This window comes from Dermacentor albipictus, chromosome 4, assembly GCF_038994185.2.
Source record: "Dermacentor albipictus isolate Rhodes 1998 colony chromosome 4, USDA_Dalb.pri_finalv2, whole genome shotgun sequence".
Taxonomy (NCBI): domain Eukaryota; kingdom Metazoa; phylum Arthropoda; class Arachnida; order Ixodida; family Ixodidae; genus Dermacentor; species Dermacentor albipictus.
This window is the reverse complement of record NC_091824.1, coordinates 24,907,990-25,167,500: the sequence shown is the minus strand read 5'-3', so window position 1 is coordinate 25,167,500 and position 259,511 is coordinate 24,907,990. Positions and strand designations below refer to the sequence as shown.

Below are 259,511 nucleotides of genomic sequence, written 5' to 3'. Positions count from 1 at the left end.
AGAATCTGTGGGCCGCATATATGTCTTGTTTTCTTATACATATGTTTTGTTAGATGTCAGAGCTTGTTGTACAAGCCTGTCATTGTCAAAGTGCTCTAGGTGTAGTACTTACTGAAAGCTCCTGGAGAAAAAAAATGCTTTGTTCTCATTTTCGTTTCAATTGGTGCCCAGTGCTGCACAAGTTCCTCCACGAGTTTTCATATAACTGTGCGCAGGTATGTAACCACAAATTGAAGAATTCGGAAACGACGCTCATACGTTGAATTTTTGCGCACACGTAACACACTATATATATATATATATATATATATATATATATATATATATATATATATATATATATATATATATATATATATATATATATCCTGGCTTTAGTGGGAAAATGACCAATCCTATAGTACGAAACCTGCATTCCATAGGGATGATTTTCCACTTTTAGTAGAAAATGTTGATTGCCTCGTGACTAACGTTACGTGAGGCGCCCAACAAAGTACGAAAGACAGGCTGATGCGCCGCATATACATTCAGCACAAACACATCTAACGTAGGAAAGCGTCCAGAATAACATAAACAAAGTGCATGCACTAAGCCAACTAAAAGAATTCTTTGACAGAAAGCCGCTCTTCTGGCTAGCCTATGCATATTTGTTCTTTGTAAGCCGCTGGAAGTCTCCTTGCTTAAACTACTTCAAAACCGCATTTCGAGAATGGCATAACGTATAGCACCGTTTAGAAAATGCGTGCTAGATGTTCCAGAATAGCTTTAGCGGAAATGAGAACCACGATAATTAGTATCATGGTACGGCTCAATTTGTGGGTCATCCGACCGTCAGCGATACCGCCCATTATGAAGTTTGACTGCCCAAGTAACTGTATGATGCAAATAGGGCTAGAAGTAGTTTCCTAGTCACCCGGGGCATTTCCTCTGCTAGCTGTAAAAACAAAATTCAAAGACATGTTTTTGACGAATATCTTTCCACTCTCTAATGCGAAATACTACGTGCCTCAAACCAGGCATTTTGAGGGTGGTCCATTGGTAGGCAGATTGGTTCCTTCCTCGGTACGCTTAGGGCCTCTTTAAGAAGGATGTTAGTTGTCTGATTTGAACCAGGTTCCCAAGTACAGTAGACCAATGCTCTGCTCATTAATCTGCATAGGCATGTGTGTAACGAAGTAACAATCGCTTTACCCTGCGCACAATCTAGGTGGACCACGATCCCGGTTTTCAGATTTCTTCATTCTTGTGAGCAAGCCCCTTCAGTCGATTGGCGCGTGCTTCCCGTCGTATTACAAGTACTACAGAAACGAGAGCCTGCCAGGTAACCCTATCTTTCAATGGGAATTAACGCTTGGAGACGGTGGGTGAGATTGCACAGCCTTCAGAATCAAGCAACAGAACATAGAAGCAGGTCGTAACTTTTCTTTGACAGGCCACATTGAATCAGTCGTCACGTCATCAGTGTCACCGTCGTGCTGTCGCCATTGGTATCACCTTGCTGCTGCCGTCACACACATGCTCGAACTTACACGCCCAATTTCTCATCTTAGAAAACGGCAGTTATAACATTTTAGCTCGATAGGATTCTTTGTGTGCTGCACACATTTTACGCATGCTATTCACCTATGTTTGTTCGTTCGTATGTTTGTAGCTGACCGTTTTCCCGCCTGCCTAGGTCAATCGTCAGATAGTGGTCGAATGGACAATGTAACCGGCTGCAATGCAGAAGTAACGTACTTCCAAGCCAACCATGGGACCAACTTGAGTGAGTGAGTATGTAGCGATTTGTACATATGTGCCGCTATTCATTCACGAGGACCAGGGTCACTGTCGACGCGTGACAGGGCAGGGACCACTGTTGGACAAAGCTCTGAGGCCGATATGGAGCACTGGATATGTGCCAGTAGGTATGGGTTGAAAGAACAGGGTTCGAAGCCTACCGAGGTGTCAGTCTGAACTGGCCATTGCGGCACGTTGCTGCTGTTCAGTACTCCAACCATGGCGAAACAGTAGAGCATCAGCCTCGTATGCGAAAGGCGCTAGGTTTGGATCTTGGTTGCACCGGAAACCCACCGGTTTTACTGCGTCAGCATCCTTAGGGTACTTCACGCACTTTGCAGGGGCTATCTGACTATCTATTTCTGTTTGTATCTATTGATGCATTTAACCGTTTTCCCGCCTGAATCACTGGGCAAGCTCTGGTCGAATGGCTAGCGCACTGGGCCGCTGCGCTGAGACAACAGGGTTCCAAACCAACAATCAGACCAACTTGGGTCATGCAGTATATGCCAATGTGTACATACGTGCCACTGCTGGAAGAACCTGTAGCGACGCGACTATCGTTTCCAAAGCAGCCAAAGAAGATGCGCTCGCGTGCAGGTAGTGCGAGAGTAGAACACGCTAGAGCACTCGACCTGGGCGGCCGCGGTATCGGCTGCTCGCAAGATCCCGCGGCACCATAGCTGGCCGGCCTAAATAAAACGTGGCCACGGCGGCTACCTCCTTGCGCCGCCTCCCGCAAACCTATTCCACTCCGACGCGGGTCACTGTAGACGCGTGAATGGGTCAGTACCTCTGTACGAAGAAACTCTTCGAGGCCAACTTGGAGTACTGAGTATGTTCCACTCGGTCTGTGCTGATCTCCAATGAGCCATTTCTATGTCAACACGGGTGATTTGGTGTGTGCCAGTGGGTCTGTGTTGCTCTTCAATGAACGCCGTTAACGCCCGCTGGGGTTGTGCTAGGTGGCCCCGAGTGTTGATAGCGAAAGTGGAATCTCGATGCAGTACACGCTTTAGGCCCAACTCGTTTAGATGTGGGCAATACATCGTGTTGCTATTTGATTCAATGCTAACGAATTTCTGACGACAGTCATCCTGAGATGGGTTCTGTAGCAGTTTTTTTATAATGTCCTTGCCATAAGCAAATATGCTGCTCCATCTAATAACCTGTTGCAGAATCATAGACAATGCTGGATAATCAGGTACCTGTGACGTGTTTTACAAAAGATTAAACCCATGGTGTGTGGTACCAGCCCAATTTTCTTTCTAATACATAAATTGGAGTCTACAATCAAGTCTGCTGCAGACTATGGTATCAGGAGGAAACAGAAGCAACGTCATAACCCTGACACACGAGAAGAGTTTAGAGGAGCCTCATTGTTTTATACGAAAACAACTGGTCACATGCCAATACAGTGATTTAAACTAAGGTGCCTCAGGACAAATGACTGATTACTTAACTGTAACGTCGTAGATTCTAGCATGGAAATCATGAAAAGCTTCCACCAATCCCGCTATTCCCTCGCAGTTGCTTGGGCCATGATACAATTCAAACGCTAATCGACATATCCCAACACTACAATGCGTGAAGATCTTTTTGTAAATCTTTGTCGTCTTCCAAAGCGACATTAACGGCTTTTTGTAGCAATGCTTTATTTAATTTCTTTAGGCGTACTTGGTGCAGAAAACTACCATACTCCGCACTAAGAAATTTATCTAGACAGCACTGCATGCTTTCTGGAGGGATCTCATGAGCATCTCATGAGGAAACTTTTGTCCGTTCTTGGATGGCGTGTGTAACACACTGGAGTGGTTTACCCAGAACAAACACTGTGTCACGTGGGAATTTCGGGGATGAAATTCAGTTGTGTTTCGCGTGGTTGAGTGGGGCATCACAAACAACAACAAATTTTTGAGGAGGAAGTGCTGGTTAAGTGGAAACACTGGTACCGAAAGCATGTCAGGGTAGGCCTGGCTAAGCTTTAACAGCGTTTCATAGAAATCGGGCATCTCTTCATAGCGAAAAACGCATTATGTCTATGCTGTTTGTGGCCATGGTTCCGTGAAGTTTTGTTCTGCGTGGGCATAAAACCAATGGGCCGATCCCTGAAATAGTCCAATACGAGTCCGACCCGCGGCGGAGGTGAAGAAGGTTTCAAGCGCTCCGCAAACTTCCTGAAACTTCCTGATAGGGGTCCATATAGAACCCCTTTCAGAGATTAAGCTTATAAGAACAGATACTACGCTTTGACCTTCGTTGACCATGTCCTCGTTCGCACCATCCTCTCTTTGTGGCGTTCCAAGCACTTGCATATCAATTTCCTTTCTTCCACCACACTCACCGGACTTATCTTGGTGGCTAGGAAGGACAATCGTCTCGTGGTCATGTGAACCCGACTGCTGGGGTAGCGACCATCATCCGATTCACCTTGGCTTATCTTCGGGCGGAACAGGCCGCCTCCGCCGACTATGTCGAGTGGTGGACTGGAATCCATACAGGGCGGTATCAGAAAGCAATGTATGCAACTTCATGGTGGACCCGTTCCATTGTCTTAAGGCGGCATTAGTCGACGCGACACGTACGTCGTGGGTTGATGAATCGCGAACCGCTCGTGATTTGCAACTTCTGCGTCTCTGGGCGTAGCACCGCCAAGCAGAACTTGCATCAGAACGTGACCCTGCATCAAATACCCTTCGCTTAGAGGCCCAACGCCTTACTGCAGTAGCTCGGCGCCATGAACACCGCTTAGAACGTGGCCGCTGGATGGACTGGTGCTCTTCTCTCGGACCTTCGTCATCCAATGCTTCCATTTGGCGCACCTTCCGAGTAATGGAACGTGGTCGGCGGCCTCCAGAGCCCGCAGCCTGCGCCCTGTTAGCATCGGGCCAGACACCAGCAGTATTCGCAGAAACTGTCGCCTACACCTTTTTTTCCGGCTTTGGACACAGCACCGCCTCCCTTCGTTGTTCAAAACTCCCTTCCCGCGGACGCAGGCACGTCGCCTACGCTCTCTGACATCGAGGGTATACAAGCTGCCTTCACTATGGCGGAATTTTTAGCGGCAATCCACCCGTCGAAGCCATGCAAGGCACCAGGACCGGATGGCATACCGTATGATCTTTATAAAAACACAGAAGGCAAGGTTCTCGAAGTGCTGTTTGGGGCCATAAACGAATCTTGGGCTACGGGAGTCTTTCCCGATTCTTGGCGGCATGCAGAAATGGTCCCTATTCCCAAACCAGGAAAACCCCAAGGTAATATCGCTCATATGCGCCCAATAGCACTAACCTCAACGTTAGGCAAGCTGATGGAGCGTATGCTCGCGACACGTATTACATGGTGGCTCGAGCGGTACTCATGGTATCATCCTGGCCAAATCGGGTTCCATGCTCATCATCTAGGATGGCCTTGCGTATCTATCTTCTATGGTTCTCATCGGAGGCCGCTCCCGAAGAATGCGCTCGATTCTGGCAATGGATATTAGTAAAGCATACGACCATGTGAGTCACGAAGCAATTGTCGGAATTCTCCATTGGCTTCAGTTCTCTAACCGTGTCTGCACATCCGTCGAAGCCTTCCTGTGCGCTCGCACCTTCTCCATTCGCCTGGCTGGCCAAGCAGCAGGGCAGTTCGTCGCACATCGGGGTGTCCCACAAGGATCTGTGCTCACACCAGTCCTTTTAAGTATTCCTCGCCTTCCACTAGCCTGGAAGCTAGCCACGATACATAACGCACAGTACATAATGTACGCAGATGACATCACTGTCTGGTCAGTTGATCCTGAAATCTGCCACCAAGAACAAGCGCTCCAAGATGCCCTAAGCATGATGCACAACTGGTGTGCTCAGATAGGCCTTGAGATTTCCAAGGACAAGACGACGTACATGTCAGTAGCGAACAAGTATGGGTGCCGTCTACTGGCACTACGGCCTCTTCAGTTAACTCTGGATTAGCAACCATAACACGAGGCTTCAACTCTCCGTGTACTCGGCCTTGAAATGGATTCCTCCGGATCTGCGGGACCATGGGTCAAGAATGCAAAGCAACAGGCCACAGAAACAATACAGTTGATACGTTGGATTGCGAAGAAATCTGGCGGAGTGAGCACCAACATGGCTCGCCTTCTTGTCCCTTCTGTATTGCAACCACGACTCGTCTACAGAGCCCAGTTTCATCATCTCACGAAGGCACAATGGACTCGCCTTGAGGCCATTAATAACGAAGCTATGCGGGCCATAATGGGTCTACCACGTCAACGTCTCACTCCATTGCTAACCCTGCAGGCTGAGTCCCAACTCATCACTATTGACGAACTCGTACACCAACGTCGATGCGCGCGCACCCTAAAGCCATCATATTTCGGCTCGGCTGCTTCACTGGCCTGGTACATGGGACACGAAATAGACAATCCAGCATCTACGACACCCGATGTAGCTCCGTGGAAAAAGGTACAATTAAGTGACAATAAGCCTTTTGGTCATCTGTGTAGCCCGGTTACTCGTCAGGCGAATGCCCATGTTTCCCGCCTTCATCGCGCCGATGACAATCAAGACGATGCAGCTCTTGTAGCACACACTGATGCCAGTGTTAATGGCACCATGATTCGCACAGCTCTCGTGTGTCCATGATACCAGAGGTAGGCCAAACGTGCTCGTATGTTGCCGATCCTGCGTCACCGGCCTACCTTGCCGAGCGTGCTGCCATACTAGACGGCTTGGCCACGTTGCTACCTACTGTTCAAGATGCTCGATACTCTCAACTCATCATTCGCACAGACTCGACTCAAGCCATCCACGACATTCGTAGGGTATCATATCTTTAATTTGACGTTCTAGTTTATGTTTATTAAGATGGTCGTTACGCAATCATCGAGGTGCAGATGTACGCTCCAGTTGAGAAGCGTAGCCCGAATATGAGTCAACAAAGAAGGGCATGAAAAGGAAAATAACTCCATTAAGCAAACAGCAGGCTGTGAATCTAGCTGTTGACATGAGGAAGCACGGAGACGAATAAAGGTGCTAGACGTTTAGGCAGACAACTTTTTCATCCGCTCACAAATAGTTCAGTAACGGGAAAGTAGGTACAATTTTTGATCAGTGTGCGCAGTGCATATATATTTTTCATATGACGTCACGGACGCAGCTCTCGCTGTGCTAGTACTCAAACATGGCGACCACGATGATGTCAGTGCATTGTATTATCAAACGTACGTTAATTGTCTTACTTATTGACGGTGACTGTTTTTTACCGGTTTATCACTGTTATCGCTTTGTCGTTAGACAAAATATGGGCACGTTGTGCTGTCATGCTGTCAGGTTTCTTGATTACACTCGTTCTCGACCTGCTGGTACCTAAAGATGGCGGCCATGATAACGTCTGTGCAATCTATCAATAGTGAAAGTGCTTTTCCTAGAATAGTTTTGAATATCAAAGCGCTGTGCTAGTTTTGGTTGCTGTAAACTGCCTCAAAAGAAATTGTTATGTGGTGATTAACGCAGTGCATCATTGGTGATATCCCTACAAAATACTTCACCGAGCAGTAATAGTAGCCTAAGAGGATTGGACATATTGTGCGTTAGCCCGCTGCTTTCTGTTATGCCAAACAGCAACGACACATACGGGAGTGGTATCAGAGGGCCGCCCGCTCCTCCGTTGAGTTCCCTCCCATACAATTGGTAGATGCCACGAAATGAGCGCGGACGTTCCCCCACCGCATTCAGCGCGCGTCTACGCAAGCGGCGAGGATAACGAATGGTGGAGTTGCAAGCCGGGAATTCCCAGCTGCCATCTTTTTTGCAGCCTGCGGAAGAAGCGTCTTCGCCATAGCGGAGTCCTGAGACATACGTGAGGTGCGACGCACCTAGAACGTGACAGAACATCACCGATGGCCGTCGGCGAGCGCTGTCACGTAGCCGAAATTGCTAGCAGCAAAGGGAGAGTGAAGGGAGGGGAACGTGTCTGTGTTCTTTCTGTTGCACTTACATCTACGCAAGCAAGGCAGATAAATGCGATGGACGCCCTTTATACTGCCGTACGTCATCAGAAACAAGAGTACTGTCGAGCTAACATGTGATAAAGTGGAAGCGTTTGTCACTTGAGCCACCGCAGAAAGTTTACGAAAGTGTGAGTTTTATGCAAACTGATCTGAGTACCTGATACCTTTATGTGGAACCTTCGCGGAAGAATGTAATGCGCAAGTCCGATATGACATGGGCTGCTTAGATGGTTGGTTTCAATAAATGTTCGCGTGCACCGGATCACATGAGCTAACGACGTTGGTTCAAAGTGCATAAGTTTGTTCGGTCTTACCTTTGCTCTTTGTCTGCTGAGTGACATCCCATTTTTTTACGATACGATACGAAGTGCAATAGGCGAAGGCCTATTGCCCTTCGCCCGTGCCTTGTGTGTGGCTTGGATACATAATTCATTGCGAGTGACGTGGCAGAACATGATAACAAAATATCAATTCGGACATCCCCAACGTTGCTTAATGCTCATCGCATTGACGCTGACATTCATGATGAAATTGGTTCTGCTGGAACTTCATTATCTAATTCGTGCTTCAGCAAACCTTAGAAAAATAGGCCGATCCCAAGTAGTGTGAGAATCCAAGTTATGCGAAGAATGTTCCGCGTTGTTGGCTATGGTATCGACCCTGCATAGGCACGGCTAGACCGGCTCTTTGACTCTTTCGTGGACTTGCCTAGCTGATCGGTCATTGCGGTTCTCTTCCTCTGCGCCAAGTAGTACCGCAGTATTACGCCATCCTTGAGCCGTTCAAGTAAACATCTGAGGAATGCAATGACCGAGTAGACACATTTCTCGACGGCGCTGCTGCCGTTCAAGAGTACTTTGTGAGCATCAGGAGTCGGTTTGTGGGCACGGTGTGGGAAACTTGCTTTTGAATAGGCTGTTCGTGTGGAGCAAACCGCCATCCGGTGTTCCACAGCCCACATATCCGGATCTTCCGTGCGCCATCTGCCTCGGCGCAGGTATTAGGCGAGGATCAGAGGTGACAGTCGGATTACGGAGCTCGAATGGCGACGATACCGCGACCACGCCAGTGACAGGAGCTGAAGTTGGTAGGCACCACTATCCCTGCAAGCGTGGGAAGGTAGATAGATAGACAGACTCAAGCAGAAACGTTGTTTCTAACGACCCTGACACTCAACGCAAGCCACCTGCGAAAAAGTACGGTTACCTGGTGCCGGAGATGCCGAGGAAGAAGCATAACAAAATAGTATACTGAAAACGAAAAAAGTAATTAGGAAGACACTTGTGTTCGCTTAGCCTAACCACAAAAATAGTAATCTCTTAAAGGATGCAATGCATGTCGCTCGCCTAAATTCATACCCTGCGTTAGAGAAAGACAGCGTTCTATTGAGTTATCGAAGCCAGGCTGAAACAGGTATTCGATTACGCCACATTATTAAGTTGTGACTATAGATCACCCAGCAGTCACCCAGCTAAATTCACGCAGATCCATCACTGTGCGTACAAATGTCATACGTAGCGCGTTGTACGTGTTAGCCGATGGGGTAGCTTGTCCTTCTAAGGCAAGCAAATCTGTCTGAAGCGACAGTGTACGACGAAAACGAAACGATGTACACGATAATGGTGGTTCGTCAATGACGGAGACGCCGAAAAATTAATGCATGACGCATGACGGCATTATGATGACTACAAAAGCATAACGACGACAGCGATGACACTAACTGAATCCGACGACAAAAGCGAAGCGATGATGTCATGATTGGCGACATCATGTACATAACGACGTAGGCGGCAATTTTTCTGCCATTTGTGGCTTGTTATTTCCATCCTCTACCCCAGCGCAAACGAAAGGAATCGCAGTGTCTCTTGATGAGGTGGTGAATGTCGTTCAAACATTGGGATGGCTTTGAAGACGTTTCACTGCTTGGCCCCGAGCGACTAGGATGCTTTCTTTGCGATTTCTGCGTTCCTCTGCAACAGAATTGCAAATGCGAGGAGATGTCCTTTTCTATATAAAGTTTTTTTGCTTGTACGTGATGGGGAATCGATCCATAGAGCAGCCGTGCTAGTTAAGCGGCTTTATCACCGCGAATGGGCATTCTCCCAGCATGGTGCCTGAATCGGCTTTCCTCGTCTCGTCTTCTTTGTTTGTACTGTTGCCACCTTTATAATAAATAACGCTTTGGTTGTAGCAAAGTACACCTTCTCCAATGGTGTCTCTACGCACGCATCGTCGTCTAATACTTCAACAACTGATCTCACAACTTAACTAATGGCTACATGTACAACAGCTGCTAAAGTAAGAAGGGCTTCGTAGTTAGCGAAGGAGGTTGCACGCATATACACTAAGCATGCGGGCAATTTACAGAGGCAGCACGTTGTGGCACAAACGAGGCACAAACATCGCTGTTGTGAAGACAAAGCTCGTTATTGCGAGACAAAGTGCCAATAGGAGTCGGAGGATCAACCTGCTTTTGAGAACATCAGCAACTAATTTAGAGAAAAGGAACTGTACTTTTGACAATCATACGAAAGTCACGTTGTCGGTGGCGTCTTCAAATAAGTAGAAGTGCAAAAGAGAAGTGGAAGACATCATCATATAAACATCATAAGAATCAAGATGCACAGATTTCCAGCCCTTCTGGTAAGAAAACGCTATGCCACTTGTGCGCAGGATTCATAATGACATATGTTCTACTAGGTTCCCCCCAAAAATTCCAGATGCAACACACATGTTGAGGCGAAGTTTTTGTGAAGCGATCAGTGAAATCCTGCAAACTGTTCAATGTCTATCCTTCGTCTTTGGTGCTAAAATAAGCTCATCCTTGCTCCCACTCACCCGTGATACGCAATTCGACAAAAGTTAAATCAATTTGTAGTTGATTTCTTTCGATATATTTTTATTTGTAAGCTCAAGGCCGTTGCTTAAGAGCCTGTGGCCACGATTTGGACACTTGGCAGCAGAGGCGGTGGGCAGAGCAGTGGCTAAGTGTCTACTTCCATTCACAGGTGTGGTGAAACAATTTGCTTTTCTTTGTTTTTCTTTCTTTTTTTACTCGCTTTCTTGCTGCCTCTGCTGCCATTTCCCATCTGCCATTTACCTTTTGCTGCTTTGATTTGCCGTTGTAAGTCAATCTCGAACTCTGGCCCTGATCAACTACGGTGATGGGAGGCGACGTCGCTGACCTCAAACGAGAGATGGCTGATCTGAAACGTGAATTTCGGAAAGACATAAGAGAGTTAAGGAACAGCTTGGAATATGTCAGCAAGGAATATGAAAGGCTTAACAAAGAGTATGAAAACACAAGGAAAGAAAATGCAGATCTGAAGGCCATGCAGGAGCCACTGAAACGTGAGCTTGCCGCTCTACAAAAGCAAGCCCATGAAACAACATTGCAAATAGTGGCTCAGGACCAGTACTCCAGAAATAGAAACATGGAAATCAAGGGAATCCCGTTGTCAAAGAATGAAAATCTTGTGGCAGTAGTTAGCAAGATTGGGGATACGATTGGCGTATCGCTAAACGAGCAGGACATTGAAGTGTGTCACCGTACTCCGAACCGAAAGCACAATGCAAGCCAAAATATCCTTGTAGGTTTGAGTCGCCGAGCGAAGCGTGATATAGGCATTGAGAAGGCGCGAAAAACGAGGTTCACCACACAAGACCTAGGATATAGCATGAGAGAACCCGTGTTCTTCAACGAACACTTGTGTCCCCAGTTAATGAAGCTGCTTGGGATAACGATTGCAAAAAAGAAAGCACTGAACTGGAAATTCGCTTGGACGAAGGGAGGGAAAGTGTTCGCTAGAAAAACAGAAAGGCCTCACGTGATTCGGATCACCTGTGAAAATGACTTGGACAAAAGGAGTAGACAGTTCCGTATAAGCCCACGTCAACACCGTCTGACGGCTTACAATGACTGACCCAAAAGATGTAGTATGCCCTTTTGAGCGCGATTATCTAGGTTTTCTACACTGTGATGCGCAATCCGCAGTAAACAAACATGATATCCTAACAGCGTTTCTTTCTTCATTCTACGTAGATTTTCATGTGATCATGATAACCGAAACTTGGTACGTTTCTGATATGGACCTGTTGAATTTATCTGGTCTTAACACGTTTTTTTTTAAATAGAAAGCACCGTCGAGGTGGAGGCATAACGCAATTTGTATCCACTAAACTCTCATGTCCAATTATTAGTTACTTTTCTAGCATTACCGAGGATTATGAAACACTAGCCGTGCAATGCGGAAAACATCTTTTTGCAGTTGCCTACCGCCCTCCTGATGAAAATATTGGGAAGTTTCTTGGTTTCCTAGAAAATCTGCTCGACTTTTCCTCTTCTAATAAGCTAGTCTTGGTAATAGGTGGTGACTGTAATATCAATATTCTACAACCCAGATCTCATTCCCGTGATTTACAACTGTTACTCGTCTCGTTTTACTGCATGAACGTCATATCAGAACCCACGCGCATTAGTTGCGTTTCTGAAACCCTTTTGGACTTGTTTATAACCAATTGCACAGACAGCAACATTGCGTCGGGCGTCATTGCCACATATGTGAGTCATCACTTGCCCATATTTATGTTTTGCAAACAAAATGAGTTACAAAGAAACGGAACAGATAATTCTGATACATTTATTATTCAAGATATTAACACAAGAACGCTGGATATGTTTCGTCATAAAACAGAAAACACGGATTGGACAGCAGTATTTCAATGCACAGATGCTGACGAGGCGTATGTAATTTTTATGGAAATTTTTAAAATAGCGTATGACAACTCGTTTAGACCTAGAATGATATATAAGCCTGAGAAAATCAGGAAGCCATGGCTTACACTTGAATGTATGGACTTAATACAATAAAGAATGCAATGTACTCAAAGCTAATGCACACACGGGAACCTATTGACCTTGCCTCATTCAAAAAATTTAGAAATTATGTAACAAACTGTTTGCGCAGTACAAAAAATTTGTATTACGAAAACTTGTTCTTACGATGTGCCGGCCGAGGGGAAGCTTTATGGCGCGAACTTAGCAAGCTCTTGAATCATAGTAGTCAGTTCAATGAACTACAGCTTACATCCAATCATAGGCTTATGAATGGCCGGGAGCTAGCTGACTAATTTAATACGTACTTTACTAATTTAGTGTCAGGCATCCACAACAATGCAGCTATGAGCTTTTTAAATGAACCTAACATTCACTCCACATTTTTTTCTCCGACTACACCCGAGGAAATTTATTCCATGTTCTCAAACCTAAAGAACAGTAAAGCTCGAGAAATTGATGGTCCTTAATTACATTCAATAAAGTATTTACTTGACTTTTTTGTGCACGTGCTTAACCACATATATAACATTTCTCTTTCTACAGGCATTTTTCCTGAAAATATGCAGCACGCGAAAGTAACAGTTTTATACAAGAGCGGGGACAAAAACGATTTTTAAGATTATCGACCTGTTTCTGTTCTCCCAGTTTTTTCTAAGGGTTTGGAAAAAGTAATTGCTAAAAGAATCACCTCGTTCTGCGAAAAACACTCTCTTATATCACCGCAACAGTTCGGCTTCCGCCAGTGCATGTCCACAGAACTCGCTTTGCTAACGCAGAAAGAAGTAATATTACAGGGTTTTGAAGAAAAAAATTAACGCTAGGCATCTTTGTGGACTTCTCCAAGGCTTTCGATAGAATAAGTCATCGAACCTTGTTTGCTAAATTAAAGTACTATGGGTTTCATGGCCTACCTCTTTCTGTTTTACAATCATACTTAGAGCATAGGAAACAAGCAGTAGCAATCACGAATCACCTTTCCTCTTTAGATGATATTGTTGCAGGGGTACCCCAGTGGAGCATATTAGGGTCGATCTTATTTAACCTATATATGAATGATATCGTAAAAATTAGTAACAATGCGCAGTTCGTTATTTTTGCCGATGACTCAAGCATATTCATCCAAGAATACGACGTTCAGGAGCTCTCTTGATTAGCAAACTCAATGCTTCAGAAAATGCACACCTGGAGTATAGCAAATTCCCTTGAAATTAATACAAAAAAAAACAGAAATAGTTTTATTCATACCTTGTCAAAAACAGTTAACCATTCGCTTGATCAGTTCCTAGGGAATGAAAAAATAGCTGCTGTGAGTGAGGTTAAAGCACTAGGTGTTATCTTCACCGAACACTTCAGCTGGGATGCTCATGTAAAGCGTGTATGTGCAAGTCTGTCACGAGCGTGCGGTGTGCTTTCTAAGCTTCGTCATGTGCTGACGGACAAGGTTAAATTATTGCTTTATAACGCTCTCTTTGCAACTCACATTAACGACTGCACTCTTATATGGGGAACTACTCCATGTAGGAACATTCAGGAAATGTGCACTCTACAGAAAAGCGCACTGCGTCATATAGCGAATGCAGTACACGATGCGCATACATAGGATCTGTTTCTAAAGTATGGCATACTTCCATTTCAACTATTGTATGACTTTACTCTACTATTAAAATACAAGAACAGCCTTAAGCAAAACGAAACCACCTTTCTTGCTTTATGCACCTTAACGAAACCATCCGACATACCCTATACGCTCAGAAATCGAATTACTTGGCTGACTTCCTTTTCAAGATCATTTCATAGAAGAAACAGGTTAAAATCGCGCATAGCTACCCTTTTAGGTGACCTGTAAAAAGACAATATCGACATAGATAACTTAACCCGCCAAAAATGGAAAACTTTTCTATTAAATCGCTGGTGCTCTTAAATACATATAGACTGTTCGTTGACTGTATGATTATACTACTTCGAATTGAAATATTTGTGTTGTACTTCTCTTCAATTTTCGTGTAGAGAGGTTTCTAATAATTTTACGTCATGTGTTTAGCGTTTTCTGTAGGCTGCTGTTCTGTGGGCTACTGTTCATTATATATTTTCAGTGACATACTACAACAGAGCAGTCACTACAGACTTTTGAGTATTTCATATGATGGGCTTTGTGTTTTTTCCCATACTTTTACATGACCATTTGAAATCTGTAAATAATTTTTTTTTCACTCAAGTGTATTTTCTGTCTCTTGTTTATGCCAAGTAATGGGGCAAGCACCCAGTCAAGCTGCAGCTTAGCAGCTTTTTGAGCTTGTCCTAGCATTCTTCCGTTTGCACAAAAGAAATGCTGAAATAAATTGACTTGACTTTGGTCAATGGACTTGCTACGAAGATGACGTAGCAGCCTTAAAACACACATAGGCTTCCGTTACACATGGCTGCTGTTCGTTTGTAGTGAGTAAAAAAAATCAGGGTTAACGGGATGCTTTCGAGCGCCAATCTTAGGGGCCCATTCAAGCGGCGTGCATTGGCATCGGCGACAGGACGGCTTGTTTCGTACTTTCTTGTGCTCGCGTCAACTCTCGCTCGCGCTTGTTTGGATTGTTTGATTGTTTTGATTGTCATGGTTAGCGATTATTCTCTAACAGAATGAATAACTGGCCGACTTGGTTTACTTGCATCTTAACTGTCCACTCTATTCGTTCTCGCCTTTGGGCGCTTTTGCAGTTTCAAGATTATTTTGTAATCTGATTTTAGGCGCGACGCGAATTGTGCTGGACTTTCTGGAAGCCACACGGTGCCAGGAATTACGCTGGAACCTTCCACGAGTCATGTATAAAAGCCGACGTGCTCGACCCGCAAATAAGGTTTTCGACGATTGTCGACTCGCTACATAACTCTCTCAAATTTGTTACCTCAATATACCGCGTATAGAAAGCTGGCGCAAAGCTGCGCTCATATTTCGCATAAGGAGTATCGGAATCGTCGGTGAACTTTATTTTCTTTGCTCTGCCTCCAGTGCATTCATGTCAGTCTGCCCCGTTTTACAGCGGGTGATATGAAGGCACCCGCTACCATACGGACGATAACAATCGTGTGGCTGCTGATGTTCAGTGGTATTTATTTTATTTTCTTGCACAACTCTGCTAAAGGGTGAATCCACTGTTGTTGTTGTCGTCGTCGTCGTCGTCGTCGTTCTTGTTGTTGTTGTTGTTGTTGTTGTTGTTGTTGTTGTCCTGAGTGGCCGTGGCACATACCCACAGTGGGGGATGGGCCATGAATTGGGTGATTAAATCAGGTGCATAAGAATAATAATAACAAGGGGGTTTAGTATCTGCAGTAACTTCTTTTCCTATGCTTTTTAAAGAACGTTCGCTGTGACCGAGCAAGTATTTGTGGTCACTTCCCCTATAGTTGCAATGACTTGCTGCATCTTCAAGTCATAATAAAGCAAGGAGCAAGAACAGTAAGCAGGCGGTACTTCATTTCTAAGATAAATTGATTGACAATAGAAGCACGGCCGCGTAATACAACCAAGAATTATCAACTGAGGATTACGAAGCGATTTTAACACAAATCTTAGGCATGCATCTTGTAAACTGTGCGTCTCGTATATAGCTAATGACGTGTTCTTTTTTTTTATTTCCTTTACGTTGTTAGCTTGCACAAGGAAGAAGACAAAGTCGACGCGCAAAGTGCGTGTCAGGCTTTGGATCGTCCAGTTTCAAGTCGCGCTTCTGTTCAGAGAAAGTGTGCTTTGACAGCGGGCTGCTCTCAACAACAACGTAAGGAGACTGTCGTTGTACGACGACAATGACCAGCTCTACCGTGAGCACGTACGATCGGCGCATAGCTCGAGCACGGTCGGCGATGCGTAGCGCGGAACCTGGTGCACCATCCTTGGCTGTCCCATGTGCCACGCTGCTGGCCGCTCAAGGTGCATTCTTGACGGTGTCAACGGTGCTGCTTTTCGGTATTGGAATTCTTCTCCAGAAGAACGCCAGGGACTTGGATGACCCCTGTTCGAGCGATGGATGCCGCAGGGCTCTCGCGGAGCTCGAAGCCGCGGCGGGGCGGTATGTTACCACGTCCTCTTTCTCTTATAACATCTGCGACTTCGAAAAAAAAATATGGAAATGCAAACCGGTACATGGCCCATACGCCGCCTTATGTGTTCGTGCATTGGTTTCTCAGTTTAATCTCGCGAGCACCAAACTTTTCACAATAGAGAGAGAGAGACAGAGAAGGAAGGAAGGAAGGAAGTGAAGGGAGGTTAACCAGATTGAGTCCAGTTTGCTACCCTACACGTGGGGAGGGGGATGGGGAAGTGAAAGAGACAGAGAGAGAGAAACATGAGTCTATATCGCACTTTCACATGCACTAAGGTGCAGGATGTCTACAGTCGGGCACTCAAATCTGTTGCCTTCAGGTAGCGAAGAAGCACTCGAATAGCTTTCCGGGCTAATGGACTGTGAGGCCAAGCTCCCAAGATCTTTGCTTCTGCGAATGGCCTATCGTCCAGTCCATTCAAGGCACCCTAGAGAGTCTGAGGTTAGCTGTCAAAGCGAAAACAGTGGCACAGACGATGACTAAGATGACTAATGGTCTCTTGTACTTGCGCTAAGCGCACATCAGAGAGTCCGCCATTAGAATACGATAGCTGTAGGGGTTAGTGAATGCTATTGCTACCCACAGCAGACATACCAGTGTTGCCTGTCGGCTCTTGGTCATTGCGCGTGTCCTAAAGAAACATTAGCGTTAAAAAATGAAGGTGATACTTATTAACGCTACGTGGCAACAAACATTTAGTAGACGGGAGTAAGCATACTGTTTCAAAATACCTTATATAATGCGAGCTGAATAATGAGTAGGATAAACACTTCTTCGTGAGATAACAATTCTTCGGAAAAGTAGCGACATGCTGGCACGAGAACTTTGGAGGCTTTCTGTATTAAATAAACTGGAGGCAACCGCGATACTGATACGTCTGTTTATCGCTTCCGAAATGATTTCCGACTATTTAATGGATTGATGTGACCTTCGGCGGCCGCATTTCAATGGGGGCGAAATGCAAAAACACCCATGTACTTAGATTTAGGTGGACGTTAACCCCAGGTGGTCGAAATTTCCGGAGTCCTCCACTACGGCGTTCCTCCTGATCAGCAAGTGGCTTCGGCACGTAAAACCCCACAATTTATTTTTATTTGCTGTGACCTTGTAGCATGGCTGCTGCACGAATGCCCAGGTGTTGTTTCCCTGTGACTTCAATCTACAAATAAACAGATTAAATTTGCTGCTCGCTTTGTTCTTGGCTACTCTCTCTGAATAGTGACGGCTTGGTGAGGAATAGTTCTTTCATCTACAAAACCAGACTCAAACAGCACGACTGATGCACAGACACGCAGAGACAAATACCACAGAACAACCGCTTGTCCTGGGACAATACCACAGAACAAGCGATTCTTCTGTTATACTTGTGTCTTTCTGTGTCCTTGTATCAGTTACGCCCTTTGAGTTATGTTCTGTGTAGCCACTGTACTAAGTCTCGGTTTCCACGTCGCACTAACATGTATCCCCTAGATCTCCTAGACGAACCAAGCCGCCCACCAACCTATCCTACTTTAAAAAGAAGCCTACATGATCTTCGATGGTTCTGTTAAAGGGAGGAAAAATTCACCGACGAGTACGATCCTCTCTAGTGGAAAATTTGAGCGCAGCTCTATACGTGTTTTCATTTTGCAATATATTGGCTGGCACGGACAATCTGTGAGGCGGAGCAATGTGAGGCGTGATTGCCTCACTAATCTGGGGATTGATCGGGGCATGGCATGGGTGACCTGTGAACGCGATTGAAAGTAGCCACTGCAGACAGACCTCCCCTCATGCAGCGCTTTGTTGCCATATATGGTATCGGCGATGTTTTGGTCAACAGACGATGCGTGCTCTACTGGCGCCACCCCGTAGCCATCGTCGTGGCATAGCCCATGTTGCGCATCACTATGCATTTCTGCTCACGCTTCCGTCATAGCCTTCTCCTTCACTTTTGCCCTCATAGCTCCCGTGGTGTCCTGTCCTCTTATTTGTCCATGTTCCATTACGCTACAATGGCTTCAATGCATTTCCGCCTCACTATTCCACTGCACTCTCCACTGCCGCTATGTTCCCCGTGCTCTCCGCTATCGCCGTCTTTCACCCGCCACTGCGCTCCACGTTCGCACTTTCATCCTTTGCTGTGTTCGTTCGCTCGGTCACGAGGGACACCGGCGCTTGCCGCAGGAACGGGCACATAAGAGCTGAGCTGTAAAAGGTATGCATATTCAACGCACATCTTGGAATCTACGTGAAGATTTCGTGATGCACCTAACCTAGTGTTCTAAATTTGCCTATTCCATCAATGCATCTTCTGCCTAAAAGACACTGGTACCTACCCGTGCTACGCAATCACACACACAACGTTAATCTCAAAGAAACTTTTTGCCCTTGCCATGATATAAGAATGCGTGCAATTCTAGCCAAACCGCTCGATAATCTGGCTGCTGTGCTTCAGGGACCGATGTTCGATCCCACCATCGAGCGCGTAATTAATTTTCTTTCGATTGAAAACTACTTGGGTATGACGACAGCTTTCTCAGTTAAGAAACCTACAATTTCTTCTGAATGTCTTATCAGGAAGTGGTCTTCCAGATGAACTAAAAAGGAACGTGGCAGTACATTGCGTCCACTTTTTTGCATAATGTCCTATCTACAGTTCGTCTTGAAGACCCCTTCCTGATAGGACATTCAGAAGAAATTGTAGACTTGCTAACCGAAAGTAATCCAGGTAAATGCTCAGTGATCAGTGTTGATATGACAACAGCACTTAGCAGCATCTAGCTGCCGTGGTCATAAAGGTCTGGGAGGGTTCGAAAAGGACGCTTCGATTAAAAATATGCTATTAAGCACGGCTATCCTGACATCGGTCCTGCAATTTATCCCTGTGCTCTGCAATTTGTAGTGCGGATATCGACATGTGAGCTTGTTCATCTTTTTCTTGTGACCACCGTTCTCCGGCTAGCAAATGTTAAGCATTATCGCTCAGCACAAGACGCGCCTGCGTGATTTGGAACTCATACGAATGTTGTCGTTCATTCGATATGCTATGTATGTCCTCAGCAAACCTTGTATTATCAGATTTTATGCACGACACGAATTGTGTAGTAGTTTCTAGAAACCACGCGGGCACAAGCGATCTCACTGGAACATTCGACGAGTGATGTATAAAAGCCGGCTGCACTTGACTCACTGATCAGATTTCGACGATTGCCAACCGTGTTCGCTACGATCGCTGTACTTTGAGTGCAACTTGCTTTTGTGGGCACAAGTTCGCCTAATACAAAGTTAGTTTCGTTATTCACAGTTTTGCTGTTATGATATTCACCTTCAATGCAACGCCACTGCAATTTCCTGACAAATTTCGCTTTTAGAAATTCAGCTAGCTCGATAATGCACTTGCGCTAGGTGGAGGACCTATAAGAAAGATCATGTGTGCTGGGGTAAAGGCACCGCCCCCTAGCGGCACGGCTCCTTTAAAAAGACCTCAAACGGCGGCTGGCTTTGAGTTTCCGCGTAAAGGTTTTTGTTTTCTCGTATATACGAATATAAATCTGAAGCTGTCATACGTACAGCTTGTGTCTAAGTTTCTTTTCACATTTTCTGACACAATTACCTTTCAAAAGTTCATTTAGTTCAATAATGCATTAGCGCTCGGCGAATAGATGGATGGATCAGTGGAGTTTATTGTGGTCCTTTAGGGCCTGCGTTAGCGCGGCGGGCCGCACCCACGTCGTGACAGAGATGCGCAGGGTCTAAAAATGGCGATGCAAGCTGCACTTCCGTACACGTGCGTGCGCGCGTGACGTACGTGGCTTCGGGTGGTGGGGCTTGCATAATGTCGGCCACCGGTTCGCTATACATCCACTTTTACGGGGTGGTATTCAAGAAGAAGTAGAAGAAGAACTTTATTGAAAAGTCCGGCGAGTTTTTCGGCAATTTAGGTGATTATCCCCCCGTATGCGTTGACCACGATCTTTTGAGCTTGGGCGGCTTCCTCGACCCGTTACACGGCCCAGAGTTGGTCTTCGAGGGCAGAGCTCAGCGGCGTAATCTTCCAGTGCGTTTGGTTCAAGGCTACGTTCATGTCTGAACTCCCCCCCTCCCCCTCTTGTTAGCACTCCCATACCATGTGTTGCAGGGTCACTCTGGCCTCAGAAAACGTACACTGCTTTGACGAACAAAGCTCTGGAAATAGATATTGAAGATCACTGTGTTTGGAAACGTTCTTGTCTGCAGCTGTCACCGACCGACCACCTGTCTCTTGTTTATTTTCTGGTGTGGTGGACGAAATGTGTGCCTCGCCTGTCTGTGGTGTTGTGTGATTTTTCTGTAACTCCTCAGGTGATCCTTCCACTCTCACCCCTCGCCCGACGTCATGGGTGAGGCGGCTGTGGTGCTAGTGATGGTGGCAGCTCGGTCTGTAAGCCCTCCAATTGGCCCGCGCGCCGCCTCGCTGCTGGCAAGCGCGGTGGTGTGGGTCGGCGCCCATACGAAGCAGACATCTGTGGTTGAAGAAAAACTGGACAGATGCTGGTGCCTGGTGTCCACAAATTATACCTTTAGCCCAGCGCGCTCAATCAGGTGGAACCCTGATTCCACCAATTCATTTGCTCGCCCACCGTCAGCGGGCTGCGCGCGTCCTCATCGTCTTTTGTGACCGGACCATTGTGGCACGTAGTAGTGCCTTACAGGACCCTCCTTCTAGCGAGGAAGCCGTGAGCTGGACGAATGCCGAAGCGTGGATGGTGGTGGTAGCAAGCAGCACTGCTCTGGTCAGGAGGGAATGTGACAGCAGAAGCGACTTAAGCGCCAAAGTCTAAGTAGGCAGGCTGCAGAAGGTCGACGGAGACCATATCTTCCAGGCAACTGATGAGCAATAGGAAGTGTTGAGGAGGACGCTTGAGTACTTTTAGCGGACCATCATACGCGGGCTGTAAGGAAGGATGCACAGCATCGTAGCGCACAAAAACGTGCCTGCAGTTGTCAAGGCCAAGGGTTGACTTAAACATGCCGGGAAGAACGTCGTTGTTGGGGGGAGGGGGGCAGTATGCATAGCGCTGCGTAGACAGCAGTCGTAGTCGGAAACGTCAGCAGCTACAGCGGGCGAGTCGTTGAAGTATTTGCCAAGGACTCGCAGAGTTGTGCCAAACGTAAGCTCGGCGGCGCTGGTGGAAGAGTAACTGCGAAGAGGGGTGCGGATGCCAAGCATAACGAAAGGAAGGCGCTTGATCCATGGTGAATGAAAAGTTGAAGCCATGAGTGAAGCCTTCGGTTGGTGGTCAAAACGTTCGATGATCCCATTGGATACCGCGATCCGTAGCTGTATCGGCCAATAAACGGAAACAAAGGACGCGGGTTGGTTCCGCGAAGTGGTTACGCGGGAGACACCGACGCGTGGAAAACTAATTAAATTAAATTCTGCAGTTTTACGTGCCAAAACCCCTTTCTGATTATGAGAGACGCCGTAGTGGGGGATGCAGGAAATGTCGACCACCTGTGGTGCTTTAAGGCCGATCCACACGACGGACCAAGTCTGTGGGCCGATCGGTCACGTAATGCGACGTCATGACCCGCCGTGGTCCGGTCCGGCGCAGAGCACATCCACATGGCGGACCGCCATAGCAGTCGGCAGAGCAGACCAACCAGCTACACTCTCGGCCAGAGTGTTAGTGTTATCATTCGGGCTCCAGTCCCACAACGCCGGGAACTGTTCAACGAGGTATACAAAATAAGAAAACCTCCTCGTCACTCCAAGAGGACACGGTGTTTAACGATATATCTGCTGCACGCACGTGTAGGCGCAACGGCTGACGACTGGCTTGACTGGCTTGACTGGCTTTTGCTGAGCCGAAAACTCTGTTGCCGGACAACATTCGTTGACTACGCCAAAATCACTGCGCTTTGATGTTGAATGATGTTGAATTTTATTTCTCGTTCATTCAAACGAGGGTAGACTGAGACTAAAGGCATAAAGCCTGACAAAGGTCTCAGCCCCCGCGAACGACAGGTTTGACAGCAGGTCACACACATCTGCACAATTTTGCGCCTTACAACAGCGTTGGTTACTGTGAAACTTCATGGTAGCAATGTTCATGGTCATTCGATTCTTCAAATATATGGTACAATGTACGACAACGGCTAATTGCAAGTAAGTATTTGAGATTCTAATGGAATGCTAAAATTGTACAATTATACATGAAATAAACGTCAGCTAATTTATGCAGCAATATGGAGCAACAACATGGGCCAAAAAGAGAAAAAAAACATCATACTTGCGTGCCGAAGGTAATAAAACACTGGGAACAATACGTGGATGCAAGCATATTTTTGGTAATACAAAACCCAACAATACATATTAAATGAAATATGTGAATCCTGAAAGGAAAAAATATGTAATTCATGGCAGAAACATTTTTCATTTAATTACACGCATTCATTCAAATTTTAAAGTATATGTCTTCCCTATCTAACCAATCTCTTATTCTTTCTTTAAATGCCTGTAAAGAAGTGGTTAAGGATACAGATGCACTGAAACTGTTCATTACTTTTGTGGACTGATAGAGAAATGTTTTTTTTTTCCCGTAATTGGTCCTTGCTTTTGGTGTGTGTCGTGAGCTGTGTCGCAAGGAGTATCCGGAGAGTTTACATTCACTACATGGAGCGCTTGGATTTCTTTTTCGGATTTTCGGAAGAATTTGCATATAATAGATCCTGTCCGCACGCAGAATATCATATTTTTGGAATAGTGGAGCGGTTCTTAGATCTGAAAAACGGCCACAGTAATTTGCATATAAACGGATAACTGTTTTTTGTAAGGCAATCAATTTCGTGTAATTTGTTCTGGTGGTTGTACCCCAAACCAATATCCCGTAGCAAAGCTTTCAATAAATAAGTGCATTATAGAGTTGTTTTTTCAGCCATAGAGGGATCAGGTGTGCAGTTTTATAGATTACACCGATGTTTTTTGATAATTCATCACAAAGGGAATTTACATGTGTATTCCATGACAAATCTTCACTGAAATGTATTCCCAGAAACTTTTGTTGTTTGACCTGTTTAATGAGGTACTTGTTAAATTTTACTTATATTCTACTATCAATTCTTTTATTAGGAGCCCTAAATATAATGTAGGTTGTTTTAGTTGCGTTAAGCTGGAGTTTGTTGGTCGCCAACCAGTCAGATAACAGAATTGTATGTTCATTTACACACTGCTGTAAATCTGTTGTGTTATCAGCTGTAAAGAACACATTTGTATCATCTGCATACATTGCCAATGTTTGTGAACCTGATAAATTTGTAATGGCATTAACATAAATTAGAAATACTAATGGTCCTAACTTTGAACCTTGTGGGACACCTTGATGTAGGGTAAGCATGTCAGATGCAGTAGTTCCCAGATGCACGAACTGTTTTCTATTACATACACACGTTTTATCAAGTCATTTGCAACGGCTCGAACTCCGTAGCTTTCCAATTTTTCAGTTAGGATATAGTGGTCAATCGAATCAAACGCCTTTCTCAGGTCCAAAAACAGGCCAAGCGTTAACTTCTTCTGTTCGACGTTAGCAATAATTCGATCTTTAATATCCAGTAAGGCTTGCTCAGTTGACTCATTTTTTTGAAAACTGTATTGGCATTGCGCAATAACGTTGTGTTTCGCAAAAAAGTTTAATAATCTTGCACAGATAACACCTTCGAAAAGTTTTGAAAATACCGTGAGAACTGAAATTGGCCTGTAGTTCAACAATTGGTCTGCACTTCCCCCTTTCTAAATTGGTGTGACACGTGCTACCTTAAGCTCGTCTGGAAAAACGCCTGTGCTAAGAGACAAGTTTACAACATGAACGAGTGCTGGCCCTATTTCGTGTGACACATATTTATCCGGAATAGGACTGACACCGTCTACGCCAGCTGAAACATCATGCTTTAATGTCTTGATAAGATCACGTACTTCACTCACACATGTCAGTTTGAGAAAAAGTGAGTTTGATATACGTGGTGTGGAAAACCTGTGATCGTTTCCGATTGCAACGTGTGCAGGGTTCATACCAGCGTTAATAAAATGCGTATTCATGCAGCTAACCATTTCCGCACGTTCTATTTCCCGTCCGTTTAAGCATGTCATTTGCGGATGCGCGTTTGGATTTTTTCCTGTTATATCATTAACGGCATCCCATATTTTTCTCGGATTGCTTCGTATATTCGTGAAAAGGCGCTCATAGTTATCACACTTTGCTTTCTTTAAATCACCTTCTACTTCATTCCTAAATTTCTTGTACGTCGCGAATAGGTCAAGCTGCCGCGTGCGGATGAAGGTGTGAAACATAGCGTCTTTCTTTTTGATGCGTTCATACAAGTCTTTGTCGACCGAAGGTTTGCGCGCCTTTTTATGCTTCTTTCTGGAAGCAGCTGGCTGTAGTGGAAAAGCCAAATCATTGCACGCAAGCACATTTCATTGAGATTGAGCAAACGCTCTGTTCACATCTGTTTCAATATAGATTTCTTGCCAGTCAAAGCACTGGAGGAGACATCGGAATTGCCCTAGAGTATTTGATTTAATTATTCTACGGAATCGCGTTTTGCATTCATTTTTTTTGTTTGTGAGGGTCTTTAGGTATAAGACAAAACACAGGTTAATGGTCACTTACATCTGATATTAGTATTCCCGACTTGACATCACATTCCTTTAAGTTCGAAACGCATATGTCTAACAATGTAGCACTATTGATTGTTACCCTTGTTGGTGCAGTAATGTAATTACTACAGCCGTAACAAGAGAAGAATGTTTTGAGTTCGAGCGACCATGTGCTATCAGTGATCATGTTGACATTCACATCCCCCATAATTACACAAGTCTCACTAGTTGATCGGATCAAAAGCAGTAGCCTTTCCATAAAACTACAAAATGTGGCCTTGTCTCCAGTCGGGGGCCTATATACGACAATTACAATAGTATTATTTAGGTACATGGTCAAGCATTCCATATCATTAGTTATAACAGAAAATTCATCAATGACAACTAACTTCAACGGTTCTTTAACATAAACTGCTACCCCTCCACCGGCTTTATTTTCTCTTCTTGCATGATGCGAGCTATACCCTGAAAGCTGTGGAACAGGATCTATTGCAGTTAACCATGTTTACGTGAAAAGAACAACATCAAATTTTTCGGATTTTGATTCTATTAACTCAATAATTTCATCCAGCTTGTTTCTCATGCTTCTTGTATTAATATGTATACAGGATAACGTCTTGCATCCGGAAAATTCTTGTTCAGCTTTTGCATGTCATAATAAGCGTCTGTCACTTGGTGATCAGATGAATGAGTAGATGCCATATTAGTGTCATAGTTTATCATTAGGTCATTTTAGATAAGTCTTCAATAGTGGTGATGCGCAGAATGGGCGAGCCATCATCTTTCCGAGCGAGCACCACGCCATTGGCAGTCCAGACATATTTCCACTTTGTTTCCGTCCTTTTCTGTCGCGCAGACGCGAGAAGCTTTTGGTTTTGTTGCGTCAAATGGTCGTTGACGTACACTGAGTTGTCTGAGGTGAAGCCAAGCTCTTTACAAGTTAGCTGCTTTTTTCTTGCCTTCATGTGCACACGGTTTCTTTTCATTCTTTGCACGAAGCGCACAACAATGTTTTTGACGCCAGTCTTTGCAGTTGACACCCAGTGACACGTGTCAATATCACTTTCTGAAATGCTCTAGCCAACCGCTACTCCAATTCTTTCTATCACTGTCATGACGTCACTTCCACCGGGCACGCCTTTATTTCTAAATTATTGGCTCTTTGATACTGTTCTAGTTCATTTACTCTTTGTGGCAACCTTTCCTTCTCTGCCTTGTAATGAACATTATGTTTCACTAGCTCCTTGAACTCAGCCCTCAAATCAGCTATATCTTTCGTGAGGCCCTGCATTGCAACGCATGCAGTGGAACAAAAATTTGCGCTGTCTTTCAATTCTCTGAGTTCCGTTCTCATGTCCCGCTTGAAATTCTCTAGTTGTCGGCACAACTCTTTCACATGCATTTTACCAGACTAGCTCACACAACAAAGCAAGTATACGTCAATATCGACACACACTTTGTTCGGCAGCAGCACACAGGACAATCCAATAAACGCTCGACGCCTAAGCAGCTAGCTCACCTGCAAAAGCAGACGATGGCTATTAGCGCTGTATGGACGGTGCGCTGCTGCCGAACTGTAGCCTGTGCTAGCCATTCCGTCGCGTTTTATAGGGGCACGGTGACGCCCTTTTGTGGAAGGTGGCAGTGGTAGTCTCGACTGTCACGTGATGCCTCCGATTAGCCCTTGTGTCGCTCCTTCACTTCTTGCTGATATGTCGGATCAGATGCAGCATGCTTCCTGCAAAAGCAGACGATGGCTATTAGCGCTGTATGGACGCTGCGCTGCTGCCGAACTGTAGCCCGTGCTAGCCGTTCCGTCGCATGTGCTCCGCCGCCAAAACTAAAGCGGGCAAAGCCTCGGCGATTTATTGGACTGCGAAGGCCGCGGCCTTGAACGGGCCAACGGCTGTACGCACGAACTGGTGACCTCCTATCACGTGATGCTCGGACCATGGTCCAAAAGAGCAATTTGGTCCATCGTGTGGATCGGCCTTTACCATGCACCTAAATCTAAGTACACGGGTGTTTTCGCATTTCGCCCCCATCGAAATGCGGCCGCCGCGACCAGGACTCGATACTGCGACCTCGTGCTCAGCAACCTAACACCATAGCCAATGAGCAACCATGGCGAGTCAAGCATGGAGAAAAATCGGAGTAGTGATTTCACCGTAGAAGAGGTGCCAAATCTGCACCCTCGCTCGGAACAAAAGGGAAGACGGTCCGAGCTGAAGGGGAGCGTTCGTGGAGACGGGCGTGAAGACAAAAGGTAAGGGGTTCTTGAGGTCACGGCCACCGCTAATGTCCATGCGTTTCTCACATGTCCTTTGGGCCGTCTCGGTCACGGAAATTTGGCGACCTGCCAGTGCCCATCCGGTTTGAGTGTCAATGTTTGGCATCCGCGCGCGCCTTCTGAGAATGCCTTGGGAAAACGGCGGCATTTTTGCGACCAGTTAGCCGGCTATGACCGATGGATGCGTTTGTGTGTGACCGCCATCGGGTCACGATTATGGTGTTTGGATTTCAAGCGAACCGGCCCACAACTGCATGGGGGACAGAGTTTTCTTAGTACTGGCAGGGCAGCCCACTGTCCGGCAGACGTTCCGTCAATAAGCCGTGGTTTCGGGGGCAACATTCTCGGCGGCTTGCATGGCGGCCACTTGCAGAAGAAAAGGGGAGGACATCAAGGCGGACACTTGGGTCCTAACGTAGCGAAGAGAGAGAAGACACGTGTCTTTAAGCAAACCCATCCCCTGGCGTGTTGTAAAGTGCACCACTGTTTCCACCTATGCCTTGTGCGGCACGAATGTTGTGCTATTGGTTGCAATGGGGCTGGCTGGTTTGTGGCTCTTTTGTGATTTTGAGGGTTGAAAAAGTCAAGTTTTGGTCGTGTGGAAGGGAGCGGAGTGTCGAGCTTGGACTCCGACAGACACCTCTGCCTTCGAATAAAGCGCCTCTTTACCCGACAACGCCTCTTCCTTCGGGCTACCACTATGCACTCGAATCATCAAGGGACGCCGACTTCGGACTTTAAACACCTTCCCTCCTTAACCAGTGTTGAAGCTACCAGAGGATAAAGGAAAAATTAACTGGCGCAATCGACCCTAGGATTGGACAGCTCGCAGCGAGGAGAGTGTTTAAGTCTGGTGAAACTGACTAAAGGCTGACTGCAACTTAGACACCTGCTGGTACGTGGCATGCACTACTGGCATCCCGTATGAGCCTTCCATACAATATTTCCGAGACAGGAGCTGAGCGGAACGAGACCTGCTGCGCGTCAATGAACGAGGGCAAAGCCGAAGAATTTCGTTGAGTGGCTGGAGGGAGGGGGGGGGGGCCGTGGTGTTGTACATCAGGAGCAGGGCAGCAAGGAACGCCGACGCGACTGAGCGAGGCAACGCCAGGGGTGGTCAGGTGGAGCATTTGGAGCACCGAAAGACTCCGGCACGGCGACCGTCGGAGACAAAACTGATGCAGCTGACAATACCACCGGGTAACGCATTACTACAAGGTGAGACTCATTTTGTGCTCTCTCGAGATCCTTTTCAGTGAATGCACTTGCGTTCAGGCACACTCTCGGAGATGGTGGATTCATATAAAAACGTGATGGAAGGTGACGGTGTTAACGAATCGGATCGCACCCACGAATTGATGCTTGGGATAGAGTTGTTAAATCTCAAGCTAGAGCTAGAGAACATGAGGTCGTCGCGTGCCTCGACAGAGGAGCCGGAGAACCGGAAACAGCACACCGGAATGGTATGATACGCGAAAGAGTTGAAACCAACCCTTGCCCCCATGCCCACTAATGAGCCAATGGTTCCCGCCTGGTTCAAGAAGGTGGACGCTCTTTTTGTGGCATTGAGTGTACCTGAGGAAATGCAGGGCACGATTATATTGCCATTCTTAAATTATAAGATGCGAACATTTGTTGTTAATCAATCGGAGACTGGTGTATACGTTACTCAGACCTGAAATCTAGAGTTTAAAAGGCACTGCAGATGACCCCAAGTGAGTACGAGAGAATGTTTCTCGAAATCAAAAGCGAAACCGAGGAGACTTGGAGCCAAGTTGCGGCGCACCTGGATGCAATGTTCCTTCTCAGCAATTACTTCCGTCACAGCATGTGTACGCTTTCAATAACACAATAGTTCTCCGGGCACAGGTGTACAAATACCTTAGAGTTATCTTCACGCACAACATGCAGTGGTCCCAGAATATTGATCACATCACATCTATACCACTAAGAAAATTAGGTTACTTGAGACGAACATTATCTAAATCGCCAAACCACACCAAATTACTAATGCATAAAACGCTCATTCGTCCTGTATTAGAGTACGCTTCGTGCGTCTGGAACCCGTATAATGTGTGCGACATCAACGAAGTCGAATTGGTACAAAGGAAGCCTGTTCGCTTCATTTGTTATCGCTGCGATCATGATTTTTCGGCCTCATCGGCAGTGAATTCCTTGCACTTATCTCTTCTATGCACAAGGCGACATATAGATTTCATGAAGCTGTTACATTCAATTATTCACTCATGCTGTCGACTATCTGCTGATGATTACATCACATATGCCAGTGCTCTTCCAGCCAGACATTGCCACGCCCTCAACCTAAAGCCTTTTTATTTATTTATTTATAGTACCCTCAGAGTAAATATACATTATAGAGGGGAGAGGCTACATAAAGGAGGTAAAAATGATATTCAGGGAAGGCACAGTATCAACAAAAATATAAAATTATACTAGCTCACTAATTAACACAAAAAATAGTAGTCATAGTTCACCATAGAAATCTCATCATACACTTCAATATACAAGTTGGGAATAATAGGTAAATACATACATCGTTAATTTGCAAAAATAGTACTTTACAATGACTAGTCACATGATATATTGAAAGCAAGTTTTATGATTTACATGTAGGTAACTAAATCACTTCTAAATTGAACAGGATTACTTATACTAACAATATATGCTGGCAGACCGCTCCATTCGTAGCATGTTCCAGGTAAAAATGATTGCGAAGGTGTTAGTGTATTAGAGCAAGGAACATGTACCTTATGCGTATGACCTCTACGTGAGGAGATGAATGGTGCTGGATTAATCCATGCCGACCGAAGCGCAGCGTTCCAGTAGTAAATTTTATGAAATAAGCATAGGCGTGATTGTTTCCTGCGGGTTAATAGCGAAGGTAGGTTCAGAGTAGTCTTCATTTGTGTTACGCTTGGCGTACGATGGTAATTAGCTAGTATGAGCCGAGCGTAGCGATTCTGGACACTTTCAAGGCAGGTAATTGAGATGGCATGATGTGGGTCCCATACTGATGATGCATATTCCAACTCTGGACGGACATATGTCGTGTATAACAAATATTTGAGTGAGAATGGTGCGAGCGAGAAGTTTTTACGAAGATATCCAAGTGTGCGATTAGCCTTGCTCGTTATAAAGTCGATATGGTACTTCCAGGATAAGTTAGAGGTTATATGGACGCCCATATATTTGTAATTTCTTACGCTCTCTAAAGGAATGTTATCAAGTAAATAGGCAGGACAAGCGTCATTAGTACGGGATATTCGCATTGATTTAAATTCCTTGATGTTAAGCTGCATGTGCCATTCTATAGTCCAGTTATGCACTGTGTTTAAATCGTCCTGAAGAGATGAAATATTAGTGTCATTAGTAATTTTACGATATATTACGCAGTCATCTGCAAAAAGACAAATTTTAGACGAAATGTTATCACGAAGATCGCTAATGTAGGTTAAAAACAACAGCAGCCCAAGCGCAGACCCTTGTGGAACACCAGATCTAACTGGGGTTAGAGTTGAATTAACTTCATTAGCGCTTACAAATTGCATGCGCTGAGTTTAGATAGCAGTAATGTGTGGTGTACTTTGTCAAAAGCTTCAGCGAAATCAATAAAAATACAGTCCGTAAGATATCCTGCGTCCAAGTTGGAATGCAAGTCGTTAGTAAAGCAAAGAAGCTGGGTATATCACAGGAGAATTTTTTACGAAAACCATGTTGGCTAGATGTAAAGAAGTTGTTAGATTCAAGGCGATTGATTACCTGAGAATAAATTACGTGCTCTATTATCTTGCAGGGCACTGAAGTCAAACTAATGGGCCTATAATTAGAAGGGCTATGCGTATCACCAGATTTATGAATTGAAACGATCTTAGCCGTTCTCCAATCTAAAGGCAATGTGCCGTTGTGAAGCGACTGAGAAAAAAAGTAATTCTAAAATTATCGAGCAATACTCACTAGTACTGTGTAAAAATTTAATGTTAATTCCATCAACACCACATGACGATTTCAATTCTAATTTATTTATAATCGATTTAATACCGTTACTATTAAATGCTATGGGATCCATGTGGGGGTATCTTTTAGGCCGTATTTCGGGAGGAGGAGTAACCTGCGAAGACGGCGAAAAGACCTGTACGAATGTGTTCTTTAGCACGTCAGCGCATGCGTGGTCGGCGATTGCTTTCCCAGTTAGTGAAGTTCGAGTAACCTTTCTAGTGCTATCTCCTTTCATAGAGCTCCAGAATGCCTTACTGTTAGTTTGCAGTAGCTTCGTAAGGGTAACGTTGTAGTAGGAAAATTTCGCAGACCGTGAATTTGAAAAGTACGTGGCGGCAGCAGATTTTTATGAGAACCAGTGTTCAGGTTTTAGTGACTGGTTAGCGATAGTAATAGTCGTTTCTTTTTGTTACTAAATCTTCTAAGGTGTTTGTTATACCACGGTGCGTTACTATTTGAATATATACATCGGACTGGAATATAACGATTTATTAGATCAGGCACTTTTTCTTTAAAGAGGCGCCAATTTGTCTCGACAGAACGATCAAGATGGCAAAGTAGAAACGTGTCAAGAAAGGAAGAGAGTTCGTTGTTTATTGCCGAGAAGTTTGCCTTTTTATAACCTTTTATTTCCTTAAATCGTTTACGTTTCAGTGGTAGTGATATCGTGATTGTAAAATGTAATGTATCGTGGTCGCTAAGGCCAGGTAAATGGGTTATCGGGGATATAATATCAGCTGATGATGTCAGCACGAGATCAAGTAATGATGACCAGTGCCTGTTACACGTGTTCGAATAACGACCGTTTGTACTAAGGTAAAGTCAGAACAAATAACGATAAACTGATTAGCCTCACTAGATGATGGTTTAGAGAAGGGACGTGTGCTCGACCAATTTATGTTAGGAAAGTTAAAGTCACCCATAAGAATTATCTTTGCTCCGGGGAATCTTACTGTTGATTGATTTAGACAGTCATGCAGGTGATCACAAAACGAACTATTTGAGAGTGGCCGGTAGCAGATGCCTAAGATAATTTTTTTTAATTAATATGTAAACAACGCCAGATAGATTCAATTTCAGTGATTATCGGTACGTTAAAGCACTCAACGTGTTTACTAACAGCAAGTAATGCACCACCCCCTATTCTGTCAGTACGGCCCTTCCGATACACAACGTATCTTTTACGGCAATGAAACAATTCTCCTTTTGTTATTTTGTTAGTCAACCAAGTTTCAATTATCGCTATTATGTCAGCATCAGTGTCATCAACCAGAGAACACAATTCGTTCCTTTTATTAAATATACTGCGAATATTAGTTAATACAACAGAAATGACACGCTTCGATGAAGTGCAATCATCTCCCCTTGGGTTTCGCTATCGCGAGTTCTGTAAGACACGTCCTGAGCGCAGAATTCGAGGATCGGAATTTCTGTTTCCTGGTGTTATTTCGTAGACTACATCGTTATCTAGGTTTGTAGCCATAACATTTTTCTCCCACGAATAGTCTTTTGTAACGTAGCCTGTAGGGTACATTTAGTCCCTTGCCATATTCCGTTAATTTATGTCTTATATTTCACGTTGCCTCACAGATGTCTTCGCTCACAGTCAGGCTGCTTCCTTTTAGAAGAGAGCGCTTAGACACAGCTTGTTCTTTGGTTTTATAAGAGAAAACCTTAACTATTATTGGCCGTGATTTTGTTGACTGTAATGACCAATCCTATGCGCGCGCACTATGTGGTCGCCAGTTAAACTAAGTTTTAAAGTGTTATTTATAAAATCTAGGGCTTTTTCCTCTGACTGCATTGAATTTTCTGTCGGAGAATACGGTACTCCAAAAAATACCAGATTGTCCCGACGTGAGCGATCTTCCGCGTCATCAAGTCGCGAACGAAGTGTGTTCATATCAGTGACTACGCCCTCAATCTTGTCGCGCAATAAGCTAACATCCTGTTTCCATTCATCGAGGATGGCCGTCTGGCTTTCCACGTGCTGCAGTCTTTGATGGGTGTCAGATATAGCATCTGAAACAGTTTTTTGCTGTTGTTTCAGCTCATGAATTGTCTCCGACATAGAATATTGTACAGATTCCATTCTAATAGATCTTTCATTTAGGTCCCTCACGGTTTTAAGTACTTCAGCAAGGACATCGTCCTTGGATGGGCCAGGATTGCTTTCCGCGTCACCACACAGTAAAAGGAACAAGGAACAGAACGGGTCATTCAAGGCTTCTGGGCACAGAAGCACGACAATGAAGCAATTACTAGATTTAAAGCAAAGAAGTGGCAGTTTGGAAATGTAAGTGACCTGCAGGGTGAAAAAAGACAAGTGTGAGCCTGTCATCCTTTCGGTGCCCCCGTGCTCTCTGACTGCCCTGAGCGCGTTGCTTGGCTTTAAGCGTTCCGCTGCTGGCGCTGTCGATGCTGTCGTGGTTGCGCAGTGATGAGCCGAAGATACAAATGGGGTGTCGTTCCAAATGTAGATTTGATGGCGGCTTTGATCCGGGCGAAGTGTGGCGGGAACAGGCTCACCGAATTTGCCGGCCTCAAAACCATGAACGATAGGTCCGCCATGCGAATCCAGTCGAACAGCGCACCGGAAACCGGGGATGAAGGCAGCTAGTAACTGCAGGGTGAAAAAAGACAAGTGTGAGCCTGTCATCCTGTCGGTGCTTCCGTGCCCTCTGCACGGAGGGCAGAGGGCACATACTAACACGTTCTCACATGTTCAAGAACAGTTATTTCGCGAGAGTTGTCGACTGCAGGAACGAGTTATCCTGTTGGGTTCGTGAATTGACACTGATTGATTTTGTAGAAGCACTAGTGTGATAAGATTGCTCCCCCTTGTTTTTTTATCTATTATGTTTAACTGCCTTTGTTTCGGTTTCTTATGTTTGCTGTACTCCCCTGCTACAATAGCCCTGAATAGGACTGCAGTATTTGAAAATAAATAAATAAAATGAATTGTCGCGTGCTACCTCACAAGCAGAGAGGCGCTCTCGTTTGATAGTCTACCGAAATTGTTGATAGCTGATAAGCTAAAGCTGTTAATGCCATGTGATCTCCGCTCAGTGGTCTCCCAGCAAAAAGTAAAGGGCTGGTTGAAAGCCAACCGACATAGCAGAGTTAGCCGCAAATTTCCAAGATTGTCTGGACATTAGCTGGCAAGGGAATTACCCGCGGTGCTGCATCAGGAAATCATAATTATGGGCCACAAGCTAAGCAAGCTGCTAAGTCGAGCTTCAGCCCTAATTCTATAGTATGTTTTGGATATGGACAACGGGGTCACTTAAAAAGAAATTGTGACTCTTCACATGACACTACTGCGAAGAAAGCAGAAACTTCGGGCGTAACTCCCCTGAATTAGAGGTCAGTGGAGAGCCTTGCCATACCACCGCGCCAAAGGGCCTTTAGAAACAACCCACTGACAGGTGACCCGAGAATCGAGATTTTAGTGGAAGACAAACCCTGCGTCGCACGCATTGATTCAGGTGAAGATATCATGGCAATACGAGCGAATAACGTATCGGGTGAGATTTTGGGTCAGAGCAGCGGCAGAATAAAGCTGACTGGTGCTTTTGGACAGAGTGTCACCGCACACCTAATGTATGTGACCACTCTCCATGTTCCGGGCTCGTCGGGGAGCGCTACTCAGCGTGTGTCATTGCTTTGCGCAGTAATTGTTCAGATAACCACTAGCGTGGCAGTTTTGCTCACTCCGGAAGATTACGAATACCGTCGTCACTACCAGCAAGAGCTACTGAATGATCTGAAGGAATGTGATTGAGGCATTGGTACCGGAAGGAATTGGTACCGGAGCAGTATTCACCGATTAGAGAGCAAGAACAGGTGACTCTTTGCTCTACCCGTAACGCTAACGCCATGCAGCGAGCATTTGAGGAACCATCAGGCAATGAGTGTTGGATGACTAACACTGAGAGTGGGGGCAAGCGCCTCATAAGAAGGTGAAGGAGAGCGGGAAGCTGGCGCACAGGCATCGGAGTCACGAGCTACTAATCCCACGTCAATTAAGGAGCAGCAGCAATCAGAAAGTCGGGATGCTTTAGGGGCGTTTAATATAGGAGACAGTGAGCAACTTCTGCCTTTCACAGAAGGTTCTTTCGCGGAAGAGCAGAAAGAAGAGTCACTGGCCTATGTTTGGCACCAGGCGAAAGAGGGGTCGCAGAACATGGAAATCGGTGGTCCGTTGCTTAATCACAGGGAACAAATAGATGGCAATGGTCTCTCCAGTTAGCAGTACCAAAGTCGCGCCGGGGCAAAGTGCCAGAGTTAACGCACGACAGTCCTTGCGGTGGTCACTTCTCAGAAAAAAAAGCCAAAAAAGCGCACTAAAGGGGCCTTCTTTCGGCCTTCATTGGCGTCTGATGTGAAGCGCCATTGTTAGAGTTCTCATAGGTGTCAGCTTCATGCGCGTAAGCTGTAAACCGATAATGTGCCCATAGCTCCCCTGAACAGACCGCAGACACCATTTGAGGTAATTTACCTTGTCTACATAGGCCCCCTTGAGTCAGTTTCGTCACGGGGTCATAAATATGCTTTAAGTGTAGTAGGATCAGCTGTACGCGCTCCAGACAATAAGGTACGTGCTATCCAGCACCTGAGACCACCAAAGACGAAATGTGATCTGAGGAGTGTTCTCGGGCTTCTTAGACACTATCGAGACTATGTGCCTAACTATTCAAGACTCGTCTTACCACTGACAAGGCTGACAAACAAAACAGCTCCGAACACACTGCCGTGGAACTCGGGGGCACAGGTCAAACTGGGCGCAGGCACAAAAAGGCCCTCGCGTCAATTCCTGGATTGACAGCACTAGACCACGGCAAAGGTTTTTGTTTGGCCATGGATGCATCGGAAATGACAGTTGGCGCTTGCCTCTCCCAAAAAGTAGGTGAAATCTAGCGACCATTTCCATTTCTTAGTAAGAAGTTGAGCCCATCGCAACGAAAGTGGTCCACGATTGAGCGGGAGGTGCTTGCAATTGTGTGGGCGCTAGAGTATTCGGATACATGGCTATTCGGCATAAAGATGAAAATAATAACTTACCATAATCCGCTGACTTTCCTGACTCGCGCGGCTCGCTCCAGTGCTAGGTTGACGCGTTGTGCATTGTCGATCCAAAAGTACGACATAGAAATTCTTCACATCAAAGGTGCGCTAAACAAGGCTGCTGATGCACGTTAGCGTCTCGGATAATCATCGGGGGTGTGTTGTATATTTGTTTAGTCAATAGGATGTTACGTTTTACTCAGACGTGTAACTTACTTGATCTTTGGCCATTAATTTAGTTTGCCTATATCAAATAGCCGTGCAGGATTTCGTTTCGCATGTTCAGAGTCAAGTGTTAAGGGTCGTTTTAATGTAGCTCTGACAGATGTTGTTGTGTATAATGTCTAAATGTATTGTGTGGCATGTGAAATAGACGTTCATTTGCGTGTGCGATCCACTGAGCTTAGGATGTAGCTGACACTGTTCCCGTCGCTCCCGTTGAGTGTGCTCTGGGGGACCTTGGGACGCACACAGTGCGTATCGGCTGTTGCGACAATCATGGTGCGGAGTGGTGACTGTGGGAGACACTATGCAACAAGACAACTGGGACTCCATCCTGTTCGTGTGCCTTGTGTTAGAGGAGTCAAGCCCACGCAAACGTATTAATTGAAACCCACGTGAACTGATTGAAACAAACGCAAACTGTTTATTGCAGCGCGGCGTGTGTCATGTTTGTTTTTGTGTTAGTAGGATGGCGAGACTTTTGTTTATTGATGCGAGTGTGAAGTGTACTGCATTATTCGCATAGCCTGTAACACGCATGTGACGCCCCCTAGGGCATATTTTTCGTTGGCCCGCCAGGTTCGGTGGTCTGTCAGGCTCGGTAGGCAACATTGGTCACCGCATCAATACACCGGCGAGCACAGCTGCTCAGCGGTCAGCCATCGTTCGTCACTACCACACTACGGAGCGACTGTCTAACGGAGGGTGCCTTGAGCCCTCCTTCGTTCACGAACCCGGGCGGATCGTTACACTATCGACGAGGATGGTATGGAGGCTGGCACAGGCAGCACCAGGCGTTGCCACACCCGGCCTGTCAATACCGGTCCCCAGGCGGAGTACTGGACGGCGGAGGCCAAAGGACCGTTACTCGCCTGCGTAGAAGACACCGTCGACTTGGCTGGGATGGTGGCAGAGCGTTATGCTCTGAACTTGGACGTTTGTTTGTTTTAGTTAACAAACAAACTGGGGCTAAGGGGGTGTAGGAAGCATGTACGCCCCCTAGGGAATAAGCTTCGTTGGCCCGCTAGGCTCGGGGGTCTGTCAGGTTCGGTAGGCAACATTGGCCACCGCACCAATGAACACCGGCGTTCGCAGCTGCTTGGCAATCAGTCATTGCTCGTCACCACCACGCTGCGCAGTGTCTGTCTAACGGAGGGTGCCTCTAGCCCTCCCTGGTTCGCGAATCCGGACAGATCGTTGCACTGCCGACGAGGACCCATGGATCGTAACACGGCGCCGCGAGGGGCAAAACACCGCCCTCCGTTGATGCCGCCATGCCGCTGTGCGAAAGGCTCAAGCCGTTCGATGGAGATGAGTCCGCCTGGCCAATTTACGAGGACCAAGTCCACGTGTTCTTCCTGGCAAACGACACACCTGAGGCCAAACAGCGGCACATTTTCCTGGCCAGCTGCGGAACCCTCATAATCACTCCTCCTGCTCGACTTTCTCAAGCCAGCCACGCCACATGTTAAGACGCTGGGTGAGCTGCTCGCCATACTGCGCTCGCATTTCAACCCAGCACCCTCCCCACCATGGAGCGTTTCTGCTTCAACAACCGGAGCCACCTGGAAGGAAGGAGAGACCCTCGGGCAGTTCGTTGCTGCGCTACGAGGGTTAGTGAGTGCCTGCTTTTTCGGTGACCAACTGGACTCGCTGCTCCATGACCGTTTCGTCTGCAGCATCAAGAACCCCGCCATGCAGACGAGACCCCTGCAGCTTCCGCACCACTCGCTGGACGACGCCGTTAAGGCAGCGCTGGCAATGAAACCTGCCGCCAAGTACGCCGGCGAGACTGCCCTTGCAACTGGCTCACCATCGGCGGAAGCGGCGGACAACACGTTGGGGATGAAGGGCAGTACCCGCGGTAGCTGTGGTGGTGCCCATTCCCCCTCACAGTGCCAGTACTCTCAAGCACAATGCTTCGAGTTCGGGAAAACGGGGCACCTGGCATGGATACGCCGAAGGGGGAGGACGAACAGTAAGCAGCAGCAGCCTGGTTCAACGCATGTACCACATAAGCCCGCGGCCAGGGTTGTCGTCGCAAGGGTACGCGGTGAGGCCATGTGGCAGCAGGCCCAAGTTCTTCCGCGGCCAGGCTCCACTTCACGACCGAGGGCCCGCCGATTTTCGACATGTGGCACAAAGGCATTCCTCCGTCCTCTGTGCCGCCGTACATGCTGACCATCGAAATCTGCGGGCACCCCATTTCCATGGAGCTGGACACAGGGGCCACCATGTCAGTAATGGCCGGAAAACCCTTCAAGCGTACTTTCCTTGGCGTGTCCGTCGAGCCTTCGGGCGTGGTGCTGCGCAGCTGCTCCGAGCACCTTTCGCAGGTCCAGCGTCAGGCACAGGCCATCGTTCACTTTGGCGACAAGGAGGCAACCCTTCCCCTTTGCTTTACCAAGGGGTCGTCGCCGACGCTGCTGGGCCGAAACTGGATTCATGGACTGGGCGTTCGTCTGCCAGAGTACCAGGAAGCCAGCCTACATGCGGCGAAAGACGTCCCCAGCCTCCTAACCGAGTTCAAGTCCCTGTTCCAGCCACGGGTGGGCCCATTCGCCGGCACGATTTCTGGCATCTATGTACCTGAGGAAGACCGGGCACGTTTTCTCAAGCTTCGCCCACTGCCGTACGCCGTGAAGGGTGGGGTCACCCACGAGCTGCAATGGTAACAGCGAGATAGCATCCTGGCGGCCGTCAAGACGTCTGAATGGGCCGCTCCCATAGTACCATTCCTCAATAGGATAGACAGTTGGGCGAGTTGGTACGGTAACATGATTTTGGCTTCTAGCGCGAAGTGAAACACGGACACAGAAAGGAGCAGACAGGACGAGCGCTAACTCTCAACTAAATTTTTATTGAAACGAAGAACATATATAAAGGTGATTGCAAAAACCGTAGCATCAGAAACATGACAATGTAAAAGCATCAGTTAAACATGTCAGTGGGTGTGGAAGTCAAAGAACAAAAATTATTTCAGATTAGTACACGTATTGCGAAGGTACTGGAATTCGCAATCTAACAGAGACAACGAAGCATGACTGACGCAAGTGTCTCCTAATCTTTTTATGTGGAAAGCCTCGATAATTTTCCTCGTGGTTTGGCATCTGTGTCTAGAAAGAATTTTTGTGTCCTTAAAGAAAGGATTGCATCCACAATCGAAACAATGTGCGGCTAAATGTGATGCGTTAGGGTTGTTTAGTGAATGTTTGTGTTCTTTTAGTCTAATGTTAATGTATCTACCACTCTGTCCAATGTAAGCTTTCCCACATTCGAGTGGAATCTGATAAACTATGCCCGTGTTGCAAGGCACTAAAGGGGACACATGTTTAACTCCGCAATCATCTTTTCTTTTTTTGCCTTCCTGTTCAAGTCTCCTATTTATGAAAGGGCACATGTTAGCCAACTTTCGTGGGGCCGAGAAAACGGTACTGACGTCATACCTATTGGCCACATTCCTTAAGCCATGGGATAATCTATGTACATAGGGTACTACGGAAACTTTGTATCTTTTTTCTGATTTTCTTGTTTCTTACCAGGGCTTTTAACCCATTTTACAAGTTTTTCGCAGGTTAGTGATAATAGATGCACGGGATAGCTAGCCTTTCCAAGCCTTTCTATCCGTTGTGAAAAACTTTGTTGCATATTGTGCGGACATGATTTAGTAATGGCAGACCTAAGAGTTGAATAAGCTATCCCTTGTTTAACAAGTTTAGAATGGCAAGAAGAAAATTCTAGCAGTGGCTTCTTGGCCCTAGGCGAATAATGCCAACAGACATGCTCATCCTGGAAAGTTAAGCACAGATCTAGAAATTGTAAGTTGTTGCCCTGGATAATTTCTAGCGTGAAACCTAGGCCCCCACCACATTCCCTAAAAACCTTTAAAATATGCGTTGCTTACTTGGTATAGTTATCGCGAGAACAAAACACCAGATAGTCGTCTACGTATCTAAACACATGCACGGCCAATTCCTTAAGATTGTTTTGTAGTTTTCTATTAACGCGACTTAGGTAAATGTCACTTAAAACAGGCGCAACTTTAGAACAAATACAAACTCCCGATTTTCGTACATATATAGAACTACCCCATTTTACAACAGTATTCCCTATGTAAAACAACAACAGTTCTAAAAAAGATTCCACAGGCATCCCACAGTCCTGAGTAAACCGGAACTCATCATTGTTGAGCGTCTGTGCTTCTTTAACACTACACAGTAGTTCCGATTGCGGAAGCGAATAAAAAAGGTCTTTAACATCAACACTGATCGCTGAGCATTTACCTGGATTATTTTCTGTTAGAAAGGCCACAATTTCTTCCGAATGTCTTATCAGGAAGGGGTCGTTAAGACGAACTGAAGACAATACATTATGCAAAAAGGTTGAGACAGCGTACTGCCAAGTTCCTTTTTCCGAAGAAGGATAAGACTACACGGGACCAAGGAAAAGTGTTTGTGCTCGGCGGTCAACAACTCCCAGCTAACATCGAAAGCACACTGCGCAAGGGACGAAAGTTTGCCTGTGAACCTGAACTGTCACCTCCGGAAAAGGTCAGCTTGTCTAGATCCATTTCTCGTTGGGTCACTGAAGACTTTCGACCAAGGTGTGTGACTGGGTGCGTTGATGTGATCGCGAGGACTGTACCTCAGCCCTGTAAGTCAGACAACCTAACTGGTGTGTCGCGTTTTTTCGTCAAGCACGAGCTTAGGTTGGTTACTGCGGACAAAGAAGGTTTCTTTGTTGTTGTTCCTGAAGAATTGTACGCACAAAGAGCTAAAACCGCTATTGACAAAAACTGTGCTCCAAAAATTGCCAATTTAAAGAAAGCGAAAAAAACTGCAATTGATTTGCTTGAGAAATTTGGACTGGAGTGCCTCGCGTCGGGAGTTAAACGTTTCGAGGGTCTGCACCTCGAAATATTTTTATGCGAAGCATATTGCGAGAGCTCAACCCAGCTCCTCAGGCGCGGCGGTGTCGCCTGGAATACCACGTGACAACGTGACGTCACGACAGAGGAGAAGTGGCTTTGGCTCAACTCTTGCAAGATGGGCTGGGTGGGAATCGAACCAGGGCCTCCGGAGTGTGAGACGGAGACGCTACCACTGAGCCACGAGTACGATGCTTCAAAGCGGTACAAAAGCGCCTCTAGTGAATGCGGTGTTGCCTTAGAAACGAGCTGTTTCTAAGGCTCAGGCGTGCGTCGCTTGCTCAGGCGCACATTTCGTTGCCGCGCCGAACGCTGCGTTGCTCGACGCTCACCGCGTCCAATGCGGGGCGTCCAAGGCGAAGCAGAGTAACGCATGAGTTGTTTCTTCGTCTAGCCGAACCAAATATAGCCAAGCAACAGCAGTTCACCAAGCTAAACAGTGGTTCAACAACTAAAAAAAAGGCTAGTATGCTTCGCATCCTGGGCTTAACCTTACCTAAGCCACAGCCATTTTTTAGTGCTAAGACACATAAGCCGGAAGTTCCCTTTCGAGCCATTATTTCTGAAAAAGGAACTTGGCAGTACGCTGTCTCAACCTTTTTGCATAATGTATTGTCTTCAGTTCGTCTTAACGACCCCTTCCTGATAAGACACTCGGAAGAAATTGTGGCCTTTCTGACAGAAATTAATCCAGGTAAATGCTCAGCGATCAGTGTTGATGTTAAAGACCTTTTTTATTCGCTTCCGCAATCGGAACTACTGTGTAGTGTTAAAGAAGCACTGACGCTCAACAATGATGAGTTCCGGTTTACTCAGGACTGTGGGATGCCTGTGGAATCTTTTTTAGAACTGTTGTTGTTTTACATAGGGAATACTGTTGTAAAATGGGGTAGTTCTATATATGTACGAAAATCTGGAGTTTGTATTGGTTCTAAAGTTGCGCCTGTTTTGAGTGACATTTACCTAAGTCGCGTTCATAGAAAACTACAAAACAATCTTAAGGAATTGGCCGTGCATGTGTTTAGATACGCAGACGACTATCTGGTGTTTTGTTCTCGCGATAACTATACCAAGAAAGCAACGCATATTTTAAAGGCTTTTAGGGAATGTGGTGGGGGCCTAGGTTTCACGCTAGAAATTATCCAGGGCAACAACTTACAATTTCTAGATCTGTGCTTAACTTTCCAGGATGAGCATGTCTGTTGGCATTATTCGCCTAGGGCCAAGAAGCCACTGCTAGAATTTTCTTGTTGCCATTCTAAACTTGTTAAACAAGGGATAGCTTATTCAACTCTTAGGTCTGCCATTACTAAATCATGTCCGCACAATATGCAACAAAGTTTTTCACAATAGATAGAAAGGCTTGGAAAGGCTAGCTATCCCGTGCATCTATTATCACTAACCTGCGAAAAACTTGTAAAATGGGTTAAAAGCCCTGGTAAGAAACAAGAAAATCAGAAAAAAGATACAAAGTTCGCTGTAGTACCCTATGTACATAGATTATCCCATGGTTTAAGGAATGTGGCCAATAGGTATGACGTCAGTACCGTTTTCTCGGCCCCACGAAAGTTGGCTAACATGTGCCCTTTGATAAATAGGAGACTTGAACAGGAAGGCAAAAAAAGAAAAGATGATTGCGGAGTAAAACATGTGTCCCCTTTAGTGCCTTGCAACACGGGCATAGTTTATCAGATTCCACTCGAATGTGGGAAAGCTTACATTGGACAGAGTGGTAGATGCATTAACATTAGACTAAAAGAACACAAACATTCACTACACAACCCTAACGCATCACATTTAGCCGCACATTGTTTCGATTCTCGATGCAAACCTTTCTTTAAAGACAAAAAAAATTCTTTCTAGACACAGATGCCAAACCACGAGAGAAATTATCGAGGCTTTCCACATAAAAAGATTAGGAGACACTTGCGTCAGTCATGCTTCGTTGTCTCTGTTAGATTGCGAATTCCAGTACCTTCGCAATACGTGCACTAATCTGAAGTAATTTTTGTTCTTTGACTTCCACACCCACTGACATGTATAACTGATGCTTTTACATTGTCATGTTTCTGATGCTACGGTTTTTGCAATCACCTTTATATATGTTCTTCGTTTCAATAAAAATTTAGTTGAGAGTTAGCGCTCGTCCTGTCTGCTCCTTTCTGTGTCCGCGTTTCAATTCGCGCTAGAAGCCAAAATCATGTTACCATTCCTCAAGCGAGACGGCAATGTCAGGATCTGTGGGGATTTCAACCCCGTCACTACTGTCGAGAAGTACCCGCTTCCCCGGATTGTAGACCTCTGGCCAGCGTTGTCCGGGGGACAGAAGTGCACCAAGCTCGACCTCAGAGATGCTTACCAGCAGCTGGTTCTCCAGGATGCCTTCCTGAAGTATGTCATAATATCGATAACTTTGGGGCTCTTCCAGTACACGCGCTTACCGTTTGTAGCGGCCTCAGCCCAAGCAGTATTTCAGAGGGAGATGGACAACCTCTTCAGGGGCATGATGCACGTGGAGGTGTAATTGGATGAGATCCTGATTACTGGCAGCGACGATGGGGACCACCTTCAGACCCTGCACAACGTCGTGGCGCGACCGACGGACGCCAGTCTCAAGCTGGAAAAGTGCATTTCCTGGCCTCAGTGCTGAGTGCTTAGGGCATGTCATTTCCCAGGCTGGCCTATCCGCAGCTCCCCGAAAAGTTGATGCTGTGCTCAAGGCGCCTAAGCCCCAGAACAAGAAGGAGCTTCACAGCTACCATGGCCTCATCAACTTCTACAGGAGTTTTCTGCTGAACATGTCGGAGCATTTACAGCCGCTCCATCATTTGCTTCGAGATGATCAACAATGGTTCTGGAAGAAGGAGCTGGACCGCGCTTTCCAGCGCAACAAGGAGCTAATCACCAAAACTCCAGTGCTGGTAAACCTCGATCCTGCCAAGCCTGTCATCCTGATCGTAGATGCGTCGCCGTACGGCGTGGAAGCCATCCTGGCACACCAGCACAAGGATGGCCCTGTGTCGCTTCTCGTCGGCTACATGCTCCAGAGCAATGCTACAGCCAGCTGGACAAGGAAGGCCTGGCCCTCATGTTCGGTGTCGAACGCTTCCAGCAGTATCTGCGGGGCCGGTAGTTCGAGGCGGTCACGTACCACAAGCCGCTAAAAGAGAGCCACTACAAGGCAAATAAAAGAGGCGACAAACAGCATCCTTGTTTTACTGATGATTCCACTTTTATACCGGCGCCTAATTTCTTATTAATTACTAACTTTACAGTGCAATCTTTGTACACCATTCTTACTCCATCTGCTATCACTGCAACGGCTTTAACATGTTCTAAGAGCAAAAATGTGACATCATGGACGACTTTGTCAAAATCCTTTTCAATATCAATTTGTATCATCGCGACTCTGCCCTCTCTTTCATCGCAGCATTCCAGTGTGGCCCTTGCAGTATCTATATTCGAAGAGATCGATCTGCCTTTGATACCGCATGTCTGATGGGGGCCCACAAGTTCTTCTATAACGGTCTGCAGTCGTCGCACCAGTACTTTAGTGTAAACTTTATAGTCCGTATTTGTCAAGCTTATTGGTCTGTAGGCTTCAACCGCCAAAAATCGCACACGATCTTTTGCTTGAGGAATTAAAATAACGTGCGATGTCCGAAAAGAAGGAGGTGCTTCCTTATTCTCGTACATCTCCCTTACCACGCGATGTAACGCTACAGCTATTCCACTTTTAAAGCTCTTATAGAAAGCTCCTCCCAGACCATCAGGCCCCGGCGACTTGCCGGGACTAAGTTCCTCAATCGCATCCTCAACTTCTGAAAGGCTTATTGGTCTATCGAGCGCTTCACAGACCTCATCTGATAATGTTGGCATTAATGGCAAGAAGTCAGTTCTAAAGCTTTCGATATCACATGTCTTTTTCCCCATCAAACTTTCATAATAATACTCAAATGCCTGCTCAATCATTCCAACATCACTAGTGACTTCCCCTTGATAACTTATTTCTGTTACTTCTTTGGAAACCGCGTGTTTCTTGTCGTCACTTATTGCTCGCTTGGTAGGCATCTCCCCCATCCACAAACTCTCCGCCCTTGCCCTTAATACCACGCCCCTGTACTTTTCTTCATTCATGACTTCAAGTTCAGACTACACTTCCTTGATTTCTTTCGAAAATGAGCCAGGCGAAGAGCTTTTTGCGCTGAGCATGTATTTTAGCCTAAGGTGTAATTCCTCCTCACGCTCTTTTCCTTTGCGATCGACTACGCATGCTCTTTCAATCGCGGTGAACTTAACGTCCCTTTGAAGAGTTCCCATTCTGCAATGAAGAACGCTGACGTAGTTATGCTGAGCGAATTTTCGAGCTTTTCTTGAATTACCTTTTGAAAAACGTCGTCTTGCAAAAGCTTATCATTTAGCTTCCATAAGTCCCAGCTGAATTTCGATGGTTCTTTCTTTTTCCTATGGTTGCCATAACGAGGCAATGATCGCTAAAGCTAACATGTAACACTTGATAACTTGAAAATAGTGGTACAAAGGTTAACGGAGCATAAATTCTGTCTAGCCTGCCATGACACTGACTTCGATAGGGCGTATACATGGTATGGTTTTCACTTGACAACACATAATCAAGGTCTTCAACCTCTTGTTGCCTTACAATCGAGCTTAAAAGCAACGCACTTTTATCACAAACACTAGTCAACTTAGATTTATCTTCTGGAAAGCAAACACAATTAAAATCACCCAGTAATATGACATGTCTTTCACATTTCAAGTACTACTGAATATCACCAAAAAAGACTTCCCGCTCCCATGCTACGTTCGGAGCATAAACACATCCAACACCTCCAAGGCATCTCTGAAAAAGTAAAATCGCAGAGGACCATTCTACCATCATCGGATGACGTGACGGCTTCAACTACAGCATTACTGCTGCTCAAAAGAATAAGGCAGCCCCGAGACCTACCCGCCGCATGACATACACTTACGGTACATCTAGGGCGGAAAACGTTAACCATTTGCTCCGTGTATTCATTAGCTGCAATTTTTGTTTCTGAAATGGCGAATAAGTCAGTATTATTTTCAATAACAATATGGTAAACTTGGCATTGCCTTCTACGCCCGCTAAGTCCACGCACGCTCAACGTCGCGACACAAAGACCAGTCGTAAAATTAGCTGCCATTTACTGGGAGGAGAATCTAAACCAATTACCGCACATCGTCCGTCTCACATCTGCTACGATGACTCGATGGTCTAGGGAGGCGGACCATGGTTTTCTGGACTTCAAAGCCCAATGACGACCGCCGACGCACATGCTGTCAAGGACGCTGTCCACATCCTGTCCACAAACGCTAGTCCCCAGACCCCAACAACAATTTTTCTACTCCGGGAACACCTCCGTGTTACCGGAGACGTCTGGGTTGTAGAACGGCGTTTGGCTGGAACGCCGGGCTTGGGCTTGAACGCCGGTTGGCTTTCCGGGGTAGCTTTCGAAGGAGGCTCGTCATTCCCAGCTTCTTAATCCTTTTCCTCATCCGGCTCTTCGTGAAGCCTCTTAGCAGGTGCACTACTTGACGTTGGCATCACGGTGTCGTCAGTGTCGTGCTGTTCGTCGGTCGTCACTTCTGCTGATGTGCACGTTTCCTTGGCCTCTTACCTCGACCTCTATTGAGTTAGTTGGTTCCACCGTGTCATCTCATGGGTCTTTCCAGCCATCCGATGACTTGTCTTCATTAACAGTCATTGCCTTCTTCGGGGGCGTTAACACCGAGGGCTGGGTCTCTTTCCCTTCGCCTGCGGCTTCCACTGCATCGACCAGGTCCATCAAGTGATCTGTGTGGCATAGGTTCGGACGCGCTGGGTCTCGCCATGGCCGAAACGATGACAAAAGCCCACAGTGTGGTATGTGCCCGATGCCGCGGTATCGGAGGCAGAGGGGAGCTCTGCCAGGGAAATGCGCGAGCGCAACATCTTCCGCCACTCGCAGCTGGTGGGGCAAGTCTTCAGCGTGGACGCCTACCTTCAGCCTAATAGTGACAGTACGGGTGGTTGACCCTTTGCCAACGTATCCTTGTACCCGCCACCTGTCCCTGGTAATCTCAGTCACCTTTACAAAAGACGACAAGGCAGTGCGAACGTCGTCGTCAGGTACACCATGAAGGAGCCAGTAGAGCTTGATACGGACGCCTCTGTCACACGGGTCGACGACCACACAGTGGTGGTCCTTGATATCAAACGCGTCTGCAGCGATAATCCTCTTTTTCCCTTCTTCGTCCTTGATAGTCACCACCCACAGATGGTTCCTTTGATATGCACCCAGCGCAACCACTTCCGGCGTGAGAGACGGCCGTGTAAGAGCGTCTCGAAAATGTTCCACTCGGTAAGGCCTCGCCTTAGCGTCACCATGTAGAAAAAACGTATGCAGAACGGACGCACCTTTCGGCAGCGTTGGTAAAATCATTTGGTAGTCCTGACTTGGTTTTTCAGTTGACCTGATGACACGGCCCAAATGGGTCGCTGAAGCCGCTCGTGAAGGGCCCGACATTCCGCGTCCACTCACCTCGGTGGCTGAAGAGGAAGTGACTGCACCACGCCGCACATGTCTTTCAGAGTACATTTTGGCTATGTTAGCAGTAAAAATCGCTGTCTGCGTTGATGTTTCCATTTGTATTTTACAAGCCAAGATGCGCTTTCACTCCACCGCGTCAGCTGCCGCATCTCTAGAAGAGCAAAAAGTGTTGTTGCTATCGACTGGTACATAGTGGAGTGCGAGAACATCGAATATGCTGTACGATATCCATAGTGAATAAGAAATTCAGAAATAGACAACGGTGACCAGGGACGCTGTTAGGGTTGTTACTGCTAATTTTGAAAGTTGTCTCTCACTCATTAAACTTTTGAGCGCGCATATAATTCGTATGTTCAATGCAAAATAGCTACATAAAGACGTGGATCAGTCTTCATTCTGACAGCATACTGGCTTCTCACGGCAGTGCTGTACCATATTAATGAGCCCCGAGCCAGACAGCTTTTCACTCAACTTTGTGGAACAACCCAAAACTTCTTTTCTGCTTCGCGTAAGCTTGTGAAATATTTCTGGGAAATTAACTAATGTGTCAGTGTAACCACACATGTAAGTCCACAGGCCTGTGTGCCACATCTTACCAAATAAAACGGATACGCAGCCATTCCCGCAGATGGTATGATTTTGATCAGCAGCCGATTTTGAGAAGGCCGGCAGGGCGTTCCTGGTGCCGCGTCGTCACGGTATAATTATAACAATTAGCCACGTCGACTTTATTACCGGTGTCAGTGCCATCAGCCCTGCCGGCTCCAGAGAAGCGTGATTGAATGCGGCACAAGAAAAAACTGCAGTGTACAGCACCGATGCAAACTGACATACAATTTTAAAGTGCTGCGACGGAAAGCGCTTCTGCTGCGCCTTCAGAACTCTCGGCCGTCGCGACCGAATGTTTCTGTTGCGACGTCAGAATTGCTTTCGTAACGTCACAGTCGCTGTCACGATATAAAGCTGTTGTTCCGACTTCATAACTCTTGTCGCGACCGAGCGTTTCTGTTGCCACTTCAGAACTCTTGGTCCTCGAAAGAGAACGCTTTTGTTGCGACATCAGAACTTCTGTCGTAACGTCAGAATGTCTGCCAATTACAGAAACGTCAGGAACATCTGTCGTACAACAGAAATTTCTGTAGTTGCAACAGGAATCCCTGTTGTCTTTTTCAACTGGGCACTACAGAAGCTTGTCGCATCGCATGATTTCAGTGCACTTCTGTTGTCATCATTGGGTACATGTTGTCACGATAGGTTTCTGTCGTGCAACAGTTCTCTGTAGTACAACAGAAGTTGGTCGCATTACTTCAGGAACACTTCTGTTATGACGATTGGGGGCCTGTTGGAACTATAGGTTTCTGTCGTACAACAACATTTTTCTGTAGTACAACAGAAGTTGGTCGCATTACTTCAGGAACACTTCTGCTGTGACAATTGGGGGCCTGTTGCCACAATAGGCTTCTGTAGTATTTCCACAGCTCTCTGTAGCACTACTGAAGTTTGTCGTGTTACTTCAGGTACATTTCTGTTGCACAACAGGGTGCCTGTTGTGATGAGAATTTTTCTGCAGTACTACAAAGATCTGTTGTAGAGCTTCAGCTTTCTGTTGTAACAACAGACATACGACAGAGTGTGCTTCTGTAGTCGCAACAAGAAATGTCTGTTGCACATGAGAAAAGTCTGTCGCTTCATCAGGAATCTAGTTACTACAGAAAAATTCTGTTGTACAACAGAAATCTCTGTAGTACCGAAGGCAACCTCTGTTGTCATTTTCAACTGGGTCATGTCGACGGGAGGAAATCTATAGCGTCCGAGCATCTATTCTCGCATGCTGGTTGGGTGGCCATTCAAAGAGGGTGTCGATTTCACCAAACACCCCAGCCAGTTGACAATTGTGTGCTCTGTAGAAAAGAGCATGCGGCTTCAAATCATAATCCAGTAATCTCCTTATCCTCTGTGCATATTTCCGTTGGACTTCACCTTTCACTTCTGCCATTTTTCCTATTTATTGTTTAAATGTACTGTACAAGGATTCACTAGTGCTACGTATCTTATTTATTTCTTCATTAAGTGCCATCTTATAATCTATATTTTTTTATGATTTCAAAAGCCACTTGTGCCAACTGTGATTAGTCTTTAACAAGTTAGAGATTATACGTTCTCAAACCTTCATACAATCGTATTTCAAATTTCATTCCACCTATTATACGATGAAATAGGCTCTTACAAAAGTGTATAACGGCGTTTCAAGCTTTTTAAGGGTGCCCTGCAGGTATCATGATTAAGGGGAGATGGTGCACGGAAAGACGACTTTAATGTTTTTGGCGAATCTCTTAACTTACACTCACTGCAAACAATCCAATATTCGCACACGTATTTAAATGCGTTTCTGCTTCTTCCATATGAAATTCAAGCAAATAAGTTGAGTAGCATGGAATTTATAAAAAAACATCAACCAAACGCATTTGTTACTTTGGTGGAGGAACATTTAAAAAATAACAATTCCTTCTACAGTGACAAAAGTGCTCTGACATCTTCCTTACAATACGGGGTTTTTACTGAACAAAAAGGAATGCATTTCATAGATGCATCCCTGAAGTACAATTTCTTTAGATTTATCATTCTGACTACGTGGCTGTTGGGTGTAGGAAGTTACAAAAAAAGTATTTATTGAGAAATTGTGTTTTATGTAGTCTTTCTTTTTCTTCTTGACAGCAAACAAACATTATCCAAAGTTAAAAAAAAAACGGAGTTTTTGACGTTTCCAGTCCCCTACGGGTCTCGTGTTCACATAAAAGCAGACAAGTTGGACCGTACCTTGTATATACGTAGCAGATGGCGCAGCGATCTGGTGTATATTTCGGGCATATTTCGACATTCCGATTTTGTGTGAGCGGTGTTTACTGGATTAATAATGATTACAAAAGAAGGCGGCATGATAGTGATGTTCACGTGATTAGTGTCGATGACGATTGCACAATTCCAATCAATGTTGTGACTCGTGTTAAGGTGGTGTTCAGCTAGCGCGTTGGCGGTGGTGTGTCCCTTAGCTACGTCGATTTGGTGCTGCTTAATGCGTCGTCTGAAGTGGCCTGTTTCTCCGATGTACAATGCGTGGCACTCTTCACAAGGTACCTTATACATCACTCCACGGTGACATTCATGTTTCAATGGGCCTTTCACGCTTAGCAGTTGGCTTCTTCATTTGCACGATGGCACGTGTGCGGCTTGTATGTCATAATTCTTGAAAATTTTTCCTAGCGTTTCGCCTATGCCGAGAGCATAGGGAATGGGTGCAGTTTTTCATATCAAATCATATCATTCGTATCAAGTCTCAATTCAATTTATTTACTTCTTATAGAAGAAGGAGGAGCCAGAGCTAAAGGTCACGTAGTCTGACAGAGACTCCTGCTGCTGTTGGCGTTCGGTATTACAGGTACAATTCACCCAATGTAGGCACATCTTCCTACACAATTTCTTCATGCAGCTTGCATGACGAAAATTGTTCGCGGGAATTTTACAATAGTAAATTTCTAAAGCAACACAAACCAATGCATATCTCAAGATCCCTTTTTTACCAAGATTGTAGTACAGTGAGCACATTTATTTGCAGGAAATGACATGATTCATCAAAATGTTTTCATATAGTGTTTAAATTCCGGCGAATAAAAATGAATTTCCAGCTCAACAATATTTTATATTCGGGATATTTGAAAGTCGACGTCTTGACATCCATAATTTGTGCGGATGAATGGTGTTCATCAATGAACACTGAGCAATTATTGACTAAAATTTCAAAGCAACACGTTTATTCATTGCGAAAATATTCGTTATACAATTCAAAGGAGCGTTTACAGAAATATTGTTTTAAGTTTTCGCCATTCAACCATCATGCTATGCACCTGAGGTGTAGTATTCATGTTTCGGTATTTATGCTTTCCTACTACAGCTAACCCTTGGAGTGTTAGCCAGCGCCACCACTAAGAAACCTTGGCGGCGGATGTGGAACATCCTTTCTACCGCAGGCGTCAAGAGTTGGTGATCTTTTTGGGCTGAGACAACTGGTCAATGAAACCACGCATGCTACCTGAAGGCATCAATGTTGGCCGGATTCGAGGCCCTCGTTACGTAATAAACAAGAAGAAAGTGGGTTAATCAAGGGGCCCTATTTTTATTATTTATGTCATAAGCCAACAAGCAATGACAGCAAGGAAAGCACAGGGGAAATTGCTTGTCCTTCGTAACTGTAATAAAGAAATGAAAAGGTAATGGAAATGTAAGTGGACGAAAACACAACTACCGGCATATGCTACCTGATATGTTTGTTTATAGACCAGTTGCCTTCACCCAAAAAGATCACGTACTCGTGACGCCTGTGGTTGAAATGATGTTCCACATCCGCCGCCAAGGTTTCTTAGTGGTGGCGCTGGCTAACACTCCTAGAGTTCTAGTAGTAAACCATATGTACCCCGGAAAGCGGATTGGAAAACGGCGACACAATAGTTCAATGGATTTGAGTATTGCACACGTAATGCGAAGACGTGGGACCATTCCCGACCTGCGGCAAGTTGTTTTTTAATCCGCCTTCGTTTTATCATTTATTTAATTGAATTGGTAAGCACAACTGATTTCCCTGATGTTTTGCTTGGTGGCATGGTTCGCTGGTGTGTTTCATATGATTTATGAAAATCGGCCCCTTAGTAAACACGGTTTCTTCTCATAGAAAAATCGAGAAACGCCCATAATAGAGCCGATGTTTACACAGGCTGGAGGCCATAGTTTCCCTCGACTTTTCAGTATCGCTTTTTACATCCTGGCATGCCTACACGGCGGCCTGCGACTTTAGCGCAATCAACTAGCCAACAAGTCAAGATACGAAAGGGTGCATAGCCCGCATGCGGAGGAAAAGAATCGAGCGAAGGAAGCGTGCGTTACATAAGCTCAGCCGCAGGGTGCCACAAGCACGTTAGATGGACACGCAGATATATTGCAAGAGAGGTGTAAATAAATAAATAAATAAATAAATCACATCAACTATTTCTCAGTCTTACAAGGCGAACTAGAGCGGCGCTACTGGGCGGAAAGGAGAAGTAAAAAAGGCTGCTATACAAGCAGTGTCTGGCAACGAAGATTTATTCTGAAGCAACTCTATGGCATACATATGCACGCACTACTAATACAACATTCCCCGTAGCAACGTCATACACAGGGTGACTCAAAGTACCATCCCGATAGGCCAGATCTCTTTCTGAAAGCGATATGGCTGCCCTAATGCGCCCTAGATCTTTGCGCGCAATGTGAGCAGCTTTAGATTATCACCGACGATATCTACTCGCTTTAGTTAAGCAGCGCACTTGTCTTAGCAAAGGTGAGCATGCACCTGCATAGCCGGCAGTTCGCAGAGAAAGCGCATATTCATTTTGTTACGTCAATCCGCGCTCTCGTAAGCGTGCAATAAGGCACAGACTTATCCCGCCTCAAAGCAGTCGGCCACAAGGCAGTATGAAGGCACACTCGAGATTTCTTCAAAAGAAAGAAATATGGTTCTCAAGATATTGCTGGTTGGTGTATTGTTGGCGGTTCTTTCTTTATTTTCTTTCCATTGGGGGGGGGGGGGTGTTACTTGCACATTGAGGCCAATTTTTGCAGCCGTTTAAAGACGGGCATGTGGCCGTTGTGAGAATTTCTCAATATATGTTTTTTCTAGAGCACACATAATTTTTAAGAAATCACCTGTGGCAGATAGCATAACATCAGTCATTCAGCTGGATCACATAGAGGCCGGCCCTACTTGCACGAGAAATCTACATGTAACATGAATGAATCAGGAATAATTCACTATTACCTTTATAATTATTTGCTTTATGGCGCATATACCACATTACAAATTCCAGCCGCTCAGTTCGCAAGGGGTTACCAATTGGAACGAATTCTTAGATTGACACCATTTGCGAGATACTCGTTTCCAAGTGTGCAACAAAATGCAACGAGTGTGTGTTCCAGTTACCTTTGTGTTTCAATGTATTAATGGTGGTTTCTCAAAAATGTCAGTCTAACAATTGCGCATTTTACAGCAAGTGTCACGGCGCATATATCGGAACCCATGCGATCTTCCAATTCGATGCAAGCGGGCAAGCCTAGCAAACTCACCGGCTATATTTCTTACGTTTTAATACGTGCAGAAAAGTAAATAAAGAAGCTTTAATGAACGATCGGTATTTAAGAAAATATACGTTTTGAATTTTTTTGCGAGTAATGTGCGCCTCTACGAGTAACCCAGCTAAATCCCTGCAATTTCGTTATCTTCCACAGGTGATCTTTAAATAAATAATGAATGATCAAAATAAACTTTTAATAAATGCCCCTCATTGTAGCGATAGCCATATCAATGAATATCTTTGTCCTGAAGCAAATCTCGTGCAAGCCCTTTTTCCACTTCCCTGCTGCCGAGTGTACGTATTAATGCGAAACCATTGTATACGTCATGAAGCGGAAAATCCGGCGCCCATTCTTATCATCTGATGATTCGAAAATCCACGTGACCTAGTGATGACGTCACGTGCCCGGCGCTGGACGGGCTACGGCTCGCACTGCTAAATACCACGTTCAACTGCCACGGCGTCGCACGGACGCCGTGGCTCACACCCAAAAAAAATACGGCTTGGCGAACTCTTAAAATTGAATTAAGGGGGCTCAAGGTGCATTAAGGTGGATTAACGTTGGTACAAATTAAAGCAAGGAGGATTAAAGTGGAGTTTTAATTTCAGGTTACAACTTAGCTAAGTCCTAATGGTTTTGCATTTAAATCAGGTAAGGATACTTAAGCGACTGTCAATTTTGCATTAACGTTTGATAACAAGAGAAGGCCGTGGCGCTAAACAATGACGATTATGCGCTTGTGTCAACGCATTGCTGGGCATGTAAGCGCTGGGCCATATTTGGTAACGCGAGTGTACTGGTCCAGCAAAAAGACCAGAGTGCGGCGCTAGTAGTCAATGCCGCAAACCTTGTGCGTACTGTTGGGGGAGCTCATTATTCGGGCATCGATATCGCTTTCACAAAGACACCTGGCCTATCTGGTTAGCGCCTAGACAAGATGGTATTTTGTGTGATTGCATGACTATTTGCCTGGTACTGAGGAGGATCAATTCTTTCCTTCTTTTTTATGAATGAGCGGGTGTGTGAGCTTCAGCTTGGTGTAAGAATAAACATTAAATGAGAAGCAACCGTTGTCCATTGACATCGCCTGCTTTACTCTTCCGCCTTTTTGCAGTTTGAGATGCAGATATAAAAAACCGCAGTGTTTTCGGAGAATTGTCGGTGGCGTGATCTTTCTGCGTGGTGGCCCCATTATATTGAATAATTAAAAACGGGTATCGATATGTCTTCAGTCTAAAATACTGATTTAGCGCTCGTGATTATATTAGCACTTTCTTCTTTAACATTTGCGGCTCCGGGAGAAATGACCTTTTCTTACTCACTAAAACTTTAATTTCCTACGTAGCTGCTTCATTATTTGGAGGAACGTAGGATTCTATAATTGTGTTGCGAAAGTATTCCTAAACCTAAAATGTGTAGGCTAACATGCAGATTAGGATTAGGGTCCGCGAGCCCTTTCGTATCCCCGTAGAGTCGGAATAACTTATCTTTAAACTTCTGCCAGCAATCCAGGTGACATGAATGAAAGATACACAGGAAAGAACAGTGACATGTGCAATCACGTGGCAAGCAGCAAGAATGGCAACGAACAATGGTAAATACAGCACCGACGTGTTCTTAAGCGGAATTCATATTGGGGAACCCTCGATGAGGAAGTGGGCTTGACATCACCACCCAGCCGTCAGAGAGCTTCGCACTACTCCCCAACTCCCATGGACTGTGCGGGTATGATGTGGCGTTTGAGGCATATGCCAATGCCGGCAGTCATATGTAGCGGCGTAAACTTCGACCCTAAGCATACGCAAGGGCGTGGGTATGCTGTGGCGAGTGCGCTGAATTAGAGACGCTTCGCCGCTGCGTTTTTAGATGCTCATGCCATTTAAAATATCAAACCACACTGAAGTTTTGTTAACGCGAATTTTGAGGTGTCAGCTGTGGAGCAAACTCGGGCGTTTGCGATCTCCAGCTCAAGCACGAGGAATCGCTTGATAGTTTGAAGGTGCTGCTTCTTCCAATACATTTCAATGTAAAGGTTGTTCTACAGCGTTCCGGTTTAAGCTACTACGATCCTTTCTGATGCTCAAGCTCCATTCGCTTTATAAGCAAACAATGCGTTCACGTAAACACCACCTGGTAAGCACGACGCGACAGCAAACAGCTGCAACGCCGCCGACTCACAAAGGGAAAGGCGAGACGTAACCGCAACGCAGCAATACTTCCACGACACTGCGGGCGCAATCGGTTCCGTCCACAGCTCGTGATGCTGGTGAGCTTCTATTGCAGCGCCGCCTTTCAGGGTGCATGCACTCTTTGAACCAGTCCGCGCCGCCTTTCGGAAGCTCCGGCACCGTATTTGCTCTCTCTGGCACGGTCGTGTAGTGTTATTGCTCTCTGGCGGACGCTTTTCCTCGGCCTGTTTTCGGCTAGCTGTGTGTGTGTGTGCGTGTGCGTGTGCGTGTGCGTGTGTGTGTGTGTGTGTGTGTGTGTGTGTGTGTGTGTGTGTGTGTGTGTGTGTGCGCGTGCGTGCGCGCGTGTGTGTGTGCGTGTGTGCGTGTGTGCGTGTGATCCGTGATCGTCTATATGTGCGCATCTGTGTGCCTGCTTTCCTGTATGCTTGTACCTGCGTGTGTATTTGAGCGCGCGTTCATGCTCATGTGTGCGTCTTGGTGAGTGCATGTGTGCACGTATGTGTATGTGCGCACGTGTTTGCATCGTGGTGTGCGCGTCTCCATACGTGCGTTTTTGTGCATGTGTATGTAACTGCGCTTGTTTTGTGTGCGTGTGAGTGCGTGTTTTTCTTTACGTGCGTGTGTGTTTGCGTGCGCGTGCTCGTTTGTGTGTGCATCAGACTTCTTCGAACAGACTTTATTAAAATTGGTGCAGTGCTTGCCGAGCAAAAAATTTGGTTCACGTGTATATGAATAGGATCTGCTGAATGATTCTTCCTTGTGAATTTTCATTGTAAACTGTAGCGCTCACAAAGAACGAAGGAAACACGTAGCATACAAACAAGTACTGTGCCCTTCGTTTCTTTAGCAATACAGTTCTACGGCGAATAAATTGCTTACTAGCCCAACATTGCATTCTTTTTCCTCTTAAATACCCAATTTCACGTTTAAAGCATTTCATACTACAACATCTGGTGGTTTTTCAGAGAACCGAGCTTTGCGTCACATGACCTAACTTTCCTCTCTAAATCTCCTCTCCCGTGAGCTAAAGCTTACTCAAGAGGAAGCTCCTATCTAAATACGTGGTAAAGGACAAATCGTTTTTATTGGCAACCACTGCACCAAATGTGATCAGGTTTGTTGCATTTAAAAGAACGAGTTAAACCTAATAAATCTTAGTAGTGAAGGTATGATTTCAGTAGTCAATATATTAATAATATTGCTGAAAATCGCAAATGTTACGAAAACAAAACTATCGAGTTTAGATCTCTGTAACTCAACAGTGAAAAAACCATATCACAAATCCATAAACGCCATCTAATAGTGCAGTGCGCGTCACCCTAGTGTAGAGCGCGCGAATGGCCTCCGGCGGGGGGGCTCCGCAGCCTGCCAGTGACGTCTAACGGCGGTGGCTGGGCATGAGATTGCATGCATCGACGGTTGCATGCCCAGACACTTGTGAAGTGGCTGCCTTTGGAGCGACCCGGCGGCCGCCGTTCCCGCTCTCTACACAAGGGTGGCGTGCACTGTACACCTGAAGTGGGCAAAATTTATGTGCTTTTCAAGGCTCCCAAATAAACAACAAATATGTGAGTAGGAGTATTTCAATACCACTGTAAAGAAGGCAGCACATTCACACAGGATGTAAATTGACGTATCTAGCTTGTGCGCTTTGGATGCTATAAAGGATGCAGTTTACAGAACTGCGGTATCTGTTCTTGGTTCAAAGCTATGAATTCCTGAACTTCTTATGTAAACTAATTATTAAAAATACGTGGTAGTATTTCAGGCCTTAATTCAAGATTCCACTTGTAACAGTCACTAAACTAACTTTTTCTCTTAAATTTAAATATTTCATTAGAATCGGCCAATTTGTTATCTCATAAAAGTGTTTGCGCGTTTTACATGTGTTTGATAGGCGGCATCGGAGTTGGGCCCTAGATAAAGCTTCCTCGTACGGCTGTTCTATTTCTCCAGCCAGGGCATGCGCTCATGGTCTCCCTCTGCCTCTGGACAAGGACGCGTTTGGATGCAAAATATCGAGCTCTGCAGGAGCTGTTTCAGAGACCGTTCTGGACGTGGTAACAGTTCTGCCACCCCGCCAGCATGTCTTTTGCACTGGGATAAATTGTGAATGAATATTTGTTTTTACACTGTGGCGTTGCTGGGAGGCAATACTGGAAGACTTACGTGACCTCCTACTGGGTGTACCTAATGACGTAACAGGTATAGCGAGCTTCTAAATGACGCATGTGGGGCTGATCAGCGTACGAACGCCGGAGGTAAAGGAACTGATCGTAGAAGCGGGTGGCGTTGAAGTCGAAGGGAGGTTTTGCGCCGTCACTTATCCTGTACAGCAGGACATCATACTCAAAATACACTGGGTTCTAATTCACGTTACCGTCAAAGCATCGGAAATAACTTTCCACGATTGCGTCCGAGTGAAAGAAGAAACAAACGAGGATTGGACGGTGATAGCTTTGGAGCAAGGTGAGTCGACCATGCATGAAGTTCTGAGAGATCTTAACTAGAGGACGTTCCGAGAGGACGGGAGGTTGTCGTTCCGAGAGGACTTAACACTAGACATTCTGGCCTATTTTTCAAGGTCTTTGGTGCCTCAGTGCTCGTGGTTATTCCCAGGAGAGCTCCAAACAGCCTTCCTTGTCGGTGCAAAGGAGACGTTAGACACAACTGCAGAGTGCCAAGGTGGGTTCAGTGCCGGAAATTCAACCGCAAAGTACATGAATGCGCGTGTACAAGCGCTAATAACAGCAGGGAATCTGACGACGAGGCTCTCAAATTGACGGAAGAGAAGGTAACGCAGAAGCCGACAGCGCCCTTGGAAATGCAGGCTGAACAGGCGGCAAGCGACGCGAAGAAAGTGGCAGCGCCACCCGCGTCGACACCGGACCACACTACAGGAAGAAAGCAGATACACATCGGAATAACTGAAGAGGACACCGCTTGCACCGGAAGACGCGGATCGTGGGCGTGACGCGTTGAGCAGCAATATGTACGCGCAGCGAAAGACACTATATGAGACTCCCGCTGAGACGGCCGCTGTGAAGCCGCCCACACTTACCACGCTGCAGCTCGTGTTCAACAGTGTTCAACACCTCGAGCCGCAGTGGATGGTGGTTCTTTCGACTCGCACCAAAAAAAGGGAAGTACGCCCCAGCGCAAATGTCAGTGTCACTCATCCGATAAAGGCAGGCGACAGGGTTCCCGTTCAAGCTGTCATGCCGACAGGGATGTTCCCTTTCTGAAAGTCACAGATTGTTGAAGGGCTTACCGCTGTTTTACTCTTGCTATTCGAATAGATACGTCGCTAGCCCAGTTACGCGTGGGAAGGGTCAATGTTAGAGTTCTGACAGCGTGACGCAGGCTGCGCCAGCTCCGACGCGTAAATGTTAGTTGAAGATTCAGATCTCTTGGAGATTCAGGAAACAAGGGTAGGACTGAGTCATGCTGCAATCAGCACAATTGCCGGTTGCGCCATCTTTGGGTATAAGAGAAGGAACATAAGTTCTCGGAGTGGACGAATCGTGCTGTGCGATTCCGTATGTGGCAACATTCATCATCATCATCGTCTTCTTCGTCTTCTTTTTCTTCTTCATCATCATCATCATCTGCCTGTTTTATGTCCACTGCAAGACGAAGGCCTCTCCCTGCGCTCTCCAATTGCTCCTGTCCTGCGCCAACGGATTCCAACTAGCGCCCGCGAATTTCCTAATTTCATCGCTCCACATAGTGTTTTTGTCGTCCTCGATTGCGTTTTCCTTCTCTTGGTACCATCCTGTAACCCTAATGATCCAACGGTTATCTTTTGAATTCAGAATATTATAAGAGTATGCACAAACATAAATGAATGACCGCTTAAGATTCTTCTAAGAAATATCGGAGCACATGAAAACAGACAGTTGTTTAATACTGTCAGGACATGTCAATTGCGTTTGGATCTCGGGCGATCGCTCCCTTGAGCGATAGTCAGCTGATAGCAGCGTTGTGCTCCTGAGTGGAGCCATAGGTTGAGTCCTGTTGGAGAAGATAGCGCATTACGCTAATGGAAGTAATAATTGGCATTATGCCCATTTTCAAGGCAATAACCATGCAAGGTTAGGCAGTCTTTATATTTCGCAAGAAATTGCCACATTCTGGGATGTTTACATGGGGCTGAAGCTAGCATTTAGCGACTAATGTTGAGTGGCCTCGATGACAGGAAAAATCATGATGTTAAGACCTAGAATGAAGTAGAAAACGCGGAAATTTAACGTGACACTCTGAAAGAATTATTAATTGCTAAAACGTGTACGAACAGAAATTGCTAGAGTAAATATTAGCTGTGAAGGACGATGTCGTGAGTGATGGAAGAGGTTTAAATGAAGTAGTAAAAATGAACGCCATAGAGCGGGTAGTAGAAATACGCTCTGAAGAGCGTCAAGAAAAATATAAGTTTAAAATGTTGCAGGAACTGGCGGAGGCTGAAATTGCAATGCCAGGCACCTTCGTGGAAGAAGCAAGAGATACAAAGAAAAAAATCGAAGATACAGACATGGAAGAATACTGTGGCCCGCTTGTTAATAGACAAAAGGAAAATATTTTGGCAAACGCAATGCGAACAAAGCATGCTGTGGTAGTAAGGTATGCGAGGAGGAACGGAATAATTGAGATTGATTGCAAAGGGAAAGTATCTAGAGACGCAGAAGAAATCGATAATGCTTTTAACGAATATTACAGAGAGTTGTTCAAGTGTAGAATGCCCAGGAAACCTGGATATGACAGCCATTGCCGAGCTATTCTACCAAGATAAGAGGCCGAAGAAACAGAACGATAGCGGATATTACAGAAAAGGACATTAAGATGGGCAATAGAAGATCTTAGCCCTTGGAAATCGCCAAGACCTGATGGCTTAACCGAAGCCTTTTACAAAGCCTTACGCTCACAGAAGTCGTCGAGCACTACACTAGCCGTTTTGTCAGGCCGCAGCCCGGCCTGATCCGGAAAGTGCTACGCCTTGGCGAGCCCAAGCCCGGCCCAGTGATTTCAAACCTCTCCCGTACCCACCCCGGGCTGGAAAGACGCGGGCGTTGCCCGGCCCCGTTCGGTTCAACACATTAGCCCTTGAGCCTGTACAAAGCATGGTTGAGTTCTCGGTTATTGAGTTCTCCACACAGATTATTATTCGAATATTCCGTATGACATGGGCAGAAAGGGGGGGTGGGGATGGGCGGGGGAGCAGGCTTACAAATTGCACCCAGATTGGCACTACACCTGCTTAGTTTTTAGGAAGGAGTCCATAAAAAAGAAATTGAAGATTATTTGCAAGAGGCACATTTCATTGCGTCATGCTTTACGCTAAGTATGCTACTAAAAAAGTTCATCCTTTGTTCAACATGCTCATGGGTTACAGTGCGATATGAGCGACCATTTTACACTATCAGAATAGTTATCCAGTAATATACGTATAGCGAACGCATAGGTGAACACCCCCGTCCACATGCCAAGTCATTTCATTTCACTTCTGAATCTGTTGTAATCATTGCGATGTACAGTGATAAATCTAGAGTTACTGAAGTTGGAGGGAATGAAAATTTAAGTACGTGCGTCAATTGCTTTCAAGAATACCATTACACACGGCCACTACAGTTGTTCTTTCATTAAGTAAAATTTGGTGACACGCAAGGGTGATGTGTAATATTTCCGAGGGAAGTAACCCTATATTGCTTACGCATTAGAAAAGGCTGGTTGATTGACATAAGCGAGATAACGCGTAAAAATATACGTGTGCGAGTCCTTAGCCAAGTGTGATGGCCTGTACAAATGTGTCGCCCATTACACCGTGTGTGCCGCAAGCTGGGGCATACGCCGAATACGTGCTTCCGCATGAAGCGCCAGTCGGAGGAAGAAATTCGTTCGCCAAGTGAGCGAGTTCTGACTAGGACAGAAATAACTTCCGTTGCGATGAAAACCGGACGCGCAGCCCATCGAGTCGAGACTCGAGGCTGCAACGAGTCTCTCGTGGATTCTGTGCGCGCCGTCTGGAAGCGTCAGCCGAATAGGAGGCACGAAGTGGCGAGGACTGCGGGAAGGAGAGGGCAGAGGCGAGGAAGACATTTTGCCGCGGGCGATCGCAACGCCAGCGCAGGCGTAAGCACCGCACGAGAGATGGGCGTCCCTTGCCATCACTCCGACAGTCGTGTCATACTTGTAGTCGCGTCTTCTCCGCCTGTCTCGGCACTCTCGGGCGTTTATTTAGCAAACAGTCTCGACGGAGGCGAACACCAACTTGCCTTTCTAAGCCTTTTTCTAAGTCTTACGCCATTGCTCGTGAGCGGGCGAGAGCGAGTCAAATTTGCCATCGGAGCATGCTGTCACCGCTATCCATGCCTCTCAAAAATTTTGTCGTGCATTGTAATTAGCTCGCAACGTCTTGTTATGCAACAAGGCGCTAGAATTTTGAATAGTGAACGCATCCACTGTACAAACATTGTCTCAAGAGGAGCGTTGCGCTGCTCTCAAGAACAGTAAGTGTTTCTTACGGTTATATGATCTTCTGGCGCGCAAAGTGTGACTGACGGAGATGAGGACGAATGTCTGCATTATATTGGGCAAGGCTGACGCGCACAATAATTACGCAGCCTTAGGGCAATCCTTGGGCATAACCGCTACAAATGCGGCACCTTGAATGGGCCGCGCAATCATCGAGTGAAGAGCTAAAGAATTGGGGCTCCGGGACCCACATTTTTGTCGAACACATGGTGGCCGAAATGTATTGTGTCTCGGTTGATGTTTTTTAACGCGTTAGCATTTTTAGGATACTTCGCGCACTTTACGGGCAATATGTTTCCATGTATGTATATATGTATATGTGTTTATCGGCATTTAACTGTTTTCTCGCCTATATCGGTCGCAGGGTAGTCGATGTCCGAATGGGTACCGCATCAGGCTGTTGCGCTCTAGTAGCAGGGTTTAAAACCAGCCATAGGCACAAACTTAGGTCACTGAGTATGTGGCAATGTGTACATACGGGCCACTATTCAACCAACTTCTTCCACACCTTCAAGGATCACTGTAGAAGCGGGAATGGGTACGTGCCGCATTTCGATGAGCCTCTTTGTTGCCAACTTTGTTCACTCAGCATGTGCCTGTGGGGAATAGGTACATAGTCCGCGGAAAATTCGTGAAGTGCCCTAGGAGTGTGAACGCATTAAAAATGGTAATAGTGTCAGAGAGGACATTTTCATGGGGAATGTTTTCCATATTTGTTTTTATTGCGGTGTAATGGGCGCACTCAACCGTTCCGAGGGTAACGTCTCTTCGTAACCCAGGAGGCAGGTGACGCAGAGCAGGAACAGCTGGTTGCCCGAACGGCTCACACACTCGTGCCAAGCACTGGCGATCCGGCTGGCCCACTGGTTGCACAGCAGGCATGGCAGAGACGATGTGGCTGGCCTTGTTCTTGTGCTCTTCTTCTTCATTACAATTGCCCCCGGTGCAAAAGCGGAGCTATCCTGGCGACTTACGACGTGGAGACGAGCGGGTCATAGAATTGTTTCAGGCGGCGCACGTGAACAACATCCCGTCCACGGCGGCGCTTGTCGGATGTCGATGTAAGCGGCTCTGTGACATAGTTGACCGGTAAGGTGCGTTCGACGATGCGGTATGGTCCATCATACTGCGAGAGAAGTTTTGTCGAAAGTCCAGGCGTGGTAGATGGCACGGACAACAAGACAAGGGTGCCGGGGGCGAAGTTCGGATTCGTAGCGTGGCCATCACGATTGGCTTTTTGTCGTTGTTGGTCAGCGGAGGTGAACTTTCGGGCTAATTGACGGCATTCCTCGGCGTATCGGGCAACGGCTGAAACGGGAGCACATTCTGACGCGACTGGTGTATAAGGCAAAACCGTGTCGATGGTATGGGAAGGATCGCGACCGTAGGGAAGAAAGTATGGAGAAAATCCTGTGGTACTTTGTGTAGCCGTATTATATGCGTACCTGACAAATGGGAGGATGATATCCCAGTTTGTATGCTCCGACGAAACGTAAATGGCGAGCATATCACCAAGGGTGCGATTGAAACACTCTGTAAGTCCGTTAGTTTGAGAATGGTACGCCGTGGTGGTTCGGTGAACTATGCGGCATTGAGCAAGCGGAGTTTCAACCACCTGCGACAGAAACACACGGCCTCTATCACTCAGCAGCTCCCGAGGTGGGCCATGACGAAGAATGAAACGATGGAGCAGAAAGGATGCAACGTCACTGGCTGTCGCTGCAGGTGGAGCAGCGGTTTCGGCATAGCGTGTAAGATGATCAACTGCTACAGTAATCCATCGTTTCCCAGCGGGTGTTAGTGGTAGCGGCCCGTACAGGTCAATTCCCACACGGTAGAAGGCACGAGCAGGACACGGAAGCGGCTGTAATAAACCATGGGCCGAATGAGGCGGAGATTTGCGGCGTTGGCATTGCAGGCACGAGCGGACAAACTTTTGGACAAAAGTAAGCATTCCTCGCCAGTAGTAACGTTGCCGCAGGCGCTCATACGTCTTCAAAACGCCTGCGTGAGCACATTGTGGGTCAGTATGGAAAGGCGCGCACATGTCGGAACGCAAAGTCCTAGGGATAAACAGGAGCCACTTGCGACCATCGGGCTGGTAGTTGCGTCGATTTAAGAGGTTATCCCGGGCAGCAAAATGGACAGCCTGGCGACGCAGGGAGCGGGAGATGGGAGATACAGGCGAGTCAGAAAGGAGATTCAGAAGAGAGGCCACCCAAGGATCTTTGCGCTGTTCTGAGGCACCGGTGTCGGTGTCGACCGAGGATACCGCCTCAATGGTGGAGAGGGAGGCCGTGTCGGCTGGCAGCGGAGAGCGGGACAGAGCGTCGGCGTCAGTGTGCTTGCGACCTGAGTGGTAGATGACGTGTATATCGTATTCTTGAATGCGCAGAGCCCAGCGGGCAAGGCGTCCAGACGGCTCCTATAAAGAGGATAACCAACAGAGGGCGTGATGGTCAGTGACGACAGCGAAAAGCCTGCCGTATAAATAAGGGCGAAACATCACGAGTGCCCAAACGATGGCCAGGCATTCTTTTTCTGTGACGCTGTAATTGCGTTCCGCTTTGGTCAGCGCACGACTGGCGTAAGCAACGACGTACTCGGAGTAGCCAGACTTGCCCTGCGCAAGGACAGCGCCAAGGCCAATACCACTGGCATCGGTATGCACTTCAGTTGGGGCGGTGGGGTCGTAGTATCACAGTATAGGCGGAGACGTCAGGAGACGGCGTAAGGTCACGAACGCGGTGTCCCATGCAGAAGACCAGGAGGATAGGTCGTTGGCGCCACTTAAGAGTTGTGTCAGAGGTGATATTATCGAGGCAAAATTACGAACAAAGCGTCTGAAGTAAGAATAGAGGCCGAGGAAGGCGCGGAGTTCATTGAGTGTCTTCGGTTTCGGAAATTCTGCCACGGCGCGAAGTTTGGATGGGTCGGGCAAATGCCGTCTTGTGATACGACGTGACCCAGAATCATGAGCTTACGCACGGCAAACTGGCACTTTTTCAGGTTCAGTTGCAGGCCTGCGTTGGTCAAGGACGTCAACACTTGCCTAAGGCGAAGAAGATGCGTGCTGAAATCAGGGGCGAACACAACGATGTCGTCGAGATAGCACAAACACGCGCTCCATTTTAAACCGTGCAAGATATTGTCCAACATTCGTTCAAAGGTAGCAGGCGCATTGCATAGGCCAAATGGCATCACATTAAATTCGTATAAACCATCCGGCGTAATGAATGAAGTTTTAGGGCGACCAACTGCTGACATCGGGACCTGCCAGTAGCCCGAGCGTAAATACAACGAAGAATTGAGCGCCTTGCATACTGTCCAGATCGTCGTCAATGCGTGGTAGAGGGTAGACGTCTTTTCGCGTTATCTTATTAAGACGGCGATAATCGACGCAGAATCGAATAGAACCATCTTTTTTGTGACGAGAACCACCGGTGATACCCACGGGCTATTGGAAGGTCGAAAGATGTCGCGCTGAAGCATGTCGTCCACGTGCTCACTGATCACCTGACGTTCCTTGGCGGATACGCGGTACGGGCGCTGCCGCAATGGTGCGTTGGAGCCAGTGTCGATGTGGTGGCTGACGGTTAACGTGCCACCCAGAGTAGGCTGAGCGACATCAAAAAAAAGAACGGAACTGGGCAAGCACGTGAAGAAGCTCGGAGCGCTGCTCGGAAGTAAGGTCATCGGCAATGAAAGGTGTGAATAAGTCAGGTGATGGCGGAGCAGAAGAGGAAAGTTCACAGAAGTCAGTGAGCTCTGTATACGAAGCATCCGGCCCGTCGGTTATGAACATGTCATCAAGAGGCTGAACATGGCGAAGTGCTTCACCGCAAAGAGCCGTCACGGCTGTAGGAAGCGGATTACAGACAACGATGGCGCGGAGACCGGCTGAAATGTCAAGCGTGGCGAAAAGGAGGGGAACATCTTTGCGGGTTATGAAGAGTTCCGAAGGAGTGAAGAGGACAGTGCCTTCAGAGACAGCGCCACAGAAGACGGGAACAATGGCAGACGAGTACGGCGGTATGGCGATGTCTTCCCGAAGGACTAGCTTAGCGGGAAGAGATGTGGCGCCGACGAGGGGTACGTCACACAGAGGTGATAATTCGACTTCAGCATGTGCACAATTGATGACGGCGTTATTTCGCGAAAGTCCCACCCAAGTATCACGTTGTGAGAGCAGGACTGAAGAACCACAAACTCTACAATATAGAGAACGCCCTGATTAACAACTCTAGCTGTGCATGCTGCTGAAGGCTGCACTGGCTGGGCGCTTGCTGTGCGAAAAGAAAACCCAGAAAGTGGCGTCGTAACTTTTCGTAAGGCGCGAGAGAGGCGTTCGTTTAGGACAGACACGGCTGCTTCAGTATCAATTAGCGCAACGGTGGGGAGGCCGTCCACAGTGAGGTCGACAACGTTCGAAGGCAACAATGGAGGACTTGTACAGATCGATGGCGACGCAGTTCATGCCTCCGGAACTGCGGCGCTTAGTTTTCCTCTTGCGTGGATGAAGGGCACCGACGCATGGTGGATAACGAGCGGCGACGCGGGGAAGGCGAACGACGTGTAAGGACCGGGCGCTCGGCTGGTGGCCTGTTCGACTGCCGACTAAAATAATTGTCTTGAAAAGGTTGCACGTCGGCGTAGGGAGGCGACTGCACCGATCCATCAGAGTGCAACATGCGGCGGTGGTAGAGTCGTGCAACCTGGCCGGGAATACCGCAGGCATAACATATGGGCCTGTTGTCTTGTGTGCGCCAAGGATTAGCAAACGCAGGAGCAGGTCGATGAATGGGATGACGAACGGGTGGTAGAGGCCGTGGATGTAGCGCAACGAGTGGTTGACGAGGAGGCTGCGTGGCGACGGATGCGTAAGTAGGTGGCGCGGCGCCAGGGTACAGCTGATGCTGCATAGGTAGAGCCTCAGCAACTTGCTCTTCAATAACCCGCCGGAGCGTAGGGGCGAGCTGTGTAGGAGGCTGTGACGGCAGCGGCTGCTGTAGCTCAGCGAAGGACATTAGAGAGAGCTGACGTGCAATTTCCTCCCGCACGAAAGCTTGCATTAGTGTGAGCAGGGGGGAGCGATCAGGGAGGACGGTCATGGAAGAGAGGGCCTCGACAGCCTTTGAGGGGCGCCTGGTCAAATCGCGCTGCCTTCTCAACTCCTCGTAGCTTTGGCACAAGTTTATGAGCTCTGCTACGGTGCGCGGACTCTTGGCGATCAACATTTGAAAAATGTCATGGGCGATGCCCTTTAATATGTGCTTCAATTTCTCATTTTCGGGAATAGAAGCATCCACATGTTTGCACAGGTCGAGAACCTCTTCGATGTAACAGGTGAATGTTTCACCGGGTTGTTGCGCTCGCTCTCGCAACCGCTGCTCAGCGCGCAACTTGTGGATGGCGGGGCGACCGAAAACTTCAGCGAAACTGGCCTTGAACGCGGACCAGGACTGAAAGTCGGCTTCGTGATTTTTAAACCACAGGTGAGCCACTCCCACAAGGTGGAATATGACGGAATTTAACTTGGCGGTATCATCCCATGGATTGTGCAAGCTCACCCGTTCGTACGTAGCCAACCAGTCATTGACGTCCTGTTCATCCGTACCGCTGAAAACCGCTGCATGGCGTTGCGGGACAGCGCCAGAGCAGGCAACTCGGGGTGGCGGCGACGTCGGCTGGGGAGTCAGGCATGACGGGAGGCAGAGTCCGAGACCGGAGTTCCAGGGTGTAGATGTTCTTGAGTACCCCGCACCTTCCACCAATTGTAATGTGTGCACTGAACAGTTCCGAGGGTAACGTCTCTTCGTAACCGAGGAGGCAGGTGACGCCGAGCAGGAACAGCTGGTTGCCAGAGCGGCTCACACACTCGTGCCAAGCACTGGCGATCCGGCTGGCCCACTGGTTGCAAAGCAGGCATGGCAGAGACGATCTGGCTGGCCTTGTTCTTGTGGTCTTCTTCTTCATTACAATGGATAGGGCATCCACTTTGTAATTACAGTATGAAATCATTCTATACTGATAACGCGCTCTTTCGAAACAAGAAAGCGTTTTCGTTAATTACGTCAGTGTATGTTGTACGTCAGAAGCCGAAACGATGGTCAAGGTTCTCCTGTGTTAATGTCACGGCAATATAACACAATAGTTCCTTCAGTGTGACATCATTGGCTTCAATGCAACTATCGGTATTTATGCCGTTGCCCCTCAAAGTCTCTGAAACATTCAGAGTGCCGCCTTTGGCTCTCTTAGAATACAATGTCGCCATTCACGCCGTCGAAATGCATGGCGTCCTATCAACCGGATGCGTGAGCTTCGACGCGGCGTTGCCACCTCTCTCTCCTTCGCAGTTTTTTGTGCTTCATCATCATCATCATCATCATCAGCCTGGTTACGCCCACTGCAGGGCAAAGGCCTCTCCCATATTTCTCCAACAACCCCGGTCATGTACTAATTGTGGCCATGCCGTCCCTGCAAATTTCTTAATCTCATCCGCCCACCTAACTTTCTGCCGTCCCCTGCTACGCTTCCCTTCCCTTGGGATCCAGTCCGTAACCCTTAATGACCATCGATTATCTTCCCTCCTCATTACATGTCCTGCCCATGGCCATTTCTTTTTCTTGATTTCAACTAAGATGTCATTACCTCGCGTTTGTTCCCTCACCCAATCTGCTCTTTTCTTATCCCTTAACGTTACACCTATCATTCTTCTTTCCATAGCTCGTTGCGTCGTCCTCAATATGAGTAGAACCCTTTTCGTAAGCCTCCAGGTTTCTGCCCCGTAGGTGAGTACTGGTAAGACACAGCTATTATACACTTTTCGTTTGAGGGATAATGGCAACCTGCTGTTCATGATCTGAGAATGCCTGCCAAACGCACCCCAGCCCATTCTTATTCTTCTGATTATTTCTGTCTCATGATCCGGATCCGCAGTCACTACCTGCCCTAAGTGGATGTATTCCCTTACGACTTCCAGTGCCTCGCTGCCTATTGTAAACTGCTGTTATCTTCCGAGACTGTTAAACATTACTTTAGCTTTCTGCACATTAATTTTTAGACCCACTCTTCTGCTTTGCCTCTCCAGGTCAGTGAGCATGCATTGCAGTTGGTCCCCTGAGTTACTAAGCAAGGCAATATCATCAGCGAATCGCAAGTTACTAAGGTATTCTCCATTAACTTTTATCCCCATTTCTTCCCAATTCAGGTCTCTGAATACCTCCTGTAAACACGCTGTGAATAGCATTGGAGAGATCGTATCTCCCTGCCTGACGCCTTTCTTTATTGGGATTTTGTTTGTGTTTGTGTTTGTTTATTGGATATTGGTTTGTGCTTACCAATCGCGTACTCGTGGCAATAGGTGCTCTTTTGGCACTGGAAGTAGGTAATTTATTACTGCAGTTAAAATTGTGTTGCACCTTAGTGGATCTTTAATTTCTTGAGCTCGCAAAATAGAGGCTCGTTCATCGCGTTCTTTGTCACGGCTATTTAGAAATGCCCGTCGCCAGTGCAGCAGGCCTTAAGGCGTGAGGCAGGGCAGCGTTACTAGACTAGGTCTAGTAACGTTGAGGCTCCATTGAACGGTTACATTCCGAGCTGGTGGGGACTTGATGCCACGACTCAACAGACGAGAGCGTTTAGACAATTCGTTGCGAGGGCAAAATTGTGAGTTTGCGTCTGGCTGCTTAACGCTCGCTCACACATCGCTGTCCTTGAGAGGAAACCAGGGGCCAACTCCGATTTCCCTGTTGAAACGCATGTACAGGCAGAATTTGTTATATAAGACAGCAGCCGGGCCCTCCTAAATAAGATTTCTGACATTTAAGATAAAGCTAAATTCTAGCAACTGTATAAAGCAGAATTTTTCATTCAGGATCTCGGGTTTCATGTCTCGCAGCAATCGATAAGTTCAATATAGACGATGATAAGGTCATCGAACCTTATGCCGAAAGTATTGCCGTTCACGCGCTTGTCAACACGGGCGCCTCAGTGTCAGTGATGACCGACAAGATTCGCCGTACGTTCCGAAAAGTGGCGACGCCGTTTTCTGCCATTTTTGCTACGTACAGCAAGCGCAGAGCCAATTCACCCTTTTGAACATGCACCGCCCGTGCCGCCATACAAGACAGTTTATGCTACACTGAGTTTGTTGTTGTTCACCGCTGCTCTCGTGCCATCATTCTAGGATGGGACTTCCTCTCATGTCATCACGCACTAATTGATCGCGCCCGTGCCGAACTTGCGCTTACTTCATTTTGCGACACTCTTTCTGAAAATTTTCCTCCATCTTCTGCTCGATTGTTCGTCACCCCCGACACCGATATTCTTCCTTTCTTTTCCGCCCTTGTGTCCATTTCCTGTGCTGCGTTCTACAATTATGCCGTTCTCTTCACGCCGTCTAAACTTGCTCCCCGCCGACATCCTTTCTTTCTTCCCTTTGCCCTCCCCCCCATTCGTCAGGGATCCAGCGCACTTTACGTTCTGAATTCGTTTTGGTTTCCATCGCGAGTGCCTCGGTTCTGCCGACGAATTTGACCCAAGCTCTGTCTACGATGTGCCTGATCAGTCGACGTCTCTTCAGATTGACGCCATGGCTCTTCCTATCTTTGCGTCGGAGCCGACATGTGACAGGGCGTTTTCTCCCTCTATTGCTCCCAACCTCACTCCGAGTCAGCGCGCGCAGATCGTCAATCTCCTTAAACGATTTCGTACTTTGTTTGACCTCCAACAACAAAGTCAAGGACGTACCTCCACAGTCGTTCCCTCTTACCACGGTAACGTTTATTAAAGAGCTATATTCTCCGAAATTTGTGCGCTTTTAATTTATCAGTTAAACAGTAACCTTTACAAAGTTAACTTCTATTAAAGGTAAGTAGGCGTGCACTTAAACTAGGGGTTACAATAACCTTTAACACTTTAACCATTAGTGTAGGAATACAGTATCGAACGCCTTCGCCTAAATATAGAGATTACTTTCTACAGTATACTGGTTGAAACATTAAAATGTTTACACAGAGCAGCTTGCAGGAGGTACCAGATGGACACCGCGCTGCGCACGCTCCGTAGAGTCGGTGTCGCCTAGCAACGGGGACATGGCTCTGCATTCTTTCGGGCTTCCTTCTGGGGTATGTTCCATAAAAGCCCGTTACTCGGCGCATGCTCCGCCCAGGCAGTTGTCGCCTAGCAACAGAGGTGCGTCTCTCCCTTCCTTCGCGCTTCTTTCTGCTTGCGCCTGTTCTTTGTTACATCCTTCATACTGCGCCCGTATTAGGCAGCCTACAACCATGCGCGGAGAAATGTGAGCCCTCGCGGAAGACGCCACTTGGCCAGTCCTTTTCGGACGCTGCCTTTACACGCGCGTGTGCTTCGAAATAGTTCACGTGTCCACCTCGTGTGGTTTCCAGGGCAAAGGGCGCCCTTGTGTCTCTCTCACCCTGAGCAAAAAAGAAAACATTGCGTTTTGCAGGCAACTTAGACCTAACACCGCAACATCTGTTCGACCACAAGAATATGAAGACATAAAATGCCACCTACTCCCCAAAACAGCACCATAAGAGTGAGTGCGGGAGCCAAAGAAATTTCTTTGCTTTCGGATAGTACATTGTAAGTGACAGGCTCATATTCTTTTCGGTTACACTTGTGTAGCTGGTAAGCAACAAATGAGGCGAATCTTCGCTTTGCCAATGCCAAGTGTCCCGACGTCTGGCTCGCGATGTGGCGGTTTTTCTCCTCCTGCACATGCATTTTTGTTTACTCGGTGAATCGCGCATAAGGTAGCATGCGAAAATGAAAAAAAAAGTTAATTTGAGCTGACTGTTTTTCTTTTTAAATTTTTGCGTACTGAATGATACTTTGGAACCATCCACACAGTAAACGTAAATGCATACGCAGGAGAACAAAAATAGCAAAAGCTCGGCTGAAGGGTCTGAATGCTTGACGGTGTTCATGGGCAAAGCGAAAATTTCCTTTATTATTTGCTTCACAACTACACAATTGTACCCAAAAAGAGTATGCATCTGTCACTTACTATGCCATTCGTAAGTAAAGGTCTGTTCTCTCGCGCTCAACTTTGTTGTGCTTTTTGAGGGGTAGAGAGCATTTCTTGACTAGATATCCTTGCAGTCGAAAAAGAGATGTTACGGCTTGTGTAAATTCTAGGTTGCCAGCAAAACACAGTTTATGTTATTTATGTATTATTTTATTTTATTTTTTTATTTTGCTTAGACACAGACACAGGGACACCCTTTGCTGTGGAAACCACACGAAGTGGACAGGTGAACTATTTCGAAGCGCAAGCGCGTGAAGAGAGTGTCTAAAAAGGACTGTCCAAGTTGCGCCCTCCGGGAGGGCTCGAATTTCTCTGCGCACGGTTGTAGTCTGCTTAATCCGGCCGCGGAAAGAAGCGCGCAAGAAACAAGAGGGGCAAGGAGAGAGAAGCGCGAAAGAAAGAAACGACGCACCTCTGTTGTTTGGCGACAACTGGTTGGGCGTACCATGCGCGGATTTAGCCTCTCTAGTATAATACCCAGGAGGTGGTGCGTCCCCTTTGCTAGGCCGTACCCGGCTCGGCGGACCCTGTAAAGAGTGGGGCCCATATAAAGTTCCCTGCAGAAAAACTGCTCAGCTGAATGGAGTAACAAAAGCTTACTTTAATTTAAATCACTTAAATCATTGTAATTCAGCCAGCAAAGGGCTACTACTAGTATCCCATCGGATTTCTGACGAATTTAAACTCCCTGTCAGATAGTCTATTACTCAACATTTAAGCAAATATGTAATGGTAATGTTTCCAACAATACAGTTCAAAACACAATATGAAAGCCTGAGGAGGAGGCACAGTTAGCTTGTATAAACTGACAGTTCCACAGCTACTATAACGTTCTTTAGGATGCGTGGGCGTGGGCTATTTTGCGTGGGCTATTGACAGCTCAACAAGAGAATCCTGAAAGATGTCTATCCTCTTCTCCGTTTCAACGACGGACTGAAATGTTTACCAAGGCGCTGAGTGTTTTTTGCCCTTGGAAATAACCTCAGCAATTGGTGCTAAATGTGGCGAATATATTAACAAGTGTAAATATGTGAGAGTATCCCAATCTAACGACCACCTGCATCTGTACTACTTGAATAACGTTGCTTGCTGAGATACTTACGCTGTAACTTTTCTCACGCTCCTTTTCCTTTAAAATTACTGCATTATAATATCCTGTTACGGCCAAAATTAGAAAATGCTGGAGCAATATGGGACCGCTTTCCCGAAAACCTAATACATTCCCTTGAACAACTCCAAAACAACGCAACTTGTTTTATTCTTTGGAACTACGACTGTGCTGCGAGCACATCTTCAATGAAATCAAATCTGGGTCTCCAGCCACTCGGAACACGTCGATGGATTTCTCGCCTTTCATTTTTTCATAAGCTGTATCACCACCCTACTCTTCATCCGAAATTCATTTCGCGACCGTAGTACTTATCTCACCGTATTCATCAGTTAGAATTGGTGCGTGTAACACAGCATATTTTTTACATTCATTTTCAGCATTGAACTAAAACTAGGTTATTTGGTGACACTAAAACAGACAAGCGACTTGCGTCCTTTTTATTTCAAGATGCGGTGTAGTTAGCGTTAGTAGAAAACAGGTGTGTTGCCCTCTGTTCTCTTGAGAGTGTCGGTCATCATTTCTTTCAGCAATTATTCCAGCAGAAGCCGGGTTCTTTGATTCCAGTGCATGGATATGATTGCAGCGTTATCCCAATCGATGCGCCGACCATAGCTATTGCTGTGTTCGGCAAGGGTGTTTGATGATTTATTGTTCTTCGAAAGGCTCCTTGATTCTTCTTTTGAATATGCCGGTACGGCGACGTGTTTGTAGTGTCTGTCAGCACACCTACCGTGTACTACACCAGGCTGGGATAATGTTTGCTGTCAAACTGGTGTTTGCCATTGACAAGTCGGTTTCTGAATTTCTCGTGCGGCACGTGCGTAATTGGAAGATCACATTTTAAGACACCACTCAAGTCTTCGCTTATACATGGAACGTAGCGAGTGCCAGCGCGTTTTCAGAACGACTTCACTTGAGACACCATAGGACGTAAAATGCGGATTTGGAATCTGCTAGTGAACAGTTCAGGACACCGATTTATGAATATTTAAGCGTAGATAATGGTCAGTATTGCTGTAAACAGGCTGTTATCACATCTCTCAGTAAGGGAACCACACACGTCTGCTAGGAAAACGTTAAACGAAGAATGAACCGAATTATATTTCCTGTGAATTGTGCATGCTCAGCCAGCACTGTAGAAAATATGTAGTGAAATGTGCTAATGGATGAAGTTAATTACTTCACCACCCACTACTTACCTTTCTAGTGACTGTTTGCAGCCTTTGATAATTCAGATTTAGAGCAAGTTCTGCCTTTACTAAGAATCTACTTGATTTTACGTACCAGATAGTAAAACTACTACCGTGGCCGAAAGAGCTGTATAGTGGCGGTTTTATTGTAATGTTTAGGTAAACTTTAGTTCCTATTATTGAAATATTAGTTATGTGCTGTGTTTTGGCCCGGAGTACTAAAGAGTGTATTCTATAGGAATTTGGCTCGTGACTTTCTCTATCAAATACAGATGTGCTCATGTGTGCAACCTGTGCTGCTTAAGGTTAAGGCTATGTATGCTCACAAGGTCGTTGTCAGAAACATGTTGCGTATGGTAATGTGATTGCAGCGATTACATGGTGTCCCAGCTAACTTAAGTCATAATTGAAAGATATGCAAATGGCACGTAGCCGGTAAGAACCAAAGTAATGTTATTTGCCGTCCCTTGGAGATATTCAAACAATTTTTGTTCATTCCGCATGATTAGATAATTATCAATCAAAATCTTTTAATCAGATGAAAGCGTCGATGAGACAATTGTAGAGTGGCATGAAAAACTCTCGATAGAGCTTTATCATCCACAATACGCGCTACACAAAACTGCTTTTCCGAGCGTGAAAGAAGTCCTCGAATTCACGCAAAGTGGCTCGAGCAGCCGGTCGCGCGGCAATCCTGCGTTGGATTTGCGGGCTCCGAAATTTCAGTTCTTATTACGGTCGCCAATTGCGTGACTGGAGGTGCCACCAAGCTGTCCTACCTCCACATGCTATGCTTTAAATATCTTTGAAATGTCTTGCTTGCTTGAGTGTATGCCCCTGTTCTTTCCTTTTATTTGATTTGGCTTTTTGTGAGTAAGGAATACTCGAGAGCTTGCGTCTGTTGATGTGCTTCAGAATTGTGAAAATTTTGGTTCCAATTAAAGAGTGTACTTTTTTTTCTTACATTATCCCTATACGCAACCAACCGACATAGGGACCGATGTTTCCTTTGAACAGAAATTCCGTGTAAGTGATTTACGGTCATGAAAATTCTATTGTGTATATATATGAACAGTAACTCAGTGAAGTTACCATTAACTTAGTGCTCAGTGAAGTTAGTAGGACAAAAGAAGCATATACAGAGCGGAAAAGCGGGCACGTCCTGTGCTACCGGGGCTTAGCGGAGAGACGAGAACAATGAGTCGCATTCCTGATTGATGATTCCTGGTAACATACATGAATTCTATAGCATTAACGAGAGGGTGGCAGGTCTTGTCTTACCAGTGCTCACCTACGGGGCAGAAACCTGGAGGCTTACGAAAAGGGTTCGTCTCAAATTGAGGACGACGCAACGAGCAATGGAAAGAAGAATGATAGGTGTAACGTTAAAGGATAAGAAAATAGCAGATTAGCAGAACTAGCAGAAAATAGCAGAAATAGCAGAAAATATAGAAAATAGCAGAAATAGCAGAAATAGCAGAAAATAGCAGAACAAACGCGAGTAAATGACATCTTAGTTGAAATCAAGAAAAAGAAATGGGCATGGACAGGACATGTAATGAGGAGGGAAGATAACCGATGGTCATTAAGGGTTACGGACTGGATCCCAAGGGAAGGGAAGCGTAGCAGGGGGGCGGCAGAAAGTTAGGTGGGCGGATGAGATTAAGCATCATTTATATATGCATTCATTTTTTATTTAGTTCGTGTACCCTCCTGACCATGGACAATAAAGACGGCAGTTGCCACAACAAGTACAGAAAAAAATGTGCAGTGCAGCAAGATGGCTAGTAGTACAGAAATATATGGCTCTCAGGTTGACAATGTTAGCTGGTAGTTCGTGTAGTGCCGGTTAATAAAATGCAATACTGGGCATACAGTGCAGTAATTTGTAGTTAAAGAACATGGATGAAATGCTCCTCTTTATACAATGTTATCTAATGCTGCCATGAATTGCTGGCTGTCGATTTGGCTGGCGAGTGCATTCTGCAGATGTACGCGGAAGGAATGAATTAAACATGGCATTGGTTTGGCATGATGGAGTTCCGACATTGTTATTATGGTCTAGGCTGGATGAAATCATTACCGATCAATCATAACCGATCATAGGGAAATTGCGAGTCACTTCAATTATTATTTTCATAGTGTATTTTCTATCTCTGGCATTAGTTCGTCAAGAGACAAAACGTTTCACCCATCCGAAGCTAATTTTATTTCATACCCTGGCTTAGTTGCGATGCTAGTTAACTTAAAAACTAAATCTTCTTGCGGTCCTGACAATCTTCCGAACATTTTTTTGAAACGTTATGCTGAGACTATTGCAAGGTTCCTTCTTATTATATTTCATGCTTCGTTGCTTGCTGGAAAATTACCGGATGACTGGAGGGTAGCCAGAGTTGCACCCGTTTTCAAGAAGGGCGACTGTTCATTGTTAGAAAATTACCGCCCAATATCATTGACATCCTCATGTTGCAAACTAATTGAACATATTGTTGCCAATCAGATTAACGAATTTCTAGATAAATATTCAATACTGTCTAATTTTAAACACGGATTTAGAAAAGGCTATTCAACAGTTACACATCTTGTCACCGTAATTCATTCACTCGCCTCATGCCTCGATAAAAATGGTCAAATTGATGCCGTATTTCTTGATTTTAGCAAAGCCTTTGATACAGTTCCACATGACAAATTAATACTAAAACTTAGACATCTTGAGCTCCCTGAAATATTATACGCATGGATAACCAACTACCCAAAAAATCGCCGCCAGTTCATGGAAGTTAATAAGCAACAGTCTGGCTGTCTTGTGGTCACCTCGGGAGTTCCTCAAGGAAGTGTCCTAGGGCCACTGCACTTCTTACTCTATATAAATGATATTACTACTTCAATCCAACATGGGGAATGCGGCTTAACACTGAAAAGATGGTCTTTCTTCGCTTCACTCGTCAGAAAGCTCCACTAACCTTTAGTTACATGTTAGGATCGTTGCCCTTGCAAGAAGTAACGAAATATAATTATTTGGGCGTCACAATTACTAACAACTTATCATGCAATTTACACATTAATAATAGCTGTTCTTCAGCCTTGCGTAAATAATATTTTTTGCGACATAAGCTTAGAAATTCCCCACCTAACGTAAAACTGCTTGCTTGTTCTTCATTAATTAGACCTAAACTTGAATATGCAGGTGTTGTTTGGGACACGTTTACTAAACAAAATAATAAATGTCTCGAAAGGGTACAGGAAAAAGCCGTACGATTCATATATTCTAAATTCTCTCGCTATGATTCCCCCTCACAAATAATGCGTGATAATGGCATTGAAGTCCTTGAGGAGCGAAGGCAACACTTAGGAATTCGATTTCTTACCATGCTTATTAATGGAGACTTATCAATTAATCCTGCATCGTATCTGTTCAGCACAACGTCTAGGCTTACTCGACACCATCATCCGAATTAACTGACGCCTTATTTTGCACGGACGGATGTATTCAAGTATTCTTTTTTTCCCCGAACTATAACAGAATGGAATAACTCGTCGTTGCCTGTTTCAATTGATTGACTCATTGTATTACTGTTGTGTCTTACCACCTTACTTGATTGAATAATGCATTGTAATATTCTTGTGTTTAACCCCCCTTCTTGTACCTGTTTTAGGTCTGCAGTATGAAATAAATAAAAAATGTATTGAGCTGGGGAGATCAGTTCGCAGTGAATGGAGGGATGATGAAACATCTTGTGAAAAAGTGAAAGTCTAAGGCCCTTACGGCGAGAGGCCAGTGATGACATGAATGCAGCTTTTCACGCAGAAGACGGGGACAAAGAAGAGGCTAAGATACACGAGCGTAGTGTTGCGCGCAATAAGCTGCACTCATGTCCTACCAACATGCCCAAACAGTAAGCTAAGGTTTAATTTCATTGCTGAAATGCTGGCAGTTTTGTTATAATTAGAAGGAACAAAACTAGAAGATTTACTTTGTACCATTTGTAATGAGTGTATGAGGTTTTGCTGGAAAGCACACCTCAGGGCTGTGGCATACTGAAGTTTTGAGCCGACTTGTGACTTGTAAAGCATTAATTTTAGAGAAGATGATGCCTAAATGAAATTACGTCTTAGATATCTCAGCATGTGGTTAGCATTATTATTTACACAAAAAGCGTGCATGGAACAGGCTGCTAGTAATAGGGATACCGAGATATTTGCACGATGAAACAGGATTTAGAGGGAGATAATTAACGGAGTAAGACGGAAGCTCGTTATATATTCTGTACTAAAGCAGAACTTTACATTTTTTTATGTTTAATTCCACTGACCATGATTGGCACCAAGTGTAGATAGTGTTAAGGTCATATTGAAGAGAAGATATGCCAATGTCGCATATTATTTCCCTGAAGATCACGCAATCATCTGCGAATAACTGAATGCTAGAGGACACACAATAGGGTAGATCATTTACGTAAATTAAGAAGGGCCAAGTACTGACCCTTGAGGTACGCCGGACTGTACTCTGCTTGGCTGCGAGTTTGCAAGTCTTTAGCAGAGGCAAACTGAATTGTTAGAAATCAAGCTGTCAGGGCATGCAAGCTGTCTGGGATCAATGTTTATTCTGTAAAGCTTAAACTTTAGAAGATTATGGCATAATTTGTCAAACGCTTTCGGAAAAGAAATCTAAAAAATATATAGTCAGCCATCGAAGAGTAGTCATGGACGACGTTTAGCTTATGCGTAAATAATACTAGTTGCGTTTCACAATGAATTAGTTTCGAGAAAGTTTACAAAATTTGAAGCAAGTATATGTTTTAGCATCTAACATGGAATGGGAGTGAGCGAAATAGGGTGGCAATCATTTGGAAAATCTTTGTCACCTGACTAATGGAGTGGGATCTCCTTCGCGACCTTCCATTCAGCAGGCAATGAACGTTTGTCAAGCGACTGCTGGAATATGATTGCTAGAAAAAATGGAAGAGTAACTGCTGGTGCTATGAAAAATTTTCGCGTTAATTGGTGTCCTGGAGCTGAAGATGGTTTTAGAGTTGAAATAATTGATTCGACGCCTGCTGGTTTAGTTATGATGGGAGACATTGTTTGCTAATTATAGTCGTCCGTAGATGGAACAGTGATGCTGTGGTTGATGAAAACTTGCGCATAAATTCTTCATTAAGTACTGACGTACATTCTGTAGCTGGAATAATATTGCCAGAACTGTCAATCAAGGTTATGATGTCATCTGCCTTAGGGTTAATGAGATGTAGAATTTCTTGGTGTCGGTTTTAACCATTGATGACAAGTTATCGCCAAGAAAGTTATCCTTGGCTTGTATAAGTGTTGCTACATACTCATCGGCTGCCAGCTTGCATTTCGTCCGCGGGGTTAAGCTGGATGAACGTTTCGCTTATTTGCACAGATGTTTTTCTTTATATTTGACAGCCGTTTGATGCGTATGTTATACCATGGGGCGTTTTGGTTACTTGCGAGGGAGCGTAGAGGGATGTATTTTATCTATCTACACTTGGTGTCAATCATGGTCAGTGGAATTAAACATAAAAAATGTAAAGTTCTGCCTTTGTACAGAATTTATAACGAGCTTCCGTGTTACTCCATTATCTCCGTCTAAACCCTGTTTCATCGTGCAAATATCTTGGTATCCCTATTACTACCAGCCTGTTCCATGCACGCTTTTTGTGTAATTAATAATGCTAACCACATGCTGAGATACCTAAGACGTGATTTCACTTAGGCATCGTTTTCTCTAAATGTTCTGCAATTTTTGGGGTAACCATATTACACTTGGTCTGAACGCTGCGGCAGCCGAATTCATTTCAAAACATGTCTAGAAAAACGTAATTCAGCGTTGATGACTTCAAAATTTCCTTTTTCAATTCCTTTTTAAAGTTTTATTTTTTTACTTGCTTGTTGTGCGCAAGATATTTATGTAAAACAAGATTGCCAAATGCTCAAGACTGCTCAAGCCGGGTAAATACGTGATGTGAGAAAGGTCGGGCCGCGATGTTGATACAGGATCAGCTGTCTTGGCAATTGAATCCGTATATCGCGTGGGCTGAGTGAAGGTGTGAACGAACGAAGCGCATGTCTAACGGATTGGCTAATGACGCAAAAGGGGGCAAAGTTGCATGTTATATTCGGTAGATTAAAATCATCATACAAAATAAAGCTAATGTAGGATGACGAGATGTCACAATGTTAATGTTATCACGCACCTCATTTACGAAGTTAGAGGAATGTGGGGGGGGGGGTAACAAATACAAAAGATTATCTTCTGATGGGTTAGTTCAATGATAGCAAAAACCGTTTTGAGTTCAGTACTGATGTGAATGCACTAAGATGTCAAACCGCTAGGAATGGCAAAGAGCACGCAGCCACCCTGACGCATTGTTTGGGCACAACGATACAGCGAAAAACGGTGCGCAATTTGAAAAATTTAGTTATCTTGAACCTGAGAATGTAACCACGTTTCGGTAAGCACTAAAATGTCGGCATTGCAAATGTCTAAGGCAGATGTTAAGGAAACGTGCTTAATCGTGATGCGTCGAATATCAGCAAAGAACACTGTTACGACGCATGGTTCTCGTCCACTTCCTGTCACGTTTTCCTAACTGGGGACGTGTTCGGAACCTACATGCTGGCCGCTATCCCGTGCTTCATGCGGCATCTGCTCGCTGGTGGTGTCTGTTGCCGGGTCGTAGACGAAGTGTTTTCTATTCATTATTAGTTTGGTGTACCTTAACTGGTAAGGGTATGGTTGCGGCTGGCTTTTAGCGCACTCAATTAGTTTCTTTTCGAACAAGGCGGGTGGGGGGAGAAAAATGTTCGGAACTAGGAATATTATTTTCTTTCAGCTTTGCGCGCGCAGAAAGCACTTTGTCTTTCGTTTTCCTGCTGGTGAATTTAACAGCATTTGGGCGACACTTACTGGGCATGTAGTGACCAATGCAATGAGTGCGTTCGATTGCTGTGTCAGGCAGGCTGTCAGTTATGTCGGTTAGTGCTTCTGTTATGTGCGATTCGATACTCTTCTCATGATTCACGAGAATCACGGATGCCGGGAAAAATGATGTTGTTTCATCGCGATCTGTCCTCAAGTTCGTCAACGCGCAGTTGAAGAGTCAATCCGAGTTGTTTGGCTTGTACCAATGCCTAAATGCCAGTAATTTCATCATCAATATGGTTCAATAGATTTGCTTTTTTTCGTTCAAGGTTGTCTTATCTTTTCTGGATGCATTTTATTTTGGTCCTGATCTTCTCTCCACCCACTTTAATACCCTTAACGTCATTAACCGACTCTGACTGACCTTTAGCGGATTGTACAGATCAAGCCTGGAATTCTATGAACTGCCGAGAAAGAGCTTCCATCTGCTCACAAGGATTGGAGGGCTAATTCTGCCGCTCAAGTGAAGCCTCAGAACGTGAATTAAGTCGCGGATTACCTTCCACCTCCCCCGAGCGCAATAACAGCATCGTCATAGAAAAACAATCGCCGACCCTTTCAAAGAGCATTTTTTTACACGGGAGCAATAGCAAAAACGGGTCGTCATATTTCTTAGCCTAAAGCGGAAAGTTATTACACACCCGCGAAGTGGAAAGATGCGCTGCATGAGGGATGGTGCTCCAAATGCCGCTCCCGTACCAACTCAACGGGTGTGCGCTAGGGCAGCCGCTGAAGTTGCCACTGCGATGTAACGAACATTTGACGATGATTGTGCGCAGAAGGCCGGGCACAATAAATGTAGTGGCTCGATGTGGAGATCGCTGCCGCCCTACTGGTAGGTTCTGGACATGCTTAATAGCAGCAGTCGTGTCGAAGTGTCATGCGCCGACTACCCTGTGCACCGCAAGAGTGCGAAGATCGCCTGCGAAGTGGAAATATGGCGCTTCAAATGTTGCTCCTCTGCCAACTCCGTGATGTGACTCATTTAGCGTCTCATCACTCATTATCATCCTCATTGACTCATTGACTATTCATCTGTGTGACGCAGAGCGCCTAAGCCCTCAGTGGTCGATGTCATTTTAGTCGGTGAAGAAATGGCGTAACGGAAAGCACATATCGGGACCACCGAAACTCAATGAGAATCTGGCGTGTTTGGCAAGACATTTTGGCAAATCCGGAATCTTCCTTGCCTCAAGGCTCCTAGTCGGCTCTACGCATGGTTCTAGAGATCACTTTTTTCCTCGATCACCAAACCTTTCAACAAAACCTTCATTGGAACTGTTATCTACATTTGCTTTGCCGGTACCGCCAGTACAATATTTCATATGGTTTAGACGTACTCGTCCTGTGAAAGCGCAGCCGTTTAACTGCATCATTATGACACTGGGGTTCTAGCGTGAGTTAGCAGGTTCGAAAGTCACCCACATCAATGTTTTCCTTTTGATTTTATTAAGGCAAAAACCTTACATGTCTCACGAAGCGAGAAATCTGGCGCTTCCATCCGATGGCACGGAAACCCAGGTGGCCTAGTGATGACGTCACTATCGGGGCACTGGACCTGCTCTGGCCTCACACTGCGAAATGCTATAGTGAACAGCACAGCGTCTCGCCGTGGCCAAAACCCAAGAAACTGATCTCACCCAATGTGAGAATAATGTGGATTTCGAGAAATTAGGATTTGCACAAATTAGACCAAGGTGCGTAAGGTAGAGTGTTATTCAAGGAGATAAATAAGAGAAACAGTTCTGTGTTCACATTCAAATCACGTAAGGGCACTTAGGTCACTGCCGTTTTCTTTTTTTGTTTATGGAGCGCATCGCGTTACGCGCTACGGACGAACACGCAGACTGACGGACACATTTCCTGGCGAAGTCGTCTAAGAATGATTACTCATGAAGAGTTCGGATAGAGCGAGACAAACACAGGCGTGAAGTAAACAGCTGCCCTGACATGAAGCGAGAACAAGACATTTGTGAAGGTGAACGTAACATACTAAAGGCCTAGAAGGGACAGATTCACACACAAAGAAAGGAAAACCTCAGACTGAACGCCAGATGCGCGTCTGTCAGCTGCTCTTGTACTCCAGTAACACCACAGCATTCGCGCTCTGCCAGCACCGCCCCAATGCAAGCGGTGTGGAGAGCGGACATGGCTGGCTTTTGACCAATCTCGTGTCGCCTTTTTGCCTCTAGACTATGAGCAAAACAAGAAGAAAGTAATAGGAGGAGCCACCGTTTCGACAAGTGCAGTTGTCGTTTCCAAGCCTTCAAAAAGACGCGTCGACTTCTCGAAACTTTGGCTCCCACTTTTACCTTGTTCTCGTTTTGCTCGTCTTCTTGAAATTATGTATCCCGCCTTCCCCATGTTTTCCCTTTTTGCCTCCAGGCATTCCAATAGGAAGGCGACGGCTTTTTCGTTCTGCTTTTCATAAACGAAGTACAGAAAAAAGGTATATGGTTTCCTGCACTCTGAGTGAGAAACAAGGACTGCCTTTTCGTTCCCTTCATGCTGGCACATATAGATGTGGCCACTTGAAAAAAAGTAGCAAAAATAAATAAAAATGACATGTACAGGTGCTTTCGCGCCTTGCAAATGAAATTTCCCCTATGAGCTCTGAGAGGGTAGCGCGGAACCTTTTAGGGCAGTAAAGGACAAGGCCTACTCAAACGGCGCAAGAGAATACCTGTTGTTTCCAAATGTACAAGAACAGCTCTACATAGCCTCACAGAAAATAGGGCATAGGTAATGTGGAATATCGCGGGTGGCACCTAAACCTGGAAATTCATGGTATCCCTGCTAGTGAAAATGAAGATGTCATGGTGGAAGTCAATGAAATTGCAATAAAATTTAAAGTGCCGCCGGTAAATCGAAATGACATTACAAATCCACACAGACTACGTGCCAAAGCAGGTAAGACGCCTGGTGTAGTAGTGCGGTTTCAGACCCAAGAAGAGCGTGATAAATGACTCTCAAACAAGAAATTGCTGTACTACGGAACTGATAACTTTTACATCTGAAAAGAACATTACCAGACACTCCCGCAACCTACTCGCAATGCCAACATAATGAGCAGCTGTGTCTCGCTATGCGTTTTTAGGGCATGCTATTGGAAAAGTGCTGGTGAGGCGCTCAAACGGTGAAAGAGTGGTTGTTGTCCGAGGGAAGGAAGACCTTGCACGCCTCAGATGACCTAATTCCTCGGTACAATTGAAAACAACCATTCGAGACTGCAATTTTAAAAGTTGTTTTCAGTTTCATATTTTCCCATACTGTTCCAGAGTTCAATAGCAATTGTAAACTATCAACGTTTCACTTAAATATTTGGAGTTTAATAAATAAACTCGATGAGGTACAGATACTTCTATCTTACATAAATCATCCCTTTGACTTGATTTGTTTCATCGAGACATGGTTCTCTTCCAGCGAAGATTTCTTTATTTCTTTTCATTCGATGGTTACGACTATATCTGAGCATCCCAATCTGAAAAACGGGGCGGCGGTGTGTGTATCTGTATCCACTCTGACTTGACGTGTTGAATAACACCAGAACTTAAGGTAATGAATTACACTCGTTAATCTACAGCAATAGAGTGCTTAGATATACTATTTTCTGTTGTTTACAGGCCACCGTCAACTTCTTTCAAAGATTTATTGTCCTTCACAGAAGGATTCCTAGAGAAAGCTTCTCAGTTAAGCATTCAACTAATCATGGTAGGGGATTTCAATATCAATGTAACCTCATTTAACCCAGTGTATAAAGATTTCAAAGATGTTTTAGACTGGTAGATGCTTCGATGTAATCAGTGTCCCGACAAGAGTAACACATGCTACTGAAGCGACACTTGACTTTTGTATGACAAGTTTTGATTTTGATGATGTAAAAGTGCATGCTTTAACATCAGACATAAGTGACCATTTTCCAAGTTTTTATTTCCTGCCGGGACATGAAGACATCCAATGAAAAACACTAAGAAGGATTTTACTCCGAAGGTACTGTGGAAAAGTTTGCTAATCTGGTGTCATATACTAACTGGACTGTTAATCCTATAGTGTCTTCATATCTTCATATATGTCCGTATATAACCAGTGTTTTCCACTCAAGTCTCCAAAAAATGCAGAAAATTTTGGAAACCATCGACAATTATTGAACTATACGAAAGGATTAAATTTCGCAAACGTCTTTTCCAAGTGTTTCGAAGCACTAAAGATGAAAGCGATCTTCGTGAATATAAAACGATGCACAATAATCTGAACAAAGACATCAAAAGATTTAAAGCTGAATGCAATGTAAATAAATTTCTTAGGACTGACGGCAATTACATAGTCTTGTGGGAAACTCTAAGGAAACAGTAAAAAAACAATTACTAGAAAGATTCATGTTGAGAAACCTGTGCCTCTGGGTGGGAGATCTCAAACTTGTTCAGCAAACACTTTCCCACAGTGCGCTCCTCCTCAGATGCCCCGCTTGATATACCGTGTGAAAATTGTATCGCTGTAAACTGTCCCTCAACAGTCCTATCTCCAACACACCCATATGAAGTGCAGGGCGTAATAATCTTCATGACAGATAATTCCGCCTGAGGCCCTGACGAAGTTGAGCCAAAACCACTAAATGCGGTAAGTGGTATAGTTGCAGTACCTCAGCGCACATGCGCAACCTTATGACAGCAAGCAAGTTTCCGAATGAAATGAAACAAGCAAGATTTGGGTCCTTCAAAACGGAGGATCTTTTGACGACTATAGCCGATTTCTGTACGCTCTGTATTCGTAAAGATAGCAGAAAGGATTACTCACAAAGGAATAACAGGTTTTTTTAATGCTCGCACGATAATCACGAAGGATCAACACGGCTTTTGTAAAAATAAATTGGTTGAAACAGCCCTTCCTGGAATTGAAGAAGAAATTCTACAAAACAGAAAATAAACAGTTTACACTACGTAATTTTTTAGACTTTGGAAAGGCGTTCGACTGCATGCAAAATGAAGTCCTCTTATGTAAACTACCCTTTTACGGTATCTAAGGTACAGCACTTCATCTCATACAAAGCTATTTAACTTCCAAGTCATAGTTCAAAGTAATAAAGAAAGTCGAAATGGAGATGGAAAATATTAAGTTTGGAATACCCCAGGGATATAACCTCGAATCTGTACTATTTTTGCTATATATAAATGATATTGTAAATATTAAAGGGAGCAATAAGATGGTGCTTTACGGAAATGATACAAAGGTATTTTTCCCAGGAGTCAACACGCTTGAAGTAAGTGCAACAGCAAATAAACGGCTTAAAGATCTAAACGCGTGCTTTATATCAATTAAAATGCAACTAAATACACAAAAAACTAAGTATTTCTTGTTTAGGTTGAAAGGACGAATAAATGTACCAGCTTTACCTTCGGAATTTCAAGGAGTACCTATCCAACACAGACCTACGATCCTATTTGTAGGCGTCGTGTTCCAAGAAAATTTATCATGGTCTCCTCATGTGGACGCGTTAAGAACCGACGTAGCTGGAGCCGTTGATATGTTAAATAAAAGAACACTCCTGCAGTCTGAAGCCAAACGCAAAATCCACTATGCACTTCGGCATTCACATCTGATGTTCTGCTCCCTGGTTTGGTCGACAACTGAAACAACCCTTAATTATCTTTTATTGCTGCAAAATCAAGCTGTACGAGCAAATAGAAACGAACCCTACACTAAAAGCATTGCATCGAACTTTACCAGATTTAGCATCCTTTAGATAAAGCAATTGTTAAAGCAAAAACTATCTCTGGAAGCCCTACGCCAATATCGAGCAAATAGAATTAATTTTCAGGAAACCTGTCAAGTTAAGCAGTCGCCTTACGAACTGCGACAGTGATTAATAGTGAATAACAGATCACGAAAAAATTATGGCTTACAGAGACTATCGTCAGAAATAGCAGAACTCCTCACTAACTACCCTGACATATTAAATGTAATAAGTTCTAGAGTCTTTCCTACACAATTCAAGAACCAAGTCAAATCCCTATTTCTATTGATGAAAGTGTGAGATTTTAAGCCCAGAGCCAATTCTCGGTATTAGTCTTGTGTAATATATTCTTAATATATGGAACCTTGTTTTTGTATACGCCTTCCACCAATCTTCCAGTCGCCTCTTACTAATCTCTATTGCAAACATGTTACCTTCCCCCTGCTCTCGCTGAACCGAAGGCCTCAAGGAGGCCACAGGTACCTAAATCAACTGCTAAGCAGACATGTTCACATTCTTTTAAAATATGTTCCATCGCTTCCATAGCTTTACCGCAGCAAGCAAATTCTTCTTCCTTGTTGTACCTCGCTTAATAAGTGCGTGTTCTTTACAAGCAGCCGCCGTAGTAGAAGGTCCACCCACTCGCTACCTCCGATACGTTGCGCATGACGGAAGCCAGTGCGCTTGCTCCGCGCTTTCTTCCCTTTCGCGCACGAGATTGAGCTGTCATCGTCGGCTATCCCTCGCACGCTTTCACTCGCACATGCAGCATGCGGCACGCTGCGGCGATATTATTGCCCCTGGACTAATTTTCATAGGGAACATCACAGCCAGGACGGCATATTGCGTCTGAATCGTTCATGTAATTGATATCGCTATATAATTGGAATCGCCAGTGCTCACTTCACTGGTAAAAGCGTCTTAGCATGTAGGCGTGGTCGTGGTCCTTTCATGGCAGAGATGCCACTAGTGCCCTTACAGTGCTGCCGCTGCCAATGCACGATTTTGCTGTTTTTCTCTGTACGGGGGCATATTAGCGTCAGCAACAGAAATTGAGTTAAGGTTCCTGAAAAAGAAGACGGGTATTTAAAAGAACTATATTAGATGAACAATTTTCACACGCTCTGCATAACATTGAGGAGGTCGTTTAAGTTAACCGATAACCACACTCTCTACCGCCTTTTAGGGCCCTTTTTTCTATTTTTAAATTTTCAACTCTCCTTGAACCTACTAGGCCCTTGCGCAACAAAGCACCACCACCACATCAGCATTATGTTAACAGTTTTGTTTACACCAGTAAACGTTCCCTTCCGGTAGCATCCCTCATTTCCAGTATAATGCAAGGCACATTTCGGAAATGACTCCACCTAACATACATTACTGGCTTGCACAACGACTGGTCTTACTAAATTGTTTATTTTCGAATTACTGTGCAATAGATCTTGTCCCTTTCTTTAGTGAGATGGTCACGCGCCACTCTGATCCTATTCGTAATAAATTCTGGTGTTAGTAGTGCGTGCCTTTTAACGTTGTGTATGCGAGTGCGTGTCTGTAACCTTGTGTCATTGTTCGTGCTTGCACTAATTTAAAGTCTTACTATCTCTAAAGGGAATAGCGATTACTCTTTACTTTCTATTCTTGCCAATTATCCCCGTCAACTAAGTACATCATCGATGAAACAAATACGTAGTGCTACCTCTTAAAACTACTAAAGTATCAACGTTAGTTGATGTTACTTTTCTAGCAATAACAGTAGTACCTATCGTCTGCAATTTTAACTGCACTGCAATCGTTCCATTGTTGTCCCTTCAGCTTTGTCATCTAAATGTCGTCATCCCATTGTCATCACACTATTTTCGTCATGCCCTTCTCTTTAGCCTATTGTTCTCATACCATTTTTCATGCCACCATCGTCCTTGCATGGTCTTCATACAGTCGCATTGAAGTCCTACCGTCGCCGTGATTTCATCGCTGTCCTATCGCAGTCATTCTAACTTTGTCTTCTGACTCTCGTCATACCACCGTCATCACACCATCATCGTAAAACGATTGTCGTCATGCCAGTGTCGGGACGCTCACCATTACCTTCATCATCTTCGTTTTACCTACTTCTCTAAGGCCATCTTTTTATCATGCTGTCGTCGTCATACCGGCTTCGTCACTCCATCGGCGTCAATCGTTCATTCTTCCGTACTCATGCTTTCATCATCCAGTCGTACTTATGCCGCCATTAATAAGTCATGGTCGCCATTGCCTGGTCTTCAGCCAGCCGCTAGCATGCCTCTCTAGTCATGCTGTCGTGGACGTTCCATCGTTGTCGCTCCACCTTCCGCACGCGACTCTCGTCATGCCATCGTTGTCCCGCCATTGGCATAAGACACTCGCCTTCGTAACATTGTTCTCGTACCATTGTCATGCCAACGCGGTCATTGCGTCTTCGCCATACATTCGTCGTCATGCAGTCGCCGTGCGGCCTTCATGGTCGTTCTATCGTCTTCATTGTAACTTCGTCGAACGATTCTCGTCATGCTATTGTGGGCACGCCATCTTGCTCACAAAGTAATAATCATACGATTTCTGCCATGCTGTCATTTTAGCATCATTGCTACTTCATTAACGTGATCACATTGACCTCGAGTCATCGTCATCATACCAGCAGTGTTGATCGATTGTCAATACTTCATCATGCCTGGTGATTCGTCACCAGGCATTCGCTAACATACATCCTTGTCATACCGTCGTGGTGCGGCTGTTGCAGTCGGGCCATATTACCACTGCAGCTTCATCTTCTTGCTTTTGTCACCCCATCGCCGTTATACACTTGTCACCACCACATTGACCTCATGCCGTCGTTGCCACGCTGCCATCCTTACACTGCATTTATCCTTCCATCGGCCTCGTTCCATAGTCGTCACTGCATCGGCGTCATACAATCGTCTACCTCGCGAACTCAACTCGGCAGAACTCGTGAACCTGGTTTTAGAGAAGGCTTCCGTGGACACTGCTGAACTACGTCGGAAGGTTGCTGTGAAAGTGAACTTGCGTCTGGCGATCTTCGATGAATTAGTTCTTAAACCGATGCGTCGAAAGGACTCCGGATCACGGTCTTCGACAGAAGAGATGAGCCTCGTTTCTAAAGCTTTCAGCTACAACAAGAACAGATTGCGCAACAAAACCAACTGGTGACATCGCTTATATGCTCTCTAAATGCTGAGAAGCCGCTGACTAAATTTGCAGAGCCTGATGCGTTCGACGGCATGTCTTCAAGTACAGAAAGTTGGCTTGAAATCTATGAATATGTCGCTGGGAAGAACAAGTGGCACACTAATGGGAAGAAAATTACTAACATGCGTAGTTACTTAAGAGGTGTTGCACGGAAGTGGCATGATCATCACATTATTGAAGACGCTGGCATCTCTTGGAACCAGTGGAAGGAAAAATTGTTCACGACATTCCGAAGCAACCCAGTGCAAAGATGCGACGCCGCGCTCAATTTCAAATTCAAGCAGGGCTCCCTCGTCGAGTATTTCTTTGAAAAACGCTGCCTTTTAAAGCTGGCCGAGCCTATGCTTCCTCCTTCTGCCGTAGTATCACTGATAATGCACGGATTGCACGGGATAGTCCTAAAGCTAGTGCAAGTACGATCACCTAAAGCTATAGACGGGCTCCTGGAATGCCTTCACGACATACCATCTACTTCAGAAGAAAATATAACCGCTAGCTCAAGCAGTCGCATCAGACGGACCGGCGCGGATCGGTCCAGCCGTCATCCGCGAGAACCGAGCCGCCTTTCAGGCAGCACAGAGAACTTGTGTTGGCGTGTTCCCAGAGTTCGGGTGAATGACGTCGACGACCCTGTCTGCCTGCTTTCAGACGCTCAAGAGCCTCCGACCACAAAAAACTAATAAACAAGGGTGATCAGTCCGATCCGATGACCACAACTGAGACTGTTTATTTAACTTGCTTTAGCCTACTTCGCATTCCTATCAAAGTGGGAAACAGACATATGATGGCTTTGGTTGACAGCGATGCTTCTGTGTCTGTAATAAATGCCAAGCTGGTAGATGCGAGTCGCCTGCATAGTAAAAGAGTACTACAGGTGCAAGGTTACGATGGAAAAGTGACAATGCACAATCAGTGGGCCTCAGTAATCATCGAGTTCCAAGGTCGTTAAATAGGGAGTGAAGTACTGGTGATAGAGGGGGTAACGTACGACTTTCTGCTATCCAGACCACATATAAAGAAACTACAAATCAACGTATACGGGGAAGATGCGTTATTAGTGGAAGGACTAATCAAGGGGAGAGACAGATCAGCATAGAAAAGATAAGCTGCGCATTGTCAAATGCGCGGAGGATATTGCAATGACCTACCCTGAACTGGTATGCATAGAAAGCCATCCACAATGCGATGAAGTCACACAAGGTGCCTTTCGTACTAACTGACAAAACCGTCACCCGAAAATCACCTTATAACATGTCAAGAGAGCGCAAGATATGGTTGAAGAAAGAATTGCAGGAGGTGCTAGACACCGATATAATCCGGCCTTCGGTGTCACCCTTCGCCTCTCCCATAACTATTACGCCAAAGGAAGATGGAACTTTCAGACTGTGCAGAGGCTACAGGGTTCGTAATAGCCAGACAGAGCTTATACCATTACCCATGCCGAAGATAGACGCTATTATAGATGAGACAGGTGGTTGCCGAAGTTTTTCACACATTTACCTGTGCGAAGGTTTTTGGCAGGTCACGCTAACCGAATAAACAAAAATGTACACTGCTTTTATCACGCCCTTCGGTCTGTACGAGTATAACTGGCTTCATTTCGGCTGGAAAAACTCGCAAACATGGTTCCAGAAGATTATGAACGAAGTCCTGAAGCCTTTCCTAGGTTTCTTCTGTAACGTGTACATAGACGACATTATCGTCTTTACCAAAACAGGGGCTGAACATCAGGAACATCTATCTCAGGCATTAAATGCCTTGAGCTTGTCACAGCTCAAGTTTAATTTTAAGAAAAGTGCATTCTTTCAAAGAAAAGTTGTGGTTCTTGAAAGAGTCTTTGATGGACTGCCAAAAGCACGAAACAAGAGCCCTCGAGAGGATCTCCCAACTGGTAAAACCATATGACGTCCACTCATTGCGTGTGTATTGGGGATTAACAGGACATTTCAGACCTTTCATAAAAGAATTTGCCATAAAAACAAGATGCATCATGCGCCTAACACAGAAAGAAGTTTCATTTGAGTGGGATGAGGAATGTGAGAGAGTCTACCGTGATCTTGTGCACAGAATCCCTGCTGAACCTGTTCTACGCATACCAGATTTCACTTTACCCTTTGAACTGAATGGCGACGCCTCACACTATGGAACAGGTGCAGTCTTGTACCAGAAATGTCCAGAAGCATCCGGTCAAGAAAAGCGACATGTAGTAGGCTACTACAGCTACACCCTTATGCCACCTGAAGTCAGCTACACCACTACTGAAAAGGAAGCTCTTGCTGTCCTTAAAACAATTGAAGCTCTTGCTGTCCTTAAAACAATTCAGTACTTCCGTACGTACCTAGAAGGTGCGAAGTTTACTTTGTTCACCGATCACCAGGTACTCGCTCATCTCTTGAATGTGACCTAACCTAAGGGACCTATCGCCAGATGGGTGAACTACTTGCAGCAGTTCGATTCCACCATCTCCCACAGACCTAGACCCATTTTGACTGATGCAGATGCTTTATCTAGACTGATGATACAGGCCAACAAAGAACTATCGGAAGAAATCAATGAAATAAAATTGTGGGAAGACATTGAACAAGTTACTTTTATGGAAGGTCGCTATCAAGCGCCGCCAGCGCTGGTTTCCAGGGTGCTTTATTTGTACCACGATAGTCCAGAATCTGGAGGACACGACGGATTTTGACGCACCTACAACAAGCTAGTCAAGACATTTACCTGGCCTCACATGAAAGAAGACGTCAATCAATACGTTCGTTCATGCCACATTTGTCAAGTCAACCAAGTGAAATATAAGCAGCCAATGGACGCCATGATAATACCTTGGCACACGACCATGCCTTTTGAAGGCACACACATGTATTTTGCCGAGCTACATAAGAAACGAGAAGGAGTCCGAAAAACGCAAGCTTTTCTTCTGGCCATAGATGAATGCACTAGGATGATGGCGGCACGGGCAGGAAAAGAAGATGCGAATAGTGTCGTCGCCCTCCTCCAACAGGATATATTTAGGATAACCAGGACGATCGTATGTGACAACGGTCCAATGTTCAAAAGTGAAAAACTAGCAAGATTGGCTCAAGACCACAATATATCAATCAAATTCTGTGCGACATACCATCCCGCGGCGAATGGGCTTGCAGATCGTGCTATACGAGATGTGAAACAATACAACAGGATGTACGATAGTTTCCCTGGTGGGTGGAAATGCTCTTTAGAAGCAGCTGTAAGACATCACAATCGCTCCTACACCAGTGGCTTGGGATGCAGCCCGCAGTTCGATTCTTCAGGAGAAACCCCTATTCTTCAGGCGGACCGTGAACTGGGGCTGTTAGAAAATCTCAAGATCGTCAAGGAGAGGAAACAAAAATCGCAGGAGGAGAGGTACCATAAACAACCGAAAAAATTTGGACAAGAGGCATTGTTCAGATATCCAAGACATTCAAGTCACCGAACTCATTCTAGCTTGGAAAGGAGTAAGAGAATCCAGTGCAAAATTTTATGGTCCATACTCTGTGACAAAGCCACTCGGAAAGGAATATTGAAGGCTGTGTAGTACATTGGCGAACGGGGCTCAGTTTAATGTGCTTCGATTGGAAACGTTTTCAAGTATTACCCCAGGAGGGGAGAGGAAAGAAACCTGGAAGAGTGAAGCGTTATAAGTCTTCGAATAGAAGATGAACAAGTGCGGGAACCTGGAGACAGGAGACGATAAGAGTGAAGTGAGAATTAAAGGTAGACGAGATGGACGCCAGTTCCACAGCAATGCTTCACGTCTATTGTGTGCTTTAACTAGGAACGCTACATGTCAGTCACTTATATACAATGAATGCAGACCCTGAAAAAATTAATGCCAAGCATACCCATGGCATTGCGGATCATGGGAGCTGGCTAGTCTAAATTGCGTTTTTAGTGCGTAAGCATTCTTCGGCGAGTACCCCGCCCAGGCACGCGAAAAGTGTAATGCCCTGTATCTGCACAAACGTAAGACATTTATCGTTACCTAACTTAAGACCTAAGACCTAAGACATTTTCTCCTTATAATAGCGTAAAAAATGGCTGTGGCTTAGGTAAGGTTAAGCCCAGGATGCGAAGCATACTAGCCTTTATTTTAGTTGTTGAACCACTGTTTAGCCTGGTGAACTGCTGTTGCTTGGCTATATTTGGTTCGGCTCATGCATTACTGCTTCGCCTTCAAGAGTGGAACGCGACAGCGTTCCCGTCGACCCGCCAAGGGCTGTAAGACAATGGGCTACAGGGCAGCGACTACGCGCCCCGCATTGGACGCGGTGAGCGTCGAGCAAAGCAGCGTTCGGCGCGGCAACGAAATGTGCGCCTGAGCAAGAGAAGCACGCCTTAGAAACAGCTCGTTTCTAAGGCAACACCGCATTCACTAGAGGCGCTTTTGTACCGCTTTGAAGCATCGTACTCGTGGCTCAGTGGTAGCGTCTCCGTCCCACACTCCGGAGACCCTGGTTCGATTCCCACCCAGCCCGTCTTGCAAGAGTTGAGCCAAAGCCACTTCTCCTCTGTCGTGACGTCACGGTGTCACGTGGTTTCATGGCGACACCGCCGCGCCTGAGGAGCTGGGTTGAGCTCTCGTAATATGCTTCGCATAATAAAGATGATTGGTAGCTTTATAAGCAATAAGGAACAGTTTAAACCCCCATAAAAAAAATATGTGAATGGGGAATAACCACAGAGACACATAGGGCTCTTTAGAAAATGCACGGGGAAGCTTATAGTAGGGTTGGACCAACTGAAATATGTGAATGGCTCCGCTTGAAATTTGGAGTCGGGGCAACTGGAATTTCTGGATGGGCAAACTCGCAATTTAGAAGTGGGCCAATTTAAATTTAGGGATTAACCAAGTTGAAATCTCAGATAGGCCAACCTAAAATTTGGACGAGGTGTAACTTAAATTTAACGTAAAATTTGGAGTGGGTCAATTGAAGTTTAGGAGTGGGCGAAATTGCAGTTTCGGGAGGGCCAGCTTAAATTTGTGGGTAGGATAAACGAAATTTGGGGGTGTGCTTACGCATACTTAGAGAGCGAAAGTAGAGTTTCTGCATAATGTTTCAGCTCTTTAATTTGCTTTGAATTATGCATCCCGCACGCAAGAGTGAGTGACGATTATTATTTTGTTTTCTCACGGTTACAGGCAATGTGCAGGGGTTCCTCACATCATCGCACATGCTTGCTCGCACTGAAACAGTACAACCGTCCTATTCAGTTGGCAGACCACAGCACAGAAGCTACTTTCAAATTGAGAAGACAAACATGGATAAACGATGCACTCGCGACTAATTCATTATAAGAAAGCACGCTGAATATAAAACCTGCGGTGCACATGCGCACGCACGCAAAGAAAAAAGCCGAGAATAGAGGGATGTGCCACAAGCAATACTAGATCATATCCAGAAAGTAAAGCATCCTGTTATGTGGCAGAAAAAATTCTGGAGTATACTCCAGACATTTTTTATAAAACTAGCCTCACACCTTCTTTTACTTCAGTATGCCCCATTGATACGGCTTCAAGAAGAGACCAACCGCATCATAAACGTCACCTTCAGAGTTCTCCATGCGGTTACTATCCTTTTCCAAAACTTTCTACATCACATGGATGCGCGAGTAGCCTAAAATCATGCGCCTCCCTGCGGAAGACAAGGAGCAAGCGTGCCGTGCGCAGAGCGCGCAGCTCGCGCTCGAAGAGAATCGAGGAGGAAAGCGCCGCGGGAGGAGAGTCTCGCTACTCTCAAATTATCAAAGGGTTTTAGCGCCCACTGGTGCCATAATGGAAACAAAGCGCTGCATGGGCGGAGCTCTCGCTGCTGCGGCTGCTGTGAAACGCGTCCACGCGTAAACTACGCGCTGCATCTCGCAGTCTCCCGACTAGCGAGGCAGTCGCGCCCCACTTCGCTCTGTGTGCAATGTCCCGCGCGAGACTCCGAGCCAGCCAATATATCGCGAAATGAAAACAAGTATAAAGCTGCGCTCAAATTTCGTATTAGGGAGCATTGTAATCGTCGGTGATTTTTTTTCTTTTCTTTTTTTAGGTCCACCTAGCTTCCGCCCTCGTAACGAAACTAAGGTGCCATAATTGCTGGGAAGTGGCAGAAGTGTTTAAGTACGTTTGCTATTTAATTTATTGATTCCTCGTACTCGTGCGAGACGAGGCCGAAACTAAGGCAGGCAGCTTGAAAGAGGACCCTGCCCCCTTAACAGTTTGGCATAGGTACGCATTATGCGGCTTACATATCTCAATTGGCATGCAGCAGTTGATATACGATACAAATCAGTGTATATATAAAGAATGCAATGTGTAAGCAAATTCGACTGAATACTTAAGTATCACGCATCTCTCATTTTCAAGTGTAAAAGTACTCTCGTTTTACTTACTACACATTCAAGTAATAGTTTTCATTGCCATAAACAAAAATATACAGAAGAAAAGATCATTTATATCATATTTGCCACACTATTAGAAAATCTCGTGAGATGAGGATTTCGTCTTCTATTAAGACAGAAACAATATGACATAGGTATCTCCGTCATCAGTCAAAGCTTGCCCATTCGGTAATTGCAATTTATTTTCTAGTTACTTAAAAATGCCTGTACTGCGCTCAAATTCTGCAAGTTATCTGCTCTATATGAAAAAAGCTTTATGCCTTGAAATTTAGGTCTTGTCTGCAGTAATTTGTTACTGCAGACAAGACCATTGCATTACTGCAGACAATTTGTGCATTGCATTTTGCCTGAGGTTTGAATGTAGTGTAGTGTTAACGAAATCGGGATAGATTGCGGTTCTCCTTTTGTGTATGCAGAAGAGTGCCGTCGTATAATACTGTCACGGTTGAGCAATGAAGACGGCAACGATGAGGGCATGGCTGAACGTTCCCGCTTGAAGAACTTCAGTTTGGTCAAGTTAGTGCTTACTGCATATCATATTGACCGCAAATAAAGATGGAGACAGCGGGAGAGAACGCAAGACCGAACATATACCACCTGTGTCGTTTTTGTGTTCTCTTCCACTGTACCTGTCCTTATCTGCGGTCAATATGCTATGTTCCAGCCATGCTTCCGCCTACCTCGAGGCAGCTTTGGTATTAGCAGAGAGTAATGGCTGAATAGCGCGACTGTACGCAAATTCTGAAGAAACCCATGATAATTGGCCTAAATACTTCCTAGTCTCTTCTGTAAGACAATAATTTTTTTAAACTTTGTTTTCGTAGCCCAAACAGAACACCGTAGGAGAGCTTAGAATAAAAAAGCACGTAAAACTGTTGTTCCTTTAAGCAGACTGGGAACAATTGGGCTATTCTGTATATTATGGCAACGGACTTTGAAAGTTCAGTACAAAGATTATTCCCACGCATATTCCATGATACCTGCTTATTAAACCTTACACTTAAAAAGTTTCGGTTCACACGTTTAATGAGGCTCCATTGTAGGTAATGTAAGGCTCGAAGTTACGGATTTTTTTTTTCATCAGAAGATAACATAGGTTGTTATTTGTGTATTTAATTTTTTGTATTTAAATAATTTATTAATTATATTCAAGGATTAGCAGCCGTACTTAGTTAACCGCGTGTTGCTCTGGCTCTTTAAGGTTGTTTGAAGAAAAAAAAGGAATTTGCGTAATTGCATGCATCACTAATTCAAATGGATATGTTATCTGCACGATGTCATTCACATGTATGAGAGACAAAAGTGTGCGAACATTTGAGCCCCTTGTGGAATTGCTCTCAGCTTTACTAAGATACTGCAAGCAGCACTTTCCAGATTTAGAAGTCGCACGTGATTACAGAGATATGTTGGTTATTAGGTAAAATACAACGCATTCGATAACTTTCAGTTAAGTTAACAAGATTTTATGGTTGATGGAGTCAGATATGCTTTTTCAGTCTAACGAAAAATCGAATGTAAATGTCTCTTCTACAATGCCAAATTTTTTGTCTTTCCTGTGCAGTACACCTTCCTAAGTGCCTTCTTTTTTCTCGAAGTCTTGTTGCGATGTCAATATTACTTCTTGATGATAACAAAAATATACGAGTCTGTCTAAGAGTCCGTCCTCAAATTTATTTATTTATGTATTTACGAATTTATTTATTTATTTATTTATTTATTTATTTATTTATTTATTTATTTATACAAAAGTACCGTAAAGGCCCTCGCAACCGAGGCCTAAGGGGTGGAGGGCACAAATACAATGATAAAAAGAACACATGTGACGCTATACTAACAAGTTATAGAGTCATAACCCTATCTAACACTATACAAATTAATAACAGCTATACAACCTACAAACAAATGTATTGAAATAAAGAACGAGAATAACCACAGGAGTATAAGGAATCAAACAAAAAATCCAATGCATATATAGATAACAGCTTACACAAGGATTACTCTGTAGTACAGGCAGACAGTAGATTTAGAAATTTATAGTGGTCTGTTGTGGTAGCAACACGCGTGGACGCAAAGCGTTCCTGTTACTTATAGTGCGTCGAATGAATGAATGTGCGTAGTTAAATGAACGACATTACAAGCGCTTGGCTTTGAAGGGCTGGTCGCGTCTATCAAAAATAGCAGATGGCAAAAAAAAAGGAAGTTATGAAAAGTTGAGTGATGGTACAATTTGCGAAAAAGTGATAAGCGTGCAATTTTACGGCAGAGGAATAGTTCTTGATAGCCAGCACGTTTCTTCAATGCTGTGATGCTGGTATGACGTGAATTATCAGAGTACATGAAACGAACTGCGCAGTTCTGTGGGGATTCGGTGCAATTTATTAAATATGCTTGACGGGGGTCCCAAATTGCCGAAGCATATTCGATTTTAGGTCGGATTAGAGTGGTGTAAGCACATGATCGGAGGTGGGAAAGGGCATGCTTTAAGTTATGTTTTAAAAGACCTAATGACCGATTAACGGATGCAACAGTAAGGTTCATATAATGGTTTCATGTTAAGTCGGAATGGGTGTGAATGTTTTCTAAAATACATTTAGAACTTAAATTGGCCGGGGGTTTTAGAACTGTTTTTATCCGCCCCTCCTACAGACTCGTAGCAGGAGAGCCAGCCTTAAATATTCCAGAAAAATTGCGCTTCATAGAATTAAGGTAATGCAACCCAGCACATCACTTATTACTTTTGAACGGTGTTTCAATGTGACAGGTGCAATGTCATTGCTTCCAGTGGCTACACTATTTTTCAGCTTGGCAATAGGATTATAAAATTTGCTTTACACTGGTAACTCGCGAAACTCATATATTGTTATACTTATTCTGACCTGCAAGCTTGTTTACGAAATGTGATAATTCCCTGGCTGATTTTGGATTCGTGTGAAAAGACACCCACATAATGTAAGCAAGCTTCTCCGCGACCGCATGTTATAGCGTTTCTGAATTTTCTTTATAGCGCAGGCATGTTGGAATCCCGAGTACATATGTATGTATGACACAACGCATGATTGTTCTTTTTCCGTTTATAAAGCTACGTATCAACCCACGGCGACCTCGCTCTTTTTTCTCGTTCTTTTCCCGCATCAAGAAAATACGGTATTCGAGTGTTCCCGAAGTCATCTTTCGGTGGAGCCGCATTTCTTCGCATATTTCTGCCCTGTCATTGTTCATTTGTGCAGTGGTCGCACGCAGCAGCCGATAAAACCCCTTATGTGACTTCGTCGTTGAATAGCTTAGTCGCCCAGGTATTTAGCGAACTAGCACTATATTTGCACACATTGTGATTCGTGATAATACATCATTTGCACAAGAACTAAGAGGAGAATATTTCTTTTAGTATTATAGTTCTGCTTATTCGCGATTCCTGTGCATATTTATATCACCCATTATTTATCACTCAATTCGACCCGCTAACAAATTTTCCCTCGTTTCCACGCCCTCCCGCCTCACACCCTTCCCCTTTAGAAGAACCCCACCTATTTGTACTGTGGCGAGGAAAGCATTCGTCGCCTTGAAGAAGACAAGTCCACTTGTCGAAACGTTGGCTCATGCATTCACCTTGTTCACGTTTTGCTCACCATTATTACGCATGTATTATAATTCAAACAGGAATTCAGAACAAGAATGTTCAATGAACACAATATTTTTTCATGACCAGTAGAAGGTGTCTACATGAGAAAAACGGCATTTGCTATTCGTTTCCTTACTCATATGCTTTCTACGTCACCAAACAGGAAGCTGAGCTCTTGAAATGTGGTGTGTGTAAGTGATTGCTTACGTATACGTGAATAGCAGCACCAGCATCTTTTCTATTTATATGCACGTGTTCGCAGCGGCCCACGGTAAATTAAGGTAAATGATCAGTATTGATATTCCATGTTTCGGTGAATAGCAGCGCTTCGAACGCCATGCAAATTAAGCTATATATATATATATATATATATATATATATATATATATATATATATATATATGTATATGTATATATAGATATATATATATATATATATATATATATATATATATATATATATATATATATATATATATATATATATATATATATATATATATATATATATATATATATATATATGTGTGTGTGTGTGTGTGTGTGTGTGTGTGTGTGTGTGTTCAAGGTCAACCTGCTTGCTTAAATAAATGGGGACGTAATACCATTCAATCCGACACTGCTGCTGTACCTAATTCGTACAAAATAGGGTGAAAGGTACTAAATGTTAATAGATGCAAGGTTATGCGTTTCGCCTGAAAGACTAACACCTGGCCCTTTGTCACTTGTACAAGATTGCTTTAGTACCTGTAGCTTCTATGTATTTAGGTGTTCATATATCATGTAATGTAAATGGCAAAACGCACATTGAAAAGATTAATAACGATGCGAAACGCAATCTGGGATACTTACGTAGCCACTTTTCTGCATCGCTCTCCTCAGAAATACGTCTACTTTACAAAACCTTATTATAGTCAAATCTTGAGTACGCTGCTTCAGTGTACAATCCTAGGCATGAACTAATCACTGACCTAGAACTTGTTCGATACTATCCGGCTAGTTTAATTCTCTTTAACTGCAATCGCAGTTCGAGCATAACAATTCATGTAGGCCAGCCTTTCTCTCCGTCTTTAGGAGCTCGTTTAAGCTTTTGCTGCTTGCATTTATTTCAGTCAATATACTACCATACCGTTCCTCAGCGTGAACTATCTTCATCATCGCAATACGTCTCACATAGCAGTGATCATCGTTATAATGTAGGCATCTCATTCTGTAAAACTAAATTATTTTCTGGTTCTTTTCTACTGCGCACAGCAGTTGATTAGAACGAATTTCCCCCTGACATAGCATCTAATGGTGATAATCAACCCTTTCGCCATGAACAAGCCAGCATTTTGTTCTAACGTTCTTACTTTATACATTTTACTGTTATTATTACACACAGCATTTTTACCTGTTGTCTTTCGTTCCCGTTTTCTTCTTTTTTACTGATTCAGCTCAATATTGCCTTTGTCCTTGATGGTAAAATAAATTATAACAGAAAATAGCAGGAGAACCGATGATGAAAACGTGTCTCGACCCACTATTTTTTGTGCCAGTGCATGTATCTACGACATGCGTGTTACTTCCCGATTAACTAGCTGTGTGAATATTAGACAGTGCTTTGAAAGCCTAAATGCCCATAATCGGCGCGTTTTCATCTTTTCGTGCCAAAATCGTTCCATCCGAGGTCCAGGTAAGTTTCCATTTGGCTTATTTCCTTCTTTTGTTGCGTCACCTCACCAAGCAGCTTGTTCTTTCGCTTTGTTCGGTGCTCGATAACGTAGATTGCATTATCTGCCTCTTATCCTAGGAATTTGCGATTTAGTCGACCTTTTTTTCTTGTTTTAGCTAGCAACCCATCCCATTTTTTTTCTCCCGACGAACCAAAAAATGTTGTTTTTTCAGTCCGCCTCGAAGTTGCAATTCATTAGAACGTATCTGTCAGCTTTCACGACATTTTCACCAATAGTCTTTACAATTTTTTCAGCGCATCATTCCGAGGAGAGATTCGTCTAATCTTTTTAATTGTTCGGCCGCTGGTACTGCGTCAGTTCTACTTTCTGCGACAGTGTTTTCATCATCTGCTTTCAGAGAGCTGTTCGGCGTAGTTACTTATATTGTCAATTTCCTAAGCTCTGTCACCTACTTAATGATGTCTCGCATGCGGCAAAATATGTGCGCACTGTATATAACACTGTCTCTGGACTTTTTTTGCTTAGTTCGCATATCCCGGTTAAAACCGTCTAAATTTCTGGAGATTAGTTCGGTGACTATCGCGTCTGTTTCACTCTTGCTAATGAAGTCACATAGTCCAGTAGGAAAGAGGCCAGTTCAGTTCGATAGCAGCGCACAGTGCTAACGAGAGGTAAAAAAAATATATGAACCTTCACTTCAGCATACGCTAACGAGGATGAACGCGAATGCGTGCACGCTCACGATATATTAGCTAAATTACTTTACATTCTCATTCGAATGCGTTGTTACTTCCTATTGCTCGTTTTCTCTAACCAAAGGCCATAGGTTCCACTGCGTTAATTAACTAAACCATAAGTAACTGTGCTTCCAGTATCTATGCCTTTAGTAACATGAAAGGTCGGGGATTCTAGTGTCTTACCAATTACATCCTAGTTAATTGCACGTTCATTACCTAGCCCTAATTAATACCAAAGGTTGTGGGTTCGACTCCTACCAATGGCCGTGGGTTCGACCCTCAATGGTAGCATCACCAATTTTGGTGCCATTGAACTTTCGTGGCATTGTATTTTGGTCTCATTATTTGGCACCACCAAAGGTTGTGCGTTAGACGCCCACCAAAGGTCATGGGTTCTAGTCTCACCAATTTTTGTTGGTTTGACCATCAACGGTGGCACTATCAATTCTGGTGCCATTTAATTTTGGTGCCATAGCACCGGACGGTTATTTTTTCGGTCACACCCGACAACAGATTTTTCCACCCATGAGCCACTAAGAGGAAGCTTTAGCTCCGGTGCTCCTATCTAAATACATGTAAAAGGAGAATTCGTTTATCTCGGCAACTACTGCACCAAATTTGACGAGGTTTGTTGCATTTAAAAGAAAAACTTAAAATCTAGTGACTGTTGGTTTCTAATTTTCGATTTACGGCTTCAATTTTTTATTAAAGAATGGCAAAAATCGCAAATCTTCAGAAAACGAAACTATCAAGTTTACAACTCCGTAACTCAACAAGGAAAATTGATATCGCAATTCTGTGAATTGTGCCTAATAGCGCATCTAAAGCGGACAAATTTGACATCTTACACTTGAATCTAAAAAATTTTTAATAATATCTAATTACAACTTTGCAGAACCCTTGTAAACAACGTAACAAATTCACATAAGATGTAAAATGACATATGAAGTTTGTCCGCTTTGAATGACCTAACGGATGCCGTTCACAGAACCGTGATATCTGTTTTTGATGCTGAGGTATTAGTTTGTAAACTTCGTGCTTCTATTTTTTTCAGACTTCTGAATTTTTGAAAATCTTTTTAGCAAAATTCAAGCCCTAAATCAAAATTCCGCTTCCAACAGTCACTAGGATTTAACATTATCTTTCAAATGCAACAAATTTCATTAAAATCGGTCCAGGGGTGATCTCAGAAAAACGTTTTTGCGTTTTACATGTATTTGAATAGGCCGCGTCGGAGTTGGGCCCGAGCTAAAGCTTCCTCTTAAGGCTTTCGGCTTAATAAAGCATGGCCCCAAGCGAGTTAATCACATCTGAGTTGAAATCAATAAAAAGAAATGGGCATGGGCAGGACATGTAATTAGGAGGGACGATAACCGATGGTCATTAAGGGTTACGGACTGGATTCCAGGGGAAGGGAAGCGTAGCAGGGGGCGGCAGAAAGTTAGGTTGGCGGATGAGATTAAGAAGTTTGCAGGGACCACATGGCCACAATTAGTACATGACCGGGGTTGTTGGAGAAGTATGGGATAGGCATTTGCCCTGCAGTGGGCCTAACCAGGATGACGATGATGATGAGGAGGAGGAGGATGTTGAGGATGATGATGATGATGATGATGATCACTTCGCAGCAAACACAAATAACGAAGGATAAGTGACGTGCCTTCAATGCGCCGCTGCCGAGCAGAGGAAACTATATGGAATGCCATCACTTATGTATTTGAAAGGGTGATCCAGCGCCGAAGTTTGGTCTCGCGGGCCCTCACTGCTGATTCCTTCGAAGTGCATAGTTCGTCTGCATAACGGCCGAAGTAGCACTGGTTCCCAATCGCTTTTTAAACACTGATGATGGTGGATAAGTTACATGTTTTCCGTACACCGAGGCCGAGCTGCCTCTTACACCGTCTTTTAAAGTCATAAAATCAACATGTGTGCCACTTGCAGCCTGCCGTTTAGAAGCACACCACATTAGACGTTACAACTAAGATGGCGACCACAGTGAATGTCTAGAAAAATCCATTATGAACCGCCTAAAGGAATGCTCCACAGACCTCGATATCTTCGGAAGACAGGTTCACGTTTTGGTGCGTTTGCTCTAATTAATTTAACAAGCATAATAAATAGTCATTTGTGTAGTACGCTTACATGAATTAAAATATCTGACTATTTACATGGCGTATTTACACTGACGTGCAAGGCTCTCACCAAAATTGTGGACAAGTCGCACCCAGAACGACATTGTGCTCCTTGGCATCATCGCTGCAGCGATGGCTCCTTCCTTTCCACTTCAGCACGCTCGCAATATAGTGAGGAATGAATATTATTAGTTGCATAATGTACTGATTAAACTAAACTGCAAATCCAAGTACATAGCACCTCATTTATATTGTAGTAAGATTTTAATATCTGAACTTTGAGAGAAATTATGATTTTTGGGCGATGAAATGTATAGGCCACTCACCAGTGCAATTAGAAGTGGGTCCTCGTTAGGAGCATTAAAATGATTATGACAGCTAATTGAATGGAAATGAATGGGGCGCAGGAGACAGAACGGTAAAATTCAGACACACACGAACAGTACGAGCGCTCATGCTGTTCTAGGCGTCTGAACTTCACTGTCTCGTCTTCCGCGCACTATTCATTGCTATTCAAATCATGCAGCAACAATCCCAAAAAGCTACGACTGCTAATTGTCTCAAAAGTACTAGCATGCAAGTTTGGTGTTGCTGCCATCTCTCGTCAACTTTGTGATTTGAATGAATGAATGAAATGCTTATTTCCATATTATAATACACAAGTAACAAACGCTCGTCGGACCTGTAACAGAAGGCTACTTGAAGGTCCGATAAATAAATATAAAGGAAATCGTAGCACAACAAGGAATAAAGAAAGAGCAACACTAATTGTATATACAAGGTTCTTGGTTGTGAATTCACAAGTTAGCAAAAGGTAAGTGAAAAGAACAGAAACTAACATACATAAGAGTACGAAAGAACACTGTATGGGGCACAATTCAAATACACGAGAATAGTTATCTAAATCTAAATGCGACCCAATTTTCCACTAGTACGGAACTGGTTCATAAAACATAGATAGAGCAAAACCATAGCGATATGGCGTTTTAATACATGCTAAAAAAGCACAATCACGTCACACTAAATACATAAAATACGCAGCAAAGAGTTCATGAGTCACACTTGTTCTTCCTTTGTAAAGATCTATCAAGGAACACATGATTACTCTGTCTTTAACAAAGAAGGAAAATATTGTTTTAGGGCATTAGGAAAGCCCGATGAATTATTTATTTCCACTGGAAGTTCGTTCCAGCTTCTAATGCCTCTGAACTGTAGCATACACTCTCCGTATACATTGCTACATGTTGCGAGATTAAAATGACCTGCAGTTACATTTCTTGTACAACGAGATGACGAGTAAAATATGGATGAGCTGAATGGGTGGTTGAATCTAACAACCCTGTAAACAAACAATGAAATGCTCTGCTCAAGCAAGATGTCGATTGGTAACATTTGATATTGGTGGAAGAATGGGGCAGTGTGATCGTAATACTTAGAATAAGACAAAACTCTAATAGCGTGCTTTTGGAGCTTAATAACCGTATTTATTATGGTTTAATATGCCCATCCCCACGAGTTGATGCAATACCTCAAGTGATTCTCGTGAAAGCAAAATACATTAGTCGTAAAACTGAGCTTTCAAAGTGTTCGCGGGCTAGAGATAGGCCGTACCAACCAGATGCCGAACTAGGGCAGACGCTGTTTATATATTCTTCTCATTGCAGGTGTTTGTTGAAAATTGCCCAAGGTACTCGTAAGAACTTGTCTGTTCTAATGAAATATTACTTATCTGTACGTTTTAACCTGTAGTATCTACTGTGTTGAAGTGTCATTGAAAAACGATATATTTTGATATCTTTGCGTTCAGTGTTAATTTATTACCTGAGAAACGATCCGGAATTCTCTTTACCTCTAGAATTATCTGATGACCAAGTTCTGCAATATTATCCGCAGTTACTATAATGCATGTATCATCTGCGTACATTATATTTCTACAGAGCAAATTATTTGTTGCAGGTCATTTATATACAAGGAAAAAAGGGGGACCTAATACGGAGCCCTGTGGGACTCCACTAACGATATATTGTATTGAATAAGTTGTTCATTTTCACGACCTGAGATCGGTCTTTCATATAACTTGATCAGATTTCGAAAACTTTGCCTCGAAACCCACAATGCTTTAGTTTGTCCAACAATAGGCAGTGATTCACTGTATCGAATGCTTTGCTTAAATCTAACAAACACACCAAGGAAAACACGGAAATTACTTTTACTTGTTAATTGAAAAAAAAGAAATGATAAATTAATGGCACTGAAAGTGGATGAAAAAACACCTTGCCGCAGGTGGGGAACGATACCATGTCTTCGCATTACGCGTGCGGTGCTCTAACCAATTGAACTACCGGCGGCGCGGTTTCCCCTACCACTTTCTTGGGTATTTATGTGTTACTACAGGAACTAACCTTGGGAGTGTTAGCCAGTGCCACTACTCACAAACCTTGGCGGCGGATGCGGAACAGTCTACCTGAAGGCATCAATGTTGCTGGATTTGAGACCCTCGTTATGTAAGAACGAGACGACGGGATTAACCGAGGGGCCCGACTTTTATTAATAATATCCTGAGAAGTCAACAAGCAAAGTCATCAAGGAAAACACAGGAGAAAGAACGTCTACTTACTAATTGAAGTAAAGAAATGATAAATAACAAAAAAGGGAAGCTGTATGGTTTTTGAGGAAAAATGAGTGAACAGCTGTACGTAATAGTTTTCAACCCTATGCATTCGAATATCGCTTCGAAATTGAGCCAAAGAAAGCACAAACAGATTTTATTTCGACAAAAAGTGCAGCTGCAGACTCGGTGCAGCTCGCACGCCTAATTTCCACCTGTGATTGGTCGGGCACTTCGTGACGTCAAAAATGGTGTTTGTCCATACCGACCGCTGCCGCTACGCATGAAGAACGGTGCAAGGTGGTTTGCTGCTGTTGTTTTGCTTAGACGGCAACGGTCAATTTTGAGAGCTTGCGTTTCTCCAAGAAGTTCGGCGTTGCTCCCTACATGTACGAGCCGATTGCGAGGAGCCAGTCTCTGCAACAAGCAAAATATGTTGTGAGCAAACAGTGCTTTCGACGTGAACGAAAGTGAAGTGTTAGGATCTTCTCGTGTTAAACATGTCCTGTTGTGAGTATGTGTTTTGCAAAGCTGCATTCAGTGATCCAGTGAGTTCGTTTCTGGGCAAACAACTGTACAGTGTCGTCCACTGCTGTGTAGAGCGCATTAACGGCCGGCTTTGCTCTGCGAAACGACATCTGGCGATGGTTGTTGGTTGCGAAATAGCGTGCCCAGTAGCATGCGCGGCCTAATAGAAAGGGAAACTTGTGCGCGTTGCATTTCACCAGAGGAGATGCTCGTATGCGCCTTTGTTATCTCGAACAGCCCGCGAGCGCGCTTCAATTCTTAAAACAGGACCGATGCTCGTTATCAGCCCATGCGATTCATTCTATGTCATTTGCCGGGCCGCAAGCACCCTCAGACAGAGGGCAGATTAGAGTACACAAAGGCGATTTTCAACGTCGCCACTCGTCAAAAGAAATTCTGCATGTTTGTTAGGCCGCGCATGCTCCTGGGCACTTTATCTCGGACCCAGGAACTGCCGCCAGGTGTCGCCCTGCAGAGCAAAGCCGGCTGCTCGTGCGCTCTACGTAGCAGGGGACGGCACTGTACTGTTATCTTCCTGCATGCCTCTTCGTGCGACGTAAGCGGGGATGCGATCGTCGGCCCTAAAGCTGCCGGCAATCAACACAGATGTTTTACATGCGGGAAAAGGTTTCCGGCTCTTGTATCACGTGCAGTGACCATCAGCGTGCCATCCGCATGCTACTCGCAACCGGAGCCGTAAAGGCGGCGAATTCCGTCGGCTACGTGAGACGGCCGGTTTCCCTCTGTGTACGAGAGAAGGCAGAGCGCAGCGTCCTAGCGCACGCCACGTTTCAAAGACATGCAAACTTTACACTAGCACTGCGTTACATATGGTAGCTGCGTATAGGCTGTTTCACAACACACGTGCGAATAAAAAATCAACGGCGATGTGCGACGAAAGCTGCGTCAAGGCTGGTAGATAAACATGCACCTCCCGCTCAGTGTGCTAACATGAAGGAGCTAGCAGTAAATCAAAATCCAGGTTTTGGACAAGTTCGTTTATTCATAAGGTCGTCCAAGACCACCATCCGTCCGCCCGCACCCGTCCCGGCTTTGTGTGTTCCTTGCCCCGACATTCTCGCGCTGCGTTTAGAAAGCCTGCTAGCAGCAAATGGTACTCTCGCTCATTCACGCATTATTGATAAATCTGGTAGTAATCGTCGTCACGGAAGTGGTTAGAACACAGCACTGTTGTTCTTGAGCGCTTGAAATTCTTTCGATTCACAGCAGCCTCCCATTTAGCTGAAAGCTTCTTGTCTTGCGGGAAGTAATGTGTGTGAAGTGATTTTTAAAGAGAAGTGGAAGAGATAAGTGCAGTGCCGTAACTGTACATCACAAGAGCACACCTCAACAGCACTGCACGGCGAAAGGGGTATGGGGAGAAAAAGACGAAGGAGATAGAGACCGGAAGTAAAAAGGAACAAGGGAGCATCATCGCGGCCGCTGGGGTTCGTGCAAACGTAGGCTGCACAGAACACCGGCATGATCGGCCCACCACTTCAATTGATGCTGCGCACGTGAACTATCACTCTACGTAGACACAAACAAAGGAACGCAGGGTCGAGCGAAGCAGATAATGACGGCACGCACGCAGAAGCAAGCACGGTCAGGCACGGTCGCGGAGACTGCGAAGGAACGGAACACCAGTGCTGTCATAACTACGCCGCGGTTTCCGGTCTCCGCTCGCATCGTCAGCGTCAGCAGCATGCACGCGGCGCTCCAAGGGGGGGGGGGGGGGGGGGTGGAGGGATAGCGTAATTTCAACCGACGATTACGTCTCTCCTAAGAGAAAAATCCCCAAAATATTACCTGCATGTTTTATAAGGTTCTCGCATCCGTACATGAGCGTCTCATTGAATTCGACAGAGTCTTCAGCTTCCCTTTAGTGGCAATGAGTGTGGATGAAAAGCAACTTGCCGCAGGTGGGGAACGATCACGTCTTCGCATTACGGGTAATGCAAAGATGTGGGATCGTTCCCAGTACGTCGTGCTGTTGACACGGCTGCCAAACCACTCTGATGAATTGCCTGGAATCCGTGCTGATTATAAGGATGCGCAGAAGACCCTGGCGTGCAGGATGCGGCCTGATAGTGAACCACAGTTGACTGGAATACTCTTGCGCGCTGGTCTACTTGTGCGTCTCCGTCACCACTTGTAGCGACATCATGCTAGGAAACCCTGCAGCTATGAAAGCGCGGTAGTTTTAGCACGTCGGGCTGTTGACATGGCTGCCGAACCACTCTGATAAATCGCCTGAAACCTGTGCTGTTTATATGGGCATGCAGAAGGCCCTACCACGCCGGATGCGGCCTGATAGTGAAGCACAGTTGACTGCAATTCTCCTGCGCGCTGGTCTACTTGTCCATCTCCATCCCCACTTGTAGCCACGCCGTGCTAGGAAAGCCCGGAGCGACGCAAAAGCGGTAGTTTTAGCACGTCATTCTGTTGACAGGCCTGCCGATTCACCCGCATGTATATGATGTTTTGGTCCCTGGGTATTGATCATAGCTTGATCTCCTGCGTATGCCACGGTGGGGCACTTCGCATTGTGCTGTCGTACACGATAATTGTTTTATAGCGCATTACTGTTGACCCAGAGGGCAACTAGTGTTACACGAACTGTTTCGCTTGCCATGTTAAATTTAACAGTCTGAGCTCTAGCTCTTTGCCGGCGATTAGCCACCTATTCTTCCAGTACACATGTACAGTATACCACACATGTTTTACTTCTATTCTCGGCATATCTATTTTGTCACTATTTCGCTTACTATTCTGGCTTGAGTGGTAATGATAATTCTAGGAAAAGTGTATTAGTTGTATTTTAGATTTCTCCTTCCTGGCCTTGGCCGCGTCACGAGCCGGACTTTCGATGCTCAACAACAGGTCTACCTAGGAGCAATAATGTCTATGTTGGGACACGCCCAAAAAATACGATGGTTAGTTCAGCCTGCCTAATGAGCTTCCCATTTCTGTTTGCGTATAAATACGGATCCCGCTGTTTGAGTTTCACGTTTTCGTGCCAGAGCAGTCACAGTGACCTTCCCAAGCGCCCTATTCTAAATATAGCAATAAAAACCCAGAATTGTTCCAATGATTTTTCTTGTATCCATCATGAGCAGTATATGCGGCGTGTTGTGGCGAGTACAAATGACCAAATCATTTTTAGAGGCTATAGTTACCACTTCTAAAGCGCGTATATTTGTTTACAATATTTAATTCTTCTTGAAGAACTGACTTTGTAAACAACGATCACTTCCTAATTTTTCACTGTCCGTGAATGAATGCTTACATTTTAGTTGTATTATATTGTTACAGGACAAGCAGAATAAGATGGTTATCCACAGAAAGGTGATGTACTGTTTTTTGTAGTGCAAAGCTTGCATTCATTATCTTCTCTGTCTGCCACAGCTCTTCGTGTGTAAATAGTGCGTAGGTATTTATGCACAGAGCCCAGAGCAGCCAGGCTACCTACATTTGCAGTAGGGATCAACAGTGGACAGAGGCTCCTTATATAACAAGCGATGAAGTTAGAAGGGCCTCGCAAGACGTGTCCCGTGGAAAAGCGGCCTATGATGGTATAACAGTTCATTTATTGACAAATGAAGGAAACATTATGCTTCAAAAGCTTCCGGCTGTCATAGCCATGCCTCATTACTTAAGTATTTCATGGATAATTGAGCAGTCTACACTGCAGTTTCTCAGCTTAGAGATCAGTCTCGAAAAAACGACACGTGCTGGTGCTATAAAATGAGGAGCAAAAAGGGAATCCTTAGCTTTGATTTAAATTTTTCTAAGTTCCTTATAAAAAGTCGTTGCAATTTTATGCGTCACTATAGGCAGTGAAGGAATGCTGTCATCATCTCGTGCAGCATCACCTTGGCAAACAGTTAAAAGCTTAAAAGGCAGTGACAACCCTGTAAGCATGCTAGTATGAATTAGTGAAAAACTTCTGAATGAACAAAAAAGTCCGCGCTCCGTAAAATGAAAGAAAAAGTCGACCTTAGCAAAGCAGTAGTAATACCTTACTCGTACAGCACTCAATAAAAAAGTGGTGAAACACATGGTGTCACGCAAGGTTCAGGAATTATGGGAAGCAGCAAACGACAATCGGACGGAGAAGGCACAATGTAACGTATAACACACACACTCTAAGAACAGTTTACACCCTTTGGCTTGCCCCTTCTGCCACACAAAAATAATCGTCATCTGCCTTGATGCATTTCCTTTCTTTATCGCTGCGAGCCCGGAACTTTCCAGTAACGAACGGCACGCGCCTTATCAGCATAGAACAGTTTACACCCTTTGGAGTGCCTCTTCTGATAACGCGCGTACCGTTCGTCACTGGAAAGTTCCGGGCTTGCAGCGATAAAGAAAGGAAACGCATCAAGGCAGATGACGATTATTTTTGTGTGGCAGAAGGGGCAACCAAAGGGTGTAAACTGTTCTTAGAGTGCAGTCGAATTTGCGCAATGTGCTCAAAGGTTGTTGTATCGAGTCCACCTATCTTGCAGTAAACAATACATCGGTCATACAGCGCGCTGAATCAACGAACATCTGCGGGAACACCTTCATGCACGCCAACAATTTCAGAGAGCACGCCCTCTTGCTGCGCACTGCGAGCACCGGTTTTTTTAGAAACCGGGCTGCTTGCATCTTGTAATAGCAAGGACTCTTACCGACCCAACCTACCTGCAGAAACACCTGTCGCTTCCCGACTTCAGGTTTTGCTTTCATTATTGCCACGACTGTAGAGCACGCACTAGCATAGTCATAAAAGCTAGAAAAAAAGTGACGAAAAGAACGGAGAGAAAGCCCCTGTTAATAAGGTGCAAAGAGAAACTGAAATATAAGAAAGACGAAACAACACATTTTCCTATTTGTGAGAAAGCGTCCCACACATCTATGCGTGCTAGGTTACGAGTGAGCCCGGTGCCTGAACATTCGGTGAGCTCGGTTTCTGCAAAAAGTGTTCATCTGGAGAAAAGCGTGAACCTCGACTTTTGCTTCGATCCGGAGGGTGAAAATGAAACCTCTACAACAAAAATATAGTAAGTCTCGTTCACTCTGCAGAACGCTCTGTCGAGTTCGATGATAGTACGTTGACAAGGCGTCATGCCCTAAAGGTGTACGTCTCTATTGCTGAATTCCTTCTCTCTTTTTCTCTTCCCTCTCTTCTTGGCAACGCACGCCCTTGTCAACAGATCAATACCTAAGCTGACAGATTCGCAGCAGGTGATGCTGCCAAGGTTTGTTGTTCTATTGGTGACAATATTTTCATCACGGTGTGCTTTGTTTCCTGTTTGTTTGTTTTTTTCTTTTTGCCTCCGCGATAGCTTATCAAGTTACTCCACTCCATGACGTACTGAGGAATATTTGGCACTATTTCTCTGAAAACAGACGAAAGCTTTAGCATCCCTTTGATGTTAAAACACGAAAGAACGTATATCTGAAACATTCTACTTGAAGGTATCTGGTTCCGTGAACAGATGATTCCACGGCGACTAGAGGAGGAGGTTCATTGTATTTTTGGTTCGGCTGGTATTCTGAGGAAAATGCCCTAGAGCGCTTTTGCGAAACCCAGGCATAGTTTGATACTGTGCAGTGCACTTGCATAAAGAATTGAAGATGGGTTGTGCTTTCGACCCCGCTGAAATGATCTTGCAGCGGAATGTTGTGAATGAAACCCCTACAGACACGGGATGGAGGGAGACAACAAAGGGCGGTTCACAATTCACAATGTCTCACGAACTGGCCTATAACTTAACCCTGTAACCCTGCGAGATTATCAGCCCAATGTGTTTTTATTTAATAATAATAATAATAATAATAATAATAATAATAATAATAATAATAATAATAATAATAATAATAATAATAATAATAATCTTATACCCACTGCAGGACGAAGGCCTCTGCCTGCGATCACCAACTACCCCTGTCCTGCGCCAACTGATTCCAACTGATCGCGACCCTATAGCTGCAGCTTTCGGTGGCGATGAGGAGGCAAAGCCTCGAGTGGTCTTTGTTAGGCATTCATACATGGGAAATGTAGAGCCAGTCATAATAGAGAACACATGTGTAGGCGAGCGACTTCCGGGGAAACTGATTTGGGAATCGATGCCACTGCATGCCATGCTATGGTGCATGGAACCAGTCAAGGCGTTTCACGCTTTTTGTCCGTGCTCAAAACATCTGGTAGATGTTGAATAAAGCTGAATTGAATTCAATAGCGAAAGCCAAGAAACACGTTTGGGATACAATGGAAGAGAGGCGCCTAACTGCGATAATTGGCGGAGTGATTGACGTACTGCAAGGACGGGGGACAGGTATCGCGAAGGAAACAGCCAAAGAGGTTACCGAGCTGCGGAATGTTGCAAAGGAAGTGCAAATCGCAGTGTGCAAGGTCCTAGAGTTTGATAAGCAGGGGTATGGAATTGAAAGGGCAGTGCTTGCATCAAATAGGGAACTATGGATGCTATAGCTAAGGCATTGAATTTTACGGTCATCGGCATCAACCGAGAAATGCACCGAGCAGGCCGCGAAGGTACGGTGATCGGCCACGATGTTGTTGCTCTTGGACTTTATGCGGAACATCACGGCGAAGGCAACAATGATGACGCCGACGGCGATAGCTGAAATGCACCTGATATGGCCATATGATCGTTATTGCAATAATGAATGGGCGGCTAAAGTGCACAAATAGGTGACTGAAATTCGTAGACACAGAATGGAGGAAGACGTTCAAAGTTGGCGATCAAGTACAGGGTAATTGAAACTGCAGAGATCCAGGAGTCGTGCAAAAGAAAGTGAGAGAAATCGACAGTGAATTGGATGCAATGAATGGAAACCAAAAGGAGTTTGTAGATTTAAAAGAATGAGAAGAAAGAAATCACAAGGAAAAATTTGTACGATAACACAAAAGACCGTGCCTTGCTATGTTAAGTTTGGGCTGGTTGCCTAAGGCCGAAAAGATACTGCAGCAAATTTTCGCAACAAGATAAGGCACGAGTAATGTTTCGTTCGTTCTCCTGTCCTAGCTTCTCCGTTGGAGCGCGAAGTTTCTCGGACGATGATCGGCAGTTGTTGATCGAATGTAGACAGGAAGCGATGGAGATCGGATGTAGAAGAAATATATATAGCTAAACTTTTCTATATACATGGCAGGTAAAACAAATGCATTACAAGCTTGAACAATTGAGAAACAAAGTCTCAGTCTTCGACTGTCTCAATGACTTTTAGAGCCCAGACTCGTTTTAGCTTACATAGTACGGAGCCTCACTGATCTATCAGGAATTCTGATTTCAGCCGAGTCTAACGTACATGGTACGGACACTCACTGACCTATCAGCAATCCTGATTTCAGCCAAGTCTGAGGGACAGCATGTCGTCCCGATTTTTATAGCCCAAACAGACAAAGAAAAAGAGCGGTAGGGCCGTGAGCCCGTCCCACAGATACAGTTGTCAAGTAGTCAAAAGTTTGCTAAGCCACAACCCAAAGGGTGGGCTTACTCTTAAAAGTAAACATATTGGAAAACAAAGCTCTTTCCTTCTTCCGTAAAACTCCGTTGCCCTCTCACTTCTACGTAGTCAGTGACGGCCTCACCAAAACACACCAGGCCCGTACAATTTATTGCTAGGCCATCTAGAGACGCCATCGGGCGTCTCGGAAGCCGGGGCATTGACACCTCGTATTGCAGCTGCACTCAAGCTTTGTCCGCTTGGGAGATTTATGACCGTCCATGGCATCCAAACTTATTGTCTACAAGACGAAGTTCTCCAAGTGCGTGTTTACATAGACGACGCCGTCAGAATGTGCTCCACACATGCGCACTGTATCTCTACAGTGCACACGGTAAGCTGTCGTTCGACACCACGCGGGCTTTTCTCCGCACCCAGCAACACAGGCCGCCGATTGCCTCCGGGACGCGTTGAAGAATAGACTCCCGCTCCGTACATGCAGCACGTGGTCAATGTCGCTAGGCCCTTCTTAACCTCGGTGGCGCCTCCAATTAGCCAGGTACTCGGGAGCCGGCACCACAACACCGCGTACAGCAGTCTCATTCAAAGCTTGTCTGTGTGGACCTATAAGGCCGTCGGCGGAACGCCAACTCCGTGCGCACAATACCACCTTCCCCGAATCCGCAACTCGTCCCCCGGGCGCAAGCCGTGACTCGTGACCCAACGCCGCACGGTCCTTCTGACACCTCATAAACCAAAAACTGTTGCCCCGTAGACATGGAGGGAAATGAACCCCGTCTATATACACAAAGCACGTGGGCGACTCGCGACATTTAAGTACACCAAATAATCAAAGTGGCCTTACAGCATGTGTATGCTGCAGAAAAAAAAAAACGTGAGACAACTGAGCACAACCTAATTGAATGCGAAAGCATTTAGCCAGCGACACCCGTAGGCAATGTGCTTGGATTTAGTGTGCTTGGTTACAGAAGTGCTTGTATTTAAAGTGGACGGAAGCATCAACCGGTCAGCAGTCAAGCAAGAGACTTTTCGAGTATTGTTGAAGCGACAAGCAGGGAGGACATTGATGCGACCAGATCCGTTACATGAATACGTAGCGGTAAAAGGTAGATGGGGAAGCTTGAAGAAGACAAAAAAGATCAGACATGTCTACAGAAATGGTAGAGTAAAGTCATACCTGAGTATACCTGAGTAACTCCAATAGACTAAGGGACTATTTGTCACCGCACCGTTTCAAAGGGGATGCCAATAAATAATCCTAAATTACCATTTGCACGTAAGCCGCTTGCTTCGTCCTACAACGACTGCTTGTTATGCCGTTTGCGAGTGTGGATATTTGCAGTTTCGTTTATTTATTTTGTTGAAGGTTCTCATAGGCTCCGAGGATGAGCCCCGTGTGAGAGGTTTTAAGAAAGGGTAAACATATTGAAAAGGAGTGGATGTCAACTCGCTACATAAAATTTAGAAGCATGAAATAAAATGTTATGCAATAGCTGGCGGTGGAAGTCACGACTGTTGCTTATAAAAAGTTAGGCTGCAGAAATTAAACTACAGAAATGCACCAGCAATTCTACACGAAAAGAAGATTCAACCACGAGAATGATATTACCTAGTGCGAAATTTTAGCGAAGCTCTATAGACGCTTCATATTGCCATATATTGAGGCATCGCGTCGATCACAGGACCCACTGGCAGAGCCGCGACGTGTGGGGCTACATATGCACCATGCAGCCACACGTACAGTTGCCGCTTACCGAAAACTGCAGCTTATGCAACCGTAATATACACCGGGAAACGCTTGCGGCGAACGCTATGTGCGAAGGCCAGCTTTCTGGTTCTTTTTTCTTTGTCCCGCAAGGCCGCCGCTGCGGAGAGATGGATTGATGCTATGACTTAAAAACAAAGGTTATGGCGCTAAGCAGACGAACACGAAGCGAGACACAAATGGCATATTGGGGTGCCGTTTGTGTCTCACTTCCTCCTCGTCTACTTAGTGCCGTAACCTTTGTTCTTAAGTGATGAACCAACTAGCTCAGCAACAAGTTTTGTGAACCGATGCTAGGAGCCTCCCCTCTAGAACGCGGTGGTGGGTTGTGCCACCAAACTCTTGTTAGTATATTACCTAATGTCTGACGTAGTAGGGGATGCCAATAAATAATCCTAAATCACCATCTGGTGAACGAGGCTAGCCGCCTGGTTAGCTCAGATGGTAGAGCGGCTGCCCCGGAAAGGCGGTGGTCGCGGGTTCTAGTCCCGGACCAGGATGGATTTTTCTTCAACTATCAGGCTTTTTTTTTCGAGGAAGCTGTATGGGTTTCCTTTGTAGCAATTGCTACGAACGGGTGGATGTCTGATTTCCCTTTATTCATTACCTAACGTGCTACCTATGCTAGAAAAACGAAAATAAAAAAACGAAGAATTCCCATCACCAAGATTTTTAAACCGTTTTGAGAACTTTCCTTTTGCACAGCTGCGTTGTTTGTCGTTTCCCTACTTTTCGTCCACCCACCTTCCAATAACCTCTTACTGGTCTCTACCGCGGAAATGTTTACTTTCCCTCTGCTCTCGCTGAACCCAAGGGCTTCAAGAAGGCGAGAGGTGCCCAAATCGACCACTGGGCAGATATCTCCATAATCTAATGAAACATGCTCCATCGTTTCCCTAGCTTTAGAGCATCAACCACATGCTTCTCCCTTAGCATATCGCTTTATTAGTGCGTCCTCTAAGGCATCCTGATCTCGCTTCGAAAAGTAATGAGCTTCCTTTGAGTTATCACAAATTGCTTCTTTCTGATTTCGTTTTTTCCTCTCAAGTAGTTGCTCATGGCAGGATTCTTTTCCATTGCCGCCACCCATGACATTGTCTCAGGCTCTCTGACTCTCCGCTTGACGTTCTCTGTTGCCAGGTCGCTCATAAGACCGGGCGCATACTTGCTTGGAAGCTTGCTGGGTTTTTCTCTCCACTGTTAACCAATGTTTTTTCCTCTACAAATATCTGAACATTCTCCAAGCCGTTTACACTCTTCCATAATCCCCAGTCGCTCTTCAAAAATCAATTGTACTCTGACGAGTCTACCCGTGAGCGTTCAATACAAGGCTTCCCACTGACCTTTGGCTGCCATCGAGTCTTTATTGTACGCCTGATTTCAAGTAACAAACAGCCTATCTAAGCGTAAGTCCTGTTGCCATTGCACCTTTCTACATAAGCTGGAGCACCTCGTACCTATTGTATCAATGTAGCGGTCTGTGTTTTATTATGACCGTATTTCTTTTCCCCTTTGCTGTTATTGTGTGGTCTGTTCCCATATATCTATTGCCTTCGTTCATTCATATAACAAGGTATCTGCATACTTTAACCAGATTAACTTCCTGGCCCTGTAGTGATACTGTCTGTTCACTGCTTTGATTGAATACCTTACCACCTGATTTTTAATGCTAAGTATCAAACCTTAAGTCTCGCCTTCCAGTCCACATATATTAGACGCACGTTGCATATCACTTTGCTTGTTACCTAGCAACACAATGTCGTTCGCATAAAACAATCTGGGAAGCTGCGGCTCTACTACTGTACCCTCCTAATTGTATGAGAGATTAAACCAGATATTCCTTCCCTCTGGTGCTCTTTCCATCCCTACAATGTACGTACATAATAAACAGCAGCGGGCATAGAGGGCACGCCTGTCTCAGTCCCTTGAAGCGGATATCGGGTTGTTCCTCGCTCCTCATCCCTTTCCATTCAACGCAATACTATATTTTCTAGGTAAACCTCTCTCAAAAGCAGTATAGAGCCGTATATGCCTTCCCCTTCCAGAAAATCGAAAATATGTTGCGGCTTCAGTTGTCATACGCTCCTGTAACGTCTAAAAAAGCCACATATGACGGTCTGCTTTCTGCTGTTGATATCTCAATACAGTCATCGTCATCAGCCTGGTTACGCCCACTGCAGGGCAAAGGCCTCTCCCATACTTCTCCAACTACCCCGGACATGTACTAATTGTGGCCATGCTGTCCCTGCAAACCTGTTTATCTCATCCGCCCACCTAACTTTCTGCCGCCCCCTAATACGCTTCCCTTCCATTGGAATCCATTCGGTAACTCTTAATGACCATCGGTGATCTTGCCTCCTCTTTACGTGTCCTGCCCAAGCCCATTTCTTTTTCTTGACTTCAACTAAGATATCATCAACTCGCGTTAGTTCCCTCACGCAATCTGCTCTTTTCTTATCCCTTAATGTTACACCTATCATTCTTCTTTCCATAGCTCGTTGCGTCGTCCTCAATTTAAGTAGAACCCTTTTCGTAAGCCTCCAGGTTTCTGCCCCGTACGTGAGTACTGGTAAGACACAGCTGTTATAAACTTTTCTCTTGAGGGATAACGGCAATCTGCTGTTCATGATCTGAGAATGTCTGCCAAACGCACCCCAGCCCATTCTTATTCTTCTGATTATTTCAGTCTCATGATCCGGATCCGCAGTCACTACCTGTCCTAAGTAGATGTATTCCCTTACCACTTCCAGTGCCTCACTACCTATCGTAAACTGCTGTTTTCTTCCGAGACTGTTAAACTATACTTTAGTTTTCTGCAGATTAATTTTTAGACCCACCCTTCGGCTCCGCCGCCGTGGTCAGTTTCTTCGCAGCTGCTGGGGACTGAGGGCCGGGGTTTTATTGTTGTGTTCACATAGGAGGTTGTGGCCACGTACTGCACCAGGGTGGCCAATCCTGCTCTGGTGAGGGAGTGCGTTACCAGTTCTGGTGACACCGTGCTTGTTAATTTAAGTAAAACACGTTCGTGGGCTATGGTTGGTCTGAGTCCATGATAGCATGTGTAAGCGCGACTGAACGAGGACGTAGAAACAGACACGGAGACAGCGCTGTCTCTGTGTGTCTGTTCCTTTATACGTCCTCATTCAGTCGCGCTTACACATTATATCATTGTTAACTTAGTGCTAAAACTACTATTCTTAGTTCGTATAGTCATGTACTAATTTGCTATTGCAATCAGTGCTTCGCCTTGCGGGCCACACTGCAAGATTTTTCTGGTGCTTTCAGCATACCTTCCTTACTTTTTTGGTGCTAGTTTATTAATCAGCCTCAAAGGAATTGAAGCAGGGTGTGGGACCGGGCTAGCTGGTATTCTATGCTGAAGGGAATAGCGCAAGAGTGGACACGGGACACTAAAAAAGTGACAACGACAAGCGCAAACTTCCAACTGGTGTTTATTACAAAAAGAAATGTATAAATTCTCTCGCGCACTTGATCATAATAAGTTGCAACCGTACAAGACAACATGGTCATCACAAATAAACGAAAGCGCACCTTGGCTGGGCCTAGGCTTAAGGCGGCCTCCCGCATTACAGAACCCAGGAATGCAAATTCTTTAGCAGTCAATCGTAGGAATGGTTTTCTAACGCTGTTGCCTTCGGCGACAGCCGCTGCCTCAATGATTAGTCCAGTGTTTTCCTGCCCGTTGCTTGCTATTATAACGTTGGACAAACGGGAAGGCGCCTAAACGTGAGACTACAGGAACATAATAAAAAAGTTCAAAAAGTGAGAGAGAGCTTCCATGGGATCCATGGTTCAAAGTGCAAATCTAATCCATTCTTTGAATAAGCAGAAATATAATAAGTATAATATGGATAGAATTGAACATGCTCTCAGGAACGGAGGAAGCCTAAAAGCAGTGAAGAAGAAAGAAATAGGGCAGAATCAGATGAATGCGTTAAAAGACAAAGCCGGCAGTATCATTTCTAATATGGATGAGATAGTTCAAGTGGCTCAGGAGTTCTGTAGAGATTTATACAGTACCAGTGGCCTCCACGACGATAATAGAAGAGAATATAGTCTAGAGGAATTTGAAATCCCACAAGTAACGCCGGAAGAAGTAAAGAAAGCCTTGGGAGCTATGCAAAGGGGGAAGGCAGCTGGGGAGGATCAGGTAACAGCAGATTTATTGAGGGATGGTGGTCAGATTCTTCTAGAAAAACTGGCCACCCTGTATACGCAGTGCCTCATGACTTCGAGCATACCGGAATCTTGGAAGAACGCTAACATAATCCGAATCCATAAGAAAGTGGATGCCAAAGACTTGAAAAATTATAGACCAATCAGCTTACTGTCCGTTACATACAAAGTATTTACTAAGGTAATCGCAAGTAGAATCAGGAACACCTTACACTTCTGTCAACCAAAGGACCAGGCAACATTCCGCAAAGGCTACTCAACAATAGACCATATTCACACTATCAATCAGATGATAGAGAAGTGTGCGGAATATAACCAACCCTTATATATAGCTTTCATTGATTTCGAGAAAGCGTTTGGTTCAGTCGAAACCTCAGCAGTCATGGAGGCATTACGGAGTCAGGGTGTAGACTGCATTTGATCAGCATTGTAACCTGCATTCAGTATGTAAAAATGCTGAATGATATCTATAGTGCCTCCACAGCCACCGTAGTCCTCCATAATGAAAGCAACAAAATATCAATAAGGAAAGGAGTCAGGCAGGGAGATATATGTCTCCAATGCTATTCACAGTGTGTTTACAGGATGTATTGAGAAACTTGGATTGGGAAAAATTGGGGATTAGAGTTAATGGAGAATACCTTAGTAGCTTGCGATTCGCTGATGATATTGCCTTGCTTAGTAACTCAGGGGACCAACTGCAATGCATGCTCACTGACCTGGAGAGGCAGAGCAGAAGGGTGGGTCTAAAATTAAGAAAACTAAAGTAATGTTTAACAGTCTCGGAAGATAACAGCAGTGTACTATAGGTAGGGAGGCACTGGAAGTGGTAAGGGAATACATCTACCTAGGACATGTAGTGATCGCAGATCTGGATCATGAGACTGAAATAATCAGAAGAATAAGAATGAGCTAGGGTGCCTTTGGCAGGCATTCTCAGATCATGAACAGCAGGTTGCCGTTATCCCTCAAGAGAAAAGTGTATAACAGCTGCGTCTTGCCAGTACTCACGTACGGGGCAGAAACCTGGAACCTTACGAAAAGGGTTCGACTTAAATTGATGACGAAGCAAAAAGCTATGGAAAGAAGAATGAGGGGTGTAACGTGAAGGGATAAGAAAAGAGCAGATTGGGTGAGGAAACAGACGCGAGTTAATGACATCTTAGTTGAAATCAAGAAAACGAAATGGGCATGGGCAGGACATGTAATGAGGAGCGAAGATAACCGATGGTCAATAAGAGTTACGTACTGGATTGTAAGGGAAGGGAAGCGTTGCAGGGGGCGGCAGAGAGTTAGGTGGGCGGATGAGATTAAGGAGTTTGCAGGGACAACATGGCCACAATTAGTACGTGACCGGGGTAGTTGGAGAAGTATGGGAGAGGTCTTTGCCCTGCAGTGGGCGTAATCAGGCTGATGATGATGATGATGCCACTTAGAAGGTCACATGTAACCACACCTTGCTTGGCCCCTTTTCGAAGTTATTGCTCTACTCTTGTTACTATACTTGTCATATGTTCAGCGTTGAAATTAGGCCGGCGGTTCTTCACTCCTTGCTCTCTTTTCCTACTACATATCCCATTTTAAAAATGACGCCTTTGTGGTCTCTCCCTATGCTGCTATATCCTTCCCAGTTAATTACCATATCTCTCAACTTATCACAAATTTCTTCTGCAATCAGACAGTAACGAATGGTCGATTGCGCGTTCCATTTCCCACGTGGTCTGCCATCATACTTAATCCCTGTATTCTTGATAACGAGGTTATGTTGCTCGCAAACATCTGGCGTTGACTTCCCACTGTGGTCGGTATAGCCATCTAGATACTGCCTGGGGGAATTCAGGTCACCTAATAGAATAATTTCGGTGTCATTCCCGAAACTCCTAATATCAGCACTTGGGCATTCCACTAACTCTTGATTCTTCTCTCTGCAATTATTTCCTGTCCATAAATACTTTAGGCCCAGCGAAGTTTTCTTTCCACTCGTTCACGATAAACAAGGATGGTCTTGACATGTTGAATTTACTCTTTGCCAAGTGGTTCCTTGATGGATGAGCGTTCCGACTCCATTTCCCTTTCTTTCCGATTTAGTTCTATCGCACCCTTGCCATATATAATTCTTAACCACTGGCAACTCTTACGGGTCTCTAAGGTACATTAGTGTAACCGCATTAACTCCTATTGGTTCTCTATTTGCTTCTCAATATCTACCACTTTTCCTGTATTGTGCCGCCCTGCGTGCTTATGTATCCTATTGCACGGCGAACTCATTTTCTTGTTTCCTCATTCTTTTATTGTTGACTGTATGGTATGTTGAGCTTCTCTTAGGGAACCTTCTTCAGTGCTACCTACCCTGGCCCCCCAATAACACCAACTGCGGGACCAGCAAGTCATCAGCCCACTTGTTGTCCAAGTCTGGGATTGAAGTGGATCCCGTCTCACCGAAAATAATCACACCTTCTCCCTTCCCTGTTTACTTCTAGAACCTCCAAACCTTTCTCTCGACTCATTATCTATATAGCGTAGTTTGCAGCCACAACAGCTCCTTGTATGTTAATGTCAGGAAAAGGCACCTCTGGCCCAGTGCGCACCACATTCTGTACCTGAGGGGACGTCTCGCTTAAGTCGTCTACCTCCTTCGCCTGGCTCTGTTTCAATTTTGCTCCTTTTCTGTTTAGCAAGTCATTTAGCCCACCTGCAAGGTTGCGTACGTGGCCATTTTTCGCGAACTTTTTCTTTGCTTGCTCCATGTAGGCAACCATAGTCAGCCCTGGAAACGTGCCACTCCCACTCCTTCTGTCTGCTTTCAGCCTCTAAACAATTGCCTCTGACCACCTAGCCAAGTTTGAATCGGCGCCGATGATCACCCTTCACTCTCTCCTACTCCAGTTGCCTCTCTCTGCTTCCCTTTGTCGTCATTTTCCGCGTGATTCGGACTGGACAAGGGGCATTGACCCCTGCGTTCACGCTTTTTATTTGCGGCCCCTTCAAGGTAAGTGCAGCTCTTTCCAGCAGCCCCCACCCCATGTTGCACGCATTCCACGATCTTTGTTTACACTCCCTGTCCTGTCATGTCGGGAAACTGCTCTCCCTCGTAACGACCATTGTCGTTAATGATGGCGGCCCTGCTCAGCTTTATCGGCTACTTGAAGTATTTTTCCCCCGCCTTCAGTGCACCACTCTCCATATTTAGCTCATGTTTGAGCTCCTGGACCAACTTCACCAGCTTACCTAGAAAGCGGAAATCCTCCATTTTCTCGCATCACAGTGTTTGCCGATTGACTCTTCTTCCTCTCCATTATCAACCTTCCCCTCGTCTACCTTGAGGGTCCCTCCGCACCGCCCCTTTACCCTGTTGCATGGACGTGAGCGCCATCTGGTGGTGCTTCAATGTGGCTTTCTCCCGTTTGCTGCTCATGCTTCCTCTGCGCCCTCCTCCTCCGCTTTCCTCCTTGCGCTCTATTTGCTCTCACTGCATTTCATTCGCCGCCATATTCTGCGTTCGCTCTTTCATCGTTCGCTGTGCTCGTTCGCTCGATTACGCCGAGGAACGACACCGACGCGAAACGCATAAAAGGGCACCGAAGTGCTGCACTCTAAAATAGTATCAAGGCATACCTAATCTTGCCTGCGCAGATACCGCTCGAATAATGCATGAACATTTTGTAACGACATTGCTTACTTAATTTCTGAAACTCACAGGATGAAAAATCCAATCGATGCAGCAAAAGTATTTACAAAATGAGCGATAGATAATTATTTCAAGCTTATTTAATATGAGTAATAGAGACCAGGATTTCTAAGATTTAGTTATTTAATTATTAATTATTGTCAATCACATATTCTATAACCTGAGCAATTAAGCATATGTATGTGCTAAAATAAATTCAGAATTCAGGAGGTGTTAGAGTGCAGGCTGCTCATTGTATTGCGGTGACAACCGCTGTGTATAAGTCAAACTGCAATAACTCATGGAAGAGGAAGCCTTTATTTTAAACGAATACGTCATTAAAACTACTTAAATTACAAGATAACACGCAAAGAGCGCAAACTTCGAAGCGTACCGAGGTCCTGCGCAAGCAGTACAACTGGTAACAGCAGGATTATGAGCAAGGGTTGTTGGTGGCGGCGTTGCTGTCGCGTGGGCTTGTGAACGCCTCTCAAAGTGCCGCCGTTTCCACGCATGTCTACTTAAGGCAATGGATGGCTCTTGGCGCTGAATAACACGCTACCCCCTTCTAGCACACCGCATCAAGGGCCCGTGAACGACTTGCTTTTTGCTGTACTACGATGATCTGGCACTTCCGCGGAATCTTAAAACTTGTATGCCATAAGCCTTATTTCTTGATATGTGAGCAGCTTTTATGCTTTCACACTTTCGTGGGGAACAGCCTGCAATAGCTACTTGCCACACCGCAGCAACCATGCAAGGATGTCAACATTTCATCTTTTTGTTATGTTCTCTCTGAAACATCAGCAAACACAACAATCAGCGCCATGTTTTACACGGAATGTGCCTGGAAAATAGACAGAGTAGGCGCATGCGCACGGCATCTTCCAGCACGAGCGTCCCTCTTCGAGGCTATTCCGTTCACCTAGACGTAGCCCCCACTGCTTATCCGCTTTAAACGCAGTCACATGCAAAGCCACACGCGCTTTTCATCAAGTTCCGTGAAACTACCATCTGCTTCGCTTGGCCGTTGCGTTCAGTGAACTGCTTCTGCTTGTCGCATTGGATTTCGAAACCTGTATGTGTAGCATACAATGTAGTATTTGTCATACACTCCAAGATATGTTATAACCGCAGCATTTAGGACAGAGCGCAGTTGACCCTGCTGCGTCCGCGAGCGGCCGCAACGATAGATTATGTGATAACAAACACCTGGAATGTACATTTTTAGCTCTTGAACCAGTGACGCACATCCTTCATAGTGAAGTAATTGTGCACAATTTCGCCCTCCCTCATTGACGCACACACCCACACACTCATACACTCGAGAACAAATCTCCTGCCTCCCCCCCCCCCGCCGCTTTCACACAGCGCTGTGCATGAAGGGGGGTTATTGAGATAATGCGTTTGTGGGTGTGTGCGTTAATGATGGAGGGTGAATTTGCGCCGCCCAATCGCTCCACTATGACGATTTATCAATTATCCCGACCGCAAATTCGGCTGAACGCGTATCCTTATCGCGGACATAAGCGTTTTGTTCTTACACTTCTGCTTTCTAAAAAAATATAAACAATCTGCGCCCATTTCACCTTGAGCTACCAGTCCCTAAAAAGAAAATACATGATCTTCATATGAAAATTCTACGTGTCGCTAGCCTTTCTTTACCCGGAGAGAAGGCGGGCGACATCGGTATACCGATGTGCAAGAATGTAGCCGTACGGTGGAAAGCTGGACGAGTTTGAATTGATGCATTCTTTGTAACAAATAATGTTGTTAGACAGTGCTCGTCTAGTTCTCTTTCTTTTTGCGCTTCCGTGGTTTTCAGCGCTGATACGAAAAAAGAATCTAAGAGTGCATGGGGAACAGAGGCGAAGGCAATTGATCAGGGAAGCCAGTTTCTGCAGTAGGTTTTGTTTTCTAATGGCAATCGTACAGAGTAGAAGCATTAGGTCACGGTACAATTTCTGAATACATGTTATTGTATGGTTAAAATATATGGTTTTTTATATAGCGTACGCGATGTGTGTGTGTGTGTGTGTGTGTGTGTTTTTACGGTTAACCATTTCAGACAAGAATGTCTGCGGCAAACAACGGCATTGTCATTCTTGAAATGGCTAGCTACATGATGTGGAGAGAACTTACACGAAAAATCACAATATATCATCGACTAGTTATCAAAATTTATCACTCAACGTTTTAGCTAATTAACTGAAGGCGCGAATTTTAGGTTACGAATTGAAACCAGTAATATTTCGCAGTAAATTCACCAGCAACGAATTTGTAATTAAGCGCCAGTCTTGAGATCAGCGCCGTAGAAGCTGATGCTGCAATGTAGTCATGTTCTACTTGCTTAATAAGAAATGCTCTTTCGTACATTGCAGAAGAGAAATAACTGGATCAACAATACTTTTAGTTCAACAATTTGTAAATGCATATCTACATGTCTCTATCCTGAGAATTTAATATACGCGGATGTACGGTCCTTATGAGCTAAAAGGCCAAAATTTTACATTTGCAACATGTCTCCTGAAGCACGGTTTAAGAGGAAGCTTTAGCTCGGGCCCAACTCCGACGCGGCCTATTCAAATACATGTAAAACGCAAAAACGTTTTTCTGAGATAACCCCTGGACCGATTTTAATGAAATTCGTTGCACTTGAGTGAGAAAGCTAAATTCTAGTGACCGTTGGAAGCGGAATTTCGATTTAGGTCCTTAATTTTGTTAAAATAATTTTCAAGAATTCGGAAGTTCGAAAAAAATAGAAGAGCGAAGTTCACAAATTCATACCTCTGCATCAAAAAGAGATATCACAGTTCTGTAAACGGCATCCGTTAGACCACTGAAAGCGGACAAATTCGACATGTCATTTTATATCTTACGTGAATTTGTTACGTTGCTTAAAAAGGTTCTGCAAAAGTTGTATTTCCATACTACTAAATTTTTTGAGATTCGGGTATAGCATATCAATTTTGTCCGCTTTAGATTTACTGTTATATGCAATTCACAGAATTGTATTATCGTTTTTCGTTTCTGCGTTACCGAGTTGTAAACTTGATAGTTCCTTTTTTTGAAAATTCGCGATTTTGGCACATTTTTAATAAAGAAATAAAGACTTAAATCGAAAATTCGAAACCAACAGTCACTAGATCTTAAGTTTTTCTTTTATATGCAACAAACCTCGTCAAATTTGGTGCAGTGGTTGCCGAGAATAACGAATTCTCCTTTTACATGTATATAGATAGGCGCACCCGAGCTAAAGCTTCCTCTTAAGGGTTGATCAACAAATTTTGAGAATTATTTTCATATTAATTTTGATTTCTTCGGCATATCAGCCCTTTCTTTAGAATTGTGCTTTTGTTCTACAGCATATTATCAAAAGTGACAATAAAACAGTGTCCTATAAATTCATGTACGTAAGTTTTCGACAATTTTTATTATGTTGAATGCCCTTCAGCAAGCACTTGTTTCATATTTATAACCTATTACTTTTCAAGGATAATGAAGTTTTTATGAGTGGAAGATGCATAGTAAGTAAAATGCTCCTAGTCTGGAATACCAACACATGCTATAAAATTCCACTAAATAAGGAGTAATTAAAAACATTTTCATTATTAACTAAGCAGTAATTTATTGTCCATGTTCGCCCATCGGATTATTATACTGCACACCTAAAATTATTCCATCTATTATACGCACCCAACGAAGAAAATAGTTATCCTAGTTAGAAAGAAAGCCACAGGTGTAGTATGCCTGCATCAAAATTAGGCGTTTTCATGCATTGAATTGCCGATTGAAGATATTACTGCGGGGCCAAGCAAGCAAGATATTTATTTATTATTTATTTATTTACACATATTGCAGCAAAATTTGGCTATCGCAAGAGTGGGTTTGTGCTTTGCATGTAACAAAATATTCTTCACCACAAATAAACTTCAACGCCTTAGGAAACATGATAAATTCAAAATAAAAGATACAATCAGTGTAATAAGCACTGCATGAATTATGATAATTGCTACAAAATTTCCTCTAAAGGCAGTGACCTATTTTCACCTAGTAGTAAGTTCTATGCATAGGTTTCAATTGTACGAGGAAAGAAGCTATACTTAAATATGTTAGTACGCGGTTGAAATGGTGCAAGGTTTAGTTTGTGGCTATTCCTGGTAGGTTTCAATTTATCAGGAGACAGATAGTTGTTCCTTAATGAGCAGCGTGGGGTGCTAACGAGATTATGCGTGACTTAAGGCATTCACGATCACGCCGTTCGGATCGCGCCTCGGAAGTTGTAGAACTAGTGCAAAAAGCTGAGATGAGGGTGAGAAGTCCCAGTCATAACTGCGGTATATGAAACAGATTGCTTTCTTTAATTTATTCAAGAGTGTTAATGTCAGATACTTTATAAGGGTCCCAGATGGCGCAGCCATATTCTAGAATGAGTCGGATGAGCGATTTATATGATATCAATTTTGTTTCAAGCCGAGCTTTTCGCACGGTGCGACTTAGATAGCCATTTTATGTGTGTATTCAATATGCCTAGACCATGACATGTTAGGTGTGAAGATGAGGCCAAGGTACTTGTATTCAGGCACCAGTTCAAGGGAAGAGCCCCTAAACGAATAGTTAAACAAAGAAACAGAAATGTGTTCACTAAAAGATAATGTGACTGTTTTTACAAAGTTTATGTACATTTGCCATTTATCGCACCGCCTCCAAACCTGCGTAATGGAATCGTTAAGTGAAAGGTGCTCAACATCCGTGTTAATCACGTTATACAGCACGCAGTCATCGGCAAAAAGGCGTATTTCTGCAGACATATGAATGGGCAAATCATTGATATACAATAAGAACAAAAGTGGCCCCAGCACTGAATCCTGGGGCGCTGCGTACGTCACATTTACTACAGTCGAGTTTGAGGAATGAAACGAAGCCTACGGGGAACGGTTATGTAAAAAGTTAGTGATCCAGTCAACTAAGGAGGAATCATAACTATTACGCGAAGCTTATGGAGAAGTTTTGAGTGTGTAGCAGCGTCGTATTGTCTTGGAAAAATCTATGAAGATGGCATGTAATTGATTTCCAGTGTCGAGAGCGAGTAAAATGTCATGTTAGAAATCTACCAGCTGAGTTATTGTACTAAACCCGCGACGAAAACCATGCTAGCCTCACTCAAAATATTGGTATTTTCAAGAAACTCCATAATATGCATAATTATTATGTGTTCAAGAAGTTTACATGACTGAAACATTAATGAAATCAGACGATAGTTTAATAGTGACTGTTTGTTGCCTGATTTATACAAGGCAATAATTTTTGCCAATTTCCAGACTAAAAGGACTGTCAAACCAGATAAAGACGTTTGAAAAATTACAGCCAAATATTGATTACTTTAAGCACAATATCAAACAAGAAAAGCGTTGTTAATGCCATGAGGGCCACAGCATTTTCTAAGCGCAAAATTAGGTTCAGAACACCTTAGAGAGACACGATAATATCGCCAATTGAATAATGTGAGGCATGTATGAAGGTAGGTAAGTCGAATTTATCAGTTGTGAATACCGACTGAACATATTCGTTGAATGCTGTAGCCATAAGTAATGGGTCATTGGAAGGGACATTATAACAAATGTATTTGTGGTGGCTGAGCTGAGTAAGGTCGAAGCCCAAATTTTATATGGTGATTTCTTATTTGACCTTGTAATGTAACTCTGAAGTAGAAGCTCTTTGATGAATTAATTTTGAGGCGAAGTTCTGCCTTGGCTACGTTAAATTCGGCTATATTAAAGAGATCACCCTTTTGTTTTAAGCGCCTTAACCTACTTACGCCACGCTACAGGTGAAGTATCTGACGTAAAATCCCGGGAATATTAGGATTTTTCATTTTTGTTTTAATAGGGACGAAGCGTTGGATGCAGCTTGCCACAATATTTAAAAAAAAAAAGCCACCAAGAAGTTGTCATCAATGGATTCGCTGAGACATTCGAGGTCATCAAAAGAGTCGCATAAAAGATCAATAGATGCATCGTCGGCGTATGAAAAATCAGGGGAAGTGGAATAAACAAAACGATTGTTACCAACCTGAACGGAAAAAGATAAGAGAAGGGCTTTGTGGTCTGAAATATCATCTTTAACTTCATATTCGAAACAGTTATCTAAAAGGCAGGGACTAACAAAACTAAGTCTAAAACTTCAGCGCTTCTTGTGTTTGATTCAATAATTAGCTTTAAAGCAAAATATAATGAAAAATCTATCAGCGGTTTGCTTAATAATAATAATATTTGGGGTTTTACGTGCCAAAACCACTTTCTGATTATGAGGCACGCCGTAGTGGAGGACTCCGGAAATTTTGACCACCTGGGGTTCTTTAACGTGCACCTAAATCTAAGCACACGGGTGTTTTCGCATTTCGCCCCCATCGAAATGTGGCCGCCGTGGCCGGGATTCGATCCCGCGACCTCGTGCTCAGCAGCCCAACACCATAGCCACTGAGCAACCACGGCGGGTGTGGTTCGCTTATTTCCACATCATAGCCGGTGAGTAATAAAGATGGCCATAAAATACCGGGGGCGTTAAAATCACCAACACAGGTCAGTCTTGAAGAAGACAAGATAAGCTTGTGCATGAATGTCATCAAGGTGAGCAGCTGAGTTATGTTCGATGACGGCGGGCAGTAGATGACACCATGTGCTATAGAAATGCTTCCGAAAAAGACAGCAAACTGATTTGGTATCAGTTGGGCAGGGGACTATTGAAAATTTAGAGTCAGATCGCACGAATAATGCAACGCCACCTCCTTTTCCATGACGCCGATCAGCTCTAACAGCTGTAAAACCTGGAGGCCTTCTTTCCCAGTCGTAAATATCATCACGCACTCATGATTCTGTTACACCAGCAATATCTTGTGGATGGGCGGATATCAGCAAAAGAAAATTTGGAAACTTGTTACCTAACCTTCTAGCATTAACATTTAAGACGAGTGGGGGTTCTTGTGGTTGGTTACTGAGGCGTCAGGAGATGATAGTGGAGGCGTTGGAAAGAGCTTTTATTGGGCGAGAAAGAACTTTAGTGAAGGTGTTAATATCACTGTTCCTATCGTACCTAACTTCATCAATAACTGCGTGGTCAAAGCTTAAGTGAACGATGCAGCCATTATCCCGAAAGAGGTCTTATTTTCTTATCTTATTTTTTGATTAATCGTACGTGCATTGAAAAATCCTCACAAATACGGAAGTCACCCGCGTGGTTGCTCAGTGGCTATGGTGTTGGGCTGCTGAGCACGAGGTCGCGGGATCGAATCCCGGCCACAGCCCGCATACCGATGGGGGTGGAATGCGAAAAACACCCGTGTACTTGCGGTTAGGTGCACGTTGAAGAACCGCAGGTGGTCGAAATTTCCGGAGTCCTCCGCTATGGCCTGTTTCATAATCAAAAAATAGTTTTGGCACGTAAAACCCCATAATTTAAATACGGAAGTCAGAACCTTTGAGTTTGTGACAGTGGTTAAGGACGTTTATCTTTTCGCGATAGCCGAGCAGTTTACTAATAATGGGCCGTGGGCGATCGGCATGCCTTCGACCAATCCTGTGGCACCTTTCAATACTCTGGCAATCTATTTCAAGTTTTTCTTTGAATCACGCCGAAATTTTTTGACAGCAGAGGTTCATGGGTTTTATCAGGTGTCGCAGCGAAGCCATGCAGCAGCAAGTTGTTGCGGCGAGATCGATTTTACTAAATCATCATTACACAAGGCAAGTTGGTTGATTTCCATTCGTAGCTGGTGAACCTCGCTCTTCATGTTACCATTGCTCGCGGTAGAAGACAATATATGTAGTGCCGCTATGGGTGATATTTTCCATAAGAGCTCATTTCAGGCTTCATTTCTCATCTTTGCCTAACGTAATTTAATCACAGGATATTTTATTTAAGCCCACTTGGTTCTGGGCCGTATCGCTGCCGTAGTTTTGACATTTCAACCGATGCCGCTATCTTGCGGACTTGTAGGGGGGAGCCGTGCGACGACTTCTACGAATACGTGTGCGGCTCCTGGAACGGGTCTCGGGACGCAGTCACCGACGCAGTGCACAAGGCTTCACGGGCAGTGCTCGGCGAGCTCGTGCTCGCCCATCAGGGCAGAGAGGCTACTGCAGCCCACGGCGCCAGCCGGCATACCTCGGCGGCCGCCATTACCCATGACGCGCCTCAGTCAGCGTCGGCACTTAAGCTGCGCGCCTTCTACAGCTCCTGCCTCGCGGAGAACAGGCCTTCAAGCGTGGCCACCCGGGTGAACTTTACAACGGGCTATTTCAACGCTTCGTGGAACGTCCTGTTCACGGTCGCGGAGAACCAACAGTCCATGCTGGAGTTTATGGTTATGATGGCACTCCGGTGAGTGGACAAGCTTCCATCCCGTAAAACGAGCGAAACCATGTAAAGCTGAAATAAGAATGCCAAATATAACAAAAGTGATACAGTTGGAACTGAGTCAGTTGATTCTCGACAAATTTCTATCATAATCCCTCTGGAAAACAATCTATTTGAGTAAGCTGTGGTGTTTAGTAATATTTATGTGGTGACACATATGTTATGAGGAACAACCTCATAATCAACTTTAGCCTATCTTTTTTTACTGCAGGACGAAGCCCCTCCTTGCGATCATCAATTACCCCTATCTTGCCGAAGCAGATTCCAAGTTAAGCCTGAAAATTACGCAATTCTATGAAACCACTTAACTTCTGGTATCTTATATTTAGCTTCCCATCCAATGGCATCCATTTCGAATTGATAATAGAAGGCAAGTTATCTGCCCTAGGCATAACATGTCCTGTAAAGCTTAATTTTTTGTTCTTAATGTCAACTGGAATATCAGCTTACGGCAGGTCATCCACTTCAAATCGTCGCCAAATGACCTTGCTGCTGAATCCTCGCTCTCTAACCAACACCGCTGTCTCCCTGTCTTTCAAGATTACGCGTAACATCTTGCTTTCTGTTGCATATTGCGCGGTCTTTAACTTTAACTCTTCGTTAACCTCCAAGGTCCTGCTGCACATGTTTGTAGCCACAGAATACAATCATTATACTTTTTTTCCTACATGGAAATAAGCTGCCACTCATGATTCGGCAATGCCTGCCGTATGTGCCCCGACACATTCTTATTCTTCCTAATATTTGAACTACATGACCAGGTTTCCTTGTTGGTAAGTGGCCTGGGCAAACGCATTCTTCAGAGATATGCTTACTATCGTTCATGCGTTATTGTTTTCTTGTGAAGCTCAAGAATATTAGAGTCATATCTCAGCAGGATTACGGGCCAGCGAGCGAGCGGAAGCGGCAGCGGAGCGCCACACGAAACGAAGAGCTTTCGCTCGGCGATCCCTCGCCCGGTGGAGCGGAAAGAGCGGAGCGCTTTGCTGCGCCACCTGTCGAACAAAGTTGGAGTTACTGTCAAAAGATCAGTACGGTCGGTTCAGGTTCTCAATCGCGGTCATCCACTTCAAATTGTCGCGAAATGACCTTATTGCTGATACCTCTCGCTGGATCGAGGTCCTCTTCAGTGGAGAAACACCTGCGAGAAATTTTTAGCCTTCAGGCCAACCAGGCTCTAGTTTAAAGACGCTGACGACGACATATCGCTGTTCATGTGGATGGTCGCCACGTTTGTTTAGCAAAAATGCTGGTACGCTCCGTTGGCAAGAGGATACCATCGTGCGAGCAGCCCACTCCGTAAACACGCTGGCCACCCCAGCATGCTGCAGATGCGCAATGGCGTGTCCGCTCAACCGGTGGGGCCTGCAGGCCCGTAAACGCGCTGAGGGGCCGCCAATACCCGTCTTGCTCGCCGGCTCCTACTCCCATAACATATTGGCGCACGTTGATCGGCGCTTCGCCGACTCCAACAATCAAAACAATGTAAAATATTATTCACTTTCACGAGTGGCACTTTGGAGCGAGAAAGAAAACACCATTCCATGTAGGCAAAAACCTATACACACAATATACAATGTATTATAGAAAAAAGATTAATCGACCAGAACACTACCCGTCTAGGTATAGAACAGAAAAATCCCCAGCTTAACTGCAGAATGAACTCATAAATAATTGGCTCCCACATCCTCGCTTCCCTTGCTCCTGAAGTAGTAGGCTCCATGGAAGTATCCGACCGTTCAGTTGTTTCGCCTGTCTGATGTAGCCGAGCGCTTGGTGGTCGGTTTGGACGACCGGCTCTGAGGACAGCAAGCCAGATTAATACCTTGTCTCCAGGGCGAAAATGCCGCTCTTTTGCCCTGCGTTCGCAATTTACATGAATCCTGCCCTTGCCTTTTCCAATTCCTCTTGTGCATACGGCAAGTTTCTCCAGTCGGTTCTGAAGATCGAAGACACGCATATAGGTCGTCTTCGCTTCATCGCTAAGGTCGGCATTCGTCCACAGTTCCTTCAGGATCGCCAAAGGCCCTCCTCAAATGTCGGCCGTATAAGACTTCAAAAGGCGCAGAGCCCATACTGGCCTGGGGAGCTTCCCGGTAGGTGAAAAGGAGAGGCGCCAGCTGCCGTTCCCAATCTCTAGGTTTTCCTGCGAAGATGCGTTTCAACATCAACCTCAAAGTTTCGTTGAGCCTTTCCGCCACACCATTGACCATGGGGTGTTATGGGCTGGCGGGAAGAAGCCGGACGGAATGAAGCCGAGCCACTTTCCTCTTCAGGTCTAGCGTGAAATTTGTGCCCCGATCACTCAGCAACTCATTGGGAACGCAAAATTTGGAAAACACCTCGACAAAGGTTTCGGCCACGCGTACCGTCTCTATGATGGGTAGCACGACGGCGTCTCAATAGCTGGCTGCATAGTCCATAATGATCAGAATATACCTGTTCCCATGTTTTGTGGATGGTTGTACAGATAGGACTCGCTACGTTGATAGCCACCCATTTAAATAAGGTTTCAATTACGGACACCCTTCCAAGTGAAACGCGTGGCACTCTGCCCTTCGGAACCATGCAGTGGAAATTATTCCAAGTCCAGCTACGTGGCTGTCACGGTGCAGCATTGTATTAGTCGTCGAAGTACCCTTCAATGGGCGCCGAGACGTCGTGAGAGTAGGAACCGGCGAGCAAGACGGGTATTCCCGGCCACTCGGGCAAGCGGCCGGAAATATCGAAGGCTGGTTTAGAGATTTTTTTTTTTCTGTAACGTACGTGGCATTGGCGTATATGTATATTTTTGTGCGTGATAGTTAGGACATCCTGTAGGGATAGAAGTCGTTTTTTGAAAAACATAATACAAAATAAAGACAATGAAAATTCTACAGCGTGCTCGATTTAATAAAAAGCCTGACTAGCGAATGCAGGCCAGCTGTTTATTTGTCCCCGCTCTGTTTCAAAGATTTCACACACAGGAATCACACCCTATATAACTGCCTTCAAAACTATCAGTAAATAAAATGGATAAGGTAGCTGCACAAATGCTGCTTGCGCAGGCGCTTATGAGCTTAGGCGAACCAAAATACTGAAACAAGAGTCAGCAATTACATTAGTAGCGAAAATGTGGTAATCGCCTTTTGAAATTTGAGAATAACAGGATATGCTTAGATTGGAAACTTAATAGGCAATCATATTCACAGCCAACGTCATTGCTTTTTGCTTTCTGCATTTCTGACATGTTTGTGTTCAGAGGTAACCATCACCAAATTTAACCTTTAGTAATTTCAAACCCTAAGTGTTCCTTCAAAGCGGATATGGTTTGTGAATACAATGGCTACAAAATTGGAATATCTGCCGTAAGTTTATTCATCAAGAGCATAATTATGAAATCTGTTTTAAATAGACATATATGTATTTCCATTTCTCGTGCAGGAATGCTATGCTTTCGATAAAATATATCAAACATAGGATTGCGCTCTATGCTACAGGCTATTAGTTTAAAACTGCAAATTCTACAAAAGAAAGCGAGCTAATATTTATTTACACACGTGCCACATCTATACACTTAGAGGTCCTTACTGAGTGCTTCGCAACTGAGAATAATTTATGTCATTTCCAGGCTAAGGAACATGGGGTGTTGCGTACAAGTCTAGTCCGTCCTTGGAGTCAAAAATTGTTTTCCATTTGAATGGGCCCGCCTTATTACGCAGTCCAAAGAGAGACGCCAAGCGTGAGAATATTTGTGGTTCTGGCCGACGAGGTGGGTCAGGAAAATTTATTCCAGTTCCTTCTTAAGCTCTGGCTTTAAGCCGCTTTGCACGTGCCCCGGTATACGAGGTCGCGCGCCCTCATTAGCATCTCGATCTCCTTCGTTCCATCTATGGCAGCGCATACGCACCGTGCCACCTTGCGAAATGTGGCTGAATTGGGTTCAAAGTTATTGATTAATATTTCGAAGCGTAGACTTTGAATGACTATTATATTCTAGACTCCAGCCTCTAGTACCGGCATTCTTTTTATGAAAGGCGTATGCATATACACTAACCTTTGTGTTATCGGCGGTTATCAAAACTTATGCCCATTGACGTTATGTAGATAAAACGACGAAATTTGACGTAGGTACAAAGGTTTACGAGTTTAGAAAGACATGGACACAATAGGAACGAGCGAGAGAGCACAGGCGCTCACCGTCAGCTGAAAGGTCGCATTGATGTAGGGAACAAAACAAATGTCCACATGATTGTGGAATTCAAAACAACATGCATTTGTTGAGCAAGTTAAGATAAAAATAACACGGCAGCAGTGACTACTCATTTATTGACACGTTTGCACCCTCTCGACAGATTCCGCTTCAGGCAGCACAAGTTATTTTCATAGAACATAATCGAGGGTCTCAACGGAATGCTACGCCGGTTATTGATAGAGCACCCCTCATCCATAGGATCCCTTGCTTCATCATTGCGGTTGAATAGATTAAAACACGAAGGCGGACTAGTTGGTATGGATACATGAAAGAATGTGTAAGTGCGACTGAACAAGGACGTAGAAAGAAGAGACACACAGAGACAGCGCTTTAATTGGTTGGAATCCATGACAGAATATGTAAGCGCGACTGAACGAAGACGAAGACAGAAACAGACAGAGACAGCGCTGTCTCTGTGTGTCTGTTTAGTCAGTTTAGTCGCACTTGCACATTCTATCACGGGTAAGGATTGTGAGTACACATCTATACTTGTGAGAGTGCAATGAATGGTTAGGCGGCATTCCACCAGTCAACGGCCGCTGCTGTTTTTTTAAGCTCTGATTGAGGCAACAACTTGTTTGTTCTGCATAAAACAACCACATTTAAAATATTTTCATGAACTACTCCGGCATAAGGCATTTAAGCATCTTGTTGCTATGTACCGCATAAGGATCAGCCGCCGAACTCACAATGCTTTTTGTTCGTAGGTGTTCTTTGCCATTGGCTGGCCCCCTTCGCTTACATTAGGTGCTGCATCAAGATCGGCCTAAACGTTTTTCTTGTGAACAATTCTAGCACATTCTTTTAGCATGAGCCCGGTTCTTCTATTTCTGCTCAGCTCTTTCTTCGACCGCTTGGCAGTGCATATTCTTTTTCCTAAATAATTGCCAGAATTAAACACAATGTTTACTTCCCACAGTGAGTGTGAGGTTTACCTTAGACAGCTTGCTTACCACCTGCGCTTACTATTACCTTGCCCTGATTCCAAGTAGTGGTGAATTTCTCAATGCGTTCAAGGAGATTAGCTAGTACGACAAGAAGCGAACTTGCTTCTGATAAAGTTATCAGCTGTATACTGAAATTGGTGTTCACCTTAGGCAAGACGGCATACTTATTCCGTATTTTAGAACCTTAGAATATCTCGGGAAATTCACCATAGGCCTCCGTGATGACGAACACCGTCATTTCCAGCGCACATGTCCAGGGTTAAATCTGATATTGTCTATTCTTTCCTATCGTTCGGGCCCTCGCGCTGCTATTCTATTTTGTGGCATAATGCGTCCAGCAGATGGGGACGAATACGCTATGCAATTTTGTCGTAAGTTCTCTCTGGCATTTGCCGGACGCCCATCGCTAATAATTTGCCCAGCATCAGAATCGGTGGAACATTTCTGTTAAGAATAAGTCCGGCATAAGAAATTTTTCTGAATGTGCGTCCTGAATTCTAGAAGAAACCAGTGAGAAATCATTGTTGCACATGGTAGTCAAAAACTGTTAAACGTTAACAAATGCTAACAGAAACTCGTCTATTCAAGGCATTGTATATTCTTTTTTTTTTCAGAAGTTGTCACTTAGTCATATGTGCACGCTTTGAGACAGCATTAATGAAAGCCCTCCGATGTATCCACTATGAACCTCGCGCACTGAACGAACCCACGATTCGCGTTCCACGAAAATGCTCTGTGAGATGTGAGCCGGAACAGTGTGGTGAGACAATGTACCGCAAATGGCCACTACAGAAAAGCCCTAAAGTATATATTCTTCCATTTATTTATTTATTTATTTATTTATTTATTTATTTATTTATTTATTTAGGTACCCTAAAGGCCCTGAAGGGCATTACATAAGGGTAGGGGTGCCATACAAAATCATGGTGTGAAATATAGACACACATGCACAAACAACAAGAAAAAGAAAGATATGAGCTTGATAAAAGGAAAACACCGTGGTATAAAGGAAGTTTATCGACACTTGCAGGATGCTATTCATATTTAAATCACGTGCAAGGAGAGAAATATCACACAATTTCGAATGCGCATAAAAAACAGGAACACTGAAATGAACCTCGGAATTCGTTAGCACTGTAGTATAATGTAAATGTTGAGTGACACATTTAGATGTGCACGAGTAAACAAAAACAATTATATAATTATAGCAGACGCATACACACAAAAATGGCCGTTATTCATGGAGATGTTCCCGAAGTTCTCTTTGAAAACTAGCTGCATCAGTGCAAGCGACAATGTTTTCTGGTAACGCGTTCTATTCATTTATGGATTGCACTAGATATGAACATTAGAACTTCAGTGTAAGAACAAATATGGGTTGCACTTTGTTTTCTTGATCCCACCTGGATGAAATTTGGTGTGCCGGTTTAATGCGATTGGTTGGAAATGTTGACTCGCCGTAATATAAAAATGAAAGAATGTTGAACGCGAATAATTGCGTCGGGTGCTCAGAGCGGAAATGTTGCTGCTGCTTTTTAAGAATGATACGCTCGCATAGGGGGAATACCAGGAAAGTATGAATCTTACCGCTCTATTTAGTACTGACTCAATGTCGCTCTGCAATGTAACAGCACCTGGTTGCCAATTATCGATGCATATTCTAACAAAGACAGGATGAGAGATCTGTAAGCGTGAAGCCTCATTTCTGAGTTGGCAGGATATAAACCATGTTTGATTAATCCTAATTTCTTAAATGCCTTCTTGGCTATGTATTCTAGGTCTGTATGCCAAGTTATATCTGCAGTTAAATAGACGCCCCGGTGCTTGAAACTCTGCACTCGCTCTATACCTGTATTGTTTACTGTGTAAACGCTTAGAGGATAGTAGTAAGCGTAGAAAATGTAATAAGCTTTGTTTTTTCTGTGGTTATCTCCATATGCCAGACCTCACACCGCTGGCCGAGAGGAACTAGGTGCGTTTGTAAGCTAGTGACATCCTCAGCAGTTATTATCTCCCTGTAAATGATGCAGTCGGTATCAAAAATATCATTAGAGAACCTAAGTGATCAGTTATATCATTTATATAGATTAGAAAAAAGCAATGGTCCCAAAACTGACCCATGTGGCACCCCTGAGATGACACGTGTGGTTCTAGATGTATGTTCCTTAAGAACAATTCCTTGATATTGATTAGTAAAGAATTCGTTAATCCAAAGAGTTGTGTTAAACTCTAATTCTATATATAGGTTATAGACCTTCTTGATCAATCCGTTATGCACAATACGGTCAAAATGTTTTCTATAATCAATGAATATCGCGTCTCTGTATGTTTGCTCATGTATGTAGTCGTGAAGGTCAGTAACTAGTTCGAACAATTGCATTTGACAAGATTTTTTGTGCCTGATGCCACGCTGGCCGCCTGAAAGTAATTTATTTGAGGTTAAATGTGTCATAATGAGTGAGAAAAGAATGTGCACGAAAAGGTTTATGTAAACATAGGTCAGTGTTATTGGTCGGGGAATATTAAGACTTGTGCCATTGCCGGATTTGAATATGGAAATGACACGTTCCATTTTCCAGTCATCGGGAATGCTCCCGCACTCTAAGGACTGTTGAAAGATGAGTGACAGTAAAATGAGTGAAACGGGCACTGTCATTTTCCCAAGTTTGGTGGTAATAGTATTGGGAACAACGATACATACGTCGTGCACTACACGCTGGGAAGTTGTTGGCGCCGTAACTAAGCGACAGGTGTTCTGGGAAGCCATGTAGTAAACGAAGTTCTTATAAACTCAAATCAATTGTATATTATGCTAATAAGCAAAGGATAAATACTTTAAAAAAATTTCGACAGTTAGCCTATATGGCTAGTTATCGGTCCTATATAAGAAGCATGTTTAAGTAAGCGAGATTAATGAGGAGAGCTTTAATGAGTAAGTTATACGTCCGTGTTCTTAAAGATAACAATGCTGTAACTTTACAAGCGCATAGAAGATAGAAATTACAATAAAGACAATAAATCAAAATCACTACAGATACATAATCATAACATATACGTGCGAGACAGAATAGAGATTTCTAACCTTAAACACAATGCCAAACATACAATGGAAACTACAAAATGCGCTTACATATTGAACACTAATAGCCATTCCAGTGGAAAACATATTATTAACGTGCTAGAAATAGGACACGAATGACGTAGATTTAGGATTCAGGTTACTAGATTATTTGCTTCATAACGGCGTCAAAATATATGCCCTATATGGGAGTTTTTATGAGAAAAATAATCACTCAGTAAAATATGCCTTTATGAGAATTAAATATGCCTGATAATAAAATCATCCACATAATGTCCTTGACACGCCAACTCAGCGCGGCTGCCACGGGGACGAGTTGGAATTCACCTGGACAAGTTTATACGGCGGAAAATGTTGACACTTTAAAATCGGTATAAACCGAATATAATTGTACCACGCCCCTCATTATCACACATTAACAATTTCTTTCATTGAATATGGGGACCTACAGTTTCCGACATTTCAGATGTAGAGAGAAAGCTAGGCTTCGCCTTTAGTTTCAGAGAATTGTTGGTCGGGTTGGTGTCAGCGCAGCCAGTGAGGTTGGGACTTGGCAAGTGCGATCTTGCTCGCGGAGCTATCTTAGTTCGCCGCTTACGACTAGCTATTTTGTTATTATTGTCAGCCTAAAATTACGTTCACTGCAGGACGAAGGCCTCTTCCACCGGCCTTCAAGTACACTTGTCTTACGCTAAGGGAATCCATGTTATGCCTTCAAATTTTCATACTTCGCCACGCTACCCATTACCCTGCCGTCTTCGAGTGTCGTTCACCTCCTTTGGTATTTAGGCTGTAAATTTAATAGGCGACCGGTTATCTGCCCTGCGCATTGCATGGCCTGCTCAGACCATTTTTTGTCTTTTAATATGAACGAGAATATCGGGTCCACCTGGTTCCTTTCCAATCCACATCGCTGTTTCCTTGTATCTTAACGTTACGCCTGAAAGCTTTAGTTCAGTCGCTTGTTGCGCGGTCCTCAACTTCTACACCTCCTTTCTTAACATCGAAGTTTCTGGCGTATATGTTAACACCGGTAAAGTACAATGGCTGCGACCTTTTCAGTTGAAGGATAGCAAAATGTTTCTGGTCATGATTTGGCAATGTCTGCTTCATGCACTCTCGGCCATTTTTATTCTTCGATAAGCTTACATCCGGATCCCCTGTGAGCAATTGATCTAGATGATTGCACTTTCCCACATTTACCGAAGATCAACTGCCAATATCAAATTCTTGTTCCCTTGCCAGGCTAGTGAGCATTACCTCCGTCTTCCGCATATTGATTCACAACTTTGCTCTGTCACTCAACGATCCTCAGTCATGCCTTGAAATTCACCTGCAGTCATGCTGAACAAGAAACGTTGTCTGCACACCGTAGGTTGCCTTGATATTCGATGTTTATTCCTGCTCCTCATCTTTCCAAGTATAATAGCTTAAATACTCCTAATCATGCAGTGAATAGCATCGGAGGTATTGGGTCTCCTTGTCTGACCCTTTCCTTTATGAGTATTCTTGACTGTGCATAATTATTAGCATTTATAGATATTTACTATTATATTCAGACATGTTTTCTGTAATCCCTCATTAAGCAGGGCCCTCCAAGCTTCTTATCTCTATTGAATAAATACCTCTTCATAACCGCTGAAAGCCATACACAGAGGTTGGTCGCAGTCTGCCTATTTTTCAATTTTCTTACTCATAACTAGGATATGCTCTATTGTAAGATATTCCTTCCTGAAGCCACCCTGTTACCTTAGTTGATTGAAGGCAAGTACTGCCCTTATATATGTATATAGAAAGTGCCGTGGTGAATATTTTATGCAATACTGAAAGCAAGCTAAGAGGGCTGTAATTTTTCAGCTCTTCAATGCTGCCTTTTCTGTATGATATAACGATAGTATTGTTCGAGCTCGCTGGTACACTAGAAGCCCTGAAGTATTGCACACAAAATGTGGCAAGATTTTCAATTATGACATCCCCTCTCTCTCACCACCAACTCCACCGAAATCTCTGTCAGTACTAGAGTCGATGTCGTCGTTGCCAATTGCCTGGGTCACAGACTGTTTTTTCCCACTTTCGGCTTGCAGTCGCCCATGACCACATTATGTTGAGTTTGCCCCTTTCTAATTGCTATATTCTACTTCTTCATAAAACTGTTCTATTTAGACATCATCGTGACTGGATGTTGGAGAGTATCCTTGTCCAACATATTTATTTGTACCGTATGTCCTGTTTAGTTTAGTTACGACGACTGCTATAATTTTATTATTTCTGTAAGTTCATCAGTGTTAACGGCTATGTTCTTATTAATTAGAAATGGTACCCAATGTCCTCACTTATCTTGATGACCTGTGTAGCGAGCACCATTAGTCAAATCCGTATAAGCCTAACTCATTCTGCTAACTTTACTAAGGCTAATGATATCCCTACAAATGCCAGATAATTTCTTGGAGAGCTCAGTTAGTATAGCTTTACTCTAGAGGCTGCGCATGTCAAACGTTTCCAGGTTGAGTTTCCAGTGGCGCCCAGTTCGGCTTATGTTGGTATATAAGCGGACCTGTCATTCCATTTACATATTACTTTCAAATTTCATGTCTTCGCTTCAAGCGATTTATTTAAAAAATGCTTAGCGCAGTGTTGATATGGCGCAAAGTCCAAACTAAGCTCATTATGACCCATAATGTCCACATTTCAGGCGGAGACGAGCAGGGTAGCACTAGAATCGAAGTAGTAGTTCGGCTAAGTCTCCGTAGCCACGAATATCTAATGTATTCGGTTCTTGTGCATAAAAACAGGATAAATTGTGGCGGAATAAGGCGAGAACATTAAGCCAATATTGATTTAAATTTACGTGGCACGCTTCCCCCCCGCCCATCCTTTGCTGCCATCTTCTCACCGTCTGATGGCAATGCGCTCAATTGCTTCCGTTTGCACGGAAGTTTCTATGCTTGACGACAACAGAAAGGCACATCGCCTTTCTCAGCGAATGCTCATAAGAAACACAATAAACTGCGCCGGGAGCACAAATCATGGGTAAATAATGCCAAGGTCTTATCACATGTCTAGACAAATTATCAACTTGAAACATATCTGCTATAAGAAATATCGCTATAAGAATTAGGCCACTGAGCGATCCACCAAAGCAATCGCCGTGGTTGCTTAGTGGCTATGGTGTTGGGCTTGAGAGCAAGAGGTCGCGGGATCAAATCCCGGCCACGGCGGCCGCATTTCTATGGGGGCGAAATGCTACAACACCCGTGTACTTAGATTTAGCTGTGCGTTAAAGAACCCCAGGTGGTCGAAATTTCCGGAGTCCTCCACTACGGCGTGCCTCATAATCAGGAAGTGGTTTCAGCACGTAAAACCCCATAATCCACCAAAGCCTAGGAGATAGAACTAGAGGGAGAGAGAGCCTCGCTCTTATCTGACCGGTCGGCAGTGCGTGCTGCTTATGATAGAAAAGACTTTTTTTCAAGACTTCAATATGTGTCATACGTTCTATGTAGGGAAAGTTAATGTTTTCTGTAACCACTACTCGCCGTTAGTCGAGCAAGCATAGCCAAGGGGACGTTGCCGAGTAAGCATTCAACTTCAGCAACGAAGTGCACATGATATATATGGAAAGTGCCTTGGTGAATAACTGAGAGGGCTGTAATTTTTCAATTTTTCTATGCTTCCTTTTTTTTATAAATATAATGATAGTATTGTTCGAGCTTGCTGGTACACTAGAAGCTGTGAAGCATTGCACACAAAATGTGGCAAGATTTTCAATTATGACATCACCTCTCTGTCACCACCAACTCCACCAACTAGTACTAGAGTCGATGTCGTAGTGCACTTCTGATGAACACTAGCTTGAGCCCTACTATGGCATAGTGAGCTCTCCCAAAGGCCACCGTTCCTGCTCGGATGGGCAAACGTACTGCCGAGCTGAGCCTCTCTGAAAGACGCGCGTGACGCTAAAGATATCTCGGATTGCGGCATACGTGGCGCACCAGCGACACCATCTGCATATGCGGCAGAGGCGCGGCCGAATTGTGGCATTCTTTTTTCTACACAGCGATACCAACGTAAGGTACGCTGGTAATGTCATTGCTACGATGTAAGCATTATTGCTATATACGTGTCTTCGTTACATCTCTTCCTGCATGCGACCACATTTGACCGTCTTTAATGGCGTTTTACGCCACGAAAAAAAAAAACTTTTTTTGATCTGCCCTACCAATCCGCGCACTCGACCTGCGAAATAATCAATGCATATAAGAAGTTATGGTATTTGTAAAACAGCAAATATGCCATGTTAATTTTCGCTACCAACGAACTTGATTGTCCGAAGCTTCGAGTGTGCATTTGATTCATGTAGTGAGAAAACTAAGCACAGAAATACCAAATGGGGGTTGGCGTGCTTTTATCGCCCTCTAAATTCTTCTTTACTGCTCCGTGTTGGTGGTCCAATAATTGTGACTAGATAAATGGAAGGGCTCTATGACGGCGTCGATGATCGCGCCCAAACGTAACGTGTCACTGTGCTTGATCGTTTCACAGAAAATCCCACGCATTACGTTCGTGTCCAAGCATTCTACTGCCCATGCCGGACTCACGGTTTTCCTCGGCCGTGACATCTCACCAGCACAGTAGCCGTAATAGGGAAGCACCCTTGTATAATATTTCTTTGCAGGTTAACCAGGACAAAGTGTACACAACTATTTGGGGGGCTTGCACTATTGCTACGTCGCGTGCCACATGTGTAGCGTTGAGATGTGAAAGGCAGAAAATAAGAAAGAACTCACGCATCCCATTCTGCCTCTTTTAACAGAAACAAAGTCAGTGTCGGCTTGGAGCTGAGCATCGAAGAAGGGCGGCTCTCGCTCGGGCCGGGTCCAAGCCTGGACGACCAGTGGTACGGCGAAAGCGAGCGCGTAGCCACGCAGCTGGTGGACGCATCGAATTTGCCCACTTCCGTCCTTCCTTCGTCCACGGTGAAGGCGGCGCTGCTGCTGGACAAGGCAAGCCAGGCCGCAGCTGTGTCGAAGGAAGCGGCCGTCACCACCAGCCTGCGTCAAATTGTTCGCGAGGCACCCTTCGGCGTCACGCTCAATGACTGGTTGCACTACATTCACAAGTGAGTAAAGTCGAAAATTTTCCGAGCCTAACGAGCAGGCAGCTAGCTTTAGCAGAGCACATATGGTCCGACCCACTCATACGAGTCTATCTCGGTAATTAGAGCACAACCGCTCGAAGGAAACCGTATTCGCGGACAGCTGTCGCTCGCATTGATGGGACAGGTAGGGAGGCAAAGGATGCCCAAGTAAGAGCGCTCTTTAAGAAAGCGCGACATGCTCACTTACGTTTGTTTTAACTGGATGGAGGGGTGGATATCATAGCACCTTATTTACAGCAGCAAAATATAACTAAGGCCACCAGTGATAATTAATTATGACTTCTCCTCCGCCTTTACGCAAATGCAAAATCGCCAAGCGTAAAATTCACATTCATTCAGTATCTGCTCGAAAAAACAAAAACCCTGTCACACGCTGCTGGACTAGTTCGTGCAATAACAAAGCACGGAAGTTTCGCCGCTGCAGCATTTCCTTCATTTCAATAGAAAGCCCTCTGCTGGTAGAGTGTGGATGCGCGCAGCACTCAGGCACTCAGGAGGGCTATTTTTACTTTCACTCGCTACACGAGTGTAGCTAGTGTAGGTGGTCGCCATATGTTTTCTGCTTGGTCTAGAAAAGTACACCTCCACCCACACACAAATCCATTTTTTCATAGTGGTGGTGTAGGATGATTACTGCATTTTCTACACTGCGGTTTTGATGAATGTGGGCCGCAGACGACAGACAAACAGGCTGGCGTTGCAAAGGCGTGGCGCCATGTTGTCTGGCACTGTTGGCGCTGACATAGCGATAACAGTGAATATTCGCTGCAAAGATGGCAGCGAATTGCTGGCATGACCATGTATCACAGAGGAAGGTAAGCTAATCTTCCAAGAAGATAAGCTTATCTTATGTAGTGAACAGTACTCCAGAGCCCCTCGGTGAAAGAAAAAGAGACTAGACTAGCGCCATCAGACATATAGGCTTGACGGTTCTAGCCGTGACATCAACACAGTCACCTTATAAATAAATGACAATTCCTTATGGGCCTTCTGTTCCTACACTTGCTCACGGATGGAGCGCGCTGTTTCAGACTCCACGCTGTATAATATGCATTGAGTTGTCACCTTCGTGTAGTGTGCATTCGCGATGTATTTAGCTACAGTTTGTCTACATTTGTTGATGAAAGGAAACTCGTACACTAGTGTTCAGTTTCAGGCAAAAGTATATACGCAGCTAGTAAGTGAGAAGTTAGGCGAAGTGCGGAGCCAGGAACTTTTCGTCTGCTGACGCAGAAGACTACACGCAGTCTGTTCTGATCAGCTCAGCCCAGCGAGCGAAAAGCGGCCCACGTCGTCATAGCCTTAGCCCGGCACTACACTTGTCTACACGAGCCTGCACGAAGTGGAAGTAAAAAAAAAAATAGCCCTCCACTCCAAACTCATCGCTACCCTGCATTTAAACCTAAAATAAAAGAAAGTGGGGGCAAGCCCACTCCTACTTGAATCAATAAAATGTACAAAAGCGAATCAACAATGAACGAAACTGGGTGTAAAACTACCGAATGCGCTAAATTGGTAGAAAAAATCCAATTGGAAAAATAGCAGTTTGGCACGGTAACGCGTGGTGACCTAGAGATCTGATCAGCGAGCACAGACACACTCGCACAGAGCCTTTATTGAACAAAAAGTGCACGCCTAGTAGAAGGCACAGCGCTGCACTTGCTACGATACAGAGCTGACAGAACAGAGCGCGAGAGTGTGTCCACTTGGTGGGTTTCGGGTTTCGCAGCTAACTACAAGTCGCTCACATCTCGTTTAGGCGCCCACATGAAGTGATGTAAAATTAACGCAATTTTCTGCAGTGCCTCAGCCTGCAAAATGTGAGTGGAGCGTATTAACTGTTTTCAATATATGAAGCGCCAATAGTGACGGCACACTAGGAAGGAGCAAAGACAGGACAAGGCGCTTCCTGCCTTTGTTCCTTCCTAGTGTGCCGTAACTATTGGCATTTCATCTATTGAAAGCTATGCACCAACGAGCCGCACAAGGTGTTTTACTGCAAGTATTAACTGCGAAAAATAGGGAAAGACAACTGATATGAATTTGCTCGGTTAGCCAAGCAACACAACAAGCACGTGACAACGGCGGTGGTGTGCTAACTTGTCAAAGCTCTATAAGAGTGTGTGCACATCTTGATGACAAGAAGAAGTGCCTCGGAAGAAGAACGCCTATAGCTGTGGTCTCTTCATTTTCCTGTGCCTCGGACGTTTTTCGATATCAGACACTGTGCAAGGGCACAACGTCATCCTCCAGGATGGGGGATAGGAATCCCAACCAAGCGTTTGACCCTGGTCGTCCACCACTGGCTGCATCGAAGACAAGGGACCGCACTGGCCCTTCCACTGTCGCCCTTGAATCTTCCGACAGCTCAACGGTTGAAGAAACGGAATCGGACAACGATTTCACACTTGCCGTGGGTCGCCGTTTGAAGAGAAAACTCAGTAGGACATCAACAGACAGTGAATCGTTGCCCAGGCAGGACAGTGGTAAGCAATCATTCATTGTTGCTTACGTCCCTACCACAGCTACCGACGATCTGAATACCTTGAACAGGCAGAGCTTAACAGAGTACTTTGAGCGAATTGCGCCAGGCCAAGTCAGCGAGATCAGAATTAACGCACGGAGGAACATCCTATCGGTGGACGTGAACAACAAGTCAATTCTGGATACGCTAAAGGCTGCCACACTACTAGGAAACATCCCAGTGCGCTCCTTCTTTGCGTATGGAAAAGGAACCTCGACTGGCGTTATTTCTGACGTGGACAAAGAAATCGCAGACACTGACCTCCAGAGGCTTCTGAATTCCACCGCGCCAATGGCGCAGATTCACCGCTTCGGTCAATCCCGGTGTATTAAAATAGTCTTTGACTCTCAAACATTACCTGACTACGTAAAAGTAGGATACGTAAGACACCGTGTGCGCCCTTACGTGCCAAAACTGGTGCAGTGTCGGAAGTGTTTCAAAATAGGAGACGTCAGCGCAGCTTGCAAGGGCGGCGTAACATGCCAACGGTGTGGAGGGGCCCATCAAAATGATAGCTGCGATGCTACTGCCCTAAAATGTTTTAATTGCGCCGGTCCACATGAAGCGACATCAAAAAACTGCCAGAAAATCAAGGACGAAATGTCAGTGCTTCGAAAGATGGTGCGGGACAACTCCACTCACAGACAGGCTGCTACATCGATACGCCGCCGCAGACGTCGATCGCGACACAGACGACAGCAAGACAAGAGTACTTCCCATACAGATGGACCATCGGCCGCATGACAAACTCCTCGCTTGCCAAGTTTGCTTCTGCGATCAAGATGCGGGCGCGACGTACCTTCTTCGGCAGCAGCACGTGGCACAGATGCGCTGCATAAAACGACGCTTCCGCCGACCGACTCTGACATTGACTGGCCGTCGCTCCCACCCAAACAAACAGGCTTAAATGCGTCGGGTGATGTGTCTGCAACGGTGGTTGAGAATGATAAGACAGAAAATGAAAATGTACGAAGTATGCTGAAACACCTGATAACTACGGTGCGTTCACTTCTCTGCGGACTACAGACGCCGGTTGCTAAGACCGCGCTACATGTTCTAGATGCTTTGGAACCGCTCCTCGCGGCTCTACAATAAGGCATCATGGCGCTCTCTTTTGAAAACCAATTGCGAAGATCTGCAATAATGCAGTGGAACGCCAGAGGCCTACGAGGCCGCCTCGCAGATTTTCGGCAATGGATGTTCAAATACCAGTTTCCCGTGGCTGTAATATGTGAACCAAGCATGACGTCTTTACTACGCGTATCTGGATATGTGCCACTCTGGTCAAGGAATGATCACAATTTAAGCAAAGTGCTCATTTTTGTTCGTCGCAATTTAACGTGCCTTCGTAAAGACATTCCCGCACACGCTTCCAACGAGTACGTTTGCATAACGCTGAAGTACAAGCGGCGCACACTCTCAGTAATTGGCGGGTATATACCCCCAACATCGAGCATAGACTGTTCATATTTGCAGTCCATACTGAAAGCTTGTCCGGGTCCCCACATAGTCATCGGTGACTTCAATGCTCACCATCCCATGTGGGGCTCTGCTTCGACGAACGCCCGCGGTAGAGACTTGGCTGACTTCATGCTTAGTCAAGGCTTGATGGTGATCAATGATGGCTCGCCAACATACCTTCGAGGCTCTTACTACAGCAGTTGTCTTGACATTGCGTTCGTTTCAAAAAGCCTGCTGTCTGCTACACGATGGTGTACTGATCTCGACACCCATGGAAGTGACCATCTACCAACATATGTTCAGTTGAAATGGTTACATCCCCCAGCTCCGCACACTGTGCGTTCTATCGATTGGCCAACATTTCGAGAATCTGTGACCACCGCATGTCAAGCCATCCAAGCACCATCCAATATTGAAGATGTCATCGCGGCAACTTTACGTGACACAACAAAACACCTCAGTGCACCTTCACCTAGATCATCTATTGATGACCAGTACGAGCGACTTCGCGCGATACGGCGTCGAGCAGAACGGAAATACAGAAGGACCAAATGACCATTAGACGTCAGTGCGTCACGCCGGGCTCAGCGTCATGTCCTGCGCCACCTTGACAAGCTTGACAAACAACGCTGGAGATCATTCTGTGGCTCTCTGGATCCGAGAAAACCACTTTCTAGAATTTGGCAAATTGTACGAAGCCTTCGCTCGCCTCCACAACAGCTTCACCCGTTCAGCGCTGTGGCCATAGGGCAAGGCCGGAGTGACGTTGAGGTCGCCGATGACTTTTGCAAATCACTCGTGAGCTCCTCGAACGATATACCAACCCATTCAACACTGACTTTCCCGTCATCTAGTGATCACCGTCTGGACGCGCCTTTTACTATGCACGAGCTCGACGCTGCGATATCTTCTTCCCGCCGATCCACTTGTCCAGGACCAGACGGAATAACATACTCCGCGATTTGTCATCTTGGAGTAGAAGCTCGAGAAATTCTCCTGGCGCTCTACAACTCTACGTGGGACACAGCAACTGTGCCTAATCACTGGAAGTGCAGTCGTCTTGTGGCTTTGCTAAAACCTGGGAAATGCCCGCATGATCTTTCACATTATCGGCCAATAGCCTTGGCAAGCTGTGTCGGTAAAGTGATGGAGCGGATGGTACTGAGCAGACTGGAATGGCTACTCGAGAAAAGTGGTGGACTTCCTGATTTCATCAATGGATTCAGAAGAGGCCGATCATCCATTGACGGTGTGATCGACCTAGTATCTTCTGTTCAACAGGAAAAGAGACGCCGTCGTCTGGTATGCGCAATATTTCTGGACATCAAAAGTGCCTACGACAACGTCTTCCACCATTCGATTCTTCAGGCGCTTGAGGATATTGGTGTTGGTGGCCGGATGTATGCATGGTTGCAGAATTACCTCAGTGGCCGCACCATTTTCATGTCCACTTCGGATGGTGAGACTGATAGACATGATGTTCGCAGGGGTGTTCCGCAGGGTGGTGTCCTTAGCCCAGTATTGTTCAATATGATACTGGTGGGCCTTGCAGACGAGATACCTGAAACAGCGCGTATCAGTACGTACGCGGATGATATCTGTATTTGGTCATCTGGGGTCACACGTCCACAAGTGCGTGCAAGGCGTCAACGTGCGGTTACCATAACGGCGAAGTACTTGCGCCGTAGAGGCCTGCAACTCTCAGCAACTAAGTGTGCAGTCATGGCATTTACGCGCAAATCGATGTCAAATTATCCAATCGTTGTCGATGGAACGGCGGTCCCTTTAGTCACCCACCACAGATTTCTTGGCGTGATAATAGACCGCAGTCTTTCCTGGACCAAACATGTTACTGCGCTTAGAGCTAAACTGACCAACTTCATACACGTTCTTCGTGTAATATCAGGACTGAGATGGGGCCCCTCTGAGCGACGTTTGCTCCAAGTGTACCAGGCACTTTTTGTGGGCTACATACGCTACAGCATGCCTGTGTTATCTAACATGGGGTCATCTTGTATACGCACGCTGGAGAGCCTTCAGGCTCAAGCACTACGGATATGTCTTGGCGTGCCACGCTGCACGTCAACTAAGGGCACAATAGCGGAAGCACGGGCTTGTCCTATCGACATATACAGGTATTGTGAACCTGTGCGAACCTATCTTCGCCTGCTAACCAGACACTCACACCATCCACTGTCAACGCTTCCAAGCATCATCCTTGACTGTGCTTTTTCTAAAGCTATTGCATGTCACGCAAGCATTGTACCTGCAAGATTCCAGGCAACCGACATCCCCGCGACACTTCCATGGACATTGCCAAGACCACTAGTGAGGCTTCAGATACCCGGAATTAGGAAGAAATCTCACGTTTCCTCCATTGGCTTGAAGCAGCTCACCCTGTCCCATATATTTACTTTATATAGTGGGACTGTACAAGTATATACCGATGGTTCGGTCACACCATCTGCCACAACGGCCGCATTTGTCGTCCCACAACTTGGAATCACTCAACGATTTCGATTAGACCACAAATCGACATCTACGGCTGCGGAACTTGCGGGAATACGGGAGGCTGTCCGTTTTATGAGAACGCCGACACCCCATAAATGGACAATATTGTGCGATGCCAAATCAGCGCTACAGGCGCTAAAATACTTTTTAAACAAAGGACCATACTATCTGCTCGTGCTGCAAATCGTCGAACTTTATCACAGTGCCGAGTTAAGTGGCCACGTGATCACCTTTCAATGGGTGCCTAGCCATTGTGGTGTTTTTGGCAATGAACTTGCTGACAGCGAGGCAAGATCGGCCTCCTCTTCCTCTGCTGAAGTACGGATTGCCTACTCGCGACCTGACACCAACTCAATGATCAAGGCACTCATGCAGGACCTTACAAAGGCTTACAGAGCCCACTCTGATAACATACCCAGACGTCTACATATGATTGACCCAGAGGGTAAATTCTGTTTGCCCCCGAAGCCTACACGGAGCAAAACATCATTGCTACCCAGGATTCGGCTCGGCGTTGCTTTCACCCGTCGCTACGCACACCTCATCGGCCAATTGAACAGCCCTGATTGTGTGCACTGCCAGATGCCCGAAACACTGCAACACGTACTGTGCGACTGCCCGGCATATATGCTGGAGCGAAAGACGTTAGACAGTTTCCTAGCCAGCGTTGGCAGACAACTACTGTCGGAGGAAGCTATCGTCGGCCCATGGCCTGACACTGCAAGTTCAATGCGTGCAACAAAAGTATTGTTGAAGTTCCTGCAGGACACCAAGCTCGACGAGCGGCTCTAGCGAGGCAACTGTCTCATGTACATAAGCACTCACCACTTCTCTTATCATCATCATCCATCCCAATACTTTCACTCCCCCTCTCTCTTCCCCAGTACAGAGTAGCAGACTAGAGCGCACTACCTCAGGTCGACCTCTCTGTCTTTCCTATCAATAAATTCTATTCATTCATTGATGACATGAAGCAAGTTTGGTTGAAGAGACACGATATAGATGTGGCACAAGTGTCTCTGTACACCATTAGTTTAGGAAAGATGGCCAATACATTTATATCTCAAAATATTGGCCTTTTGACTTCAAATGAACATTGAAATCCCTAATTTCCCCTTCCCTATATTTTTATCATCGCAGATATTCGTAATATTTCAATATCGATCCAGTGCCATTTTTATTCTGTATTTTGTGAAAAATATACAGATATGATTTAACCGTATAAAAAGTAATTCCGTATGATGATTGTTGGTTACCAAATATTGCCCTTTCCAACTGTCCTATCTAAGGAGCAAAATGAAATCTAATATTGTCAATTAAATGTAGGCGCAATATAGATAGCGCAGAAAGTCAGAATTCTTGGCTATTAGGCGACAGGACAGTAATGCAATTAGCAGACATGCCATGGTGTGGTGCTCCCTATTAAATTTGACGATCGGGGGTTCTTTACATGCACCGCCCCCATTGAAACAGAGCCACCACTGTATTTGTTCAGATATAACCCGCAACTTAGAGCTTCGCAATGCACCGCCATGGCCACGGGGCCAGCGCGGTGGTTACAGCATTCACAAAATTTAAGGTACCGCGTATGAAAAATTGAAGCATAGCGAGCAAGAACACAAGCAACAACTTGGCTTCTGAAAAAATCTATCAAAAATCGCAGAAATATTATTGTACCCATGGTCACAAGCTGCGTGACCAGTGGCAGGAGCAGATTTCTATACGAGAACTTTAGCTTTATGATATCACTACCCTCTCCCCCACAAAGAAAGAAGAAAGCAAAAAAAACACGAGAAGCTGCTTGTGAGAGCTAAATGTTGTCTGTTTTTCATCGGGCATTGCACGCGCCCTTGTTGAGGCTTTTACGAAGGAGAACCGACGCCAGTGAACGTTTTCCTTTATAATGAATGTCTCTAGCAGCCTTTTTTAACTAAATCTTGCAAGCAAGTTGCTTACAATCTACGCTGACGACAAGTGGGAATGACGTCATGTCACTGTGCCAGTTGACATTGTTGCGGTTGGCTTTTCGGCGTTGCTTGAGCTAAAATAGGTTCTTTTTGAGTAAGGCTGTCTGCACCTACTTGCTCCCAAATCAACTCACGTGATCTATGACCTCCTAACTTTGTTCAGCAATTTCGTTCCTTGGCTCACGCACACTCCATAAATGATCGCTTAATCTGTCATCGCTTATGTGAAAAGGAAGTGTTGAAAATTAAATATCTTTGACCCAATAAAATATGGGATTGGGTGTCCACATGTGTCTTAGAAATAAATGGCATATATTGTGAACGTTTGAATAGAGAAGTTAGGAAATATTCTGGTGTGTTGTAAAAAATGGAAGCCACGAGGCAATATTGCCGTCGCGATTGCATAAGGTTGTGATTAGCAGTATTTGAGGCTGCAGAGGCAGCAGGCGTTTATATCTATATAAACGTTCCCAATAATTTCGATAACGAAGTGCTTAATGCAGCAACACACTGATTCCAGCTTACATGCTCATCGATGACAACACTAAGAAATTTTTGTGTAATACTATGTTTGGTAATACTAGTTTCATACGTAAGAGATAATTGGTTATGGTTTCTTTTTGTTTCGAGCGATAAACAGAACACCTTGAAACCGGGTAGGACTTCCATAATGGCTTCAGCCACATGTTACACTCAACTCTAAGGCTATGGTTAATGTAACTTGGGAAAAATTTTTGCATCGTCCGCATATAAAACTAAGTGCTGTACATATGAATTAAGTCTCATTGCATATAAATCTAATCGGTGGCTATGTCAATGCTAGGGGATAGAGGAATAAGGAATGGGTGCACCATTTGCTGGGTCGGCTGACTAGTGCTGGAGGGCCATGATATCCCCACATCCGTATTAAAAGCACGACCTTGAATATAATCCAGGGAAGACCTCAAGCATGTTGGATGCCCTATGCCCGGGCTCCTTTGCAGGTGGTATATCTGCGAGAACACAACATCGATCATTGGGAGCATGAGAGAATGTCCTGCCATGAACAATCTCGGGGACCATGTTTGAGCAATCAATCACTTCTCTGATTACGGCCAAGACTCGATCGAGGTCAGCTGGGAAATGGCAGGAGCCATTGCAGTTCTTACAAAACCGATTGGTCGGGACATCATAGCATTTATTTTGGTACACTCACGACTGACTTGCTGCGACCGCAAAAAATCGGGATAGCATGTTCTTCACAAGGACACAACAGTGCGTTATAAGGAAGTGGCTCGCCATTCTTCTTGCCATGAAACGAGGTTGATTCGCCGGGTACACATAGCAATTCCCTGCTGCGGTCATTTGTACGCGTATAATTACAGGATGATGTCACCTAAGTGCACATCGAAACCGCCAGCCCTGTTTTGCGCTTTTGGGCACCTGGAAGACATATTGAGCATTCCCACCTCCACATGTGGTGCACCAACAAGAAAGGTTCTGTGGGCGGAAAGCTACAGCTCGAATTCATCTAGGTGCAGCGCCGCAGCCTTTTCAATGCGTTTATCATTTTTCAATAACTTCACACACTTTCACAGGACTCTTTGCTAATCTATACAGCCATTTCCAGCCAGCATGGGTCAATGGTTATTACATGGTTTGATGGGTACAGCATACAGCCACTGTACCGAGGCAACAGAGCTTGAAACCAGCCGCTGGACCATCTTCGGGGGTCACTCATTATGCGTGACAAGATTGTGTCACTTTTGGATGAACCTCTTGCACACTAGCTTGGGTCACTTCGCATTTGAAACTGGCTGTGCGCCGCTCTTTAATGAACCTCATCTGCCCCAAGTGTTGATCACTGGGTATGTGCCGCTGCCTACGTGCCGCTCTTCAATGATAAAGAACAGTATTGAAAATTATGAGGTGTCGGACGGAATTGAACCCGTGTCCTATATACTGAGAGAATTGTGTGCTCTGCAGCAATTGTTTGCCTCTTACAGGAACGCGGGCCGGCCTGTCCGCTACATACTGCTTCAATAGCGATCATCCGAGTGCACTTCAATTTTAGAAGTCACCCGTTACAGTGAAAACTGCATTAAGCTGACTCGTTCATTGAAAAAAGACTAATCTGAAGGCGTCAGACAGCGCGATATTGTCCCGTGGTAGTGAATGTGAAGAAAGTAGCCAAACTGAGAAAGACGAAACTAGCGTTTTTATTGGACAAACTTGTGCCCTCAAAAGCAGGCTACACTAAAAGAACGGCGGTAGCGGCGAACACAGTCAGTGATCGTCGTAAATCTGATCAACGTGTCAAGCGTGTCGTCTTTTATACATCGATCATCGAATGTTCCAGACTAATCGCTAAGACCCGTGCGCCTTCCACAAAGTTCTGCATTATTCGCGTCACGCACACATGCAATCAGATTACACAAGGTTCGCTCACCAACAGTGGATGGAGCCATCGATAACATTCCAGAAACATCCCACACATGTAAGCGCGTCCTGCGCTGTGTGATAACATTGGTTAGGCGGTGAGACGTGTCGCCCGTTAAAGACAAGTACACGTGTCAATATGACAAAAGTCATCAGACTGTTCGACCTATTACAACCAGTTTTTTTCTTTCGTACCAGCGCGACGCCTTGCGCCCTATAACGTAAAACTATTCCAATCTGTTTTTATTCCAATCTCCTGGCGTCAAATTTACGTATCCGCCAACGCAAACATCGGGCGGTGATTCACAGCGTTGTCTTAAGAGCCCCATCAAACGCTCTCCTTCTTTACAGGAGTTCACTTTTATTTCTTTCATCTCGTTAGCTTCCATGAGGCGAGGAGCACGAGCAAGTGAAGCGGGTTTGGATAAAGCCGAGCCAGGTGCAGTGAAAATAATTAACTGGATGATGAAGGTTGTGCCGGCATCTCAGATTCATCCGCTTGCCCTTATTTAGCTTGTGTTTGCTAATCGAAAACCGCTGCGGCATGGAACGGAATTTTAGGAATACTGTTAAAATGGATCCTCAGCAAAGAATAGTTGGCAGAGCGATGTCATATAGGTGCCGAAAGGGCTCGATAACGTTATACTGCCTCTCAAAAAGTATGAAATATACCCGAATAAATCCATGTTCTCCGGCAAGTGGTAGTAGCCAGCGCCTAAGTGATCGGTGGGGCAGCCACATTCTATTCCTTACGGAAAGAAACATCTGCGACTATTCAGAAAAAGTTTTGTTCGACATGTTAATACACCTTTAACGCTTTAGAATAAGAACAGGAACAGCGCAACACAGGACGAGCGAGTAAACAGGACAGAGCGCTATCCTCTTTACTCGCTCGTCCTGTGTTGCGCTGTTCCTCTTTTTATTCTAAAGATGAACCAACCAGCCCCCTTGAACACACTGCTAACCTTTAACGCGTACACGTCATTTTGACGCGGTGAGTTTTCGCGAATTTCGGGCAGGCCAAGTGGGCGCAGCCTGAAAACTGCTGACCAACAACTGAGGGCAAATGGCCAAAATTATCGAATCATCGAATCATCAAATTATTGTTTTTCTTTTGTTTGGTCGGTCTAATCATGGATAACAAGGGAGTACACGTCATATCAGATGGGGAGCTATGGCCGTTTTCATGACATCGCGTGACAGACAAGAGGATTCGCCATGGTATCAACTTCTGGTCATGAATGTCTCGGCGAACATAGTTTCTAAGATGTAGGCATATTCACCATCGGCCGTGATATGACGCCTCCAATCTCATCGTCATCTCCAAACGCAGCCCTGCTCCTAGCGACCCCTGCTGAGCACAACACTCTGATGTCATCGGTGATAGCCCGTATAAAAGAAGCGCCGCAGGAATTTTCCTTGTTGGCACAGCGGACTAAGAACTGTGATGACACTGATAGGAACCTTATTCTTTATAGTGCAGGTTGGTTCTGATACAAGCTCCTTGCGTAGCGATTATAGTGGTGCTATGGTCCGCCGGTGCCCACGGCGATGCCTTGCTATGGCTTATGAGTGACTCGTTGTGGGTAAATTGCTACTTTGCGGTGACGTTGAAGTAAATCGCGGCCCTACATAGACCGATATACTTAAACAGTTATTAAAGGGGCAGGATGCTCTCCGTAACGATATACAAGAACAGCAAACGCATTTCTTGAAAACTGAGAAGCTGGTTCTGGAATTTCGCAGCAAATTTAACAAAATGCAGATACTAATCACACAAACAATAGATGCCCCGTTAGCAAACGCGCATAGTTTACAGTCTATGGAACCTTTGATCAGCTTTAGGCTAAAAAGCTAACAGACCTTGAGGATCGAAGCCAACGATCCAATCTAATCATTCATGGGATACCTGAAATTACAAAAGAGACAGAAAATGTACTTACAGATGAAGTTTTTAAGGATGTAATTTACGAAAAATTTAATGTACAGTGTGATTCTGTCGGTCGGATTCACAGATTAGGAAAGCAAGACGACAAGCGACCAGTAATTCTGTATCATCAGAATGTTAATGAAAAGAAAGAAATACTGCAAAATGCAAAAACACTGAAGGGAATTAGTATTTTCATCGACAACGACTACTGGCAATCTACCTTAAAGAAGCACAAGCTTCCGTGGGAAAGTGCAAGAAACGATAAACTTCAAGAAAAGAAGGCGTCAATTTACACGACGAGCTCAAAGTAGACCGGCATGTGTTATTTTGGGACGAATCGCAAAACAAACGGGTACAGGTTGAAAATAGTCACTCTCGACAAACACAGTCATGAAAAAATGAACCTTCAAGGAATAAGCAACTACGATTATTAAATATTAATGCTAGAAATATTGTAAATAAAGCAGATTCCTTAGAAATACTCTTGCTTCAAAACACGACCCTCACATTACTATTATTACCGAAACATGGCTTCGCGAGGATAATAATGACCAACGCATCTTTCCTCCTTCCTATAGTGTTTATCGCGTGGATAGGTCTTCTAGGGGGGGAGGTGTGGTGGTCCTAACTAAAGATCCGATAGAGGCTACCGTTCTGGACGTAATACCTACATTGGAATGTTTATGCATGAAGGTATCTCTTTGGGGTTATACCCACGTTATATTCACAATCTACAGACCTCCTGACTCCTCTCCTGCATATTTGTATAAAATACGGTCTTGCATGAATAAATATTTACGCAGTAAGATTATTCTACTAGGTGCTGTTCATTTGCCTGGTGTAGACTGGATGCGCCTTCAGCCTGGGCCACATCACAGTCAGGATATTAATGTATTCTTTCATATCGTGTTAACACATGTTCTCAGACAAATTGTTCTTGAACCGACACGCGTGCAAGGTTCTTCATCTTCAGTTTTGGACCTTGTTTTCTTATCTCGGAAATTCGCTGAATTCACGGTGGGGATCGAGCAGGGGCTATCTGCCCACTATCTTGTTTGTGTTTGCTTGCAGCTTGTTTCCTGTGCTAAAACTAAAAAATTATCTGTCCATTTTATCAAACACTATTCTCGTGCGAACGATGCATGCGTGATTGGTTACTTTGGAAATTGTCTAACTAATTTTGACGAAAATAATGTTAACTTATCTTTGCACCCGCTTTAGGAAATGTGTCATTTTCGCCTTGATAAATTCTTACCAAATAAGAAAAAAACAAGTTCACAAGCAAACAGCACGGATCAATCGCAACATCATTCATTTGAAACGTAAAATTAGGAGATTAAGAAAGGCCCGTATGCAGCCAAACTTAATAGCTGAAGTACAAGACAAGCTTGCACTTGCCGTGCGTAGATCAAAGGATTATTATTTTAACTCATCTTTGTCTAATTTTATTATAATCGATCCAAGTAAATTTTGGAATTACATTTCCGAGAAGAAGAAACCAATATCCCAAATGACAATAAATGGGCAGATGGTTACGGGGAAGGCTGAACTTGCTCATCACTTTAATATGTTTTTTCACGATGTCTTCTCGAATCCCAGTGATTCTTCACGTAACAGGCCACTGTACCAACCGTTTGATCTGAATTTTATATTGTATGCTGGTGTACTCTCTGTGGTGCTGAGCCTAAAGCCGATATGTTCAAGTAAGCATGATAATATCTCTAATTTGTTTCTCCGTAGATATGCTGCAACCTTATCAAAGTTTCTTGTTATAATATTCCATGAACAGCACGAATAGCACCAATTCATAAAAAGGGAGACCGTCTATTTGTAGAAAATTACCGTCCTCTTTCTTTAACGTCGTCATGCTGCTAACCCATCGAACATATAGCAAAAAGCATTGCCACATATCCAGAAAAGCATTCAATTTTAACTAACTTTCAGCACGGGATCGGAAGAGGGTATTCGACTGTCACACAGCTGGTCACTGTAGTTCATGCCTTTGCATCAACACTTGACAAGAACGGACAAATAGGCACAATTTCCCTTGACTTCCATAAGGTATTCGATACGGTCCCTCATCATAAATTAATTCTGAAACTTGAAAATGCAGGAATCCCTCAGATGTTTATTTCTTGAATTTCTGCTTATTTGTCCAACCGGAAACAATTCGTTGAGATAAATGGCGAAAAATCGAGCTGCCTTCCGGGCAAATCGTGTGTTCTTCAGGGCAGTGTGACCGGTCCTCTTTTTGTTCTATATATTATAGATATTGTTAACACGGTTGAAGGTGGCGGCAGATTCGATTATTTGCCAATGATTGTGGGCTCTTTAAAGATATTGTTTCTCTCCACGATCAAACTAGTTTGTGTTGCAGTTTAAATAATATTCTTGCATGGTGCGGGTAATGGAGAATGACACTAAACACAGATAAAAGCGTACTACTGCGAATGACACGGAAAAACTCACCCCTTCTTTATAGATATAAGTTAGTTCCATCACCTCTTCATGAAGTCACTAGCTATAGATACTTAGGAGTGACCCTTAACAAAGCACTATCATGGAATGATCACATAACTAACACTTGCGCTTCAGCCTTCAGAAAATTATGCCTGTTTAGACACAATCTTAAGAAAGCTCTATTTAAGGTTAAAATTGTATGCTACATCTCTCTAATTAGACCTAAGCTGGAATATGCTTGCATAGTTTGGGATCCATGCACAAAAACTAATGTTAGTAGTCTTGAGAGAATTCGGAGAAAAGCGGTCACATTTATATTTAAAAATTTTCCAGATGTGATTCCCCCACTGAACTTATGGAAATTAACAACCTTGAGCCACTCGAACTTAGAAGAAAGAAACAGAGACTTGAATTCGTTAACCTACTTCACACCAACAATTTATCCCTTGACCCATCTGAAAATATATCGCCGTTATCGACCAGAACTACTCGCCACCGCAGACATGATGAATTAACCCCTTACTTAGCAAGAACAAACACACATCAGTTTTCTTTTTTTCATCGAACTGTAACCGAATGGAATTGTATAATTGAACGCACTTCCTAATCTTGTAATGTCATGGTTCTGTTTGTTTTGTCAATCTGATTTTCATTGTATGTACCATATGTCGCCTTCCCTGCTTGGACCACGTGTCCACAGCAGTCAATAAATAAATCAATAAAATAATAGATAATAGAATTGAGGTGGCCTGAATATGTTTGGACCGTTGGTGCAAGGATGATTACAGAATTAGAATAGAAAAGTTTGGAATATCTTTATGTTATAGCGCCCTACGGGACGCAACAGGCCTCCCTTATAAACGTCATGCGCGATGTCACGAGGGCCGCGCTAGTATCGCGCCACGTTGCCCGCACACTACATCATTGAGGCCCTCATACCACTGCCAGGCCTGCGTCATCATGGGCGCACCACAGTGCATGTTAGCCGCCACGCGCCCTATTAGGCAGAACTATTCCAATATGCTTTTATTTCGGCCTCCTGACGTCAAACTTACGTAACTGCCGACGCAAACATCGCGAGGTGAACTGCAGCGTTGTTGGAACTACCCAATCCGAAGCACTCCTCTATTATAATAGGCGGCCGCTTTTCTTGCCTCTCAAAGCGAATACCACGGCCTACCTTAAAGGTCTTTTCTTATGTAATTGTCGAACAAGCGCTGAGCACCACACCGAAATGGAGAGGGCTTCGCTTGGGCCGAGCTAGCACAGTGAAAGCACATATCTGAGCGAGAAGCGCGATGCCAATGTCTGTGCATGGCCCACTTCCTTTTGCATAGCTTGCGCTGGGTGGTCGATAAGAAATCGTGGCGGCAAAAGCAACGAAATGTAAAAAATGCTGCTAAAGCAGATGTAATGTGACGAAGAATTGGCAATGCGAGATTGTAAGCACGCCGAAAAGCGCCGTTCACCTCGTACGGCCAGGCGAAAAAGGTTTGTATTAGCTAATAAACCCAGTCTTCCGTCAGCTCCGAGTAGCCCACGCCCGAGCGATCGTTGGGCAGACATCTTCTATTCGCCTATGTTGCGCCCTCCTTGGTGCTTGTTTTTCGTGCTTCAATTGCAGTATCTTCTATTTCTGTCGGAGCGGGGCGCTCTCCGCATATTAAGAATTCGTCTTTTTTCATAATAATCGTGGGGGAACCTCTAATGTGTACACGCCACTTCGACGTGGTAATTGTCGCACTTTTCTGACGTCGCGTCACAAACTGGGGAAGTGGCCATTGTCCAAAAAATTTTCACCAATAACGCAAGGTAATATAAAAGAAGGTTTTGAATAGGAAACAACATTTATTTTGTTCGGTCTAATCATGCAGACGTGGGTTCAGCACACTAACACAGCTAAGTGAATTTACACATGACATTTGTATTAACCTCGACACGGGCAACCAAATTGACGCAATCTTCATTGACTTTTCAAAGGCATTTGATACAGTGATTCATACGAAATTAATGTATAAACTTGACGCCATCCTTAATAATCCCCACATTCTCAGCTGGATTTCTAGTTTTTTTCCGATCGATCTCGATTTGTGTCCTTTAACAGAGCTAATTCCAGGGTCACAGAGGTGCCTTCAGGAGTACCACAAGGTTCCGTGCTGGGTCCGTTGCTTTTCTTGATCTTCATAAACGATTTACCTCATCACATAGCCTCAAATATACGTTTGTATGCTGATGACTGTGTATTGTATCATAAAATTTCCTCCTTTGATGACCATTTACAGCTTCAAAAATCATTTTCTAATTTTAGCTCTTGGTGCGATACCTGGCAAATGACAATTAACGTCCGTAAAACCGTTGTTATGACTTTCACTCATAAAACGACCCCTTCCGCTTTTACTTACAAAGTTAATAATACTCCAATTCAGAGCGTTAGTGAATACAAATACCTTGGCCTTGTTTTCACACCCAGTATGTCTTGGTCGAAACACATAGATTTAATAACCTCAAAAGCCCTGAAAAAGTTAGGCTATCTGCGCCGCACACTGACCACAGCCCCAAGAGATACTAAACTACTCATGTATAAATCACAATCCGGCCTATACTCGATTATGCTTCTCCCGTGTGGAATCCACACAAACAGTGCCACATTAATCAAATTGAGGCCATCCAAAAGAAAGCGATCCGCTTCATATGTCGTAGGTACGATAGGGATTTTTCTCCGTATACCGCGCTTTCATCCCTAGGCTTAGAACCGCTCTCAGATCGCCGACGCACGGAATCACTAAAGTTTTTGTATTGCGTTATTAACTCTTCTTGCCCTATATTTTCGGATAACTACCTAACTCCTGCGAAACCATCTAATACTAGATGTCACCATCACCTAAACATCTCACCTTATTTCGCCCGTACGGACACATTTAAATACAGTTTATTTCCCCGTGCAATCGAGTACTGGAATTCCTTGCCTGGTGCTACTCGTTCTCTTCCTTTAATTTTATTCTTGGCGGCCATTGAATAGTTTTGGTTTGTGTTTGTTTGTATTGTTCGTATTGGGCCTGTATTGTTTACTATTTTTATTTTCTGTGCCTTTCACACCCACTCCTGCAATAGCCCGCTCGGGCTGCAGTATGTACAAATAAATAAATAAATATTCAGTATGCACTTCATTTCAAGTAGGATTTTTCCCAGTTTTCGGGACCTTGCGTGACAGCCAGGCGAACTTTATATTAATGATCTACCTAACTGCCTGACATCTTCTAAATGTATACTATATGCCGATGATACAACAATTACTAATTCTGGCGAATGTCTGTCAACGGTAATAACCAAGCTTAATAGTGATATTTATAACTTGTTAGAATGGTGCAAAATGAATAGACTTACCATTATTCCTACTAAAACTAAATTTATTTTATTCTTATCCCAGAATAAATCAACACTATGTATTCCGCCCATTTCCATTGGTGACCATTTATTACAAGCAAGTGAAGAATGCACGTACTTAGGTGTTATTATTGACAGTAACCTAAAGTTTCATCGCCATATAACGCATATTAAAAAGAAGTTATCACATGGAATATGCATTCTCATCCGGTTGCGTCCATTTTTATCACGACCTGTGTTGCTCTCACTCTATTTCGCCTTTGTACACTCTCACATTAACTACTGCATAACCTCCTGGGGTAACACGTACACTACTCACCTAAAACCGATACAAACCATCCAAAACCAGGCAATTAGAATAATCACGTCGAATCCACACAACGCCAATGCTAAGCAGTTACTAAAAGCAAATAACATTCTAGACGTTGCAGCTCTTGTCAAGTACAGCCTTGCCACTCTTCTTTTCAAAATAATAAATGACAAAATATCATAATCGCTAATTCCTATATCATCTCTAACAAACACTAACTCAACTCGTTTTGCGCTGCATAATAACTTCATTCTGCCCAAAGTGCGCACTAATTATGGGAAACAGACAATTCACTTTGCAGCCATATCATCATGGACTACATTACCATTTATAATGAAACTCCTGAAACCCCATCGATTTTAGGATGAGCTGAAAAATTTTCTGTTATGTGATATGTAAGCGACACTATGCATTGTATAATCCGATTTTGGTTATAGACCTGCCATTGTTATGTACTCCAACAAGTAATTAATTTCTTTTTCTTTAATTTTTTTCTCTTTCTTCATTTTTTCTCTAATTTTATCTAGTTTCGAAATATTGCTTACTGCCGTTATATTGTCTATTACTTACTTCATCTACTTAGATTTGTATGTCATTATTTAGTATTACTGGAATTGTACCAATTGAGCTGTTGTTGCTTGCTAAATGAACTTTTATATTAACCATGAACATGAGGTCCCAATTCAGTTTTAACTATGGGACCTTCTTCTGTATACTTCTCTCTGTATTTTATATTTATGTATTAATAAAATTGATTGATTGATTGATTGATTGATTGATTGATTGATTGATTGATTGATTGATTGATTGATTGATTGATTGATTGATTGATTGATTGATTGATTGATTGATTGATTGAACTGAAGTGATCCAAAAAGTGTTTGAATAACCAGGGAGGCCTGATGGCAGAAATTGAAGGCATACATCTTGAATAGCTTTACGTTATAGCATTCTTGAAGCTATAGTACAGCTCCAGTCTTGTCTTTCTTGTAGTCGTCGTTCAGTCTGTGCCATACAGCCAGAAGCGCACGAACCAACAAGCCCAAATGTCCTCTACCCTAATCTCGTCTTCCATCTGAATGGATAGCAAGGCTGCGCTTTAACTCAGGTCCATTGTATTGAAGCAGACGCGACCCTGTATTTTCCGTTTTACATTCTGCACGACGAGGACCCCTGCCGCCCTTGTGTTAAACGCCGTGCTGCTGGTGACGTTGCAGCTTTCGAGGAGTTACCACTCTTCAGAATGATACTGCTCACACCTTTATTACTTTTAATGTGTAAGCGTTCAATGGTGAGTACGCCAGCGAAACCTGTCTGTAACGTCCAAACTGTCACACCCTTTATCTTAAATATAGATGCACAATTGGCGAACTTAAGACATTTGATCCTTATACTCGCGTAAATGTAGATGATTGCTGACTTGAGAATCGTAAAGGAATGAACAGGAAATGAATAACAAAGAGAGATAACCCTTCTCGTCATGCCCCTTGAAAGCTTGTTTTCTCGCATTACTGGCGTGCTTCGCAAGAAAGGCAGTTGTGGGATTGCGTAGCAAGAATGATAGAATAGTTCATTGGTAGATGTGATAATAGTGTAATAGTAGCTGACTGCTAGCCGTCAAAAATTTAAACGATTGCTGACGTAACCATCGTCGCGTCAGGGTCGTAAGAGAAAAAAATGGTGTGGTGCAGCGAAAACAAACAACAAAAAATGAAGAGGTCGTGCACAAGGCCTCTTGTCCTTAGTGAAACGAGAGTGTTTCATTGGTCTATGGTCAGCACAGTGCTCTGCGTGTGCGCAGTGGTTTTCAGGTTTAGTGGCTTCGCTAAGTCGCGCGATACATCTCGCTCATTGTGTGCGTCGCCTGCGTCCCCAACAGACATGCTGCGTGACGTAGCAGCTGAAACCCTGCAGTGTTGTGAAACAGAACAACACCCGAAGCACCTCTGAAGCATATCCTACGCGCATAGGGTAGCCGTCTCATGATCTGCGAACCAAAATCAGTTTACTAACAGCACGCGCGCTTCACCTGTTTTCAGCAATTTTTAAAAGGAGCAACTTTTCTGTTTTGAATCTTGAATTCGCAAAGCATTCTTTGAGACCGCAGGTGCCATACTACGCACCGGCTACTGTATTCTGTTACAAATAAGCTGGCCCTGGAAAGAGCACTTGCACCTAGTGGGAAACAATAAGGAGAGCGAGTGCACCAAAGCCTGTGTCTCAAAAATCTTGTCTATCCTGCCGAGAATACCGTCGGGTGTATCATTTGTTCCCACGCCAGCGTGAGACACCATATGTGAATAATTTAATTAATTAGTTAATTAATAAATAATTATTTATTTATTTATAATTATAAATGCATCATTTAATTATGGGGTTTTACGTGCCAAAACCACTTTATGATTATGAGGCACGCCGTAGTGGATGACTCCGGAAATTTCGACCACCTGGGGTTCTTTAACGTGCACCTAAATCGAAGTACACGGGTGTTTTCGCATTTCGCCCCCATCGAAATGCGGCCGCCGTGGCCATGATTCGATCCCGCGACCTCGTGCTCAGTAGCCCAACACCATAGCCACTGAGCAACCATGGCGGGTGCACCATACTTTGAAACAGAATAGATGTCAAACATCAATTTTGGAGAACCAAAAATAAACAGAGAGAGAGAGAGAATTAGCTCTCAAAGATTACAATGAAAATGTACATCGTTTGGCTTATCCATCCATGAATCAGCTCTTTGAAAGGCATGAAGCAACCTTACGAGGAAATGTCGAACCTCTCCAGTACGAAATGGCAGCGGCTTGAAAAATATGTTATGTGTATGGTTCATTTTATACCTCTCCACTGATAGTAGCACTTATCGATCCGGTGTGGTGCCAGTGGAGGCCATAAGGACCAACGTGTTATAATAACAATCCAATCATTATATATGTCTTTATATAGAGTAATAACTGGTATGCACTGCGAGAGTGCTTGAGAGAAAGTGCATGGGATGTTTCTGGCGAAGCTCTATGCTGTGTGAACAGCAGTACTTTTTAACTGAGATGTTGACTGCAAAAAATGTTAAGCTACTGAGAATAAACGTTTATTACATTATGAGCTTGTTAAACGAGCTCTCCTGAAACCCGTATTCTAAATTACAAAAAGTACCCTATATGCATACTTCTTAAAGCATGGTTTTTCAGGTTGATATGATCAACAAATTATTGCCCAAATCGCCATTTCGGCTTTGTCCCGTGTACCAGGCCGATCATAAAAAGGGACTCTGTGGCGTTTCCTTAAAGGCAAAAATATGTAACTATTGGCTGTTGTGCGATTCGAAAAAGATACTAGGGCGCAATAACGTGTAATAAAAGCTGTTGTTGACGCTGTAAATGAAATAACATACAGTAGGAATTGGACAGGCCACAGGAAAGCAACCAGAGGATGTTTCTTTCCTGTGGGCATCTTACTGCTATATGTAGAGTGCCTGAAATCGCAATATTTCGAAACAACCTTAGGACTCAGACTTGGAAAGTTCACTGTCAGCATCATTTTCTGTGCAAACAGTTCGTACATTTAAAGCATTATTTCCTCCCTCGACTTGATCTTCTTGCCGCACAGGCACAGCGGCGAGCCAACCGTCAACCCGGACGACGACGACCTGGTGCGTGTGGACAATCGAGAGAGCCTGCAGGCGCTGAGTCAGCAGCTGTCCTCCGCGAACCGCACGGTGCGCGCCCTGTACCTCTACCTCCGCCTGCTCGTGCGTGTCGGACAGGTGCAGGCCCTCGCCAACGAGCGCGACAAGGAGAAGCGTGAACAGGTCGGTCAGCGGCACTTCGCACGGCTGTTCCCTCACGTATTCTGAGAGTTTTCTGGAACCTGCCTTTCCCGCACATCAACGCCTGCGTATTCAATGGAAAACAGACTGTTGGTGCGGATTGAAGGTTATCATCCTTGTAGTTAACATGCTTCAGCGTCTGCTTTCCTTTTACTTCACACTTCATTTTTTTTTCTATTCAAGAATCTTAAGCACATTTTTTTAACAATGGGCATTTTTTGTAAGGGGCACAGGCTCACTGAAACCATTTTTGTCAGTGTTCTTGACATGTGTATGTGGACAATTGCAAGAAAAACTTTGATTTGGTTTAATGGTCATGTTTGTTTTCCACAACGCAGCCGCAGTGGTATCTTCTTAATGCTTTGGTGAATTGCGGAAAGTGTAATGAACAAACTTTTAGTCCAATCTTTGACTATCCTACTTTTCTAAGCCTTTCTAAAACGTGACAACTCTAAGCGGAAGGTGCTTCTTACTCACCTGAGTTAATGTATAGTTGCTTGTGCGGTTCGTCGAAGTATTATCGCACCGAACACCACATGGTGGAGGAATACCTGAGACCTACTGGACTCAGGTGCTCGCCACATAAATCGGAGTTGCTACTTTATAGACGTGAAAAAGGGGGCAGGCCTAAGGGCTGGAAACCTCTATCGGAAACCAATGTATACCTACATACAGAAAATGGTGTCAATATACCCAGAGTCAACGTGATCAGGGTACTAGGCTTTTTCATTGATGCCAATGGTGGAAACCATATTGAAGTCAAGAAAATCACCCTTAAAACGGATAACGCGTACAGGATGATCAGACGCCTGGCAGGAAGACACAAGGGCATGAAAGAAGATAACCTCATCAGGTTAATCAACTCTTTCGTACTCTGTCATATCTCATACGCCGCTGCCATGTACAACTGGACGCAGGTTCAACTCAAGAAGCTTGACGCAGCGATCAAGAAGGTTGTGAAGAGCGCATTGGGGCTCCCAATTCGAACCAGCACTGAAAAATTGCTCAAGTTAGGAGCACACAACACGACCATGGAGATCGCGGAGGCCCAAGAAACATCACAAATAGCGAGATTATCTACAACCAGCACGGGAAGATCCATCCTGGACAAGATCATGATCAACCCCATTACGGATCCAGCAAATTACACTAAAGTCCATCAAGATTTCGCAGACAACATAATTTTCGCACCGCTACCCAGGAATATGCACCCAAAACATAACATCAACAGGAGAGTTGCACGAGCCAGGGCGTTAATCAAGAAAATGGATAAAGGGTGCAGAGGAGCCTGCTTTGTGGATTCGGCTGCCTACAAGGATCGAACAAAGTTCGCGGCGGCGGTTGTGGATCATCAGGGCAAATACACCAACTGCGCCACGGTCTACACTAGCAAACCTGAAGTCGCTGAACAAGTTGCCATTGCATTGGCACTAACCGACGATAGATTCACAGAAATATACAGTGACTCGAAAGCAGCTATTAGAGCTTTCAATGGGAGAAAGATTGCCCCACAGGCTGCTAGAATAATTAACCAAATGCAAACAAATGTTACACGTTACATTTATTGGTTCCCGGCACACGTTGGTTCACTTGAGGACATTCCTGTCAATCCAAATGAATCGGCCAACAGCGCCGCCCGCGACCTTACAGACCGGACCGCTTTTATGGTTTTGATTCTGCTGGATTGGAGAACCTACAGAGAGATACGCTCATTACATACAATGAAATTACAAAACATTACTACATGGAAAGGAGGGAGTTTCCACCTCCTCACTATAGGCTAAACAGAGCACAAGCAGTTACACTTAGGCAATTACAAACACAGTCTTATTATTCACCTGCAAAAATAAAGGAATGGTATGACATTACAGACATAAATATTTTATGCAAAGCATGCGAAAAGGAGATATTCACGCTTGAACATCTGCTCTGGGAGTGTGGGTCGCTCGGCCCTGGCATTTCCCGGAATCGGTTTTTAGGAATGATCAGGTATTCAGATCATATGCCTCAAGTCCTGGCTGTCCAGTACGCCCGTGATAGGGCTAGGAGGCTTGACCTTCCGGTCCCTACATGGGACTAGCCAGGCAGGTGGCAACACCTTGTACAGGACCAGAATAAAGTTTTTCCTCCCCCTCCTCCTCCTCCTCCTGGCTGATTAGCCCGGCCATGTGTGGGGTTTTGGTGCAGGATCAAGCTTGAATGCGCTTCTTGAAAGCAGTTTTTAAAGCAATGGTCACTTTGTTCTCTGCTAATATTGTATCCTCCGAATTTTTCTCACGTGCCCGCAGTAATTACTGCAGATATTTGTGTTCTCAAAATTTGGTGCTACATGCTAGTCCTGCCTTTACAAAACAAAAAAAGAGGTGAAGACGTAAGAAGAATGGAATGATGAATGAGATGGTTTGACAAATTTGTTAAAAACATTGAACGATATTTTTGAACAGAATAAGAAAATGGAACACTATCCGGCGCGAACAGGCAGAAACCTTCACATTGAAACTGTGCATAGATATAAAAACTGGAGCAGCATCAATAGGTGAGCAAGGGTGAAACACCTGCAGCATACTGAAGATTCGAACGCCTTATAACTCTCAATGAACACCAGTTCGAGTTGGGTAAGTTATAGCTACTATGGCATAGTGAGCTCTCTCACACAGGAACGTTCCTGCACGGATAGGCAAAGGTACTGCCGAGCTATGCCTGTCTGAAAGTCACGCGCGACAGTAAAGTTAGCTTCGATTGCAGCAAGCGTGGCGAAACTATGCCGCTGTCCACGCACTCGAAACGTGCATTGTCAAGTAGAGGCTTGTTCCCGTATATAACCATATGAACATAAGGTGAGTGCGTAATTTGGTTGCAAATATGTAAGCGATAATGCCATAACATGTACTTCTTTCTTCTTTACCAGCTAGCGATAGCCTTGCACCATTTTTAAAAAACGTTTCACATCAAAATAAATATTTACTGACACACTAATGAATAAACACGCAAAGGTTCTGGTTTTCCAGTGTGGTACGCCAATGGTGCACTTTGTACGATGGGCTGAACGAATACATTAAAAAGGCACTGAACCACTTTTTCAGTGGAAGCCGAGAAATGCATTTGAGATTAAAATAGGCTATTTCAGAAACATACTTTGCCGCAAAAATTACTTCAGTGCCTACCGCTGAAGCAAACTTATTGGCAATCAAACATTACCTGCGCTGTGCTTCCAATCCCCTTTCAATATCTTGCACTGCGAAGGGTACGGCAGAGCGGGACATACCCACAACGATCGGCCTACTGAACGTCCCCGTAACGCGCAGTTCAAATTTGATTTTGGATGTTCACGTAGACGCCACTACTTCCGATTTTTGCGCCTATGTGGTTCTACGCGGTACTAAATGCGTTTGTGTTCAGGGAGCCACAATGGGTTCAGACCAGCGGACTCGTCGCGGGGCGCCGCGGCAGCCGTGGTATTTACGCTCCTAAATAGAACCGCAGCTAAATGCAACCGTAGTGCGTATGCGCAGCGTTTCTGTCAGTCTGCCAAGGCGTCTAACCAGCAGCGGCCAGGCAAGCGTGCGTGTGGTCAGACCTTAAGTTTCGCGTTGTCCAAGGCTTGTTCAGTGTTCAAGACTAGTCAAAACTAGCGAGACTGGACGGCTACGACACCGATAAGCCAGGTGTCCGAAGTTTAATTCCTGCGTCGACAGCCACGGCTGAGCGTGAGCAGACGATAGCCGGCTTCTTCCGGAAGTACGTAATTTTTCGCCTTGAAAAAAAAATACGAGGTAAATGGCAGCGGAAGCTTTCTATGAACATTTTACTCAAAGTGACAATGAACCAGTGAACGCGAACGCCCGTCAACTACTTTCAAGGTATCTCAACACCATCTATTTCAGCCTTACGAGTGTGTCTGAAGTAGTCACCATATTGCGAGAATTGAGGAATAGTGCCACAAGTGATACTATTAATGTACCAATCAGACCTTTGAAGTATAGTATTGATATTGTAGCTCCAGTGTTAATGTATATCTATAATCTCTGTATTTCTTCTGGTGTGTTCCCGTGTAAAATACACATTTTCCAAGGTACTAGCAATATTCCAAAAAGAGATAAGACATAAATGTGTAATTATGAACTTATTTCAATATTGTCCACCTTGTAAAAAGGGTTGGAGAAACTTATTGCTTACCGTATACCAATATTTACTAATTTATTTACAGCATGATTTCTTTTTGCCAGCATGCATTTCGAAAAATTTATCCACGGAAATTCCCCTCCTTCTACAAGTATTCCTTCCGAACAACCCGAAAGTCTGTTTCTTTCTATAAACCTAGGAGTACTTATCTATTACGGTAAGGCAACTGACAATATAAATCATGTTTTATTGTTGCAAAAATTAACTTATTACGTTAAGCTGGGCATAACCCAAGACATCGTTCTTAAAACACAGAACTCGACTAGTTCAACTCGAAGGTGTATCACATGTAAGGCCACTCAAGGTTGGTGTTCCGCAAAGGAAGGATGTTGGGACCCCTTCCTTTTACTTTAAAGTAAATGACTTAGCTAATGTTGATCCTGACAAAAATATGTTATCTCTACTGTATATATGATGCACATGACCTTATAACGACGGCTAACATTTTTCTAAGGAAATTCAACGAATGGTCTGTTGAAAGCAGCCTTAAGGTTAATGCAAACAAAACTAAAGCAGTGTTGTTTCAAGCTAAACATAAGAAAATTACACCAGTAACAAATTTGCTTGCAGGGGACTCAAAAATTGAAATTGCAGAAGCAATAAAAACGCTAGGTGTCTTCTTTGATGTGCATATGACGTGGAACACCCATTACGACTACTTCGTTGGAAAACTTTCAAGTCTTAGGCACACTGTAGTGCCTTAGATATCTTCCACGCAAAATAAAAATACTAATTTACAATGCTTTAATGATGGGTCATTTAAATTAATGCTGTCTACTATGGGGCACAGCATAAAGAACTAGTATACACTGTCCCTCTGTCTTGCAGAAAAATATAGCACGTTTGATCTGTAAAAAGCCGTACGAAGCTCCTACTCTGCCACTGTTCACAACACTTTATCTACTTAAAATTCAAAATCGCTTTCAATAGCGTATGGTACTAAAGTATTGCAAGGAGCTCAAGCACGCGGTAAACGGCATTCGAATAATAGCTCACCTGCATAAACATGTTGCAGCCTATGAAACAAGGACATCAGAACAACGGGACATTCCGCACTCTAGACCTAATTATGGTCAACAAATGCTTCGACATACACTTCTGACCTTACTCAACCACGGTACCTTACGAAAAGCAGGTCTTGCTTCGTTATGGAGCTTGAAAAACTACTTGCAGTCAAACTAATTCTTGTTATTGTTTACTGCACTTGTGTATATGCTATCCTAAGTGCGACTTATTTTTTTTTTGTCTAAGAGCTCTGTGTAACACTCCTGAACGCCGATATTTTACACAAATATGAATGCAAACGCAAATAGTACGTAAAATGTCTTGAACTTACACAAATTAGCGTATTTCAACGCTCTGCAAATATTAACTACGTTCTAGCAGAAGGTGTTGCTAGCCGAGTTGGCACTTCTTAATGGCAGCCTGAATGGTGCAAGCACATTCGCATGCAATGTAGAGCGTAGAAAAAAGGAGGCAGACAAAGTGCGATTCATTGGCCTGTCTTTTTCTTCTACGTTATGCATTACATGTAACGCCAAGGGAAAAAGTCTAGACTCCGCGCTTTATGCAAGAAAATAATTTATTCTAGCACAGCTGCGCAACTTAAAATGGTATAAAAGCATGGCGCTTGGGCGCTTGTCAAGCAGGCGCACGGGGACAGCACACTTCATTTGAGCCTTTATGTCTAGGCTGAGACCGAAAAAAAAAATTTGCGGCAGCTCTGGTCCTTAAACTTTTGCATTCGGCTGTACATGAGCTTCAGTCTTTCAGGCTGTTATTAGCGAGGCTCTGTTAACCCGAAAAAAAAAATCTTTTGAAAATACTTTCTTTTGCCTTCAATATTGGTCGCTTTTTTTTTCTCTTGAAATATGTTTGATATATGCCATGAATCTCTGGTTTCTGAACACCGAGCTTCCACGTAACCATGCACTATAGACATCACCCATGTAACTTGTGCAAAAAATTGTATAAATGCCACGTAGCTGCTTGGTACCAAGGTAATGTTGTTTGCCGTCGCTTAGAGAAAGTCGGACTATTTAGTTTATTTGGCCCGAACTACATGTACAATTGCATATTATCAAACAGGCAATTTCATCAAACATTATCTGCAGCTCAAAAATGTCAACAAGTAGATTATAGACCACGCCGAAAATTCCCGTTTCCGCTGGCTCAATACCTGTTACATAGGCTTTTCCAAGACCAACAGAAGCCCGCCAAAACACGCTAAGAGGGCCGTGCGACCAGTCGCGCGATACCTTTTCGCGCTTCGCGGGCTTCCGTTCTTTCCACAAGGCTTTTTTTTTTCTCGAATGTAATAATCTAGATTGTTCAAGACCGCCGGCCTGAACTACTGTTGACCTACCATGGTGGTTTAACGGCTATGTTGTATCACGAGGTAGCGGGATCCAATCCCCTCCAGGACGGCCGCATTTAGATGGGGGCGAAATGTAAAAACGTCTGTGTCCCGCGCATTGGGGGCACGCTAAAGCTCCCCAGGTGGTCAAAATCGAACCGAAGTCCCCCACTACGGCGTGCCTCATAATCAAATCATGGTTTTGGCCCGTAAAACACTACAAGTCAATTGAACTGCTGTTGACGTTTATCATGCAGTGTGTTGTGACATTCTATTTGTGAAACCTCACTCAATGTGAGCGCTTGTGTTGTCACCTTGTTCTCGTATTTCATCTTTAGAGCTGCATTATTCATCGATATGAAACTGCAACTGGACAGATTGTTATGGTTATCATCACGCGCTTCCGAAATTGTCAATTTAGAATGCCGACAATTTCTTCCCTAGAACTAACCACTGGCTAATAAGAGTGTCGCTTTTTTTTCAAGTCTTAAACGATTACGATACTAGGTACCCGAGCACATGAAAGCTGGGCCCTCTCGCGTCTAACCATGTGCGGCTTAGCCGCGTCTGGGGTAAAGTTGGCACTGAAAGTTGAGCCAATGCCGGGTACTTGGGCCTTTATGGCCCCTCGGCGGCGGCAGCACACCCCTTTGGCCTTGGCTTTACGCAGACGCCGCCCCCCGACTGACCCACCTGAGGGAAATCGGTAGTTGCCTTTCCCCATCTCTATCTGCCTCTAACCTTCGTCTTTCTCTTTCGTTTTCCATCTATCCTGTCTCCTCTTCAGTTCGTTTTACTTCAATTTATCCAAGCAGCAAGGGCTAACCTGGTGTAGTTTATCCAACCTTGGGTCTATTATATTAGGTTATAGTAGCTACGTACAGCTGGCGTCTGTGTTTCCTTCGGGTCTCGTAGCGTCCCCTTCTTGAAATCGGTGGTGGGTGGCTGGCATAGCCGCCGAATATCCAGGAAACTCCATGGCAGAATCTTTTCCCCCTAACCAGATCGCCGTCAGAAAAGAGGGCGCACCGATGCAACATTTCATTTTACTTTCCGAAGAAGTGCCCCAAGTTATTTGAGGTACCACGTCATACATAGCGTAGCAAACTCTTGTGCGAGGAAGCTTTCCCCATGTTTAGTGGCAAAGAGCCGCAAGCAAAAACTTGGACTGGCCTACAAGGCATCAAGGATGTCTAGTGGAGATTTACTCCTAGAAGTGAAAGAGAAAGAGCAAGTGGAGAAGCTTTGACGTGTCACCAATCTAGGTTATATAGCAGTCACGATTTCACCCCCTCGTTCGTTAAGCACGAGCAGGGGTGTAGTCTCCGAGAAAAACTTCATAAATTTGAGTGATGTGGAGCTCCTTGAAGGCTTCCAGGAAGAAAGAGTCACAAAAGTCCAAAGCATGTCATTCTTACATTTGCCACTAGCGCATTGCCCTGTTCCCTTGGGGCTGGCTATGTCAAGGCCCGTATTAGGCCGTATGTTCCCGATCCGAGACGAAGTTTGGCCATGCTTCTGCTTCGTGTAGAGGCAAAGCAACATGTGCAAAATGCAGCAGCTACGTTCATATCTCTGAAAGTGTAATTCTTCTCCACATTGCGTAAACTGCAAAGGTGATCACCTTACCTAGTCGCGGTTGTGTCCCGAATGGAAAACGGAAAAGTAAATCATGGCAATCACTGTAAAGGAAAACATGTCGTTCTATGAAGCCAGGAAACGTCTGTCGCACCTACACAATCTCAGCTATGACAATGTGGTGCATCAGGGGGCAGCGCCACATAAGGCCCGCGAGCCTACAGGGTCTACTAGCAGTATCCCCGTGGTGTCTCCTCCCGCATCCTTAGTGGTGGCAGCCAGTGCTGCTCCATCGCTTTCAAAGGCTTCGGAGACCACGGTCTCGCAGGGCCTTAAGCCAACGCGAATATCAAGACCTGAGGCACCTGCCTCAGCGCCAGCCGCTTGGTCCTCCAGCGCTTCTGAGAGAGCAATGCAGTTCGATACCAAAGCACCGGTGTCTTTGACACCGATCGACCAGCACTCTCTCGAACGCGCAAAGAGGGATAAACTTCTCGTAACCGCTCAAAAAAAAAACAGGTACCCTGACGGTTACCGTTCTTATCCACATTCGGTTTTTAAACTTATGTCGCCTGTAATCTATATCTAAGGATGAATATCCATTTAAATATTCTCGGTTATGTTCCATCATGGCTTTCATAATAGAGTGGAAATGCAAAGGTATTTTAGATGATATCTTAGCTGACGTAAGAGACATCATAAATAGCTTCTTCCCAGTGCCCTTTTGTTAACAAGAAACAAATCTAGGCACCCAAAAAAGAATTTTTAAGTGGTTTTTCCGTCTTTTGAAAAGACCGGGGCAACACTAGCTGACTGTCTGGAGGAGTTGCCGTTGTCGTAAAAGGCGGCAGACCCAACCGAAAAGCTAACGTGAATACTCGTTTCGAACCAGTTGCCGTGACTATTCTCTCGTTTAGATCTGTAAGAGTTCGTTCTTTGTAGTTACCAGCCCACAAAAGTGTAAATGCAAATGAACTTGAAAAAATGATTGAAGGGCTACCGGACCCTTTTATGCTTGTAGGTGATATTACCGCCCATTGTACTATATGGTGAAGCGAGAAAACAGACCATAGAGGACAACTCATAGAAGAGAATAATCCATCTAACAACATCTGTCTTTTAAATTCAGGAGCACCTACTTACTTTTCACCTTCATCACGTAACGATAGCTGTCTTGATTTACCTCTGTGTTCAACTTTTCTTTTCATTGATTTTAATCGCGAAGTGTTGAACAATCCTTACAGCAGCGACCACTTACCTGCCATAATCATAATGGCATCAACTTTGCCCATCATCAACAGCAGGCCGCGTCGTTGGAAAATCCAACTGGCAGACTGGCCAGTTTTCACAGAAACAGCCAAACTTGAAGAACATCGTTTTTCAGCTCATCTAGGTGTCTATGAGATTAATGAAGCATGTACTAATTGCATAATCACGGCAGCCGAAAGAGCTATACCGCAATCTACTGAAGAACATCAAAAGTAACTAAACACATGGTGGACAGAGGAATGTACCGTAGCACAAAAAGAACAGAATAAGGCCTGCCTAATCTTCGTAGATACCTAACTTACAACAGCCTACTTGACTTCAAAGAGAAAAAAAGCCCAAGCGCGATGTGTTCGAAGACAAACTGAAAAACACTCTTGGCAGAAATAATGTCTCCACAATTAATAGTTCAGTGACTTACAAACGCATGTGGGAACAGGTAAACAAATTCAGAGGGGATTGCTCATCCTACACAATTCGATTACTTTCAACTCCTGATACACAGACAACACTCAAAGAACAAGAAAATACTCTGCGGGAACACTTCTACAGAGTATCAGACATTTTAACATGCAGAATAAAAACTATGCTGAAAAACAAAGATTACCGACGACAGGTGCACCCGATCTACCGTACAATGCTCCCCTGACACTCCCAGAATTAAAGAATGTACTTTCCGCTGGAAAAAAACTGCAGTTGGCATGGAGCGCATCCGCTGTACCATGCTTGCCCATCTGTCAGAAACCTCAATAAAAGCATTACTAAATTTCTTTAACAAGGTCTGCGAAACTGGGTAAATGCCAGTGACATGAAAAAATGCCTTAATTATACCTTTTCTGGAATCTGGAAAACCCCTAACATCACCCAGCAGCTGTCGCCCCATTCTCTCACCAGCCGTTTGGCCAAGTCATTCGAATCTGTTGGGAACACGAAACTAAGTTTTACCCTCGAAACAGAAAAATCCTTAAACAAAAATCAAGTTGGTTATAAAAACAATTGTTCTACAACTGGCCACCTGGTTCGATTAGAACATGAAATACGCAATGCCTTTTTACACAAACAACCCTGCCTAGCTATCTTTTTGGACTTGCGGAAGGCATGTCACACCAGACGAAGATTCGACATTTTGTGAGACTTGGCAGACTTCGGGATTCGGGGCAAAATGCTGAAGTGCCTTTCTGGCTTTATTTCCGATCGAACATTTCAGGTGTGTTATGGCAGAGTGCTGTCTGTACTCACCCGAGTAAACCGTGTGCCTCAAGGCTGTGTTTTAAGTACCACACAACCTGTGGTTAAAATTAACTCTGTTAGCAAGGTCATACCTTCTACCCTCATGCATTCGCTTTATGTTGATGATCTCTGTAAAGGATATTGACAAACGGCATGGAGCCTGAGAGGTAACTTCGCGTCAGAATTGTGGGAGGTCGCCGTTTTCGGGCTTCGCCAAGAGTAAAACCAGCCGGGCGCTTCGGTAATGAGTCGGCAGGCGCTCTTTGGCGGCAGATAGCCCGCGCCGACACCTCGGGACATCTTAACCTGTCGCGCGTGAGGTCTTTAAACGTAGGAAAGGGTGCGACGTTGGGGGCCCTTTGGCCTGGAAGCGCGGACGGAAACGCCCTGTCTGCGACGGACCACGGGCAAAGCGTCATTAGGGCCTCAATGGGCATGCCTGGAGTACAAAGGGGCAACTTAAAGCCAGAGGGATCGGTGACCCGGTGCGCGGTCTCTTGAAAAGCAGGCTGGCACCCGAGACAAATCCATCTGTGCACTTAGCTTTATGGGCCCGCCGGAGGAGACGAACCATGCACAAGACGGCATGGTGAATCGGTGGGTGTGCTTCGGCAGGGGTGCTCTTTGCGACACGCAGTGCGCGATGGTTTTAATTAAGGTGCGAGGACGGGGCGACGCAGATGGTCGTTCCCCGTAAGTGTTCTTCACTGTGTCGGGAGATGTTCCCATACATGTCGCAGAGCAGGACGGTTGGGATGTTGTTTGTTTATTTACTGTTTGGTGGTTCCTTTCTCTCCGTCTATCTCTCTGAATGTTCCGAGGAACGCAGGGAGAGGGTGAGAGAAAGAGAGTGCGTCCAATGAGTGACAGCCCTGTTGACCTAATCAGGTCACTGGGGTGTCGTGATTTGCCGTGAGGGGATTCGGGAGGAGTAACTGAAGGGTTAAAAGCTGGCTCCCGACCTCTTACGGTGGTTCCGGGAGCAGGAAAGGTGCTCTGCACTTTCGGCTCTGCCGAGTTAAGGCGCCGGTCCCAGTGTAACGGAGGGTCTTGACGTATGAACGGTGTTATGCACTATCGGCTATGTCAAGTTGATACGTCAGACCCACTGTAAAGAGCTGGCGATGTAAATATTGTGTACGTAAAATCTTTTCTCTAAATGCAAACGTCTATGGAGTCCCACCTCTGATGGAAGAGGAGAAACGACGACGACGGCAGCTGAAGAAAAGTTTCTCTACCGAGTAAGCTGGTTACGCCAGCTTGGAGCACTCTGTGCTACGAAAGTAAGAAGAAGGTAGAGAAAATTTACTGTCTCCAAATTGCTTTCTGCATCTCTAACATGACATGTGAACGGCAGATCCAAATCACTGTAAACAAATTCAAACAATGGGCTAATACAAACGGCCTCCGTTTTTCTTCGAAAGAAAACTTGGCGTGATGTTCTCTCAGAAGAGCAGGCTTACAACCGGATCCCTTCCTGAAACTAAATGAAATCGCACTGACAGTTAAACAAGAAAACAAGTTTTGAGGGGTCATATTCGATAAGAAGCTAAATTTTCTTAAACACATCAATAACCTAAAGGTTCAAACAAATAAGGCACTCAACATCCTAAAAGTCCTGTTGCGGAAGCGTTGGGGTTCGGACCGTAAATGCCTCCTACATATTTATCGGTCTTTTGTACGAAGCAAACTGGACTATGGATGCATAGCGCGTGGTTCAGCCAGACAATCTTGCCTTCAGCGATGAGATCCCGTGTTAAATAAAGGACTACACTTAGCAGCCGGTGCCTATAGAACCTCGCGCATTCCTAGTTTGTGTTCCGAGAGTAACGAGCCATCTTTAGATCACAGAAGAGCGCAACTCATGTCGACATACGTTCTCAAAGTTCGCTCATCACCAGACCATATTTGCCAGAACATTATCAAGCACTGCGAAGGACGACTACACTACACGAACAGGCCAAATACTATAAGACCACTCATACTTAGATATGAAGAAAATGCCGTGATTACAATGTCCCTGATGAAGTCCTCTCTGTCATGCAAAGGCCAAATAAATAGCTCCCTGAAACAATTGCACTAAATTTCTAGATTTTTCATTGGCGCAGCTCAAAAAACAAGATGCGCCTCTTGAACACATCCTACAGGAATTTCGCAGAGTGCAAGACACGTACGACACTTACATAGAATTTTACACCGATGGCTCGAAGATGCCCATTTTTGTTGGAAGCAGCGTAATTGAAGGTACTTGGGAAGACATAGTCAGACTACGAGAGTTTGTATCAGTTTTACCTTTTGAGTGTTATGCCTTATGGATGGCATTACAAATGATTATAAAAGCCAAACACAACAGCTCTATAATGCATACATATTCTTTAAGAGCACTTAAGGCATTGAATGCACAATCTCAATTTGAACCCATCATTGGCAACATCCTACTTATACTAACAAAACTAAATAAGGACCAGACTTTTAATTTCTGCTAGATCCCAAGCCATGTTCGGATCACCGGAAATGAAAAATCTGATGAATGTGTCAGATGGGCCAGAAATCTAAATCTTTCAATAGTTAACATACCTTTTACTGATGGCATTCAAGCTGTTCGCAAGGCACTGCTCTAAAACTGGCAAAGAGAATGGTAGTCGAAAGACAAGAATAAATTTCAACTCTATAAACCTGCCCTTGGTGAGCGGAATACATTCCACCATCGGGAACGTTTCATCGAAGTAATTCTCTGTGAACTTCCCATAGGCCACACATGAATCACACAAAACTATTTATTGAGAGAGGAGGAACAGTTAACAGGTTACAAATGCCGTGAACCTTTAACAGTAATACACATTCTAATCACGTGTCCACATCTCGAAATGCATAGACAAATGTGCTTCCGGGTATTGTACAAGTCACACCCGATGTTGATGCTAGGAGATGATGCACTGATACCTCTGACTGATGTGATTGGCTTTTTAGACAAAACATATTTTTTAAGTAAAGTTTAATTAGTGCAGGGTATACTGCATTTTTAGCGACATTTTATTATGCTGTGTCTAGTGCAGCATAGCATTGGTCGGTCTTGCGCCATTAAATCCAATTAAGGTAACTAAAAAAAGTTTGCTAAAAAGATAGCTTTTCTACCGGCCTAATAAGAACGTCAGCCAGCAGAAACAGTAAAATACTGAAAAAAAGTTCTGACGACAACGCAGGCCTTCGGAGAGTTCTGCCGCAACGTGACTCACGAGACCGGCGTGAGCGCCGCACTCGAGCTGCTACTGCTCAAGCGTGCGGGCATGATGGAGTCAAATGACCGTGTTGAAGCCGTGCTCGGGGCTCTGGCAGCGGTGGATCGGGCCGTGTTGGAGCGCATCGAGTCCAGCTGGTTGCACTGGGACCTGGTGGCCAGAGCAGAGGCTCAGCTTGGCCTCGAGCTCGATGCCATCCGGTGGCGCGACAGCGTCGACAGCAACGTTGTCTGGCGCAACTACGAGCGCACGGCCGCCCACTTCCTGCCAGAACTGGGCGCCGACTTCTTTGCCAACCTGTACGCTGTCCTCGAGAGCTCACGTAGGACTCCATTCTGGGCCCGCTGCTTCTTCCACAAGTAAGCCCGGCTCCTGAGGAAAAGTCGTCGAAATGTACAATAATAAATTGTGCATTTTTATGTTCTTTCTTATTGATAAGCGACCTGCATCATAAGTTGAGAGGAACAAATAAAGAATCAATCCCGCTATATTATTAAAACTTTAAAAGAACATAGGAGTCTAAGCAGTAGTAGAGTTCACAAGAAACTTGACTCGGGAAATCCTTTCTATTTTCGGCCGACTGCGTTTTACTGCACCCGTATGAATATTTCTTCCTGTAATAAAGAGATACTTGAGGAAGCAGATGCGCTCACTCACAATGACTTCATCATGTCATCAGACCATACGAATTTTCTTCGAACCCGTGATTCTAGCGGGAATGGCTTGCGTGCTACCAATGGCAGTGCTGCGCCTAGCATTCACTAATTCGCTGCCTCCTCATCCCTGTTCAAAGTGTCACACACTGTTCATGCGATAGCCATAAACGTAATTTTCATCTCCTTTAGAGGTGTGAAGTACGCCGGACGAAAAAAAAATGTTGGCCAATCCCGACAGCCGTGCCGCGTAACACGCTATCTGAAAGTGCTAGCTGTCTCGAGGGACGAATGCCAAAAACTGGCACGTGACGACCGCGCCCGAACTTTCAAAGAGCGCCTTTAGAACGAGAGTAGCATGCGTGCGGCCATGTCCTAATGATTAGTGCATTGTGCTGCTGTGTTTTAGCTATTGCTACAGCTAAAGTCTGATAGCGTTGTGCGACTAAATTCGAGATTTCGGGTTCGATCCCGGACACGGCGTCCGCATTTTGCTGAGCGTTACCAGCGAAAAACCACGTGAACTTTGATTTACGCCCACGTTTAAGCAGCCCAGGTGTCAATACGAAACCGGAGACTCCCAATACGGCGTGCTTCTTAAGCAGATTGTACTCGGAACGTAACACCCGGCGACAGAATTTTTTCAACATTGTATTCTCTTTAATTTTCTTGCTGAACTGTCCTGCAGAGTCTGTCCAACTTATTTAGAGTGTTGAACGTAAGGCTCACGCCAGCTTCTTATTCTCTATTTTATTGCTATAGCAATTGTGCGGACACTCCAAGCGAGTTTCTGTCGTAGACGTCACCATCCTCGTGTTGTTCCTTATAAAGTCAAAGCAAGATGACATCATCGTCGCGACCTGTGCGCTGTGTGTGCGAGTACAAGCCTGCGACGTCAGCGGACGGTCGTGGCTGAATCTCTCGCGAGTGAGGGAGGAAGGCGGAGGGGAAGCGCGACATTCTTCAATTCAGTGTTTCCATTAATACGGCCAAAGTGTGGGGCTTCATTCGGCATAGCCACGAATAATCTTGATCAGGAAAAAAAGCATGCTGTGCCAGAAAGAAGTGTTCTAGAGAAGTTGAAATGCTTTTGCGTCCTTATGGTATAGACAATGAAATTATCATGACCGATGACTTCCAGCCAATGACTACACTCGTAACATAATTCTGACACATTTCCTATGCTTCAAGCAGGACGCACGGAACTCAGCCTCTGGGGTCTGTTAAAAAAAGCAAATAATGTGCATTCCGTGCATTAGAGGAAGGTCTTGAAAACTATTCAAAAGAGTCTTGTTTTCAGCAGGTTGCGCTTATGCATTGAATGCGACACGATTTGACTTACTTTTGAATATATTTCTCCATGTCCCGAAGCTGCGCGTTCATCAATACCTTTGTGCATCACTCTGTGCTTGCCCAACCTCAACTGACGATTAACCACCGATCGACACATACTTCTCTTGCATTTACTGTTTATCCACACAAACAATCGGTGTTACTTGTTTTTCGTTGTCTTGGCAATGTGTCATTCATGCGTAGATGATGATAGAGCAATCTAATTGCATTATAAACATTAAGGTGCATCTACAATATACTCGAGAGGAATTTTTAATTGTACCTTATCAGTGATTTCACCGCTCTGAATGGAGCTTTATTGGCCTCGCATGTATCGCGAAGCAAAAGCAAATATGAAAATAATCTAGACATTTTCGATTCAATTTGCAAAATATTTATCGGCGCATTAGCATAAAGAGAGCTATGCAAAAGATTTACTAGGTATAGCATGTTTTTTTTTTTTGACTCGCAAGTATAGTCGTTGTATGGAACAAGAAGGAAGTTGTTTTACTGGTGTGTGAAAGATGTAGCCTGCTCTTGATAACATGTTTATTATTCACAAATAACTGTTGCGACGAAAATTACGTCGGTAGATTTGCGTTGTGCACAGCAAACAAACATGGCATCAGTAACAATTTTCTGTCTATAAGAAATTGTAGGAAGCCGCCTTAATTATGAGTGATCTCAGTACAGAATACGCCCATTTCTACTGAATAATGAATGAGATACAAAGCTCTACTATATTGTATTGTGTATAAATACCATAGGTTGCTCATAAAAGCTGTGAATAAACCACGTTTTTCTGCCAAAACGTGCCAAAACCACGATCTGATTTTGAGGTACGCCGCAGTGGGGCACTCCGGAAATTTTGACCAGCTGTGGTTCTTTAACCTTAGACAATTTAATAAGTAACTTTACCAACTGCCTTTTTAAGCTTCTTGATACAGATTCACAGTATAGTAACTGCTCGAGACGCAGGGCGAGAAAGTAGATGACGCCCATGTCTGTTAAAATCTTATGTTGCTACGTACACGAGTAATGTGGAAAGTTGGGTGAGTTGTTATTATAACTCACCCAACTTATTATCATATTGTGTGGCAGAATCAGTGAATAGATAGAAGTGGATGGTAAATCATGCGCTAGCGTTTGCCAATTGTAGAACGTTTTGTTGTATACAATCCAACGTGAAGATAATGAATAATTTACGCCGTTATAATCCAGTATGTAAATATTAGAAATAGACGATCGAATATCGACATCTTCAAATACGAATCGAATGTTAATAGTAAGTACCGAATATCGAATAGAAAAACGCAGACGCACATATTTACAGCAGGAATATTTGTTTCCGTATAATTAGGAACACGCCTGCACTGAATAGACAGTCAACTACCAAGCAGAATTAAGATCGTTTTAAACACAAGATCACAACAGTCATGAAAAAAAATTTAGAAATAGCCGCTTGACACCCTTAAGCCTGGTGGCAAACAAGCTTTCCTAGAATGAGAGGCATTTGAAACTGACCAGCTTTTGAAAAACGCATAAGAAATACTTGTTAAAAAAATATAAGAAATTAAGGAAAAGGAAAATAAAGCACTAAGGACGTATTTGTGTGCCCTATAAAGAATACAGGTCCTCTTAGAAGAAAAAGCTTTACGGGTTGTAACCTGAGCGATAAAACTCCTACATAACTACACTGCAAGAAAGTGTAATTGGTAGGCCATAAGCAAATGTTATCAAATATTGTACGTAAAGAAAGGGAACCGAGGTACCTGGTTTTGTAAGAACGCTCGCACGTATTTGTTAGTCAGAACCATACGAAAACACCAGATAATGAAGAAACAGAAAGCATTGGATAAATTTTTTTGCAGTTTCTAATTGAAGTGAAAAAATGAGAAACTAATGACAAATGGAGGAAAACTCAACTTGCCGACGGTGAGAGCCGAATCCACAACCTCTGCATTACGCGCGCGTTGCACTACAAATTGTGCTACGGCGACTATGGCAGTTCCCACGTCCATGCAGTTTCGGGTATTTATGTATGTATACAAGATGCAACCCAAGCAGCGTAACCACGCAATAGTTCCACCGCAAAGCTGAAAAAAAAATAAATTATGGCGTTTTACGTGCCAAAACCAAGATCTGATTATTAGGGACGCCGGCTCCTTCCCACCTGAAAGGAGAACGGTGGGAGGGAGGTAAGGTAGATGCCGCTAACCGAACCTCCGCTCCCCTTGCAAGGAACCCTTCGTGTCGGGCTCTGTGGTAAAGCATACGAAGAACGAACATGTGCTGCAGAAGTCGAAGGGGAAATGATATGCAGGGTAGTGCAGCTTCCGTTGTTGGCGGGGGATGTCAATACGGACTGAGTAGCGGCGGCAGAGCCACTCAGCAAGGCAGTGCTTTCGCGGTTGCGCGCGGCGCCTTTTTGACGCCAACATGAGCAGTCATTAAGATCGCTCTCTTAATGACTGCTCACGTCCAGTTTAAAGTCCTATAGCTAGAGGACTACGCATATGTCCAGGAGTTCCGCGAGCGACTTCTAGCTGTCTAGTAATAGCTGAGGCTTGCCGATCACCGTTTCTAGTTGTAAGAACTACAGAAATATGGCGACAATATTTCTGCCTTCAAACACCGGATAAAAGCCACCCATTGGCTCTAGACCTAATGAAACGAGATAAAAACTATATTCATAAAAAAATTCAAGAAAATCTTCACACATTGCCAAGAAGTTAATTTTGGAACTCAGACGTCGAACGCTTACACTAGGAACAATTGAATTGTCGGTAGACTGGATATTCAGAAAAAGAGACATGTTCATTCCAGCTGCTTAACAACTAGCACTTTACCAGATATATATGCAGTATTCAGGATACAGACGAGTCAATACAGATGGCTCCACTACAGCAACCTCTTCAACTTCAGCATTCATTATTCAGCACCTTAATAAACAAGAATTATAAAGTTATATTGTGCGAGTTCGTCGACAACAGCTGAACTATTCGCAATTCTATGTGTTATAAAACTTATAACCTCAGTAGAGATATGCAAAAATGGGTCATTTTCAGCGATTCACAGGCAGCTCTAGCATTACTCTGCAGGAAAAAAGGAAAAACGATAGCATATTGCAGTGGATACGAGGTCGTTGTAACATTCCTCGCCACACAGCAGCCGATTAAGCAGCACGACAAAAGCACCTCAAAGATGATGTGGTTCCGCTCCCGGTATTATATAATGAATTACACTGCATTATAAGTGCAACGTCTTTCCAAATGTGTAGAAATGCGTGGTTTGTCCAGATTTTTACCAGCTCAGCTTCGTATCATATTGATCCGTTTATTGAATCAAAATTTCCATTGTCATAAGAGAGAAATATGGAAACCCTTATTCATCGATTAAGACTAGGCACTGCCTACACAAACATTTGTTACATAGAATTGGCCGTGCGGAAACCCCCCGAATGTCATTGTGGATTTGTAGGTGAAAATATACATCACCTCCTACTACATTGCCCGCATCACGTCACACCAAGACGCCGACTTAAATCAATCTTAACTGCATTAGACCGAAGACCTCTCAGTTTAAAGAAACTTTTGGGTCCTTGGCCAACAACTGCCTGGCAGAAGAGCGCTTTAAAAGCATTAAAAACTTTTCTCTAAGACAGCAGCACTGTTGCCCGTTATTCACGCTTTTAATGTTCCTTTCATTTAAATGTCGCTGTATACATGTATGTGTTTGTGGATTATCTTATGTCGACTGTTCTGTTATGACTACATTTGATGATGCATTTACATGATGCATGCTCCCTCGCTGACTAGAGAATGTGTTATTAGGCGACCATATCATTTGTATTTTTGACACTGTCTTCTAGAGAACTGCGAAGCCATTTAACTTGTATATTGTATGTACAATGTATTTCTTACGTCTTAATGCTACTGTGAAAGCGTTGCTTTACAAGTTCTGGTGCTTCATGAAAACGTTATTTTGTATCTAATCTCGAACCCTGTATGTTGTGGGCTAGACCCATTCAAGAGCTAAGGAGATCCCGGCGCCTTAAAGTGTGCATCAACATCTCCTTATATCATATCAAGAATAATAAAAAGGGCCTCCTTGGGCGTCCTTGGTAATTTGATTTTTACAAGTTTAGAACGTGCAGGGGTAAGAACAAAGGCTCTTTTAAGATTGCTTTAAGATTGCTGACCACACCTTCAACAATGTACTCGTCATAGGCAATTTTCTATTAAAAACTACAGGCATCAACGTCATTTTTTGGTCAGTTAAACTACTGACTGCGCTTGTAGAACTACAATCTCGTAGCTGATGCACTTCACGTTAGTAACCTCGCCTCACTGGCAAGTCAGAACAGTGTCATTAGACTTTTCTGCTTCAAAAGTTATCCAAGGAAAACAATGCTTCACAGAGGAACATACGAACTTAGAACGATGAGCAGCTGCCGAATATGCGATATCTCTCAAGTTTAGGCCGATGCTAGGACAATGGGACTTGTTTTCGACAGAGCAACCTGTTTTCTTGACGAAGACGTTGTTGCCATGCTAAATTTGTCCTTGTTGCCCTTGCCTTCATAGCGTTGTTGCCACGATGCCCTTGTGGAAACGCTGGCTTCAGTCAACGTCACTAGATAGGCCCCGTTGGTGAAATCTGCGGGCTAGCCACAGCAGTTAGGTGGCCCCTGGCTGTCGCCAAAAAGATGGCGGCGCTGTGAGCGAGATGCATCCTGCTCACGTGACGTTTGCTCCACATGCCGTCTGGTTTTCCTGCTGTCGCAAGCATTTAACTCAAGTTAACCGCCGCTGCCTTTTCAAAACACCTCTTGGTCTCCGAATTAGGTTAATGGTACTTATTGTGAGAGGAATGTGGCCCGCTCTCGCCAACACACTAACTACCTCATCACTCTATGGGCAACACATCAGAAATGTTCTGCCGAAGTGTGGCCAGCGGCTTCTGCTTACTATGTGCTGACCAATTCCAGTGCCACTTAGATGCGGTGTTTTTGTGTACCTAAAGAATAAATGCCCATTGCCGCATGAAATGCGGGTTTTCTGTTTGACCTTTCTTATACCTCTCGCATGCTGACTTTTACAATGAGTAAATAACTAAATTATACATTTCATAGAAGCGGTATTCAGACATACAAATGTTGCAAACATTTCGCATGACGTAACTGCTTGAATACTAACATATGGCTGCACCAACATAAATCTTCCGTCAACTGCGGTTCTAAAATACCCGCATATTGCTATTCTTTACCATATTTTCTTTGACTGTAAATATTCTTTTTGTGTAAACATATTTTATAAAATTTGAGGAACAGTGAATACGGGAGCAAAACTCAAGAAGCCAGAAAAAGAAACGAAGGTACGTATGATTGTTTCCGAATGAAAAGCGATCATTTCAGTTAGCGCCGCGTTAACGTGTGAAGTGACATTCTAGGAACCTTCCTTTTCTGATGGTACAACGACCTGGCTCGGTACACCTCGACATGATAGCTCTCTGCTGAAAGTGAATCGTGAACGAAGATATCCACGCGCATTTGCTTAAGTTTCGGTTGGACGCCAACCACAACTGCGCTACACAGTCGTTGGTTCAGGCTTTGTCGAGTGTGAAAGGGCGAAACGCAATAGGCAGAATCGAGCTGCGTTCCTTTTTTAAAGATTTCTGTTTGCCACCTGAAAACAATTATCTTAAAACAAAAACAGTTCATCTGAAGGCGTACGCTGTACATGTCGCGTCGCCTGCTGCGTGACCGGTCCCTGGTGAATCGGGAGCAAGTCGATGAGACCGACACCTTCGGACGGGCGACAGGTTCGGTCCACGCTTCAAAGCGAGCTTTCCAACTTACTGCGACTAGTAAAGTTTCTCTCCAATCGGGTACTTCTTCGGCCACCGATAATTCATTTCTTAGATTGTAAGTATCAAACAGCACAGTCGATTGACAGGAGCCCTAGGAAACATCTACATTTAGTGTAGATCCTGGTGCAACATGAACTGGCGACTTACGTAGAAGAGCTGCTCCAATCTGTTTACAGACCTGTCACAGGAGTCCTGAGATTTCGACGATCTCTTGAGTGCTTTATTCCATCATCAGCCGAATGATATTCAGTCGATGTCATTCAGTTGTCATCGTCCTAGTGGTTTCTTTTTATCCCAAGAGGAGGCGTTGCTATAGAACATATGTACCATCTGGTGAAGAGCATGAAAGGAAGTAATTTCGCTGGCTTTGTCATTCCTAGCTTGATTGGCACGTTCAATTCACGACAAAACCAGTGGCGTGCCACTGGGCTTGAAACGCGTTTCTTTGTCACTGCGGTCGGGTGCTATATATAAAGAAGGTTCTAGACAGTATATTGTCCTGTCGCTTTCCAGCTGTGACGTAGCTGCACTAGAAGTTCCGCAGGTGCGTTTTTCTTAACAGGGCGTAGAACTGTGCGCTCTTTAAAAGTAAGTCTAACAGCCGGTATGACGGAATTTTAGGCAGAGACACGGCGAAACTGAAGACCGAAGAGACTTTGGACGGGTCGAAAGGAATTTTCCATTTATTATTCATTTAAAACCGTAAATAACGTTCCCTATTCTTTCTTTGGTGTCATTGTCTGTTAGATTTGTTGCTAAGAAAAATCGGGCCCCTCGGTTTCCTTTTTCGTGCAGGGCCGGCCTGATGCAGACTGCTGCAGACCCTCGCATGAACTGCTTCTCACCGCTGGCGGTATTGGAACCCGTGTTCTACGAGGGCGCAGAACCGTTCATCAACTATGCCACCCTGGGGACTCTGCACGCTATGGAGAAAGGCATTCTCGGCCAAGGCATGAGGCGACAGAAGTCGGACGACTACCAGCGCAACCAGGCGTGCCTGCAACGCGAACATGGCGTCTTAGAGAAGGACGCTGCGTACGACTCGCACAGTGTCCTGCGCGCAGCTCTCGCCGTACGGGCCGCTCTCGACGTGAGCCCTACTTGTTCCTGCGAAGTTTTTCGTGTAGATCGAGCTTAGCTAAACTGCAGAGTTTAACGTGCCGAACTTAGGGTTGTACACGCGACGAACACGTGCTCCTATCTGCTGTGACAACCTGTGGCCATATTGACGAAACGTTTTTTACGCTAGAAGCATTCGTGCCATCGCCATCCAATAGAGATGTAGGACATATCATTAGCGAATGCGATCTGGCGATGAAAAAGCTTTGTGAATTAGGCCCCTCGTCTTTTACAATTTGACACATTCTCGTTTACGTTCGCTCTCTCTCTCTCTTAGCATCCCCTTACCCCTCTCTCCCGTGCACGTAACCAACTGGGCGAACTTGCTAGCCTGCCTTTGACATGAGCTAACGACGCGTGAAAATGTGAATAATTTCAATTAGTGATATTTCTTTTCTTTCTTTTTATTGCTGTGGTCAGAATACTGCACTTATCAGAAGTACAACTGTGAATTTTAGTCACCATTCTTTTTTTTTTCGCTTTTTGCCCACTGTTAAGAAATGAGTTGTTGCATTTCAAGCCACATAAAAAAAGAAGAATCACTTCTATTTCGTAAGCACTTTCAGCTTTTCGATTCCTTGCCGCATTGTGAACAGAGTGAAATGTGTGTGAGCAGAGGTGGGACTCGGTGCGCCAACTCTGTCATTTCGATACAAACTCAAATTCCTGCGCGAAACTGCGTCAGACTGAAAATTGACCAAAATTGCGCCGCAATGCCCAGAACGGATTCGGCCTGTGTGCTCCGACGGTGGCCGCGAACAGCGAGTGGATTCTTTCTCCCGAAAAATAGTGCAGTCGTTCACATTCCGCGCGTCCGAAGCCTCCCGCACAGTCTCTCGTAATTTTCGCGCTTATGTAACACTGGACTTTTCGGCGCTTGCGGCAAGTGGCCGGCACGCGCGCTGCTTCCTTGCTGTCGCTGCGGCTGTCGGAATGGCCTCGATTTACAGCGTATGAGAATAGCGTAGAGCGGGCTGAGCACGCGCGTTGCTCCCTAGCTGAGGCGGCTCAAAACAACGAAAAGTAGGCTGATGGCGCTGCGAACGAATTCGATATTCGGCAGACCCGCGCTGCAGCGGGTTCAGCGGGTGGGCGTCTCTGTCCCCAGGGCCAGTATAACGTGAAACTATTCTAATTCAAGGCGTCTGCCAAACCGGAAAACGGGGAATTCGCAAGGATTTAGCATAGTCTGCAAATACTCAAGGAGAACTCGGGGAACTTGTGCTTGTATCCGGGAAAATTAACTATAATTATACCGAAAGGGAACAAAGGTAGCGGTAGTGCTGGCTCGAGTAACAGAGAGGAATCGTAACGAATCGTCTTTGACGCTGTGTTGACGGCTGGAAAAGCTGCCATTGTACAGTCAAAGACCGACTTTCCGGAGGCCCAATAATTCCGACGGCTTCGCGGGGCCACCACGTGCGCCATAGAGTGAATGTATAAGAACATCTGAAATTTCGGGCTCGAGAACCCTTCGCGTCCCGATTTTCTTGGCTTTTTGCCGTGACCGCAGGTTCGAAACAGCAATAATCATAGCCACCATCGCCGCCATGTTGACCGGTGCTCTCGCACGCAGATTCGCTGGCAGCCGTGGCCACGTTCGCTATTAAAGAGGCCCTGAACCAACCCTCGGGCTTGGTGAGATAACATAGTCCGCGGACAGCACACGGCGCTGTGTGCTGTGTGTGTTAATCTCAGCCAAGTTTTGCTGTCGTACGCGGTGCGTGGAGCTCGCAAGCGGATCGCGAAGTAACCTTTCTCTCAAACTTTCTCTTTTCAACAGAAGGGCCTGGCCTCATTCTCTTCTAGACGCACTGTTTCGTCATTCCCTTAGACGGCTGTTATTGGCCAATAGCTGGCATCAAGCTGCGGTCGGCTACATGGCGTCGATACCGCGGCCTCCGCGGGTTGCTGCCATGAATCCTCTGCCTAAGCGCACTGCATCCGGCTCGCTGAGTACAACCACGTTCGCCTTATCTTTAGCGCGTCGTAAGCAGCAAAGGCGGAAGTCATGGCGTCTATGTTAAAATCCAAAATGAAATTTAAACTGCGCACCACGGTGACATTTAGAAGGTGAAGCATTGTGGGCATTGAGCACGCCCCACTGCGGTGTAGCCTTTGCAGTATAAGGCATTGAAGAAACGGGGCCACCGCAGATGCCATATTTGATTGCCAATAACTCCGCTTCTGATGAATGCAGTGAAGTACTTTTTGCGGCAAAATATTTTTCAAATAGCCTATTTTCCCTTCAAATGCCTTTCTCTGCTGCAACAGAAAGCGGTTCAGGGCCCCTCTACGCTTTTTGCCGTTCTGTACCTTGTTTTTTATTGAAAGGATTCGCCGCTGTCGGCAATGGGATGGACTTCCGTCTATGTGGTCCTCGCGATTGGCTTCGGAGATCGGAAAAGACGGCGCGTTGCATAATGCCGGTCTCAGAAAGTCAGTTTTGCCTCATAACATAATTGTTAGGCGAAGAAGCTTACACGAAAGTATTGCGGTGTAGCGTGGGAAGGGGCAAGGTCACGGGACACAGTGTGTATGCCATAATTACACCCGCGCGTACCCGCCATGTCCTGTCCCAGTGCGAGCACCGATCGACATGCCTAAATATTTGGACGACATTTAAGCTTCACCTTTAACAGTCGAACGCTATAGCATTCAAAGATCCTTGACTGCTTTTCACGCTTCCCAGCAACTGATGCTTATGTAACCGTAATGCTTACCCAGAAACGCTGGCGGCGAACGCTATGCACAAAGACGAGCTTCCTGGTAGAAACGTTGCCTCTTGCGTGTGCCGCGATGCGGCAAAGGCGAGCGCCATCTGGAGGTGCTGCAAGGAATCGGGCGCGTCGCTTTATGGGCTCTAAGATTTGCGCGTGCGAATCTCGGAAGCCATGGCCGCTCTATCAATGGTAGAAACGCTGATTAAGGGGTTTGTGTTTTTTTAGTTTTCGCGTAACAATTATGTTTTCTCTTATATTCAAATTACAGACCGATGCTATCATGTATGTAGAATGTGTGTAAGTCGTACTGCACGATTTTCCTGACGTATTTTACATTGAGAACTTCAGTTAGTTCGGTAACTTGCTTACGCTACATAGAGAGCCTGCGTAGTTGGGTATGCATGGTTTGAAATAAGTTTTCGGGAAACAATGGCCGACGCTGGACACGGGACGCAGACGCCGCATTTTCTGCGACATGTGGCCCTTAACACTATTGCCTTAATACGTGTACCGGTCGTACTTCGGGGCTTTTTCGGATGTGTCTGTGGCAATTTGAGCCCTTAAAGTCCGTAGAAGGCATGCATTCATTTATTATCGTTCTCCTATTAATCATTTATAATTTATTTTCTCCCAGTGCTGAGGCATTAGAGAGAGGCGTGGGTGGCATTAAAACGAGCTGCGCGATTTTTCGGTCGTTTTCTTGGCCCCTAGGGAGTCCGAAATATCAGAGATTGACGGTACAACTGGCCAAGAGGATACTTCAAATGGTCCATAGGGCGAACGCGAGGCGGAAAAACCAGGACAATAGAAAGGACCTGCGTATTGTGGAATGATGCAAAAGGAAGCGTGCCACCGCTTCTTTGATGGAGGTTAAGCTCGAACAGTACTGCGGGGACGGTAGAGTATCTGTCTCCCGTGCAAGAGGACCGTGGTTCAAATCCCGGTGCCGCGCTATTCTCCACCGGAAAATACAAAAAAACCATGTGTTGAGAAAATTGCACAAACAGGCCTGGAGTGCGGCCTGATCCCGGCGACCGGAACCGGTAACGCACTCTCTCACCAGAGCAGTATTGGCCACCCTGGTGCAGTACTTGGCCACAACTTCCCATATGAATACAACAATCAAACCCCGGCCCTCAGTCCCCAGCAGCCGCGAAGCAACTGACCACGGCGGCGGTCAGATCTGTGATGCTGCAGAGGGTGCTAAGAATACCTGGCTCCGGACAGGCCGCCATTGGAATCTGAACCTGGCAACGTTTAACGTTAGAACGTTATCTAGTGAGGCGAGTCTAGCAGTGTTATTGGAGGAATTAGAGGGTAGTAAATGGGATATAATAGGGCTCAGTGAGGTTAGGAGGACAAAAGAAGCATATACAGTGCTAAAAAGCGGGCACGTACTGTGCTACCGGGGCTTAGCTGAGAAACGAGAACTAGGAGTCGGATTCCTGATTAATAAGGAAATAGCTGGTAACATACAGGAATTCTATAGCATTAACGAGAGGGTAGCAGGTCTTGTTGTGAAACTTAATAAGAGGTACAAATTGAAGGTGGTACAAGTCTATGCCCCTACATGCAGTCATGATGACCAGGAAGTCGAAAGCTTTTATGAAGACGTGGAATTGGCGATGGGTAAAGTCAAAACAAAATACACTACACTGATGGGCGACTTCAATGCCAGGGTAGGTAAGAAGCAGGCTGGAGACAAGTCAGTGGGGGAATATGGCATAGGCTCTAGGAATAGCAGAGGAGAGTTATTAGTAGAGTTTGCAGAACAGAATAATATGTGGATAATGAATACCTTTTTCCGCAAGCGGGTTAGTCGAAAGTGGACGTGGAGGAGCCCGAATGGTGAGACTAGAAATGAAATCGACTTCATACTCTGCGCGAACCCTGGCATCATACAAGATGTAGACGTGCTCGGCAAGGTACGCTGCAGTGACCATAGGATGGTAAGAACTCGAATTAGCCTAGACTTGAGGAGTCAACGGAAGAAACTGGTACACAAGAAGCCAATCAATGAGTTAGCGGTAAGAGGAAAACTAGAGGAATTCCGCATCAAGCTACAGAACAGGTATTCGGCTTTAACTCAGGAAGAGGACCTTAGTGTTGAAGCAATGAACGACAATCTCATGGGCATCATTAGGGAGTGCGCAATAGAAGTCGGTGGTAACGCCGTTAGACAGGAAACCAGTAAGCTATCGCAGGAGACAAAAGATCTGATCAAGAAACGCCAATGTATGAAAGCCTCTAACCCTACAGCTAGAATAGAACTGGCAGAACTTTCTAAGTTAATCAACAAGCGTAAGACAGCGGACATCAGGAACTATAATATGGATAGAATTGAACAGGCTCTCAGGAACGGAGGAAGCCTAAAAACAGTGAAGAAGAAACTAGGAATAGGCAAGAATCAGATGTGTACGTTGAGAGACAAAGCCGGCAATATCGTTACTAATATGGATGAGATAGTTCAAGTGGCTGAGAAGTTCTACAGAGATTTATATAGTACCAGTGGCACCCACGACGATCGTGGAAGCGAAAATAGCCTAGAGGAATTCGAAATACCGCAGGTAACGCCAGAAGAAGTAAAGAAAGCCTTAGGAGCTATGCAAAGGGGGAAGGCAGCTGGGGAGGATCAGGTAACAGCAGATTTGTTGAAGGATGGTGGTCAGATTGTTCTAGAGAAATTGGCCACCCTGTATACGCAATGCCTCATAACATCGAGCGTACCGGAATCTTGGAAGAACGCTAACATAATCCTAATCCAAAAGAAAGGAGACGCCAAAGACTTGAAAAATTATAGACCGATCAGCTTACTGTCCGTCTCCTACAAAGTATTTACTAAGGTAATCGCAAATAGAATCAGGAACACCTTAGACTTCGGTCAACCAAAGGACCAGGCAGGATTCCGTAAAGGCTACTCAACAATAGACCATATTCACACTATCAATCAGGTGATAGAAAAATGTGCAGAATATAACCAACCCTTATATATAGCTTTCATTGATTACGAGAAAGCGTTTGATTCAGTCGAAACCTCAGCAGTCATGGAGGCATTACGGAATCAGGGTGTAGATGAGCCATATGTAAAAATACTGGAAGCTATCTATAGCGGCTCGACAGCCACCGTAGTCCTCCACAAAGAAAGCAACAAAATCCCAATAAAGAAAGGCGTCAGACAGGGAGATACGATCTCTCCAATGCTATTCACTGCATGTTTACAGGAGGTATTCAGAGACCTGGAGTGGGAAGAATGGGGGATAAAAGTTGATGGAGCAACTTAGCAACTTGCGATTCGCTGATGATATTGCCTTGCTTAGTAACTCAGGAGACCAATTGCAATGCATGCTCACTGACCTGGAGAGGCAAAGCAGAAGGGTGGGTCTGAAAATTAATCTGCAGAAAACTAAAGTAATGTTTAACAGTCTCGGAAGAGAACAGCAGTTTACGATAGGTAGCGAGGCACTGGAAGTGGTAAGGGAATACATCTACTTAGGGCAGGTAGTGACCACGGATCCGGATCATGAGACTGAAATAACCAGAAGAATAAGAATGGGCTGGGGTGCGTTTGGCAGGCATTCTCAAATCATGAACAGCAGGTTGCCACTATCCCTCAAAAGGAAAGTGTATAACAGCTGTGTGTTACCAGTACTTACATATGGGGCAGAAACCTGGAGGCTTACGAAAAGGGTTCTGCTGAAATTGAGGACGACGCAACGAGCTATGGAAAGAATGATCGGTGTAACGTTAAGGGATAAGAGCAGATTGGGTGAGGCAACAAACGCGGGTAAATGACATCTTAGTTCAAATAAAGAAAAAGAAATGGACATGGGCCGGACATGTAATGAGGAGGGGAGATAACCGATGGTCATTAAGGGTTACGGACTGGATTCCAAGGGAAGGGAAGCGTAGCAGGGGGCGGCGGAAAGTTAGGTGGGCGGATGACATTAAGACGTTTGCAGGGACAACATGGCCACAATTAGTACATGACCGGGGTAGTTGGAGAAGTATGGGAGAGGCCTTTGCCCTGCAGTGGGCGTAACTAGGCTGATGATGATGATGAAGCTCAAACAGTGTTGGCTGACACCGAGATGCAGGTGCAGGTATTGGTAGTACCCCATCCAAACCAAAAGGAACTCTTTAAAGCGGTGAAACGCAACACTGAGGTCTTGCGTGGGGGCTGAAAGCATGTCAAAACAGTTGAGGTTGACTTACCAGCTGCTGAGAGAGAATCTCACTTGTTACTAAGTTCGGGCCACATACCAAAGAGCGTGCTATGAGTTGATGAAAATAGCTCATATTCGAAAATATTTATATCTCTATGCATTTATTTGTTTGTATTTGAGAATGTTTAACTTGATTTGCAATGGGTTTCACCATTCTTTTCGAAGATATTTTATTCGCTGCAGACTTTACTAGCTAGACCTCCCTTCTGTTTTTATTTTGAATAAGGTAAATGCTAATCCTTACTACTTCAACTGGATTAAGCAGTTCTTTATTTTGTACATGCTTCCTAGAGAGTGGCCGCATTTGGCAATGTGGTGCCAGCCCATCTTGTCATAAAATAAAGTTTTCTTTCACTCAGGGAATTCTACAAAGGCATTCAGGGAAAAGCTGGAAAACTCGGGACTTTGAAAATGCCAATTTGGTAGACACCTTGTAATCTGTCTTCATGCTTATATTGTCGAGGCCTGAATCATTTGGACCTATCACGAAGGGCTAATGACGGATTTGGAATAAAAACGGATTAGAATAATTTTATGTTTTACTGTAAAACATAAAATTATTCCAATCGATTTCATAACTTTCTGATATAACTTATACCAGAGCGTTAAGTATTTGGTGCTTTGCGATCGCCCTGGTCTGTAATGAAAAAGTGGCTTTAAAAAGGAAGTCGCAGTTTCGGCCGAAAAGCGAAGCATCGATTGCGATACCAATTAGTAGACAGCTATACGAAGTAGGAATAGTAGTTTTATTGGTCGTATAAACCTGCAATCATTCGCTCACTAACTAAGTTAACAAGCATTGTGTCATGCGCGCACAAGCAAACCTGAACACATCTCACTCAATCACCACGCGCCCTCGCTGTAAAAACGCTGCAGTGAGGAAGCGCGGCAGCAGCAGCGGGCGAATACACTTACGTGCTGCCTCTCACATCAACGCGAACTAAGCGACAAAAACAGCGCACACGAAGTTTTCTGCGCTCGGCGCACTCTGTCCCCATCGCAGATCGCTTTCAAGATAGGGCTCGCACGACCGCGCCATCCCAGCAACCACGACATTAGGCTAAAGCCCCTTAAACTTCGTAAAGTAGCGCCACGATTTGAAGAATGCCACCTCCTTCTCGCGCGCTCTGGCCGAGGCCGACGCCGCGTTGCTATTGGCCTAGTAGCACCACGTGGGTCCTCGCGCCGTGCTTCAGCGCGATGTTCGCTCGAGAAGCGTCTAAGGAGTGGCGAGGAGTGCATGTTGGCGCCGTTGCTACGCTCGAGCGGTGTAGGCGGCGCCACGGTCGAGGAGAGAGCGTGAAAGAGATGAGAAACGAGGTTTGAACGCGAAGGGGGAGAGTTTCGCTTCTTTGTGAAATTTAAGGGGCTTTAGATTACAAAGTCTCCTCACCTCCTTCCCTCGCCCCCGGTGCCTTGTGCGCAGTGGAAGATTGCGCGCTTGCTTCCCGCTTGCCTCTCTTGCGCGCGCGAGATTGGGCCACCATCATCAGCTCACCCTGACCCGCTATTGCTCGCGCATGCAGCATACGGCACGCGGCGACGAAGTCATCACCCTTGGACTTTATACAAAACATCACGGTGACTGCGACAATGCCGGCGTGAATGTGCATGCAATGTTCTTATAATTTCTGTCGCAATATTAAACCGTAGTAGGTCAGATCTGTGGCTTCTCCTTACGGTCTGGTGGTGAAGCGCATTTAGAGGTACTTCATCCACACTGTCGAGGCATTAAAGAAAAATGTATTGATAAAAATATGTTGTGGTAGATTTATAATTTTCGAACTCAATTTTAGAGAATGCAGGTTTTGCTTATTGCTGTCACTTATAAAAGTATACAGGCACTATGAACAAAATTTACACGCACTCCGCGGTTTCAACATCAGAGTAATATGGTTGAACAAATTCAGCTTAGGACGTTGCTTAAGACAGTTGCAGTACAACGCTCATGTTGATTTTTTCTGTTCCGTCGTGGTTTCGAGGTGTGTTGCAATGTTCAATATTCATTATTCCCCCAATATTCAGATCGGCTTGCTCCAAAGTTCTTCCAAATTAAGTTTTATCTGCTCCAAATTGCTACAAAATGAATTTACCCTGCTCCACACTGCTCCAAAATGTGATTTTGTCCCCTCCAAAGTGCTGTATGACGTAATTTTATTTGTTCCGAAAATTGCTCCAGAATGCCTTTGGGCAGTCCAACCTTTGGTCGGTGATACGGCCAAATAGGGCAAACTGCTGCCATTTGATGCAAGACCCAGTAGCAGTGTGATAGCCGGGAAGTGGCTCACCGGCTCCGTGCCTTCCCCTCCTCCACGAAAAAAAGTTCTGGGATACGCCACTGCCCGATAAAGTTCTATGCGAATCTACTCTGCTTTGAGAATAAACAAATGAAAAAAAAAGATGCAGTAGGCAGTGAGGAACATCGTACATAACGGAAAGCCGCGAACATTTGAACAACAGGGGTTTGTTAACCTGCACCTAAATCTAAGCACACGACCATTTTCACATTCCGTCCCCTCCCCGATCGAACTTGCCACCTCGTTCTCACTAGGAGAACACCGTACATATTTAGTAGCTGACGTGGGCAGTGAACTTTGGAATGTTTCACGCACATCAATAATGGAATCCAAATATGAAGTACTTCCACTACGCAGACACACTTTTCTAACACCGGTACCCACACAAAAAATTACAATTTAATTTTCTATCAAAAAATGGGAGTTTTCAGAAGCATTTCATTATTACATAATTAAAACCATTTAATTATGCTGTGGGTGCATTTTCTGTGTCTCTAGGTGACCAAAGTACCTGCCTCAAAACTACTGCTAATATTTTAGCAATCCAAACGATGCACATTCTGAAAAATCCGAAGTTGTTTTTTTTTCGGCGAGACCAGCAACTCTAGGCATGAGCATCAAATGACTGCAGCGATTTCAAGCTGGATATCATGGGCCAAGGACCGTGTTTCTTCATTATAGGTCTTATGTTGAAATTACCATGCACGAAATAAACTGTACGAAGTAGAGCAGCCGCGCAGTCGCTTAACTTGCAGAACCATCGTAAAGTGGCTGTGCTGCAATTTTTATATTCATACAACAAATCCCGAAGGGTATCTTTTAGAGGGTGTAGTTTCCGAATACCTGGTGGCCTCCCTTTTCAACTTCTCTTTAAAAGCGCCTCTCTGCATCGACCTACCACACCTAATGAATTACACAACCTATAGAAGAAGTGCAGATACGAAGCTGCGTAGGTTCCGGCCAAGACGCACTAGCATTAGTGGTGGCCCAGTTCTTTCCGTTTACGTATGCAGTACCTTATTTGTACGTAATTACCACGACTACGAATATAGCTCAAGGCCATATATATATATATATATATATATATATATATATATATATATATATATATATATATATATATATATATATATATATATATATATATATATGTACAGTGAACTCTCACTTGAGTGAACTTCAAGAGACCGAAGGAAATAGTTCACTTAAATGAAAGTTCACTAAACTGCATATACACTATACCAACATAAGACATGGCATACAGAGTCAAAAGTTTGAAGTGCACTTCATGGAGCAAAATACATGGCATCCATAGTGTTAGAAATGTGTGAAGTGGAACTTGTACATATCAGCAAGTACAAGGTCCATAACAGTTATAATGCTGCATTTTTGACTTAGAAGAAAAATATCTAATCTTCTTTCGCACTTGTACTTTTAAAGCACAGGAAGTAACAAAACTGTTCAAAGAGTCAATGTTGTTGTACGCTTCTTCTGGCACAGCTTGCTGCTTAAACACAAACTCTCTACTTTCTAATGTACCATATAACCTCAGCTATAGGTATAGGGCTTGAAACTGGCTCGGCAGTTGCCTCTTCTTCGTCTCTTCTTCGTCTTCATCGCCTCTTCAGGGGCGCTGTAGTGCCAGCGGCGTTACATTGCCGCTGTAGCGGCGGTTCGACGAGGGCGGGCATCGGTTCTGATCGTAAAAATGAGCATTGGTCCTCTGAGCGAGTTCGTTAAACTGAAATATAGACTGTACCGAAATTCGTGTAAGTGAAACGTTTTTGCATAGACTCTAGAAGAAAACTGCCGGGGATATATAAAAAGTTCGTTATTCTGAAATATTCGATAAACCGACGTTCATACAATTGCGAGGTTACTGTATATATATACACATATATATATATATATATATATATATATATATATCCTTAGGGTGTTTATTTGGCAGAGCTCGGAGCAGCGCAACGTCGACGGGCAGGACAGTCACAGCTTCCAAGCACGAGAGCCAGTAGCGCTGAACCCACTAGCGTCTCTCTTCGCTACAATCACCCCCCGGAAGCGAGAAGGGAGCCGTCCGGCGACCTAACAGCTCGTCACGATTAGCGGGTCGTAGTAAGTCTTTAAACGGTCGACATGGACAATGTCTCGTCCATGGTGGCGCATGTCTGAAGATGGCTCAACTGGTTCCATGACATAGTTCACAGGAGATGTGCGTTCGAGAACACGATAAGGGCCTTCATACTTAGGGGCCAGTTTTGATGAGAGGCCAGGGGCAGGTAAAAGAACTGAGAGCCACACGAGCGCTCCCGGATCGAAGGTGACTGTTGCAGTGGGGTCACCGCGAGTGCTCCTCTGGCGCTCTTGATCAGCGGAAGTAAAGGCCCGTGCGAGGTCGCGGCACTCTTCTGCATGTCTGACCATGGCAGAAATAGACACGCACTCGGATGCTTCCGGCCGGTACGGAAGAATGGTGTCGATGGTGTGCGAAGGGTGTCGACCATACAGCAAGAAATAGGGTGAAAATCCAGTGGTGCTCTGCGCAGCAGTATTATACGCGAAGGTGACGAATGGCAGAACGGCGTCCCAGAAAGCATGTCGCCGAGCGTGCGGTTGAAGCATTCTGTGAGGCCATTCGTTTGAGGGTGGAACGCCGTAGTCGTACGATGAACAACGTGGCACTCTTTGAGAATCGCTTCAACTACTTCCGACAGGAAGACGCGTCCGCGATCGCTGAGCAGTTCTTGAGGTGGACCATGCCGCAGGATGAATCGGGGAAGCAGGAATGATGTAACATCGTGCGCTGTAGCTACTGGGAGAGCGGCGGCTTCAGCGTATTGTGTAAGGTGGTCTACTGCCACAATGGCCCAGCGGTTACCAGCAGACGTCAGGGGAAGTGGCCGATACAAATCAATGCCAACGCGCCCGAACGGCCGGGTAGGGCAGGGTAGAGGCTGCAGACCAGCTAGCGAGTGGTGGGGTGAAGATTTTCGATGCTGGCAGTCGGGGCATGACAACTTTTGAATGTAGTTGTACATTCCTTGCCAGTAGTAGCGTTGTTGGAGGCGCTGGTAGGTTTTGAAAAGTCCCGAGTGAGCACACTGTGTATCAGAGTGGAACGATGCGCAGATTTCAGAACGCAGGCTTCGATGTACAACTAATAACCACTGGCGGCCGTCAGAGGTGTAATTGCGTCGGTTAAGCAGGTCGTCGCGAATGGCGAAATGGCGAGCTTGATGGCGCAATGCACGAGTTGTTGGCTGCGATGACGGATCAGCAAGGCAGTCTATGATGGAGGCAATCCAGGGGTCCTTGCGCTGCTCAGAAGTGATGGTCCCAATGTCGACGGAAGAAACGTCAAGCTGGGATTTTGAGCAGCAGGCATTGTCGTCTGGCAAGGGAGAACGTGAGAGGGCGTCAGCATCAGCATGCTGGCGTCCGTGGCGGTACAGTACGCGGATATTGTAATCCTGTAAGCTAAGCGTCCAGCTGGCGAGACGGCCTGAGGGATCCTTCAATGATGACAGCCAGCATAGTGCATGGATGTCCGTGACGACAGTAAATTGTAGACCATACAAATAGGGCCGGAACTTGGTAAGCGCCCAGATGATCGCCAGGCATTCTTTTTCCGTGACGGTGTAATTGGTCTCGGCTTTAGTAAGCATACGGCTTGCATATGCCACAACATATTCAGAAAAACCCTTCTTTGTGCTGCGCTAGGACAGCGCCGAAGCCAACACCGCTGGCATCTGTGTGTACCTCAATAGGTGCCGTTGGGTCGTAGTGGCGCAAAATGGGAGGAGACGTCAGCAAACGACGGAGCTTAGTGAACGCCTCGTCGCACTCGGACGACCACGAATGGAGAGGTCCGTTGCTGCCAAGGAGCTTCGTCAGGGGCGATATGACGGCGGCGAAATTGCGAATGAAGCGCCTGAAGTAGGAACACAAACCTACAAAACTGCGCAGTTCTTTGGCGGACGTCGGTTTAGGAAATTCAGCTACGGCACGAAGTTTGTCTGGATCGGGGAGGATTCCATCCTTCGAGACGACGTAACCTAGTATCGTGAACTGCCGCGCGGAAATCGGCACTTCTTTAATTTCAGTTGGAGGCCAGCGTTTGCTAAGCACGTCAAAACACGCCGTAGGCGTTGAAGGTGCGTGGTGAAGTCAGAGGCAAAAGCAACAACGTCGTCGAGATAACATAAGCACGTGTGCCACTTCAAACCGCGGAGAACTGTGTCCATCATGCGTTCAAAGGTTGCTGGCGCATTGCAAAGTCCAAACAGCATGACGTTAAATTAGTATAAGCCGTCAGGTGTGACAAAGGCTGTCTTCGGCCTATCGACGTCAGCCATGGGTACTTGCCAATAGCCGGAGCGTAAATCTAGAGATGAACAGAATTCTGCTCCGTGTAGGCTATCGATCGCGTCATCGATTCGCGGCACCGGGTATACATCATTGCGAGTGATCTTGTCCAGGCGCCGATAGTCTACACAGAACCGTACCGAGCCGTCTTTTTTCGTAACAAGGACGACAGGAGATGCCCATGGACTGTTCGAGGGTCGGATCACTTCGCGGCGAAGCATATTGTCCACTTCCTCATTAATCACACGATGTTCTGTGGCAGAGACGCGATATGGTCGTTGCCACAATTGCGGTTGGGAGCCAGTGTCAATATGGTGCGTGACAGCAGACGCCCGGCCAAGGGACGGTTGCCCGACATCAAAAGAAGAACGAAATTCTTCTACGATGCGCAGAAGCTCTGAACGCTGAGGTGGGGTGAGGCCATCGGCAATAGATGAATCGAACACACCTGTGGGCAAAGGGTCCGACGTAGAGAGAGAACCGAGCGTGTTGTAACTGGCGCAGGACGTGTCTTTGGGAGCATCCGTAATTTCTACGGCGTCGATCACTTCCACGTGGCCAAGACATTCGCCTTGAAGCAGCATCACGGGGTATGGGAATGGGTTACAGACAAAAATAACTTTGGAGCCCTGTTTGACGTTCACAGTCGCAAAAGGCAGCAGCAGACTTTTTCGTGTATAAAAGTGGCCCGATGGAGAAAGTTGGGCGGTGGATGATGGCGGACCGGCGGAATGGTGGTGACGCAGCCCGAGGTTCGTCGCCGTAATAAGGGCGCCCAGAACCCGCCATAGAACTAGGCCCATATGGTGTAGCGCTAAGCGACTGCACGCGACTACAGTGGCGTGCGACGTGGCCTGCGATTGTCCGCTGTACGCCACCGAGTTGTTGCGGCAGGTCCCATTCATGTGGAAGGACGCGTTGGACGTGGCGGCTGGGGAAGTAATTGCATAGCAGGCTGTTGTCGGGGCATAGCGAAGACTTCGCCGTACGTGAGAGGTCCCCGATGAGGGAGTTGTTGAGGCTGGGTGACGACTTCCGCGTAGCTGAGTGGCACAGCTGTCGGGATCTGTTGGGGCCTGGCCATGACTTCGGCGTAGCTGTGAGGCGCAGCCGCAGGAACACGCTGGTGGTGCTCAGGCAAAACCTCGTGCAGTTCTTGCGCTATGACACGGCGAAGCGGAGGCGCAAAACTTGGCGTAGGTGCGTGTACCGACAGCGGCTGTGCAAAATCCATCAACGAGAGTTGGCGGGCAACTTCCTCGCGGACGAACGCCTTCATTTCTGCGAGCAACACTGCCTGGTTGGACACGGCAGCCAAACCAGCGAGGTGTTCGTCACGTGGTAGAGATCGACGGGTCACTGACCACTGCCTGCGGAGTTCTTCATAGCTCTGACACAGTGTGACAATTTCAGCCAAGGAGCGTGGACATTTTGGCCAGCCACATGTTAAAGGCGTCGTGTTCTACGCCCTTCAGGATGTTTCGGATTCGATAAGACTCCGCCATGGCCGAATCGACTTTCCTGCATTGGTCCAGGACACTTTCGATATAGCTGGTGAACGTTTCGCCTGGCTGTTGAGCTCGTTTTCGCAAACGTTGCTCGGCACGCAGCTTGCGAACAGCAGGGCGACCAAATACATCGGCGAGGGAAGTCTTAAATTCCGACCATGTCTAGAACTCTGCTTGATGGTTGTTATACCACAGGCTGGCCACTCCAGCGAGGTAGAACAGAACATGGCTCAGTTTGGCCGCTTCGTCCCACTTGTTATGGTCGCCTACCCTGTCGTACGCCGTGATCAATTCGTCCACGTCAGTGTCGTCCGCTCCAGTGTAGAGAGGAGGGTCGCGATGACGAGGCACCCCGGGACACGGAGTGGTTGCAGGAGGAAGCGTTTGCTAGGAGGCGTCTTGGGGCATGGTAGATACTAGGGTACGGGACCGGAGTTCCAGGATGATCGTTTGAGCGTAACCCGCACACTCCACCAATTCTTAAGGTGTTTATTTGGCAGAGCTCGGAGCAGGGCAAAGTCGACGGGCAGGGCAGTCACAGCTTCCAAGCATGAGAGCCGTTGCTGAGCAGGAGCGCCCGACCCACCAGCGTCTCTCCTCGCTACAATATATATATATATATATATATATATATATATATATATATATATATATATATCAACGAGAAGAAAGGGGGTTAACCGAGGGGCCCGATATTGATTAGACATATGATAAGAAGCCAACAAACACTGACACCAAGGACAACATAGGGGAAATTACTTGTGCTTGATCAATGAAATTAGGAAACTATAAATTAATGGAAATTAAAGTGGATGAAAAAACAACTTGCCGCAGGTGGGAACCGAACCCACAACCTTCGCATTTCGCGTGCGATGCTCTACCAATTGAGCTACCGCGGCGCTGTTTCCCCATCCACTTTCTAGGGTATTTATGTGTCCTAGTAGAACCCTGGGAGTGTTAGCCAGCGCCACCACTCACAGACCTTTGCGGCGGACGTGGAACGTCTTTTTTGCCGCAGGCGTCACGAGAACGTGATCTTTTTTGGTGAAGGCAACTGGTCAATAAACCCACATATGCTACCTGAAGGCATCAATGTAGCCGGATTCGAGACCCTCGTTGTGTAATGAACGAGAAAAAAGGGGGTTAACCGAGGGGCCCGATATTGATTAGACATATGATAAGAAGCCAACAAACACTGACACCAAGGACAACATAGGGGAAATTACTTGTGCTTGATCAATGAAATTAAGAAACTATAAATTAATGGAAATTAAAGTGGATGAAAAAACAACTTGCCGCAGGTGGGAACCGAACCCACAACCTTCGCATTTCGCGTGCGATGCTCTACCAATTGAGCTACCGCGGCGCTGTTTCCCGATCCACTTTCTAGAGATGTTTCGGCGCTGTTTCCCCATCCACTTCCCTAGAAAGTGGATGGGGAAACAGCGCCGCGGTAGCTCAATTGGTAGAGCATCGCACGCGAAATGCGAAGGTTGTGGGTTCGGTTCCCACCTGCGGCAAGTTGTTTTTTCATCCCCTTTCATTTCCATTATTTTATAGTTTCTTAATTTCATTGATCAAGCACAAGTAATTTCCCCTATGTTGTCCTTGGTGTCAGTGTTTGTTGGCTTCTTATCATATTGACACGTGTACTTATCTTCATCAGGCAACCGCGTTTCGCCGCTTAACAACTCTAATCGCAGAGTGAGGGACGCGCCTGCATGTATCCTACGTTTCTGGAAAGTTATCGACGCTTCTATCCACGTGTCTGTTGTCGCCGAACCTTGTGTTATCAGATTTCATCGCGTGACACGAATGGTGTAGAACTTTGTGGAAGACACGCGGGTCCCATCAGTTAATCTGGAACATTCGACGACTGATCTATAAAAGCCGACGCGCTTGACCCGCTGATCAGTTTTTCGATGATCGCCGAGCGTGTTCGCCGCTATCGTTGTGCTATAAGTGTAGCCTGTTTTGTGGGCACAGGTTCGCCCAATAAAGGTTAAATTTGTCGTTCACAGTATTGCTACTGTGTTATTCAACGTCACCACCACGTGACATCTGGTGGAGGTGCTTGCACGTTCATGTACCGAACGCCCCCGCAAAGCCGCGATCCTAGCCCGAAGCCCGACGACAAAACCAACGTCGCCCAAGACCAGCGTGCTAGCCGCCGACTGCAAGGACTGCCCCCGGAGGACGGACTTCTACCTAAGAAGACCAAAGAGATTGTGGACAAGGCAACCCCAATGGCAGCCCCAGCGTCCCCCATCGTGCTGCAGCAGCCCAGGGACCCTCCGACGTTCCGCGGATCAACATTCGAGGACCCGGAAACCTGGCTCGAGACGTATGAGAGGGTCGCTACGTTTAACAGTTGGGACAGCGACGACAAGCAGCGGCATGTCTATTTCGCACTGGAAGACGCCGCCAGGACCTGGTTCGAGAATCGAGAAGCCACTTTAACGACATGGGCCCTGTTCCGAAGCGGCTTCTTACAAACGTTCACAAGCGTCGTACGAAAAGAGCGAGCCCAAGCACTACTAGAAACCAGAGTGCAGCTGCCAAACGAGACGATCGCGATCTTCACGGAGGAGATAGCCCGTCTTTTCCGGCATGCCGACCCCGAAATGTCAGAGAAAAAAGTCCGCTTCCTCATGCGGGGTGTCAAGCAAGAGCTTTTCGCAGGACTTATCCGTAACCCGCCGAAGACCGTAGCTGAGTTTTCTGCAGAGGCATCGACGATCGAGAAAACTTTGGAGATGCGCACCCGGCAATATAACCGCCAGGGGCTCACGCCGCAGTACGCCATCCAAGGACTGGATTCCGACAACCTACAGGAGACCATCCAGGGCCATTGTGCGCGAAGAACTGCGCAAAGTCCTGCCTTCGTCGCAGCCCCAAGTGGCTTCGATAGCCGACATCGTCAAAGATGAGGTTCAGCGGTCGCTTGGAGTCCCGGAGGTGCAACCCCAATTACCGTAACCACAGCCCGAAGCGATGACCTACGCCGCCGTCGTACGCCGTCAAGGTCCCCCTCCGCGACCACGCCAGGGTCCTGCAACGACGCGATTCCGTCGTCCGCCACCGCCGCCGCCAACGCGCCCACCCGTCGCCCAGCGCACCTACCCGAGGAAGACCGACGTTTGGCGCGCTCCTGACCACCGCCCGCTCTGCTACGACTGCGGGGAAGCGGGTCACGTCTACCGACGATGTCCATATCGGGAAATGGGACTGCGAGGTTTCGCCGTCAACGCGCAGCGTCCACAGCTTGGAGAGCGCCCACGTGACATCGCCGACTACCTCGCCGCTACTCAATGGAGCCCTCGACGACCATCCCGTTCGCCGTCACCAGGCCGCTACCTGTCGCCGCAGCGCCGACCATACACTGGCCCAGTTCGGGGCCGGTCAGCGAGCCCATATCCGCAAAACTAAAAGCAGCAACCGATGGAGGTGCGGTTGCTGTTCGTCTGAACTGACGAAGATCCTCCGCCGCCGACGAAGACGACGACGAAACGATCTCGACGACCTAATGACGACACGCCGCCGTCCCGACGAAGTCTGGAAGTAAAGAATACGACGACGAAAGACAACGTGATGACGCGACGTTCCAGCTTCAGCTTAACACGACGCAGCCGTGATCCGACGCCAAGACCCAACTGCAACGCCAGACAAAGAACCACCGACCTCGACGTACTACTCGACGGCCACGCAGTTACCGCCTTAGTCGACACAGGGGCTGATTACTCCGTCATGAGTGGACACATCGCCGCCCAGTTGAAGAAGGTTAAGACTGCATGGGAAGGCCCTCGAATTCGAACCGCTGGAGGACACCTCATTACGCCGACTGGAATCTGCATGGCAAGAATTACCATTCATGACCGGACTTACCCTGCCACCTTCGTTATCCTGCAACAGTGTTCACGAGACGTCATTCTCGGCATGGACTTCCTGAACCAACACGGCGCCATCATCGACCTGAAGTCGCAGTCAATAACGCTGTCGGAAGATCAAGCGATACCATTGGAGCGCCCTTGTAGCCACCACGCCTTGAGTGTGCTCGAAGATCAAGTGAGCATCCCGCCTCGCTCCAGCATCGTTATTTCGGTCGGCACCGAAACACCCTCTGACGTAGAAGGCGTCATTGAAGGCGACCAACGTCTACTACTCGACCGTGAAATTTGCGTCGCTAGAGGGATCGCTCGACTGCACGGAGGAAACACGAGAGTGTTGCTGACAAACTTCAGCCAGGAGTTCAAGCACATCAACAAGGGCACGACGATCGCATTCATCGAGGAAATACAGGAAACCAGCGATGCCTTTGTCCTCTCGGATTCTGTTGCATCTACCCCGACGACCGCAGTTCCCGAGCCAGACTTCAACATAAATCCAAGTCTCCCCGTGATTAAGCAGCAACAGCTCAGAAGTCTGCTTCGACGATACAAAGACTGCTTTTCGACGTCATCAAGGATTCGACAAACACCAGTCGCAAAGCATCGCATAATCACCGAAGAGAGCGCTCGACCACTACGCCAGAGCCCTTACCGAGTTTCGACGCGAGAACGCGAAGCTATAAGACAACAAGTCGACGAAATGCTGCGCGACGACATCATCCAGCCGTCGAAAAGCCCGTGGGCGTCTCCAGTTGTTTTAGTGAAGAAAAAGGACGGAACCCTACGTTTCTGCGTCGATTATCGTCGACTGAACAAAATCACGAAGAAAGACGTATACCCCCTCCCACGGATAGACGACGCATTAGATCGGCTCTGCAATGCTAAATACTTCTCATCGATGGACCTCAAGTCTGGCTACTGGCAAATAGAAGTCGACGAAAGGGATCGCGAAAAGACCGCCTTCATCACGCCAGACGGCCTCTATGAATTCAAGGTTATGCCATTTGGAGTGTGCTCGGCGCCTGCAACGTTCCAGCGCGTGATGGACACGGTTTTAGCAGGATTGAAGTGGCAGACCTGTCTTGTTTACTTGGATGACGTCGTCGTCTTCGCCGGAAATTTCAACGATCACCTTAAGCGGCTTGCGACAGTATTAGAGGCCATCAAGTCATCAGGGCTCACCCTGAAGCCGGAAAAGTGTCGCTTCGCTTACGATGAGCTTCTATTCCTAGGCTATGTCATCAGCAAATCTGGAGTACGCCCCGACCCGCAGAAGACAGCTGCCATCGCAAAGTTCCCGCAGCCAATCGACAAGAAGGCAGTGCGCAGATTCCTTGGGCATCGCGCATGCACTTTTCGCGCATCGCGAAGCCGCTAACACATCTAACGAAATCTGATGTCGAGTTCAATTGGGAAACGCCGCAGGCTGACGCATTTCAAGAACTCAAACGACGCATGCAGTCGCCGCCGGTACTTGCACACTTCGACGAGGACGCCGATACTGAAATCCACACTGACGCCAGTAGCCTAGGCCTCGGTGCCGTCCTAGTCCAGAGGAAAGAAGGACTTGAACGGGTGATATCGTATGCTAGCCGGTCGCTGTCAAAAGCGGAAAGCAATTATTCTACGACTGAAAAGGAATGCCTCGCCATCATTTGGGCTACAGCTAAATTCCGACCTTACCTCTATGGCAGGCCATTAAAAGTCGTCAGCGACCACCACGCGTTGTGTTGGCTAGCTAACTTAAAGGACCCTTCAGGACGGCTGGCGCGGTGGAGCCTGAGACTACAAGAATATGACGTAACGGTAATATACAAGTCCGGAAGAAAACACTCCGACGCCGACTGCTTATCACGCGCCCCAATCGATCCCCCGCCGCAAGACGACGTGGACGACGACGCCTTCCTTGGGATAATAAGCGCGGGAGACTTCACTAAACAGCAACGAGCAGACCCGGAGCTAAAAGGCCTCGTCGAGTATTTGAAAGGGAACACCGACGTTGTCCCTAGGGCATTTAAGCGCGTGTTGTGTTCGTTCACGCAACGAAACAACCTGCTCGTGAAGAACTTCTCACCAGTCCACGCCAGCTACCTTCTTGTGGTGCCGTCAGCGCTCCGTCCAGAAATACTGCACGCCCTACACGACGATCCAACCGCTGGGCACCTCGGATTCTCCCGGACGCTGTCGAGGATACAGGAAAAGTATTACTGGCCGCGTCTGACCGCCGACGTCGCCCGTTACGTCAAGACATGCAGAGACTGTCAACGACGCAAGACACCACCGACAAGGCCAGCAGGATTACTACAGCCGATCGAACCTCCTCGTCGACCATTCCAGCAGATTTGGATGGATTTGTTGGGGCCGTTTCCGATGTCAACATCCAGGAATAAGTGGATCATCGTGGCGACGGACTATCTCACCCGCTTTGCTGAAACCAAAGCTCTACCGAAAGGCAGCGCAGCCAAAGTGGCGAAATTTTTCGTCGAGAACATCCTGCTGCGACATGGTGCCCCAGAAGTCCTCATCACCGACAGAGGAACGGCTTTTACAGCAGAGCTCACCCAAGCCATTCTGCAGTACAGCCAGACGAGCCACAGGAGGACAACTGCCTACCATCCGCAGACGAATGGTCTCATGGAGCGCCTTAACAAGACCCTCGCCGACATGCTAGCAATGTACGTCGACGTCGAGCACAAGACGTGGGACGCGGTCCTGCCGTATGTCACCTTCGCCTACAACACGGCGGTGCAAGAAACAACACAGATCACGCCATTCAAGTTGGTTTACGGCAGGAACCCGACGACGACGCTCGACGCCATGCTGCCGCACGTCACTGACGAGGAGAATCTTGACGTCGCTACCTATCTCCAGCGCGCCGAAGAAGCCCGACAGCTCGCCCGCCTACGGATCAAGACCCAGCAGCGTACCGACAGCCGACACTACAACCTCCGACGACGTTTCGTCGAGTACCAGCCCGGCGACCGTGTTTGGGTATGGACCCCGATACGCCGGCGAGGACTCAGTGAGAAGCTGCTGCGACGCTATTTCGGACCCTACAAGGTCATCCGACGTATTGGCGCACTAGACTATGAGGTCGTGCCAGACGGCATTTCGCACTCACAGCGGCGCCGCGCACGATCTGAAGTGGTCCACGTGGTGCGCCTTAAACCATTTTACGGACGCTGATGAACTTCCTTAGTTTGTTGTTTTCTTTGCTACGAGTGCTTTTCTTTGTTACTTTCGTTTGTTTGCAGCATCGGGTCGATGCTTTTTAAGCGGGGGGTAATGACACGTGTACTTATCTTTATCGGGCAACCACGTTTCGCCGCTTAACAACTGTAATCGCAGAGCGAGGGACGCGCCTGCATGTATCCGACGTTTCTGGAAAGTTATCGACGCTTCTATGCGCGTGTCTGTTGTCGCCGAACCTTGTGTTATCAGATTTCATCGCGTGACACGAATGGTGTAGAACTTTGTGGAAGACACGCGGGTCCCATCAGTTAATCTGGAACATTCGACGACTGATCTATAAAAGCCGACGCGCTTGACCCGCTATCAGTTTTTCGACGATCGCCGAGCGTGTTCGCCGCTATCGTTGTGCTATAAGTGTAGCCTGTTTTGTGGGCACAGGTTCGCCCAATAAAGGTTAAATTTGTCGTTCACAGTATTGCTACTGTGTTATTCAACGTCACCACCACGTGACAATATGTCTAATCAAAATCGGGCCCCTCGGTTAACCCCCTTTCTTCTCGTTCATTACACAACGAGGGTCTCGAATCCGGCTACATTGATGCCTTCAGGTAGCATATGTGGGTTTATTGACCAGTTGCCTTCACCAAAAAAGATCACGTTCTCGTGACGCCTGCGGCAAAAAAGACGTTCCACATCCGCCGCCAAGGTCTGTGAGTGGTGGCGCTAGCTAACACTCCCAGGGTTCTACTAGGACACATATATACCCTAGAAAGTGGATGGGGAAACAGCGCAGCGGTAGCTCAATTGGTAGAGCATCGCACGCGAAATGCGAAGGTTGTGGGTTCGGTTACCACCTGCGGCAAGTTGTTTTTTCATCCACTTTAATTTCCATTAATTGATAGTTTCTTAGTTTCATTGATCAAGCACAAGTAATTTCCCCTATGTTGTCCTTGGTGTCAGTGTTTGTTGGCTTCTTATCATATGTCTACATATATATATATATATATATATATATATATATATATATATATATATATATATATATATATATATATATATATCGCCGTAGAATAAAAACCCAACAAGGACACGACGGACAACACAGGGGAAATTATTTGTACTTCCTAATTGAACTAAAGAAATGATAAATTATGGGAAATGAAGTTTCTTCATCCGCTTTCATCTCCATTAATTAATTATTTCTTTAATTCAATTAGTACAAGCAATTATCCCTGTGTTCTCATTGGTGCCTTTGTTGGCTTCATGTATTATGACTAACAAACATCGGGCCCTACGATTAACCCTTTCTTTTTCATTACATAACGAGGGTCTCGAATCCAGCAACATTGATGCCTTCAGGTAGCCCGTGTGGGTGTATTGAGCAGACGCCTGCGGCAGAAAAGATGTTCCACATCCGCCGCCAAGGTCTGTGAGTGGTGGCGCTGGCTAACACTCCCAGGGTTGGTTCTAGTATTGAAACATAAATACCACACAGAGTGGATGGGGGAACGCCTCCGCGGTCGCTCAATTGGTAGAGCATCGCACGCGTAATGCGAAGACGTGGGATCGTTTTCCACCTGCGGCAACTTGTTTTCTTTCATCCACTTTCACTGCCAATAATTTGTCATTTGCTAGAATTATTTAGTAGGTACAAGTAATTTCTCCTGTGTTGTACTTGGTGCATATACATATATATATGAATTAGATAAATTATAAATTAATGGAAATGAAAACAGATAAAAAAACAGCTGGCCGCCGGTGGGGCACAAACCAACATCTTCGCATGACGCGTCCGATGCTCTTGCCAATTGAGATATCGCGGCGCATTTCACCCACAATTTCTGGGCTATTCATGTTTAAGTAGAACAAACCCGGGAACTATCATATATAATATATATCATTATCATCAGTCTAGCTACGCCCACAGCAGGCCAAAGGCCTCTCCCATATTGCTCCAACTACCCCGGTCATCTACTAATTGTGGCCATGTTGTCTCTGCAAACTTCTTAATCTCATCTGCCATCCTAGCTTTCTGCCGCCCCCTGCTACACTTCCCTACCCTTGAAATTCAGTTCATAACCCTTAATGACCATCGCTTATCTTTCCTTCTCATTAGATGTCGTGCTGCCCATTTCTTTTTCTTGATTTCAACTAAGATGTCATTACCTCGCGTTTCTTCCCTCACCCAATCTGCTCTTTTCTTATCCCTTAACGTTACACCCGTCATTCTTCTTTCCATAGCTCATTGCGTCGTCCTTAATTTAAGTAGAACCCTCTTCGTAAGACTCCAGGTTTTTGCCCCGTACGTGACTACTGGTAAGACACAGCTGTTACACACTTTTCTCTTGAGGAATAATGGCAAACTGCTGTTCATGATCTGAGAATGCTTGCCAAACGCACCCCAGCCCATTCTTACTCTTCTGATAGTTTCAGTCTCATGATCCGGATCCGCGGTCACACTACCTGTCCCAAGTAGACGTATTTCCTTGCCACTTCCAGTGCCTCACTACCTATCGTAAACTGCCGTTCTCTTCCGAGACTGTTAAACATTAATTTTCTGCAGATTAAGTTTTAGGCCCACCCTTCTGCTTTACCTCTCCTGGTCAGTGAGCATCCATTGCAATTGGTCCCCTGATTTACTAAGCAACTCAATACCATCAGCGAATCGCAAGTTACTAAGGTATTCTCCATTAACTCTTATCCCCGATTCTTCCCAATCCAAGTCTCTGAATACCTCCTGTAAACATGCTGTGAATAGCATTGGAGAGATTGTATCTCCCTGCCTGACGCCTTTCTTTATTGGGATTTTGTTGCTTTCTTTATGGAGGACTACGGTGGCTGGAGAGCCGCTATATGTATCTTTCAGTATTTTTACATGCGGCTCGTCTACACCCTGATTCCGTAATGCCTCCATGACTGCTGATGTTTTGACTGAATCAAACGCTTTCTCGTAATCAATGAAAACTATATATAAGGATTGGTTATATTCCGTACATTTCTCTATCACCTTATTGTTTGTGTGAATATTGTCTATTGTTGAGTATCCTTTACGGAATCCTGCCTGGTCCTTTGGTTGACAGAAATCTAAGGTGTTACTAATTCTAGTTGCGATTACCTTAGCAAATACTTTGTAGACAACGCCCAGTAAGCTGATCGGTCTATAATTTTTCAAGTCCTTGGCGCTCCCTTTCTTATGGATTAGGATTATGTTAGCGTTCTTCCAAGATTCCAATACGGCTTCATATGCAGAGTGGCAGCACGTATTGGAGGGCTCCGTACGTCGTAGCTGTAATGGTGGCTACTTGTGCATGATCTGACTGTAGTTTGAATCACCAGGAAAAGAAAGAAGGAAAATTACATTACATTTGTGTCAAGAAATCAGAATTAATGACCGGTGCGTTGTGAGGTCGAAAATTTTTGGGAAAGATATTGCGTTGTATCCTTGCAAACGCGGTACCACTTTAGTAAAATAGTGAACGCGGTGGTGATCACGGTGGGGCTGATTCATGATTGGTAAATTCCATATTTTTGCCCTCAAAAAATAAACGAGTGCGAGAAGTGAGCATGAGGCGCAAACAACCAAATATTTAACGGGTGAGTGAACACGTTTCTATACGCGATAAAAAGAAAACCATCAGTTGAAAAATCGTGATGTCTGAGTACAGCACTTCAGATAGGCCGGACAAAACAAGCATGCCATTATTCTGCCTTCTTTGCCTGGGAAAATCTTTTCCATCTTGAAGAGCTTCCACTGCGCTCTTTTACGGGCTTCTGTAAGCAGAAGCACATCTCTCTTGTATAGTTGTGTTACCAGCCATTTTTTTCTAGCGTATTTGACTTCCTTTATATGTTCTTGTTTCCATTTTGCTCAACATGTTATCACTTGTTTCTTTTATTTTTCTCCACTAATTCATCAAACTGCCTTCACTAATTTTTCTCTCTTCGTGTTTCTTAAGCACTTACCTGCCTCCAATAACGTCCGCAGGTCTTCTGGGCTGTGGCTCGCTAATATTATCATACACGTCAGTAAGAAGCCGGTTGTTAATTACTCCATGTGTCTAAAGAACTACAGCTTGTAGTTCATTTATAGATATAGCTCCTATAGCCTGACTCATTGATGGCTTAATACCTCTGATGATTCTTTCACGAAATCCTCCACACCATGGAACTAGTTCTGCAACAAACTTCTATTTGACTACCCGTTCAGATTTGGTCTGTGAAAGTTTGAGACTCGTGCATGTAAGAAATTCTTCCATTATATCTATGGTTGCATGGAGATATTGCTCTAGATCGGCCAGAGATCCTCCCGGGGACCAGAATCTGATATCGTCTGCATAGATTGCGGGGCCTATTTTTGGGTGTTCAGCCAGCCTTTCGAGGAGTTTATACACGGCGATATTGAATACTAGTGGGGATAGGACCAAACCCTGAAGGGTTCCGCAGTTGCCCAGTTCGTAAGGACTGCCCGAGATCGTGCCTAATTGAAGGGACGCTTTCCTTTTCAATAGGAACAAGACAGTGAAATTAAAGAATTTCCGTCCTAGGTTGAGATACAGACAGTGCTACAGACAGTCGCGGCAGAGCGTTAGGAACCTCGAGCCTCTGGAAACGCTGCCAGTCGAAATTACGACAAGAGAATGGTACCCCATTCAAAGCGAGAACCCCACCAAAATTTTGGGACTTTTAATCAACGCCAAAGGCTGTAATGCAGAAGCTCTAAACAAGCTACGTGCGCAGGCGCAATAGGTACTAAGACTCATCACTAGAATCACAAGCAAATGGAGGGGACTCAAGGAAAACAACCTACTCATATTATTCGAAGCTTTCTTCATCCGTCATATTACTTATACGGCATGGTACCTCAAATGGAACAAAATCGAAAGAACAAACTCAACTCCCTCATCACGTCCGGCGTCAAAAGAATACTCGGTATTCCACAGTCCGATAGCACAGTAAAACTTCTCGACCTCGGAATTCACACTACCAGAAACGAATTAATCGAAGCACACTTTATTGCACATATATCCAGGCTTTGGTCAACTAAGCCGGGAATTAAGATTCTTCATGAAGCTGGTATACTCCCTAAACAGGCACCGCTCGACAGACACCCCCTTTCTATATTAGCCCCGGTAGGTATAAAGGTTGAACCCGTACCGAGGAACATGCACCCGATGTATAACGAAGGTAGCAGAAGAGCGCGGGCTAAAGCGCGGGTTTGCAATCTCGATCGTTAACATGCGCGGAACACTTACCAGCGCCGCATCAATCTACACTAAACACGCGAACGAGGTGGAGGAAACGATAGCCTTGGATCATCAAGCCCGAAAAGGCCCGACAACCATAGTCTCCGACACGCGCATGGTGGTCAGGGCTTTCTCGTCCGCTCTACTTTCTAAACACGCAGCCGGCATCATCAACACATCCTTTCGATTACTACGGGCGAAGAAACTGGAGGTCATAGCATAGCGTGGTTCCCGGCCCACGTGAACGATACAACCAACCATGCGGATTGCAACCCTAACGAGCGGGCCAACTGCCTGGCTCATGAATTCATGAACCGCGCCTGAGCTAACGGCCCGGCTCTCGCATAAGATTGTCCTTTCAAATATACTCTTACCACCTATCACGAAGTTACGTCGTATTACAGACACAGCAGGAGGAAATTCCCTACGCCCAGCCCGAAACTGAACTAAGGCTCAGGCCGTTACTCTAAGGCTCCTACAGACGAGATGCTTCCTTACCCCCAGAGCGCTTAGTTGGATAGACCCGAACTTCCCGCAGTCGGGCTTCAAATGCGGTCACGCATGATGCACCTTCGACCACGTACTCTGTCTGCGCCCGTACAACGCGGGATTCAAGCTTCAATGGACCCCAGACATGCTTGTCTGGGGTCCATTTTCTTAGGAGAATAAAAACTGGTTCTGATTCTGATTCTGAATATAAGTCCAAGTGGGATGCCTTGCCGAAGAGGTCGGAATTCATGCACCAACTACAGGCCGTTCAAAGGGCCCGCAATGTCGCAGAGAGTCACCACCTCCCTGTCTCGTCATGAGTGAGCCACTAACTTGATTGGGGAAATCAAGTTCCTCAAACAATCCAATAAAGTTTTTGTCATGGTCACTGACTTACCCGTTCATCTTACATTTTTACAATTTCGTTTATCTCTATTTTGGACTTGAATGCTCTTGCGTTGTCGCTATAAATTTGTGTACATAGTCCTCTTCTGGCTACGAATCTTTGGTAGGCTTGTATGAATGCTTCGGATGACATGCTCTTAACTAACTCCAGCTCTACAGCTCTTGTTACCGAACAATTAAACATCACACCATAAAGCTTCGCAGCGCTGCTGTCCTTCTCTTCTTGAGCTTTCAGCAGTCTAGCGAAGCCTGTACGAACAATGTTGAATTGCCGTGTTTTTGTTATCCTGATACATATGGGTAACAGCGCAAACAGACGACCACAAGAAGGGATACTGTCTCCCTTTTTGTGGTCGTCTGTTTGCGGTGTTGCCCATAAGTTTGAAGATGAACCTACTCGACCATAAAGAAGTATTGATTAAGTATTCATTTTGTTATCCTGTCAGCTGGAAGTGGTACCGTTTCTTGCGTCATTGGTCGGGAATTAAATCTTCGGCATGTGGTAGATTTCTTTATAATGTATCTCACTAGCTGTCGGCGAAGCACAATGCAAGACTTTGTCCTTAGATTTGTCAGTGTTAAGAAAAGTCCACCGAGCATAGTTATTTAATACACATGAAGCCATAAGAATTCTGACAAGCGCCCCTCTCTAGGCAATACAATAGGATGCTTGCGCCAATCACTGCTTTGAAGCGCCCCCATCACCCTTACGATGCCTAGATACTCTCTGAAGAAGGCTGTGCCGTATAGGTTCACCTTGTAATATTATTTTTGCGACTGTGCTAACACGTTCTGCTCTTGTTCTATGAGAATCTTCTCTGCCATGTCCAACTTTTCTGCTTTTAACCTATCGGTTCTTGCTTCTTTTCTGATATTTCCGACGTAACGCATCACCCAAGCTGCAAATAATAGTGCCTCTCGGTGCGATCTGTACCTATTAAGGTCGATTCCTTTCTTCTTGACTCCTCGTGGTAGCCATGCATGTCATAACTTGTTTACCTTCATCGTGTGATTCTACTTTATTTTCATAGTGAGGCCTTTATTTCTCACTGAATATCTTTATTTCTGAATCCGCATGGATTCCTTCTACCTTAAATCGCTGTTTAGCATATTCTTCATCTTAAGTCCCATTGTCAGCACATTCACAGGATTTTCTTCACTTCTAACATGGCCCCGTTCACTCTCGTTGGACTTGCTCTTCACTTCAACTCTGCGATTGCCAACAAAAAATGTGACAGATCGCACACCCTGTGGGAACCGCTGTTATGCGAAGTAGGGAGGCGTGGGGAGGGGGGGGGGGGCTACCCAGTTAGGGGAACGAACGTGAGAGCACCAAGACATAGGTGGTTGTTTCATGACCTACATGACACGCATGACATGACAGTCCTGTCATCACCTAGTATTTGTGTTCGTCATACACACTTATCACGGTATGCCAGTTTTGGTGCATACCAAGACGTTAGCGGCTGTTTCATGTCATACATGACACGCATGTCGTGATATTCGTGTCGGGGCCTGTTAATTATGTTTGTCATGCACTCTTCGCATACTATGCCAATTTTGGTACATACCAAACTAAGGAAAAGGTCATGAAAGCACCAAGACGTAGGCGGATAGATAGACAGATTCTGTCAAAGTTCCTCAAGAAATGCTTCGCATTTAATAGTCTTTTCATCTTAGTTAACCTGATCAAACAGAACACAATTTGAGAGTTGGTCCCGAATTCCACGGTGCTCACTTTTCTGATGAAATTATCAGTTATGTAATCAGCCAACCTGACGGATACTGCGGCAGCCAAAAACTCAAGTCTTGCCAGGGTAATTTCTCTGACTGAAGTAACTGTAACCTTTGGCGATGAGCAAATTGGCTGTTTTGCTTATATGTGAGTACTATGTTTCTATTTATGCTGCTACTTCGAACGCCATTGGACTACTATCTGAGATAACATGTGCAGTTGATGCAATCACTTCGGCTTGCCTGTTCTAGTCATAGCACCTGTTTACAGTCAAATTATCCAGATGCTGAAGCTCTTCTTCACATTCTTCCTATGCTAATCGGGGCTGGCTTGGTAGTGGGTCGTCCCATTTTAGGTTTTGCTATCCAAACCTTTCGTAGGAATTCCTTCGCTCTAACCGAAAATGGTGTCAAAGAGTCTCAAGGGTCGTATAGCCTAGCTGTAGCTTGCAGAGCCTGTAATTTCGAAAGTTATCTCATAAATATACTCACGCCACGTAGTGCCTGGAATTCTCAGCATGTCTTCGACAAAGTTCCATTTCAGTCCGAAAAACTCTATTTGTCCTTCTTTTCTGATTCTTTGATTCAATTCTTCACCTTCTTCGTCAAATAGATTTCGTAGGTAGCCGTCATTCAATGTCCATTTTCTCAAGTTTGTCCCAGCTTTATGAAAAATAGCTCGTCCTTGTTTGTACACTTTAGAAACTCGTCTGCTCCGAGAAAAACATTGTCGACATAAATTATCTGCCGGAGTTGCGCAACAACAAGGAAGTATTGCACTTCGACGTCCTCCAAATCTCGATGAATTGCGGCTGCGAGAAGAAAGCTACTTGGTCCAGTGCCGAATGTTACCCTCATCATCCACCATGTCTTTATCTCCGGGCATGGCGCAGCGTAACTGGGTATTTCTTCCCATCACAGAAAGCGCAGTACGTCTTACATCTCGGTCATGTTCGTGCATCACTATTTGCACAAATGCTTTTTCTCCACATCCGCCGACATTGCAATCCGGTGCTGTCGAAAGGTCATCAGCAAACTTGTGATGTCGGGGTTCAAGTTGGGCCCATTTTCCAAGTTTTCATTGAGGTATTTTCGCGAGTTATAGCTTGACGATGCGTAAAGAACAATGCGTGTCTTTGTCGTGCCTCTTTTTCTCTTGATCACTGCTTTTTCCGGCATATAACAGGCAAATTATTTCTGAATGTCTGATACTGCAGTTTCTTCAGAACGTTTCCTGCTACTTCTCTCTCGAACTAATTAAGGATAGCCTCGTCGTAAGCCTGCAGGTCATCGCGTTCTTTGCATAATTTCTCACTCACCCGCATAAGCCTCCTCAGTGTAATTGGCTTGTTGTCATCCTTCCCTTGTAGCCTCGCTCATATCTGCCTGCCTTGAACATAATGCTTTCCTTGACACAATGTAGCACACGGTCATCGCTTGACTTTGTTATTGGTTTCTGGGCGAATCCAATGCTTTCCAAATCCCAGAAATATTGCAGTTCACTGACTATCGCATTAGGGTTGGCAGTGACCTCGAGGACTATACCCGACGAAGATTTCAGTGGCGTAGAAGGAATATCTACAAGCTCTTGAATCGTCTAGCCCATAATCGCTTCTATTACCGTTATTTTTGGTTTAATCATTCCAATGCGACTTATGTTTAATGTTTAACAATAATTGGCTCTAATTATTCTCGATGTCTCGAGAGCTGCGTTTTTATTGCCCGCCTTCGTAGTGTCATCAGCCAAGGAAAGACTTAGAGATCTTACAGTTTCTTGTTTTACCCACGGTCGCGATGGCAAGACACCACAGGATTTTACTTCTATCTCGCGCGACTCCGTAGTGTGTTCTGTAGGGTCCTTCTTGATATTGACTTTGACGACTTTCATGTAGAGTTCACTCCATACTCTCCTAAACAACCTCACAGTGACTCTATGCGATATTTTCCCTTTGCAGTCTAGATTTCTCGAGAATATCTCATTGATGAACGTCCTCTGGCGCCCATTCCCCAGTATAAGCCATCCGCAGCAACCGCTATCTTCTTCCACCCATGAAAAAGCTGGCTGCAGCAGTATGCACTTGGACTCGCCGGGCAGCTGTGCATGCATGTTGCAGGATTGCTTCTATCTAACTGCTCAACTTGGGCGCTCGTATTTAGGCGCCCGCCACCACTCCTTGGCTTTTGAGTCGATGACCCAGCCGTAGGGGGTCGACATGAATGTTGCGTGCCTTCCTTTGCACACCTTGCAACGAACGTTGGCGCGGCACCTCTTCGCCGTGTGGCAAGGTCTCATGCATCTGAAAGATCTTCACTGCGGCTGCAAAGCTGCTTTCTTCTGCTCCAACGTTATGCTTCATCTGCAATCTTCAGCATAATGCCTAGCCATATTGCAGAAAATGTGGTTTTTCAGCGCGGTGCTTCGAAGCGTGGACGTCCTTGTTCGTCTCTGACTACGTGATAACTGTTTCGCGTCGTATTTCTCCTCGCGTGTCTCGTCTCCAGTGCGTATATGGATGTTCAAGAACTCCATATTTATTTTACACTGCGCGTGCTACCTGCTCAAGTCCGACCCCAAATCTTGCTGATCTGTGTCATTCTCCACTTCCTTCATCTTCATTTCTATCCTCATGCCCTCTGGTAGCGCAGTTCTCATGACAGGCGTTTAACTATGGAATAACTGTCCATTAACATCCCTAATGACTGCAAAGCTTTTGTGCTTACTTGCAAAGTTTTGGGATGCTTATACTTCAATCCATCGATTATTTTGAAACTCGTCACTACTTCTACATTTGCGAGATCTTTCATGTAGGCCTCTGTTAAATTATCTCGTCTCCTAAATGTTTCTTTCAAAATGGTGACTACCTTCTCGTAATTCTCCTCGTAGAACTATAAGCCTTGTACTAGAGACGCTACCTCTCCATTGAGGGATGGCAAAAGGTAAATTTCTGTCTCTTCGGCATGTTCATTCTGTTGTGCACCGACGTCTCGAACTGATGGCAAACCCTTGGCCAAGCTGTTGTTTTCCCCTCAAACTTAATCATCTCAAGCCGTCGTAACTTAACTAACTCTTCTATGTCCGAGATGGGATTAGTACTTCGCGCTGTGCTCACTTAGCCTGTCCCTATTTTTGTTTTTTCTTGTGTCACTTGGTCCAGCTCTCGGAATTGTTCTTCTAACTTGGTCGTCACGGCGACAATCATCACCTCAAAGTGCAAAACTCTCAAATTCTGTTTCCATGTCATCCGGTTTGATGAGCAATTCTACCTGCGAGTCGACCTCGTTTAATGTCTTTTACACGCTCTTCATCTGGTTCAGAAGCGACGTTACTTGCATTTCGTCGGCATCTTCTGCTATCTTCTTATCAGCTTCGCTATAAAGCGTAGTCACCTTTGCTCTAATATATCCACGCTTCTTCCACAGAATTTCTCTATTCATGTTTAGAACCATGTTGAAAGACTTCTTGCCCGTGATGGTTCGGTGTTGAGCAAGACACCACTGTCCCCCTCTTCAACCCGTGGAAGCGAAAGATGCTGAAGGCGTCGTGTCTGTCTTCGGGTGTGCTGTCCCTGGGTACCAGGTTTTGGAAGGAAAATAGAGACCACAGAACAGATTCGTCTTCAGTTTATTTCAAACACAAAAAAGAAAAAAAGAAAGCATGCCTCCTCCAACCTCTTTTTCTTTTGTCGCCTCTCACCTCAATCTTCAATCTGTTTTCTGCATGACATAAGAGTAGCTCAGCAATAAGCAGAGATACAATTTTGCGCTGCATTGCACAAACATTTCTTTCCTTATTCTATATATCCGTTACTAGTTTTCTTGAACCTGGAAATGAAACAACATAGGTTATTTGCAGACTCATTAAAGAATTGTAACCACCCCGTGCAGCCTGTCACAACCTCTTAGCTAAAGGGTCCAAAAGAGCAACAAAAGTTTCCGTCAACATTATGTACGTGTCTGCTGCACCAGGGCCGGTATTTTGTAGCGATGCCTTTTTCCGATTCTATGCTTTTTCACTCTTTTCGCGCTTGGCCAGTGGTCAGAGCGACGGTCTGCCCACATTATCAACGGGATCGGACGGCCGTGTGTGGTGGATGATAAGAATAGCATAGAATAAGGCATAAGGCATCGCTACAAAATAGCGGCCCAGGTAGCGCAGAGCGCATTAGACGGGATGTAATTAGTTGGCGATGGTAGTGTTTCCTGCCCATGGTTCAATTTGAATGTGAGGCCAGACGCGCTCGCCAGGTTTAGCCTCCGAAGCTCAGTTTCTTCACGACCCTGTCACCAATCCTCTTACTTCCTATTTCCATTTTCTTTGCTTTTCATAGCACTGTTGCTTTTCAAACTGGGGCGCTATAACGTAAAACTATTCCAAACTTTTCTATTCCAATGCTGCAATCAGCCCTCCGTGATTGGTCAAAAACTTTTTTGGACCACCCCCACTTCACCTGTCTGTCACGCGACGTCACCAAAACCGCGATAGCTCCCCATCTGATATCGCATGTACACACTGATTACACATAATTTCACCGAAGAAAAGAAAAATAGTTATTTCTCATTCGACGCCTTTTCGCCATTAGCCGTCGGCTATTGGTCAAAAGTTCTCGGGCTGCGCCTACTTCACCTGCCTGTCATGCGACGTCACAAAACCGCAAAAACTCACGGTGTCAAAGTCACGTGTACGCTTTAAAGATGCATTAATATGCCGAACAAAACTATTTTTTTTTCTGAATAGCCGCAGGCTGCCCGTTCCGAAAGGAATAAAAGATGGCTGCCGCCGATCGCTCAGGCACTGGCTACTCACACCTGCCGGAGAGCTTGGGTTTATTTGCGTGTAATAAAACTTTTTGCGTGGCCGTGTAACGTTTTGGAGAACTTTCGGCACCTTTACAACCTCGTTCTGCCTACTTTTCTTTGCTAAGGCGATGGGGGCGAAATGCGAAAGCACCCGCTTACTTAGATTTAGGTACACGTTAAGAACCCCAGATGGTCGAAATTTCCGTAGTCCTCCACTACGGCGTGCGGCGCCTCATAATCGGAAAGTGGTTTTGGCACGTAAAACCCCATAATTTTTTTCTTCGCTGAGGATCCGTTTTAGCGTCATTCTTAAGATTCCATTGCATGCCGCCGCGATTGTCGACAAGCCACTGCAAGCTAAGTAAGAGAAAGCGGACCAATCGCAGACGGTGGCACCACCCTCCTCATCCGGCTATCTATTTTCAGTGCACTGGCTCGGCACCATTGAATCCCTCTCCACTTGAGCGTGCTCCTCGCCTCTTGTGAGCCAATTAGATAAGACAAGCCGCTTAGTGTAGGCAATGTTGTTCGTTTTTCAAGCAAACAAAAGTGCCCTTCTATAACGAGGAGAGCGTTTGATTCGTTTGCTCAGACAACCCTGCGGATTACTGCCCGATGCTTGCGTTGGTGGTTACGCAAATTTGACGTCAGGAGATTGGAATAAAAACATATTGGAATAGTTTTACGTTATACGGTCCCTGCAATGAAAGACAAACGAAGGGAATTCGTGAACGATATTCGAGTGGCAGCATAATTATTACGAGGACACAAGAGCAAAATTTCCAGAGAAACGTGCGCAGTCCTTTAAGATAGAGCAATAAAATGAAGACACTCTAAAAAATGAAAAAAAGTGCGTCGCGCCGTTAATTCTAACTTCCTGCTACGACTCAAGGCCCATGAGCGCGATTTTGTGTGCGACAGCGAGGAGCGACGGCTTCGAGCGATGGATGGGGCCGTCGCTTAAAGGGACCCTGAAACGATTTTGGCGATTTTCTACAAACGTACTGAGTCGTTAGAGTAGGTTCTTCTGATCATTAATTGATGCATCTAAGTGCTCTGCGTAAAGCGTGTAATTTATTATAATGTTTTAAAAATACCCATCGCTGACGATCGCAGCGCACTGCTCGGCGGAATTTTAAGCCGCCCCTACCCATATGATGCAAATAACCCATATTACGTCACATGGGCGAGCTATCTGATTGGCTGACGAGGGCGCGTGGTCGATAATTTTTCCAACTTTAGGGTGAACAAATGATGCTCGTAATAGTTGGAATGTTAGTTACTTTGTTTTTGTAAAAAGAAAATAACTTAAAGAGAATACACAAGAATAGTTTTTTATTACACTTCAGCACTTCGGCACACAGCAAGTGTCGTCTGCTTGTGTTACAACGTACTCCATTTTGACGAGAGCTCCGCGGTCAGAGTCGGTCTCAGTCTTTTCGCGAGCACTATGATTCGACTTTGTTGCCTTGTGGACTGCAAACCTAGCGACCTGCAAACCGCGAGTCCAGTATTAGGGCAAACGCAAGCGCAAGGGGACAGGGTCTGGCCGCTTGACTGTGCCGGGTTGAGCCACGAGATGAGCAGAAGGGCAAATGTGAACGGTCTGCACGGTGCAGCCACCTGGTGGCACAGAGCTCAACTATACACAGTAGCAGCAACGAAGTGTATTCTTTGCTGCTGGTGTGTATTTTTCGCAGGAGTGTAATCATCAACACGTTGATTTATAAATGTTTAAAATGCTTTACACTTGGTTAGAGCAATTTTAGCGCTTTGTTTGACTGGTTAAGCGCTGCGCCAGCAAGTGTCTGGACCGTGCAGACCGATCAGGCTGCTCACGTACGTCTACGCTAAAGTTCCTTCATCAGCTTGAGTTTATGCCTCCAGTCATTTGCCGAAATGACCAGCTTGCCTGTTTTTAGCGGAGTACCGGACACGTTCGGCGCTACGACAGAATGCTCGCAACGCACACTGCTTCGATAGCTCTCGGTCGACGGCCAAGCGGCTAGCGGAGAGGTCTCGCGCGGGAGGGGGCGTGCTCCTAAACCACCGGAAGTGAGCGATGTGACGTCGCATCGTGACGCTGAACCAGTGAAGGCGGAGCTTAGCGCCGCTCGCTCGGCGAGCTAGTTGAGGAGGAAAAGCATAGCTAGGGAGGAGGGTAACTTCTAATCGCTTGCAGCTCCATTAATACGTAACGCTTCACTTAAATTGTGGTGCGAATGTTCTACTTAAGCTGTACCCTACGCGCCTACAAAATTTGTCCGAACCGTTTCAGGGGCCCTTTAACAGACCGCTCGGTCTTGTCGCGCGACCACTCGGTTTTGCAAATCTAGAATTCGTCGCTCGTCGCCCGGAAAAGCTATGAGCGACTAGCCAATAGCGCGAAGCCGGAACTGGATGTACATAACTCAAGTACTTACGATTGCCTCACGGAGAGAGCAAACGATTGAATTTTTATACGGGCAAGGACAAGAACCTACTGCAAGATTTTCAGAAATATTTTATGCTGCTTTTTATGGTAAAACACATCAACTTATGGTAATAAAGCACGCGTCACGACAGTTTCGACGCCTATATTGCTGCCCTCATACCGGCAACACTGGGGAGACGTCGCAGGAAGTCATCGCTCGCATGGGGTACGACTTGTAGGCGAAGAGCGAACGCGACAGCCATACCGCGTCGCTTGTCGCTGTCGCGCGCAAGATTGCTTGCATGGGGTTTATACTTAATTCCATTGGTTGCTACATCCAATTTTTTTCAATTTCTTTTCTCTCGTTTGTTGGTTTTGTCAACTACTGGTTTAGATATCTTAGTTTTAGGAAGGATTTCCTCATTTTTCGCGTATATCACTCTGAGCCCACTTTTTTATTTTCGAAGCTTAATTTTTTTATTTTGCACGTAAGTCACTCCGGGTTTTCTTGGTACTCTTCGCGGTCATTTAAGTTTTAACCTTGCTCTGTCACTTTTGTCTTTCAATCACGCTCTGGTGAAGTAGAGTGGTTTTATGCGAAGCATATTACGAGAGCTCAACCCAGCTCCTCAGGCGCGGCGGTGTCGCCATGAAACCACGTGACACCGTGACGTCACGACAGAGGAGAAGTGGCTTTGGCTCAACTCTTGCAAGACGGGCTGGGTGGGAATCGAACCAGGGTCTCCGGAGTGTGGGACGGAGACGCTACCACTGAGCCACGAGTACGATGCTTCAAAGCGGTACAAAAGCGCCTCTAGTGAATGCGGTGTTGCCTTAGAAACGAGCTGTTTCTAAGGCGTGCGTCTCTTGCTCAGGCGCACATTTCGTTGCCGCGCCGAACGCTGCTTTGCTCGACGCTCACCGCGTCCAATGCGGGGCGCGTAGTCGCTGCCCTGTAGCCCATTGTCTTACACCCCTTGGCGGGTCGACGGGAACGCTGTCGCGTTCCACTCTTGAAGGCGAAGCAGTAATGCATGAGTTGTTTCTTCGTCTAGCCGAACCAAATATAGCCAAGCAACAGCAGTTCACCAGGCTAAACAGTGGTTCAACAACTAAAATAAAGGCTAGTATGCTTCGCATCCTGGGCTTAACCTTACCTAAGCCACAGCCATTTTTTTCATCATTTTATTTTTCTTGGCCCGCTCTAGAGCAGCTTGTGTGCGTCCAAGAACTTTTACGTCTTACCAAAGTTTACTTCACAAAGAGAAAGATAACTACGAAATTGAATTCTATATCTTTGATCGATGACACGCAAGTGTTTTGCAATTACATTTTAGCTAAACGATAGCTATATGAACTTCCGTGTTTGTATCAATATAAGAAGTGTTTAAAAAAGCCAGGAAATCTCGCTGCGAATATTTCTAAATGCCAAATTTTTTTGCGTATGTGCTAAGCTTGCGTGCGGTCCCCTAAACTGCATCTGCAAGTAACCTAGTAGCCGCAATACGATGTAGCTAAGAAACATAATAATTCCTGATATTAGTACAAAATATTCAATGTAAACACTGCCGGTATTAACTCAGGTAAAATTTGACTCACGAAAGTGAAAAGTAGCCACAACTAAAGCCAAAATACGACTGCCAACAAAGCAGTACATCTACTTTGAGATTCCCTTTTCATAGAATCTGCTTGTTAGAAAGCTAGATATTGCTGTTAAACGTGTTCCTCTTATGTTAGAATGGATGGATTTTGGGGTTTTGCGTGACATAACTACGATTTGATTATAAGGTACGCCGTAGTGAGGGACTTCGGATTAATTTTGCCCTGTAGAGGATCTTTAACGTGTCCTAAATGCATGGGACACGGGTGTTTTTCGCATTGCGCCCCAGCCAAATGCGGCCGCGATTTGATCTCGCGCCCTCATGCTTAGCAGCGCGACATCATAGCCGCTAAGCCACCGCGGCGGGTTTATGTTAGAATTATAAAGAAGAAAGAAATCACAGTTTCACGAAAAGCCGAAGAATCGATTGCGATAACAAATACAGACAGCTACGCAAAGTATGGATATTAGTTTTATCAGCCGTATAAACTTGTAAACATTCGCTTACTAACTAAATTAACAAGCATGCTGTCACATGCAAACAAGCAAATATTAACGCATCACCTGCAATGACCTCGCACACTCGCTGTTAGAACGCTGGAGTGAGGAAGCGCGGCAGCAGGAGCGAGCAAATTGACTTTCATGCTGCCTCTCGCTTCAACGCGAACTGAGCGGCGATAACACAGAGCACAGAAAGCTATCAGGTACTCGGTGCGCTCCATCACCATCGCAGATCGCTTTCAAGGTAGAACTCGCACGGCTCCGCCATGCGTAGTGGCCACCAATGTAGAACACCTCCCCCCCATCTTCTCCTTCTACCACTTGAGGCTGAAAAGCTGAAGCTTGGCAAGTTCTCGAAACTCAGCAAGTTTCCAGAAACATTTACTTCGCCACAACTGCCCAGATACAAGATAATGCTTTCAAAGCCACGATGTCACGCTGCGTACTGGTTCGGATGTTTCGCTTTTTATTTCACTTTTTCTTGATTGAACTGTTGCTACGAAATTAACGGCAACGTTGTGTTGAAAGGGTACTTCATCAGGCTAAAATTGTTTATAGCGTCGATCTTTAACGGTTCTTTTAACCTCTCAGAAGACCTTAGGTATTCTTTGTGGTCCATGTGCGAAAACTCGCCCCCAGAGTAGTCGCTTCGAAGTTGATCGGTGCTAGTGTGCGCCATTCTGTTTGCCGAGCCTAAGTGGAAATAAGGCAATGTAGAGGTGTCATAGAGCAGCACGCGGGCCAGTGGGATCAGCTTCCCGCGTCATGGGGTAGCAGCGCGTGCGTATATACATGCTAGCCATCACGCATCGGTGCTCAGCTAAAACGATTCACGGGCGCCTTCAGATCGCAGTCACCCATATATCACCGTGGTAGCATAGTGGTTATGACGTTTCATGGCTGAGCTCGTGGTCGGGGGTTTGATGCCGACTGCAGAAGCCGCACCTCTATAGGGGCTAGTTCAAGGAAATGATGCACGTGTGCTTACATTTACGGGCACTGCAAAGAACATTACCTGGTCAAAAAGAATCATGAGTCCCCCCACGGGGCCCCTCAAATCAGATCGAAGTTTTGGAACGTAAAACCCCAGAACCTGACTTTTTATGCATCAATTTCCGTGGCTCAAGGGCCATTGCGTTAAGCACCTAAGCAGGAAGTCATGCTGTCAATTTCCTGCTATAGCGATGGCATTCTGTAAGGGGTGACAACACACAGAAAAAAGAACGCCCGTGTACCAATGTAGAAAATACCGGGTGCTCAAAATTAAACTGGGTGGTTCCTTGGCACACTTCCGCAATGTGGATGGTGATAATGTGGCCAATGCTTATTGAATAATCTATAATGATTAGATGTGCGCAAGCAGGATGCACCGCCAGCAGACACATTTACGCCAAGAAACGTAAACGTTACGTAAGTAGGTAGCCAGCGCAGCATCAAGTGTCGTCTTCCTCTGTGTTTCGTTTTTAGCGTTCTTTAGTCCAACAATATGCGCCGACTACCATACCTATTCGGATTGTTGCAGTTAGGTAGTGCCGCTGGCATTGCTTTGCGAAGACATAAAAATGTTAAGGGTGGAGAGGGTCAGAATAACGCCGACCTCATTTTAATGGCAAAATAAAACGAAGGCGGCTATGCCCTTATCGAATAAATTTTTCGCTCAGAAGTGCTCTTCGTCGTCGCCGTCCGCCTTCGCTAATGTTGTTTCCAGCGTCATGCCTGGCTGGAATGTTAGCCTACGAAAAATTCAAGCGTAATGAGTTTTTTGTAATAGCGGCCCAGAACTCTGAAAATATCGAAGTCTCGGCCGAGATGCGCTTTGTGCATCGACGTATGTTTCATCTCACACAGCGTCCTGCACAACAAATTACACAAAGTTGTCAAAAAAACGGTTTATAAAGTACCACCGCACTTCTCGATGCGGTAAAATGAAAAGTCCATGTGCCCAGCGTGGCATGAGCCATTGTTCGCTAGCTCAGTCGCCGCTCATGCTGCAGCAACAACACGTCGAAGTACTGGCGACAAGCATCAAACATCACAAGCCACGCTTTTTTTTTCCTAATCTCTGCCAGACAATTTTCTAGTCTGCCACGACGACGGTCACACAAATAGTTTCACGATATATAGATGGCTGTTTCAGAACTCTTCCGATTGATTTATTAAACGGCTAATTATGTTTTCTGAAACGTAGACTCGGTAGTCTTTCTGTTGGACTTAGTTCGTGGCTCGGGAAGTTCTGTGAAGACGACAGTGGTCTATGCGTTGTCCCCGTGCGACAGCGCTGTGCGTCGTTCCCTCTGGCTGTTCGCCATCTGTTTTTGTTGTGTACGTGAAAAGCACTACCATCAACAAAAAGAAGAGGAAATAGGGGTAGGTTAGCGAAGAGCGACGGGCCATGTGATTCATACACCGGGCGGCACTGTCTATACGGTACTTTTCTTGCCGGATTCACGATGGCATGTGTTTCTTTTTTCGTCGCAGTAAGCTGGCGATGTGACATTGTACATAACAAGTGGTACGGTGTAGTCTGTATAAGATTAGAACATCAAAGTCGATGCCCTAAAGCCGTTAAAGCCAACAGTCGTCTCTCTGTCTAGCCTGGATTGACGCTTAGCACGCACGATCAGTATCTGCTGGGATACGGCGCATGCCTTGTTTTGCCATCGTTGCCGGAAATTCTATGACTTTTAGAAACTTTGGTATCCAGAAGAAGTAAAGCCACAACGGGACGCAACAGGCATAGATTATTTGCAGCCTAGTATGTCCACGAGTGTCGCTGAGTCTTCTGCCCTTTTTAATGCAGGTGGTTGGGAACATTCGCTTTCAGTGTGATCAACAAGAATGAACTCTGAAAATTCATCTCCGATATACTTCCTTACACAGCCACAAGTCATCGCCTATGAAGGGCCAATTAGAGGCAAAAGCTTCAACATCATGCGTTTGCACTTGGCACTTTTTTTAGAGCATCGTTTGGCATCATGAATGCATTCAAACATCACCTGTGCAAAACTGCCGTGCGGTTTCAGACAAATCTACCACGATCTGGCCAAAAAGGACATGCATACATGGCAGCTCAGTTTGATTGCAGGTTGCGCCACTGCGTTAGTTTCCGCTCACTTTGCTTCAGATACCATAAATTATTAGGGGTAATTTGTATCAAGGTGGCTGCATGTTAAATACAGCAAAATGGAGACGAGAACAGAAAATACTATCTATGCAGATTCCAGTTGAATCTGTAAAACAGTAAATAAAACATTTGGTAGATTCCTCCCCTCAGCGCACCTTTTTACTGCGCTGCATGTACTGTCGGGCATGGTTAATTGCGTTTTTTTGTTATTTGAAATAGTGGAGTCTACCTGGATTTTATTTTATTTACACTTACAATAAGGCCACCGCAATTCACGGCCAAACCATGATATCCAACAAAAACAACGATGATGGGCTGCTCGAGCAATATGTTTAGTCCGCAACGTTGATCTGGCAAGGCGGAGCTCGCAATCCAATGGTCTCAGCCGGGATGCCATAGCTGTTGAATGACAACCGAGGCCCAGTCTCACTCTATAGCACGAAACACCTCGCGTGAGTCTTATCGAATGGCATGTGGGGCACGCCTATTACGAAAATGTCTGTTCTGATGGGCTCAGGATAAAGATCTCTCCTGTCACCCAATATGGAAGACCATTTCATGACGCAAACCTTTCAATTGTTTGCGCTTCAGGATCAGCTTAGATTCAAGTACCTTAATCCTCTATCATTATTTTCCTGTTTCATTAGGTCTAAAACTTCGTTTCCAGCAGCATTTAGGTTTAAGTTACGGGTTCTGTTTCGACACCATGATTTGTTCAATGTTTAGAGGCTACTTCCAATTGATCTTGCAATTTGTTTCTGCACTGCGTATTACGCCAGGGCTTAAGTGCGCAAAGGTTTTCGTTTGTAAGCACTTCGCCATTGCTGACAATACACCCATCACCGTGACTGGCTACAAATTCTTCTTAGATGCAGTTTTAGCTCAAGAGCTTGTAATGAATACAATCCGAGGTTTCCCGGTGTAACGACGTGTTGTATCAATTCAGACGTGCCTGCAGCTGAACGTGCTTCCTGTGGCAAACGTGCGCAGGCCGTGGAGGCGTCGTCGCGGCCACTGCGCAGTCGTTTCGAGCGCCAAATGTTCTTCCGGCGCGTGTGCTTCCTGACGTGCTCCCGGACTCCAGACCAGGCACCGGCGGCAGGGAAGCTACCGCCCCGGCTGCATTGCAACTTGGCTGTCCGTCACACGCGCCTCTTCCACGCCGCCTTCTTCTGCAACCCGCGGCGCCGCCTAGCCCGAGCCGAGGTCTGCCAGCTCGTGTGAAGGAGTAGACGACTACGGCGGTCGAGAAGGACATGCCAGCCCCCCGACAAGACACTGGCATCAAGAAAGGGAGATTTTCAGTGCCATGGCTAACAATAACCAGAAGCTCGACTACTTTTAAGGGCCTTACGGATTGCCACTGGTTGTTCATTTATGTACTTGTGTCGGTTGTTATGTGTGCATATTTTTCTACGGATTGCCACTGGTTGTTCATTTATGTACTTGTATCGGTTGTTATGTGTGCATATTTTTCTACCCCATCGCCAACAACAGCCGGGGCAGTGGAACCAAAAAGCAATTGTATCGTGTGAGGAACCGCAAATGCCGTCGATTTCAAAAGTGTAGCCCGGCCCGTGCCGCTGTACGGAAATTGACCAATATGAAAAACTCCCGAATAATATAGTTCGCTAAATGTTATTGCATGTGGGGCTCATCGCATAATTAATCCGAAATTTATGTTACCGCTCTCTACTGCAATAGTACCTGCAGTCAGCGTTCTTGCTTAGACCTATTCATCGTTCAGTTATGCATGCCGTGTTCCTAGGAAGATAATCATAATATTCCAGGGTGGTGGAGGGAGAAAAATGGTCGCAAAATAACGCATAGCGTGAAATCTAAAGACATAAGGAGCAATACCAACAAGAAAAAACAAAGAAAAGCATAACACAGGAGAAAAAGAAATGATGGCTGTTAAAGATTGAGTGCCTCCTGGGCAATTAACATTTTAGAGTGTTATTGCACAATTATGCCACAGTTTGTTGACCAACAACGAGCAATGGTAGCAAATTGTGCCATTTGATGACGAAAATAAAGAACATTGTTAGGGAATGAAGATTTGCACATTGGGGGGCACGGTGAAGTGCTCCCTTCCTATGCGCAATCTTTTCCTAATCACGCAGAACGTACTTCGTTCATGGATACGATCACTGTCGAACGTGGATTTAAATATTGCGCAAGTAGTTACTACGGCAAGAGAATGCCTGTGCTGCTCGAGTTCCTGCTACCCTTCATTCATATTGCCTGCACTGGGCAATATATGAAGCCCGTGTTCAAGAAGAAGTGTGCTACCGACTTGCCTGAGCTTTCTGTCGTTGGAAGCTTTATTCATCTAGCATTCATACATAATGAAGTAACAATTCTTCTAGCATTAGATGGTTGCCTACTTCATTACTAAATAAGATATCGCAAATAGCCTTAGGCAGAAACTGCGGGATATAAATTCTAAAATGTGTTCAACTCCAACTCCGAGGGCGAGAAAATTTTCCAGTTCAATCACACCAACTTCAAATCGCTCCTCACTACGCAGGCAGAATGACAAAACCGGGGGCCCTATAACGTAACAATATTCCAATATGTTTTTATTCCAATCTCGTCACGTCAAATTTGCGTAACCACCGGCGCAAGCATCGAGCGGTGAACCGCAAGGTTGTCTGAACAGACCAATCAAACACTCTCCTCGTTTATAGGAGTTGGCTTTTGTTTGTTTTAAAAATGAATAGTATTGCCTACACTGAGTGGCTTGTCTTGTTTGATTGGCTGGCAAGAGGCAAGGAACACGCAGAAGTGGAGAAGGATTCAATGGGGCCGACCCAGTGCATTGAAAATCGATAACCGGATGAAGACATTGTTGCCGGCGTCTGCAATTTGTCTACTTTCCCTTGCTTAGCTTCCGGTGGCAGGTCGAAAATCGCGGCGGCATGCAACGGAAGGTTAAGAACGCCACTGAAATGGATACTCAGCAAAGAAAAGTTGGCAAAGCGAGGTCGTGAACACGCTGAAAGTACTCAAAAACTCAAAAAAGCAAAAACGTTTTCTAGTACGCAAATAAACCCAAGCTCTCCGGCAGGTGCGAATAGCCAGTGCCTGAGCGATTGGCGGCAGCCATCTTTTATTCCTTTCGGAAAGGGGCAGCCTGCGGCTATTTAGAAGAAAATTTAGTTTTGTTCGGCATAATAAAGCATCTTTACGCGTACACGTCACTTTGACGTGGTGAGTTTTCGCGATTTTGGGACGTAGCGTGGCAGCCAGGTGAAGTGAGTGTAGCCCGAAAATTTTTCACCAATAACCGAGAGCTAATGGAGAAGAGGCGTCGAATCAGAAATAACTATTTTTCTTTGGTTGGGTCATGTATAATCAGTGCGTACACATCACATCAGATGGGGAGCTGAAGTCGTGTCACATCCAGGCGAAGTGTGGGTCGTCCCAAAAAGTTTTTGACCAATCGCGGCAGGCTGATTGCCGAATCGGAATAGAAAAGTTGGAAATTGTTTTGCGTTATAGCACCCCTGGTTGTCAATGTATCTGTTAAGCATTATGTACGCGTTAGTTACATGCACAAGTTAATTATTGGCAGTAAGCATTGCAGGACAAGAAAAAAACATATTTCGCACTTGCTATCCAAATTGGTACCGAAACGCCCCAAACGTGCCGTTAGACATGGTGGAGCCTTTGGCAAAGCGGTCGTCTGCAGTAATATATTTCACTAAAAAGTAAAATGAAGCCATTTGGGTAAGCACAATGTTCAATTTATGATAAACCTAATGATCGTGGTCTATTCTTTGCTGCCACTGCACATAAATGGCAAAAATAAGTCCCGTGCGCAAACGTTATGCCACGACTAAATGGGCTTTCTCGAGCCCTCGTTTGCGTAAATAAAGGGGGGAAATTGTCAGTTTCACACGAAGTACTTAACATTGACAGCGATAGCTCTCAGTGCTATAGTTGGCAATAATTATCATGTTATTGTCATGGTGGCGTCATAGTGGCGTCATATATGTCATTGTCATAGCTGGCGATGCATTTGAACTCCGTCGAAGGCGTGCTGTGTATCACCATCGTCATCCTCTCCTAGCGATCTCCAATTACCCCTGTCCTGCCCCAACCATTCAAGTAGTGCCCGCAAATTTCCTAATTTCATCGCTCCACCTAGTCATCTGCCGTCGTTTACTGCGCTTCCCTCTTTTGGCACCCATTCCGTAACCCTTGTGCTGAACATATGCTGGTGCGATATTTGGACGTCATGCAGCACGCGAGACAAGGCCCTGGCAGCTACCAGGCGTCTCAAAACGCTGGCATGATAAGCTGCGCTAGAGGCGTTGCAGGCGTCTCACCTTGAATATCCAAGGTGCTAGGATGGAAAACCGTCTGGGCTAGTAAGCGCCCGGTAAAGGTTTAGATAACGGTAGTTTGACGTTCACTACTTGGAGCAGTGCATGCACAGAGCAGCTCAGCAGGAACGCTGGTGTGCTTTAGTGTTAGCGCCTTCATTGCTAATTAATACAGAGGAAGGGCCCGTTTACCTTGTGGCGTCCAGCATCTAGCGCCGATGGCGCTAGGTGTAAAACATCGCGCACGGCAGTCTTAGTGCGTTATCTTGAGAGATACGGCAGCCCTGTGGGCAAGCAATGTGAATTGGCAAGCTTTTCGGTATCGGGATAGGTCCGGTCGCTGCAGAATCTGATTGTCCTATTTTGAAGGCTGAACGCTGCCCTATTGCGTGTAGAGTTCTCGACACAAAGCAAGCAGTATTGAAGACAGTGTCTTCTTATTTTACTTTACACAGGTTTGGCGTATCTGGAATCGAGGTATCTAGTAAATATGTCCAGCAAAAAAAATGAAACCGTTATAAATATTGAACACAGCGACGTTGGAGTCAATGTGAAGCGACGTTTAAATAAAGTGGTTAATGAAATTATATAAAATTGCCCATTTCATTTCTGTGTTTTTCACCTAAAAAAGCAAGCATGCGCACGTGTACACCGCAATATGAATTTTTTAAATTTATTTTGAAAGTACTTGCCGCTCCTTCGCCGATCCGCCGTTGTGGGTACTTGCTATTGTTACACAAGTTACAATAATCATAACACGCGGCTATGATCATAGACAGATAGTTGATGTTGGCGCCTTATCTACCGTCCGTTTCTTTGCCGATCCGTGGCTGTGTCTATATGCCATAGTACGGAAATTATTATCATAATAAACACGTCGACAAAATTTTTTGCAGATCCCCTGTTGTGGGTACGTGCCATTGTGTGGAAACCATTATCATTGATACGTAGCTATATGGCGCTGGTACGGCGTCTACCATCCGCTTTTTGGTCAATCTCCGCTTGTGGCCATGTATCATAATATAGGCATCATTACCAGATTCAATATGTGGCGGCCGCTGGCACGACAGATCTATACGTGCTACTTTTGCCTAATCGGGCTGCTGCATTGGGTTGCTGAATTTGGAAACCCACCGTGGGACGCGCTACATTATTTTTCATTTTTTTATTTTTCATTTCAGAATGAGGAGGAACTTATTTTGCGACAGCCTGATTAGCGACCGACCAACCCTGGCGAAACCATGGGATATAGTTATATATAGCTAAATAAGGCTTCGTTTTAAAACAGCCCTTTCGCGCTTTCAGAGCGTCGTAATGAGTCGCAAGAGGTCTCAAGTGTAGGGCTTCACAAGTAAAAAAAAGTCGCTGAGTAGGCAAAATAATTGCTTGGTGCAATTAGCACCAATCAATTCAAAAGGTACCCTAATTGCGCTATATCCCTGTAAAGAATGCACCTTACTAGGTATAGACATGCTGAGGCAAAGCCGCCGTACAGCGCACCTTCGGGAACTGGTGCGAGTTCACTGTACAACGCGGTGCTCGTGCAAGCCAAGGGTGTCGGGAAGACAGCTTCAGTGGTGACGACAGCAAGCAAGAATTGGTCAAAGAGAAAGCAAAATAAATGGTTCGGGCGTAATTAGCTCTAATAAGGTACACAATTGGCCGCGTTGCACCGCACACTATGATCTCCGGAATCGGCCCACCGGTTCTGCTGGTAAAAAAAAAAGGAGGGTCAACTAAGTGTTGACGCTGAAGAAGACAAATTTGACTGAACTGCGTTTGAAATAGGGTACGAATGATACATACCACCATGCAAATCCACCTTGCCTCCGTTAACATCAGCACTTAGTCGGCGCTTTCTTTCTTGGAGGTTATGTCTCGGCCTGCGCCAACGAGCTAGGGCGATGTAATACCTCCATGGCGGGTGTGGAGGAAACCTCTGGTTTCCGGCGCGTCTGTAGAGCCGTGGTAAACGAGACGGACACACGTCTTTTCGGTAACAAGGTCTAGTTTATTCTGTCAAAAGAGAGAATTGAGTGGGCGCGCGCAGCGCGCCGGAAGTGGCGAGAGCTTTAGAGAGCGAGAGGAGAAAAGAGGGAAAAGGAGCATTGAGAAGTGCGGTGCGCGGACCTAGTGCGAAAGGAAAGCAGTAAACAAAGTAATAAGAAAAGGAAGCTCGCGCACGACGTTCGGCACAGTGAGTCGGATCATGTGTTCGTGTGCCTGGTGTCCAACACTCGCGAAGGTCCGCTTACGGGAGGTCCGCGGGACGCCCCGCGGAGTAGTTTATGGCTGCGGGGGTGGTGCGCAGCTCCATCGCCGCGCCGCTACAGATTGCTCCCCCCTTGAGAGGAAGCTGAAGCGACGAACGATGCTCACAATGCACAAGTGGCAGTCCAGTGAACGCGACGAAGAGGTGAGGAACCGCGCACTTGCAAGGCGGGGTCTGCATGTTCCGGGAAGGCGAGATAATTAAGCGCGGGTGCCTCGCTGAATGCTGGCTTGAGTCGCTCAAGCGCGATTGTATCTCGTGTCCCATTTACGTCGACGACGAAGTTAGAAGGGAAACGTTCTAAAACGGGGAATGGTCCGAGGCAGTGGGGCTGAAGCGAGCCGCGCACAGGGCCGTAACGCACAAAAACATGTGTGGCTGTCTGCAAGTCCAAAGTGATGTACAGTAAAAGCTCGTTAATTCGAACCGCAAGGGGAAGCCGATTCAGTTCGAATTAACGAAAGTTCGAACTAACGAAAGTGAAGGAGGGCAACAGTACACTGCGATTTGGAAGCAGTAGGGTATGTCAGAAATTTGGCGTGTCAGAAAGTGAAAGTCGAAGCTCTGGGTCCGACTGTGCCACACCACCGATGTCCACCGAAACGAACGTTAGCCGAGGCTTAACACCATCACAATGAATCGCGACGGCCGATACCTCCTAAGCTGAAAACAGAGGTGCACAACCGATGAAGACTGCCGAGACAAAGAGGCTGAACATGTGCAGGTGGCGAAAGCCCTGATTCGTTGGTTCTTGATTGCAAGCGCAGCTGCGACGTACTTGATTCGCTATGTTTTGGAGCTTGCAGTGCCATCTCCGCACAACATTAGCAGCTGTACAAGATTTGCAAAGCCTCCGAGATTCGCAACGGGCAAGAAGTCTCGGAGGTTACGTAGAACGGAGAGGCGGCAGCCGCCGCTGCCTTCTGGCTGACCCCGCGTAGGTTAGATTTTTTTCCGATTTTGCCTTCTCTCGCCGTTCTCTCCGTTTCGGAGGCAATACAGCCTTGTGTGTAGGCAGTAGGCGCGTTTCTCTGGCGCGTGCCAGGCGAGCGTAGTTCGAATTATCCATGAGGGAACCTTCTCGCGTTCGAATTAACGGACTTTTTTATACATAGACTTCTGTGGAGCTTGGCCGGACCAAATCGTACAGTTCGAATTATCCATAAATTCGAATTATTGAAGTTCGAATTAACGAGCTTTCACTGTACACTGCACGGGGTTTGTCAAAACGCATAGGCTGCGGACGGAGGTTTCGGAACACATCGCGAAGCTGGTCGACGTACTCGCTTGCTGTTAGAGAGGAGGTGAGGGTGTTTTCTTCGAAGAAGTCGGCTGGCAGGCGAAGCGAGGCGCCGTAAACAAGCTCCGCAGTAGCGCAGGAGAGGTCCTCTTTGAAGGCAGATCGAATTCCGAGATGCGTGAGCGGAAGTCTGTCAACCCACTTGTTTGGGCAGCCGTGCGCTGTGAGTGCTGCCTTGAGATGGCGATGAAATCTCTCGACGAGGCCATTTGTTTGAGGGTGGTAGCAGGCAGTTCGCAAGCGTGCTGTTCCGAGAAGTTCAAGTAGCTCCGTGAAAAGGGACGATTCGAATTGCCGGCCTCGATCACTGACAACTTTCGTTGGACAGCCAAATCGGGATACCCAAATGGAAACAAAAGCTGCGGCGACAGTAGCTGCAGACATGTCGGGGATAGGTGTCGATTCGGGCCAGCGTGTAAAGCGGTCGACACATGTCAGAAGATAGCGATAGCCTTGGCATGGGGGTAGCGGGCCGACAATGTCGACGTGCACAACGGAGAAACGTTCGTCGGGTTGCAAGAAAGGCTTTGTGGGGCGGTACTGCAACAAAAAGTAAACGGTGGTGCGCAGCTCCATCGCCGTGCCGCTACACGTCATAACAAATGGATCTTCAGGACTGTTCTTATTGTTTACAGGGTCTTCAATGGAAGCGGCACGAAAGACCTACGAAAGCGCTCCGTTAGTCTTAGTTTGTCTTAGTTTCGTTCATAGATGTGGAGTAGCCCATGTGATCAATCATTTAAGCAGCAGTTCTTTCTACATGCTGTCCCAGTTTATTTATTTATTCCTCAAATACCCCTGGAAAGGGGTCTTACACGAGGGTTGGGCAGCTTCAAAAAAGAAGGTGTTTGATGGCAGTTTTGAACTCAGTCACACTGGAGTGGTCCGACGCTTCTTCAGGCAGATCATTCCAGTCTATCACTGTACGTGAGAAAAGCAAACGCAGGTGGGATTATGTGCGCGCATGCGGTGGGTATGCTGACTTTGAATGATTATATAGTCCGGTATGAATGGCGGTGAGCGCGCGATATGACGCGGTTACCAATCGGGGCATGATAAAACTTGTGATATAGAATGAGCCTGGACACTTGACGTCTCGTTTTTAGACTAGGACGATTCGCATTAGATTTTAGCGCTGTGACACTACTATATGAAGAATACTCATGGAAGATAAATCGGGCTGCGTGGTTTTCGACAGATTCAAGCATGTAAGAAAGATTACTATAATGAGGGTCCCAGACTGAGCATGCCTATTCATGTTTGGGCCTTACCACAGATTTGTAGGCAAGAGTTTTTATCGAAGGAGGGGCAAATTTCAGATTTCGCCGGGGAAAGCCTAAGCTGCGGTTAGCCTCGTTAGTTAATTTAGCGATATGAGAGGACCATGACAGATCGTGCGTTAAAATAAGCCCTATATATTTATAACATGTCACAGATGATATTACTGAGTTACCTAAGAGATATGAGGGCGCTAAATAAGAATACCGATAATAGAAAGAGATTAATGAGGTTTTATCTACTTTTAATGACATTAACCATGTATTACACCATTTTTCAGCTGTTTGTAAGTCGCGCTGTAGGTCAGGGATATCGAAGCTATAATTAGTGGGTCGGTAGATGACACAGTCGCCCGCAAATAGGTGTATATTAGAAGACATTTCATTAGGAAGATCATTAATGTAGATTAAATTACATGCCGCTATGCCTCTTAAAAGAAGTGCCAGTTGCAATTCGCGAACAGACGGCGCCTATTGATCCCACGAAGTTACCTACTCGCATGCAGTCTGATTGCGAGGGTATACGTTCTTAGTAAATAATGCTGTGGTTCATTTGACCCGGGCAGGGCATCACGAGTTGTGCAAACTTTCGCGGCTCGCACTGGTGGACGGGTTTATTTGTAACATTCAGTATCCAAAGCTTAAAACGAATTTCGCAGCCGCTCGTACATAACATTGCGCGCGCTTTCAACAGGCTTCCTACCTCACGCGACGAAGAGATCGGGATTTGCACAACTGCAAGTTCAACCGCCTTCCATCCGTACAATGCGAGGATGGGGTGCAAGTGTGTTGTACCCCATGGCTGGCGTCCTGCAAGCAGCAAATAAATTACACTCCTAATGGTCGCTGGGAAATGCGATAGCACGTATGCACCCCACAGAATGCATGTGCTGAAGTCATCTGGCATGTGGTTGTGACGTGGCTACAAAGATGGCCGGTTCCTCATTCAGGAGTCAGCACGCCATCAAGCATCCGCTGTGCAAGACTCGTATTCCAGGGACGGCTGTGGCGAGCCAGCGCGGCAAGTGCGTCTGACGCGCGCCGACGACAGCTGCTCATGTAGCTGTAACAATTCATTTGATCCTCTTGTGTAGGCAATTTTGAAATATAACTGGTAAATGTCTTTCCGCGTACAGTCGACACCTATCCGGATAGCACCCTCTCCCACATCACCAGTCTGACCGCAGCCTTGATCAGGCGCTCGCAGCCGCTGGGGACTGAGGGTCATGCATTAATTTCAGGAGTCAAGAGGAAGGTGGTGGCCAAATACTGCACTAGAGAGGCCGATTCCTCTTTCGATGAGAGAGTGTCTTTGTTGGAGTTTAGTCGAGCTTCCTAATTTGGTTGCATGTGGACTAGTAAAGCCACACTTGCTCTTGGATTGTTTCTTTTTTTGCCTGTGTCAGGCGCCGCTCCAAGCCTGAATATGTAGTGAACTGGAGGAGTATTCCAACTTACCACCTTCAGATTAGAGGCCGGGAGCTCTACCGCTGCTCCACGTCGCCACCTGGGAACAGTACCTGCCGTAGTTTAACAGGCGAAGCCTCTCAAGGGATGCTAGCTCATCAGGGCTCTTTGAGAAACAATGACACATTGCTGTGGATATCAGGGTGTAGAATTAATTAATTATGGGGTTTTACGTCCCAAAACCACTTTCTCATTATCAGGCACGCCGTAGTGGAGGACTCCGGAAATTTCGACCACCTGGGGTTCTTTAACGTGCACCTAAATCTAAGTACACGGGTGTTTTCGCATTTCGCCCCCATCGAAATGCGGTCGCCGTGGCCGGGATTCGATCCCGCGACCTCGTGCTCAGCAGCCCAACACCATAGCCACTGAGCAACCACGGCGGGTAGGGTGTAGACGAGCTGCATGTAAAAATACTGAAAGATATCTATAGCGGCTCCACAGCCACCGTAGTATTCCATAAATAAAGCAACATAATCCCAATAAAGAGGCGTCAGGCAGGGAGATACGATCTCTCCAATGCTATTCACAGCGTGTTTACAGGAGGTATTCAGAGACTTCGATTGGGAAGAATTGGGGATAAGAGTTTATAGAGAATACCTTAGTAACTTGCGATTCGCTGATGATATTGACTTGCTTAGTAACTCAGGCGACTAATTGCAATGCATGCTCACTGACCTGGAGAGGTAAAGCAGAAGGGTGGGCCTAAAAATTAATCTGCAGAAAATTAATGTTTAACAGTCTCGGAAGTGAACAGCAGTTTATGATAGGAAGCGAGGCACTGGAAGTGGTAAACGATTACATCTACTTAGGACAGGTAGTGACTGCGGATCCGGATCATGAGACTGAAATAATAAGAAGAATAAGAATGGGCTGGGGTGCGTTTGGCAGGCATTCTCAGATCATGAAGAGCAGATTGCCGTTATCCCTCAAGAGAAAGGTTTATAACAGCTGTGTCTTACCAGTACTCACGTACAGGGCAGAAACCTGGAGGCTTACGAAAAGGGTTCTACTTCAGTTGAGGACGACGCAACGAGCTATGGAAAGAAGAATGATAGGTGTAACGTTAAGGGATAAGAAAAGAGCAGATTGCGTGAGAGAACTAACGCGAGTTAATGATATCTTAGTTGAAATCAAGAAAAAGAAATGGGCTTGGGCAGGACACGTAATGAGGAGGTAAGATAACCCATGGTCATTAAAAGTTACCGAATGGATTCCAAGGGAAGGGAAGCGTAGTAGGGGGCGGCAGAAAGTTAGGTGGGCGGATGAGATTAAGAAGTTTGCAGGGACAACATGGTCGCAATCAGTATAGGATCGGGGTAGTTCAAGAAGTATGAGAGAGGCCTTTGCCCTGCAGTGGGCGTAGCCAGGCTGATGGTGATGCTAATAATGATAATGATGATGATGGTGGTGGTGATGATGATGATGATATTGGCATTAGTGTGGCTAGAAGAACTGGTGAGGCTTATACAGTACTGACTGAAGGCCATCTTTCTGCTACAGAGGTCTACTAGACAAGCGAGAATACGGGGTAGGATATCCAATTTATAAGCATATAGTAGGAAACTGATGAATCCTAAAGCATTAATGTCAGGGTAGCACTTGTCGTAATAAATATGAAAGGGAAGGATAGAATAAAAGCAGTATAAGCCTACGCTCTAACATCCCGTCATGATGAGAAAGAGAGAGCACAGTTTCATCAAGATACCGAATCATCAGTGAGAAAAGTAAACATTGGCAACACAGCAGCAATTCTAGGAACACTAGAAAAGAGACGGTATATTTTTCTTAAAGCCATAGGCTCAGAATAATGAATACCTCTTTAAGCAAATGCAGTTATAGGAACTGGACCTTGAAAAGCCCTAATGGAGAAAGAAGAAATTAAAATGATTTCATACTACTTGCCACTCCTAGCATATTACTGGATGTAGATCTGTTAGGTAAGGTGTAGTGTCGTTACCGCATGTTAGAGAGGTCCAGTATATTTCTCAATCCGAACACAGAAGGAATAAAATTAGTCGAGAAGAAAAAGGCCAACGTTCACGCAATAATGGGTAAAGCAGACAAATTCAGGCTGGTGCTATCAAACAAATAAGCAGCTTCAGAAGAGGAAAATGAAGGTAACATAGAGGTAATAAATGAAACGTAACTAGGCTGATATGAGACGAAGAAATTGAAGTGGGAGGTAAGGCACCAAGATAACCACGAGATAAGCACTCCTAAGTAACTAACGACCTAGTAAAGCAATGACAAAGCATGAAAGTGTCGAACTCAAGAGATCAGATAGGATTCGCTGAACTGTCAAAACTGGTCAATAATGGAAAGTAAGGGATATTCAAAATTAAAAAATGCCAAAGATTGCGGAAGCACTAAAAATGGCCGTATCGTGAAATCAATGAGAATAAAACTTTGCATAGGACTAGGCAAGATGTATGCACTGAAAGATAAGCATAGAAATGTCATCAGTGAATTTGATTATATAGTAAAAGCAGCGAAAGAATTTATACTGACCTGTACAGTGCCCAGAGCAGCCATGCTACCTTCATTCGACGTACTTATAAACAGGATGCAGACGCTCCTTCAAAAACTAACGATAAAGTTAGAAGGGCTTTGCATGACATGACCCATGTAAAAGCGGTAGAATAAGATGGAATAACCATCAATTTAATCAAAGATGGAGATGATATCAAGCTCGAAAAGCTTGCGGCCCTTTGCAACCAATGCCGCATGGCATCAAATGTACCAGAGTACTGGAAGAATGCAAACAAACTGATTCATAAGAATGGAGACACTAACGTATTGGAGAATTATTGGCCAAGTAGGCTGCTTTCAGTATTGTGTAAAATATCAGCCAAGATAATTTCCCATTGATCAAGAGCTGTCAGGATTGGGGGCTCAATCCCATCGCTCGTGAACCGTTGTCAAGATTGGAGTCGGGCATGAATTAGAAGGTAGCTGGCCCATGCCGTCGTCCAACTTATCCACGCTGAGGACGTTGATGAAGGGAAGGACTGCTTCTCATCGAGAACGAGGAATATGGGTTTTTTTACAGTATTTATACCAGTCTAACATGACTGTTTGAGAAAGTACATCAGTCTAACATGACTGCTTGAGAGAGAGTACATCAGTCTAACATGACTGCTTGAGAGAGAGTGACCTGAGCAGCCGCATAACAGTGGTTTTTAAACACTCGGTCCTGTCCCGATACAAGGTGATGCGAACGTTCATTTCGTCATCGCAAACTAGCTGCCTCCCCGCAGGACGGTCTACACACACAAATGCACACACGTGCCAAGGTCCGGAGCTGACGTCAGGGGGGCCCCGTAGAACTCAGAGCCGTTCCGGGTAGCGCGTTGGGGGGTTTCGGAACAACAGTTGGCCCGCCGAACTCATTCCCTCACAACGGCGATGAGGCTAGAGGTTGGTGGCGGTTTCAGCACAAAGCCTGCTTCATCGAACGCATCCTAGCTGAAGCGACGGAGAGTGCGGGATGCCCGTATTGTTCCCCGACACGAAGTCGATTTAGTCACGCTGTGGCTAGAAGTTGGCGACGACGCTCCCACAATGTTGCCGCCATAATTGTAACTGGGTGGCAAACTTGCACTGCAGCTGGTCGTTCTTAACAGGGCAACACTTGGCTTCAATCAGTCAAGAGAACAGGCTCACTTCAGGAAGAATATTCTACAATGGATCGCCTCCATTCATTTATCAATGAGGTAAGTGAGAAATCTGGGGAGTACAGTCAACCAGTCTGTATAAGTTTCATAGACCAAGAAAAAACACTTGATTCAGTAGAGATACCAGCAGTCATAGAGGCATTGCGTAATCAAGGAGTACAGGAGGCATGCGTGAATATCTTGGAAATTACCTAGAAAGATTCCGCAGCTATCTAGGAAAGTAGAAAGTTGCCTATCAAGAAAGGGGCCAGGCACGGAGACAAGCTCTCCGATGCTAAACACTGCGTGCTAAGATCCTCAATGTCATCTGCAACCTTCACTTTCCAGATGTCATTGTCCTGTTCAGCATCTCTGGGGCGAATTACCACAAATGATTAAGGACCCTAACCTCGAAAGTGTGAACCTGGAGTTGAAGATTACTAGTCAAAAGGCAAAGATAATGTTCAATAGCCTGGCAGGAGAAGAAGACTTCAGAATCGCCGCTCAACCTCTAGAGTCGTGCAGGAGCACGTTTATTTAGGTGATTTACTCGCAAGAGACTCTGATCCTCACACGGCAAGCATTAGCAGATGATGACTGGGACTTATCACTGTCGTTGAAAAGAAAATTCTATAATCATTGCATTCTACGGTTGCTAGCATATGAGGCAGAAGCTTGTAGGTCAACAAACTCGCTCGAGAACAAGCAAATGACCACGCATAGCGTGATAGAACGAAAAATGTTAGGCGTAACGTTATGAGACATGAAAAGAGCGGTGTGTATGACGGTGCAAACGGCGTGCAATGGCCAGAGTGCAAAGTTATTTACCTTGGCCGTGTTTGAAGCCTCTTCGCTAAGGTCAAAATGTGACAGAAATTCCTGAACTAAAATAATACATTAGGCGTTCCTTTAACGGTAGGAAAGCGAGTTAAAGATACGTTGATCATTTTATATGAAAAAATAATGCTCGGAAAGTGATTGTTGAGTGGTGCATTTCTGCTACAATTTGAGTATGAATGTGAACATTGATATATAGTGAGAAAAAGCATTCTCTGTAAAGATACACATGGTGCAGGATGTATAGTTGCGGTATACTGCGCAGGCGTCCTGAAAATATTTAACAAATATAGTATGACTAATAATATGCTAACCAAGTTGAAAATTTACGTTGGCCTTGGTGCAACCGCCATAAAGATTGAAAACAAAGACCTCAAATACTGTCATAGTAAAGACGATATTTTTACAGAAAAAGAACTGTTTGGTCGACAGGAGATCTGGATACGTTTTTACTCATTCCGGCGTTGCTCCTATATTTGTTTACCTTTCATGAATGTGAGATAGAGTTGTCGCATGCTATTCCATTGTATCGCATTTACTTCATTTATTTTTTTAGAGCAACGGATCGGAGACATGTGTTTCGCGTCACAAAGGCGAAATTCCTCATAGTATTTTGATCATCTTAAGAAGGAAAAAATAAATATAACTTGTACATAGGAAAATAAGGCAACGTTCCACATTTTCGCGACACTAAGCAGGCAACTGAAAACGAGATGTAGCTGCTTCAATATTTCTTGAATAGAAAGAGCCTGGGTGTAGCATTTCTGTTGCACCAGTCCTGTGTTCTGTTTTCGCAGAACGGCGGCGTTCTTTTTGGTCGAAGTCTGAAGGCTTACGTAGGATAACTACCTTCCGTTTTAGATTTCCATCCTTCTTGAGGGAAGGAGTTTCAAATATATAGGGTTGTGTGTCATTTTTCAGCACGCGTCTTTCGTGTGATCTACCACGATGGTTAGTAACGCGAGAACAATACAGCGGAAGGGCATTCTCGCTATGTGCTATCGTGCTGTCGTGCAAGAAATTTGAGGCTCTTGCAAGTGTACATTTTCAGGGGAGGAACGCCCAGAAAAGATTGCCCTGTTCTGCAGGAGAGGGCGTCGGCACTGATACAAATGTAATGTTGAACGGTTCTGTTCTCTAAGGAGTTGCGCTGTCAAACAACAAACCTTACACGAATATGCTTCTGGCGACACACATAAACCTTCAACTGCATCATTCTTTTACTAAAGTAAATGGCTTCCTAGTAGTGTTCGACTATTCAATCAATCAAAGAATCTCTAACTCAATCAATCAATCAATCAAAGGATTTTATTTCCAACGTAATAGTAGGGGCTCACCCCAGGTGAAAAGCGGCGCAATGCAGCTTATAATGTGCCTGGGGGCCCGTACACAAGGCAGCATATACACAAAATTTATCGATAACATGAGAAAATATATATATATATATATATATATATATATATATATATATATATATATATATATATATATATATATATATATATATATATAGCGTGCATGTTTAGACTATTATAGAAAAATGACATGAAATCTTTATTAAACATACCCGATACATATATTTAAAATTAGTCGTGTTATTAAAAGTACCGAACTTAATAATGACACCACATAGTTACAGCACAGTAGTAATTGGTAAAGACGACAAAACTAATTATCAAGATACGTATGGCACTTAATTATGTGATGAAAAAAAAGAAACTTGTTAACATTGCCATTCACTCTCGATAGCGCTTGAGTGCTAGGCTTTCTTTAAATATAAACGAGCGAAAAAAGCCCTGTACTTTTTAGATGATATATGCATGCAGGGCATGCAGAAAATTACCTCAAAGATAGAGTTAAACATGTCTAATTTAATTGTTTGAGCTGTCATGGAGAGACAAGAAAATGGGAGAACAGACAGGTACACGAAGCTATATAGTGTATATCAACTAGAAAAACCTGTTCAGATAAGGTACAAAACGTTTTCTTTCAAGCTCCATGCCCCGCTCACGTAAATGAGAATTTTTATTTTCTTAAAGCTTTTATCAGCTGCTGGATTTACGCAGTGCTTTTTTTTTTGCTTAAGTAAAACACCAACTATTAAATTCAGCGTACGCCAACGCGACTGAAAAGTAGTATGCAGATGTGCCCTCACAAGAAGATCATTGTTGCAGTACGTGCAGTATTATACGCGCGGTATCAGAAGCTTGTGAAATTTGCAGCAACAGGAACGCTCTCATTTACGTTGAACAATATCAAATGTTCGAGTTTATTTAAAGCTAGTAGCAGAAAACGATGCGTCAAATTAGATCAAAGTCTGGCCATGTTGCATAAATAACGGCAGCAACGAGCAGGGATGGCAGTCGTACGACGACGACTGGGGGACGACATTAGATCCGGTATGACCCACGCGTTCGGCAGTCAGTACTTGACAAAACAGAACAACACATGACACACATTATCATTATCAACAGCAGCAATAGTAGCGGAAAAGTGGATGGAAGTAGCCAAGGAAACTTCGCTATTTTTTTATTAACATTGGTTCAGACACAGCGAAAGCCTTGGATGGCACGGCTAAAGGCAGAACATTGTCGGCCTGGCTAAGGTAGACAATGTTCAAGGCCTGCAAAGGACCCTGTGGCTGCTCGTGTTGTACCGCGTCTACGCCACAAGATCATAGTGCCAACCGTGGTTTCTTCCCCACTGATGTGACCCACGCCAAATGACAGTTGTCATTAAATAGAAATTTGTTCTTCGTATTTCTTGGTATACTAAGGGAGCACTGCCTAACCTATGTGACCGGTCCATTTAGTTATGCTTTTTAAAGAAACGCAGTAGGAGTGGCATTAGCCACATGGACAAATAAATCTCTCAGTCACCTGCTTTATATGACATTACTGTCAATTCCGTGTGTTCACAGTGCTCTCTTTGAAACCCTGAAAGCGAACCTCTGACTAAGCACACTCGTCCAAATCGCACTGCGTCTACTTCCTTTCTTTGAAGCCGACCCAAGTAGAGGAAGCGCTCTGCGCAGGCTTGTTGCTGAATCGTCCTTTGGACTATCCTTTACCTGTGCCTGAGAGTTGGTCAACAGCCAACCAAGACACGTGTTCCAGTTAGAACGTTGGCTCTCACACTCCCGCGGCAACGGAAGATGCACGTCACACACTTTGACTATGCCTTGGAATGCATTATTACTTAAAGCGCGCTCATCGAACACCGCGGACAAAGAGAGACGTGATACGAGCGCAAGGAAATTGAACAACCCGCACACACTCGAGGGACAGGTGCCCGTCTTCAAATGCCAATAAGCAACTCCCGCTTGGCAAACGCAAATCATCAGGTTGAATACGCCGAATCAAGAACGAAATAAGTGATACTGGGCAAGAACAACCGTTGTGTGACAGACAACACTGTCGTACTTCTTTCAGCAGACCTGCATGTTTTTATGTACGTTTATTTTAGGGCGAAGAATTATTTGCCTTGGCTCGCGCATTGCATGACACTGCTGCAATTGATGTTGCGGGCTGCTGTCTGCTGCCGGCTCGGTCAATATCTCGACGGATGTATTTGTGGATATACGTGCGGAGTTTATACGGTGAGTTTCAGTGAACATTTTCAATTTTTTTATGGCCTGTGGTGGACAGCACAAACCTAGTCAATGACATGGTCTACTCGAAGAGACGGACGTTACTTGGACAAGAAATTGAAATGCGCAATCGAATTATTTACAACAATTCCCTAATTGAGTGTTTGCCTAATGAGCTTGTGGCACATATTGCAATTAACAAATTCTAGGCGGAGGGTTCGCAATTCGGATCCACTTGAGACAAATTTTCAGGAGGAGACCAGTTCCAAGATAATAATTCCGAACTTTAGTCAGAAATTCACTGCCGTTCCAGTTACTACTGTGCTTCGAGGCATAAAACGTTTTGTTAAGAAGGTAAGTGGAACGATAGTGTATTTTTACCGCAACTTCAACGGAGCATACCTCGTAAATAGTTCCATCCGCAAAATACTTTTCAAATGAATATGTCTTGCAGTTTAACCCTCTAGAATTTGTATAATACAATATGTGCCATAATAGGTTAAAAACTTAGTTACTGAATTTTGTTAGTTAGTTGATTATGGATTACCATTTATTGTGTAAGTAATGTTCGCCTCTTCGAGTAGACCGCTTCGTGGACTTGAGTTGTGCTATCTGACACAGGAAATTTTTATAATTTTTGAAATAGTTCCCTGAAACGCCCTGCATGTGCACCGAATTCAAGCTCCAACAAACACGGCGTTTGCATCATCAGCGCCGCAATGTCGTCATTCTTTAGTCCCCTTTGTTGCTTGGGCGCTGTTTTATTTTCCTAATGTTGCTCCAACAAACCCAGATCTCCAGTATTCTGAAGTCTTTTATATCATCTGTTTGCTTATTGGGAAAGTAGCGTAACAAAGCGCACGTTTGTTTTGAGTAATAAAAGCAATTCCTGCATAAAGACAACATATGTACTGTCAGATCAAAAGTATATCCAAACCGCACCGCTCTTTAACGTAATAGCATATTATAATCAACAGATTCCTTGGTTTACTTGTTCATTTTATTATTGAGCTACCTAGCATGTGCCACTGTTAGCGAGAAAAACTGGAGTGGCTCAGTGTTTTCCAAGTCGTAACAATTTAAACAAACATGCGCTGAAAGCAGAAAAAAACATAGTCTGCGTCACTTAATTGTTGTGCTTAATGGATATGTAAAAGTATAATGTAAAGAGAAAAAAACGTTAATGCAAAGATAACTTGCCCCAGGGTGGGAATCCAATACACGTCATCCACGTCACGGGTGAAGTGCTTCACCAACAAAGCTAGCGGGGCCGCTGGCTTAGCGCCAACAAGCTTCTGTGTTTGTATATGTACACACGATTATCCCTGGGAATATTAGCCAGTGCCTCTCAAATTCATGGCGGCGGATGCCTTTTAAACGCAGGCTTCACATGGTACGTGAGCTAAGGATGAGGCGCCTGACCAATATGTGTGCATTCGTTCCTGCCCACACCTCGAGACTTCTTATGTGTCAATACGGCACGAGAGCTGCAGAATACGTAACTGTAGCTAGATTTATGTTGCGAATCTCTATTGCACGCACCTACAATCGCCAGTTATCTCTCACATTGCGTACACATGCCCTTTATCCCCGTGGAATCGCTGCGCAGACGTCTGAAATGCAGATCGGCCTGATTTGGTGTTTGCATTTCGGCAAAGCTCGTGGCCTGTGTGCTGTGTAGACATGGTGCTGTGTAGAAACTAGGTTGTGGCATTTATGGTGGGTAAGCATAAAGGATGTATTTGATAACATGTTGGATAGCGTGAAAGTTATCACAGTCTAGCGCATGACCGTTAGTTTATAACATTTAATTCAGCGCTTCACTAGACCTCCCCTTTACATAAATTCCTAGAGCTGTGATTGACCAAAGCAAATTTTCGTTTTATTTTAATTACTCGCTCTTGCTACGGATCCACAGAACTAAAGTTAAAATATCAAAATACCCATTCAATAGGAAGAGAGAGAAAAAAATTAAATAATAAGCAAGAGGCGAAAGGCAGAGAGCTTAACCAGATCAAGTGTCCGGTACAGACGGTTCCTATATATAACTGTATGCAATGGAGGGATTGTCCAATTGGAATAATAATCAGAAATCAAGCACTTTGCTTACTTGAATTCTCAGCTTTGCGGCATCATTTCGACAATGCCACAGATGTATGTTGTTATTACGCTATTGAGGGTCTGATGGAATTATTGCTTCAGTAAGCAGGGCATGACAGCAGTTTTGAGTGTTTTTTTTTTTCATAACTATAGTAATTTTGCTGTTACAGAGTATTAAGTGTTGTAACTTCCTCCCTTTTTTTTTTTTACAAAGGCGATGTGTATTCGGCATGAGGGGAACACTGCTGAAAGGCTGGATGGCAAAGAGGGTTGTGACACGTAATCACCACCTATCAATTTTGTGTTGTTGTCAAGAGGATTGAAGAACGATGGGACTCTTTTGGCAGGAGCTTTTACGTTTCTGTTGTGATGTTGCGTTGTTTGCGTCACTCAATCCTCCCTGGAGAAAGTTATCTTTCGCTCAAGGGAAGAAAGTCCTTCTAAAAAATTGCCCCCTTGAAATATCAGACCCGGTGACAGCCCCAATCCCCTCGGGGTCTGATCCCTTCGCCTGCACTCAAACTGCCACAGCAGCCTTCTGTTTTCGAGTCATCAAAATCAAAAGAAACCTCGGCGTTGAGCAATGTTTTCTTGGAGAAAGCGCAGGAGTTGGACAGAGACTGCCCTCAGTGGATGTTACATTTAGGAAACCAGGTACTTTCTCAAGGGTGACGTGCATTCAAGAAAGCTCGATGCCTTCCAGTTTCAGCTGATGTTGCTGATGGCTGCCAAGAATGTTAACACCATGACACCCTATGTTAGATGACACGCTGATTTCGCTCCGTATGATGTTCTATCTCTTGTTTACTTTTCTTGTTTTTTAGTATTTCTTTGCAGTGATTCTGTGTGTTCATTACTAACTTGCTTCAATAAGCACCAGTTTTCTATGAGTGCGAGCGGATAATAAGAAATTAGGGTACCGCTTCATTGACAGCAGAAACAACTTGAAACAAGTGCCTTTCGGTAGCGAAAACTGGTATTGAAAGAGCCTAATGTACCTTGACAAGAGTCTTTAAGAAAAGTAAGAGTATAAAAATTTGTACAGGTAGGCCAATTTTAAATTTTCGAATACGAATTAGATACAAATGGTAGGTACCGTGTATCGAATAGTCAACTATAGATGTTGCATGTATTTGGAGCAGGAATATTTATTTCACCAAGATTCAGTCCTATCCTCCTACTGACCAGTAATAAACAAATAAAATGCTTATTATGAAGGACAAAGGAGCAGTGCTGAACAGAAGATGAGTTGCTTTCATTAAAAACGCATGACTATCTATTCAACATCTTTTGAGTATGGTTGAAAAACTGCTTTCGAAGAATTAATTTCTTCTGCATGAAATAGAGTCCGTTTTCACCAAACGCTCTTATGCTAGAATTGTTCTCGATAGAAAATTCCAGTCAGTCCTGATGCAGGACATATTGATAGCCAAGGCGACGGGGAATTGGCCAAGAACACTTGGGAACGAAAGCCTGTAAAGTCGGCCTTAGAAGAAGGACCTAAACTTTATTAAAAAGAATTGTCCGGCAATTTTAGTTGCGATGACCTCAGGTGGCGGCATGAAGTCGTTAGACTCGAGTGCCATCTCCGGTCCCAAAAAAAGATGGTCAGAGGAAACAAGAAAAAAAGTTGCTCAAAGAATAGTGTGCCGTAAAAACATGCGGAAGGGCTAGTTGCAAAAAAAACTAAACAAGAAACACAGATCTGGTCGTAGCAATAAGATAAAAACTCTAAGTTACTAAACGGCTGAAAGCAGTAAAGAAAGATACTCTCAGGTGCTCACGTAGCCTTCTGCGGCAAAATAAAGAATAAAATGTTTCAAATACACCATTCGTTCCTGCATTCCTTAAAATTAAAGTATGGTGTTTTACGTGACAAAACGGCGATTTGATTTTGAGACATGCCGTAGTGGGGGATTCCGGAAATCTGGACCAGCTGGGGTTCATTAACTCTAAGTACATTAAACCTAAGTACACGGGTGTTCCCACCCCCATGGAAATGCGGCTGCCGTGGCCGAGGTTGAATCCCGCAGCCTCATGCTTAGCAGCCCAACACCATAGCCACTAAGAACCACGGCGGGTATTCATTGCTTCGAAAACGTTTGTCGCTTTTTCACTGCTCATAATTTGCGATACTTTGTTTTACAGATGGGCAACAGTAATGACACGCTAACACTCGGTATTTAGGGACTAATTCATTTGCTTAAAATATAGGAAAATAAAGAATAGTTCCTTCTTGAATACAAACCCAAATAGTGTGTAATATTGGTTCGTATTGGAAATTCTGGATATTCGCTCACCACTTAAATTATTTTTCCTGCATATTGAGCATCACTTAACCCAAAATCTGAAAACTTATTCTCGAGA

The 259,511-nt window shown here is 45.2% G+C and overlaps 1 protein-coding gene and 1 pseudogene across 2 annotated transcripts; one reads left to right on the top strand and one right to left on the bottom strand.

The window, feature by feature from the left end:
- Window positions 1-3,870: 3,870 nt before the first annotated feature.
- On the bottom strand, window positions 3,871-4,046 carry LOC139059747 (U2 spliceosomal RNA; annotated as a pseudogene).
- A 12,238-nt stretch (window positions 4,047-16,284) lies between these two features.
- Window positions 16,285-237,961, top strand: LOC139059611 (uncharacterized). 2 transcript variants are annotated; one of them, XM_070538027.1, is made up of 7 exons: window positions 16,285-16,672; window positions 134,363-134,746; window positions 147,856-148,161; window positions 170,769-170,970; window positions 184,804-185,198; window positions 193,491-193,785; window positions 237,306-237,961. In XM_070538027.1, exons 1-7 carry the CDS (start codon window positions 16,410-16,412, stop codon window positions 237,537-237,539), a joined length of 2,079 nt encoding a protein of 692 aa, XP_070394128.1. In that variant the 5' UTR covers window positions 16,285-16,409; the 3' UTR covers window positions 237,540-237,961. The 2 variants fall into 2 exon arrangements, with proteins under 2 accessions (XP_070394128.1, XP_070394129.1); XM_070538028.1 differs by lacking the exon at window positions 184,804-185,198.
- The last annotated feature ends 21,550 nt before the right edge of the window (window positions 237,962-259,511 follow it).

Bases quoted from the DNA above. Each gene is read 5' to 3' on its own strand.
- LOC139059611 (XM_070538027.1), top strand. From the start codon at position 16,410: ATGACCAGCTCTACCGTGAGCACGTACGATCGGCGCATAGCTCGAGCA. The intron at 16,673-134,362 runs GTATGTTACCAC...GCGGACTTGTAG, and splicing joins CTCGAAGCCGCGGCGGGGCG to GGGGGAGCCGTGCGACGACT. The intron at 193,786-237,305 runs GTGAGCCCTACT...AAACGTGCGCAG, and splicing joins CCGTACGGGCCGCTCTCGAC to GCCGTGGAGGCGTCGTCGCG.